The sequence below is a fragment of the Anolis sagrei genome, chromosome X (genome assembly GCF_037176765.1).
Source record: "Anolis sagrei isolate rAnoSag1 chromosome X, rAnoSag1.mat, whole genome shotgun sequence".
Lineage (NCBI taxonomy): Eukaryota > Metazoa > Chordata > Lepidosauria > Squamata > Dactyloidae > Anolis > Anolis sagrei.
This window is the reverse complement of record NC_090034.1, coordinates 59,509,950-59,781,042: the sequence shown is the minus strand read 5'-3', so window position 1 is coordinate 59,781,042 and position 271,093 is coordinate 59,509,950. Positions and strand designations below refer to the sequence as shown.

The 271,093-nt window shown below is 43.8% G+C and overlaps 7 protein-coding genes across 13 annotated transcripts; 6 read left to right on the top strand and 1 right to left on the bottom strand.

Annotated features, from left to right (window-relative positions):
• Positions 1-1,611: 1,611 nt before the first annotated feature.
• On the top strand, positions 1,612-15,691 carry SMIM7 (small integral membrane protein 7). Its single transcript, XM_060784822.2, has 5 exons — positions 1,612-1,716; positions 4,641-4,682; positions 7,327-7,379; positions 11,295-11,385; positions 15,527-15,691. Exons 1-5 carry the CDS (start codon positions 1,691-1,693, stop codon positions 15,540-15,542), a joined length of 228 nt encoding a protein of 75 aa, XP_060640805.1. The 5' UTR covers positions 1,612-1,690; the 3' UTR covers positions 15,543-15,691.
• Positions 15,692-38,256: 22,565 nt separating this feature from the next.
• MED26 (mediator complex subunit 26) lies at positions 38,257-51,591 on the top strand. 2 transcript variants are annotated; one of them, XM_060784823.2, is made up of 3 exons: positions 38,257-38,607; positions 42,008-42,082; positions 48,623-51,591. In XM_060784823.2, the coding sequence occupies exons 1-3, from the start codon at positions 38,530-38,532 to the stop codon at positions 50,351-50,353; spliced, it is 1,884 nt and encodes a 627-aa protein (XP_060640806.2). In that variant the 5' UTR covers positions 38,257-38,529; the 3' UTR covers positions 50,354-51,591. The 2 variants fall into 2 exon arrangements, with proteins under 2 accessions (XP_060640806.2, XP_067329675.1); XM_067473574.1 differs by lacking the exons at positions 38,257-38,607; positions 42,008-42,082 and adding an exon at positions 42,089-45,683.
• Positions 51,592-56,789: 5,198 nt separating this feature from the next.
• SLC35E1 (solute carrier family 35 member E1) lies at positions 56,790-73,955 on the top strand. The gene is made up of 6 exons (XM_060784824.2): positions 56,790-57,472; positions 62,874-62,944; positions 63,077-63,214; positions 66,775-66,900; positions 69,701-69,946; positions 71,334-73,955. Exons 1-6 carry the CDS (start codon positions 57,040-57,042, stop codon positions 71,613-71,615), a joined length of 1,296 nt encoding a protein of 431 aa, XP_060640807.2. The 5' UTR covers positions 56,790-57,039; the 3' UTR covers positions 71,616-73,955.
• Positions 73,956-77,761: 3,806 nt separating this feature from the next.
• CHERP (calcium homeostasis endoplasmic reticulum protein) lies at positions 77,762-112,913 on the top strand. Of its 2 annotated transcripts, XM_060784826.2 has the most exons (18): positions 77,764-78,017; positions 80,871-81,044; positions 83,292-83,506; positions 84,833-84,970; positions 85,947-86,098; positions 87,411-87,522; positions 87,634-87,723; positions 93,385-93,610; positions 97,847-98,025; positions 98,127-98,625; positions 100,349-100,587; positions 100,752-100,885; positions 103,986-104,072; positions 107,656-107,847; positions 107,979-108,089; positions 108,285-108,379; positions 111,299-111,484; positions 112,562-112,913. In XM_060784826.2, exons 1-18 carry the CDS (start codon positions 77,990-77,992, stop codon positions 112,564-112,566), a joined length of 2,862 nt encoding a protein of 953 aa, XP_060640809.1. In that variant the 5' UTR covers positions 77,764-77,989; the 3' UTR covers positions 112,567-112,913. The 2 variants fall into 2 exon arrangements, with proteins under 2 accessions (XP_060640810.1, XP_060640809.1); XM_060784827.2 differs by lacking the exon at positions 112,562-112,913 and having other exon boundaries at positions 77,762-78,017; positions 107,695-107,847; positions 111,299-111,492.
• On the bottom strand, positions 112,907-164,998 carry CXH19orf44 (chromosome X C19orf44 homolog). Of its 2 annotated transcripts, none has more exons than XM_060784829.2 (9): positions 164,895-164,998; positions 160,965-161,013; positions 158,969-159,303; positions 156,385-156,586; positions 154,118-154,212; positions 120,968-121,430; positions 119,689-119,784; positions 117,160-117,326; positions 112,907-113,172 (listed from the first exon to the last, which is right to left on the bottom strand). In XM_060784829.2, exons 1-9 carry the CDS (start codon positions 164,919-164,921, stop codon positions 113,080-113,082), a joined length of 1,527 nt encoding a protein of 508 aa, XP_060640812.2. In that variant the 5' UTR covers positions 164,922-164,998; the 3' UTR covers positions 112,907-113,079. The 2 variants fall into 2 exon arrangements, with proteins under 2 accessions (XP_060640812.2, XP_060640811.2); XM_060784828.2 differs by having other exon boundaries at positions 156,385-156,589; positions 164,895-164,997.
• Positions 164,999-165,153: 155 nt separating this feature from the next.
• Positions 165,154-177,683, top strand: CALR3 (calreticulin 3). Its single transcript, XM_067473571.1, is given in 10 exon segments — positions 165,154-165,291; positions 168,625-168,726; positions 171,086-171,289; positions 171,377-171,471; positions 171,983-172,192; positions 173,665-173,778; positions 173,853-173,996; positions 175,970-176,062; positions 177,359-177,452; positions 177,455-177,683. Coding segments are annotated over 10 exon segments (1,257 nt in total). The 5' UTR covers positions 165,154-165,197; the 3' UTR covers positions 177,562-177,683.
• A 2,417-nt stretch (positions 177,684-180,100) lies between these two features.
• On the top strand, positions 180,101-264,806 carry EPS15L1 (epidermal growth factor receptor pathway substrate 15 like 1). Of its 4 annotated transcripts, none has more exons than XM_060784831.2 (24): positions 180,101-180,166; positions 191,138-191,179; positions 191,265-191,354; positions 198,596-198,643; positions 198,777-198,872; positions 202,239-202,298; positions 204,041-204,166; positions 207,832-207,891; positions 209,582-209,833; positions 211,417-211,577; positions 214,743-214,899; positions 216,355-216,440; positions 216,689-216,761; positions 219,434-219,595; positions 223,576-223,773; positions 225,242-225,421; positions 228,113-228,212; positions 228,308-228,358; positions 230,555-230,694; positions 230,872-230,935; positions 232,840-232,952; positions 235,344-235,491; positions 255,602-255,858; positions 260,604-264,806. In XM_060784831.2, exons 1-24 carry the CDS (start codon positions 180,125-180,127, stop codon positions 260,748-260,750), a joined length of 2,853 nt encoding a protein of 950 aa, XP_060640814.2. In that variant the 5' UTR covers positions 180,101-180,124; the 3' UTR covers positions 260,751-264,806. The 4 variants fall into 4 exon arrangements, with proteins under 4 accessions (XP_060640814.2, XP_060640813.2, XP_067329671.1 ...); XM_060784830.2 differs by having other exon boundaries at positions 228,113-228,215; XM_067473570.1 differs by lacking the exon at positions 209,582-209,833 and having other exon boundaries at positions 228,113-228,215.
• The last annotated feature ends 6,287 nt before the right edge of the window (positions 264,807-271,093 follow it).

Here is a 271,093-nt window from a genome sequence, read left to right as displayed (position 1 = left end):
GATGCAGGCGAAATGTCAGGACAGAATGCCTCTAGAACATGGCCATATAGACCGAAAAAACCTACAACAACCCAATAATAATATATAATAACTAATAATAAAATACAATAATATAATACTGGTTGTGAGGAATTGGGAGAATTGGGAGTCCAAACCCCTTGGAGGGAGGGCCATAGAAGTTGGCCCAGGCCTGACCATAGAATCATCAAGCCGGAAGAGACCCCCAAAGGCCATCCAGTCCAGCCCACAGCCCTCCCTTTCCTGCCAGGTATTGGATTTGAGGGCAATATTTGTGGGTTGGCAGAGTGTGTCTCCACTAAGAGATCATATCTGTTATAGAACTCCAGTATGCTGATGACAATGTTGTCTGTGCGCATACAGAAGAAGATCTACAAGCCACTCTAAACACCTTTGCAGAAGCATACACGAAGCTTGGCCTGTCACTGAACATCGAGAAAACCAAAGTGCTGTTCCAGCAGTCACCAGCCATCCCCTCCCCAATGCCAGAGATACAGCTTAATAGTGTAACATTAGAAAATGTTGACCATTTCCACTACCTTGGCAGCCACCTCTCCACCAAAGTCAACATCAACGCCGAAATACAACACCGTCTGAGCTCTGCAAGTGCAGCATTTTCCCGAATGAAGCAGAGAGTGTTCGAGGACTGGGACATCCGTAGGGATACCAAGGTGCTTGTCTATAAAGCTATTGTCCTCCCAACCCTGCTATATGCCTGTGAGATGTGGACTGTCTACAGACGTCACATGCAACTCCTGGAACGATTCCATCAGCGCTGCCTGCGGAAAATCCTGCAAATCTCCTGGGAAGACAAGCGGACAAACGTCAGTGTGCTGGAAGAAGCAAAGACCACCAGCACTGAAGCGATGGTCCTCCAACATCAACTCCGCTGGGCCGGCCACGTTGTCCGGATGCCTGACCACCGTCTCCCAAAGCAGTTGATCTACTCTGAACTTAAGAACGGAAAACAGAATGTTGGTGGACAGGAAAAGAGATTTAAAGATGGGCTCAAAGCCAACCTTAAAAACTCTGGCATAGACACTGAGAAGTGGGAAGCCCTGGCTCTTGAGCGCTCCAGCTGGAGGTCAGCTGTGACCAGCAGTGCTGCAGAATTTGAGGAGGTACGAATGCAGGGCAAAAGAGAGAAACGTGCCAAGAGGAAGGCGCGTCAAGCCAACCCCGACCTGGACCGCCTTCCACCTGGAAACCAATGCCTTCACTGCGGAAGAAGATGCAGAGCAAGAATAGGGCTCCACAGCCACATCCGGACCCACAAGGAAACCCATAATGGAAGACCATCTTACTAGTCCAACGAGGGATCGCCTAAGTAACTAAGAGATCAGAGAGGGATAGAAATACATAGGGTAATAATAATACATTAAGCAAGGCTTGGCTTGAATAGTGATATTCCTTGCTTAAGGAAATCCCACCAGAGGTTCAAAGGGCCCTCCATAAGACTAATCATGATCTGCTCAAAGGCCCTGGGAGTCTGAATGGACCACAAGTGGGATGCTCTAGTTGGCCGCTACTGCGCCTGCGCGGAAGCTAGGACGACGCGCGCCACCTATTGGACGGGAAAGGAGGCGCTCCGTGACATCACCGAAGAGGAGGCGCGGGGGAGAGAGAGAAGGGCTCTTCCGGTTTCCACAAGGAGGCAGGAAGTCGCGGCAGGATGTTGGGAGATTTGCTGCTCTTCGGGTGAGGAGGGGGGGTGTTGCTACGCAACCGGTTTCCTGGGTTGGTGGGGGGGGGGGGGGTTGTTTAGGGGCCCTGGGAAAAGGAAACTACAAATCCTATAGCAGTTTTTCTCAACCTGGGGGTCGGGACCCCTGGAGGGGTCGCGAGGGGGGTGTCAGAGGGGTCACCAAAGACCACCAGAAAACAAAATATTTTCTATTGGTCATGGAGGTTCTGTGTGGGAAGTTTGGGCCAATTCAATCGTTGGTAGGGTTCAGAATGCTCTTTGATTGTAGGTGAACTATAAATCCCAGCAACTACAACTCCCAAATGTCAAGGTCTATTTTCCCCAAACCCCACTAGTGTTTAGATTTGGGCATATTGAGAATTCGTGCCAAGTTTGGTCTAGATCCATCATTGTTTGAATCCACAGTGCTCTCTTGATGTAGGTGAACTACAACTCCCAAACTCAAGATCAATGCCCACCAAACCCTTCCAGTATTTTCTGTTGGTCATGGGAGTTCTGAGTGCCAAGTTTGATTTAATTCCATCGTTGGTGGAGTTCAGAATGTGCTTTGATTGTAGGTGAACTATAAATCCCAGCAATTACAACTCCCAAATGTCAAGGTCTATTTTCCCCAAACCCCACTAGTGTTTAGATTTAGGCATATTGAGAATTCATGCCAAGTTTGGTCTAGATCCATCATTGTTTGAATCCACAGTGCTCTCTTGATGTAGGTGAACTACAACTCCCAAACTCAAGATCAATGCCCACCAAACCCTTCCAGTATTTTCTGTTGGTCAGGGGAGTTCTGAGTGCCAAGTTTGATTTAATTCCATCGTTGGTGGAGTTCAGAATGTGCTTTGATTGTAGGTGAACTATAAATCCCAGCAACTACAACTCCCACAGGATAAAATCAATACCCTCCCCCAATCCCACCAGTATTCAAATTTGAGTGTATTCGGTATTTGTGCCAAATTTGGTCCAGTGAACGAAAATACATCCTACATATCAGATATTTACATTACGATTCATAACAGCAGCAAAATGACAGTTATGAAGTAGCAATGAAACTAATATTATGGTTGGGGGTCACCATAACATGGGGAAGTGTAGTAAGGGGTTGTGGCATTAGGAAGGTTGAGAACCACTGTCCTATGGTCTCCCAGAGTCTTTATGGTCAATTTGGGGGTCTGAACTGCCCCTACTATTTTGATAATAGTAATAATATAATAAAAATAATGTAATGCTATGCTATTTTATGATTGTACATTTATATATTTTAATGTTTAATGTTTGTGAGCCACTTTGAGCCTCTGTCAAGCAAGATATAAATAAATAAATATAATGATAGAATGTAAAAATATAATAATAATAATAATAAAAATGAGGATGGTATAGGATTATATCAATATACATTATTTATTTATTTATTTATTTATTTAAAACATTTCTATTCCGCCCTTCTCACCCCAAAGGGGACTCAGCAAAGCATATACATGGCAAATATGCCGGGGTGGTCCATGCCTTGGTCACCTCCAGATTGGATTACTGCAATGCGCTCTACGTGGGGCTGCCCTTGAAGACGGCTCGGAAGCTCCAACTGGTCCAACGATCAGCAGCCAGGATGCTAACTGGGGCTCCTTACAGAGAGAGGTCAACCCTCCTGTTCAAGGAGCTCCACTGACTGCCATTTATTTTCCAAGCCCAATTTAAGGTGCAGGTGCTTACCTACAAAGCCCTGAACGGTTTGGGACCAGCCTACCTGCGTGACCGCATTTCCATCTACGAACCCACGCGTTCTCTTCGGTCATCTGGAGAGGCCCTGCTCGTGATCCCACCGGCGTCGCAAGCGCGCTTGGTGGGGACGCAGGACAGGGCCTTTTCCGTGGTGGCCCCCCGACTCTGGAACACCCTCCCCAAAGACCTTAGACAGGCCCCTACATTGGCTGTCTTCAGAAAGAACTTGAAGACCTGGCTTTTCCGATGCGCCTTCCCAGATTAGGAAATCTCCACTACCAAGTCCCATAAACACTTTACCAGAACCAATGATTGCTGCACATCGCACATCACACTTGCCCTGGAAGCCCTATATACACCTCCTGTCACATCAGCACTTTTAATCTTGTACCCATTGCTCTGGCCCAGCCCAGTTTTATTGTGTTTAGTGTATTGTGCCTGTTGTTTATTTTGCTTTATTCTGTTTTTAATTGTTTGATTTGCTTAGATTGTATTGTTGTGTTGTGTGTCGAGGCCTCGGCCTGTGTAAGCCGCATCGAATCCTTCGGGAGATGCTAGCGGGGTACAAATAAAGTTTAATAATAATAATAATAATAATAATAATCACACACAATACATAAATATTAAAAAACATTTATCAAAATATTAAAATACACCATTTAAAACCGTCCTAGCCATCCGCATCAAATCCAATTGGCCCTGTAATCTTTTCCTATTGTTGCTTTATTGCCCTGTCCCAAAAGCTTGGTCCCACAGCCAAGTTTTTACCATCCCTCTAAAGGACAGGAGGGAGGGGGCTGACCTGATCTCACCAGGAAGGGAGTTCCATAGCCGGGGAGCAATCACTGAGAAGGCCCTGTCTCTCGTCCCCACCAATCGTGCCTGTGACAAGGGCAGGGCCTCCCCGGAGGATCTTAGTCTCCGTGATGGTTCATAGGGGGACATGCGTTCGGACAGGTAATTTGGGCCGGGGCTGTTTAGGGCTTCATAGGCCAAACCAGCACTTTGAATTGTGCCCGGTAGCAAACTGGCAGCCAGTGGAGCTGGCGTAACATGGGAGTTGTATGCTCCCTGTATGCCGCCCCAGTTATTAACCTGGCTGCCTCTCGTTGGACTATTTGATACTTCCGAGCAGCCTTCAAAGGCAACCCCACGTAGAGTGCCATGCCTATTATATCCTGTTTCTTTTCCTCTTTCTGAACAGGACGCTGCTCGCCAACGCAGGGGCCGTGCTGAACTTCCGGCTGTAAGTCTCATCCAGAAGAGCATGAGAGAGAGCAGATGCTAAGCAGGATGATAGAATTGCTTTATTATTATTATTATTATTATTAATCATTAAACAAAGGTGGGATGGTCATCTGATTGTGCTTTTCCTGCATGAAAGCAGATTGGGCTGGGACTTGATGGCCACAGGGTTGCTCCTATTACTATTATTTATATTACAAAGGGTGGGTGGCCATCTCTTGAGGATGCTTTGATTGTGTTTTTCCTGCATGAAGGGAAAAGGAGCTTGGACTGGATAGTCCCTGAGGTTTCTACTGTTGTTGCTGTTATTATTACAAAGGCTGGGTGGGTATCTGTTGGGGGTGCTTTGTGCTTTTTCTGCATGGCAGAAAGAAGGGGGTTGGACTGGATGCCCTTTGGGGTCCCTTCCAGTGAAATACTGTTAAGTTTATTTTGGTTAAAAAAATTCTGCATTTTTAATATTGTATTGTTTTTTCTTTCCTTTTTTTGCACAGTAATTTTTTAAATTATTTATCGTGTCAGGAGCAACCAGACATTTGTATTACATTTTTAACAAAACAAACAAACAAACTGACAAAACACAAAGTTTGCAAGCTTGGTCGTTGATTAAATGTCCTTTGACCAGTATCTGGCCACTTGGAGTGCCTCTGGTGTTGCCACAAGGAGGTCCTCCATTGTGATTAGGCAGGGCTCAGGGTTCAAGTGGTCAGTGGTTTGCTCTTCTCCACACTCGCATGTCATGGATTCCACTTTGTAGCCCCATTTCTGAAGGTTGGCTCTGCATCTCGTGGTGCCAGAGCGCAGTCTGTTCAGCGCCTCCCAAGTCGCCCAGTTTTCGGTGTGCCCAGGGGGGGGAGTCTCTCATTTGGTATCAGCCATTGATTGAGGTTCTGGGTTTGAGCCTGCCATTTTTGGACTCTCGCTTGCTGAAGTGTTCCAGCAAGTGTCTCTGTAGATCTTAGAAAATTATTTCTTGATTTAAGTCGTTGACGTGCTGGCTGATACCCAAACAAGGGATGAGCTGGAGATGTCACTGCCTTGGTCCTTTTGCTATTGGCTGCTACTTTCCGGAAGGATGTCAGGTGGTGCAATACCGGCTAAACAGTGTAATTTCTCCAGTGGTGTAGGGCGCAGACACCCCGTGATGATGTGGCATGTCTCATTAAGAGCCACATCCACTGTTTTAGCGTGGTGAGATGTGTTCCACACTGGGCATGCATACTCAGCAGCAGAGTAGCATAGCGTAAGGGCAGATGTCTTCACTGTGTCTGGTTGTGATCCCCAGGTTGTGCCAGTCAGCTTTCATATGATATTATTTCTAGCACCCACCTTTTGATTGATATTCAGGCAGTGCTTCTTGTAGGTAAGAGCACGGCCCAGAGTGACTCCCAGGTATTTGGGTGCGCTGCAATGCTCCAGTGGGATTCCTTCCCAGGTAATCCTCAGAGCTCGGGATGCTTATCTGTTCTTGAGGTGAAAAATACATGCCTGTGTTTCAGATAGATTAGGGATCAGCTGGTTTTCCCTGTAATAGGCAGTAAGAGCACCCAGAGCTTTGAATACCTTCTGTTCTACCATCTCAAAGCTCCCTGCTTGAGCGGTGATGGCACGATCATCTGCGCAGATGAAACTCTCTGTCCCTTCTGGCAGTGGCTGGTCATTTGTGTAAATGTTGAACATGGATGGAGCAAGCACACACTCCTGAGGCAGGCCGTTCTTCTGTTTCCGCCACCTGCTTCTCTGGCCCTGGAACTCAACAAAAAAGCTCCTGTTTTGTAGCAGGTTTCCTATGAGGCGGGTGAGATGGTAGTCCTTTGTGATATTATACATTTTTCTCAGGAGGAGGCGGTGGTTTACAGTATCATAAGCCACTGACAGGTCTAGGAAGACAGCTCCTGTGATCTGCTGCCTTTCAAAGCCATCTTCTATGTGCTGAGTCAGGTTAATGTGCAGCTTTTGCCTTTCCTGAAGCCAGCTTGCTGTGGAATCAGACAGGGATCTATTTTTTCCATAATTCTATGCAAAATAAGTCTCTCCAGAACTTTGTAGAGGTGGCACAACAGGGAGATTGGTCTATAGTGCACACTGTGCACAGTGATTATGTGCACAGATATGCAGTGTGCATAATCGGAATTTGTTCATGTTTTTCCCCATTAGTTGACACAAACACTCTCCACCCATCTGCCACGGGCCCATCTGGCCTGTCTGTCGAATTTTAAAATTCAATGCATCATAAAGTTTTCCCATGCCATTCATACACACACACACACACACAAGATAGATAGATAGATAGATAGATAGATAGATAGATAGATAGATAGATAGATAGATGAATATATAAACCTTTCTTGCGGCTCTATGAGAAGGGCTCTGCTGCTGAAAAAGTTTGAGAAGTTCAAAAAAGTTTGAGGGTCCCTTGTGGCTCCTTTGGACTAGGCTCAGAGGGGGAAAGGATTTTTCCAGTCTGGAAACACAAAGTTGGCCAGGGGATACTGGGAGCTGTCGTTAGAGAAAAACTTCTCCAACTTCTTCTGGTAGTTGTTGCTCTCCATGGCCAGGATGTTCTCATGATGGATACCTCGCACCCCCCCCCCCCCCACACACACTTCAAATGGGAATTAAATCTTTCTTTTTCTGCCTCTCAGGAGGAAGAAAGACAGCCAAGGCTTTGGCGAGGAAGTGAGGGAACCCACAACAGGTAAGAAATAGTTCAGTTGAGGCCTCCTTCCTGCTCTCCTCCTCCTCTTGATAGGGCAGTGCTTCTCAACCTTGGGTCCCCAGATGTTTTTGGCCTACAACTCCCAGAAATCCCAGCCAGTTTACCAGCTGTTAGGATTTCTGGGAGTTGTAGGCCAAAAACATCTGGGAACCCCAGGTTGAGAACCACTGTGATAGGGTCTACCTGCAGCGCGGAATGGGACTGGGCAGGATGACCTTTAATGGGCCCCTTTAATTCTAGGCTTGTTCAGTGAACAAACCTTTCTGGGATGGCTGCCAGTGATTATAATAAATAATAATAATAATAATAATAATAATAATAGTAATAATAGAACTGCAAAGACTCTGGCACAAACCAGTAAAGGTGGTTCCAGTGGTGATCAGCACACTGGGTGCAGTGCCTAAAGACCTTGGCCTGCACTTCAACACAATCGGAACTGGCAAAATTACCATCTGTCAGCTGCAAAGGCACTCTACTCAGATCTGAAGGCATTCTTCGCCGATACATCACACAGTCCTAGACACTTGGGAGATATTCAATGTGTGATCAAATACAAAAGTCAGCATAGTGATCTTGTTTGCTGTGCACCAATCTTGTTATGTATCGAATAATAATAATAAATTATTACATTATTATTATTAATTAGACCCCATTTTTCTCTCCACAGGGGAGATAAGTATAAATATAACATTTGCTCACCAACTATCAACATAAAACTGGGGGAGGAAAGACAGACATTTTCTATTTTTTAACTTACCGTATATACTCGAGTATAAGCCGACCCGAATATAAGCCGAGGTACCTCATTTTACCACAAAAAAACTGAGAAAACAGGTTGACTTGAGCATAAGCTGAGGGTGGGAAATGCAGCAGCTACTGGTAAATTGCAAAATAAAAATAGATACCAATTAAATTACATTAATTGAGGAATCAGTAGGTTATATATTTTTGAATATTTACAAAAATGGTAATTTAAGATAAGACTGTCCAACTCTGATTAATTGATTATTTACCTTCTTCAATGTAAATGTGCTTAAATATCCTTCCAATAATAATAAAGAGAGTAACATTATAAATGTAATAACAACAATAATAATAAAAAGAGTAAAATAATGAATGTAGCAATAACAACAATTATACAGTAAAATAATAAATGTGTAATAATAGAGTAAAATGATAAATGTAGTAATAATAATAAATAGTTTATTATTATTATTATATTTATCATTTTTGATAAATGATAAATGTAATAATAATAATAAATAGGGAGCCCCCGGTGGCGCAGTGGGTTAAAGCGCTGAGCTGCTGAGCTTGTTGATCGAAAGGTCGCAGGTTCGATTCCGGGGAGCGGTGTGAGCTTCCGCTGTCAGCCCTAGCTTCTGCCAACCTAGCAGTTCGAAAACATGCAAATGTGAGTAGATCAATAGGTACCGCTCAGGTGGGAAGGTAATGGCGCTCCATGCAGTCATGCTGGCCACATGACCTTGGAGGTGTCTATGGACAATGCCAGCTCTTCGGCTTGGAAATGGAGATGAGCAGCACATCCCAGAGTCAGACATGACTGGACTTAATATCAGGGGACAACCTTTACCTTTACCTAGTAATAAATAGAATAAAATAATAAATGAAATGAAAATAATAATAATAACAATAATAATAACACATTAAAATAATAAATAACCTTTAATTGAGTATAAACCGAGGAGGACGTTTTCAGCCTTAAAAAAAAGGGCTGAAAAACTAGGCTTATACTCGAGTATATACAGTATTTCTCACTGGGTTTGTGAAGCCCACCAAAATGGTGAGCTAATAATAACGTGGGCTTTAGTATAGCTGGTTAATCACCAAGCTGCAATAAATCTTGCCAACCAGAAGGTGTGATAGTTCGAAGCCCGGGTCAAGGTGAGCGCCTGAACTTTTAGCCCAGCTTCTGTCAACCTAGCAGTTCCAAAATAAATATGAGAGTAAATAAATAGGTGCATTAAAGCAGGAAGGTATTTTAGGCACTGGCGTTTAGATAAAAAAAAAGAAAGAAAAATGCTCTTCGGCAAGGAGCAGGAGCATCAGCACTCCCTGTGGCTGGAACCAAGCACAGCCTCAAAAGGTGCCGAAAGATGGAAAAACCTAAATACATACCACTATCTGTTGTCTGTTTTGTCATTGTATAATTGGCACTGAATGTTTGTCATATATGTGTTCTGTGATCTGCCCTGAGTCCCCTTTGGGGTGAGAAGGGCAGAATATAAATACTGTAAATAAATATAAATAAAATAAATAATGATAGTTTAGTTTGGCATGCTGATATGGCTTAAGGGCCATTCAATAAAATGTATTTGTTAATAATAATAATAATAATAATAATAATAATAATAATAATAAATTATTACATTATGATTGCATTATTACAATAGTATTACATTATTATTAAATATTTATTTATTTATTTATTATTTAAAACACTTATATTCCGCCCTTCTCACCCCGAAGGGGACTCAGAGCGAAGCACAACATATACATGGCAAACATTCAATGCCTGGATACAATACATAAACATTAAAAAACATTTATCTAAATATTAAAATACACCATTTGAAATAACACAATTTAAAACCGTCCTAGCCATCCGCATCAAATCCAATTGGCCTTGTCATCTTTCCCATTATCGCTTCATTGCCCTGTCCCGAAAGCTTGTTCCCACAGCCAAGTTTTTACCATCCTTCTAAAGGACAGGAGGGAGGGGGCCGACCTGATCTCACCAGTAAGGGAGTTCCATAGCCGGGGAGCAATCACCGAGAAGGCCCTGTCCCTTGTCCCCACCAATCGCGCCTGTGACAATGGCGGGACGGAAAGCAGGGCCTCCTCGGAGGATCTTAATCTCTGCGATGGTACATTATGATTACATTATTACATTATTATGACATTATTATTACATTATCAAATTATTTTACATTATTACATTATTAATGACAACGCTCTGACAAGTTATTTATCTCAGTTTGTTGATATTGTTATATTATGCTTTTAATGGGTTGTGTATTAATTGCTATGATTCTTTGTGTCTATTGTGTCTATTTAGTTTAACCATTGCTCTTGGTTGTCTATAAGTTATATTGAGTTTATTTTACTTTATGTTTTGCCTTGATTGTCTCTTTGTTTTTGGACATTGAACATTTGCCATTTTTGTTTATCTTAGTCTTATTATTATTATGGTATATTATTAAATTGAATAAATTGTTTATTGTACTAGCCATAGGCCATAACATAAAATATACAACCTTTCAAAGTACAATACGCACTTTCCAATACAAGTATTAAAACAAGTTCCGTATACTAGCTCTTTAAAATTATAGTAGTGACATAATAACAATTACAAATGTCTGGTTTGTATCATCCCCAAAATGTCTTAATTTCCATTTCTAGCTTCTGCTGTGGACTTTACTAGTTTGGCTCGGATTTTTTGGGCTGCGACGCCAAATGTGGCAACCTTTAATGTTATATTTTTGGAATAATCTGCTAACAAGTCTCAGATAACTGCTGACTGTTACCATGCTGCCCTTTCTTCCAAAAGGGCTCCCAAAAGATTGTTTCGAGGGTCATTATACAGTGGGCAATGTAACAGATAGTGTGTTAAATCCTCTCTTTCCCCAGACCCACAAATACAAAGACGTTGGGCATGAGGGATATATATTATTAAATTATTATTACATTAGTAAATTACGTTACTACATTATTACTTAATTATCACATTATTATCTCATATTATTATTATTATTATTATTATTATTATTATTATTGCCCCACATTTTCTCTCCCCAGAGGAGACTCAAAGGGGCAGGTTGTATTTGGTTGTATTTGGAGGAAATCTCACCTACCTTTTACTTTTTGGCCCCGCAGGTGACAACATCCGGGAGTTTCTGCTGAGCCTGCGCTACTTCCGGATCTTTATTGCCTTGTGGAATATCTTCATGATGTTCTGCATGATTCTGTGAGTGAGCGATCTGGGCTCCCTTCTCCTTTTTGCCTGCCTCCCAAGCTTGGTTCGGAAGGGTTTCGTACTCTCCCCTTTTCCTTAAACCGGGCAAGAGAAGCCAGAGGCTCAAACCTGTTTTCCATCTTCCTTCTGTAGTCCTAAAAACATTTGGTTTGCTTTGCGGGGTGGTTGCAAAGGGTTGCTGATACACACGCACCTCTTGGAGGGATCCTGTCTGGGTGTTGAAGCCAGAAAATAGGGAGAGAAGATACAATGGAGGAAATTGTTAGAAAAATACAGAAATCAGAGAAAGAATTGACAGGGTCAGTATATAAATTGAGGATTCAGGATAGGAATCATGCAATCTTAAATGGCAGAAAGAAAGAAGGCCCATGCATGAGTCGAAGAATAGAGAAGTTAATGAAGGGGATCCAGAAAATTACATTGGAGAAATACAAAGAACTGGCAATGGAAATTCAGATTGAAAAGGGATAGGAGCCCAGCCTAGCTTGCAGATATGGTCACAGGGATGAGAAACCCAATGTGGATTAAATAAATGACAGTACTGTCGAAGGCTTTCATGGCTGGAATCACTGGGTTGTTGTAGGTTTTTTCAGGCTATATGGCCATGTTCTAGAAGCATTTTCTTGTGACGTTTTGCCTGCATCTATGGCAAGCATCCTCAGAGGTAGTGAGGTCTGTTGGAAGTAGGAAAATGGCTTTATATATCTGTGGAATGACCAGGGTGGGACAAAGGACTTTTGTTTGCTGGAGCTAGGTGTGAATGTTTCAACTGACCACTTTGATTAGCATTTAATGGCTTGGAAGTGCCTGGGTGGAATCTTTTGTTGAGAGTGATTTGATGTGCCTGATTGTTTACTCTCTGTTGTTTTGCTGTTGTTATTTTTGAGTTTTTTAATATTGGTAGCCAGATTTTGTTCATTTTCATGGTTTCCTCCTTTCTGTTGAAATTGTCCACATGCTTGTGGATTTCAATGGCTTCTCTGTGTCATCTGACATGGTGGTTGTTGGAGTGGTCCAGCATTTCTGTGTTCTCCAATAATATGCTGTGTCCAAGTTGGTTCATCAGGTGCTCTGCTATGGCTGACTTCTCTGGTTGAAGTAGTCTGCAGTGCCTTTCATGTTCCTTGATTCGTGTTTCCACAGAAATGCTGGAGCACTCTCACAACCACCATGTCAGACTACACAGAGAAGCCATTGAAATCCACAAGCATGAGGACAATTTCAACAGAAAGGAAGAAACCATGAAAATGAACAAAATCTGGCTACCAGTATTAAAAAACTCAAAAACTACAACAGCAAAACAGATCGATAATTATAAATACTAATTTCACATATGCATTTCTCCCTGAAATGTTTGCAAGCCCTATATATCTATCTAGACATCTCTCTCTATATAGCTAATTATCCTGTTCATGACGCCAATTTGTTATGAACCCTATTTTTTTGATGCAGAGTGTTTAAGGAATAGTGGTGTATATTAGATCAGTGAGACACGTCAGAGACCAAATTTGGTTTTACCACTTTTTATGTAACATTTATTGAATAGAATCACATCAGGAGAGAACTCTCATTCATCTCAAGCACTCCATCATACCCACACACAGGCCTCTCCGAATGAAAAGGATCAGTCTTTTTCAAGAGGATCGGACGCTCAGTTGCCGTGGTTCAGGAAGCGTGCTGAATCTTGGAGGTCTCCTGGCTTTTATAGCCTAAAGTCAGTCTTTCTTTGGATGAACATGTTGTTCCATTCTCATGATTTCCAAACATTCGCATTCCAGGCCATATGATTTATGGGGTACCATCTGTACAAGTTATACGCCTTACTGCACACCTTATTTTCCATTGTTATTCAGCTATGCCTTACTGCTTCCTCACTTCGTCTGCCAGGTCCAACCCATATCATGCTTTGCGCAAACTCAATTTTTGTTTATTTATTTATTATTTTATTGAAAACATTTATATTCCTCCCTTCTCACCCCGAAGGGGACTCAGGGCGGAGCACAGCATATAATAATAATAATAATAATAATAATAATAATAATAATAATAAAACAATCTACAAACCCACCAAGAAAATCCAACAAATGCTACGTTCAGCAAAGGACAAGCGGGATCCTCTCACCTCGGCAGGAGTCTACCGTATACCATGCAGCTGTGGACAAGTCTACATAGGGACCACCAAACGCAGCATTGCCCAAACACGAATCAAGGAACATGAAAGGCACTGCAGACTACTTCAACCAGAGAAGTCAGCCATAGCAGAGCACCTGATGAACCAGCCTGGACACAGCATATTATTTGAGAACACAGAAATGCTGGACCACACCAACAACCACCATGTCAGACTACACAGAGAAGCCATTGAAATCCACAAGCGTGTGGACAATTTCAACAGAAAGGAAGAGACCATGAAAATGAACAAAATCTGGCTACCAGTATTAAAAAACTCTAAAATTACAACAGCAAAACAACAGAGAGGAAACAACCAGGCACATCTTAACACCTCTCAGCAAGAGATTTTCCCAGGCTCAGCCAGGCCTTCAAATGCTAATGAAGGTGGTCAGTTGAAACATTCACACCTAGCTCCAGCAGAGAAAAGCTCCTTGCCCCACCCCAGCCATTCCACAGATATATAAACCCATTGTCCTAATTCCAACAGACCTCACTACCTCTGAAGATGCTTGCCATAGATGCAGGCGAAACGTCAGAAGAAATGCCTCTAGAACATGGCTCTATCGCCCGAAAAAACCCACAAGAACCTAATAATAATAAGCTTTATTTGTACCCCGCTACCATCTCCCCAAGGGACTCGGTGCAGCTTACATGAGGCCAAGCCCAAAGTACATCAAACAAAACATCAATAAACACAACATCAATAAACAATCAATAAAATACAAATCATATAAATCACATAAACAAAAAAAAAAAAAAACAATCAATAGTGACATAAACAATTTTAAAAATGGCCGGGCCAAATGTAATAGATTAAAATTGAAAATATGTTGACGTGAACAAGGGAAAATATAACTAGGATAGGATTTTTCAGAGAGAAATGAGGGAGCACAGTCCATCCTAAGTCAGTATTGAAGGGCATTGTGAGGACATATTGCTGAGAGTTCTCCTTATTCTGGGAAGGCACACTGGAACAACCACGTTTTCAGGCTCCTCCTAAAGACTGCCAACGTTGAGGCATGTCTAATGTCCCTGGGAAGTGAGTTCCAGAGTCGGGGGGCCACCACCGAGAAGGCCCTCTCCCTCGTCCCCACCAATCACGCCTGCGAAGGAGGTACATGGAAATCTCTAGATATCTATATATATATAGGATTTGCAAATACCTGAAAACATATGATGGGGAAATTCATATATAAAATTAATGTAGATAGATAGATAGAAAGATAGAAACAGATATATATGTGCAAAGGGATTGCAAAAGCTTGCAGGGGGAAATGCCTATATATCTGTAGGAGAGATTAACAAATATTTCGGCGGGAAATGCTTTTATAAGATTAATGGATATTCCTGACTGGCTCGAGCAAGCAAGGGAGGATTTGGAAAAGAAAATACACTGTTAAGGGAGGAGAGAGAAATATACCATATATTGCAAGCAATGGCCTCTAGGCTCTGCTGCCTGGCTTGACCCTATAATAAGCTGAGGGTTTTTCAGCCCAAAAAAAGGGCTGAAAAACTCAGCTTATCTTCAAGTATATACAGTATATGTTATTGTTTCTATGTATTACATTGTATGACATTAAAATACTATTATTAATATTATATAGCGTGACTATATTATATAATATGATATATATTATATAATATGATCCAAAGTATGGCCCAACACTTTTATGTCTAGATTCATGTTGAAAACTTACCAAGTTCTGAAAGCCGTCCCCAATACAGTATACCATCTGTTTTGTGTATTGAATAGTTAGTTTTTCACCATTGTGGTACACTGCTTTGGGATCTTGGGACATAAGTATATACATACTTATAAACGCCACAAATACAGCATAACCAAACTTTGGGGGGAAATCAGCAAAACCATTTGCCAATTAAAAAATAACAAAGCCAGTGGACCTGATGGGATCCCTGTTGAAAATAAATATGGTAACTTGTCTCTGTTGCTTTCCTCTAGGCTATTTGGATCTTGAAAACCTTCGGTGGACTGAACTGGTGACTATCGGTGTTGCATTTTTGGGAATTTGTGGGTAACATCCAGCCGGAAATACTGCCTTCCTGTGATGTAGGAAAACACTGCTGTTTCTCCTTGAACATTAAAGGAATGCCTCAATTGCTAGTATACATGCTTATGCTTTTGTTGTTAGAAATCTAATGGTTTTGCATGCTTTTGTATACGAAAAATATATGCTTGGAAAAGTCATCTCCACCTTCTTGGAAGAACTTGACTGTGGCACAGTTACACGGGCCATTTAATGCAGCAGCCAGACCACAAAACTCTGACAGAAGTGCATGAAAGGAAGCCCCTTAATGGACATCAGTGCTCTGTGGAAGCCACCCTAGACGTTATCCTTTTGTCAAATGCAGCCTAGAATCGCACTGGCCTTTTTGACTGCAGCACCACACCCTTGGCTCACATGTAGCTCAAGGTCTACTCCTAGATCCCACCCGCATGTTGTCAAGGCAAGCGATCAATGAAAACAATGTTTTAACACTCATTCCTATGTTAGGGGACAGAGATAAATAATTTCTAACGTGTTTCTTAAATATCATAAGGTGTCCAAAAATATATATAACAAAATTTTCATTATGTAATTGTGCAAGAGGGGAAGCTTCCGGGGCTCCCTTCGCCCTCATTTTTAGAGCTATCAGGATGAAACGTGCTACAATGGTAGAACACATTGACCACAGTTGCTCATCCAAGTTTCAGAACATTTCACACATCCACTGATTTTTGGGAATTTTTTAAAATTCATGTTTAGATGTTGAACATTTTAAATACATTTATATCTCAACATGTTCAACACACGAGTACTCATAGCTAGTTAATTATCTCAGTTATAATGAAATAACGTTACACATTTTCTTCTGCCCTGAATAAAAAGTGTGTGTGTGTGTGTGTGTGTGTGTGTGTGTACACACACATGCATACCATATATACTTGAGGACAAGCCGACCCGAATATAAGCCAGGGCACCTAATTTCAACAGAAAAAACAGGGAAAACATATTGACTCAAGTATAAGCTGAGGGTGGGAAATGCAGCAGCTATTGATCAATCTATATAAATAAAAATGTAATGTTAGTTCGTGCTACCATCAGAACTCAAAAACCACTGGGGGAATTGACACCAAATTTGGACACAAGACACCTAACAGTCCAATTTATGTCCTCCACTCAAAAAAATTGATTTTGTCATTTGGGAATTGTTGTTGCTGGGATTTATAGTTTACCTACAATCAAAGAGCATTCTGAACTCCACCAATGATGGAATTGAACCAAACATGGCATACAGGACTTCCATGACCAACAGAACACACTGGAAGGGTTTGGTGGGCATTGACCTTGAGTTTGGGAGTTGTAGTTCACCTACATCCAGAGAGCACTGTGGACTCAAACAATGATGGATCTGGACCAAACTTGACACAAAAATTCCATATGCCCAAATATGAACACAGATGGAGTTTGCGGGAAATAGACCTTGACATTTGGGATTTGTAGTTATTGGGATGTATAGCTCACCTACAATCAAAGAGCATTCTGAATCCCACAAACGACAGAAATGGGGCAAACTTCCCACACAGAACCCCCATGACCAACAAAAAATACTTAAGGCCATCCAGTCCAACTCTCTTCACCAGGGCAAGAAAATGTAATCAGAGCCCTCCTGACAAAGAGCCATCCAGCCATAGATATAGATAGATATGATTCACACACACAGAGAGATATAGTATCATAGATTTGAAAGAGACCCTGAAAGAAGGACTATGATATGTTGCATATTCCAGAGTAGGCAAACCAGACACTCTCCACATCAACACTGACAAAGAAACAACAAGAAATACTGTTTACTCACAACCATAAAGGAATTACATATATTAGAAACCAACACTTTCTCATTACTTTATTTTCCAGATCAACAGACTGGGCCACAGCAACGCGTGGCAGGGGACAGCTAGTTTCAAAATAAAAATAGATACCAAACATTGCATTAATCAGTATCAGTAGGTTAAATGTTTTTGAATATTTACATAAAACTGTAATTTAAGATAAGACTGTCCAACTCTGATTAAACCATTATTCTAATCTTCTTCAATGTAAATGTGCTTACGTATTCTTCCAACAGAGTAAAATTGTAAATGTAATAATAATAATAAAGTAAAATAATGGATATTTAATAACAGTAATAATAGAGTAAAATAATGTAATAATAATAGAGTAAAATAATAATTGTAATAATAACAATAATAGAGTAAAATAATAAATGCAATAATCATAAAGTAAAATAATGGAAATGTAATAATAATAATAGAATATAATAATAAATATAATAATAATAATAAAGTAAAATAATGGAGATGTAATAATAAGGTAAAATAATGGAAATGTAATAAAAATAATAAATAGAATGTAATAATAAATATAATAATAATAATAATAATAATAATAAAGTAAAATAAGGGAAATGTAATAACTATTTATTTATTTATAACATTTCTACCCGTTTTTCTCACTCTGGAGGGGACTCAAGGCAGCTTGACATACAGGCAACAATTCGATACTCTAAAACACAACGTACAATGAAATATATAATAAAATAGAAATTAAAAGTACCTTAAAACAATTAAAACATTTAAAAACAATACAACAACAATAGAATAAAATAATAAAGGTAATAAAAATAATAAAAATAACCCAGTAAAATAATAAATAACTTTGACCCGGGCATAAGCTGAGGGGGACTTTATCAGCCTAAAAAAAGGGCTGAAAAACTCAACTTATACTCAAGTATATATGGTGTGTGTGTGTATAACATACATACATACATACATACATACATATATATGTAACCTCACAATATAAAAATAAATAAGTTAAACATGGCACAATTAAGCAAAGTAAAACACTTCCAATTCTTGATTTTAGATTTCCAAATCTTGATTTTGGCACTATTGAATTTCGTTTCCCGGGAAAGCATTAATGCTTTTTGGGAATATTTAAAAGTATTTAATGAACAACATTTTTCAAAAACATACAAGAGCGAACTCTTTGAATTTCTATTTGCAATGATACAACACAACCAGGACATTATTCCAACCACGTTTCATAGAGATTTGCACATCCACTGATATTTAGGAAACCAACATAAACTTAACAGGACCTATTTCACTGGAAGACCCCAGGAGCCATCCAGCCCAACCCCATTTATTCTACCAGGCAGTAAAAGTACAGTCAAAACACCCGCAACAGATGTCCATCCAGCCTCTGAAATAACAGTAATAATAACAGAAAACCTACTAGGATAGCAGTTCCTAAACTGTGCTCTGGGGAGTCTCACCTCCTCTCCTCTTGGGTTTCTGCTATTATTACCACAAAGGCCGGGTAGCCATCTGTTAGGAGTGCTTTGATTGTGCTTTTCCTGCATGGTAGAAGGGGGTTGGACTGGGTGGCCCTTGGGGATCTCTTCCACCTCTATTATTATCATTATCATTAATGTTGAGGCTGGATGGCCATCTGTCGGTGTTGTTTTGATTGTGTTTTTCCTGCATGAAGGCAGAAGGAGATTGGACTGGATGGTCCCAGGGGTCTTCCATTGAAATACTGTTAAGTTTATGTTGGAGCCCCTGGTGGGCAGTGGGTTAAACTACTGAGCTGCTGAACTTGCTGACCAAAAGATAGCAGTTCAGATCTGGGGAGCAGGGTGAGCTCCCGCTGTTAGCCCCAGCTTATGCCAACCTAGCAGTTTGAAAACATGTAAGTGTGAGTAGATCAATAGGGACTGCTCCATGCAGTCATTCCAGTGGCCACATGACCTTGGAGGCATCTACGGACAACGCCGGCTCTTCGGCTTAGAAATGGAGGTGAGTACCACTCCCCAGAGTTGGAAACAACTAGACTTAATATCAGGGGGAAACCTTTAGCTTTGTTGTTGTTCATTCGTTCAGTCGTCTCCGACTCTTTGTGACCTCATGGACCAGCCCACGCCAGAGCTCCCTGTCGGCCGTCACCACCCCCAGCTCCTTCAAGGTCAGTCCAGTCACTTCAAACCTTTAGCTATGTTGGCTAAAATTGTTCTTCATTTAAAATGTTGTGTGTGTGTGTGTGTGTGTATGGCCCTGTGTGAAAGGCATTGGCTTTTCTGGCTGCCACATCACCCTCTGAGTTCACGTCTCTGCCTGTGGTCCATTAAGACTCTCAGATCCCTTTCATGTGGATTGTTACCAAATATATCCATATGCACAGCAAAACCACTTTCCTCCATTCTGCTTTAAAATGGCATCAAAGAGTCAATGGAGGTGGGTGCCTTCCTGGAGCTGGGCTTCCCCTGATGTCACCCCTTTTTTCTTCTTCCCCTCATGTTATTATTTATTTATTTATTTATATCCCGCTTTTGCTCTCAATATTGGAGGATCAAAGGGGCTATGTATCTATCAGGCCCGTAGCCAGGATTTCGTTTCGGGGGGGGGGGGGGGCTGAGTCTGAGTGAGAGAGGGTCTACCCTAGCAAACCTTTTGTATCATCATCCCAATACTCCCATTCATATGGGATATATTGAGCATGGTGATCAGATCATGATATGAATAAACAACAGTTTAAATATTAGATGTTATTTATTAACTTTCATTAAAAACATTTTTAGAATACTTTTTGACTTTTTGACTTGGCCACGGTAGTCCACGCTCTGGTTACATCCCGCCTAGACTACCTCAACGCTCTCTACGTGGGGTTGCCCTTGAAGACGGCCCGGAAGCTTCAATTAGTCCAACGTGCAGCAGCCATGATTCTAACAGGAGCGAAACGCAGGGAGCATACAACCCCCCTGTTGCACCAGCTCCACTGGCTGCCGATCTGCTACCGGGCTCAATTCAAGGTGCTGGCGTTGACCTATAAAGCCTTAAACGGTTCCGGCCCAAGCTACCTATCTAACCGCATCTCTGCCTATGAACCCACCAGGACTTTGAGATCTTCCGGGGAGTCCCTGTTCTTGATCCTGCCTGCTTCTCAAGCACGGCTAGTGGGGACGAGAGATAGGGCCTTCTCGGTGGTGGCTCCTCGGCTGTGGAACGCCCTTTCCACGGACATTAGACTAGCACCATCTCTAATGGTATTCCGCAAAAAAGTGAAGACCTGGCTGTTTGTGCAGGCGTTCGAATAATTAGTGCAATGATTGGTAATGAACATAGGAATGGAACAATGGATGACGAATCTGGATTATGTTTTGGATGATGAAACGATAGTGATTGGTTATTGTAGTAATTGTTTATTAATTTGTGTAATGTGTTAAGTGTTAACTGTTTTTACACTGTTGCATTTAATTTTTGCTGTTCTTATTGGTTGTGAACCGCTGTGAGTCGCCTTCGGGCTGAGAACAGCGGTATATAAGTAAAGTAAATAATAAATAAATAAATAATAATACTTATTTTTTACTTTACAGCAACAGTCTTCTTTTCTTCTCCTTGGCCATTTTGTCAATTACTTTTTCTGGTGTGATAGTAATGTCCCGATGGATGGAAATCATTGCTAGTCCACTGAGTCTCTGGTCTGTCATTATTATTATTATTAAACTTTATTTGTACCCCGCTAGTATCTCCCGAAGGACTCAATGCAGCTTACACAGGCCAAGGCCTCAACACAACAGCAGCATAACAACAATACAATTCAAAGCAAATAAAAAAACATAAAGCAATAACAACAACATTACACCATAACACAGTAAAAACCAGGGCCGGACCAAGTGATGGGTACAGATTGAAGAGTGCTGGGTGTGACAGGTGGCATGTTGGATTTCTGGGCAAGTGCAATGTGCAGAAAATCTTAAACCCTAATAAAGTGCTTCTGGGACATAGTGCTGGGGTTTTCCTATTCCGGAAAGGCACATCGGAACAGCCAGGTCTTCAAGTTCTTCCTAAAGACTGCCAACATGGGTGCTAGTCTGATGTCTTTGGGGAGGGTGTTCCAAAGTCAGGGGGCAACAACAGAAAAGGCCCTGTCCCTCGACCCCACCAAACACACCTGCAACGCAGGCGGGATTGCAAGCAGGGCCTCTCCGGATGAACGAAGGGAGCGCGTGGGTTCATAGACGGAGATGCGATCACGCAGGTAGGCAGGTCCCAAACCGTTTAGGGCTTTGTAGGTAAGCACCTGCACCTTGAATTGGGATCGGTAGGTGAATGGCAGCCAGTGGAGCTCCTTAAACAGGAGGGTTGACCTCTCTCTGTAAGGAGCACCAGTTAACATCCTGGCCACCGCCCATTGGACCAGTTGGAATTTCCGAGCCGTTTTCAAGGGCAGCCCCACGTAGAGCGCATTACAGTAATCCAATCTAGAGGTGACCAAGGCATGGGCCACCCTGGCCAAATCAACCTTTGCGAGGTACAGTTGCAGCTGGCGCACAAGTCTTAGTTGTGCAAAAGCCCTCCCTGACACCGCCGACGCCTGAGCCTCAAGTGTAAGTGATGAATCCAAGAGGACTCCCAAGCTGCGGACCTGTGACTTCAGGGGGAGTGTAACCCTGTCCAGCACAGGTTGCCACCCTATACCCCGGTCTGGTTTACGATTGACCAGGAGGACCTCTGTCTTGTCGGGATTGATCTTCAGCTTGTTTGTCCTCATCCAGACAGCCACAGCGGCCAGGTACTCATCCAGCACTCGAGGGGCCTCCTTGGAATTAGGTGGAAATGAGTAATAGAGTTGTGTGTCATCTGCGTAGAGATGGCACCTAACTCCAAAACTCCGGATGACCTCTCCCAGCGGTTTCATGTAGATGTTAAAAAGCATGGGAGACAGAATAGATAAATTCTAGATACACTTTTCACTCTCTTCATGGTTGAAAATGATCTTGCCACACTGCATGTTGTTGCTGGTAGAGTAGCTAACACAGTCAAAAGGAAATTTATTGACAGATAGTAGGTTTTGTCACACAGTTCCAACACTTTAAGTACCTCAGTATCTTTCTTAATTGATGGTGTAATATTACACCACATTATGTAATCAGCCTTGACGGAAGCAAGTGCTGCATCATTGTCAAAGTATTCTGACAGTTTTTCCATATGGTGAACTTTGTCTAGACCTGAAAACCCAGGGAGGAGAACCTGAAAACTGGTTAAAATATATTCATTTGACATGAACCTTTCAGTAATGTTCTGTATGAGTGAATCGACACATGGTATGAACACTGCAACTCTGAAATAATCTTCTACAGAATTAGTCCCTGGATTTGACCGATGCATCTGTTTTGAACTTTATTTATTTATTATTTATTAATAGAACTTATATGCCACCACTCCCCTGGGGCTCGGAGCGGCTTACAAGAATGGCTAAAATCTAACACAGTTTAAAAACAATTTAAAAACAGCAATATCAAACATTAAAATCCTGTTGAAACAGGTATGTCTTACATGCCCTGCGGAAAGCTGATAAGTCCCGCAAGGCACGGACTTCAGGTGGCAGAGTGTTCCAGAGCGATGGTGCCACTACTGTAAAGGCTCTGCGTCTGGTTGCTGTTAGACGCAAGGTCTTGACACTGGGAATTTCCAACAAATCTTGGTCCTCAGAATGGAGGGATCTCTGGGGTTGGTAGGGGGTGAGGCAGTCCTTCAGGTACATCGGCCCCAGACCATGCAAGGCCTTAAAAGTGAGTACCATCACTTTGCCTTGGAATAGTCAAGTTGCTTTGAAATACTTTTTCAGATGTTGTTCTTGCTAAGTCAAAGAGTTTTACAAAACGATATTTTGCATCTGCTCTCAAAACTTCTAAAGACTTTAACAGTGACAGCGTGGTTTATACAGATACAGTGAAGACATCTGCCCTTGTGCTGTGCTACTCCACTGCTGAGTATGCATGCCCAGTGTGAAACACATCTCACCACACTAAAACAGTGGATGTGGCTCTGAATGAGACATGACGCATTATCACGGGGTGTCTGCGCCCTACACCACTGGAGAAATTACACTGTCTAGCTGGTATTGCACCACCTGACATCTGCCGGGAAGTAGCAGCCAATAGTGAAAGGACCAAGGCAGAGACATCTCCAGCTCATCCCCTGTTTGGGTATCAGCCAGCACGTCAACGACTTAAATCCAGACATAGTTTTTTAAGATCTACAGAGACACTCATTGGAACACCTCAGCAAGCGAGAGTCCAAAAGTGGCAAGCTCAAACCCAGAACCTCAAGCAATGGCTGATACCAAATGAGAGACTCCCCCCTGGGCACACAGAGGACTGGGCGACTTGGAAGGCGCTGAACAGACTGTGCTCTGGCACCACGAGATGCAGAGCCAGCCTTCAGAAATGGGGCTACAAAGTGGAATCCTCGACATGCGAGTGCGGAGAGGAGCAAACCACTAACCACCTGCTGCGATGTAACCTGAGCCCTGCCACATGCACCATGGAGGACCTTCTTGCAGCAACACCAGAGGCACTCCAAGCGGCCAGCTACTGGTCAAAGGACATTTAATCAACTACCAAACTCAAACATTTTGTATTTTCTCTGTTTGTTTGCTTTGTTCTGTTAGAAATGTAATATATTTGACTGGCTGCCCTGACACGAGAAATAAATAAAGCATGGTTTATGGCAGATGCCATATCAAGACTTTTTTCCTAAAGAAACATTGATGGGGCAAAGTAAGGCTGAAGAGTTGTTCACAAACAGGCTAACAATGAAATCGCTTTTTTCAATTGCAGTCAAAAAGTTTGAAGCTGAAGAAGAGATTTTCCATGGTTTATCTGAGATTTCTTCTAAGGCAACTACAATCGGCTTAAATAGTTCAACGAATGTCAATACACTATCATGCCTCTCAATGAAACGAGTCTCACATAAACGTGTCAGTCTTTTTTTCTTTGTTTCTGGCACATGAACGCTAATATTAATCTGCAAAATATTGTTAGCACTTGAACTATTTCTGAAGAAATTTGTTATTTCTTTTATTGTTCCAAGACAATTTCGGACAGAAGAGTTTGAAAACGTATCACTCAATGCAAGGTTCAGTCGATGACTTCCACAATGAAAATATCTTGCTTTGGGGTATGTTTCTCGAATTCTTGTTTGAACTTCACTTAGATGGCCAGCCATGGTGGCAACTCCATCATAGCCCTGCCATACACAGTTATTCATGTCCAATTTCTTTTTTGTTTTTTAAATTTTTTATTGAATTTTATAGGTTACAGCAAAAGTGGGGAAATAATTCAAGATAGAAAAGTAGGAAAATTTTAAAAAAAAACAGTAACAGTAACACCCGTGAAAAAGGAAGAAAGGAAAAGAAAAACACTCAGAGAACAAAAATTAAACAATAAAAATTTCAACATGTTGCATGTTTCTAGGATAACTTTAGTGACGTTTTCTGCCGATTGGTCATATATGGGTATAAATCCTACAAAATCTTCTCGGATGACTGGTAAGTTTTCATTTAAATCTACATAGCAAAGACATAACAAAAGCTGCTCTGTTGCTGATACATCCAAAGTTTCATCAGCCAGAATGGAGAAGCAATCAGAATTGTTGACTCTAGCAACAATCTCTTCTGTCACTAAACTGGAACTGATTGAAATTATCTCATTCTGTATTTCGGGACTTATGTATGTAGCATTTTTGCTGCAGTTAATAACATGTCTTCTTAGATTTTCATCTCCAGAGCATGCTCTAAATCGTAGTAAGGCTCGAAATTTCCCATCTTTTTTGGAAGGTTTTTCCAAGGAGAGAGGACCACTATCTCCATCTCCTCTAAGAGGCAACTCTTCCTCTGCACAAAAGAGAATTGTTTCAACAATAGAGATTAGAGCAGCTCTGTTTTCCTCCCTCTCCCTTGCAAGTTGTGTGTCTATTTGAGAGCAAATATCTTTTTGTTTTCCTGACATTATCTTGGTGAAATTGTCTGAATGTACAACACAAGCCTTGTGATATTCTGTAGCAGAGTGTTCGGGAAATATCTCTTTGCCTTTCTTCCAGTCTCTAAAACCATGCGTAACCAACTTTCCAGGAGCCTTATATTACCAGCTGTCCCCTGCCATGCGTTGCTGTGGCCCAGTCTGTTGATCTGGAAAATAAAGTAATGAGAAAGTTGGTTTCTAATATATGCAATTTCTTCATGCTTGTGGGTAAACAGTATTTCTTGCTGTTTCTTTGTCAGTGTTGATGTGGAGTGTCTGGTTTGCCTACTCTGGAACATACAACGTATCATTGTCCTTCTTTAGGGGTCCCTTTCAAATCTATGGTATTATATTTCTGTGTGTGGGATTCCTCTGAGAGTAAAGCCTTTCTGCTGGTGTACTGTGCGCCTAGCGCACCAGCAGACAGTCTATCCCAGCTGCTGGAGACTGTCAGAGTGGTCGTTGAGGTTCTCCAGACTTATTGTCTTGGGGGATTTCAACATCCACGCTGATGCAGACTCTTGTTCATCAGCAGCTATGGACCTAGTGTGTACCATGGGGACACTAGGACTCTTGCTCTGTATTACTGGGCCCACACATCAGGCGGGACACACGCTAGATCTGATTTTCAAGTGACCCAAGCCTCTACTATAGAGGTTCCATGGTCGGATCACTGTGCTCTGAGAGTCCGGTTAGAGCATGCCTACCCACCCTGCAAGGGTGCCGAGCCAATTTGGGCTCGCCCAAGGAGACTTATGGAACCCAGTAGGTTCCGGAATGCTCTGAGGGATCTGGAGCCTGCCAGCAACTCGATCGATGTGCAGATGGACGCATGGAACATTAGGCTATCCAATGCACTCGATGGGATCGCCCCTAGACGCCCTCTCCGGCCCCACCGAAATAGGTCTCCTTGGTTCACCGAGGAACTTCGACTGATGAAGCGGGAAAAGAGACGGCTGGAGGGCGTGTGGCGAGAACTCCGTGACGGAGCATCAAGATCAGCTTATGAGGCATTTAGGGAGTCCTATGAGCATGCTATCGCCGAGCTAAAGCGAGTATATTATGCTTCTTTGATAGCGTCTGCTAGCTCACGCCCAGCAAAATTGTTCAAAATAATTTGTCCTCCTTTTTTCACAACCGTGGACAGCGAGTGGAGAGGGGAGGCCTGGTCTCTGAGAGGTCCCCTCTATCGTGTGGGGTTCCTCAGGGGGCAATTCTCTCCCCTCTGTTGTTTAAAATTTATATGCGACCACTTGCTCACCTGGTTCGAGGTTTTGGGCTTGAGTGTTACCAGTAAGCTGATGACACTCAGCTGGTGCTGAAGATGGAAGGCCGACCAGACTCTGTACCCGATTGTTTCCATCAATGCCTCGAGGCCGTTACTGGATGGCTGCGTGCCAGCAGGTTGAGGGTGAATCCAGCAAAGACGGAGATCCTATGGCTGGGTCAACCGGGCAGTGGGGATATCCAGCTGCCTACCCTGGATGGCGAGGCGCTACACCCATCATCATTGGTAAAGAGTCTGGGAGTCCTTTTGGACCCTCTGCTGACGATGGAGGCCCAGGTCTCCGCCTTTAGCAGAACCACCTTTTTTCATCTGCGGCAGGCTAGATGGCTGGCCCCCTACCTGTCCAGGGACGACCTAGCTACGGTGATCCAGGCTACAGTCATCTCAAGACTGGACTACTATAATGCCCTCTACATTGGCCTTCCTCTGTCGGTGATCCGGAAGGTCAAGTTGGTACAAAATGCAGCTGCTCGGCTTCTTGCGAGAATTCCAATGAGATGCCACATAACACCGATCTTACTGTATTTATTTATTTATTTATTTAGTACACTTGTATACCGCTAATATCTCAGCCTAAATCGGCGACTCATTGCGGTTTACAACACCTAAAAACAACAATATTCAGATTAAAAGCATAAAACACATATACAGTACACAGTATTGGGCCACCAATACAAACCAATGCATCTCTTAATTAAAATCATAATCCAATTTCGTTGTCTGTGATTGCCAGTCCTTGATCATGAACTTCATTGCACCGGATTAGCCGAATGCTTGTTCAAACATCCATGTCTTCAGTTTTTTTCGAAATACCATCAGCGAGGAGGCTGATCTTATCTCTATAGGGAGGGCATTCCAAAGCCGCTGTAGATGCACTGGTTACCAATTGAACACTGGATCACTTTCAAAGTGATGGTACTCACTTTTAAGGCCTTGCATGGTCTGGGGCCGATGTACCTGAGGGACCGCCTCACCCCCTACCAACCCCAGAGATCCCTCCTTTCTGAGGACCAAGATTTGTTGGAAATGCCCAGTGTCAAGACCTTGTGTCTGACAGCAACCAGACGCAGAGCCTTCACAGCAGTGGCACCATCGCTCTGGAATACTCTGCCATCTGAAGTCCGTGCCTTGCGGGACTTATCAGCTTTCCACAGGGCATGTAAGACATACCTCTTTTGACAGGCCTTTGATCTTTGATATTGCTGTTTTTAAATTGTTTTAAAATTGTGTTAGATTTTAGCCTGTTCTTGTAAGACGCTCCAAACGCCAGGGGAGTGGTGGCATATAAGTTCAAATAATGAATAAATAAAATAAATATCTATCTATCTATATCTATCTATCTAACCTATGGCTGGATGGCTCTTTGTCAGGAGGACTTTGATTATGTTTTCTTGCCCTTATGAAGGGAGTTGGATTGGATGGCCTTAAGTATTTTCTGTTGGTCATGGGCGTTCTGTGTGGGAAGTTTGCCCCGATTCTGTCGTTCGTGGGGTTCAGAATGCTCTTTGATTGTAGGTGAACTGTGAATCCCAGTGACTACAACTCCCAAATGTCAAGGTCTATTTCCCTTAAACTCCATCTGTGTTCATATTTGGGCATTTGGAATATTCATGCCAAGTTTGGTCCAGATCCATCATTGTTTGAGTTTACAGTGCTCTCTGGATGTAGCTGAACTACAACACCCAAACTCAAGGTCAATGCGCACCAAACCCTTCTAGTATTTTCTGTTGGTCATGGGAGTCCTGTGTGCCAAGTTTGGTTCAATTCCATCGTTGATGGAGTTCAGAATGCTCTTTGATTGTAGGTGAACTATAAATCCCAGCAACTACAACTCCCAAATAACAAAATCATAATTTTGTGAGTGATGGTCACTCCTTGTGTTGTGAGACGTTTTGTTGCCAAATTTGGTGTGATTTCGTTCATTGGTTCTTTTGTTTTTAAGGTACTCATTATGCACAGAGCATTTATATCTATCTATCTATCTATCTATCTATAGATAGATAGATAGATAGATATAAATGCTCTGTGCATAATGAGTACCTTAAAAACCGGGGTATTCATAATCTTAATATCTATATCTGTATCTATCTATCTATCTATCTATCTATCTATAGATAGATAGATAGATACAGATATAGATATTAAGATTATGAATACCCCGGTTTTTCTCTCCCTCTCCACAAAGGAGGCTCAAAGCAGATATGTCTCTATTATTAGTATTAGAATGTATTATTATACTAGCTTGGGTACCCAGTGGTGCCTGGGTTTTTTGAAAAAGACATTGTTTGGTGTGTTAGGTAATATCATGTAGTTATTTAGTCCCTTTTCCTCTTTCTTTTCGTTCCTCCTTTCTCTTTCTTTCCCCCCTCTCTTCATTTAATTATATTAAATATTAATATTACCAGCCGTCCCCTGCCACACATTGCTGTGGCCCAGTCTGTGTATATGTGTTTTCTGTGTGTGTATATATGTGTGTGTGTATACGTGTGTGTGTATATTTGTGTATATGTGTGTGTTTGCGTATATATATGTGGTTTTGCGCATGCGTTGTAATGTAATTTTTGCTTTTTGGCTTTTTAAGTCCCTTCCGCTGTGTTTTTCAGGGTTTTTATGAGTTATGGTCACTCGTTGACCTGATAAGTGTATTGTGTCCAAATTTGGTGTCAATTCATCCAGTGGTTTTGGAGTTATGTTAATCCCCCAAATGAACATTACATTTTATTTATATATAGAGAGATAATTGGATTATATTACACCATCATAATATATTACACTAAGTAACACTATTTTTGTTCCTAAGTTATCAATGCCATTTCCTTAATTTGTTCTATCATAAAAACATGGAAATGCAGAGCATTATATTATATAATTTTATAATATTATTATAAATGTATTATATCATTATATTACACTATGTAACATGATTTTTGTTGCTGGGTTATCAGTGCCATTGCCTTAACTGGTTCTATCATTTAAAAAAGGGAAATGCAGCACATAATTATTTTATAATTATATTATAATTATTATAATTTTATATTATTAATATATTATTGGATTTTATTATTATATATTCTTATGGTATATATGATATTATATTATTATATTGTTGTATATTAGTATTATGTATATATTTAATATTGTTATTATAATTATTGTATATTATTAATGAATATTATTATTGTATTATTTATTTATTTATTTATTTATTTATAGCTTTTATAACCCAGTCTTCTCGACCTCCGAAGAGGGACTCAAGCCAGCCAACAGCAGAAAATTCATACACAAATAGAATAAACATAATAGCATCATAATACGCTAATAAAAAAATACATTAAAATACAGATCATACAATTACAAAAGCCAGGTCATCAGAGTAAAATCACAAATTCATCACCATCTGCCAGTGTGGTCAGCCGTTATTGACTCAATCATCATTCTGCAAATGCTATATTCCAAAGCCAAGATTTTACCAGCTTTCTGAAAGTCAGGAGGGAAGGGGCAGATCTAATCTCCAATGGGAGAGAGTTCCCTAGCTGTGGCATGTTCAGCTTTTTCACACTACAATTACTCAATTACATCTGCCCCAAGTGTACACAGATCACTCGCATGGAACACAGGATACAACAACTCGAGGACCGTATTAAGACCCTTAAGGACATTCAGGAACTTGAGCTCTTCTTAGATACCACACACCACACTGGCCTAGACACGCAGCCCATATCACACCAACATTACGGGGAGGCTCAACAGAACAGCACCTCAGATGTGGACAACCCTCAGGCTTGGAGAAATGTCACCCTTAGAAGGACACATAGGACCCAGAAGCCTCCTCAGAATACCTCTGCTCAGCTGCAGTTACACAATAGATTCCAAATTCTCACACAACTAGCACCTGACCAAGAAACACAACATATTGGGAAAGACCAGAATGGCTTAGATACTGATCAGTGGCTCATCCTTGATCAGTGTGCGGGGGACAGCCCTGACTGGGACAACACTTTACAACATTCACACTTGCACAATCCTGCAGGTGTACCATCCCCAACCATAGACCAGGAGCAACAGGAACACATACAGGAGAACCATAGGCTCTCGGACGAATCTCAATGGATTGTCCTTGACGAATGCACCGGGGATGTCGAGGAGGAGGACAACACTTTTCACCTACACAATTCACACCAACAGGATCACTTTTCTGGAGACCTACACACTACATTGCACAAAAGGGGCGCTGTCATTCCTGAAAGTAAACAGGTCTTGGTAGTAGGCGACTCCCTCCTTAGAGGAACGGAAGCTGTCATTTCCAGACCAGATGGGATGGCTCGAGAAATATGCTGCCTACCGGGGGCAAAAATACACCATATCACTCAGAGACTCACCAGGCTCCTCAAGCCCTATCACCGTCCTCCCCTCATGTTGATTCATGTAGGAACCAATGATACTGCAAGGCATACGTTTCAAAAGATCACAAATGATTTTCGAGCTCTAGGAGCAATGCTAAAAGAATGTAATGTACAGGTGGTCTTTTCATCCCTCCTCCCTGTTGTAAGACACGGACCCACAAGAGCCAGAAAAATAGTACAGGTCAATGACTGGCTTAGAAAATGGTGTCAGGAGGAACGCTTTGGCTTCCTCGACCATGGCCTGCTATTCCAGGAGGATGGCCTACTGGCAAGGGATGGGGTGCATCTCACACAAGTAGGAAAACACTTTTTTGCTCACAGACTCGCAAACCTCATTAGACGCACTTTAAACTAGGTCCACCGGGGGAGGGGGACAACAGCCTTGCAAACACTACTTTACCCATAATGTCTGGGAATCGCCAGAAGGCTAAACGGAGGGCTGCACAAACACAACAAGGACCACGTACCAAAAACACAATAATACCAATTAAACAGCTCAAGGGAAGATCCCAGGGGCTCACATGTCTTTACACTAATGCACAGAGCATGGGAAATAATCATCTGGATAAGAATCAAGGGAACTGGGACTCAAAAAGATGTCGTTGTAGGTGTCTACTACAGACCCCCAAGCCAGGAGGAAGATCGTGATGAAGTCTTCTGCCAACAGTTGACCAAACAGGCACAGAAAAGAGATGTAGTAGTCATGGGCGATTTCAACTATCCCGATATTTGCTGGAAAACAAACTCGGCCAAGAGTACAAGGTCCAACAAATTCCTCGCTTGCCTTGCAGACAATTTCATGGTCCAGAAGGTAGAAGAGGCAACAAGGGGATTGGCTACTCTTGATCTCATCCTAACAAATGCGGAGGACCTGATCGATGCGGTCGAAGTGGTAGGATCCTTAGGGGCAAGTGACCATGTGCTCCTGCAATTTGAGGTACAAAGGAAGGCCGAAACTAAGACAAGTCAAACCCGCATTTTGGACTTTAGGAGAGCTGATTTCCAAAAAATGAAGGAAACGCTGAGCAGCATTCCGTGGACACAGATACTAAAAGACAAGGGAGCTACGGATGGATGGGAATTTCTCAAGAGTGAAATACTCAAGGCGCAATTGCAAACCGTGCCAACAAAGAGAAAAAATAGGACAAGTGCAAAGAAGCCAGAATGGATGTCCAAAGAACTTCTAACTGTGCTGAGACACAAAAGAGACATGCACAAGAAGTGGAAAAAGGGAGAAATCACCAAAGAAGAATTCAAACAAATAGCCAACACCTGTAGGGAAAAGGTCCGCAAGGCTAAAGCAAAAAACGAGCTCAGACTTGCCAGGGACATTAAAAACAATAAAAAGGGCTTCTATTCTTATGTCAGTAGAAAAAGGAAAAACAAGGAGGCGATAGGACCTCTTCGAGGAGAAGATGGGGCAATGCTGACAGGGGATAGGGAAAAGGCAGAACTACTTAATGCCTTCTTTGCCTCGGTCTTCTCACAAAAAGAGAGTCTTCAACCTCAGCAAGATGGAGTGGATGAGGGATTGGAGGACATCCAACCCCAAATTGGGAAAGAAGTCGTCCAGGAATACCTGGCCGCTCTTAATGAGTTCAAGTCCCCAGGGCCAGATCAACTACACCCCAGAGTATTGAAGGAACTAGTGGAAGTCATTTCGGAACCATTGGCAACCATCTTTGAGAGTTCTTGGAGAACGGGAGAAGTTCCAGCAGATTGGAGGAGGGCCAATGTGGTCCCAATCTTCAAGAAGGGAAAAAAGGACGACCCAAACAACTACCGTCCTGTCAGCCTCACGTCGATACCGGGCAAGATTCTGGAAAAGATTGTTAAGGAAGTGGTCTGCAAACACTTAGAAACAAATGCAGTCATCGCTAATAGTCAACATGGATTTATCAAAAACAAGTCATGCCAGACTAATCTGATCTCTTTCTTCGATAGAGCTACAAGCTGGGTAGATGCGGGGAATGCCGTGGATGTAGCGTACCTGGATTTCAGTAAGGCCTTCGACAAGGTCCCCCATGACCTTCTGGCAAGGAAACTAGTCCAATGTGGGCTAGGCAAAACTACGGTGAGGTGGATCTGTAATTGGTTAAGTGGACGAACACAGAGAGTGCTCACTAATGCTTCCTCTTCATCTTGGAAAGAAGTGACGAGCGGAGTGCCGCAGGGCTCCGTCCTGGGCCCGGTCCTGTTCAACATCTTTATTAATGACTTAGATGAAGGGCTAGAAGGCATGATCATCAAGTTTGCAGACGACACCAAATTGGGAGGGATAGCCAATAGTCCAGAGGACAGGAGCAGAATTCAAAACGATCTTGACAGATTAGAGAGATGGGCCAAAACTAACAAAATGAAGTTCAACAGTGACAAATGCAAGATACTCCACTTTGGCAGAAAAAATGAAATGCAAAGATACAGAATGGGGGACGCCTGGCTCGAGAGCAGTACGTGTGAAAAAGATCTTGGAGTCCTCGTGGACAACAAGTTAAACATGAGCCAACAATGTGATGTGGCGGCAAAAAAAGCCAATGGGATTTTGGCCTGCATCAATAGAAGCATAGTGTCTAGATCTAAGGAAGTAATGCTGCCCCTCTATTCTGCTTTGGTTAGACCACATCTGGAATATTGTGTCCAATTCTGGGCACCACAATTCAAGAGAGATGTTGACAAGCTGGAAAGTGTCCAGAGGAGGGCGACTAAAATGATCAAGGGTCTGGAGAACAAGCCCTATGAGGAGCGGCTTAGGGAACTGGGCATGTTTAGCCTGAAGAAGAGAAGGCTGAGAGGAGATATGATAGCCATGTATAAATATGTGAGAGGAAGCCACAGGGAGGAGGGAGCAAGCTTGTTTTCTGCTTCCTTGGAGACTAGGACGCGGAACAATGGCTTCAAACTACAAGAGAGGAGATTCCATCTGAACATTAGGAAGAACTTCCTGACTGTGAGAGCCGTTCAGCAGTGGAACTCTCTGCCCCGGAGTGTGGTGGAGGCTCCTTCTTTGGAAGCTTTTAAGCAGAGGCTGGATGGCCATTTGTCAGGGGTGATTTGAATGCAATATTCCTGCTTCTTGGCAGGGGGTTGGACTGGATGGCCCATGAGGTCTCTTCCAACTCTATGATTCTATGATTCTATGATTCTATGATCCAGAGCTGAGGGGCCACCACCAAGAAGGCCCTGCCCCTCGTCCTCATCAGACGCGATGGCGAAGGAGGTGGGACTGAGAGCAGGGCCCCTCCGGAAGATCTTAACAACCTTGATGGTTCATAGGGGAGAATCCGTTCGGACAGGTAAACAGGGCCGGAGTCGTTTAGGGATTTATAGGTCAGCACCAGCACTTTGAATTGTGCTCGGAAGCTAATTGGCATCCATGGAGCTGACGCAGCAGAGGAGTAGTATGCTCCCTGTACTCCGCTCCTGTTAGTAATCTGGCTGCCGCTCGTTGGACTAGTTGAAGCTTCCGGGCAGTCTTCAGAGGCAACCCCACATAGAGAGCACTGCAGTAGTCTATACGGGAAGTAACCAGAGCGTGGACCACTGTGGCCAAGTCAGACTTTCCAAGGTATGGGCGAAGCTGGTGCACAAGTTTTAATTGTGACCACCGCCGAGACCTGGGGTTCCAGGCTCAGCGATGAGTCCAGGATCACTCCCAAGCTGCGAACCTGCGCCTTCAGGGGGAGTGTAACCCCGTCAAGCACAGGCTGTAACCCTATGCCCTGTTCGGCCTTTCGACTGACCAGGAGTACCTCTGTCTTGTCTGGATTTAGTTTCAATCTGTTAGTCCTCGTCCAGTCCGTTACAGCGGCCAAGCACTGGTTCAGGACTTGAACAGCCTCCTTAGTAGCAGGTGGGAAGGAATAACAGAGTTGGACATCATCTGCATACAGATGACGCCGAACCCCGAAACTCTGGATGATCTCCCCCAACGGCTTCATGTATATGTTGAACAACATAGGGGACAATACTGAGCCCTGCGGGACACCACAGTACAATGGCCACGGGGTCGAGCAGGAGTCCCCTAGTAACACCTTCTGGGAACGACCCTCGAGGAAGGACCGGAGCCACTGCAGAACAGTGCCTCCAAGGCCCATTCCCGCAAGGTGTCCCAGGAGGATACCGTGGTCGATGGTATCGAAGGCCGATGAGAGGTCCAGCAGAACCAACAGGGACGCACTCCCCCTGTCCAGTTCCCGGGGAAGATCATCCACTAAGGCGACCAAGACTGTCTCAGTGCCATGTCCCGGCCTAAAGCCAGACAATATATTAGTATTATATATTATTATGTGTTATTATATTGTCATTTATTTAACAATATATAATACTAATATAATACAATCATAATAACAATATACTATAATATATACACACTGTTTTGTATATTAGTATTATTAAATATTTTATTACATTGTATTAGTATTACTGTATGTATATTATTGTATTGTATTATTATATATTACTAGCTGTCCCCTGCCACATGTTGCTGTGGCCCAGTCTGTGTATATGTTTTGCGTGTGAATATCTGTGTATATATTTGTATATATATGTGTGTTTGCATATATATATGTGGTTTTGCACATGCATTGTAATGTTTTTTTTGTTTTTTGGATTTTTTAAAAAGTATCTTCTGCTGTGTTTTTCAGTGTTTTTATGAGTGATGGTCTGTGGAGCAGCATACAAAATCCGTCAGGGGATGACTAGTTCCAAAAGTCAACTGTGTGTCCAGTAATCTTCTTCCCTGAATCTACAATTTGGTGATGGATCTGGGCATTGTATGTTTTTACCCTGTTTCCTCTTCTGCTCCCTCACCCATATTGTGTTTTTAGTAGTTATATTTATATTTTAATGTACCAAACATACCAGGTTTGTATGGAAATGTGACACTATTTCCTGTGCTGGTCAATGACCGAAATAAATGTTTTGATTTGATTTGATGAGTGATGGTCACTCACTGGCCTGATAGGTGTATTGTGTCCAAATTTGGGGTCAATTCGCCCAGTGGTTTTTGAGTTGTGTTAATCCCACAAGCAAACATTACATTTTTATATATATATATATATATATATATATATATATATATATATATTATTTATTTATTTATTATAGTAGTATTAGTATAATTGTTGTTGTATTATATCATTATATAATTACTTAGGCGACCCCTCGTAGTCCGAGGATGATGGTTCTCCAAGTGTAGTATCCTGGCGGTGGGTCCATAGGTGGCTGTGGAGCCCTATTCTTGACCTGCATGTTCTCCTGCAATGAGGGCATCGGTTACCAGGTGGAAGGCGGACCCTGTTGGGGTTGGCTTGACACGCCTTCCTCTTGGCACGTTTCTCTCTTTCGCCCTCCATTCATGCCTCTTCAAATTCTGCAGCACTGCTGGTCACAGCTGACCTCCAGTTGGAGCGCTCAAGGGTCAGGGCTTCCCAGTTCTCAGTGTCTATGCCACAGTGTTTAAGGTTGGCTTTTCTCCGTGTCTATGCCAGAGTTTTTAAGGTTGGTTTCAAGGCCGTCTTTAAATCTCTTTTCCTGTCCACCAACATTCCGTTTTCCGTTCTTGAATTCGGAGTATTCAAGGAGATGGTGCTTTGGGAGATGGTGGTCGGACAACATGGACAGTCCAGCGGAGTTGATGGCGGAGGACCATTGCTTCAATGCTGGTGGTCTTTGCTTCTTCCAGCATGCTGATGTTTGTTCACCTGTCTTCCCAAGAGTGTTTCTCAACCTTCTTAATGCGGCGACCCCTTAATCCAGTTCCTCATGTTGTGGTGACCCTCCAACCATAATATTATTTTTGTTGCTACTTCATAACCATAATTTGGTTACTGTTATGTATTGTTATGTAAATATCCGATATGCAGGACAGATTTTCATTCACTGGACCAAATTTGGCATAAATACACAATATGCCCAAATTTGAATACTGGTGGGGTTGGGGAGGGGGGATTGATTTTGTCATTTGGGAGTTGTAGTTGCTGGGATTTACCATTCACCTACAATCAGAGCATTCTGAACTCCACCAATGATGGAATTAAACCAATTTTGGCACACAGAACTTCCACGACCAACAGAAAATACTGGAAGGGTTTGGTGGGCATTGACCTTGAGTTTGGGAGTTGTAGTTCACCTACATCCAGGTAGAGCACTGTGGACTCAAACAATGATGGAACTGGACCAAACTTGACACAAATGCTCAATATGCCCAAATGTGAACACTGTTGGAGTTTGGGGAATAGAGACCTTGACATTTGGGATTTATAGTTCACCTACAATCAAAGAGCACTCTGAACCCAGCCCACAATGGATCTGCACCAAACTTAGCACACTACCTACATGGCCAACATTGAATACTGGTAGGGTTGGGGGGGGGGGAGCTATTTTTGAATTCTGAGAGTTGTAGTTCACCAAAACCAAAAAGGAAGAGAAGGACAGACGGGGAGATCTTTAACTCAGTGGTGGCCCCGGCTGTGGAACGCCCTTCCCGCAGACATTAGATCGGCCCCCTCCCTGCTGGCGTTCAGGAGAAGAGTAAAGACCTGGCTCTTTGAACAGGCATTTAATTAAGCAGTGCAATTAACTGATTGATCTTGGAACTTGGAATAATGGACGAGGAGATCGGATTATGACTTTACTGATGAGATGTGATGGATTAGTTATGTGGATGTATTGATGTTATATTGATGTACTGATGTATTGTTATATTGATGTAGTTGCCTTAGTTACTGTTTTAAATGCTAATGTTGTGCACTTTGTATATTGACCTGGCTGTAAACCGCACTGAGTCGCCTATGGGCTGAGAGAGTGTGGTATACAAATAAAGTAAATAAATAAATAAATAACCTTCTCTGCCAAAAGGGTTCCTATGACCATCAGAAATATATGTTTTCTGATGAACTTTGGTGACCCCCCTCAGGTTGAGAAACACTGGTGTAGATGCAGCTTACCTGAACCATAGCCACGCCTCTCCTCCTTTTTTCCCGCCTTTTCCCCCGTTCAAAAGGCTTGCAGCGAGGTGGGCGGTGCCAGCGTCGACGTCACTTCCGGGCTTTGCGCCATGACGCCACAGAGCGCGTCGGCGCCGTGACGCCTCGCCTTCCTAGTTTTGTTCTGCGCAGGCGCAGACGGTCGCGTTTCCCAGGGTGCCTCGCGCCGCACAGTAGAGGGAGAGCGAGCGCTTCGGGAGGGAGGTAGGCCTCAGGCCTATCTCTCCCGGCGCCACCCGCCTGACGCGCCCGCCTGGCTGCCTGGCTCGCTGCCTCCCTCCTCCTGCGGCGGAAGATGCGGGGCGAGGCCGGAGAGTGAGGCCCGGAAGGAGGCAGGCAGGCAGGGAGGGAAGGGGCCCCTCGCTCGCCCGCCGCCGCCGCCGCCCCCCCTCTCCTCTCCTCCCGGCGCAGGGAGGCAATGACAGCGGCTCCGGGACCCTCCTCCCCGCAGCAGATCAGGGACCGGCTCCTCCAGGCCATCGACCCCAACAGCAACGTGAGTGAGCCTTCCCTCTCTCGCTCTCCGCCATTGCTTGGCCTCAACAGCAGCCTCTTCCTTCCTTCTCGCTCTCCTTCCCTCCACTCTCCACCGCTTCCCTCCTCATCTTCATTCTCTCCTTCCTTCCTTCCCTCCCCCTCCTCCCACCTTTCCCTCTCCATTTCCTTCCTTCCTTTCCTTCATCCCCTCTCTTCTTCCCTTCTTTCCCTCCCTCCTTCCTTCATTCTTCTCTTTCCTCCATTCTTTCATCTTTGCCTTCCCTCCATTTCTTTCTTTCCTAACTTCTTTCCCTCCTTACTTACTTCCCTCCTTCATTTTCTCCTTCCATTCCTTGCCTCTCCTTCTCTTTGTTCTCCTCTTCACCACTTCCCTCCTTTCCTTCCCTTCATTCTCTCCTTCCTTCCTTCCCTCTTTCATTTCTCTCTCCATTTCTTTCCTTCCTTCCCTCCACTCTCCCCTTCATCCCTTCCCTCCTCTCTTTCAATCTCTCTTTTCTCTCCTTCCCCCACTCTTCCTTCCCTGCCTTCCTTTCATCTTTCCTTTCCCTCTCTATTTCTTTCCTTCCTTTCCCCCCATCCCTCACTCATCCTTCCCTGCCTTCCTTTCATCTTTCCTTTCCCTCTCTATTTCTTTCCTTCCTTCCTGCCCTCTCTCTGTCCCTTCATTCACCTCTTCATCCCCCTTCTCCTTCCTTCCCTCCCTCCCTCCCTCCTTCATTCTTCCCTCCCCCCTTCCATCTTTTCTTTCCCTATTTTTTTCTTCCTTCCTTCCCTCTCTCCTTTCTGTCATAATCCCCATCACCCCTCTCATCTTCCTTTCCTTCCTTCTCTCCTTTCCTTTACCTCTCAATTTCTTTCTTTCCTTCCTTCCCTCTCTCCTTACTTAATAATAATAATAACAACAATAATAATAATAACATCTTTCTTTATATCCCGCTTTTCTCCCTCACCGAACCCAAAGCGGCTTCCAACTTATTAAAATCATGTAAACAACAATCCATATACACCGATAATAAGTATAAAACATCATAAAATAAGCAGTTTAAAACAGCAATAATATACATTCACATTCTTGTGGCATCATGTCAGATTATATTGCACGTTGTTCCAGTCCTTAACATTATGGTGTTTCTTATCACTCCAGTTTAGTTTTTTTTCCCTTCCCTCCTTCATTCCATTTCTCCTTTCCCGTGCCTTTCCTCTCAATTTCTTTCCTTTCTTCTCCCTTTCCTTCCCTCCTTCCTCCACTCTTTCTATCTCTCCTTCCTTCCATCTCTCTTCCTTTGCTTTCCCTCTCAGTTTCTTTCCCTCCCTCCTTCCTTTCCTTCCCTTTCTTTCCCATCAATCTCTCCTTCCTCCCCTCTTTCCTTCCTTCCCTTTCTCCTTCCTTCTCTTCTTTCCTTCCTTTTCCATCCTTTCTTCTATCCTTTCCTCCCTCCAATCCTTCCTTCTTTCTTCCCTTCCTTCTCTCACTTCCTTTCTTCCTCCCCCTCCTTTCCTGCCTTCCTTTCCTCCCTCATTTACTTCTTTCTCCTTCACTCCTCCTGTCTCTACTTCCTCCATTCTTTCCTTTTCCTTCTCAATTTCCTTCCTTCTCCCTTTCCTGCCTCCCTTCCCTCATTCCTTTCCTTCCTCTCTTCCCATTCTTAGTCTTATCTGTATTTATACTCCACCTTTCTCCCCATGGGGACTCAAGGCGGCTAACAATACCACACTTTAGTCAAGTTTAACAAGCGCAATACAAAAGTTTAAAATAAATAAATAATAACAGTGTGGGAAAAACAGATTAAAATATAACAAGTACACTTAAAATAACCTTTAAAACCTCCCTTCTCCTGCTTGTCTTCTTTCCTTCCCTGCTTATATAACTATAGCATCTGTTTTAATTTTTGTATTTCTGTAGATTTTAAATTATACTGAATTTTTTTTAATGTCAGCCACTTTGAGTCTTCTTGTGGGGAGGAAAAGTGGGGTGTAAATCAACACCATAATAACAATATCTATCTTTGAGCCTGTCTTTGAGCTGCTTTGGGTCTCCTTGCGGAGAGAAAAAGTGAGGTATAAATAAACATAATAATAATATATCTGTCTTTGAGTCTATCTTTGAGACACTTTGAGTTTCCTTGTGGAGAGAAAAGCAGGGTATAAATAAACATAATAATAACAATATCTTTGAGTCTGTCTTTGAGCTGCTTTGGGTCTCCTTGCGGAGAGAAAAAGTTGGGTATAAATAAGCATAATAATATATCTATCTTTGAGTCTGTCTTTGAGACACTTTGAGTTTCCTTGTGGAGAGAAAAGCAGGGTATAAATAAACATAATAATAATAATAATAATAATAATATATCTGAGTGTCTTTGAGCTGCTTTGGGTCTCCTTGAGAGAAAAAGTGAGGTGTAAATAAACATGATAATAATAATAATAATAATAATAATAATAATATCTTTGCATCTGTTTTTGAGCTGCTTTGGGTCTCCTTGTGGAGAGAAAAAGTGGGGTATAAATAAGCATAATAATATATCTATCTTTGAGACACTGAGTTTCCTTGTGGAGAGAAAAGCAGGGTATAAATAAACATAATAATAAACATAATAATAATAATAATAATAATAATAATATATTTGAGTGTCTTTGAGCTGCTTTGGGTCTCCTTGAGAGGAAAAAGTGGGGTATAAATAAGCATAATAGTATATCTATCTTTGAGTATCTTTGAGACACTTTGTGTTTCCTTGTGGAGAGAAAAGCAGGGTATAAATAAACATAATAATAATAATAATAATAATAATAATAATAATAAATTTGAGTGTCTTTGATCTGCTTTGGGTCTCCTTGAGAGAAAAAGTGAGGTGTAAATAAACATAATAATAATAATAATAATAATATCTTTGAGTCTGTTTTTGAGCTGCTTTGGGTCTCCTTGTGGAGAGAAAAAGTGGGGTATAAATAAGCATAATAATATATCTATCTTTGAGTCTATCTTTGAGATGCTTTGAGTTTCCTTGTGGAGAGAAAAGCAGGGTATAAATAAACATAATATCAATATTGATGGTAATCTGTTTATCTTTGACTCTGTCTTTGAGCTGCTTTGAGTCTCCTTGTGGAGAGAGAAATGGGGTATAAAGAAACATAATAATAATAATAATAATAATAATAATAATATCTGTCTATCCTTGAGATTATCCTTAAGCTGCTTTGAGTCTCCTTATTGGGAGAAAAAGTGGAGTATAAATAAACATAGTAGTAGTAGTAGTAGTAATAGTAATAATAATATATGGCCATCTGTCAGGGGTGATTTGAATGCAATATTCCTGCTTCTTGGGACTGGATGGCCCATGAGGTCTCTTCCAACTCTTTGATTCTATGATAATAATAATGTCTCTTCTCCCCACCACCTCTAGATACGGAACATGGTTGCAGTCCTGGAAGTGATCTCCAGCTTGGAGAGATACCCCATCACCAAAGAGGCCCTCGAGGTGCGTTCTCACTGCAAGCGGTCTCTCCATTGGTAGAAAGAAGGGGATTGGCATGGCTTCTTGGGAATGAATGAGGCTGCTGGATGTGAAGCTCTATGTAACCAAGAGCAGTGTGTTCTTATGATCTAGAGAAGAAGGGAAAATGAGTAACAGTCACCCAAGACTAGAAGGCCTGAATAATACTCAGGGACGCCAGATCTAGGTTTAAAGGCTTTGCATGTAACATTTACCCGTCTTGACTTGAGTCTCATGCACCAGCAAATCTCATGCACACTTCAGTGTTTAAAGCGGTGAGACCAAAAAGATGTATTTGCTGACGAATTTCATGTGCGGCAGTGAAAGGCACGCTCTTTGTCATACACCCATTGCAGCTGATGCCTGCTTAGGATTCTTCTTTCAAAACAATTGTGTTGCAATACCAAAGCTTTCTGCAGTGGAAAAAGAAATCTTGGGGTGCATCGGTGCTGTAGAATGAATCCACTTTAACTGCCTTACTTCAATGCTATGGAATCATGGGGCTGAAGTTTTCTACCTTGTAGGCCTTTCTACCAACGGGCATTTTTGTAATGTAAAGCAGGAGAGTGTTGTGATATCCTATTAAGGCGACGTCGTGTTACCTTCAGAGAAAATAATAATTTTATTTCCTACTGCCTCTCCTTGTGGCTCGAGGTGGGTCACAGGCCAATCCAAAAACATTGCAAAAAAAATCTATAACTTCAGAGAGAAATAACAACAACAACAACAATAATTTTATTTTTTAGCCACCTCTCCTTGTGGTTTGAGGTGGGTGGGTCACAGCCCAGTCCAAGCATATAGACATTGCAGAAATTCTATAAATTCTACACCTTCAGAGAGAAATATTAATAATATTTTTTTTATCCGCCTCTCCTTGTGGATAATATAATTACACAACAGTAATATGATATGTTGTTGAAGGCCTTCACTGGATTTGTGTGAGTTTTCCGGGCTGTATGGCCATGTTCCAGAAGCATTCTCTCCTGACGTTTCTCCTGCATCTGTGGCAGGCATCCTTAGAGGTTGTGAGCACTTGATGAACCAACCTGGGCACTGAATATTCTTTGAGAACACACTAACAACTGCCATGTCACACTACACAGAGAAGCCAGATCTTGAAGCTGAAAGGCTATTCAATGTTAATCAAGGTGGCCAATTGCAAGATTCACACCTGCCTCAAACAGACACCCGTTCTTTCTCCCACCCTGGACATTCCACAGATATACAGGGTGAGGCAGCATACCTTCCTTTTCTCAAAACTTAATAAAACCCATTGTATGAATCAGAATTTTTTATTTTTTCATAATGTAGGCGCATACCTAAATTTTTGTTTTACGTAGTTTTGAAGATCAAATTAGGTAGGTGACGTCCCCCATTCTCCATACACTGAGTAAACCGATTTCTGGCATTTGTCATGACTCTTGCCAGCATAGCAGGCGTTATGCTGGCAATTTCTTCCTGAATGTTGGTCTTCAAATCTTTTAGGGTCCTTGGACGGTTCACAGAAACATGGGATTTCAAAAAACTCCATCGGAAAAAAATCACTGCTGCTGTTGCAACCAAGATGGTGTTCCGCGCCTAGAAAAGAAAAAAGTGACCCCCCAGGGGTTGAGAAGGGCGGGGTAAAAATGTTCGAAATAAATAAAATCTGGAGAGCGGGCCGACCACTCCAAATCCGCTTGAAAAGTAGACCTCAACAGCAAAGCACACTCCTCACGTGATGGCGACTGAACTGTGTCAGGAGAAAACTTTATACTCCCGCCTCTTGAACGAGACCACTAGCGCTCCGCTATGTCTTCAACCAACTGAATGGCACGCATTTTAAAAAAGGAAGTTATGCTGCCTCACCCTGTATAAGCCCCATTTCCCTAGTTTCCAAGAGACCTCACAACCTCTGAGGATGCCAGCCATAGATGAAGGAGAAACGTAAGGAAAGAATGCTTCTGGAGCATGGCCATACAACCCAGAATACCCACAGCAACCCAATAATATAATATCCAAAGTCACATCTAAAAATCCCATTCGGTCACCTGTAAAAGAGGCTCCAGATACCGGAAGCAGATACCCTACTCTTTTGGCACTCTAGTACATACACAGAGAAATGGCAGAGGAGAAGTATTTATATCATTATTATGTTTATTTATATCCCACTTTTTCTCTCCATAAGGAGACTCAGGTTCTATAAACATGCATCTTCAAATGTAGTTCTATAAAAGACACATTATAAAATGCACAAGAGAGAGATTAAAACACAGGACACGAGCTTAAATCTCCAGCTTAACATGACCCTAGTTGCCTCCCTTTCCTTGGCCAGCTTCTCTGCTTTATCAGCTAGGGTTCTGGAGGTGCTTTCTGGCAGCTTTGCTGAGTCGTGGTGTCCGATGCAGCAGCCGTTTCTCTTCGCTGGGGAATTCCATCCAATGTGGGTTCCCTCTCCATATCTTCAGGGTCTCACACTCCTACTCTTGCTGCCCCAACCTTAATCGAGTCTCTGAAGTGCAATGATACCTTGAGTTAAGATGTGAATTTGCAAGGATATTCACAAAATCAGCTAACCCAAAGTTCCTTAAAGGAGACAAGAGCATGAGGCCCAGAGGCTGCTCCCTTGAAGGCCTAAAGCTCAGGACTCATAGAATCATAGAGCTGGAAGACACCTCATGGGCCATCCAGTCCAACCCCCTGCCAAGATCAGGAATATTGCATTTAAAGCACCCCTGACAGATGGTCATCCAGCTTCTGTTTAAAAGCCTCCAAAGAAGGAGCCTCCACCACACTCCAGGGCTGAGAATTCCACTGCTGAACAACGCTCACAATCAGGAAGTTCTTCCTCATGTTCAGATGGAATCTCCTTTCTTGTAGTTTGAAGCCATTGTTCCCTTGCGTCCTAGTCTCCAGGAAAGCAGAAAACAAGCTTGCTCCCTCCTCCCTGTGACTTCCTCTCACATATTTATACATGGCTATCATATCTCCTCTCAGCCGTCTCTTCTTCAGGCTAAACATGCCCATCAAATCATCCGGGCGTCCCCTGGGCAACATCCTTGCAGACGGCCAATTCTCTCACACCAGAAGCGACTTGCAGTTTCTCTTTAAGCCACTCCTCATAGGGCTTGTTCTCCAGACCCTTGATCATTTTAGTCGCCCTCCTCTGGACACATTCCAGCATGTCAATATCTCTCTTCAATTGTGATGCCCAGAATTGGACACAATATTCCAGGTGTGATCTAACCAAAGCGGAATAGAGGGGTAGCATTACTTCCTAGGCTCCTATTGATGCAGGCCAAAATCCCATTGGCTTTTTTTGCCGCCACATGACATTGTTGCCTCATGTTTAACTTGTTTTCCACAAGGAGTCCAAGATCTTTTTCACGTGTACTGTTCTCTAGCCAGGCGTCCCCCATTCTGTATCTTTGCATTTCGTTTGTATCTCTGTCGAAAAAAAGAGATCAGATTAGTCTGGCATGACTTGTTTTTGATAAATCCATGTTGACTATTAGCGATGACCGCATTTGTTTCTAAGTTTGCAGAGAACTTCCTTAACAATCTTTTCCAGAATCTTGCCTGGTATCGACGTGAGACTGACAGAACGGTAATTGTTTGGGTCATCCTTTTTCCCCTTCTTGAAGATTGGGACCACATTGGCCCTCCTCCAATCTGCTGGAACTTTTCCCGTTCTCCAAGAATTCTCAAAGATGGTTGCCAATGGTTCCGAGACTCTCACACTCGCACTCCCTCGTAACTCAAAGCACTGCTCGTATACTAAAGCGAAACCGGGTTAAGAGTAACGCCTCTTGACTCACAAAAGCTCTTAAGTTGAAGTCCCACTGTAGTGACTAAACCTCGCTGTGCTTTTGTGGATGGCTCTGCACGTCCCAGCAGGAATTTAGAGAGAGAAAAGATCAATACATATATGTAAAGGAGATTATTTTTTATGTATTTATTTCCTATATTTATACCCCGCCCTTCTCACCCCCCGAGGGGGGACTCAGGGCAGCCTCACAAACACCATACGGTGTCGTCATAATAAAGCAATCAACAATACATTAAAATATTACAAATATTAAAACAATTGATTAGCACACGCCTATTAAAATCAGAGTCTAAAATCCAGTCCGGGTCAAATCATTGCCATAAGTGTTAAAATTTTCTTTTACTTGCTGCTCACTAATCGAACGCTTGGTCCCAAAGCCAGGTCTTGAATTTTCTTCTAAAAGACAGGAGGGAATACTTTTCTACTCCTTTCTAGTTCCATCTTAGTCTCCTACTTAATACCTTTCTCATTATTACTATTTCCCCACCACCCTCTCCCTATTATTATTACTATTTCCCCACCACCCTCTCCCTCACTTATTATTTATTTACTTACTTCATTGACCCCACCTTTCTCACCCAAAAGGACTCGAGGTGGCTTACAACTTCGGCAAAAATCCAATGCTGGTGAAAACCAGAAATAACAATAGAACTTAAACAGTTAAAGTGATTAACATTAAGCAATAATACACATAAAACAGTATACAAAATTTAAAAGCATATCAAGTGCATAGTTCCATTCATCCAAAATCCTGCTCTTAATCCAGACTGTGTCGAAACGGTAATAATAATAATAATAATAATAAACTTTATTTCTACCCCGCCACCATCTCCCTGATGAGGACTCGGAGCGGCTTACATGGGGCCAAACCCGGACAATATAATACAGCAATAAAATCAAAGCATATACAACAAACAACATTATCAAAATGACATTAAAATAATAATAATATCGCGATAGAGATTAGAAGAAATTTATTCTTCGAACGCTTGTGCGCAGAGCCAGGTCTTCAGCTTTTTTTCTAAAACCCAGAAGGGATGGGGCCTGCCTGATGTCGCTGGGGAAGGAGTCCCACAGCCACGGGCCACCACGGAGAAGACCCTGCCTCTCATCCCCACCAGTTGCGCTTGCAAAAAAGCGAGAGCAGGGCCTCCCCTGAAGATCTTAAAGTTCTAATAGGCTCATAAGAGGAGATGCGTTCGGACAGATAAGTTGGACCAGAACCGTTTAGGGCTTTATAGGCCAAGACCAGCACTTTAAATTAGGCTCGGTAGCACATCGGCAGCCAGCGGAGCTGACTCAACAAAGGAGTTGTATGCTTCTTGTACGTTGCTCCAGTTAGAAGTCTGGTCACTGCCCGTTGGATTAGTTGAAACTTCCGGACCATCTTCATAGGTAACCCCACGTAGAGCACATTTATTATTATTTTCCCACCACCCTCTCCCTCTCTTATTATTGTTATTATTTCCCCACCACCCTCTCCCTTGCTTATTATTATTCTTTTCCCAGCACCCTCTTCCTTTCTTATTATTATTATTCCCTGCCACTTCTCTCAATTTTTTCCCCACCTCACACTCATTATTTTTCCCCACCACCCCTCCCTCTCCCTCTCTTATTTTATTTTACTGACACAAAACACAGTATGTCACAGCAAATGAGATCTATATGCTGCATTTCGTATCACAAAATCACAAATCGAACACTTCCCAAGTATCTAGGACTGTGTAATGTATTTTTGAATGATGCGTGCAGATCCAAATAAGGCGGCCTTTTGCAGCTGACAGATCGTGATTTTCTCAATGTTTATTGTTTCCAAATGCCGACTCAGATCTTTTGGCATGGTACCCAGTGTGCCGATGATCACTGGGACCACCTGTACTGGTTTATGCCAGTTTATGCAGTTCGATGATAATAATAATAATAATAATAATAATAAGTATTAGTTCCCCTATCCCCTCCTTCTGGGAACATTTGCAATTCAGTGCTGTCTTTTATTCTATTTGTTGGATCATGGAGATGGTCTGATTTAGTTCCTTGTGTTTTCCTTTTCCCTTCACTTTGGTTATATTCCCAGTTTGATCTCAGTTCTCCATAGGATATCCGTTTATATACCTATTTTTCCTTTCAATTATATAATCCTGGAGTATATTGTTGGCTATATATTCGTACCAACTGAGGGCCAGGAGACATGGTGGAACTATCTAGTGCAGGGGTCCTCAAACTAAGGCCGGGGGCCGGATGCGGCCCTCCAAGGTCATTTATCCGGCCCTTGCTAAGGGTCAACCTAAGTCTGAAACGACTTGAAAGCACACAACAACAACAATCCTATCTCTTGAGCCAAAACCAGGCCCACACTTCCCATTGAGATACTAATAAGTTTATATTTGTTTAAATTGTTCTTCATTTTAATTATTGTATTGTTTTTAAGTGATTTTTACACTACAAATAAGATATGTGGAATGCATAGGAATTCATTCATGTTTTTCTCAAATTATAATCCGGCCCTCCAACAGTTTGAGGAACTGTGACCTGGCCCCCTGTTTAAAAAGTTTGTGGACCCCTGCTCTAGTGTATATTTCCTGCAGAACTTGGGAAGAGAAAGCTTTCCTACATTCCTAGTTTCGGTACTTAACAAGTGCATCCAATGTGACTCAATTCAGAATCTTATGAAATGACCTTTTCTTTCTCTCTTTTAATTCTTTGGTTTGAAACTCCAGGAAACGCGGCTGGGGAGGCTCATCAATGACGTCAGGAAGAAAACGGAAAATGAGGAGCTCGCCAAGCGTGCCAAGAAACTCCTGCGGAACTGGCAGAAGCTGATTGAGCCGGTCGCCCAGAACGAGGCCACTTTGAGGGGGCTGCCAAACCCCCCCGGGTCAGCCAATGGGGGTGCTCACAACTGCCGCGTGGAAACACCCCCCGGGGCCACTGCCATCGGGGCCGTATCCAAGCCTGTCCAGGACGCGAAGAGCCGGAATGACGTCCAGAAACCGCACTCTCCGAAGCCAGGGAACCGGAAGCGGAAAGGGGGTGGCGAGCCCAGGGACGGCCTCCAGGGCCCCCCTGCCTCCTCGCTGCTGAAAACCGCCAAAGCTAGCTATGAGGCACTGCAGAACCCCTCCCCACCTCCCACGAATGGGATTGGGGGCAGCCCGGAGAGTTTCCCCAGCCCTCCGGATGCCGGCTTCCCTCTGGAGGCTGAAGGTGGTCGGGTCGAGACTGGGGAAAACGAGAAGCCCAGCGGCAAGATCCCCATCAACGCAGTCCGGCCGCATACCAGCTCCCCAGTGGGACTCTTCAAGCCTTCTGGGCTGCCCTCGTTGCTCAAGACGGCGGTCCTGCCACTGCCGGCGCCACAGTATGAGAAAGCGGAGGAAGCAGCAGTAGCATCGGGTGGTCAACCCAGAAGTCCCCGCTGCTCCTCCTTCAGCCCCCGAAGCATCTGCTTGGAAACGTTTGCTCGGCAGCACGCCACTTTTTCTTCCAAGGGCTTGGAGCCTTCTCTGAGGGCCTCTTCCCTGAACGCAGCAGCAGAGAGCCCCACGTCTTCCCGTTCGCCAGCCGCCAAGAGGCTGGCATCGCCTCTCCAAGAGGCCATGCCTGAAACCCAGCCCTTTCTGCTGGGGGCAGGGGCCTCACCCAGTGGGGCAGGGGCCTCCCACCTTTCGGAGTCCTTCTTGCCAGGCGCCCCGAGGGGGGACTGCAGTGATGGCACTGCTTCTGGTTCCGATGGGAAGAAGAAGAAGAAGTGCCGGCCCAAGGACTACATGGCCCAAGGACTGGATGGGCAGGGGCTGGAGGGGGGCGGGGGCGGTGGGGGGGTGAAGCCTGTGCGATTAAAAAAGGAGCGGCGGCTGACGTTTGACCCCATTACAGGCGAGATCAAGCCCTTGGCCCAAAGGGATTCTCTGCCGGCAGTGGCACCAATAGGGGACCTCCCTGCCTTTGCCGAGCAGCTGCCCTTGCCGCCTGTGTTGTCGCCGCCATTGCCGCCATCATCTTCATCATCACAGCGGACAGGCACGGAGGCAAAGAGCCTCCCGCTGCACAGCCCTTTTGAACAGACCAACTGGAAGGAGCTGTCCCGCAATGAGATAATTCAGTCCTACCTGACCCGCCAGAGCAGCTTGCTCTCCTCCTCTGGGGCGCAGACGCCAGGCGCCCATTACTTCATGTCAGAGTACCTGAAGCAGGAGGAGAGCACCCGGCGGGAGGCCCGCAAGACCCACGTCCTGGCCCCGCACGGCAAGGGCCCCTTGGACTTGCCTGGGGTCACGCGGGAGCTCACGCCTGGCGACACGGAGCGCATTGGCGGGCGGCGCTGGCCCGGCGTAAATGGCTGCTATGACACACAGGGTAACTGGTATGATTGGACGCAGTGCATATCGCTGGACCCACATGGTGACGATGGGCGCCTCAACATCCTGCCTTACGTCTGCCTAGACTGACCACCGTTTTTTGCCGGAGGCTTCTTCTTGTTTTATTTCTTTTTCTTTTTTTTACACTGGCAGTTAAGTGAAGCAGGAGCCACTTCCAGCTCTCTGTCCCCCGCCCCAAATTCACATTGGAGGCGGAGGAGTAGGTGCAAAACCAGCCAGGAAAGGTATGTAAGAGAGCGAGCTGGACATTGGGCAGTTTCTTCTCCCCCGTTTAGAAAAAAGTCCTCTTTTTGTTTTCATTTTGAAGTGCTGCTACCAGTTTACTAACAAAAGGGAGGCGTTAAAAGTTCAAGAAACAAAGGAAGTTGTGGTCTCCCAACGGCAACAACCCTGAGCAAATCTGGCTGTTAACAAAAAAAAAAGGTGTTTTTATGTTATCAAAAGGTGGGAAGCTTTTCCAGTGATTTGTGAAGGAGAGCAAGGCAGGCTTCGGGCGGGAGACAGCAGGACATTTAAACACAGGAGTAGTTAAGTCTTATTTATTTGTCTTGAGTTGATTTTTTTTTCCTTTCTTGAAAAAAAAAACCCAGAAAAAAATACAGCATTGAAACGTTTCAAGGTGAACCGTGCGAGACTATAGTAATTTTTATTTTTTATTTTGCATTGCATCTCTCTTCAAGGTTTCTCCCCCCTCCCTTGAAATCTTTAGGTTGGAGGTGTAGAGTTTGCTCCTGATGGTCTTGCCTTGCTATGGGACAGGGGCCAAAAGGCAGCATAGACTCATAGGTGGGGGTCTCTTGTGGCCTCGGTCCCAAAGAATGATGCAGAAAAGTGGTCCCAAGCCCATCCGCAAGAGCAACGCCCATCAATTGCCACCGCTTGAGCAGATTTTTTTTTTTTTTGGTTGAGGGAAAAGGCAGGGAAAGTCCGTTTTCTTCCCTTTTCTTTATTTTGTTTGAAACAAGGGAGGCTCCAAACCATTCTGAGGGTGCTATTCTAGTTTGTGAGCGTTCTGTGAAGGGGGCCTGGGGAGACGGGAAGCCTGGTTTGTATGCTGGAAAAAACCCGACTTGTTACCATTCCTTTAGATATCGTTTGCCTTACGGAGGAGATCCATCGACGAAAAAGCAACTTGCAGAAATTTAAATAAATAAAAAACAAAAAAAACAGCCTTAGTGAATGTACAGTAAACTATAGACTTCTGTGTTCCTGGGACACAGAAGGGAGCAACTTTGCTATTGGTCCTTTCAGCGGACACATTGTGATATAAATGTGGAAAGAAGAAGAATAAAAAAAATTTGCACAAAGTACCCTGTCCGTTTCCTAACAGTTTCAGAAGTAGCTGGTTGGTTTTAAGTGGGAAGCTAGCCTGTTCGTTCTTTGGCTGTGTTGGGGTCCAGGGGTCCCCACTGGCCCTCTATTATCATTACTATTACTAACTACACTGGCCCTCTATTTATTTATTTACTTATATGGCATGTATATCCTGCTCTTCTCACCCCAAAGGGGACTCAGAGCGGCTTACAAGTTATGTGTACATATAATTACTAGCATAGCACAATATTAGTATTATATTTTACTATATTGTAAAAGGTAAAGGTAGTCCCCTGACATTAAGTCCAGTCATGTCTGACTCTGGGGTGTGGTGCTCATCTCCATTTCTAAGCCGAAGAGCCAGCGTTGTCCGTAGACACCTCCAAGGTCATGTGGCCGGCATGACTGCATGGATATTGTACTATACCACTATACTGCAATAATATTAATAATATTGCATGTAATATAAAATATATAATTATATTATATTGTATTATTAGTATCATATTGTATTACAATATTATGATCAATATTATATGTACATGCAATATATTATAATTATTATACCCTATTGGACCATAGGGAAGGCTGAGCAAAGGAAGATAGATGCTTTTGGACTGTGGTGCTGGAGGAAAGTTCTGAGAGTGCCTTGGACAGCAAGAAGATCCAACCAGTCCATACTTCAGGAAATAAAGCCCGACTGCTCATTGGAGGGAAGGATAGTAGAGGCAAAGATGATGTACTTTGGCCACATCATGAGAAGAAAGGAAAGCTTAGAGAAGACAATGATGCTGGGAGAAATGGAAGGAAAAAGGAAGAGGGGCCGACCAAGGGCAAGGCGGATGGATGGCATCCTTGAAGTGACTGGATTGACCTTGAAGGAGCTGGGGGTGGTGACGGCAGACAGGGAGCTCTGGCGTGGGCTGGTCCATGAGGTCACGAAGAGTCAGAAATGACTGAACAAATGAACAATATGGTAGTGCTATTATTAACTGGCCTTCTGCTATTATTCTTATTAACTCCACTGGCCCACTATTATTATTGTTATTATTATTATTATTAGTAGTAGTAGTAGTAGTAGTAGTACCACACCTCCCTCGACCCCTTTAATCCTCCTTTGGGGATTTCTGTTCTGCTTGCAAGCAGAAAGGCTAGTTTAAAACCCTGATGGGATGTTTAGAATTTGGGAACTAAAGTCTATTTATTTATTTATTACGGGCCCTTCTACCCCGCCCTTCTCAACCCCCTAGGGGGGACTCAGGGCGGCTTACAACCGGCACAATTCGATGTCAACAAGTCAACAGATAAAATACATAACAACAAATTAAAACATATAATTAATATAAAACAACTAAAAGCCAATCTAGTGGCCAACGTTCACCGAGTTCTGAAATCCGTAAGTCCATTCAGCATTACCATAGTCCTTTCCAAATTCTGGTTGTCATTACCTTTTCAGTCTGCCAGATTACCCAAAGGCCTGGTTCCATATCCATGTTTTCAGCTTCCTTCTGAAGGAGAGGAGGGATGTTGATGACCTAATTTCCCCGGGGAGTGAGTGCCACAGGCAAGGGGCCACCACTGAGAAGGCCCTGTCCCTTGTCCCCACCAGCCTCACTCGTGATAGAGGCGGGACCAAGAGCAGGGCCTCCCCAGAAGATCTTAAACTCCGAGGAGGGACATAGAAGGAGATACGTTTGGACAGGTACGCTGGGCCGGAGCCGTATTTTCCTTTTAAATGTTGTTTCTCGATGTTGTGGGACCCCAGCTCCCCTCATCATGACCATCATGGATAATGTTTACACCGCTCTTTGGCCACATGGAGCAGCGACAGGGCTGGCAATCCACATGAGATAAATTGTACATATTATCTGACAGCATTGTTTGTTGGCTTGCCTTGCATAATACCCATGATTATTTACGAGTATTCTTAGTATGCTTTTTTCTATGCAAAACCCAAGTTTTGCTGTGGGTCCTTACAAGAAGAGGTTTCTAAGGCATGCGCAGGGTGCTTTGAAGCGGCGTCGGAGTGAAAAGACAGCCCTGCCGAGAAGGGTCCTGCCTCCACTGCTGCCACTTCCAATCCAGATTATCTGCTTTGGTAGTGGAGAGGGGCCTCACGTACTGGCTTGTATTCTAACATGGGATACGACTCATAATAATGTCATTTGACAGTGGTTCTCAACCTGTGGGTCCCCAGGTGTTCTGACCTACAACTCCCAGAAATCCCAGCCAGTTTACCAGCTCTTAGTATTTCTGGAAGTTGAGGGCCAAAACATCTGGGAACCCACAGGTTGAGAACCACTGTCATATGATATATGCCGAGGCCTCTCAAAGCAGGCCTGAACAACCCGTAGCCGTCTCCAGGGGTTTTGGACTTCATCTCTCAGCATTCCTAACGATTGGACAAGGCGACGAGGACTTCTGGGAGTTGTAGGCGGCCCGTAAGACCTGGCAAGTTGTAATTTGAATGGGCTATTTGGGAGTATTTGTTTTTGTTGCATCAGGAGCAACTTGAGAAACTGCAAGTCGCTTCTGGTGTGAGAGAATTGGCCGCCTGCAAGGACGTTGCACAGGGGACGCCCGGATGATTTGATGGGCATGTTTAGCCTGAAGAAGAGAAGGCTGAGAGGAGATATGATAGCCATGTATAAATATGTGAGAGGAAGCCACAGGGAGGAGGGAGCAAGCTTGTTTTCTGCTTCCCTGGAGACTAGGACACGAAACAATGGCTTCAAACTACAAGAGAGGAGATTCCATCTGAACATGAGGAAGAACTTCCTGACTGTGAGAGCTGTTCAGCAGTGGAACTCTCTGCCCCAGAGTGTGGTGGAGGCTCCTTCTTTGGAAGCTTTGAAACAGAGGCTGGATGGCCATCTGTCAGGGGTGCTTTGAATGCAATATTCCTGCTTCTTGGCAGGGGGTTGGACTGGATAGCCCATGAGGTCACTTCCAACTCTTTGATTCTATGATTCTATGTATTGTCGAAGGCTTTCATGGCCGGAATCCGTGGGTTGTTGTAGGTTTTTCGGGTTGTATGGCCATGTTCTAGAAGCATTCTCTCCTGACGTTTCGCCTGCATCTGTGGCAAGCATCCTCAGAGGTTATGAGGTTTGTTGTTCTTCTATAGACCAGGGTCTGATTCACTAGTGTCATGTATTATATCATGACCAGCAGTGCTGGAGCCCCCGGTGGTGCAATGGGTTAAACCCCTGTGCCAGCAGGACCGAAGACCGGTTCGAATCTGGGGAGAGGTGGATGAGCTCCCTCCTTCAGCTCCAGTTCCTCATGCGGGGACATGAGAGAAGCCTCCCACAAGGATGATAAAACATCAAATCATCTGGGCGTCCCCTGGGCAACGTCCTTGTAGACGGCCAATTCTCTCACACCAGATGCCCGGATGATTTGATGGGCATGTTTAGCCTGAAGAAGAGTAGGCTGAGAGGAGATATGATAACCATGTATAAGTATGTGAGCGGAAGTCACAGGGAGGAGGGAGCAAGCTTGTTTTCTGCTTCCCTGGAGACTAGGACGTGGAACAATGGCTTCAAACTACAAGAAAGGAGATTCCATCTGAACATGAGGAAGAACTAGGTTCTTGTAGGTTTTTTCGGGCTATAGGACCATGTTCTAGAGGCATTTCTCCTGATGTTTCGCCTGCATCTATGGCAAGCATCCTCAGAGGTACTGAGGTCTGTTGGAACTAGGAAAAAGGGTTTATATATCTGTGGAAAGACTGGGGTGGGGCAAAGAGCTCTCTGCTGAAGCTAGGTGTGAATGTAGAGCAGCACACAAGAGGAAGAGGTTTCTGTTAGGCTGCTACACGCGTCTTCCTCTTCGGACCCTCTCCTGCCCCATACCCAGCCCAAGAAGAGTCACGTCTGAACGACATTCACACCTAGCTTCAGCAGAGAGCTCTTTGCCCCACCTCTAAAATTAGAACAGCACAACAACAGAGAGGAAACAAACAAGGACATCTAATCACCTCTCAACAAAAGATTGCTCCAGGCACTGCCAGGCAATCAAATGCTAATCAAGGTGGTCTGTTGAAACATTCACACCTAGCTCCAGCAGACAAGAGTCCTTTGTCTCACCCTGGTCATTCCACAGATATATAAACCCATTTTCCTATTTCCAACAGACCTCACTACCTCTGAGGGTGCTTGCCATAGATGCAGGCGAAACGTCAGGAGAAATGCCTCTAGAACATGGCCCTATAGCCCGAAAAAACCTACAAGAACCTAGTGATTCCAGCCATGAAAGCCTTCGACAATACAATGAGGAAGAACTGTTCAGCAGTGGAACTCTCTGCCCCAGAGTGTGGTGGAGGCTCCTCCTTTGGAAGCTTTTAAACAGAAGCTGGATGACCATCTGTCGGGGGTGCTTTGAATGCAATATTTCTGCTTCTTGACAGAATGGGGTTGGACTGGAGAGCCCATGAGGTCTCTTCCAACTCTTTGATTCTATGTTTTTATCATCCTTGTGGGAGGCTTCTCTCATGTCCCCGTATGAGGAGCTGGAGCTGATAGAGGGAGCTCATCTGCCTCTCCCTGGATTTGAACCTGCGACCTGTCGGTCTTCAGTCCTGCCAGCACAGGGGTTTAACCCACTGCGCCACCGGGGGCTCCATAATAATAATAATAATAATAATAATAATAATAATAATATAAATAAAAATGTAATGTTTGTTTGATTCTATGTTTTTATCATCCTTGTGGGAGGCTTCTCTCATGTCCCCGTATGAGGAGCTGGAGCTGATAGAGGGAGCTCATCTGCCTCTCCCTGGATTTGAACCTGCGACCTGTCGGTCTTCAGTCCTGCCAGCACAGGGGTTTAACCCACTGCGCCACCGGGGGCTCCATAATAATAATAATAATAATAATAATAATATAAATAAAAATGTAATGTTTGTTTGATTCTATGTTTTTATCATCCTTGCGGGAGGCTTCTCTCATGTCCCCGCATGAGGAGCTGGAGCTGATAGAGGGAGCTCATCCGCCCCGGATTTGGGAGTGATCTTTATAGTTTTAGACAGGAAGCAGAAATGCAAGGAGGGTCTCTCCCGCTTCCGGGTCTGCGCGCGCAGGCACTGGGGAGGGAGCAAGATCATCGGGCTTCCACTTTCCGGAAGTGACGTATCCGGACTACAGCATAAAGGAGGGCCAGCGTCCGTAGGCGAGGCTTTCGCTTACCGGAAGTGACGTCTCGGGGTAGTTCAGCGAGGGAGAGACAAGCGTCCCCATGGGCTTCCCGGAAGTGATGCGTCCAGGCTGCAGGCGACGGAGTGAGTGGGAGGCGGCGTCCCCCTGGGTTTCCGTAGGCTGGGCCTGCACTTCCGGCAGCCCTCCGGAAGTGACGCGGCCCGAGCGCCAGCGGAGTGAGTGAGCGAGCGCGAGAGGGGCGGCGGCGGCCTGTCAGCTCGTTTCGCGCCGCCGCCGCCGAGGATGGCGCTGCCGCCTCCTCCTCCCCCGCCGGCGCCGGGCCCTTCCCTGGCCTCAGAGCCGCCCCCTTCTCTTTCTGCTTCGCCTCCGGCTCCCTCGGCTGCTTCTCCTCCTCCTCCTCCCCCGCCGGGGGTGCTGCGGGTGCCGGTGCTGTGCCTGGCCTGGTACGCCCTGAGCGCGGGTGGCAATGTGGTGAATAAGGTGCTGCTGGGCGGGTTCCCGCGCCCGGTGACGGTCTCGCTGTGCCACGTGCTGGGCCTGGTGGCGCTGCTCCCGCCGCTGCTCCGCGCCTGGAGGGTGCCCGCCGCCGGCCCCGCCCAGCTCCCACCCCGCGCCTACCCGCGCCTCATCCTCCCGCTCGCCTTCGGGAAGTACCTCGCCTCCGTCTCCGCACACGTCTCCCTCTGGAGGGTGCCCGTCTCCTACGCCCACACCGGTAAGACCGGCCCTTCCCCTTGGCCTCTACATTCGCATCAGGGGTAATAGTATGGAAGCCTTACGCAGAACGGAACACAGATACTATAGAAGGAATGTAAGAGTTCTTTCATGGTAAAACCCTAAACCTTACCCTAACCCAGTGGTTCTCAACCTGGGGGTCGGGACCCCTGAAGGGATCGCAAGGCGGTGTCTGAGGGGTCGCCAAAGACCATCACAGACAGTATTTTCTGTTGGTCATGGGAGTTCTGTGTAGGAAGTTTTGCCTAATTCTACCGTTGGTGGGCTTCAGAATGCTTTTTGGTAGTAGGTGAACTATAAATCCCTCAACTACAACTCCCCAAGGTCTATTTCCCCCGAACTTCACCAGTGTTCACATTTGGGCATATTGAATATTCGTGCCAAGTTTGATCCAGATCCATCATTGTTTGAGTCCACAGTGCTCTCTGGATGTAGGCGAACTACAACTCTAAAACCCAAGGTCAATGTCCACCAAACCCTTCCAGTATTTTCTGTTGGTCATGGGAGTTCTGTGTGCCAAGTTTGGTTCACGTCCATTGTTGGTGTAGTTCAGAATGCTCTTTGAATGTATGTGAACTATAAATCCCAGCAACTACAACTTCCAAATGTCAAGGTCTATTTCCCCCAAACTTCACCAGTGTACATATTTGGGCATATTGAGTATTTGTGCCAAGTTTGGTTACAGAACCATCATTGTTTGAGCCCACAGTGCTGGATGTAGCTGAACTACAACTCCCAAACTCAAGGTCAACGCCCACCAAACCCCATCCTCCAACCAATCCTCCCATCCCAACCCCACCAGTATTCAAATTTGGGCATATTGGGTATTTGTGCCAAATTTGGTCCAGTGAATGAGAATATGAGATATTTACATAACGATTCAGAAGAGTAGCAAAATTACAATTATGAAGTAGCAACAAAAATAATTTAATGGCTGGGGGTCACCACAACAGGAGGAACTGTATTAAGGGGTCACGGCATTAGGAACGTTGAGAACCACTGCCCTAACCCCTAAGCCTAATTCTAATCCTAACCCTTACTCTACCCCAAACAGTAAAGCTTGCCCTACTTTATCCTAACCCTCCCCTCCTGTCTATCCTTCCACCAAATTGAAGTATATGACACTCAGCTGGTGCTGAAGATGGAAGGCCAACCGGACTCTGTACCCGATTGTTTCCATCAGTGCCTCGAGGCCGTTACTGGATGGCTGCGTGCCAGCAGGTTGAGGGTGAATCCAGCAAAGACGGAGATCCTATGGCTGGGTCGACCGGGCAGTGGGGATATCCAGCTGCCTACCCTGGATGGCGAGGCGCTACGCCCGTCATCATTAGTAAAGAGTCTGGGAGTCCTTTTGGACCCTCTGCTGACGATGGAGGCCCAGGTCTCCGCCGTTAGCAGAACCGCCTTCTTTCATCTGCGGCAGGCTAGGCGGCTGGCCCCCTACCTGTCCAGGGACGACCTAGCTATGGTGATCCAGGCTACGGTCATCTCAAGACTAGACTACTGTAACGCCCTCTACATTGGCCTTCCTCTGTCGGTGATCCGGAAGCTCAAGTTGGTACAAAATGCAGCTGCTCGGCTTCTTGCGGGAATTCCGATGAGATGCCACATAACACCAATCTTACTACAGCTGCATTGGTTACCAATTGAGCGCCGGATCACTTTCAAAGATGGTACTCACTTTCAAGGCCTTGCATGGTCTGGGGCCGATATACCTGAGGGACCGCCTCACCCCCTACCAACCCCAGAGATCCCTCCGTTCTGAGGACCAAGATCTATTGGAAATTCCCAGTGTCAAGACCTTGCGTCTAACAGCAACCAGACGCAGAGCCTTCACAGCAGTGGCACCATCACTCTGGAATACTCTGCCACCTGAAGTCCGTGCCTTGCGGGACTTACCAGCTTTCCGCAGGGCATGTAAGACATACCTGTTTCAACAGGCTTTTAATGTTTGATATTGCTGTTTTTAAATTGCTTTTAAATTTTCTTAGATTTTAGCCATTCTTGTAAGCCGCTCCGAGCCCCAGGGGAGTGGCGGCATATAAGTTCAAATAATAAATAAATAAAAATATTCCTGCCTTCAGTGTGCCACTCTCCCCTTCCCTTATTCACAACTGCCCCAGTTATCATACTATCATCGTATCAGGATCCAGGGAGCTGAAGGAGACCCCAAGGGTCACCCACTCTGTCCCGCCTCAATAACAATTATAATAATAAAGTTTGAAGAGACCACATTGGACTAGTTTCCTTAACAGAAGGTCATGGGGGACCTTGTCGAAGGAAGTGTAAGGTTTCTCAGTTCCAACTTGAGGTGATGGTATGATAGCTGGGTCTGGAAGCTCCGAGCATTATGGAGGCTGTGAATAAAGGAAGAGAGGGGGTGGAGTAAGAGCAGGGAGAGCAAAGGAAGGATAGAAAGGAGGGGGTGCTTAGGGTAAGGGTTCTGGCAAGGTTTAGGGTTTGGGTTATGGTTAGGGTAAGGTTTAGAAGTTATGGTTAGGGTACGCTTTAGGTTTAAGGTTTGGGTTACGGTTAGGGGTTATGGTTAGGGTACGGTTCAGGGTAAGGGTTGTTGCTGGCATCGAATTGTGCCTTTTGTAAGCCTCCCTGAGTTCCCCCTCGGGGGGTTGAGAAGGGCAGGGTAGAAATGTGCAAAATAAATAAATAAATAAAGGGTTTGGGTTAGGGTAAGGGTTTGGGTTAGGCTTAGGCTTACGGTATGGTTCAGTGTTAGGGTTAGGGTTTGGGTTTCACCATTAAAGAACTCTTACATTCCTTCTATATCAGGGGTCCTCAAACTAAGGCCCGAGGGCCAGATACGACCCTCCAAGATCATTTACCCAGCCCTCACTCAGGGTCAACCTAAGTCTGAAATGACTTGAAAGCACACAACAACAATCTTATCTCATCAGCCAAAAGCAGGCCCACGCTTCCCATTGCAATACTAATAAGTTTATATTTGTTAAAATTGTTCTTCGTTTTAATTATTATATTGTTTTTAAGGGGTTTTTTTTTTTGCACTACTAATAAGATATGTGCAAGTGTTCATAGGAATTTGTTCATTTTTTTCAAATTATAATCCGGCCATCCAGCAGTTTGAAGGACTGTGACCTGGCCCTCTGTTCAAAAAGTTTGAGGACCCCTGTTCTATATTATCTGTCTCCGGCCTGGCTTACATTAGCTAAATCCCTCTTGCGCAAACAGCACTGCCAAAGGAGCAATGCGGCATCTCCGTAACGCTTGGAGCTTCCGGACCCAGCTATCATACTATTACCCAACTTGAGTTGCTATGGATCAGTCTTCTCTGAAAGAACACGCCAAGATGCACAAGGGTTGCAGATACCAAGCGACTTTATGGTTCGGAATTCAAGAGCCTTGCACTCCTGCCCGTATATATAGGCCTAGCTACAATATCATAAATAACGCAAGAATCCTGGCACCTGGAGGTTGCCCCTTTCCACATTCCAGAGCACACTCCCCCCACCTCGGGGCCATTCACTTTTATGGCTCATATGTCCTGTCCTCCCTTTTGGCGATTTATTTGTTTATTTTGTACATTTGTACCCTGTCCTTACCCCCGAGGATGGGGGGGGGGGGGGAGTGGCTCAGGGTGGCTTCACAACAAGCACTCATTTGAGTGCTAACCACAGTCATAGACACATTTAAAACAAATCATTAAAATACCTTATATTAAAAACATGTCAGAAATACCTTATATTAAAAACATGTCAGAAAGGCGGATAGTTAAATGGCATGAGATAGAGATCATGGCAGGAAGGCCTACCTGAAATCTAGATCGGCTCCATCCTCAGCATGCCCTACTTCTACCAAGATTGTAACTTCATCAAAAAAAGTGATGAACCTGGCGTGAACGATTATCTGGATCCGTTTCAATCTGGTTTCAGGGCAGATTTAGGTACTGAGACAGCATTGGTTTATTTATTTATTTATTTTAATTCAAGCAATTTATATCCTGCCCTTCTCACCTGACTCAGGGCTGAGCACAATGCATACATGCACAGCAAACGTTCAATGCCAGAACATAAACAAACTATAATCATATATACACACTAAAATCAGTAATCTTCATGTTAAAATCAACTGTTTAAAACTGTCTCAAATAATCTATATTGACTCTGGTCAGCAGGGTAAAGTTTCCTATTGCCTTATTGCACTGTCACAAAGGCTTGGTCCCACCTTTTACCATATTTCTGAAGGACAGGAGGGAGGGGGCAGATGTAATCTCACCAGGGAGGGAGTTCCATAGCTGAGGGTCAATAACTGAGAAGACCCTCTCTCTCGTCCCCACCAAATACGCCTTTGACGGTGGTGGGACCGAGAGCAGGGCCTCCCCGGAAGATCTTAATCTCCACAGTGGTTTATAGAGGGAAATGCGTTTGGAGAGGTAAATTGGGCTGGAGCCATTTAGGGCTTTATAGGCCAAAACCGATACTTTGAATTGTGCTCGGTAGCAAACTGGTAGCCAGTGGAGCTGGTGCAACATGCGAGTTGTGTGCTCCCTGCATGCCGCCCCAGTTATTAACCTGGCTGCCTCTCATTGAACTATTTGGAGCTTCTGAACAGTCTTCAAAGGCAATCTCACGTAGAACGTGTTGCAGTAGATGTAACGAGGGTGTGGACCGCCGTGGCCAAGTCTGACTTCTCAAGGTATGGGTGCAGCTGGCATACAAAGTTTAATTGTGCAACAGCCCCCCTGGCCACCTCCGCAACCTGAGGTTCCAGGCTCAGCAATGAGTCCATGAAGACTCCCAATCAGAGCACCCGCACCTTCAAGGGGAGTGTAACCCCATCCAGCACAGGCTGTACCCTGTTCAGCCTTGGTAGATGATCATGTTCAGCCTTGGTGGATGATCTACAAAGAGATCCTGAACCTCTCAGCGGCTTTTGGTACCATCGACCATGGTCTCCTTTTGGGCCGGCTCTCCAGGATGGGGTTCAGGGGCACTGTTTTACAGTGGCTCCACTCCTTCCTGGAGGGATGGACCCTTGGCCAGTGGCCTGCGGGGTCCCTTAGGGTTCCATTCTGGTTTTGAAGCGAAACGTGTTTTTACCTGTCACAGGTGTAACATCGGTATAGTAGTTGGATTTTGGCCACCTTTAAACCTTCGCGTGTTCGATTTCTGCGTTGTGGCCAAATTTCAAAGAATCACTGAAGTATTTTGGGAGTTATGAGGTCACTTACAAATGGACATTTACATTTTTATTTATATAGATTATTTTCATTACTTGTTTTTGAGGAATCTATGCTGACTTTTAGTGATCCCGGCATTCCTTTCTGAGCGATTGCAGACTGCCTCCTTAATGATCTGCTCCAGGATCTTTCCTGGTCTTGATGTCAGGCTTACTCCTTCTCTTTCCAGTGAAGGCAACCATGCCCATCTGGGTGGTCCTGCTGTCCAGAATCATCATGAAGGAAAAGCAGACGACCAAGGTAAGGGGAAAGGGGGAAACATGGTCCCCTGCTCTATGATGTTGCAGGGAAGATGAGGGTGCTGGGGATGGGTCCGGTTCAGGTCCCCCCCTCCCTCCATCGCCCTCCCCACTCTCTTCCCGCCTCTCCCAGGTCTACCTCTCCCTCGTCCCCATCATCGGCGGAGTGCTGCTGGCCACCATCACAGAGCTCTCCTTCGACACCTGGGGCCTGGTCAGCGCCCTGGCCGCTACCCTCTGCTTCTCGCTGCAAAACATCTTCTCCAAGAAGGTTAGCAGACTCCTCTTCCTCCTCCCGCTTTATGTTCTGAGGATTCAGTGCTGGGTTGTCTTTGCTGTACCAAGGTGACCGCTCTCCCTGCGAGAAGCAAAGGGGGGTCCTGTGTAATCTCAGCAGGAGGAAGATGGTGGTGACTGTTGTGCAGAAGATGAAACCAAGAGGGTGGCAGTGGTGAAAGGAAGTCCAATAAGTCGTCAAATAAGGAGCTGGGGATGTTTAGCTTAGAGAAGAGAAGGCTGAAAAAATAGGGTGTAAGAGCCATATTTCAGTCTTTGAAACATGGAGGGGGACAATCTGCTTTAATGTGTATTTTGTAGAAATGCACGTTAATATATATATTTTATAGAACTCCATTTTGATTAATATCTACATTTAAATAATTTTTACAATGTGTTGTTGAAGGCTTTCATGCCCAAAATCACTGGGTTGCTATGAGTTTTTCAGCCTGTATGACCATGTTCCAGTAGCATTCTTTCCTGACGTTTCAACCACATCTTTGGCAGGCATCCTCAAAGGTTTGTGAGGTCTGTTGGAAACTAGGAAAATGGGGTTTATATGTCTGTGGAATTTCCAAGGTGGGAGAAAGAACTCGTGTCTCTTTGAGGCAAGTGTGAATGTTGCAATTGGCCAGCTTGATTAGCATTGAAAAGCTTTGCAGATTAAAAGCCAAATTCCCTTTGCTCTGAACTATCAGATTTGTTGCAAGGCTGATTAATTATTATTATTATTATTGTTCCGCTTTTTCTCTCCATAAGGAGACTTATAGTGGCTAATATTAAAACATTACAATACAATTTAAAATATACAAATATTAAATGAGGAAACTTAATTCTGGCTTCCTCCGGTTTGGTGATTCAGTGTGACCTAAAGCACTTTTGTGTCATTGTGGATTTTTGAGAAGGCGTTTTTCGACGTGGCAAAAGGTCAAGAGCCCATTATGCACCTTCCCCTGAGGGCGAACTGAATTCAGTGCAAAGGTGGCTATAGCCAAATAGTCTCTGAGTATCCTTTACCTTAACAAAAACCCAACAGTAATTCACATATGCATCCATGGGTTTCTCAAGATGGGTCCACGTGGCATAGAATAGAATAACTTTATTGTCATTGTACAACAAAATTAAATGCCATCCCCAGTGCACATTATATGTCTGTGTGTACAATTACTAAAACAAAAACATCCATCCTTCCGCATTCTAATTGCTATTGCACAGCCCCTCGTGCCGATGTATTGGTGAATGGAATGATAAATGATCAGATAGATGGGTTGATGGATAAATATGTAGATGGTAGAGAAAAACACAGGTGAAGAGAGAGATAGACAAGAGGAGAGAGATGTATTGGTAGATGGATGGATAGGGAAGGAGGTAAGTAGAAAAAGTCGCAGGTGAAAAGATAGAGAGATGGAAAAAGAGAGAAATTTATTGGTGGATAGACAGAGGGACGGACAGAGGGACGGACCTAGAAGGGGGATGGATTGATTGATAAATAGACGAGAGAGGTGAATGAATGTAGAGAGAAGCAGATTGGAGGATTAAAAGGATATGAATGGTGGGAGGGATGGAGAGACAGATAAGTGGATAGATGATGGATAAATAAGTAAAGAGGGAGAGGGGGATATAGAGGTGGGTAGATGGGTGGATCAATAAGGAGATGATAGAGGAAGACAGAGAAAGAAATGAATAAGTAGGTAGATAGGTAAAGAGAGGATATAATAGAATAACTTGATTGTCATCGTACATGATACAGTAGAGCAGGGGTCCTCAAACTAAGGGACAGATACGGCCCTCCAAGGTCATTTACCCAGCCTTCGCTCAGGGTCAACCTAAGTTTGAAATGACTTGAAAGCACACAACAACAACAACAACAACAACAATTCTATCTCATCAGCCAAAAGCAGGCCCACACTTTCCACTGAAATACTAATAAGTTTATATTTGTTAAAATTCTTCTTCATTTTAATTATTGTATTGTTTTTAAGTGTTTTTGCACTACAAATAAGATATGTGCAGTGTGCATAGCAATTCAATCATGATTTTTTTTTCAAATTATAATCCGGCCCTCCAACAGTTTGAGGAACTGTGACGTGGCCCTCTGTTTTAAAAGTTTCAGGACCCTTGGGCTAGACAGTGTAATTTCTCCAGTGGTGTGGGGCACAGACACCCCGTGATAATGCAGCATGTCTCATTAAGAGCCACATCCACTGTTTTGAGTGTGGTGAGATGTGTTCCTCACTGGGTATGCATACTCAGCAGCAGAGTAGCATAGCGCAAGGGCAGATGTCTTCACTGTGTCTGGTTGTGATCCCCAGGTTGTGCCAGTCAGCTTTCATATGATATTGTTTCTAGCACCCACTTTTTGCTTGATATTCAGGCAATGCTTCTTGTAGGTCAGAGAACGGTCCAGAAGCTCTCCAAAGCTCTAGGTGCTCTTACCGCCTACTGATCAGCTGGTTTTCCCTGTAGTAGGCGGTAAGAGCACCTAAAGCTTTGGAGAGCTTCTGTTCAACCATCACAAAGCTCCCTGCTTGAGCGGTAATGGCACGATCATCAGCATAGATGAAGCTCTCTGTCCCTTCTGGCAGTGGCTGGTCATTTGTGTAAATGTTGAACATGGATGGAGCAGGCACATTCCCCTGAGGCAGGCCGTTCTTCTGTTTCCGCCATCTGCTTCTCTGGCCCTGGAACTGAACAAAAAGGCTCCTGTTTTGTAGCAGGTTTCCTATGCGGCGGGTGAGATGGTAGTCCTTTGTGATACTATACATTTTTCTCAGGAGGAGGCGTTGGTAAACCACCCATGTCAGATTAATGAGATTCTACTGTACAATGAAATTCATTGCCATCCCCAATGCACATTATATTTACAATTACAAAACAAAGCACCTCTCCTTATCAGATTTGAATTGCTCTTGCGCAACCCCATAATGCCACATCAGTGTGAAACCTTAGAGCTCAATATAGAGTCCAACATCTCTCTCAGCCTATTTGTTCGTATCATTAATGCAGAAGAGGACTATTCAAAGTGAGCTGGGTCCTTAAGAATATTCTGAGCTTTCTTAAGGCAGCAGGAATTACTATAAAGTTTTTCCAAAGAGGGGAGAAAGAGGCCCTCTGGAGCGCCTTCCTATCGTCCTTAAAAGATCCTTTAAAGGAAGTGAAAACCTGCTCAAGTCCAGCAGAGAGCAACTCTTGCGGACTCACAGGTCTCATTTTGCACTATAGAAAGGCATGTGAGGGGTTTGTTTGCCTGGCCTTGAGTTTAGGAAGAACTGCGCGAATGCCAAAGCTTATATGAAGAAGACATAAGCAATTTCGAAGTAGCAATGAATTGACCCGAACCCGGATTTTAATTGGCGTGTTTTAACAACTATTTATTTAATGTTTTGTTTTAATGAATTTGTTGATTGTTCTTATCATTATGATGGCACCAAATGGTGTTTGCTGTGAGGCCGCCCTGAGTCCTCCTCGGGGGTGAGAAGGGCGGGGTACAAGTATATGAAATAAATAAAAATAAATAAAGCGATGGGTCTCCTTCTGAAAGGTCTGTTCTTTCAGGTCTTGAGGGATTCCCGCATCCATCACCTTCGCTTGCTGAACATCCTGGGCTGCCATGCCGTCTTCTTCATGATCCCGACGTGGGTCCTGGTGGATCTGTCTTCCTTTCTTGTCGAGAATGACTTGGTAGGTTTGGGAAGGGAGACATTCCCCTTGCGCTGTCTTTCGGTTTCCCAATCACATTGGTTTGCTGCTGGGGTTTGGAAAAGAGGACTGTATTGAATCTAAATCTCACCTCCCCCAAAAGAGTACACAATTAGATTTGTGTTAAAAACTACTTAGCCAGCTTTAAGCATAACTTTTAAACTCGTATCTTTGTGTTTAATCTCTCCTATGTATATTTTAATATGTATTTATTTATTTATGGTATTATTTATTTATTTGTTTGTTTGTTTATTTAAAACATTTATATTCCGCCCTTCTCACCCCATAGGGAGCATAAAATATGTACATCAAACATTCAATGGCAGGACATAAATATTTATAAACATTAAAATAACTTATATTCGCATTAAAAGTTGCTTAAAAACCATCTCAGGACACCATTTTGCCTCATTGCACTGCCCCAAAGGCTTGGTCCCACAGCCAGGTCTTCATCATCCTTCTGAAAGACAGGAGGGAGGGGGCTGATCTAATATTGCCAAGAAGGGAGTTCCATAACCAGGGGGCAATCACTGAGAAGGCCCTGTTTCTCATCCCTGCCAATTGTACCTGTGATGGTGGCTGGACCGAGAGCAGGGCCTCCCCAGAAGATCTTAGTTTCTGCAGTGGTTCGTAAAGGGAGATGCGTTCAGACAGGTAAATTGGGCTGGGGCCGTTTAGGGCTTTATAGGCCAAAGCCAGCACTTTGAATTGTGCTTGGTAGCAAACAGGAAGCCAGTGGAGCTGATGTAACATGGGAGTTGTGTGCTCCCTGTATGCCGCCCCAGTTAGTAACCTGGCTGCCTCTTGTTGGACTATTTGAAGCTTGTCTTCAAAGGCAACCCCACGTAGAGTGCGTTGCAATAGTCTATCCTGGATGTAACTAAATAAACACAGCAAGGCCGGGCTTTAGCACAGCAGGTTAACCACCAGCTGTAGTCAATCTTGCCAGTCAAAAGGTTGGCAGTTCGAAACCTGGGTCAAGGTGAGCTCCAAGCCTTTAGCCCAGCTTCTGCCTCCCTAGCAGTTTGAAAGCCAACGTGAATAGATAAATAGGTACCGCTTTAAAAGCAGGGAGTTATTTAAGGCACTCATAAGGAAATGCCAGAAAAATGCCGGTGATTTGAGCAAGGAGGAAGTTTACAAACAAAGCTCTTTGGCAGGGAAGATGGAGCCATGGAGCACACACACACACACACACACCCCATGGCCAGATCCAAGCACAAGCCTCCAAGATGCTGAAGATGGGAAACCCTATATATAGATTTCTATCTGTATCATAGGGAGGATGGAGCAAGCTTATTTTCTGCGGCCCTGGAGACTAGGACGTGGAACAATGGCTTCAAACTACAGGAAAGGAGGTTCCACCTGAACATTAGGAAGAACTTCCTGACTGTATGGAGAGTTGTTGAGCAGTGGATCTTTCTCTCTCTCTGCCCCAGAGTGTGGTGGGGGCTTTGAATCAGAGGCTGGATGGCCATCTATCGGGAGTGCTTTAAAAGTGATTTTCCTGCTTCTTGGCAGAATAGGGTTGGACTAGATGACCCACAAGATCTCCTCCAACTCTATGATTCTATGTACAGTTGTCTGTCTTGTCCATGTATTGAATGTTTGCCACATATGTATGTTCTGTGATCCGCCCTGAGTCCCCTTCAGGGTGAGAAGGGTGGAATTTTTTTTGTCATGTCAGGAGCAACCTGAGAAACTGCAAGTCACTTCTGGTGTGAGAGAATTGGCTGTCTGCAAGGACGTTGCCCAGGGGACGCCGGATGATTTTTGATGTTTTGTCATCCTTGTGGGAGGCGGAATAAATAAATAAATAAATAAATAAAATGTTTTTGTAGAAATACATTTTAGTACGTATCTTCTATAGAAATGTTTATATGTTTTTAATTATATTGTAACCCGACTCAAGCCATGAGGAGAGGTGATTAGAAGTAAAATTATTATTATTATTATTATTATTATTATTATTATTATTATTATATGTTAATCTTAGTGCTCATCCAAAGCACAAGGGGGAGCTGCTTTAGGAGATGCATCTGGGCCTCCTCTTTGAAAGATGTCATCTTATCGAAATTAAAAGTATTGCTGACATGGCCCCCAAATCCACTTCAGTTTGTATTTGCATTCAGTTAAACACATATACTAAGCTATGGTATATACAGAGTGAGGCAGCATAACTTCCTTTTTTCAAAACTTAATAAAACCCATTGTATGAATCAGAAAAAAATTTGTTTTAATGTAAGCGCATACCTAAAGTTTTGTTTTATGTAGTTTTGAAGATCAAATTAGGTGGATGACATCCCCCATTCTCCATACACTGAGTAAACTGATTCCTGGCGTTTGTCATGACTCTTGCCTGCATAGCAGGCGTTATGTTGGCAATTTCTTCCTGGATGTTGGTTGTCAAATCTTGTAGGGTCCTTGGACGGTTCACATGAACACGGGATTTCAAAAAACCCCATAGAAAAAAATCACAAGGGGCCAAATCTGGAGAGCAGGCCAGCGACTCCAAATCCGCTCGAAAAGTAGGTCTCAACGGCAAAAGCACATTCCTCACTGTTCCAACGCATGATGGCAACTGAACTGTGTCAGGACAAAACTTTATACTCCTGCCTCTCGAACGAGACCACTAGCGCTCCGCTATGTCTTCAACCAACTGAATGGCACGCATTTAAAAAAAAGGAAGTTATGCTGCCTCACCCTGTAGTTCTAGGAACCTCATCTACAGTGACATACACATTTTGAAAATTAAAATCAGAATGTACTCTCCCTCCCGCAGAGTTCGATGGCGCACTGGCCCTGGACTATCCTCCTCCTGGCCATTTCCGGCTTCTGCAACTTTGCCCAGAATGTCATCGCCTTCAGCATCCTGAACCTGATCAGCCCGCTGAGCTACTCAGTCGCCAATGCCACCAAGCGCATCACTGTCATCACCGTCTCCCTCATCATGCTCCGCAACCCGGTCACCAGCACCAACGTGCTGGGCATGATGACCGCCATCTTAGGGGTCTTCCTCTACAACAAGGTAGGAGAAAGAGAGGGTTGTGTGGATACATTCCAGCAGCAGTTCTCCAAATTTATTCGGTGGGGCCCTTGGGGCTCCATGAAGCATATTGAGGGGCCCCACGGTTCCCTCCCTCCTTCTCACCCTTCAAGCCTTCCCCACTTGCTTTTCTTGCTTCCAAAACCCTGTTTCCCTCTCATCGCTCAGGGTGTGCTTTTCCTGCATGGCAGGATAAAGGGCGTTGGACTGGGTGGCCCTGAAGTTGTTCCTATTATTAGTATTGCTACTACAACTACGAAGGTTGGATGGTCATCTGTTGGGGGTGCTTTGTGCTTTTCCTGCATGAAGGCATAAGGGGGCTGGACTGGATGACCTTTAAGGGTCTCTTCCAACTCTATTTTTATTTTTATTATTATATTAATTTTAATGAGGCTGGATGGTCGCAGTGGTCTATAGGGATTCCATTTCCTTGACCAGATGCCCTATCCCACAGTCAACCATGTTTGAATGTGTACACCTGAAGGTAGGTGACCGGGACAGCATAGGAATTCTGTTAGTGTACCGACCACTTCGCTGCACTACAACCTCCCTGCCTGAAGGAGCCAGGGTGGTCTCGTGCCTGGCGTTGGAGTCCCAGTGGCTTATAGTGCTGGGGGACTTCCACACAGAGTCCACCCTGTCAGGAGTGGCTCAGGACTGCATGTCTTCCATGGCAAACATGGGGCTGTCCCAAATAATATCTGGCCCTACTCATTGTGCTGGGCACACATTAGATCTGGTTTTCTGCCAGGGATGGGAGGAAGGTGGTGGGGTAGAGGAGTTAACCATCTCTCTTTTGCCATGGACCAACCACTACTTGATCAAGTATAGGCTCAGTGACCCCCCCCCCCACCTCTGCAGGGGTGGAGGACCCATTAAGATGGTCCGCCCCAGGAGATTTATGGATCCGGACAGATTTCTTACGGTTCTTGGGATTTTCCCACTGCTTCGATAGGTGATCCTATTGATGCTCTGGTCACTCTCTGAAATAGGGAGATGGCTAGGACAATAGACACGATTGCTCCAGAACGTTCCCTCTCGAGTAGAAGAGCTAAAGCATCTCCTTGGTTCAACGAGCAGTTCTAGTCTAACCCCTTGCCATGCAGGAAAAGCATGATCAAAGTATCCTTGACAGCTGGCCATCCAGAATCTGTTGAAAAGTTTCCAAGGAAGGAGCTTCCGTGACATTGTGAGGCAGAGAGTGTCTTGGGGCTCTATGAGAAACTTCTGCTTCAAAAAGGGGCTCCACAGCTGAAAAAGTGTGAGAAGCCCTGTCCAAACTCGTTTTAAACTTTATGGGATTCACTACGTTTTCTGAGTCACACCAGCAGCATGGTCCTTGCTTTTTTGTGCCCATTTCTCCCTACAGACGAAGTACGACGCCAACCAGGAAGCCAAGAAGCAGCAACACCTCCTCCCGATCACGACGGGTGACTTGGTGAGCCTGGAGCACCACCAGCAGCAGCAGCGCCGCATCGCCTTGGAAAAGGCCCAGAATGGAATGGGCTCCTTTGGCGGAGGCAGTGGCCTTCACCACCACCACCACGGGGACTTCCAGTACGGAGGACGGGGGGGCGTCTTGGCCGATCACTTCCAGTATGGACGGCAGAACTACCCGAACTTGTACAGCTCCAGCCGCTATGATATCTAGCCAGAGAGGTGGACTTCTGAGATTCCCGGGGAGTGGTTCTCTGTGGTTGATTGGGGGTCCAGTGGGAAGAAGGCTGGTGTGGGCAAGGAACGTGGTCTGCGCCAGGGGAGGGAGGCCCTGCAAGGTCGGTGGTTTGCATGTGGGGCCAGGGCCCCAGGCATGCAGGAGAGCCCCAAACACCATCCTTTGAACCCAGGCAAGGGCCAACGTTGGCCCTCCAGATGGTTCCTCTCTGTAGGTTTCTCTCTCTGTTTCACCCTTCCATTCAGCATCTCTGTGTGTGTGTGTTCCTAAACAACATGTGTTTCTGAAAACAATCTCCCTGCGCAGTTTTTCTCCCTCTTCCCCTTTCTGTTGGGTCAGTTGGAGATCTTTCTCTGCCTCTACATGCAGATGGCTGGCAATGCTGATCTGTCTCCCAAATTCCTTCACTCTTTCTCATGCCTTTTTTGATCTCCCCTCTCTTTTTTAAGGCAGGCATAGGCTGTTGGGAATTGTGGGACTTGAAATCCAGAACACCGGGAGGGAGGGAGGGCCGAAATTGGCCCATATCATCTGGCCCAAGGCTTTCCTCCTTTTTCCACTGCTTCCTCTTCTCCCTCCGCTTCAGTCACTCTTGCTGCCTACTGAGCTGTAAGGCAGCACGCAAGCATCTCTCCCTCACCCCCTCCTCTTCCTCCTTCTCTCCTTTTTCTTCTCCTTGTTCCTATTGTTCTCTTCCTCCTCTCCTCCTCCTTCTCTTCATCTCCTTGTTCTTCCCCTTTTCCTTCCTGTCCTCCTCCTCTTTGTCTTCCCTGCCTTCTTCTCTTCTTCCTCTCCTCTTCTTCATCTTCCTTTTCTTCCTCTCCTCCCCTTCTTGTTCTCTTCCTTCTTCTCCCCCTCCTCTTCCTTTTCTTCCCCTCCTCCTCCCTTTCTTCCTCTCCTCCTCTTCTTTGTCTTCCCTGCCTTCTTTGCTTCTTCTTCTCTTCTTCCTCTTCTTTGTCTTCCTTTTCTTCCCCTCCTACTCTCCTTCCTCCTCTCCTTCCTTTTCTTCCCCTCTTCCTCTTCTTCCTCTTCTCTTTCTCTTCTCCTCTTTTTTTCCTCCTCCCCTTCTTCCTCCCTTCCTCCTCCTCTTCCTTTTCTTCCCCTCCTCTTCTTCGCCTTTTTCTCCTCCTCTTCTTCCTCTCCTACTCTTCCTCCCCTTCTTGTTCCCCTCCTCTTCTTCGTCGTCTGCTTCTACTGTTCCTCTTCTTCCTTTTCTTCCCCTCCTCCTCCTCTTCTTGTTCTCTTCCTCCTCCTCTCCTCCTCTTCTTTTTCCTTATGATGACAAGGAGGACAAAGACGCAGTTTGTTCTATTGTGTTAGCCTTAGTGAACGTGTGTGTGTGTGTGTGCGCGTGCGTGAAAGCGTGTGCGCTTCCTCCTAACCCCTGCTATGGCTGCCTATGGGGCGCAGAGAGGGGCCGGCCTTCCCCTCGGGAAGGGCGGACTCAGCCCTGGAACGAAGGCCCTCTTGTTTGGGTTTTGTACAGAATCATGCACTGCGCCGAGGATTGTTTTGGTCGGAAAGACAGACGGACAGGTGCCTGGGTTTTCCTCCTGCTTGTAATCATGAATTTTATTTACGAACCCCTTGGAGTCACAGAGAAGGGGGTCCTTTGCCAGAAACTTTTGACAAACCTCCCTTCCCATGGATAACCTTTTGTGCTCTGCTTTCCTACCAAACGCTCCCTGGCCTTTCCCTCTCTTTCTCTCTCTCTCTCGCTCTCTCTCTCTCTTTAAAGCACTGCTGTCTTTATGTCAGGTTTGTGGCTTTTGGAGCCATTGGGATCCCCTTTGAGCTTTTGGGCCTGTTTTGTTCCCGAAGAGAAAACTCGACGTGTTTGTATGTACGTGTGTGTGTTCGGCAAGCGTGTTGCCTTTTTGGGCATGTTCTCATGACGACTTCTGTGACTCTCCAGGGCAAAAGAGTAGGAATCCAATAAAAGCGCCAGTGACGATGACGATTTGCTTTTTCTCAACTTCGACAGAGCAACATATTTTAAAATCACCTCCTTATATCTTACAAGGACTTGGTTCTTGCTCTCCTTCAAAGAGCTGGAGCTTCCCAAGAGTCTGGGATCACAGGCTACAGAAGCAACTGGAAGTCGGCTTGCTTTTTCAAAAAGGGACTTAATGGGATGCAAATGTAGGACTTAGAAAAGTTTTGAGTTTCAGTGTACAGGAATTAGGATTCTTTGCGTGTGTGTGTGTGTGTGGAAAGCTTGTAAGCTTCTAACCGGGAGGCGAAAAGCCCACACATGTTGTAATTATACGTTTTGAAATATGGGAAGATGTAAATAAAGATGAATTCTGCAAAGTGGGGATGGAGTCTGCACACTATGTTTGTTCCGGGCGGAGAGAGAAACAAGAGGAGCTGGGACTGTTATTATTATTATTATTATTATTACTACTACTACTACTACTAGCTGTACCCTGCCACGTGTTGCTGTGGCTCAGTCTGGTTAAATGGAAAAGAAAGAGCTGGTTTCTGATATATATAATTTCATAATGCTTGTGGCTATACAAGTTTTTGTTGTTTTTTTGTCTGTGAAATAAGAATAATAATGATGTAAAAAAATCACAATACTGACCTATATAATCTATATAAATAAAAATGTAATGTTAGTTCGTGCTACCATCAGAACTCAGAAACCACTGGGGGAATTGACACCATATTTGGACACAAGACACCTAACAACCCAATGTATGTCCTCCACTCATAAAAACACTGAAAAACACAGCAAAGGGGACTTAAAAAGCCCACAAAAGCTAAATGACGAAAAGATAAATGACAATTTGGGAATTGTCGTTGCTGGGATTTATAGTTTACCTACAATCAAAGAGCATTCTGAACTCCACCAATGATGGAATTGGGCCAAACTTAGCACACAGGGCTCCCATGACCAGTAGAAAATACTGGAAGGGTTTGGTGGACATTGACCTTGAGTTTGGGAATTGTAGTTCACCCACATCCAGAGAGCACTGTGGACGCAAACAATGATGGATCTGGACCAAACTTGGCACGAATACTCCATATGCCCAAATATGAACACAGATGGAGTTTGGAGGAAATAGACCTTGACATTTGGGATTTGTACTTACTGGGATTTATAGTTCACCTACAATCAAATAGCATTCTGAACGCCACCAATGATGGAATTGAACCAAAGATGGCATACAGGACTTCCATGACCAACAGAACACACTGGAAGGGTTTGGTGGGCATTGACCTTGAGTTTGGGAGTTGTAGTTCACCTACATCCAGAGAGCACTGTGGACACAAACAATGATGGATCTGGACCAAACTTGGCAGAAATCCTCAATATGCACAAATGTAAACACTGGTGGAGTTTGGGGAAAATAGACCTTGTCATTTGGGAGTTGTAGTTGCTGGGATTTATAGTTCACCTACAATCAAAGAGCATTCTGAACCCCACGAACGACAGAATCGGGGCAAACTTCCCACACAGAACCTCCATGACCATCAGAAAATACTTAAGGCCATCCAATCCAACTTCCTTCATCAGGGCAAGAAAACACAAAGTCCTCCTGACAAAGAGCCATCCAGTCATAGAAATAGATAGATATGATTCACACAGAGAGAGATATATAGTATCATAGATTTGAAAGGGACCCTTAAAGGACAATGATACGTTGAATGTTCCAGAGTGGGCAACCAGACACTCTCCACATCAACACTGACAAAGAAACAGCAAGAAATACTGTTTACCCACAGGCATAAAGAAATTATAAATATTAGAAACCAACACTTTCTCATTATTTTATTTTCCAGATCAACAGACGGCCACAGCAACGCGTGGGAGGGGACAGCTAGTAATGCATAAAAATCACAAAGTTAAAAACTTGGCATTGCACTAAATGTCTTTTGACCATAAGCTGGCCAACTGGAGTGCCTCTGGTGTTGCTGTAAGGAGGTCCTCTATTGTGCATGTGGCAGGGCTCAGGCTGCATTGTAGAAAGTGGTCGGTGGTTTGCTCTTCTCCACATTCGCATGTTGAAGACTCCACTTTGCAACCCCATTTCTTAAGATTGGCTCTGCACGTGGTGTCAAGAGTGCAGTCTGTTCAGCATCTTCCAAGTCACCCAGTCTTCTGTGTGACCGGGGGGAGTCCCTCATCCAGTCTCAGACACTGATCGAGGTTCCGGGTTTTGGCCTGCCACTTTTGGACTCTCGCTTGCTGAGGTGTTCCTGTGAGTATCTCTGTAGATCTTAGGAAACTATTTCTTGATTTAAGACATTAGCACACTGGCTGATATCCGAACAGAGGATGAGCCGAAGATGTCCATTCCTTATTTTTATTATTAACTTTATTTATACCTCTCAAAATCTCCCGAAGGACTCGATACGGCTTACAAAGGCCAAAACCATTCCTTGGTCCTGTCATTACAGGCTTCATAGAATCATAGAGTTGGAAGAGACCTCATGGGCCATCCAGTCCAACCCCTGCCAAGAAGCAGGAATATTGCATTCAAAGTATCCCTGACAGATGGCCACCCAGCCTCTGTTTAAAAGCTTCCAAAGAAGGAGCCTCCACCACACTCCGGGGCAGAGAGTTCCACTGCTGAACGGCTCTCACAGTCAGGAAGTTCTTCCTAATGTTCAGATGGAATCTCCTCTCTTGTAGTTTGAAGCCATTGTTCCGCGTCCTAGTCTCCAAGGAAGCAGAAAACAAGCTTGCTCCCTCCTCCCTGTGGCTTCCTCTCACATATTTATACATGGCTATCATATTTCCTCTCAGCCTTCTCTTCTTCAGGCTAAACATGCCCAGTTCCCTAAGCCGCTCCTCATAGGGCTTGTTCTCCAGACCCTTGATCATTTTAGTCGCCCTCCTCTGGACACATTCCAGCTTGTCAATATCTCCCTTCAATTGTGGTGCCTAGAACTGGACACAATATTCCAGGTGTGGTCTAAAGATCGGACTGCAAAGACTCATAGAATCAAAGGGTTGGAAGAGACCTGATAGGCCATCTAGTCCTGACTGTGAGAGCTGGGGAGGAAGGGGAACATGAGCCAGCAGTGTCATGCGGCAGCTAAAAAAGCCAATGGGATTTTGGCCTGCATAAATAGGAGCCTAGTGCCTAGATCCAGGGAAGTCCTGCTCCCCATGCTCTATTCTATTCTGCCTTGGTCCAACCACTTTACCTGAAATCACACTGTGTCCAATTCCAGGCAATTGAAGGGAGGTATTGACTCTTAGCTGGAATGTGTCCAGAGGAAGAGGGCGACTCAAAGGATCAAGGGTCTGGAGAACAAGCCCTATGAGGAGCAACTGAAAGAGCTGGGCATGTTTGGTCTTCAGAAAAGAAGGCTGAGAGGAGACATGAATGTGCCATGCATCCAGAGGTGAGGGGAAGTCACAGGGAGGAGGGAAGTCTTGTTTTCTGCTGCCCTGGAGACTAGGACATAATGGGGCAATGGTTTCAAACTGCAGATAGGAGATTCCACCTGAACATGAGGAAGAACTTCCTGACTGTGAGAGAGAGCCGTTCAGCAGTGGAACTCTCTGCCCCGGAGTGTGGTGGAGGCTCCTTCTTTGGAGGCTTTGAAACAGAGGTTGGATGGCCATCTGCTGTGGGGGGGCTTTGAATAAGATTTTCCTGCTTCTTGGCAGAATGGGGTTGGACTGGATGGCCCACCAGGTCTCTTCCAACTCTAGGATTCTAGTATTCTCGTTGTTACAACCCAGAGCTGTTCAGCAGTGGAACTCTCTGCACCGGAGTGTGGTGGAGGCTCCTTCTTTGGAAGCTTTGGAGGCTGGATGGTGATTTGAATGAAATATTCCTGCTTCTTGGCAGAATGGGGTTGGACTGGATGGCCCATGAGGTCTCTTCTATGATTCTCAGGAGGAGACGATGATTTACAGCAGTCCTGGGCCAATTTGGGCCCTCCTTCCCTCCCTTCAGGTCTTTTGGACTCCAACTCCCACCATTCATTACAGCCTTAGGCCCCTTCCTTTTCCCCCTCAAAGCGGAAATGGAAAAGGAAAGGACCTGAGGCTGTGAGGAATGGTGGGAGTTGCACCAGTCTCTTTCCGGAGTGGGCGTGGCTTAACAAGACGGGGCAGCCCCGCCCACTTTCTTGGCGATGGAGCAAATGCGGCCGGCGGAGATTTGGTTCCCTTTGGCGCTCACTGCGCACGCGCGCGGAGGCAGAAGGAGCGGAGGTTGGCGCGGTTCCTAAGGCGACGGCGCTGCTGCCGCAAAGTGCGGGCGCGCGGGGGAGTGTCGTGCTCAGCCCCGCCAAAGGGGCTCCCTTGACGGCTGGTGCGGCCTAGTCGCGCCTCTGAGGAGGACCTCACTCACTCGGAGTGGTCTCTTCCGACCAGCGCCACCATGGAGATGCCGCCGCCCCCGCCTGAAGGTAAGGCCCCGGCTCATTCGCACTCTGCCCATGCTCAGGGGACGGGCAAAGGGAGACTTCCCGAGAGAGAGAGAAAGAGAGAGGTCGGGGGACAGGCCTCTAAGGCCTCATGAATATCCCATCCCATTTTCAATCTTTCGAAACAGGTTTTTACTCTCAGCCGTTATTCCAATTTTTTTAAAATAATAATTAAAAATTGGCAGAAGTATTCACCAAAATATTGGCAGAAAGAAGCAGAAATCTCAATTAAAATGTTCGCAAGAATATTCATAAAAATATTCATTACAACACTCGAAATATTTTCAGAAATAACCAAAAAATAGTCAGGAATATTCTCAAAAAAAGTTTTTCAGAAATATTAATTGAAACATTTTCAGGGGAACTTCCATTCAGATGGAATGGAAGTCACTTCCCACATGTGGTGGGAATGTGAAAAAATCCAAAAGTTCCAAGAAATAATCAGGAAAGAAATGGAGGAGCTATTAGGGATCAAGATAGAATGGAATAAGGCCCAAGTTTTCACTCAGAAATTTGAAAGTAAAAAGGAATATAAGGAAAGTGAGGAAATAATAAAACATATGATAGAGGGAATTAGAGCCTCGGTGGCCCTGGGCTGGAAAGACCACAAGAAATGGGATACAAAAACCTGGTACAAATATTTAGCAGATTACCTTCTTCAAGATTATATTAGCGAAAGGAAAAGTTACTATATGACAGGTCAAAGCAAAAAGACATGGAAAGCAAAATGGAAGGGTCTCATATATAGAATAAAGGGGAAAGATAAATATACGGTGTTGAACAAAACTATTATCATGATTGAACAATTGTAATAAACACAGCTAAAGTATTTATTTGTTCCCGGGGGGGGGGGGGGATTGTGGTGGTGGCGGGATTGGGGAAAAAAATGGTATTTTGAATGTTACTTTCAAAGATGGTATGTTTCTATGTATTATACTGTACAATAATAATTTAAAAATTTTTATTAAAAAAGGAATAGAAGTCACTTTTTTTCTTTCATTTTTATTTCTAATTTGTGTGTGTGTGTGGATGTATTCTTGTAGTTTATTTTTATTTATTTTTTTAGGGTTTTATTTAGGATACCTTTTTACTTCTTACTTTATTGGCCTTTCCCTCTCTCTTTTTTTCTTTACTTTTCTATACCTTATTGTTCTCACTCTTTCGTTGTATTCTATATAAAATTTAATAAAATTTCTTTAAAAAAAACATTTTCAGGGGAATTCACAACATATTCACGAAAATGCTCAAAAGTTTCACACCTAGCTCCAGCAGACAAGAGTCCTTTGTCCCACCCTGGTCATTCCACAGATATATAAACCCATTTTTCTACTTCTAACACACCTCACTACCTCTGAGGATGCTTGCCATAGATGCAGGCGAAACGTCAGGAGAAAATGCCTCTAGAACATGGCCATATAGCCCAAAAAAATCTACAATAACCCAGTGATTCCGGCCATGAAAGCCTTCGACAATACAATGCTCAAAAGTATTTTCAGAAATAATCTAAAATGTTCACAAAATAATGTCAGAAATAACCAAATATATTAAAATATTTTCAGAAATATTACAAAGTATTCATTAAAATACACACAATTTTTACAGAAATCAAAAATATTCATTGAAATATTTGCAGAAATATTCACAAAAATTGTAATATAGTCATTAAAATATGCTCAACATATTTTCAGAAATCAAAAATATTCATTAAAATATTTGCAGAAATATTCACAAAATATTCATTAACGTACCCACAATTTTTACAGAAATCAAAAATGTTAACTGAAATATTTGCAGAAATATTCACAAAAATTGTAATATAGTCATTAAAATATGCTCAAAATATTTTCAGAAATCAAAAATATTCATTAAAATATTTGCAGAAATATTCATTAAAGTACACACAATTTTTACAGAAACTATCAAAAATATTCATTAAAATATTTGCAGAAGTATTCACAAAGTTATAACATATTCATTAAAATATTTTCGGGGATATTCACAAAATACTAAGAAATATTTGCAGAAATAATCTAAAATGTTCACAAAATAATTTCAGAAATAACCGAATATATTAAAATATTTGCAGAAATATTACAAAGTATTCATTAAAATACACACAATTTTTACAGAAATCATTAAAAATATTCATTGAAATATTTGCAGAAATATTCACAAAAATTATATCCATTAAAATATGCACAAAATACTTTCAGAAATCATTAAAAATATTCATTAAAATACACAAAAATATTCTCAGAAATGAAAATAAATGTTTATTAAAACATTTGCAGAAATATTGACAAACATACTTACAGAAATAATCATAAAAATTGTGAGAGTTCAAAACAACTGTAGGAAGGGACGAAGTTATCCCAGGCCTGATTTATCGTGTAATGTGACACTGGATTAATATGTAAGCTGCTATGTAAATGTGACACTCATGTGAAGCCCCTTTCAATATAATTTATATTTTTCCTGCAAAGCCTTCCATTGGGTCCCTTCCATCCTATATATTATTGATTTGGCATGTTATTATCTGGTTTATTTTTACTTTGCATATACTATTCATTGTATTTATTTATGTTGTAAGCTGCCCCAAGTCCTTTCGGTGAGAGGAGCCGGGTATAAATAAAGTTTATTATTATTTTTATTATTATTGAGTCTGAATTTAATAAATGTAAATAATAATATGGAATTATAAGTAAGAATGTTATATATGTGTGTGTGTATGTATATAACTCTATATCTCTCTATATAATCTCTCTCTGTTTATCATGCTGTGAGTGTTTTGTCCCCTGACTCGCTTGTCTAACTCTCCTGTCCCTCATTCATCAGACCAAGAGCTTCGCAATGTCATTGACAAGCTGGCCCAGTTTGTGGCCCGGAATGGCCCGGAGTTTGAGAAGATGACAATGGAGAAGCAGAAGGAGAACCCCAAATTCTCCTTCCTCTTTGGGGGAGACTTCTACGGCTACTACAAGTATAAGCTGGCCCTGGAGCAGCAGCAGTGTGAGTCCCTGGATGAGGGAGGCGGGGAGGAATATTCAGTCCTTTTTACAATACTGTGTATTACAAACCAGATAATTTATCAAAATGACAAAATCCCCGCAACCCCACTAGTATTCAGATTTGGGTGTATCGGGTATTTGTGCCAAATTTAGTCCAGTGAATAAAAATACATCCTGCATATCAGATACTTAAATGACGATTCATAACAGTAGCCAAATTAGAGTTATGAAGTAGCAACAAAAATAATGTTATGGTTGGGGGTCACCACAACATGAGGAACTGTATTAAGGGGTCGTGGCCTGAGGAAGGTTGAGAAACATTACCTTAAGGTATCTGCTGTAAAACACTAGTGTATACTTCCTATTCCTATCAAACTTCATGTCTGGAAATATAAAGGGGAACTCCACTGTCTGAACTAGTCTCGCTGAAGGCAGAAGATCATAGGCAGGCTTTGATCCTAGAGCTGTGGCTACCATATTTACTAAAATATAATGCTCACTTTTTGGGGCTAAATGACCTTGCCAAAATTAGGGTGCGCATTAGATTCGTGTAATACAGTCATCTTAGTGCTGAGCGCTAATGGAGCCCCCGGTGGCACAGTGGCAGGACTGAAGACCGACAGGTCGCAGGTTTGAATCCAGTGAAAGCACGGATGAGCTCCCTCTATCAGCTCCAGCTCCTCAAGCGGGGACATGAGAAAAGCCTCCCACAAGGATTATAAAACATCAAAAACACCCTGGCATCCTCTGGGCAACGTCCTTGCAGACGGCCAATTCTCTCACACCAGAAGCGACTTGCAGTTTCTCAAGTCACTCCTGACACGACCAGGGATTAAATCCTAAATGTTGGCATTGTGGAAGTCAGGAGGCATGGTATTCACATCTATGGTGGGAGTGTGAAGAGATGCAAAAATTTTGGAGTCAAATTCTAGACCAGATAGAATTACATACTAAAATAAAATTTGACATAAATATGCAAGTTTTGTTAATAGGAATATACGGTGATAGAAGAGTTAAGGACCAAGACCAACAATGAATGATGATGATGTTTAGAGCAGCACATGCAGTAATAGCTTGGGGTTGGGACGAAAAAAAAGAAATGGACACTTGAAAAATGGTATGAATATGTGTGGGACCAAATACAACTGGATACTATGGACATCCTAAGAAGCCAAAAGACATGGTCAGACAAACAGAAGAAAATTAAAGAAATTTGGACTCCTTTTAAAAGATGGTTACAGGTTGTTAAACCAGATGATGAAAGCTGGAAGAAAAAAAATGGATAGAATCGAAAACAGGCTCATGTAACAGGAAAAAAGGATTATGTTGTCAACAGGGAAGAGGGAGGGGTGGGAGTGGGGAGGGAGAAGGGAATGAAAAAGTACAAAATGCATGGAAATTATGGTTATGTTGGCACATATGATTCAGGGAAACCTTTAAAAAGAACCTTAAAACCTGGCTCTTCCGCTGTGCATTTGATGAATAGATTTACAAACTCACACTAGTGTTCAGCCTCAACGTTTTTTGTTGTTGTTGTTGTCTTGTCATTGGAGTGCATCTCCCCGTGTGGGAAAATTTGGTTCCACGACCTCCACTATAATGAGCTCTCCTCCGCAAATAATCTGTTTCTGTTTTATCTCGCCTGAGTTTTTAATCTGCTTTTAATCAGCCTTTCTTTTATCCATTACATGTAGCTTGCCCATTGTCATTGTGATTGTGCCTATTGTAATTTTATATTGCTATGTTTTCGTTTGTTTTATGTAATTACGTTGTTATTGTTTATTTGCGTTTTTGGTTTTATTTTATGTAATTGTTGTTTGGGCTTGGCCTCATGTAAGCCGAGCCGAGTCCCCATCGAGGAGATGGTGGCGGGGTACAAATAAAGATTATTATTATTATGTATAATTGTTTTATAAGTATAATAAAAAAATTGGAAAAAAATAAATTTAGTAAAAGAATGCATACAACCCTTAAAAGCAGCACCACAGAGCATTAGAACTGTCACCTAGTTTGTTTCCAAAAGATCGGTATTTAACAGTTTATTGTAAATTTTCATTCTCGACATGGATTCCTCTGAAGTTTCATTTCTTTGAGGTTCCAAAGGAAACCGCAGCAGCTTCAGCAGGGTTTTGTCAGTGGAGGTGGGCGTTAGATGCGAGGGCGCGTGGGACTCCAGTCCAGGCGGGGTCCCTTCTACAAATGCCTGTGTGTTGAACCAGCCTTTTTGTTGTGCGTTCTCTCCTGCCAGTGCTGTGCAAGCAGAGCCAGGACCCTGAGGCCGCCCCCACTGCCATCCCCGCCATGCCAGCACAGCCGCCCTTGGCCCTGACACCCACACCCGTGGTCACTGCTGCTGCCGCCGCCTCGCAGGGGGCTGCCACGCCCAGCTCTGTGGAGGAGCTCATCCAGCAGAGCCAGTGGAACCTCCAGCAGCAGGAGCAGCACCTCCTGGCCCTCAGACAGGTGAGGAGGATGAGTTTGACACTCATGCCCTGGGCTTTCACCTTGGTTCTGGGTACAGGCTGTCTTACAGACAACTCCAGGATAAGAATGGGGCTGATCTGGATGGCCTTTGGGGGTCCCTTCCAAATTTATGATTCTGTAGCTATCTCTCATAGAATCATAGAGTTGGAAGAGACCTCATGGGCCATCCAGTCCAGCCCCCTGCTGAGAAGCAGGAAAATTGCATTTAAAGCACCCCGACAGATGGCCATCCAGCCTCTGTTTAAAAGCTTCCAAAGAAGGAGCTTCCACCACACTCTGGGGCAGAGAGTTCCACTGCTGAATGGCTCTCACAGTCAGGAATACACACACACACACATGCAGACTATTTTTATTATAAATTTTGTGTACATAAAAAAGGATAGAACAGTATTTAAGAGTGTCACAGTGGGAAAGGGAAAGAGAGCTAAAAAGTGAGAAGAAGGGGTGGCGGGGGGGGGGGAGAGAAGGACAGAGAAGAGGGAAAGAGGGAAGGAGCGGGAAAGGGGGTGGAAAGAGGGAGAAGAAGTCTAAAGACTCATCCACGCACACACATACACATTCACATACGTTCACCCATTTCACTCGGGGAGGGGGGTGTAAAAAGCTTAGCAAAAAGCACTTCCAAGTTAATCAGAGCAAAAAGTTGTTCTCATTCTTCAGGCAAATGCCTGGTATTATATTGAGTTTAATATCTTCGTGCTGTTATCAAAAAAAAATCTTTCTTTCCCTCTGGTTTTCTTCAGATTTTCTTATTTCTATTCTCGAGATATTTTAGGAAATTATCCCAGTCTGTATTTTTTGTCTTATTACTGTTAGCAGATATTCTTTGTGTGAGTACAAATGACTCATTTTTAAGAACGGGGCTGGACTGGATGGCCTTTGAGGGTCCCTTCCAAGTCTATGATACTGTACCTATCTCTCATATATATATATATATATATATATATATATATATATATATATATATATATAAGCAGAAAAGGATGCTTCTGCCTCTTCTTCACTTTGTGCTTCTTGCCACAACTTGGTGCTTATACCATTTTAAAGTTGATCTTTCTTTTGCTATTGTTCCATGTAAATGTGGATTTATGCATTATTTGTTATTGATTAAGTACATTTTATTATTATTTTTAAAAGGGGGGGGGGGTGTTTGGGAGGCCAGAGCACATTCATCGCATTCCATGCATGTCAGTGGGAAAATTTGCTTTGAGATCAGAGCGATATGAGTGAAGTTTAGTGGTCATGGAACACACTAAACTCTTCAGCTCAAGGTCTGACTGTAACCCGTGGGCCTCTCTTCCTCAGGAGCAAATCACGGCTGCCATTGCGCTGGCTGTCGACCAGCAGATGCAGAAAGTCTTAGAAGAGACTCAGCTGGACGTGAACGAATTCGATAACCTGCTGCAGCCCATCATTGACACTTGCACCAAGGATGCCATCTCAGTAAGGCCCTCCTCTGAAGCAGGGAAAACAGAGGTTGGCATGGGGGTATTTGGGAAGGAAGACACAAAAAGCTGACTTTAAAGACTGAGCTGCAAACATTCTGGTACAAGCCAATCTAGGTGGTCCCAGTGGGGATCGGCACGCTGGGCGCAGTGCCTCAAGACCTTGGCCTTAACTTAAAAACAATAGGCACTTACAAAAATCACCACAGGTTAGCTGCAAAAGGCCATGCTACTTGGATCTGCATGCATTATTCTCCCATACATCACACTTGCTAAGTGTATGACGTGTCCAATACAAAAACCAGCATAGGAATCTTGTTTGCTGTTGACTAATCTTGTGTATCAAGTAATAATAATATCTATCTATCTTAGAGTCTGTCTTTGAACCACTTTGAGTCTCCTGGTGGAGAGAAAAGGCAGGGCATAAATAAACATAATAATAATAATAATAATGTATTTCTATCGTTGGGTTGTTGTAGGCTTTCCAAGCTGTATGGCCATGTTCTAGAAGCATTCTCTCCTGACGTTTCACCTACATCTATGGCAGGCATCCTCAGAGGTTGTGAGGTTACAACCTCTGAGGATGCCTGCCATAGATGCAGGCGAAATGTCAGGAGAGAATGCTTCTAGAACATGCCCATACAGCCTGAAAAACCTACAACAACCCAGTGATTCTGGCCATGAAAGCCTTCGACAATATATTTCTATCTATCTTTGAGCCACATTGAGGCTCCTGGTGGAGAAAAAAGGGGGCATAAATAAACATAATAATAATAATAATCATAGGTATAAGAGTCACATTGAGTTATTTTGGCAGTCATAGGTGTCGTGTGGAAGGAAGGTATGGGTCTGACACAATACAATTTTAAAGAAATTTACGGAAAAACAAAAGTGGGAAATCTACACTCAGGTTGCTCCATTTGGACCTGGCAAGGCCTTCTGCAATCCAACCGTGTGTATTTTTGTGTCCACAGGCAGGGAAGAACTGGATGTTCAGTAACGCCAAATCTCCCCAGCACTGCGAGCTGATGGCCGGACACCTGCGCAACCGCATCACGGCTGAAGGGGCCCACTTTGAGCTGCGGCTGCACCTGATCTACCTGATCAATGACGTCCTCCACCACTGGTAATAATGATAATAATAGTAGTACTGATAGGAGCAAATGAGGGACCATCCAGTCCAACCCCCTTCTGCCATGCAGGAAAAGCACAATCAAAGCACCCTCAACAGATGGCCATCCAGCCTTTGTAGTAATAATGATAATAGTAATGGGAGCAACCCCAGGGGCCATCCAGTCCAACCCCTTCTGTCATGCAGGAAAAGCCCAGTCAAAGCATTGTCTCTGGTCATGTCAACATATTGTTTACTTTGGTGGAGACGAGGGAGAGGGCCTTCTCCGACTCTGGAACTCACTTCCCAGGGACATTAGACATGTCCCAATGTTGGCAGTCTTTAGGAGGAGCCTGAAAACGTGGTTGTTCCAGTGTGCCTTCCCAGAATAAGGAGAACTCTCAGCAACATGTCCTCACAATGCACTTTAATACTGACTTAAGATGGACTGTGCTCCCTCATTTCTCTCCGAAATATCCTATCCTAGTTATATTTTACCTTGTTCACATCAGCATATTTTCAATTTTAATCTATTACATTTGGCCCGGCCATTTTTAAAATTGTTTATGTCACTACTGATGGTTTTTTGCTTATGTTATTTATATGATTTGTATTTTATTGATGTGTTTATTGATGTTGTGTTTATTGATGTTTTGTTTGATGTACTTTGGGAATCAGTAGGTTATATATTTTTGAATACTTACAAAAATGGTAATTTAAGATAAGACTGTCCAACTCTGATTAAATGTTTATTTACCTTCTTCAATGTAATTGTGCTTCCGTATCCTTCCAATAATATAGAGAAAGCAACATAACACATGTAATAATAACAATAATAATAAAAAGAGTAAAATAATGAATGTAGCAATAACAACAATTATACAGTAAAATAATAAATGTATAATATTAGAGCAAAATGATAAATGTAATAATAATAAATAGAGTAAAATAATACATGAAATGAAAATAATAATAATAACAGAGTAAAATAATAAATAACCTTGACTCGAGTATAAGCCGAGGGGGACTTTTTCAGCCTAAAAAAAGGGCTGAAAAACTAGGCTTATACTCTAGTATATACAGTATATCTTGTATACTCCACTTGCTTGACTCCCATCAGATCCTCTGCAGATGCCAGTAGGCACAGGTGCAGGCAAAACAAACAAATGCTCCTAGAACATATTGTCCAGACAGCCTGGAAACCACACAGCACTCCAGGGATTCTGGCCGTGAAAGCCTTGGACATCATCTTAATTCCATTTAACTCACTTATGCACCCCATTTGGGCCTCAACACTGTTCCCTTTTGCCCCCCCCCCTCCCTCCAGCCAGCGGAAGCAGCAGCGGGACCTCCTGGCCGCCCTGCAGAAGGTGGTGGTGCCCATCTACTGCACCAGTTTCCTGGCCGTGGAGGAGGACAAGCAGCAGAAGATCGCCAGGGTGAGCGGCCGTGGCTCGGGTCTCGCAGGGGAAGCCGTGGTGGCGAGGAGCAGGCCGGGGGTCCGGAGTCCTCCCGGTAACGCCCTGCCTTTCCCTCTTGATTTCCCACAGCTCCTTCAGCTGTGGGAGAAGAACGGCTACTTTGATGAGGCCATCATCCAGCAGCTTCAGAGCCCCGCGCTTGGCCTCGGCCAGTACCAGGTAAGCACTGTTCAGGGCCTCCTCAGAGCGGGAACGCAAGAATTGTGGGTGCAGAATCTTATTATTATAATATATACACATATTTTAGCTCTACCCAGCCAGGCATTGCAATGGCCCAGTCTGGTTAAATTTATTTATTTATTTATCATGTCAGGAGCGGACCGAACAGTTGCGTTGCATTTTTTAACAAACAAACAGAACACAACGTTTGCAAGCTTGGTAGTTGATTAAATGTCCTTTGACCAGTATCTGGCCACTTGGAGTGCCTCTGGTGTTGCCGCAAGGAGGTCCTCCATTGTGCATATAGCAGGGCTCAGGTTGCCTTGCAGCAGGTGGTCAGTGGTTTGCTCTTCTCCACACTCGCATGTCATGGATTCCACTTTGTGGCCCCATTTCTTAAGGTTGGCTCTGCATCTCGTGGTGCCAGAGCGCAGTCTGTTCAGCACCTTCCAAGTCGCCCAGTTTTCTGTGTGCCCAGGGGGGAGTCTCTCATTTGGTATCAGCCATTGATTGAGGTTCTGGGTTTGAGCCTGCCACTTTTGGACTCTCGCTTGCTGAGGTGTTCCAGCAAGTGTCTCTGTAGATCAGGGGTTCTCAACCTGGCCTACAACTCCCAGAAATCCCAGCCAGTTTGCCAACTGTTAGGATTTCTGGGAGTTGAAGGCCAAAAACATCTGGGGACCCCAGGTTGAGAACCACTGCTGTAGATCTTAGAAAACTATTTCTTGATTTAAGTCGTTGACGTGCTGGCTGATATCCAAACAGGGGATGAGCTGGAGATGTCACTGCCTTGGTCCTTTCACTATTTGCTACTACTTCCCGGCGGATGTCAGGTGGTGCAATACCGGCTAGACAGTGTAGTTTCTCCAGTGGTGTAGGGCGCAGACACCCCGTGATAATGCGGCATGTCTCATTAAGAGCCACATCCACTGTTTTGAACGTGGTGCCCGATGTGTTCCACACTGGACATGCTTATTCAGCAGCAGAGTAGCAAAGCGCAAGGGCAGATGTCTTCACTGTATCTGGTTGTAATCCCCAGGTTGTGCCATCAGCTTTTGTACCATATTATTTCTAGCACCCACGTTTTGCTTGATAGTCAAGCAATGCTTCTTGTAAGTCAGAGCACAGTTCAGAGTGACTCCCAGGTATTTGGGTGCGCTGCAATGCTCCAGTGGGATTCCTTCCCAGGTGATCCTCAGAGCTCAGGATGCTTGTCTATTCTTAAGGTGAAAAGCACATGTCTGTGTTTTAGATGGATTAGGGATCAGCTGGTTTTCGCTGTAGTGGGCAGTAAGAGCACTTATCGAGTTTCGGATAACTTGTGTTCAACCATGTCAAAGCTCCCTGCTTGAGCAGTAATGACACGATCATCTGCATAGATGAAACTCTCTGTCCCTTCTGGCAGTGGCTGGTCATTTGTGCAAATGTTGAACATGGATGGAGCAAGCACGCTCCCCTGAGGCAGGCTGTTCTTCTGTTTCCGCCATCTGGTTAAATGGAAAAGAAAGAAAAGTGAAAGAGCTGGTTTCTAATATATGTAATTTCATAATGCTTGTGGTATACAATATTTTTTGTTGTTACATTGTCTGTGAAATAATAATAATAATAATAATAATGGTGTAAATAATCATAATACTGGCTTGTATAATCTATATAATAATAATAATACTGGTGTATATAATAATAATGATAATAATAACAATGATACATCAGTGTGTTTTGGGAAAAACCCTTTCCTTTCCTTCTCCCTCTCTCTCTCTCTCTCCCACCCATTCAATCCATCCTTTGTCCTGAACCTCCAGTCTTCCTGAAGGCGCAGGTGTGAGGCGGTGCTGGGCAAGGCTGGGCCGTGGGCTGGGCCTTCCTCCTTGCCTGCCTGCCTCCCTCCCACCCTTCCACCTCTGGGCCTGTGCTCCACCCCTCTCTCCAGCCTAGATTTCCCTTGGTGGGGGGGCGACCAGGTCGCGGATCCATAATGGCAGCTCCGGCCCTCACAGGGTTGCTTTGCAGTATGTTGCCTCGACGTCCAACAGGTGGCACTGTTTTTGATGCCAAGCATGTTTTTACCTGTCACAGGTGTGACATCTATATTATAGTAGGTATGTGAATGCATAAACACATTTGCCTGTTCGAGTGCTACGTTGTTTCCAAATTACGAAGCAATTGGTGAAGTGTTTTCAGTGATTTGAGGTCATTTACAAACGGACATTTACATTTTATCTATAGAGATTATGATTAAGCAGACAATGGGTGGCCATCTGTCGGGAGGGATTAGATGGTGTCTCCCTTTATGTCAGAATTCGGTTGGACTGGATGGCCCTTGAGGTGTCTTCCAATTCTAGGATTCTTCTTCTTCTCGTCCCCCCTCTCCAAAATTTAATTTGCTGTTGCTTTTGATGCATGTTATGCTGTTTTTATGCTGTTTTGTGCTGTTTTATGTTGTTGTACTTTGTTGTTGTTTTGCTTTTAATTGTATCTTGTTTTGGGCTTGGCCCCATCTAAGCCAACCCGAGTCCCTCCGGAGAGATGGAGGTGGGATAGAAAAATAAAGTAGTAGTAGTAGTAGTAGTTCTTCTTCTTCTTTCTTCCTTCCTTCCTTCCTTCCTTCCTTCCTTTCTTTCTTTCTTTCTTTCGCCCCTGCTTAATCTTTCCCAAAGGGGGCTCAAAATAGCTTCACATAAAAGCATTCGCACTCAATGTAAAATATACAAATATGCAAACATTAAAACAGAATTAAATAAAAATTCACCATTAAAACATATTCAGAAGCAATAAGAAGACACAATAACTAGACTTAAAATTAGATTTGTTAGAATCTTCAGTATCTTTTGTAATCATTTGTGTTAATGGAATAGAGTTGAAGACTGGGTTGTAACAGCGAGAATACTAGAATCCTAGAGTTGGGAGAGACCTGGTGGTCCATCCAGTCCAACCCCATTCTGCCAAGAAGCAGGAATATTGCATTCAAATCACCCCTGACAGATGGCTATCCAGCCTCTGTTTAAAAGCTTCCAAAGAAGGAGCCTCCACCACACTCCGGGACAGAGAGTTCCACTGCTGAACAGCTCTCTCTCACAGTCAGGAAGTTCTTCCTCATGTTCAGGTGGAATCTCCTATCTGCAGTTTGAAACCATTGCCCCATCATGTCCTAGTCTCCAGGGCAGCAGAAAACAAGACTTCCCTCCTCCCTGTGACTTTTCCTCACCTCTGGATGCATGGCACATTCATGTCTCCTCTCAGCCTTCTTTTCTGAAGACCAAACATGCCCAGCTCTTTCAGCTGCTCCTCATAGGGCTTGTTCTCCAGACCCTTGATCCTTTGAGTCGCCCTCTTCCTCTGGACACATTCCAGCTAAGAGTCAATACCTCCCTTCAATTGCCTGGAATTGGACACAGTGTGATTTCAGGTAAAGTGGTTGGACCAAGGCAGAATAGAATAGAGCATGGGGAGCAGGACTTCCCTGGATCTAGGCACTAGGCTCCTATTTATGCAGGCCAAAATCCCATTGGCTTTTTTAGCTGCCGCATGACATTGCTGGCTCATGTTCCCCTTCCTCCCTAGGAGGACTCCCAAGATCTTTATTATTATTATTGTTGTTGTGCCAGGAGCGACCTGAGAAACTGCAAGTCGCTTCTGGTGTGAGAGAATTGGCCATCTGCAAGGACGTTGCCCAGGGGATGCCCGGATGAGTTGATGTTTTTATCATCCTTGTGGGAGGCTTCTCTCATGTCCCCGCATGAGGAGCTGGAGCTGATAGAGGGAGCTCATCCGCCTCTCCCCGGATTCGAACCTGCGACCTGTCGGTCTTCAGTCCTGCCAGCACAGGGGTTTAACTCACTGCACCACCGGGGGCTCCATGACAATTCATAACAGTAGCCACAGTTAAGAAGTAGCAATGAAAATAATTTTATGGTTGGGGGTCACCACAACAGGAGGAACTGTATTAAGGGGTTGCAGCATTAGGATGGTTGAGAAACACTGATCTAGATGCGTCTTCAGTCCTGCCGGCATAGAGGTTTATCCCACTGGGGGCTCCTAATAATGAAATAATAATGAAATTTTGAAAGTTTTGTTAGAGTTCTGAAATTTTCACCACCAGAACTTTAGCAACACTGTAGAAGCAAAGCACCAGCACCCTCTAGTTTTCACAACCAGAACTTTAGTTCTCTACACTCTTACCTGATTTTAATGCTATCTATCTATATATCTTTTTTACTTTCTATTTACTATCCTCTAACCGTCTTATTTCTTTCCACTGCCTCCCCCCTCCACCATACCCCTCATTCCTCAAACCTCCTAGCCATACCCCACAGTAACCTAGATCTTCATCTTTATACACATATTTCAATTTCCATCTAAAGATTTTTGCTATTTTATAATAATGTACTCTTTTTTTTAAAAAAAAAACTAAATTAAGATTGTATATATGTATCTATATAAAATGCTCTGTGCATAATGAGTACCTTAAAAACAAAAGAACCAATGAACGAAATCACACCAAATTTGGCAACAAAACGTCTCACAAAACAAGGAGTGACCATCACTCAAAAAATTATGATTTTGTCATTTGGGAGTTGTAGTTGCTGGGATTTATAGTTCACCTACAATCAAAGAGCATTCTGAACTCCCAACAACGATGGAATTGAACCAAACTTGGCGCACAGAACTCCCCTGACCAACAGAAAACCATAGAAAGGTTTGGTGGGCATTGACCTTCAGTTTTGGAGTTGTAGTTCACCAACATCCAGAGAGCACTGTGGAGTCAAACAATGAAGGATCTGGACCAAACTTGGCACGCATACTCAATATGCCCAAATATAAACACAGATGGAGTTTGGGGGAAATAGACCTGGACATTTGGGAGTTTTAGTTACTGGGATTTATAGTTCCCCTACAATCAAAGAGCATTCTGAACCCCACCAACGACAGAATTGGGGCAAACTTCCCACACAGAACCCTCATGACCAACAGAAAATACTGTGTTTTCTGGTGGTCTTTGGCGACCCTTCTGACACCCCCTTGGTGACCCCCCCCCCCACAGGTTCTTGACTTCCCAGGTTGAGAAATGCTGCCTTAAAGCCATTCAGTCCAACTCCCTTCACCAGGGAAAGAAAACATAATCAAATCCCTCCTGACAAAGGGCCATCCAGCCATTCACATACACACATATATGTATATGACGGATGCAGTACCAAAGATTTGAAAGGGACTCCTAAAGAAGTAACTTGTATGAGTTGTATTTTAATGTATTTTATATTGATGATTTATAATGCTTTTCTTATTTTATTGAATCTTATGTTGTTAGCCGGCCTGAGTCCCTCCTCGGAGGTCGAGAAGACCGGGTTATAAAAACTCTATATAAATAAATAAAATAAATAAGGACAATGATATGCTGCATATTCCAGAGTAGGCAAACCAGGCACTCCCCACATCAACACTGGCAAAGAAACAGCAAGAAATACTGTTTACCCACAAGCATAAAGACATTACATATATTAGAAACCAACCCTTTCTCATTACTTTATTTTCCAGATCACTAGACTGGGCCACAGCAATGCGTGGCAGGGGACCGCTAGTATATATATATCTCCTATGTGTAAATAAAAAAAGAGGGCATCTCTTTGCCTGCCTTGGAACTCCTCCTCTCTTTCTCTTCCGCAGGCCACCCTGATCATTGAGTTTGCCAACGTGGTCCAGCCAGTGCAGGTGGCCTTCCAGCAGCAGGTTCAGACCCTGAAGGCGCAGCACGAGGAGTTTGTCGCCAGCCTCACCCAACAGCAGCAGCAACAACAACAACAGCTTCAGATCTCGCCCCTTGAAAGCGAGGTGAAGCCGGCCCCAGCTCCAGCCCCGGCACCCCCTCCAACTGCCCCCATTGCTCAAGCAGGTAGGACTCACTGGGGAGGGGAGGGGAGGGGAGGGGAGGGGAGGGGAAAGTAGGGCTGCTGTCCTCTCCTTTTTGCCTTGTCTTTTATTCATATTGTATTTTGAAATGGTCATATGACTGGTCAAATAAATAAATTATTATTATCACAGCTCAGGCCCCCTCTACTCTTGTCAGGTCAAGTCCATATAGTCTGCTTTGAACTGCATTCTCTGGCAATCTAGAGCCAGTCTCGGACACAGCACAAAGGGGCTGTTGGTCAGCCATCGGCCCTTCAGCACAATGACCCAGTGGGTCATTGTGTCACAGGGTGTGTTCGTACAAGTGATTTACAGGTAGATAGGTAATAGGCATATGCAATTCATGGTTCTAAATTGTTCTAAAGCAGTGGTTCTCAACCTTCCTAATGCCGTGACCCCCGAGTACAGTCCCTCATGTTGCGGTGACCCCCAACCATAACATTGTTTTCGTTGCTACTTCATAAACGTCATTTTACTACTGTTATAAATCATAATGTAAATATCTGATATGCAGGATGCATTTTCATTCACTGGACCAAACTGGGCACAGATACCCAATACACCCAAATGTGAATGCTAGTGGGGTTGGGCGAGGATTGATTTTGTAATTTGGGAGTTGTCGTTTATTTATTTATTTGACTTGTATACCGCCACTCCCAATTTGGCTCGGAGCGGTTTACAGCAGTAGATTAAAACAATACAATTAACTTTAAAATACAATAAAACAAGAACAGACAGTTGCTGGGATTTATAGTTCACTTATAATTAAAGAGCATTCTGAATTTTTTTGGATTTGAACCGAGCTTGGCTCCGATGACCAGTGGAAAACACTGTAAGGGTTTGATGGGCATTGACCTTTAGTTTGGGAGTTGTAGTTTAACTATATCCAGAGAGCACTGTGGACTCATGCAATGGTGGATCTGTAACAAACTTGGCATGAATATTCAATATGCCTAAATGTGAACACTGGTGGAGTCTGGGGAAAATAGATCTTGACTTTTGGGAGTTGTAGTTGCTGGGATTTAGAGTTCATTACAATCAAAGAACATTCTGAACTCCACCAATGATAGAATTGGCTCAAACTTCCCACATGGAATCCCCATGACCATCTGAAAATACTGTGTTTTCTGATGGTCTTTGGTGACCCCTCTGACACCCCCTCACAACCCCCTCAGGGGTCCCGACCCCCAGGTTGAGAAACACTGTTCTAAAGTGTCCCATTCTGATGACCTATCAGCAGGTGGCCATATAAGGAGGATGAAAGAATCCATCTCTCTCTCTCCTATGTGATTTGTTGTATCTGTTAGTGACTCTGAGGTTCTGACTGTTTCTAAGTCTGAAAGTGGATCTACGAATCCTGATTGTACATTTGTTTATATTGTAACGGTGAAGATTAAAGCCTTTGGATATTTTGGGTGAAAACCCGAATCCATGAGTTTGCTAAACAGTGTGTGTAGATAAGGGCAGATGCTGGCAGTTGGACTCTGCTGTATTTTGCTTGCTTCTTGGACACTTGCTACCCATCTTGCAGTTGTTGAGGGAGGTCATACTTTGGAAACTATACATCATTTCAGGAACCCACCCCACAAAACAATGGCCCATTGCCCGGCCCCATCCTGAGCTGAAGAGCCAACGGCTGACCAACTGGGTTCCAAATGCCAAACTGTCCTATTTTTGTATTGTCGAAGGCTTTCATGGCTGGAATCACTGGGTTGTTGTAGGGTTTTTGGTTTTTTTTTCGGGCTGTATGGCCATGGTCTAGAGGCATTCTCTCCTGACGTTTCACCTGCATCTATGGCAAGCATCCTCAGAGGTAGTGAGGTCTGTTGGAACTAGGAAAAAGGGTTTATATATCTGTGGAATGACCAGGGTGAGACAAAGGACTCTTGTCTGCTGGAGCTAGGTGTGAATGTTTCAACTGACCAGGTGGATTAGCATACAATGGGCTGACTGTGCCTGGAGCAAACGTTTGTTGAGAGGTAATTAGATGTCCCTGCCTGCTTCCTCTCTGTTGTTGTGCTGCTGCAATTTTAGAGGTTTTTTTTAATACTGGTAGCCAGATTTTGTTCATTTTCATGGTTTCCTCCTTTCTGTTGAAATTGTCCACATGCTTGTGTATTTCAATGGCTTCTCTGTGTGTGACATGGTGGTTGTGAGAGTGGTCCAGCATTTCTGTGTTCTCAAATAAAATGCTGTGTCCAGGTTGGTTCATCAGGTGCTCTGCTATGGCTGATTTCTCTGTCCTATTTTTCCTTTGGGTGTCATGACCTCCTTTCCTGGTGTTGTGGAGAACTATGAAAGTAGGCCATGCCTTGGCCTGTAGCTCACTTGAAGCAAGGGAGAGGGTTTCCATGGAAATGGGGCAGTGAAGGAGACGACCAAAGTGAGGAATATGAGATGAAAGGGAAACCAGCTGTCAGATAGAACTTTGCTTGTAACCGTACTGTATGCTTTGAGAAATAAAGCCCTTCCAATCTGTCTGTGAGGTAATTCCTTCTCTAGAAAACTGCAGATCAGGACACAAATTTCCATTTGGCAGCTGGTTTCTCTCTCGCTTCATATCCCTCACTTTGGCCACCCCCTTCACAGCCCCATGGAACACTGGGGAGAATTTAAACTCAGTCTGCTGCATTGCCAAATGTACTATAAAAGCTGCCCACCTGAGAGATCTCTCTCTCACACAAAACGGGGTCATAAAAATCACCAATAATGAAATAATAATGAAATTTTGAAAGTTTTGTTAGAGTTCTGAAATTTTCACCAGCAGAACTTTAGCAACACTGTAGGAACAAAGCACCAGCGCCCCCTAGTTTTCTAACCAGAACTTTAGTTTTGTAAGTACTTTAGAACCATTTAGAACAGGGGTCCTCAAACTAAGGACCTGGGGGCCGGATGCGGCCCTCCAAGGTCATTTACTCGGCCCTCGTTCAGGGTCAACCTAAGTCTGAAACGACTTGAAAGCACACCACAGCAACAACAATCCTGTCTCATTTATTTATTTATTTATTTATTTGCAGCTTTTATATTTCGCCCTTCTCACCCCGCAGGGGACTCAGGGCGGATTACAGTGTACACATATATGGCAAACATTCAATGCCAATTTTTGACATACAAACATATACAGACATATACAGAGGCTATTTAACTTTTTCTGGCCGCCAGGGGAGCTGTCGCTTTCATCGTCCATCTGCGACGCTGATGACGCGCTTCCGTATTCCCCGCATGCTTCCCCGCTGGAATGCTTTGCTGGAGTCTTTTTTATGGCCTCATAAATCAGTTAATTTAACCTCCCCACACTTTTAAGGTGGTACCTTATTTTCCTACTTGACAGATGCAACTGTCTTTCGGGTTGCAAAGGTCAACAACAGGCTACACACAATTGGTTGGAAACCCACTCCAACCCGGGCTAGCTTCGAACTCATGACCTTTTGGTCAGAGTGATCTTATTGCAGCTGACACTCAGCCAGCTGCGCCACAATCCCGGTGCCTACTATATACCTATATCTCATCAGCCAAAAGCAGGCCCACACTTCCCATTAAAATACTAATAAGTTTATATTTGTTAAAATGGTTCTTCATTTAAATTATTGTATTGTTGTAAGTGTTTTTTGCACTACAAATAAGATATGTGCAGTGCGTATAGAAATTCATTCATTTTTATTCCAATTATAATCCTGCCCTCCCTCCAACAGTTTGAGGGACTGTGACCTGGCCCTCTGTTTAAACAGTTTGAGGACCCCTGATTTAGAACCATGGATTGCACATGCCTACTATATACCTATATCTCTTTCATCTATGTCTGTCTGTCTGTCTACCTCTGTCTGCCTGTCTAGTATTTATCATCTATCCATTTATATACTTATCTCTATCGATCTATGTATCCTTATAGTATTTATCTACATCAATCCATCTATATACCTATCTCCGTATCTATCTGTCTATTCTTTAGCCTTGAGGAGAGGTGGGTACAAATAAAATGTATAATTCTCTTATCTACTCTATCGATCTTCCTATCTATCTACCTATCCATCTCTATCTTCTTAGGATGGTGTCGTCAGCCTTCCCAAGCCTGAATAGGCCCTTAGCCGGACCCCAGCTATACAATTCCATTCAATTCACGCATCCCACTTTCAGTGGGCTAGCAGTTCAGGGGATCCCAGTGGGCCTTTGTCCCGTGGCTCAGCCATCACTCTCCCCTCCGCAATCCTTTCTCTTTCAGAGGAGGGAAAGGCCCAGCTGCCGCTCGCAGGCGCTGCTTCCGCTACTGCTGAGTACGAAGCCGCAGGTGCCGGAGGGACCGACCCCGCCGTGACTGGACCTCGGGGAGCTCACGAGCACCTCCCGCCCAACAAGCCACCTTGGTTCGACCACCCTGTCACCCCTTGGGCCCAGCAGCAGGTAAAGGAAGGGCGGGACAGCAAAGAGGAGGAAGCAAGGAGCCCTCTTGGACGATGAGGATGATGGTGTTGACCCCAGGCTTTCTCCCTCCCTTGCTGCAGCCACCGGACCAGCCTCCTTTCCCGCACCACCCGGCGCCCCCACACTGCCCCCCTTGGAACAGTGGTGGCGGGGCCCATGAGGGGATGTGGGGTGAGCAGCGGGAGCCTGGCTGGAACAACCAGCGCGAAGCCGCCCCTTGGAACAACCAGCCGGAGCCCCCAGCCTGGAACAACCAGTTCGAGGCCCCTTGGAACAACCAGCATGAGCAGCAACCGCCCCCGCAGCAACAGCCGCCCCCGCCTCCTCCTCCACCGTGGGGCGGGGGCCAGCGGGAGCCCCCCTTCCGCATGCAGCGTCCGCCCCACTTCCGGGGACCCTTCCCTCCCCACCAGCAGCAACAGCAGCAGCACCCCCCGCAATTCAACCAGCCCCCGCATCCCCATAACTTCAACCGCTTCCCCCCGCGCTTCATGCAGGACGAGTTCCCACCGCGGCACCCCTTCGAACGGCCACCCTACCCCCACCGCTTCGACTACCCTCAGGGGGACTTCCCACAGGGTGAGTGGCCATGCGGGGCGGGCCTGGAAATTTGGGGCTGGGGTGGGTGGGGGGCTCTCAGGGGTATGGGAACTACCCTCAAAGTGAAATAGAAATTTTTACAAGCATTGTTATTTAGAGACAGAAGAAGCTTGACTTATGAGCATCCCAACTTAAGAGTGTTTTGAGTTAAGAGGCATCATTTGACTCGTGTTTTGCTTTGACATACAAACAGTGTTTTGAGTTAAGAATGAGCACCAGAGAGTAGACATATCATAGTGGTACCTATTATAATAGTGGTTCTCAACCTGTGGGTCCCCAGGTGTTTTGGCTTACAGCTCCCAGAAATCCCAGCCAGTTTACCAGCTGTTAGAATTTCTGGGAGTTCAAGGCCAAAACATCTGGGGACCCACAGATTGAGAACCACTGTGTTATAGGATAGAAGTCTCACAGTGATGCTTATTATGGGATAAAGGTATTGCAGCGGTACCGATTACAGGATAGAAATATCACAGTGATGCTTATAATAGGGTAGAAGTATCACAGTGAGGGGGTGTGTTTGTTATGTTTGTTACTGTCATTGTTATATTTTGTTTGTTTCGTAACTATTTGTACTAGTTGTAATACATATATAAAATATAATATAATATAAAATAATGATGGGAGTCAGCTTAATGTACTTATTATTATTATTTCTACTTCTACGTCTCTTTTCTCTCCATAAGGAGACTCAAAGCATATCTAAGATAGATTCAAAGATAGATGATATTGTTGTGTCATTATTATTATTATTATTATTATTTCTACCAAGTCAGGTGGCCTTTTGCAGTTGACAGATCGTGATTTTGTCAATATTTATTGTTTCCAAATGCTGGCTGAGATCTTTTGGCACGTCACCCAGTGTACTGATTACCACTGGGACCACCTGTACTGGTTTATGTCAGGGCCTTTGATTATGCTTACTGATTATTGATGCTGAGAGCTGTGCTGGTGGTAGTGTAACTACCAGCAGGTCCAACCAAGTCAGAGAGGTCATTTATATATGTTTAAAATTGAATAAACACTTTTTTTTATTAAAAAAAAAAAAGAGAGAGGTCTCAGCTGTGGAGTGGAACTAAGCACACCTAACCCATTAGCACTATGAAGAAAAAAACCAAAACGAAGTCTATACTGGCTCGGTTGTTGTCCAGAATAAAAAGGACCACAGTGGATGCTGCTGATTCTGGACATCTATCGACAAGTGGGCTGCAGAATCAAAATACAAATGAACAACCACAGAAGCGGCAGAAATATACAGTGCCAGAAAACCGCACTATTATTATTATTATTACTAGTACTACTATTATTTTACTGACACAAAAAGTATGTCCCCGCAAATGAGATCTATATGCTGGATTTCGTATCACAAAATCACAAGTCAAACACTTCCCAAGCGTCTAGGACTGTGTGATGTATTTTTGAACCATGCACGCAGATCCAAGGAAGGTGGCCTTTTGCAGTTGATAGATTGTGATTTTGTCAATGTTTATTGTTTCCAAATGCCGGCTGAGGTTTATTATTATTATTATTATTATTATTTCTACCCTGCTTTTCTCTCCAAAAGGAGACTCACAGTAGCTCAAAGATAGACTCAAAGAGAGATAGAGATGACGTTTATTTCTACCCTGCTTTTCTCTCCATAATAAGGAGACTCAAAGTGGCTTCTGTTCAAAGCAATTCGCGCTCTCTCTTTTTGGCTTTGCAGAGATGGGTCCTCCGCACCATCACCCGGGACACCGGATGCCCCATCCGGCCATTGGGGAGCATCCCCCATGGGGTGGACCACAGCACCCAGACTTTGGTCCCCCACCTCACGGCTTCAATGGGCAGCCTCCCCACATGCGCCGGCAGGGGCCCCCTCATGTCAACCACGACGACCCCAGCCTGGTGCCCAATGTCCCCTACTTCGACCTCCCGGCTGGCCTCATGGCCCCACTGGTCAAAGTAAGTGGAGCTGGAGGGGGTGTGCGGGGTCACAGGCCGAGGAGACCCCCCCCCCCCCATAAACACACACACGTCTGATGTGTGTTCCTTTTGGGGCAGATGGGATGGGAAGACACTCTGAGAAGGCCCTCCTTGGTTCACGAGTTCTCTTTCTTCCTGTTTAGCTGGAAGACCACGAGTACAAGCCTCTGGACCCCAAGGACATCCGCCTACCACCCCCGATGCCCCCCAGCGAGAGGCTGCTGGCGGCCGTGGAGGCCTTTTACAGCCCCCCCTCCCATGACCGGCCCAGGAACAGGTGAGGAGCCCTCCTTTCTCTCTGGGGAGTTGGAAGAGATCTCCAGGAGCGTCCAGCCCCGTCCCCTTCGGCCATTCAGAAAAATCACCCATCAAAGCCCTCCTGACAGGTGGCCTTCCAGCTTGGGACCTGAAAATGTAAAGTGAATTTTGCAAGGAGGAAGGAGGTTCAAGAATGGGCTAATCAAGGGAGCTAAAAGGAATAAGGAGGAAGAGGGAAGGAATGTGGAAAGAGAGAAGCGTTGCAAAGCCTTGCAAAAAGTGTGTGGAAAGTCAGAAGAGAGATTGAGTTGACCAGACAGTGGCGGGAAGGGGAGGGAAAGAACATGCACAGGGAATGCTTTCCAAAACAAGATTGTTTACAGAACCAAAAAAAAAAAAGGAGACAGAGAGGCCGAGCTGAGAGGGGAAGAGGACAGAGGGGAAAGGGACGTTTCGATTGCATGAGTATGTGCGTATTTGTGTCCGTTTTGAGATTATCAAACCCATAATGCACGACGATCAAACGTGGCCGTAATCTTGATGCTTTTCTTGGCTTGGCTTGATTGGAAAACCACCTCTGAGTTCCTTTGGCAGAATATATTGGAAATTCCCAATTTTAGGACCTTTCACCTGATGTCTACTAGGCATAGAGCATTCACGGTGGTGGCTCCTTATCTGTGGTATGCCTTGCTAGCGGAAACACGAGCTCTCCGAGACTTATTATCTTTTCGTAGAGCTTGTAAAATTTATTTAGGCTGGCATTTCAATCTTGCTGATTGAATTTTTTCTTTGATTTTAAATGTAATGTATCGCATATGTATATTGTAAACCGCTCCAAGACTTCGGGGAGTGGCGGTATATAAAATTGATTAATAAATAAAAATAAATAAAAATTAAAAACGCCATAACCTATTGGAAGTAACCGCACCATAACCTTATTGAAAAAGTAAAAATGACGTCACATCTGTCTAGCAATAGTGAATCTCCATGAACATGTGGAGACCACCTTTTGAAAACCACTAATCAAGAAAAGCATGACCTTGTTAGAAGTCAGTTCTTTGAACAAGTGATATTCACAAGCATTCATGTAATGGCACAGAGGTTACATCCGTTGTTAGACTGAAGAACCATGTCATTATACTGCCAAAGATAAAAGACCTGCCACTACAAAAATATATTGGGTTAGCAAAGGATCATTATTTCTTTGCAGTTGTAATTGCCGGAAAAGATATACACTCCTTTGAAACCTTAGTTTAAAATATGCACTCAAAGGTAAAAACAAAATCATCTTTGAAAAATAATATATCTTGTTTACTCATAAACAACTTGTATTAATTCACCATACAGGCACTTTTCTTATTGAAGTTCAGTTATAAATAGATATACTGTATATACTTGAGTATAAGCCTAGTTTTTCAGCCCTTTTTTTAGGCTGAAAAAATTCCCCTCGTCTTATATTTGAGTCAAGGTTATTTATTATTTTACTGTTATTATTATTATTATTATTATTATTATTATCATTTTATTCTATTATTATTATTATTATTATTATTATTGCATTTATTTGCCTTTATTATTGTTGTTATTACATTTACTTTACTCTATTATTATTATTATTATTATTACATTTATTATTTTAGTCTCTTTATTATTATGGGATGGTTACGTAAGCACATTTACAATGAAGAAGAAGAATGGTTTGATCAGAGTTGTGCAGTCTTATCTTAAATTATAGTTTTATGTAAATATTCAAAGACATTTAACCTACTGATGCCTCAATTAATGTAATTTTATTGGTTTCTATTTTTATTTTATAATTGACCCGTAGCTGCTGCATTTTCCACCCTTGGCTTATACTCAAGTCAATAAGTTTTCCCAGATTTTTGTGATAAAATTAGGTGCATCGGCTTATATTTGGGTCGGCTTATACTCGAGTATATACGGTAGTTTCTTCTCTGTGTGTTGAGTACACAGGGTAACATCCTTAATCAATAGTCCATAGTCTTTAGGTATAGTTGTACTCACTGATATCCATAAGTCATACTTCTCGACTAAAGTCCAAACAGTACCTGCTTTCATTGAAGACCACGGTGATCCAGGCTATGGTCATCTCAAGACTGGACTACTGTAACGCCCTCTACATTGGCCTTCCTCTGTCGGTGATCCGGAAGCTCAAGTTGGTAAAATATGCAGCTGCTTGGCTTCTTGCGGGAATTCTGATGAGATGCCACATAACCCCAATCTTACTGCAGATGCATTGGTTACCAATTGAGCACCAGATCACTTTCAAAGTGATGGTACTCACTTTTAAGGCCTTGCATGGTCTGGGGCCGATGTACCTGAGGGACCGCCTCACCCCCTACCAACCCCAGAGATCCCTCCGTTCTGAGGACCAAGATTTATTGGAAATTCCCAGTGTCAAGACCTTGCGTCTAACAGCAACCAGGCGCAGAGCCTTTACAGCAGTGGCACCATCACTCTGGAATACTCTGCCACCCTAATTCCGTGCCTTGTGGGACTTACCAGCTTTCCGCAGGGCATGTAAGACATACCTGTTTCGACAGGCCTTTGATCTTTGATAATGTTGTTTTTAAATTATTTTAAATTGTGTTAGATTTTAGCCATTCTTGTAAGCTGCTCTGAGCCCCAGGGGAATGGCGGCATATAAGTTTGAATAATAAATAAATAAAATAAATATTGACATGCATCTACTTCCACTGAGGTCTGATGCAAACACTGAATACAAAATGGAGTCCTGAGTCTGAACATGCTCAGTATAATCATATGTCTATAACCCCTCCCACACCAAACTGGTCAGTCAAACTGGCAAATCAACATTCACACAGGATACAGGTTAGCAAATATTTACATTAACAAACAAATAGTGAAGGCTTGGAAGGTTGCTATTTCCAACAGAATTAAAGTTTGGTAATTTTTAACTTCCTTGTTTCTAGTCTTTGATGGGGAAGTCAAGAGGCTAGAGATCTCCAAAGGGGGGGGGGGGCTGTGTTCATAAACAAAAGGAGGGTCTGCTTTCCCTGCTGGGAAGCTCTTGTTGAGATGGCATCTCCCTCAGGATTGCAAGGGCTGAGCCTTCTTTCTCTTCTTTCTCATTCCAGTGAAGGCTGGGAGCAGAACGGTCTGTACGAGTTCTTCCGGGCCAAGATGCGCGCCCGGCGGCGGAAGGGGCAAGAGAAACGCAACAGGTGAACTCCTCTATACGCGTTGTGGCTGCAAAAGTAACAAATATGTCAGATATAAAAAAGTAACAACAAGGTGGGGGAAATCTTAGGGATAGAAGTAGAGTGGAACCAAAAAACAATTATTTGCTCCGAAAATAGAAGGTAAAGGCGGGAATAGAGAATGGGTCGAAATTGTAAAATCCATGATAGCTGTCATACACCTCAGACCTTAAATACCACATCAGCTTGGTAAAATCAGCAAGCAGTTTATTGTAGATTTTATGTAGGCAAAGCAGTAAAAAAACAGCAAAACAGTAAAAGTGCAAAATCCCAAAATGGTTTATGAGCTTTGAAGGGGAACAAGATCCATGAGTATATAGAAATCCATGAAGCAAGTGAACCCACGTGTTCACTACACTCATCTGGAGAGGCCCTGCTCGTGATCCCGCCGGCGTCGCAAGCACGTTTGGTGGGGACACGAGACAGGGCCTTTTCCGTGTTGGCCCCCCGTCTCTGGAACACTCTCCCCAAAGATCATAGACAGGCCCCTACATTGGCAGTCTTCAGAAAGAACTTGAAGACCTGGCTGTTCCGATGTGCCTTTCCCGATTAGGAAATCTCCAATACCAAGTCCCAGACGCACTTTATTAAAATTAAGATTGCCGCACACTGCACACTGCACTTGCCCTATAATCCTTACATATCACCTGTCACATCAGCACTTTTTAATCCTGTACCCTTTACTCTGGCCCGGCCCAGTTTTATCTTGTTTGATGTATTGTTTATTGCTTGTGGTTCTTGTTGTTTAATAATGCTTTAATTATTTTAATTTGCTTTAAGTGTATTGTTATGTTGTGTTCTGAGGCCTTGGCCTTTGTAAGCCGCATCGAGTCCTTCAGGAGATGCTAGCAGGGTACAAATAAAGTTTAATAATTAATTAATAATAATAATACTTGAACCCATGAAACAAAGCAGCAGGAAAATGCCATAGGCAAAACTTAAGCTTGGCAAAAACTTGGTACATGAAACTCAGAGCACTTGAAAGTGAGACCATAACAAATAACACTGTTTCTTTAACTGAGGCAATTCACTCCCATGAATCATTATAACCCTTTTTAGAACCCAAAACTGGAAGGAAAGGATTATTCTTGACTTTCCCTCTAGATAATGGTTTATTATCTTTCTTCTGCTATAGACGAAGTGATCATCTCAGTCTCTGAAAGCTCGGTCTCTGTTTACTAAAACTTTGTTTTCTGTCCAAGCTTTGACTAGCCTCCCCCTTATTATCTCTCTCATTAACTCCTGCACCTGGGAAATCAATCTCAGCATCATTTTCAGACAGTTGCTCTGAGAAAAGGGGTGAAAGGTCTCTCCCAGGAATGTGGCCTTGTGAATATTCCTGAAACAGCACAGGCCTCTCTTCTGAACTGAACTCAGGCTCAAACAATCCCTCATCCCCAGTCCCATCAGGAACATTCCCATCATGAACATCAGACACAATCACAGGCTGAACAGGCTGACATACAACAATAGCAGCAAAACCCCAGCCTTCTCGGTGTTGGCCCCCCAACTCTGGAACTCACTTCCCAAGGACATGCCCCAACTCTGGTAGTCTTTAGGAAGAGCCTGAAAACGTGGTTGTTCCAGTGTGCCTTCCCAGAATAAGGAAAACTCTCAGCAATATGCCCTCAAAATGCACTTTACCACTGATTTAGGACTGACTGCATTCCCTCGTCTCTCTTTGAAAACACTATACCAGTTATATCCTATTTTGTTCATGCCCAGCATTATTTTTTAAATTTTAGACTATTACATTTGGCCCGGCCATTGGTTTTTAAATGCTTGTGTGTTACTGTTTATTGTTTATTTATGTGATTTATATTAATTGTATTGTATTGATTGTTTTTGTTATTACTTTTGTTATTGATGTACTGTGGGCTTGGCCTCATATAAGCCGCACCGAGTCCCTTGGGGAGATTTATTTATTTATTTATGTATTTACAACATTTATATGCCGCCCTTCTCACCCCGAAGGGGACTCAGAGCGGCTTACAAGGTATATATACAATATATTATTAGCATAGTACAATATCAGTTTTAAATATTGCTATATTGTACTATACCAATTATATTGTAATATTATTAGTAATATTGCATGTATTATAAATATATAATTATAATATATTATTATTATTATTATTAGTAGTAGTAGTAGTAGTAATAGTAGTATTATATTGCATTACATTACAATATTATAAATATTATATGTATATACAATATATAATATAATATAGATGGTAGTGGGGTATAAATTTATTTATTTATTTATTTATTTATCAGTTTTGTATACCGGTCTTCTCACCTCCGTTCGAGGGACTCAGGCCGGTTTCCAACATCAATATTACAGACAGTCATTAAAACATATTCTAAATCACACTAAAACATTAAAATAGCAAAATACAATCATATAATTACAGTGGTCAGTTGTCATCAAAAATCATTATTCGTCGTCATCCATCCATATCACAGGATCATGGCTCATTCGTCGAATGCCAATCCCCAAAGCCAAGTTTTCACCTGATTCCTGAACGTTAAGATAGAAGGGGCAGTTCTGATCTCCAGTGGAAGGGAGTTCCAGAGTCGAGGGGCCACCACCGAGAAGGCCCTGTCTCTCGTCCCCACCAGCCGCGCCTGTGAGGCCGGTGGGATCGAGAGCAGGGCCCCTCCAGACGATCTTAGCAATCTTGATGGTTCATAGGGGAGGACAGGTAAATTGGGCCGGAGTCATTTAGAGGCTTTATAGGTTAAGACCAGCACTTTGAATTGTGCCCGGAAGCTGACTGGCAGCCAGTGGAGCTGGCGCAACAGAGGAGTAGTATGCTCCCTGTACCCCGCTCCCGTTAGTAGTCTGGCTGTTGCACGTTGGACTAATTGAAGCTTCCGGGCTTCATTATTATTATTATTATTATGGTCGGTAGCCTTAGGTTGGAAAGAGCACAGGAAATGGGAAGTTTTGAAAAATGGTATGAATGCTTATCAGGTCATATCAGGCATGGGAAAACTTGGGCCCTCCAAGTATTTTGGACGTCAACTCCCACAATCCCTAACAGCCACCAGGAGAATTAAATATACAGATGGATATATTAAGGAGAACTTGGAGTTGAAATAGAAAGAGATGATAGCCAGAGTTAAAGGGAAATGCAATAAATAGAATCAGACCATCTTCATGATCAATAGAAATCAAACAATACAAAAAGCAGAGGAGGGAGGAGGGAAAGGGAAAAATGGACTGGTATAAGTTGTAGATAAGTAGAGAAAATGATATGTATAAGTAGCAGATAAATATAAAATTGTAAAGGATAGGAAAATGGGAATAATCAGAATGTTATGAGAAAATATGGGGAATATATATATTTTTATATATGATATTATGTATTACATTATATATATTATATTATATACGTATTATATTATAATAAATATATTATTATGTTTATTACATATTTGAATTATATAACCAAATAAAAATGTCATAGTAATGAGAAGGGAAGGGGCAGGTGCTTCAGGGCGAAGCAGGTAATGAATTCCTGATTGTTATTCTGATGAGGATGATGAGGGGTGTCTCTTCCCTCCGCTCCGCGCCCAGCGGCCCCTCGCAGTCCCGCAGCCGCTCGAAGAGTCGTGGCCGCTCCTCCTCGCGCTCCAACTCGAGGTCCAACTCCAAGTCTTCTGGTTCCTACTCACGTTCCCGCTCCCGGTCGGGATCCCGCTCCCGCTCCTACTCCCGCTCGCAGTCTAGGTAAAGTGAAGGGCAACAAAGGGGAGGAGAGGGAGGCTGTCATGGGTTGTTTCCCCTCCACGGGCAGACCACTCGCTTTCTCACAGAGAGCCTTGTCTAATCTAAGGGGGGGAACGGGCTTCTTTTTCCAGGAGCAGAAGCCGGTCACATTCTTCTCGGAGTCGATCTCGCTCCCGCTCCCGGTCCAAATCCTACTCTCCCGGAAGGCGCCGCCGCTCCCGATCTCGCAGCCAAACGCCTCCGTAAGTGGTCACAGTGAGGAAGGAACAGAGCAGCCGCCTCTTTGGGTCCCTCCCTTTGAGGCAAACGTGGGGCGATCTGGGAAGTGCCCCTGCTATGAAAGCATGCAGGCCCTGCCTGGCTCTTGGCCCTGCACCCCAAGCCGACCCCACTTTGGGGCCCTTTGCATTGAGTACTGCTTTACTCCTTCTCTGCAGCTCTGCAGCCGGACTGGGCTCCAGCTCAGGGAATACTGTTCCAGAATCCAGGTTGGGAGAGGAGAACAAAGGGCACCAGATGCTGGTGAAGATGGGTAAGTGGCCTTGGCAGGTGTTTGCTCTTGTCATTCAATAATTTTAAAGCATAGGTTCTTTTTATTGCAATTTCCAGTGTGAGAGAGCAGATCAGAACTTACACAAAGAACATTTGACATATAGACATACAGAGTCTATGTAACTACATTGGATTCACAAACACCTTACAGTTGTATTGGCTACTTACTTACTTACTTAGGCGATCTCTCGTTGGCCGAGTAGGATAGTATTCCAAGATCAGTGTACTGGCGGTGGATCCGTAGATGACTGTGGAGCCCTATTCTTGCTCTGCGTTTTCTCCCGCAGTAAGGGCATTGGTTTCCAGGTGGAAGGCGGTCTCGGTCGGGGTTGGCTTGATGCGCCTTCCTCTTGGCATATTTCTCTCTTTCGCCCTCCATTCATGCCTCTTCAAATTCTGAAGCACTGCTGGTCACAGCTGACCTCCAGCTGGAGCGCTCAAGGGCCAGGGCTTCCCAGTTCTCAGTGTCTATGCCAGAGTTTTTAAGGTTGGCTTTGAGCCCATCTTTAAATCTCTTTTCCTATCCTTCCTCCAACATTCCGTTTTCCGTTCTTGGGTTCGGAGTAGAGCAACTGCTTTGGGAGACGGTGGTTGGGCATTCGGACAACGTGGCCGGTCCAGCAGAGATGATGGCGGAGGACCATCGCTTCAATGCTGGTGGTCTTTGCTTCTTCCAGCATGCTGACATTTGCCGCCTGTCTTCCCAAGAGATTTGCACGATTTTCTGGATGCAGCGCTGATGGAATTGTTCCAGGAGTTGCATGTGATGTCTGTAGACAGTCCACAATTCACAGGCGTATAGCAGGGTTGGGAGGACAATAGCTCTGTAAACAAGCACTTTGGTATCCCTACAGATGTCCCGGTCCTCAAACACTCTCTGCTTCATTCGGAAGAATGCTGCACTCGCAGAGCTCAGGTGGTGTTGTATTTCGGTGTCGATGTTGGCTTTGGATATTTTTTATTACAAAACTGTGAGTCAAGCACTGAAAGAGTCAGTAGGCCGAAGCCTTTTAGAGTCAGTGGGCCAAAGCTAGTGTCCTAAGGAGAGTGAGTTGACCAAAGCCTGTTAGTGTTAGTTTGCCTCAGTGAGAGAACTCCTCAGTCTGTGTGAGCAGGCTTCTCTGTGAGGTAGGCCTCACAGTATGAGGAAGGCCTCTTACGAGAAGGCCTGGTATGAGAGGAGCCTCATGTGAGAAAGCTGCTGCCTGTCAAGCTACTATGTAATTGTTTATTTGTGTTATGGAAGCCTTGTTCTTTTAAATAGTGCAACCATATTGTTTTACGACAAAGAAAAGCCTCCTAAGGAAGACGTAACATTGTCTGTACGTTTTTGTTCTTTTTATCACTTTCGACTCCTGATACTGGGTCACGCTGTTGCTGATAAGTTACTCTGCTATACATTTATGGGGAGGGTCTTTTGTTAATAAGCTCACTCACCCAACAAGGGTTATGGGCCCAGTATAGCCCAGTAAGGTTCTCTCAGAGGTAGCCAGGATAAGAATCATAGAATCCTAGAGTTGGGAGAGACCCCCAAGGGCCATCTACTCCAACCCCCTTCTGCCGTCATGCAGGAAAAGCACCATCAAAGCCCCCCTGACAGATGGCCATCTGGTCTCAATTAATATAAATAACAGGAAGAATAGAATTGGAAGAGATCACTGTACTCCTGACAGTGTACTCCTGACAGTGTACTCCATCCCGCCTCTGTTTGGCCAACTTCTTGCATTAAAACACAGGCTGAAACTTGCCCTGTATCTATGTGCAGTGTCCTTCCTCTTGTTTGTACGCATCTTGCATTGCACATCGTCCTGTGTTTCATTAGTTGTATCAGTTTCACTTAATTTTATGCTTACCTACAAAGCCCTAAACAGTTGGGGACCCATCTACCTGTGTGACGACATTTCTGTATACGAACCCACACGATCTCTTCGTTCATCTGGAGAGGCTCTGCTCACAATCCCCCCTGCATCGCAAGCGCGATTGGTGGGAACGAGGGACAGGGCCTTCTCGGTGGTGGCCCCACGACTCTGGAACTCCCTTCCCAAGGACATCAGGCATGCCCCAACGTTGGCAGTCTTTAGAAGGAGCTTGAAAACGTGGTTGTTCCAGTGTGCCTTCCCAGAATAAGGAATCCCAAGCAATATGTCCCAAATGAACTTTACGAGAGATGTAGAATTGTCTGCACACCCACCTATCCCTAAAATATCCATCCTATTTCTCTTGGACATGCCCAGCATTTTTAAAATATTTTAATCATTACATTTGGCCCTGCCACAGGTTTTTAAATGCGTCGTGATATTATTGTTATTGTTTTGCTTCGGTATGTGTTATTTATTGTTGTATTGTTGCTGTTGTGTTTTATTGGTGTATTTGGGCTCGGCCTCTTGTAAGCCGCACCGAGTCCTGCGGGAGATTTTTTTTTTTTTTTTGTCGTGTCAGGAGTGACTTGAGAAACTGCAAGTCGCTTCTGGTGTGAGAGAATTGGCCGTCTGCAAGGACGTTGCCCAGGGGACGCCTGGATGATTTTGATGTTTTTATCATCCTTGTGGGAGGCTTTTCTCATGTCCCCGCATGAGGAGCTGGAGCTGATAGAGGGAGCTCATCCACCTCTCCCCGGATTCGAACCTGCGACCTGTCGGTCTTCAGTCCTGCCGGCACAGGGGTTTAACCCACTGCGCCACCGGGGGCTCCTGCGGGAGATGGTAGCGGGGTATAAATAAAGGATTATTATTATTATTATTATTATTATTATTATTATTATTATTATTTGTTTTTATTTATTTAAATTTATTTTGTTCTATCAGTTTTATTTATTTTTATTAATTTATTATTTTTATTAATTTATTCGTTATTTATTTAATGCAATGAGTTCTCTCCTGTTTCTGCCCTTTGTCTCCAGGTTGGAGTGGCTCTGGAGGCCTGGGGGCCAAAGAGCAAGGCATCCAGGACCCCATCAAAGGAGGAGACATCCGGGACAAGTGGGACCAGTACAAGGGGGTGGGGGTGGCCCTGGACGACCCCTACGAGAACTACAGAAGGAACAAGAGCTACTCCTTCATCGCTCGCATGAAAGCCCGGGATGAGAGTGAGTAGCCCTTGAGCTGGCAGCCCAGCCTTTCTTTTGTGTGCGTGTGTATGTAGGGGACGGGCAGGCGAATGACAGCTTTCCTAGTGCCATGAGCTCTAGGCGGGATAATAGAGTAACTTCTAGAACAGGGGTCCTCAAACTTTTTAAACAGAGGACCAGGTCACAGTCCCTCAAACTGTTGGAGGGCCGGATTATAATGTGAAAAAAGCATGAATTAATTCCTATGCACACTGCACATATCTTATTTGTAGTGCAAAAAAACACATAAAAACAATAGAATAATTAAAATTAAGAACAATTTGAACAAATATACCGTATATACTCGAGTATAAGCCGACCCAAATATAAGCCGAGGCACCTAATTTTACCACAAAAAACTAGGAAAACGTATTGACTCGAGTATAAGCCGAGGGTGAGAAATGCAGATGCTACTGGTAAATTTCAAAATAAAAATAGATACCAATAAAATTACATTAAATTAGGCATCAATAGGTTAAATATATTTGAATATTTACATAAAACTGTAATTTAAGATAAGACTGTCCAACTCTGATTAAACCATTATTCTAACCTTCTTCAATGTAAATACGCTAACATATCCTTCCAAAAATAACACTAATAAAAATAATAGTGTAAAATAATAAATGTAATACAGTAAAATAAATGTAACAATAACAATAATAAATAGAGTAAAATAATAAATGTAGAAATAACAACAATAATAAACTAATAAATGTAATAATAACAAAGTAAAATAATAAATAACCTTGACTCGAGTATAAGCCGGGGGAGACCTTTTCAGCCAAAAAAAGGACTGAAAAACTAGGCTTATACTTGAGTATATACAGTGAACTTATTAGTATTTCAGTGGGAAGTATGGGCCTGATTTTGGCTGCTGATATAGGATTGTTGTTGTTTGCTTTCAAATCGTTTCAGACTTAGGTTGACCCTGAGTGAGGGCCAGGTAAATTACCTTGAAAGGCCGTATCCGGCCCTCGGGCCTTAGTTTAAGGACTTCTGCTCTACTGTAATAGTAATAATAGGAATGACACTGTTGACTCTTCTCTCCTGAAGGCTGATGCTGCTGCCGGAAGACAAAGGGAGCCCTGCCTGGCCTGAGCAAAGGAGCCAAGATGCAACACGGCCCTCTCCCCGTACGCCCCTTTTCTTGAGGGCTTCCCCGTTTGTGTAGAGACCATTGAGAAGAGAGGTTAACCTTCCCATCTTGCCTGCTTCCAGGTCGGCATTCTCCTGTAACCCCAGTAACCCCTCCCCCCAAAGTATATTTGTTGATCTGGTTTTTAGACGGGTTGAACTGTAGGTGAGAAACCCTCCTCGCCTTTCCCACACAACTCTGCCTCTCCTCCCACCGTCTGTAACTAAATTGTGACATATGTTGCCTTTCAATAAAAGAGAGTTTCTCCTACGTCGAGAGCTGTTTTAATTGTGTTTGTGTTGGGGGTGCACAATTCCACCGTTTCAATCTCTGCGGGGCTTGCTGTCACCGTTCCTTGCCGTCGCAGTCCCCTCTGGGAGAAGCAGCTTCTCTTCTGCAGCTCGCCTTCCTTCCTTCCTTGTGGCCCCGGTTAAAATCAATCTGAAGGCGCCTCCACCACCTCCTGCTCCTCTCCTTCTAGTAAGGCTGGCTCCGCAGTCAGAGGCTGGGCCTTGTGGCTTTGGATGTACTGCAAAGAACAAAACGTAGGCTGAGACCCAAGTGAGCTGGTGGCGCATGGCCTTGAAATGGCTTGATGTCAAACCCTAGTCCACGCATGTGCCCCTTGTGTTCCCTTTCTCCTTTTGCCCCAAGAGCCTCGCTTCTTCCTCGAGCAGGGCTTCTCAAACTTTTTCAGCCGCAGAGCCCTTTTTGAAGAAAAAGTTTCCCACGGAGCCCCAAGTCATTTATTTATTTATTTATTTATTTATTTAGAGCTAGCTGTACCCGCCACGTGTTGCTGTGGCCAACCTTGCCTCCCTCTTTTTCTCCTTCCTTCCCTTTCTCTTTTTCTTTCCCTATTTCTCTTCTTTCTTCCATCTCTACTTGTTTCTTTCCTCCCTTTCTTTGCTCTTTGGTTACATCCTTCTTTCTTCCCTATCGTTCGTTCCTTCTCTCCTTCCTTCCATCTCTTTTTCTTTCACTTTTTTAATTTCCTTCTCTCCTTCCTTGCTTCTCTACCTTTCTTACTTTCCTTTCTTTCTTCTTCCCCCTCCTTCTCTCCTTCGTTCCCTCTTTCCCTCCTTCTCTCTACTTCTTCATTGTCCCATTTAATATTGTATTTATATCTTACATAGAAAGAAGGAAAGGAAGAAGGAAGGAAGGAGGGACAGGAAGGAAGGAAAAAGGAGGGAAAGGAAGAGGGGGATGAAGAAAGGAGGGAGGGAAGGAAATGAAGGGGAAGGAAATAAAAGGAAAGAAGGAGGGAGGGAGGAAAGGAAGGAGAAGGAAGGAAGAAAAAGAAAGAAAGGGAGGAAGGGAGGGAGGAAAAAAGGGAAGGGAGGGAGAGAAGGAAGGTCCTTCACTCAAGCACTGTCGACCTTCCTCGCCGCCTCCTCCTCCTCCCCTTATTCATTGCCTGGGGACTCCGCTACTGTCATCATCCGCAACTTCCTCTTCCAACAGGGAAAGGAGGATGAGGAGACTGCCCTCCTGACATAGCAGGGAAAGAGAAGGGGCTCCATCGTGTCCAAATTTGGTGTCAATTCCCCCAGTGTTTTTTGAGTTCTGTTAACCCAACAAACAAACATTACATTTTTATTTATATAGATTTTTATATCCCGATCTTCTCACCTCCGTAGAAGGACTCAGACCAGCTTACAGCAAGGATTCAATGCCACTAATACAAGTTAAAACATCATACAACCATACAAGATTAAAATACATATAGATAAAATACATCTATACCAAATCGCCAAGGTAAAATCATGTTCAACTCAGTCCGCATATGTGGTCACTCACTTTGGTCTGTAACCAGTCTCGGCCATTACTCTGGGAATGCTTCGTTCCATAATCAGGATTTCACTAGTCTCCTGAAGGACAAGAGGGAGGGGGCAGATCTAATCTCGCTCGGGAGAGAGTTCCATAGCCGAGGGGCCACCACAGAGAAGGCCCTGTCTCTCGTTCCCACCAAACGCTCTTGCGAAGGTGGTGGGACCGAGAGCAGGGCCTCTCTGGAAGATCTTAACATCCTTGATGGTTCGTAGGGGAGGATACGTTAGGACAGATAAACTGTTTATATATTATAATGCAGTGGTTCTCAACCTTCCTAATGCCAAGACCCCTTAATACACTTCCTCATGTTGTGGTGACCCCCAACCATAAAATTATTTTCGTAGCTACTTCATAACTGTAATTTTGCTACTGTTATGAATCATAATGTTAATTTCTGATATGCAGGATGTATTTTCATTCATTGGACCAAATTTGGCACAAATCCCCGATACATCCAAATTTGAATACTGGTGGGGTTGGGGGGAATTGATTTTGTCATTTGGGAGTTGTAGTTGCTGGAATTTATAGTTCACCTACAATCAAAGATAATTCTAAACTCCACCAACAATGGAATTGAACCAACCTTGGAACACAGAATTCCCATGACTAACAGAAAATCCTGGAAGGGTTTGGTGGGCATTGACCTTGAGTTTTGGAGTTGTAGTTTACCTACATCCAGAGAGCACTGGACTCAAACAATGATGGATCTGGACCAAACTTGGCACGAATGCTCAATATGCCCAAAGGTGAACACTGGTGGAGTTTGGGGAAACTAGACCTTGACATTTGGGAGTTGTAGTTGCTGGGATGTATAGTTCACCTACAATCAAAGAGCATTCTGAACCCCACCAACAACAGAATTGGGCCAAACTTCCCACACAGGACCCCCATGACCAACAGTAAATACTATGATGGACTTAGGCGACCCCTCTGACACCCCCTCATGACCCCCAGGTTGAAAAACACTGTTATAGTGTAATATATGTTGTTGTTCATTCGTTCAGTCGTCTCCGACTCTTCGTGACCTCATGGACCAGCCCACGCCAGAGCTCCATTGGCCGTCACCACCCCCAGCTCCTTCAAGGTCAGTCCAGTCACTTCAAGGATGCCATCCATCCATCCATGAGTGACCTCAAATCTCCCAAAATACTTCACCGATTGCTTCAAAATTTGGACACAACCTAGCATTCGAACAGGCAAATGTTTTTATGTATTCACATACCTATTATTACAGAGATGTCACACCTATGATAGGTAAAAACATGCATGGCATCAAAAACCGTGGCATCTGCTGTACGTCCAAGCAACACATCGCGAAGCGTCCTTGTCAGGGCCAGGGCCACTATTAGGGATCCACGGCCTGGTCACCCTTGCTGAGCGAGCCTGCCTGTCTGCCTCCCTCCAGAGCAGAACCAGGAGAAGAAGAGCAGGAATAGAGCAGCGGGGCAGGGAGGAAAATCCAGGCTGGGGAGGGAGGCAGGCAGGCAAGGAGGAAGGGCCAGCCCAAGTCCTGGCCTCCTGTAGCCTCATGCCTTGCCCAGCACCACCTCACGCCTGCGTTCCCAGGAAAACTGAAGGCTCAGAAGGAATTAAGGATTTGAATGGAAGGATGGGAGAGAGAGGAGGGAAGGAAAGGGTTTCCCTAAACACAGTGATCATTATTATATTGACCAGTATTATTGTTATTATCATCATTGTATTGTCGAAGGCTTTCGTGGCTGGAATCACTAGGTTCTTGTGGGTTTTTTCGGGCTATAGGGCCATGTTCTAGAGGCATTTCTCCTGACGTTTCGCCTGCATCTATGGCAAGCATCCTCAGAGGTGTGAGGTCTGTTGGAATTAGGACAATGGGTTTATATATCTGTGGAATGGCTGGGGTGGGGCAAAGAGCTCTTCCCTGCTGCAGTTAGGTGTGAATGTTTCAGCTGATCACCTTCATTAGCATTTGAAGGCCTGCCTGAGCCTGGGAAAATCCCCTGTTGAGAGGTGTTAAGCTGTGCCTGGTTTCAGAGAAGCCATTGAAATCCACAAGCATGTGGACAGTTTCAACAGAAAGGAAGAGACCATGAAAATGAACAAAATCTGGCTACCAGTATTAAAAAAACTCTAAAATTACAACAGCAAAACAGCAGAGAGGAAACAACCAGGCACAGCTTAACACCTCTCCACAAAAGATTTTCCCAGGCTCAGCCAGGCCTTCAAATGCTAATGAAGGTGATCAGTTGAAAAATTCACACCTAGCTCCAGCAGGGAAGAGCTCTTTGCCCCACCCCAGCCATTCCACAGATATATAAACCCATTTTCCTACTTCCAACAGACCTCACTATCTCTGAGGATGCTTGCCATAGATGCAGGCGAAACGTCAGGAGAAATGCCTCTAGAACATGGCCCTATAGCCCGAAAAAACCCACAATAACTTATTATTATCATTATTATATACACCAGTATTATTAGGTAATGATAAAGGTTTTCCCCTGACATTAAGTCTAGTTGGATCCGGCTCTGGAGGTTGGTGCTCATCTCCATTTCTAAGCCAAAGAGCCGGCGTTGTCTGTAGACACCTCCAAGGTCATGTGGCCAGCATGACCGCATGGAGCGCCCTTACCTTCCCGCCGGAGTGATACCTATTTGATCTACTCACATTTGCATGTTTTCGAACCCCTACATGGCCTCATGCACCTACCATCTTGGCTTCTTCCAGCGTGTGGTAGTGGTAGCGCTCTTCCTCCAGGGAAGCCACCAGGGACGCATGGAGACGACGGCTGGTCTCCGAATAATGCCGGATGAACAGCAGGTTCTCCTTCAGCATCTCATTCAAGGCAAAGGCAGCTGGACTATGACCTGCCAGGCCTGGAGGAGAAGGAAGAAGGAGACCAAAGGGAGTGTTGAGGCCCAAGGCCCAAAGATCTCTCGTCTCTATGGTTTCCCAGTCAGAAACTAGGCACAAGTAGGCTTGAAATACTGAATCTGGAGAAAACACTGAGGCAGTGTTTCTCAACCTTCCTAATGCCGTGACCCTTGAATACAGTTCCTCATGTTGTGGTGACCCCCAACCATAACATTATTTTTGTTACTACTTCACAACTGTAATTTTGCTACTGTTATGAATCATATTGTAAATATCTGATATGCAGGATGTGTTTTTATTTACTGGACCAAATTTGGCACAAACAAATTAGGATTTGGTGGGCACTGTCCTTGGGTTTTAGAGTTGTAATTCACCGAATCATCAAATCATAGGGTTGGAAGAGACTTCATAGGCCATCCAGTCCAACATCCTGCCAAAAAGCAGGAAAACTATTCAAAGCACCCCCGACATCCAGCCTCTGTTCAAACTCTTCCAAAAAAGAAGCCTCCACCACACTCCGGGGCAGAGAGTTCCACTGCTGAACAGCTCTCACAGTCAGCAAGTTCTTCCTGATGTTCAGATGGAATCTCCTTTTTTGTAGTTCGAAGCCATTGTTCCATGTCCCCAGAGCAACAGAAAACAGGCTTGCTCCCTTTTCCCTATGACTTCCTCTCACGTATTTATACATGGCTATTATGTCTCCTCTCAGCCTTCTCTTCTTCAGGCTAAACATGCCCAGCTCTTTAAGCCGCTCCTCATAGGGCTTATTCTCCAGACCCCTGAACATTTTAGTCGCCCTCCTCTGGACACATTCCAGTTTGTCAATATCGAAGCTGGAAGAGCCCCCAGTGGCGCAGTGGGTTAAACCCCTGTGCCGGCAGGACTGAAGACCGACAGGTCGCAGGTTCGAATCCGGGGAGAGGCGGGTGAGCTCTTTCTATCAGCTCCAGCTTCTCATGCGGGGACATGAGAGAAGCCTCCCACAAGGATGATAAAAACATCCAGGCATCCCCTGGGCAACGTCCTTGCAGATTCTCTCACACCAGAAGCGACTTGCAGTTTCTCAAGTCGCTCCTGACATGACAATAAATAAATAAATATATCTCTCTTCAATTGTGGTGCCCAAAATTGGACACAATATTCCAGGTGTGGTCTAACCAAGGCAGAATAGAGGGGTAGCATGACTTCCCTGGATCTAGACACACTACCTCTAGAGAGCACTGTGGACTCAAACAATGATGGATGTGGACTAAACTTGGCATGAATACTCAATAGGCCCAAATGTGAATACTGGTGGAGTTTGGGAAAAACAGACCTTGACATTTGGGAGTTGCAGTTGCTGGGATTTATAGTTCACCTACAGTCAAAGAGCATTCTGAACCCCACCAATGACAGAATTGGGCCAAACTTCCCACATAGAACTCCCATGACCAACAGAAAGTACTGTTTTCTGATGGTCTTTGGCGACCCCCTTGTGACCCCCCCCCCCCCCCCCCGTGGTCCCGACCCCTAGATTGAGAAACGATGCACCATGGGTTTTATAGTCTACCAGCGTCATTAAGGCAGGTATCATGGGCGAACTTTGATTCTTCTCCAATTGTCGGAATCGAAGTCTAAAACGCCTGGAGGAAGGCCGAAGCTTGCCCAGGCCTACATTACGGTGAATATGCACACAAACACATACGCACACCAATCCAAACCTTTCCTTCTCCCACCCCGCTCTTGCCTTCAATTCACATCTCTGTATCTCTTGTTAGAATCCTAGAGTTGGAAGAGACCCCCATGGGCCATCTAGTCCAACCCCATTCTGCCATGCAAGAAAAGCACCAAATATCCCTGACAGATGGCCATTGAGCCTCCATTTCAAAGTTTCCAAGGAAAGAGCTTCCCCCACCACGCTAAAGATTGTTCTTTTTTGAAAAGCCACTTTCCTTTGCCATTTCCCCTCCTCCCACCTGTCAGCTCATCCTAATCCCTCTCTGCTACTTCTTACCCCTTCTCTTCTCTTGATGCTTGGCAATGCTAATCTCTTTCCAAATCCCTTTGCTCTCTTCTCACTCTCCCCTCCCCCCTCTTTAACCCATTCTTAAAACATCTTTTCAAATTCCCTTTTGCAGACCTTAGCCCAAGCATGGGCAAACTTGGGCCCTCCAGGTGTTTTGGACTCCAACTCCCATCATTCCTGCTTAAGTGGCTAAAGGGGAAAAGGAAAGGGCCTGAGGATGTTAGGAATGATGGGAGTTGCAATCCAAAATACCTGGAGGGAGGCCCCAAGTTGGCCCATAATCCAAGTTAGCCCCTAATCCTCCCGTGCCTGCAGAGCAGAGAGCAAAGAGAAGGAGTCAAGAGAGGGAGAGTGCTCACCTTCTATGACGTCCAGGCTCAGGGCAGGGCTGCCAATGGGAGCAGTGCTCATATTGCTCCCTCCACCTAACGCCAGGCCGATGAGAGGGATATCCGCTGCAGGGAAGACAAATGTGCAGGTGTGAATTACAGTGGGCGAAGCGTGGGCCCCACACCACCCACAAACTCCGGAGCATCTTCTTCGTTCGGGCCCTGGCTATCTTCACGATCACATTTCCTTTTATGAACCGGCCAGGGAGGCCCTCCTTTCGCTCCCACTACTGTCACAAGTACAGTTGTTGGGGACGAGAGAGAGGGCCTTCTCAGTAGTGGCCCCCTGCCTCTGGAAAACCCTTCCAAGGGAAATAAGACAAGTCCCATCCCTCCCCTCCTTTCGTAAGAGCTTGTTGTGGTTTCAACAAGCCTTTGAGCATGACCAGTTCTATCCCAGCCCCAAACATTGTTGAATATGGCCACCCCCGTTATGTCAGCTCCACTGGCTGCCGATCCAGTTCTGAACCCAATTCAAAGTGCTGGTCTTGACCTACAATTTTTTTTTTTAATAACTGAAAAAAAACCAGTTGAATTTAAAGTCGATATAAGTGATTTGAAGGTTGGTGTATATTTATAGTTTATGTCTATTGAATGTTTGCTATATACACTGTGTGCTCCACCCTGAGTCCCCTGCAAGGTGAGAAGGGCAGAATATAAATGTTCCAAAATAAATAAATAAATAATAGACACCAAGAACTGGAAAGCCCTGGCCCTTAAGCGCTCTAACCAGAGGTCAGCTGTGACCAGCAGTGCTGCAGAATTCCAAGAGGCATGAATGGAGGGCAAGAAGGAGAAACGCGCCAAGAGAAAGGTGCGTCAAGCCAACCCTGACTGGGACCACCTTCCACCTGGAAACAGACGGCCTCACTATGGGAGAACATGCGGATCAAGAATAGGGATCCACAGCCACCTACGGACCCACTGCCAAGACACTACACTTGGAAGGTCATCATATTCGAGCTACGAGGGATCGCCTAAGAAATAAAGTAAGAAGTGTGAACTAAGAGTAATAGGAATAATATATGAATATATTCCGTATTCTAAAACTCAAAAGATTAAAGATGAGTTAATACTTTTAAATCATAATCAAAATGGTGGAAGCCGTCCCAACGAACAGGGCAGGCAGCCAGGTGAGAACAAGGAAAAACAAAAAATTGTGCATGAATTTCACAGATCACCACTCAAAGAAACACAGTCACAGGCAAGCAACTGGCTCTTCCCCTTCCTCTGGCTTGGCTTGACTGACCATGCATCCATTGAGAAAGCGGCGGGAGGCTGTTGGTCTGCACTGCCGCATCCATCGTTTTCGTCGTCCTCTGCTTACGGGTACTGGGAAACTGCCAGAGGGAAGAGGAACATGATTGGCTGGAAAGAGACGGGGAAGCTTTTGAACGCGACTCTTCCGACGTGGCTCCTTCCTCAGATGATGACTGCGAGGCCGTAGAGGAGGAAGAGGGCGGTTCAAAGTCATCCAAATACTCAGCCTCCCCGGGAGATCCGGAAGAGGAGGGCGGCGCTTCGGAAGGGCTGCCCAGTCGTTCTGAGATCTCAGTCTCTCCCGCCTCCTCCGCCCCCTCTTCTTCCTCGGAGGGTGGATCTCTTCCGACGACATCTTTCGAGGCACTGAAGATGCTTCGGGCGGCGGCCAAAGGAGGAGTCAAGGATGCTGCGTCCGGTTTCTTCCAGGGTTCCCCAGCCACCGGCTGGTCCTAGAGGAAGCATTAGATTGAATGTATTGTTAGGGTCACAAATCAGAAGTGCAAAAGTCCATAATACGGACTCAGATCTACATGGCTTCCATGCTTCTATCATTATGACCAGAAATACACAACATTAAAAACAGGAAGTCCATAATACGGACTCAGATCTACATGGCTTCGACGCTTCTAATATTATGACCAGAAATACACATTAAAAACCGGAAGTCCATAATACGGACTCAGATCTACATGGCTTCGACGCTTCTAATATTATGACCAGAAATACACATTAAAAACAGGAAGTCCATAATACGGACTCAGATCTACATGGCTTCAACGCTTCTAATATTATGACCAGAAATACACAACATTAAAAACAGGACGTCCATAATACGGACTCAGATCTACATGGCTTCAACGCTTCTAATATTATGACCAGAAATACACAACATTAAAAACAGGAAGTCCATAATAAGGACTCAGATCTACATGGCTTCAACGCTTCTAATATTATGACCAGAAATACACATTAAAAACCGGAAGTCCATAATACGGACTCAGATCTACATGGCTTCGACGCTTCTAATATTATGACCAGAAATACACAACATTAAAAACAGGAAGTCCATAATACGGACTCAGATCTACATGGTTTCGACGCTTCTAATATTATGACCAGAAATACACAATAAAAGCAGGAAGTCCATAATACGGACTCAGATCTACATGGCTTCGACGCTTCTAATATTATGACCAGAAATACACAACATTAAAAACAGGGCGTCCATAATACGGACTCAGATCTACATGGCTTCAATGCTTCTAATATTATGACCAGAAATACACAACATTAAAAACAGGGCGTCCATAATACGGACTCAGATCTACATGGCTTCAACGCTTCTAATATTATGACCAGAAATACACAACATTAAAAACAGGAAGTCCATAATACGGATTCAGATCTACATGGCTTCAACGCTTCTAATATTATGACCAGAAATACACAACATTAAAAACAGGGCGTCCATAATACGGACTCAGATCTACATGGCTTCAACGCTTCTAATATTATGACCAGAAATACACAATAAAAACAGGAAGTCCATAATACGGACTCAGATCTACATGGCTTCGACGCTTCTAATATTATGACCAGAAAAACACAATAAAAACAGGAAGTCCATAATACGGACTCAGATCCACATGGCTTCGACGCTTCTAATATTATGACCAGAAATACACAATAAAAACCGGAAGTCCATAATACGGACTCAGATCTACATGGCTTCGACGCTTCTAATATTATGACCAGAAATACACATTAAAAACAGGAAGTCCATAATACGGACTCAGATCTACATGGCTTCGACGCTTCTAATATTATGACCAGAAATACACAATAAAAACAGGAAGTCCATAATATGGACTCAGATCTACATGGCTTCAACGCTTCTAATATTATGACCAGAAATACACAACATTAAAAACAGGACGTCCATAATACGGACTCAGATCTACATGGCTTCAACGCTTCTAATATTATGACCAGAAATACACAACATTAAAAACAGGGCGTCCATAATACGGACTCAGATCTACATGGCTTCGACGCTTCTAATATTATGACCAGAAATACACATTAAAAACAGGAAGTCCATAATACGGACTCAGATCTACATGGCTTCGACGCTTCTAATATTATGACCAGAAATACACAATAAAAACAGGAAGTCCATAATACGGACTCAGATCTACATGGCTTCGACGCTTCTAATATTATGACCAGAAATACACAATAAAAACAGGAAGTCCATAATACGGACTCAGATCTACATGGCTTCGACGCTTCTAATATTATGACCAGAAATACACATTAAAAACCGGAAGTCCATAATACGGACTCAGATCCACATGGCTTCGACGCTTCTAATATTATGACCAGAAATACACATTAAAAACCGGAAGTCCATAATACGGACTCAGATCCACATGGCTTCGACGCTTCTAATATTATGACCAGAAATACACATTAAAAACAGGAAGTCCATAATACGGACTCAGATCTACATGGCTTCGACGCTTCTAATATTATGACCAGAAATACACATTAAAAACCGGAAGTCCATAATACGGACTCAGATCCACATGGCTTCGATGCTTCTAATATTATGACCAGAAATACACATTAAAAACAGGAAGTCCATAATACGGACTCAGATCTACATGGCTTCGACGCTTCTAATATTATGACCAGAAATACACATTAAAAACCGGAAGTCCATAATACGGACTCAGATCCACATGGCTTCGACGCTTCTAATATTATGACCAGAAATACACATTAAAAACAGGAAGTCCATAATACGGACTCAGATCTACATGGCTTCGACGCTTCTAATATTATGACCAGAAATACACATTAAAAACCGGAAGTCCATAATACGGACTCAGATCCACATGGCTTCGACGCTTCTAATATTATGACCAGAAATACACAATAAAAACAGGAAGTCCATAATACGGACTCAGATCTACATGGCTTCGACGCTTCTAATATTATGACCAGAAATACACATTAAAAACCGGAAGTCCATAATACGGACTCAGATCCACATGGCTTCGACGCTTCTAATATTATGACCAGAAATACACATTAAAAACAGGAAGTCCATAATACGGACTCAGATCTACATGGCTTCGACGCTTCTAATATTATGACCAGAAATACACATTAAAAACCGGAAGTCCATAATACGGACTCAGATCCACATGGCTTCGACGCTTCTAATATTATGACCAGAAATACACAATAAAAACAGGAAGTCCATAATACGGACTCAGATCCACATGGCTTCGACGCTTCTAATATTATGACCAGAAATACACAATAACAACCGGAAGTCCATAATACGGACTCAGATCTACATGGCTTCGACGCTTCTAATATTATGACCAGAAATACACATTAAAAACAGGAAGTCCATAATACGGACTCAGATCTACATGGCTTCGACGCTTCTAATATTATGACCAGAAATACACAACATTAAAAACAGGGCGTCCATAATACGGACTCAGATCTACATGGCTTCGACGCTTCTAATATTATGACCAGAAATACACATTAAAAACAGGAAGTCCATAATACGGACTCAGATCTACATGGCTTCGACGCTTCTAATATTATGACCAGAAATACACAATAAAAACAGGAAGTCCATAATACGGACTCAGATCTACATGGCTTCGACGCTTCTAATATTATGACCAGAAATACACAATAAAAACCGGAAGTCCATAATACGGACTCAGATCTACATGGCTTCGACGCTTCTAATATTATGACCAGAAATACACATTAAAAACAGGAAGTCCATAATACGGACTCAGATCTACATGGCTTCAACGCTTCTAATATTATGACCAGAAATACACAACATTAAAAACAGGGCGTCCATAATACGGACTCAGATCTACATGGCTTCGACGCTTCTAATATTATGACCAGAAATACACATTAAAAACAGGAAGTCCATAATACGGACTCAGATCTACATGGCTTCGACGCTTCTAATATTATGACCAGAAATACACAATAAAAACAGGAAGTCCATAATACGGACTCAGATCTACATGGCTTCGACGCTTCTAATATTATGACCAGAAATACACAATAAAAACAGGAAGTCCATAATACGGACTCAGATCTACATGGCTTCGACGCTTCTAATATTATGACCAGAAATACACATTAAAAACCGGAAGTCCATAATACGGACTCAGATCCACATGGCTTCGACGCTTCTAATATTATGACCAGAAATACACATTAAAAACCGGAAGTCCATAATACGGACTCAGATCCACATGGCTTCGACGCTTCTAATATTATGACCAGAAATACACATTAAAAACAGGAAGTCCATAATACGGACTCAGATCTACATGGCTTCGACGCTTCTAATATTATGACCAGAAATACACATTAAAAACCGGAAGTCCATAATACGGACTCAGATCCACATGGCTTCGATGCTTCTAATATTATGACCAGAAATACACATTAAAAACAGGAAGTCCATAATACGGACTCAGATCTACATGGCTTCGACGCTTCTAATATTATGACCAGAAATACACATTAAAAACCGGAAGTCCATAATACGGACTCAGATCCACATGGCTTCGACGCTTCTAATATTATGACCAGAAATACACATTAAAAACAGGAAGTCCATAATACGGACTCAGATCTACATGGCTTCGACGCTTCTAATATTATGACCAGAAATACACATTAAAAACCGGAAGTCCATAATACGGACTCAGATCCACATGGCTTCGACGCTTCTAATATTATGACCAGAAATACACAATAAAAACAGGAAGTCCATAATACGGACTCAGATCCACATGGCTTCGACGCTTCTAATATTATGACCAGAAATACACAATAAAAACCGGAAGTCCATAATACGGACTCAGATCTACATGGCTTCGACGCTTCTAATATTATGACCAGAAATACACATTAAAAACAGGAAGTCCATAATACGGACTCAGATCTACATGGCTTCGACGCTTCTAATATTATGACCAGAAATACACAATAAAAACAGGAAGTCCATAATACGGACTCAGATCTACATGGCTTCAACGCTTCTAATATTATGACCAGAAATACACAACATTAAAAACAGGACGTCCATAATACGGACTCAGATCTACATGGCTTCAACGCTTCTAATATTATGACTAGAAATACACAACATTAAAAACAGGGCGTCCATAATACGGACTCAGATCTACATGGCTTCGACGCTTCTAATATTATGACCAGAAATACACATTAAAAACAGGAAGTCCATAATACGGACTCAGATCTACATGGCTTCGACGCTTCTAATATTATGACCAGAAATACACAATAAAAACAGGAAGTCCATAATACGGACTCAGATCTACATGGCTTCGACGCTTCTAATATTATGACCAGAAATACACATTAAAAACCGGAAGTCCATAATACGGACTCAGATCCACATGGCTTCGACGCTTCTAATATTATGACCAGAAATACACATTAAAAACAGGAAGTCCATAATACGGACTCAGATCTACATGGCTTCGACGCTTCTAATATTATGACCAGAAATACACATTAAAAACCGGAAGTCCATAATACGGACTCAGATCCACATGGCTTCGATGCTTCTAATATTATGACCAGAAATACACATTAAAAACAGGAAGTCCATAATACGGACTCAGATCCACATGGCTTCGACGCTTCTAATATTATGACCAGAAATACACATTAAAAACCGGAAGTCCATAATACGGACTCAGATCTACATGGCTTCGACGCTTCTAATATTATGACCAGAAATACACAACATTAAAAACAGGAAGTCCATAATAAGGACTCAGATCTACATGGCTTCAACGCTTCTAATATTATGACCAGAAATACACATTAAAAACCGGAAGTCCATAATACGGACTCAGATCTACATGGCTTCGACGCTTCTAATATTATGACCAGAAATACACAACATTAAAAACAGGAAGTCCATAATACGGACTCAGATCTACATGGCTTCGACGCTTCTAATATTATGACCAGAAATACACAATAAAAGCAGGAAGTCCATAATACGGACTCAGATCTACAAGTCCATAATAAGGACTCAGATCTACATGGCTTCGACGCTTCTAATATTATGACCAGAAATACACAACATTAAAAACAGGGCGTCCATAATACGGACTCAGATCTACATGGCTTCAATGCTTCTAATATTATGACCAGAAATACACAACATTAAAAACAGGGTGTCCATAATACGGACTCAGATCTACATGGCTTCAACGCTTCTAATATTATGACCAGAAATACACAACATTAAAAACAGGAAGTCCATAATACGGACTCAGATCTACATGGCTTCAACGCTTCTAATATTATGACCAGAAATACACAACATTAAAAACAGGGCGTCCATAATACGGACTCAGATCTACATGGCTTCAACGCTTCTAATATTATGACCAGAAATACACAATAAAAACAGGAAGTCCATAATACGGACTCAGATCTACATGGCTTCGACGCTTCTAATATTATGACCAGAAATACACAATAAAAACAGGAAGTCCATAATACGGACTCAGATCCACATGGCTTCGACGCTTCTAATATTATGACCAGAAATACACAATAAAAACCGGAAGTCCATAATACGGACTCAGATCTACATGGCTTCGACGCTTCTAATATTATGACCAGAAATACACATTAAAAACAGGAAGTCCATAATACGGACTCAGATCTACATGGCTTCGACGCTTCTAATATTATGACCAGAAATACACAATAAAAACAGGAAGTCCATAATACGGACTCAGATCTACATGGCTTCAACGCTTCTAATATTATGACCAGAAATACACAACATTAAAAACAGGACGTCCATAATACGGACTCAGATCTACATGGCTTCAACGCTTCTAATATTATGACCAGAAATACACAACATTAAAAACAGGGCGTCCATAATACGGACTCAGATCTACATGGCTTCGACGCTTCTAATATTATGACCAGAAATACACAATAAAAACAGGAAGTCCATAATACGGACTCAGATCTACATGGCTTCGACGCTTCTAATATTATGACCAGAAATACACAATAAAAACAGGAAGTCCATAATACGGACTCAGATCTACATGGCTTCGACGCTTCTAATATTATGACCAGAAATACACATTAAAAACAGGAAGTCCATAATACGGACTCAGATCTACATGGCTTCGACGCTTCTAATATTATGACCAGAAATACACAACATTAAAAACAGGAAGTCCATAATACGGACTCAGATCTACATGGCTTCGACGCTTCTAATATTATGACCAGAAATACACATTAAAAACAGGAAGTCCATAATACGGACTCAGATCTACATGGCTTCGACGCTTCTAATATTATGACCAGAAATACACAATAAAAACAGGAAGTCCATAATACGGACTCAGATCTACATGGCTTCAACGCTTCTAATATTATGACCAGAAATACACAACATTAAAAACAGGACGTCCATAATACGGACTCAGATCTACATGGCTTCAACGCTTCTAATATTATGACCAGAAATACACAACATTAAAAACAGGGCGTCCATAATACGGACTCAGATCTACATGGCTTCGACGCTTCTAATATTATGACCAGAAATACACAATAAAAACAGGAAGTCCATAATACGGACTCAGATCTACATGGCTTCGACGCTTCTAATATTATGACCAGAAATACACAATAAAAACAGGAAGTCCATAATACGGACTCAGATCTACATGGCTTCGACGCTTCTAATATTATGACCAGAAATACACAATAAAAACAGGAAGTCCATAATACGGACTCAGATCTACATGGCTTCGACGCTTCTAATATTATGACCAGAAATACACAACATTAAAAACAGGAAGTCCATAATACGGACTCAGATCTACATGGCTTCGACGCTTCTAATATTATGACCAGAAATACACAATAAAAACAGGAAGTCCATAATACGGACTCAGATCTACATGGCTTCGACGCTTCTAATATTATGACCAGAAATACACAATAAAAACAGGAAGTCCATAATACGGACTCAGATCTACATGGCTTCGACGCTTCTAATATTATGACCAGAAATACACATTAAAAACCGGAAGTCCATAATACGGACTCAGATCCACATGGCTTCGACGCTTCTAATATTATGACCAGAAATACACATTAAAAACCGGAAGTCCATAATACGGACTCAGATCCACATGGCTTCGACGCTTCTAATATTATGACCAGAAATACACAATAAAAACAGGAAGTCCATAATACGGACTCAGATCTACATGGCTTCGACGCTTCTAATATTATGACCAGAAATACACATTAAAAACCGGAAGTCCATAATACGGACTCAGATCCACATGGCTTCGACGCTTCTAATATTATGACCAGAAATACACATTAAAAACAGGAAGTCCATAATACGGACTCAGATCTACATGGCTTCGACGCTTCTAATATTATGACCAGAAATACACATTAAAAACCGGAAGTCCATAATACGGACTCAGATCCACATGGCTTCGATGCTTCTAATATTATGACCAGAAATACACATTAAAAACAGGAAGTCCATAATACGGACTCAGATCTACATGGCTTCGACGCTTCTAATATTATGACCAGAAATACACATTAAAAACCGGAAGTCCATAATACGGACTCAGATCCACATGGCTTCGACGCTTCTAATATTATGACCAGAAATACACATTAAAAACCGGAAGTCCATAATACGGACTCAGATCTACATGGCTTCGACGCTTCTAATATTATGACCAGAAATACACATTAAAAACCGGAAGTCCATAATACGGACTCAGATCCACATGGCTTCGACGCTTCTAATATTATGACCAGAAATACACAATAAAAACAGGAAGTCCATAATACGGACTCAGATCCACATGGCTTCGACGCTTCTAATATTATGACCAGAAATACACAATAAAAACCGGAAGTCCATAATACGGACTCAGATCTACATGGCTTCGACGCTTCTAATATTATGACCAGAAATACACATTAAAAACAGGAAGTCCATAATACGGACTCAGATCTACATGGCTTCGACGCTTCTAATATTATGACCAGAAATACACAATAAAAACAGGAAGTCCATAATACGGACTCAGATCTACATGGCTTCGACGCTTCTAATATTATGACCAGAAATACACATTAAAAACCGGAAGTCCATAATACGGACTCAGATCCACATGGCTTCGATGCTTCTAATATTATGACCAGAAATACACATTAAAAACAGGAAGTCCATAATACGGACTCAGATCCACATGGCTTCGATGCTTCTAATATTATGACCAGAAATACACAATAAAAACAGGAAGTCCATAATACGGACTCAGATCTACATGGCTTCGACGCTTCTAATATTATGACCAGAAATACACATTAAAAACCGGAAGTCCATAATACGGACTCAGATCCACATGGCTTCGACGCTTCTAATATTATGACCAGAAATACACATTAAAAACCGGAAGTCCATAATACGGACTCAGATCCACATGGCTTCGACGCTTCTAATATTATGACCAGAAATACACATTAAAAACAGGAAGTCCATAATACGGACTCAGATCTACATGGCTTCGACGCTTCTAATATTATGACCAGAAATACACATTAAAAACCGGAAGTCCATAATACGGACTCAGATCCACATGGCTTCGATGCTTCTAATATTATGACCAGAAATACACATTAAAAACAGGAAGTCCATAATACGGACTCAGATCTACATGGCTTCGACGCTTCTAATATTATGACCAGAAATACACATTAAAAACCGGAAGTCCATAATACGGACTCAGATCCACATGGCTTCGACGCTTCTAATATTATGACCAGAAATACACATTAAAAACCGGAAGTCCATAATACGGACTCAGATCTACATGGCTTCGACGCTTCTAATATTATGACCAGAAATACACATTAAAAACCGGAAGTCCATAATACGGACTCAGATCCACATGGCTTCGACGCTTCTAATATTATGACCAGAAATACACAATAAAAACAGGAAGTCCATAATACGGACTCAGATCCACATGGCTTCGACGCTTCTAATATTATGACCAGAAATACACAATAAAAACCGGAAGTCCATAATACGGACTCAGATCTACATGGCTTCGACGCTTCTAATATTATGACCAGAAATACACATTAAAAACAGGAAGTCCATAATACGGACTCAGATCTACATGGCTTCGACGCTTCTAATATTATGACCAGAAATACACAATAAAAACAGGAAGTCCATAATACGGACTCAGATCTACATGGCTTCAACGCTTCTAATATTATGACCAGAAATACACAACATTAAAAACAGGACGTCCATAATACGGACTCAGATCTACAAGTCCATAATACGGACTCAGATCTACATGGCTTCGACGCTTCTAATATTATGACCAGAAATACACAACATTAAAAACAGGGCGTCCATAATACGGACTCAGATCTACATGGCTTCAATGCTTCTAATATTATGACCAGAAATACACAACATTAAAAACAGGGCGTCCATAATACGGACTCAGATCTACATGGCTTCAACGCTTCTAAAATTATGACCAGAAATACACAACATTAAAAACAGGAAGTCCATAATACGGACTCAGATCTACATGGCTTCAACGCTTCTAATATTATGACCAGAAATACACAACATTAAAAACAGGGCGTCCATAATACGGACTCAGATCTACATGGCTTCAACGCTTCTAATATTATGACCAGAAATACACAATAAAAACAGGAAGTCCATAATACGGACTCAGATCTACATGGCTTCGACGCTTCTAATATTATGACCAGAAATACACAATAAAAACAGGAAGTCCATAATACGGACTCAGATCCACATGGCTTCGACGCTTCTAATATTATGACCAGAAATACACAATAAAAACCGGAAGTCCATAATACGGACTCAGATCCACATGGCTTCGACGCTTCTAATATTATGACCAGAAATACACATTAAAAACAGGAAGTCCATAATACGGACTCAGATCTACATGGCTTCGACGCTTCTAATATTATGACCAGAAATACACAATAAAAACAGGAAGTCCATAATACGGACTCAGATCTACATGGCTTCGACGCTTCTAATATTATGACCAGAAATACACAATAAAAACAGGAAGTCCATAATACGGACTCAGATCTACATGGCTTCGACGCTTCTAATATTATGACCAGAAATACACATTAAAAACCGGAAGTCCATAATACGGACTCAGATCCACATGGCTTCGACGCTTCTAATATTATGACCAGAAATACACATTAAAAACCGGAAGTCCATAATACGGACTCAGATCCACATGGCTTCGACGCTTCTAATATTATGACCAGAAATACACAATAAAAACAGGAAGTCCATAATACGGACTCAGATCTACATGGCTTCGACGCTTCTAATATTATGACCAGAAATACACATTAAAAACCGGAAGTCCATAATACGGACTCAGATCCACATGGCTTCGACGCTTCTAATATTATGACCAGAAATACACATTAAAAACAGGAAGTCCATAATACGGACTCAGATCTACATGGCTTCGACGCTTCTAATATTATGACCAGAAATACACATTAAAAACCGGAAGTCCATAATACGGACTCAGATCCACATGGCTTCGATGCTTCTAATATTATGACCAGAAATACACATTAAAAACAGGAAGTCCATAATACGGACTCAGATCTACATGGCTTCGACGCTTCTAATATTATGACCAGAAATACACATTAAAAACCGGAAGTCCATAATACGGACTCAGATCCACATGGCTTCGACGCTTCTAATATTATGACCAGAAATACACATTAAAAACCGGAAGTCCATAATACGGACTCAGATCTACATGGCTTCGACGCTTCTAATATTATGACCAGAAATACACATTAAAAACCGGAAGTCCATAATACGGACTCAGATCCACATGGCTTCGACGCTTCTAATATTATGACCAGAAATACACAATAAAAACAGGAAGTCCATAATACGGACTCAGATCCACATGGCTTCGACGCTTCTAATATTATGACCAGAAATACACAATAAAAACCGGAAGTCCATAATACGGACTCAGATCTACATGGCTTCGACGCTTCTAATATTATGACCAGAAATACACATTAAAAACAGGAAGTCCATAATACGGACTCAGATCTACATGGCTTCGACCCTTCTAATATTATGACCAGAAATACACAATAAAAACAGGAAGTCCATAATACGGACTCAGATCTACATGGCTTCGACGCTTCTAATATTATGACCAGAAATACACATTAAAAACCGGAAGTCCATAATACGGACTCAGATCCACATGGCTTCGATGCTTCTAATATTATGACCAGAAATACACATTAAAAACAGGAAGTCCATAATACGGACTCAGATCCACATGGCTTCGATGCTTCTAATATTATGACCAGAAATACACAATAAAAACAGGAAGTCCATAATACGGACTCAGATCTACATGGCTTCGACGCTTCTAATATTATGACCAGAAATACACATTAAAAACCGGAAGTCCATAATACGGACTCAGATCCACATGGCTTCGACGCTTCTAATATTATGACCAGAAATACACATTAAAAACCGGAAGTCCATAATACGGACTCAGATCCACATGGCTTCGACGCTTCTAATATTATGACCAGAAATACACATTAAAAACAGGAAGTCCATAATACGGACTCAGATCTACATGGCTTCGACGCTTCTAATATTATGACCAGAAATACACATTAAAAACCGGAAGTCCATAATACGGACTCAGATCCACATGGCTTCGATGCTTCTAATATTATGACCAGAAATACACATTAAAAACAGGAAGTCCATAATACGGACTCAGATCTACATGGCTTCGACGCTTCTAATATTATGACCAGAAATACACAACATTAAAAACAGGGCGTCCATAATACGGACTCAGATCTACATGGCTTCAATGCTTCTAATATTATGACCAGAAATACACAACATTAAAAACAGGGTGTCCATAATACGGACTCAGATCTACATGGCTTCAACGCTTCTAATATTATGACCAGAAATACACAACATTAAAAACAGGAAGTCCATAATACGGACTCAGATCTACATGGCTTCAACGCTTCTAATATTATGACCAGAAATACACAACATTAAAAACAGGGCGTCCATAATACGGACTCAGATCTACATGGCTTCAACGCTTCTAATATTATGACCAGAAATACACAATAAAAACAGGAAGTCCATAATACGGACTCAGATCTACATGGCTTCGACGCTTCTAATATTATGACCAGAAATACACAATAAAAACAGGAAGTCCATAATACGGACTCAGATCCACATGGCTTCGACGCTTCTAATATTATGACCAGAAATACACAATAAAAACCGGAAGTCCATAATACGGACTCAGATCTACATGGCTTCGACGCTTCTAATATTATGACCAGAAATACACATTAAAAACAGGAAGTCCATAATACGGACTCAGATCTACATGGCTTCGACGCTTCTAATATTATGACCAGAAATACACAATAAAAACAGGAAGTCCATAATACGGACTCAGATCTACATGGCTTCAACGCTTCTAATATTATGACCAGAAATACACAACATTAAAAACAGGACGTCCATAATACGGACTCAGATCTACATGGCTTCAACGCTTCTAATATTATGACCAGAAATACACAACATTAAAAACAGGGCGTCCATAATACGGACTCAGATCTACATGGCTTCGACGCTTCTAATATTATGACCAGAAATACACAATAAAAACAGGAAGTCCATAATACGGACTCAGATCTACATGGCTTCGACGCTTCTAATATTATGACCAGAAATACACAATAAAAACAGGAAGTCCATAATACGGACTCAGATCTACATGGCTTCGACGCTTCTAATATTATGACCAGAAATACACATTAAAAACAGGAAGTCCATAATACGGACTCAGATCTACATGGCTTCGACGCTTCTAATATTATGACCAGAAATACACAACATTAAAAACAGGAAGTCCATAATACGGACTCAGATCTACATGGCTTCGACGCTTCTAATATTATGACCAGAAATACACAATAAAAACAGGAAGTCCATAATACGGACTCAGATCTACATGGCTTCAACGCTTCTAATATTATGACCAGAAATACACAACATTAAAAACAGGACGTCCATAATACGGACTCAGATCTACATGGCTTCAACGCTTCTAATATTATGACCAGAAATACACAACATTAAAAACAGGGCGTCCATAATACGGACTCAGATCTACATGGCTTCGACGCTTCTAATATTATGACCAGAAATACACAATAAAAACAGGAAGTCCATAATACGGACTCAGATCTACATGGCTTCGACGCTTCTAATATTATGACCAGAAATACACAATAAAAACAGGAAGTCCATAATACGGACTCAGATCTACATGGCTTCGACGCTTCTAATATTATGACCAGAAATACACAATAAAAACAGGAAGTCCATAATACGGACTCAGATCTACATGGCTTCGACGCTTCTAATATTATGACCAGAAATACACAACATTAAAAACAGGAAGTCCATAATACGGACTCAGATCTACATGGCTTCGACGCTTCTAATATTATGACCAGAAATACACAATAAAAACAGGAAGTCCATAATACGGACTCAGATCTACATGGCTTCGACGCTTCTAATATTATGACCAGAAATACACAATAAAAACAGGAAGTCCATAATACGGACTCAGATCTACATGGCTTCGACGCTTCTAATATTATGACCAGAAATACACATTAAAAACCGGAAGTCCATAATACGGACTCAGATCCACATGGCTTCGACGCTTCTAATATTATGACCAGAAATACACATTAAAAACCGGAAGTCCATAATACGGACTCAGATCCACATGGCTTCGACGCTTCTAATATTATGACCAGAAATACACAATAAAAACAGGAAGTCCATAATACGGACTCAGATCTACATGGCTTCGACGCTTCTAATATTATGACCAGAAATACACATTAAAAACCGGAAGTCCATAATACGGACTCAGATCCACATGGCTTCGACGCTTCTAATATTATGACCAGAAATACACATTAAAAACAGGAAGTCCATAATACGGACTCAGATCTACATGGCTTCGACGCTTCTAATATTATGACCAGAAATACACATTAAAAACCGGAAGTCCATAATACGGACTCAGATCCACATGGCTTCGATGCTTCTAATATTATGACCAGAAATACACATTAAAAACAGGAAGTCCATAATACGGACTCAGATCTACATGGCTTCGACGCTTCTAATATTATGACCAGAAATACACATTAAAAACCGGAAGTCCATAATACGGACTCAGATCCACATGGCTTCGACGCTTCTAATATTATGACCAGAAATACACATTAAAAACCGGAAGTCCATAATACGGACTCAGATCTACATGGCTTCGACGCTTCTAATATTATGACCAGAAATACACATTAAAAACCGGAAGTCCATAATACGGACTCAGATCCACATGGCTTCGACGCTTCTAATATTATGACCAGAAATACACAATAAAAACAGGAAGTCCATAATACGGACTCAGATCCACATGGCTTCGACGCTTCTAATATTATGACCAGAAATACACAATAAAAACCGGAAGTCCATAATACGGACTCAGATCTACATGGCTTCGACGCTTCTAATATTATGACCAGAAATACACATTAAAAACAGGAAGTCCATAATACGGACTCAGATCTACATGGCTTCGACGCTTCTAATATTATGACCAGAAATACACAATAAAAACAGGAAGTCCATAATACGGACTCAGATCTACATGGCTTCGACGCTTCTAATATTATGACCAGAAATACACATTAAAAACCGGAAGTCCATAATACGGACTCAGATCCACATGGCTTCGATGCTTCTAATATTATGACCAGAAATACACATTAAAAACAGGAAGTCCATAATACGGACTCAGATCCACATGGCTTCGATGCTTCTAATATTATGACCAGAAATACACAATAAAAACAGGAAGTCCATAATACGGACTCAGATCTACATGGCTTCGACGCTTCTAATATTATGACCAGAAATACACATTAAAAACCGGAAGTCCATAATACGGACTCAGATCCACATGGCTTCGACGCTTCTAATATTATGACCAGAAATACACATTAAAAACCGGAAGTCCATAATACGGACTCAGATCCACATGGCTTCGACGCTTCTAATATTATGACCAGAAATACACATTAAAAACAGGAAGTCCATAATACGGACTCAGATCTACATGGCTTCGACGCTTCTAATATTATGACCAGAAATACACATTAAAAACCGGAAGTCCATAATACGGACTCAGATCCACATGGCTTCGATGCTTCTAATATTATGACCAGAAATACACATTAAAAACAGGAAGTCCATAATACGGACTCAGATCTACATGGCTTCGACGCTTCTAATATTATGACCAGAAATACACATTAAAAACCGGAAGTCCATAATACGGACTCAGATCCACATGGCTTCGACGCTTCTAATATTATGACCAGAAATACACATTAAAAACCGGAAGTCCATAATACGGACTCAGATCTACATGGCTTCGACGCTTCTAATATTATGACCAGAAATACACATTAAAAACCGGAAGTCCATAATACGGACTCAGATCCACATGGCTTCGACGCTTCTAATATTATGACCAGAAATACACAATAAAAACAGGAAGTCCATAATACGGACTCAGATCCACATGGCTTCGACGCTTCTAATATTATGACCAGAAATACACAATAAAAACCGGAAGTCCATAATACGGACTCAGATCTACATGGCTTCGACGCTTCTAATATTATGACCAGAAATACACATTAAAAACAGGAAGTCCATAATACGGACTCAGATCTACATGGCTTCGACGCTTCTAATATTATGACCAGAAATACACAATAAAAACAGGAAGTCCATAATACGGACTCAGATCTACATGGCTTCAACGCTTCTAATATTATGACCAGAAATACACAACATTAAAAACAGGACGTCCATAATACGGACTCAGATCTACAAGTCCATAATACGGACTCAGATCTACATGGCTTCGACGCTTCTAATATTATGACCAGAAATACACAACATTAAAAACAGGGCGTCCATAATACGGACTCAGATCTACATGGCTTCAATGCTTCTAATATTATGACCAGAAATACACAACATTAAAAACAGGGCGTCCATAATACGGACTCAGATCTACATGGCTTCAACGCTTCTAAAATTATGACCAGAAATACACAACATTAAAAACAGGAAGTCCATAATACGGACTCAGATCTACATGGCTTCAACGCTTCTAATATTATGACCAGAAATACACAACATTAAAAACAGGGCGTCCATAATACGGACTCAGATCTACATGGCTTCAACGCTTCTAATATTATGACCAGAAATACACAATAAAAACAGGAAGTCCATAATACGGACTCAGATCTACATGGCTTCGACGCTTCTAATATTATGACCAGAAATACACAATAAAAACAGGAAGTCCATAATACGGACTCAGATCCACATGGCTTCGACGCTTCTAATATTATGACCAGAAATACACAATAAAAACCGGAAGTCCATAATACGGACTCAGATCCACATGGCTTCGACGCTTCTAATATTATGACCAGAAATACACATTAAAAACAGGAAGTCCATAATACGGACTCAGATCTACATGGCTTCGACGCTTCTAATATTATGACCAGAAATACACAATAAAAACAGGAAGTCCATAATACGGACTCAGATCTACATGGCTTCGACGCTTCTAATATTATGACCAGAAATACACAATAAAAACAGGAAGTCCATAATACGGACTCAGATCTACATGGCTTCGACGCTTCTAATATTATGACCAGAAATACACATTAAAAACCGGAAGTCCATAATACGGACTCAGATCCACATGGCTTCGACGCTTCTAATATTATGACCAGAAATACACATTAAAAACCGGAAGTCCATAATACGGACTCAGATCCACATGGCTTCGACGCTTCTAATATTATGACCAGAAATACACAATAAAAACAGGAAGTCCATAATACGGACTCAGATCTACATGGCTTCGACGCTTCTAATATTATGACCAGAAATACACATTAAAAACCGGAAGTCCATAATACGGACTCAGATCCACATGGCTTCGACGCTTCTAATATTATGACCAGAAATACACATTAAAAACAGGAAGTCCATAATACGGACTCAGATCTACATGGCTTCGACGCTTCTAATATTATGACCAGAAATACACATTAAAAACCGGAAGTCCATAATACGGACTCAGATCCACATGGCTTCGATGCTTCTAATATTATGACCAGAAATACACATTAAAAACAGGAAGTCCATAATACGGACTCAGATCTACATGGCTTCGACGCTTCTAATATTATGACCAGAAATACACATTAAAAACCGGAAGTCCATAATACGGACTCAGATCCACATGGCTTCGACGCTTCTAATATTATGACCAGAAATACACATTAAAAACCGGAAGTCCATAATACGGACTCAGATCTACATGGCTTCGACGCTTCTAATATTATGACCAGAAATACACATTAAAAACCGGAAGTCCATAATACGGACTCAGATCCACATGGCTTCGACGCTTCTAATATTATGACCAGAAATACACAATAAAAACAGGAAGTCCATAATACGGACTCAGATCCACATGGCTTCGACGCTTCTAATATTATGACCAGAAATACACAATAAAAACCGGAAGTCCATAATACGGACTCAGATCTACATGGCTTCGACGCTTCTAATATTATGACCAGAAATACACATTAAAAACAGGAAGTCCATAATACGGACTCAGATCTACATGGCTTCGACGCTTCTAATATTATGACCAGAAATACACAATAAAAACAGGAAGTCCATAATACGGACTCAGATCTACATGGCTTCGACGCTTCTAATATTATGACCAGAAATACACATTAAAAACCGGAAGTCCATAATACGGACTCAGATCCACATGGCTTCGATGCTTCTAATATTATGACCAGAAATACACATTAAAAACAGGAAGTCCATAATACGGACTCAGATCCACATGGCTTCGATGCTTCTAATATTATGACCAGAAATACACAATAAAAACAGGAAGTCCATAATACGGACTCAGATCTACATGGCTTCGACGCTTCTAATATTATGACCAGAAATACACATTAAAAACCGGAAGTCCATAATACGGACTCAGATCCACATGGCTTCGACGCTTCTAATATTATGACCAGAAATACACATTAAAAACCGGAAGTCCATAATACGGACTCAGATCCACATGGCTTCGACGCTTCTAATATTATGACCAGAAATACACATTAAAAACAGGAAGTCCATAATACGGACTCAGATCTACATGGCTTCGACGCTTCTAATATTATGACCAGAAATACACATTAAAAACCGGAAGTCCATAATACGGACTCAGATCCACATGGCTTCGATGCTTCTAATATTATGACCAGAAATACACATTAAAAACAGGAAGTCCATAATACGGACTCAGATCTACATGGCTTCGACGCTTCTAATATTATGACCAGAAATACACATTAAAAACCGGAAGTCCATAATACGGACTCAGATCCACATGGCTTCGACGCTTCTAATATTATGACCAGAAATACACATTAAAAACCGGAAGTCCATAATACGGACTCAGATCTACATGGCTTCGACGCTTCTAATATTATGACCAGAAATACACATTAAAAACCGGAAGTCCATAATACGGACTCAGATCCACATGGCTTCGACGCTTCTAATATTATGACCAGAAATACACAATAAAAACAGGAAGTCCATAATACGGACTCAGATCCACATGGCTTCGACGCTTCTAATATTATGACCAGAAATACACAATAAAAACCGGAAGTCCATAATACGGACTCAGATCTACATGGCTTCGACGCTTCTAATATTATGACCAGAAATACACATTAAAAACAGGAAGTCCATAATACGGACTCAGATCTACATGGCTTCGACGCTTCTAATATTATGACCAGAAATACACAATAAAAACAGGAAGTCCATAATACGGACTCAGATCTACATGGCTTCAACGCTTCTAATATTATGACCAGAAATACACAACATTAAAAACAGGACGTCCATAATAAGGACTCAGATCTACATGGCTTCAACGCTTCTAATATTATGACCAGAAATACACATTAAAAACCGGAAGTCCATAATACGGACTCAGATCTACATGGCTTCGACGCTTCTAATATTATGACCAGAAATACACAACATTAAAAACAGGAAGTCCATAATACGGACTCAGATCTACATGGCTTCGACGCTTCTAATATTATGACCAGAAATACACAATAAAAGCAGGAAGTCCATAATACGGACTCAGATCTACAAGTCCATAATACGGACTCAGATCTACATGGCTTCGACGCTTCTAATATTATGACCAGAAATACACAACATTAAAAACAGGGCGTCCATAATACGGACTCAGATCTACATGGCTTCAATGCTTCTAATATTATGACCAGAAATACACAACATTAAAAACAGGGCGTCCATAATACGGACTCAGATCTACATGGCTTCAACGCTTCTAAAATTATGACCAGAAATACACAACATTAAAAACAGGAAGTCCATAATACGGACTCAGATCTACATGGCTTCAACGCTTCTAATATTATGACCAGAAATACACAACATTAAAAACAGGGCGTCCATAATACGGACTCAGATCTACATGGCTTCAACGCTTCTAATATTATGACCAGAAATACACAATAAAAACAGGAAGTCCATAATACGGACTCAGATCTACATGGCTTCGACGCTTCTAATATTATGACCAGAAATACACAATAAAAACAGGAAGTCCATAATACGGACTCAGATCCACATGGCTTCGACGCTTCTAATATTATGACCAGAAATACACAATAAAAACCGGAAGTCCATAATACGGACTCAGATCCACATGGCTTCGACGCTTCTAATATTATGACCAGAAATACACATTAAAAACAGGAAGTCCATAATACGGACTCAGATCTACATGGCTTCGACGCTTCTAATATTATGACCAGAAATACACAATAAAAACAGGAAGTCCATAATACGGACTCAGATCTACATGGCTTCAACGCTTCTAATATTATGACCAGAAATACACAACATTAAAAACAGGACGTCCATAATACGGACTCAGATCTACATGGCTTCAACGCTTCTAATATTATGACCAGAAATACACAACATTAAAAACAGGGCGTCCATAATACGGACTCAGATCTACATGGCTTCAACGCTTCTAATATTATGACCAGAAATACACAACATTAAAAACAGGGCGTCCATAATACGGACTCAGATCTACATGGCTTCGACGCTTCTAATATTATGACCAGAAATACACATTAAAAACAGGAAGTCCATAATACGGACTCAGATCTACATGGCTTCGACGCTTCTAATATTATGACCAGAAATACACAATAAAAACAGGAAGTCCATAATACGGACTCAGATCTACATGGCTTCGACGCTTCTAATATTATGACCAGAAATACACAATAAAAACAGGAAGTCCATAATACGGACTCAGATCTACATGGCTTCGACGCTTCTAATATTATGACCAGAAATACACATTAAAAACCGGAAGTCCATAATACGGACTCAGATCCACATGGCTTCGACGCTTCTAATATTATGACCAGAAATACACATTAAAAACCGGAAGTCCATAATACGGACTCAGATCCACATGGCTTCGACGCTTCTAATGTTATGACCAGAAATACACAATAAAAACAGGAAGTCCATAATACGGACTCAGATCTACATGGCTTTGACGCTTCTAATATTATGACCAGAAATACACATTAAAAACCGCAAGTCCATAATACGGACTCAGATCCACATGGCTTCGACGCTTCTAATATTATGACCAGAAATACACATTAAAAACAGGAAGTCCATAATACGGACTCAGATCTACATGGCTTCGACGCTTCTAATATTATGACCAGAAATACACATTAAAAACCGGAAGTCCATAATACGGACTCAGATCCACATGGCTTCGATGCTTCTAATATTATGACCAGAAATACACATTAAAAACAGGAAGTCCATAATACGGACTCAGATCTACATGGCTTCGACGCTTCTAATATTATGACCAGAAATACACATTAAAAACCGGAAGTCCATAATACGGACTCAGATCCACATGGCTTCGACGCTTCTAATATTATGACCAGAAATACACATTAAAAACAGGAAGTCCATAATACGGACTCAGATCTACATGGCTTCGACGCTTCTAATATTATGACCAGAAATACACATTAAAAACCGGAAGTCCATAATACGGACTCAGATCCACATGGCTTCGACGCTTCTAATATTATGACCAGAAATACACAATAAAAACAGGAAGTCCATAATACGGACTCAGATCCACATGGCTTCGACGCTTCTAATATTATGACCAGAAATACACAATAAAAACCGGAAGTCCATAATACGGACTCAGATCTACATGGCTTCGACGCTTCTAATATTATGACCAGAAATACACATTAAAAACAGGAAGTCCATAATACGGACTCAGATCTACATGGCTTCGACGCTTCTAATATTATGACCAGAAATACACAATAAAAACAGGAAGTCCATAATACGGACTCAGATCTACATGGCTTCAACGCTTCTAATATTATGACCAGAAATACACAACATTAAAAACAGGACGTCCATAATACGGACTCAGATCTACATGGCTTCAACGCTTCTAATATTATGACCAGAAATACACAACATTAAAAACAGGGCGTCCATAATACGGACTCAGATCTACATGGCTTCGACGCTTCTAATATTATGACCAGAAATACACATTAAAAACAGGAAGTCCATAATACGGACTCAGATCTACATGGCTTCGACGCTTCTAATATTATGACCAGAAATACACAATAAAAACAGGAAGTCCATAATACGGACTCAGATCTACATGGCTTCGACGCTTCTAATATTATGACCAGAAATACACAATAAAAACAGGAAGTCCATAATACGGACTCAGATCTACATGGCTTCGACGCTTCTAATATTATGACCAGAAATACACATTAAAAACCGGAAGTCCATAATACGGACTCAGATCCACATGGCTTCGACGCTTCTAATATTATGACCAGAAATACACATTAAAAACCGGAAGTCCATAATACGGACTCAGATCCACATGGCTTCGACGCTTCTAATATTATGACCAGAAATACACAATAAAAACAGGAAGTCCATAATACGGACTCAGATCTACATGGCTTCGACGCTTCTAATATTATGACCAGAAATACACATTAAAAACCGGAAGTCCATAATACGGACTCAGATCCACATGGCTTCGACGCTTCTAATATTATGACCAGAAATACACATTAAAAACAGGAAGTCCATAATACGGACTCAGATCTACATGGCTTCGACGCTTCTAATATTATGACCAGAAATACACATTAAAAACCGGAAGTCCATAATACGGACTCAGATCCACATGGCTTCGATGCTTCTAATATTATGACCAGAAATACACATTAAAAACAGGAAGTCCATAATACGGACTCAGATCCACATGGCTTCGACGCTTCTAATATTATGACCAGAAATACACATTAAAAACCGGAAGTCCATAATACGGACTCAGATCCACATGGCTTCGATGCTTCTAATATTATGACCAGAAATACACATTAAAAACAGGAAGTCCATAATACGGACTCAGATCTACATGGCTTCGACGCTTCTAATATTATGACCAGAAATACACATTAAAAACCGGAAGTCCATAATACGGACTCAGATCCACATGGCTTCGACGCTTCTAATATTATGACCAGAAATACACATTAAAAACAGGAAGTCCATAATACGGACTCAGATCTACATGGCTTCGACGCTTCTAATATTATGACCAGAAATACACATTAAAAACCGGAAGTCCATAATACGGACTCAGATCCACATGGCTTCGATGCTTCTAATATTATGACCAGAAATACACATTAAAAACAGGAAGTCCATAATACGGACTCAGATCCACATGGCTTCGACGCTTCTAATATTATGACCAGAAATACACATTAAAAACCGGAAGTCCATAATACGGACTCAGATCCACATGGCTTCGATGCTTCTAATATTATGACCAGAAATACACATTAAAAACAGGAAGTCCATAATACGGACTCAGATCTACATGGCTTCGACGCTTCTAATATTATGACCAGAAATACACATTAAAAACCGGAAGTCCATAATACGGACTCAGATCCACATGGCTTCGACGCTTCTAATATTATGACCAGAAATACACAACATTAAAAACAGGAAGTCCATAATACGGACTCAGATCTACATGGCTTCGATGCTTCTAATATTATGACCAGAAATACACATTAAAAACAGGAAGTCCATAATACGGACTCAGATCTACATGGCTTCGACGCTTCTAATATTATGACCAGAAATACACATTAAAAACCGGAAGTCCATAATACGGACTCAGATCCACATGGCTTCGATGCTTCTAATATTATGACCAGAAATACACATTAAAAACAGGAAGTCCATAATACGGACTCAGATCCACATGGCTTCGACGCTTCTAATATTATGACCAGAAATACACATTAAAAACCGGAAGTCCATAATACGGACTCAGATCCACATGGCTTCGATGCTTCTAATATTATGACCAGAAATACACATTAAAAACAGGAAGTCCATAATACGGACTCAGATCTACATGGCTTCGACGCTTCTAATATTATGACCAGAAATACACATTAAAAACCGGAAGTCCATAATACGGACTCAGATCCACATGGCTTCGACGCTTCTAATATTATGACCAGAAATACACAACATTAAAAACAGGAAGTCCATAATACGGACTCAGATCTACATGGCTTCGACGCTTCTAATATTATGACCAGAAATACACATTAAAAACCGGAAGTCCATAATACGGACTCAGATCCACATGGCTTCGATGCTTCTAATATTATGACCAGAAATACACATTAAAAACCGGAAGTCCATAATACGGACTCAGATCCACATGGCTTCGACGCTTCTAATATTATGACCAGAAATACACATTAAAAACCGGAAGTCCATAATACGGACTCAGATCTACATGGCTTCGACGCTTCTAATATTATGACCAGAAATACACATTAAAAACCGGAAGTCCATAATACGGACTCAGATCTACATGGCTTCGACGCTTCTAATATTATGACCAGAAATACACAATAAAAACAGGAAGTCCATAATACGGACTCAGATCTACATGGCTTCGACGCTTCTAATATTATGACCAGAAATACACATTAAAAACCGGAAGTCCATAATACGGACTCAGATCCACATGGCTTCGACGCTTCTAATATTATGACCAGAAATACACATTAAAAACAGGAAGTCCATAATACGGACTCAGATCTACATGGCTTCGACGCTTCTAATATTATGACCAGAAATACACATTAAAAACCGGAAGTCCATAATACGGACTCAGATCCACATGGCTTCGACGCTTCTAATATTATGACCAGAAATACACATTAAAAACAGGAAGTCCATAATACGGACTCAGATCTACATGGCTTCGACGCTTCTAATATTATGACCAGAAATACACATTAAAAACCGGAAGTCCATAATACGGACTCAGATCCACATGGCTTCGACGCTTCTAATATTATGACCAGAAATACACATTAAAAACAGGAAGTCCATAATACGGACTCAGATCTACATGGCTTCGACGCTTCTAATATTATGACCAGAAATACACATTAAAAACCGGAAGTCCATAATACGGACTCAGATCCACATGGCTTCGATGCTTCTAATATTATGACCAGAAATACACATTAAAAACAGGAAGTCCATAATACGGACTCAGATCCACATGGCTTCGACGCTTCTAATATTATGACCAGAAATACACATTAAAAACCGGAAGTCCATAATACGGACTCAGATCCACATGGCTTCGATGCTTCTAATATTATGACCAGAAATACACATTAAAAACAGGAAGTCCATAATACGGACTCAGATCTACATGGCTTCGACGCTTCTAATATTATGACCAGAAATACACATTAAAAACAGGAAGTCCATAATACGGACTCAGATCTACATGGCTTCGACGCTTCTAATATTATGACCAGAAATACACATTAAAAACCGGAAGTCCATAATACGGACTCAGATCCACATGGCTTCGATGCTTCTAATATTATGACCAGAAATACACATTAAAAACAGGAAGTCCATAATACGGACTCAGATCCACATGGCTTCGACGCTTCTAATATTATGACCAGAAATACACATTAAAAACCGGAAGTCCATAATACGGACTCAGATCCACATGGCTTCGATGCTTCTAATATTATGACCAGAAATACACATTAAAAACAGGAAGTCCATAATACGGACTCAGATCTACATGGCTTCGACGCTTCTAATATTATGACCAGAAATACACATTAAAAACCGGAAGTCCATAATACGGACTCAGATCCACATGGCTTCGACGCTTCTAATATTATGACCAGAAATACACATTAAAAACAGGAAGTCCATAATACGGACTCAGATCTACATGGCTTCGACGCTTCTAATATTATGACCAGAAATACACATTAAAAACCGGAAGTCCATAATACGGACTCAGATCCACATGGCTTCGATGCTTCTAATATTATGACCAGAAATACACATTAAAAACAGGAAGTCCATAATACGGACTCAGATCTACATGGCTTCGACGCTTCTAATATTATGACCAGAAATACACATTAAAAACCGGAAGTCCATAATACGGACTCAGATCCACATGGCTTCGACGCTTCTAATATTATGACCAGAAATACACATTAAAAACAGGAAGTCCATAATACGGACTCAGATCTACATGGCTTCGACGCTTCTAATATTATGACCAGAAATACACATTAAAAACCGGAAGTCCATAATACGGACTCAGATCCACATGGCTTCGATGCTTCTAATATTATGACCAGAAATACACATTAAAAACCGGAAGTCCATAATACGGACTCAGATCTACATGGCTTCGACGCTTCTAATATTATGACCAGAAATACACATTAAAAACCGGAAGTCCATAATACGGACTCAGATCTACATGGCTTCGACGCTTCTAATATTATGACCAGAAATACACATTAAAAACCGGAAGTCCATAATACGGACTCAGATCTACATGGCTTCGACGCTTCTAATATTATGACCAGAAATACACAATAAAAACAGGAAGTCCATAATACGGACTCAGATCTACATGGCTTCGACGCTTCTAATATTATGACCAGAAATACACATTAAAAACCGGAAGTCCATAATACGGACTCAGATCCACATGGCTTCGATGCTTCTAATATTATGACCAGAAATACACATTAAAAACCGGAAGTCCATAATACGGACTCAGATCCACATGGCTTCGATGCTTCTAATATTATGACCAGAAATACACATTAAAAACAGGAAGTCCATAATACGGACTCAGATCTACATGGCTTCGACGCTTCTAATATTATGACCAGAAATACACATTAAAAACCGGAAGTCCATAATACGGACTCAGATCCACATGGCTTCGACGCTTCTAATATTATGACCAGAAATACACATTAAAAACAGGAAGTCCATAATACGGACTCAGATCTACATGGCTTCGACGCTTCTAATATTATGACCAGAAATACACATTAAAAACCGGAAGTCCATAATACGGACTCAGATCCACATGGCTTCGATGCTTCTAATATTATGACCAGAAATACACATTAAAAACAGGAAGTCCATAATACGGACTCAGATCCACATGGCTTCGATGCTTCTAATATTATGACCAGAAATACACATTAAAAACCGGAAGTCCATAATACGGACTCAGATCCACATGGCTTCGATGCTTCTAATATTATGACCAGAAATACACATTAAAAACCGGAAGTCCATAATACGGACTCAGATCCACATGGCTTCGACGCTTCTAATATTATGACCAGAAATACACATTAAAAACAGGAAGTCCATAATACGGACTCAGATCTACATGGCTTCGACGCTTCTAATATTATGACCAGAAATACACATTAAAAACCGGAAGTCCATAATACGGACTCAGATCCACATGGCTTCGATGCTTCTAATATTATGACCAGAAATACACATTAAAAACCGGAAGTCCATAATACGGACTCAGATCCACATGGCTTCGACGCTTCTAATATTATGACCAGAAATACACATTAAAAACCGGAAGTCCATAATACGGACTCAGATCTACATGGCTTCGACGCTTCTAATATTATGACCAGAAATACACATTAAAAACCGGAAGTCCATAATACGGACTCAGATCTACATGGCTTCGACGCTTCTAATATTATGACCAGAAATACACATTAAAAACAGGAAGTCCATAATACGGACTCAGATCTACATGGTGTTGACGCTTCTCACATTATGACCAGAAACACACAACGTTAAAAACAGGAAGTCCATAATACGGAGTTGGATCTACACAGCTTCCTATATATATGACACTTAGAACATTAAGACCCGAAAGTAGGCCGAGCTTTAGCACAGCAGACTAGCCACCAGTAGCAGTAAATCTCGTCAATCAGAAGGTTGACAGTTCAAAGCCCAGGTCAGGGTGACTGCCTGGCCTTTCAGCCCAGCTTCTGCCCACCTACCAGATCAAAAACAAATACGAGTATGAGATATATAGGTACAAATGTGAGCACGAGATAGATAAATAGGTACAGATTTAAGAAGCGGTGAGATATTCGGGCGCCCATAAGGAAATGGGTACAGTGCCTAAAGACCTTGGCCTGCACTTGAACACAATCAGCACTGACAAAATTACCATCTATCAGCTGCAGAAGGCCACCTTACTGGGATCTGCATGCATTATTCGCTGATACATCACACAATCCTACACACTTGGGAATTGTCCGACGTGTGATCCAATACAACAGCCAGCAGAGTGTCTGCTGTGGACTCACCTTGTTGTGTTTCAAATAATAATAATAATAATAATAACAACAACAACAACAACAACATACTATATCCTGCCCCTCTCCCCAAGTGTACATGGAACAGCTTACAATAGAAAAAAACAATATAAAAACAAAGGCACCCCCACCCCCCCAGCACCACCTTCTGGGTCCATCCCTCGAGGATGGCGTGGAGCCACTGCAAAGCAGCACCCCAAGTCCCATTCCAGAGAGCCAGCCCAGAAGACCATGATCAATGGTATCGAAAGATCCAGGAACACGAACAGGGACACACTTTGGCTACTGTTATGAATTGTCATGTATCTGATATGCAGGATGTATTTTTATTCACTGGACCAAATTTGGCACAATACCCGATACACCCAAATTTGAATACTGGTGGGGTTGGGGGGATTGATTTTGTTATTTGGGAGTTGTAGTTGCTGGGATTTATAGTTCACCCACAATAAAAGCATTCTGTATTCCACTAACGATGGAATTGAACCAAACTTCTCACACAGAACTCGCATGACCAGCAGAAAATACTGGAAGGGTTTGATGGGCACTGACCTTGAGTTTTAGAGTTGTAGTTCACCTACATCCAAAGAGCACAGTGGACTCAAACAATGATGGATCTGGACCAAACTTGGCACTCAATATGCCCAAATGTGAACACTGGTGGAGTTTGGGAGTTGTAGTTGCTGGGATTTATAGTTCAACTACAATCAAAGAGCATTCTGACCCCCACTAACGACAGAGTTAGGCCAAACTTCCCACACAGAATCCCCATACCTTAAAGGGACTCACTGGTGCAAACCTCCCTCCAGCTTCTCATGCTCTTCCTCACCAGCACATGCGCACCACACTGCCGTGTGTTGAGCATGCCTGCTCTCCCCTCCTCGCTTGGAGTCTCAGAAACAGCCCTCCCCTTGCTGAGAGCCAGCTGAGAGGCTGACCAAGCACAGCGGAGGAGGGCTTTTGGTGGGAGGATTGGCAGTCTGTTTCCAAAAAGGAAGAGAAGAACACGCGGAGAGATATTAATCCTTCTCTGCCAAAGGGGTTCCCAAGACCATCAGAAATATATGTATCTGGTGACCCCCCTGCAACCCCCTCACACCCCCCCAGGGGTCCTGACCCCCAGGTTGAGAAAAGCTGATCTAGATAATCAATAACTACAATTCCAAACTCAAGGTCAATGCTGACCAAACCATTGCAGTATTATCTCTTGGGCATGGGAGTGTAGTGTGGGAATTATGGTTCAATTCCGTAAATCCCAGAAATGAGTAATAAATTTTAATTGAAGTGAAAAACCAGTGGGCAGGATCACCAGTTGGGAGAGACCCACCTCCCCCCGGGCTTGTTTGGAGGCCGCCGAAGGGAAGAGGGGCGGTGAGTAGTAAAGGTTTATTAAAGTGACAAACCAGCAGGTAGGATCACCAGTTCGGAGAGACCCACCTCCCACCGGGCATGTTTGGAGGCCGCCGACAGGAAGAGGGGCGGCGGGGCGTGGCAGAAATCGAGGCCCCGGCTTAGGTGAAGACGGCGGGCCTCCCGTCTCGGTTTGTTTTTGTTCCCCTCGGCGGCCCCCCGCAGGTTTCATGCCTTCCCTGGCCGTTAGAGCTTACATCGGCCTGGTGGGCTTCCTCTGCCTGGGCTTGTAGTGCTCCCCAGCTTCCTTGTTGTTCTTCAGATGAGGTACCTGAAGGGCAAATTTGGTGAGATTTGGTCCAGTGGTTTCCCCGTTTTTGACCACCTAAGGATGACCGTAAGAAATTTATATATATAGATTATTCACCTCCATCTAGAGACCACTGTGGACTCAAACAATGATGGATGTGGACCAAACCTGGCACAAACACTCAATATGCCCAAATATGAACACAGATGGAGTTTAGGGAAAATACACCTTGACATTTGGGAGTTGTAGTCACTGGGATTCAGAGTTCACCTACAATCAAACAGCATTCTGAACCCCACAAACAACAGAATCGGGGCAAACTTCCCACACAGAACCCCCATGACCAACAGAAAATACTGAAGCCCATCCAATCCAACTCCCTTCATCAGGGAAGAAAACTTAATCAAAGCCCTCCTGACAAAGAGCTATCCAGCCATAGATATAGATATGATTCACACACACACACAGAGATATAGTATCATAGATTTGAAAGGGCCCCCTAAAGAAGGACAATTATATGTTGCATGTTCCAGAATAGCCAACCCAGACAATCTCTACATCGACACTGACAAAGAAACAAGAAGAAATACTGTTTACCCACAAGCATCAAGAAATTACATATATTAGAAACCATCACTTTCTCATTACTTTATTTTCCAGATCACCAAACTGGGCCACAGCAATGCGTGGCAGGGTCAGCTATTAATAATAATAATAATCTTTATTTATTACCCTGCCACCATCTCCCCAATGGGGACTAGGAGCGACTTACATGAGGCCAAGCCCAAATAACAATTACAATAAAGAAAAACTGAAAACACGAACAATAACAATAACATCATAATTACATAAAACATATATATATATACAAAACAATATAAAAAATAAAAAATATGCACAGGCACAATAATAATGGGTGGGCTACATGTAGTGATTAAAAGGACAAACAGATTAAAACTAATTAAAAACTCGGGCGAGATAAAAGAGGGAAGCAGGTAATTTACGGAGGCGGGCTCATTTTAGCGGGAGTTGTGGAAGCAAGCTTTCCCATGAGGGGGGACGTATACTCCAATGACAGAACTTTGAGGTAGAGCAATCATGTGGGATTATATACCTACTCATCAAAGGTGCAGCGGAAGAGCCGGGTTTTAAGGTTCTTTTTGAAGATTTCTAGGGTTTCCTAATTTCTCCCGGCAGTGAGTTCCAAAGTCGGGGAGACACAGCGGAAAAGGCTCCCTCCCTTGTACTCACTAGGTAGCTTGAGAGACTGGCAGGGGTGAGAGAAGGGCCTCCCCAGAAGATCGGAGGGCCCGAGATGGTTCATGGTGGGAGATACGGTCACAAAGGTAGGCAGGTACCAAACCGTTTAGGGCTTTGTAGGTGATAACCTGCACCTTGAATTGGGACTGGAAAATAAACGGCAGCCAGTGGAGCTCCTTAAACAGGGGGGTTGACCGCTCCCTGTAGGTTGTCCCAGTTATTCATCTGGCTGCCGAACGTTGGACAAGTTGTAGTTTCCGGGCCGTCTTCAAGGGTAGCCCCACGTAGAGAGCATTACACTAATCCAGTCTAGAGGTAACTAAGGCATGGACCACCAGTTTCATCCAAGACTCCCTGGAGTTGAGTTGGTCTCACTTCCGCTTTTTCCACCTTTGCGTGCAGACCTATCTCTTTGTGTTTGAAGAAATCTCATGTCTGGAGGTTTTTTCCTCTTGTTTAAGCGTTAGAAATAATTGCATTAGAGAGAAGCTTAGACCCAATTCTTTAAATAAATATTTTGAAACTTGAAAGTTTGAACTCTGCACCTTTGCCTCTGAAGCTCAAGAATTCTTTTGCACCTTCTGCTTGCTATGACCTGACTGCTCAATTAAGTATCCTGTTTGTATTTTTGGGTGCTCTGCTATTTTGGGAGATTTCTCAAACACAATGCAGAAGATATCCATTTCTCTCTATCCTTGGGCATGGCTTTGATAATAATTTGCACACTCTGCAGATTGAGTTGGTGACAACTATGTTTGTGACATCTTTTGATGGGCTTGTTTGAACAGGCCAAAGGGCAAGGAGCTGGACAATGGTTACTATTACCTGATCTTCTCGAGACTCTTCCTCCTCCTCCTTCTCCTCCTCGATGCCTCCTGCAGGTGCCAAGTCATCCAGGCTCAAGACATTCACCCGGAAATCTGCAGCAGGAAAAGGAAAGAGTGCTCCACTCAGCGCAGGCATCTCATCTCCACTTCAGGGGAGGGCAAAACATTCGGCTTTGCTGCGCTTTTACAGTTTGTAGCTTGGCTCTTTCCGTACATTGGCATCACCTCCAGTCTTTTCACAAGACCACAAATGGGGTTCCAGGTAGAGGTTGTGGGTTGCTCCCACACACCTGCAACACTAGCCAGGCCACCAGGGTCAATATTTTATTAATATTTTATGCAAATATTTTAATAAATATTTCTGTAAATATTTTTACTAATATTTGCAAATATTATGAATATTTGTGAATATTATTATGAATATTTCTGCATTTAATTTACAGAATATTTCTGAGAATATTGATAGAAATTTTTGTTTAAATTTCTGTGAATATTTCAATGAATATTTCTGCAAATATTTTAATGAATATTTCTGCAAGTATTTTACAGACTATTTCTGAGAATATTGATAGAAATATTTTTTACAATTTCTGCTAATATATTTAATGAATACTTGTGGAAATATTTTAATGAATATTTCTGTAAATATTTAAATGAATATTTCTGCAAATATTTTCCAGAATATTTTTGAGAATTTTTATAGAAATGTTTTTTAGAATTTCTGCTAATATATTTAATGAATATTTTGCAAATATTTAATGAATATTTCTACCCATATTGTACTGAATATTTCTGTCCAAAAGTGGCAGGCTAAAACCCTGAACCTCAATCAGTGGCTGAGACCAGATGAGAGACTCCCTCCTGGGCACACAGAAGATGGGGCGACCTGGAAGGCACTGAACAGACTGCACTCTGGCACCACGATATACAAAGCCAACCTTAAGAAATGGGGTCGCAAAGTGGAGTCCACAGCATGTGAATGTGGAGAAGAGCAAACCACAGAACATCTAGTACAATGCAACCTGAGCCCTGCCACATGCACAATGGAGGACCTTCTCACAGCGACACCAGAGGCACTCCAAGTGGCCAGATACTGGTCAAAGGACATTTAGCAGAATGCTAAGTTTTTAAACTTTGTTTGTGTTTTTAAATACTGTATATACTCAAGTATAAGCCTAGTTTTTCAGCCCCTTTTTTAGGCTGAAAAAGCTCCCCTCGGCTTATACTCAAGTCAAGGTTATTTATTATTTTACTCCGTTATTAGTATTACTTTTATTTCATGTATTATTTTACTCTCTTTATTATTATTACATTTACAGCATTTACCCTATTATTATTATTATTATTATTATTATTACATGTATTATTTTACACTATTTATGATTATTATTACATTATTTTATTTATTATTGCATTTATTATTCTACTCTATTATTACATTTATTATTCTACTCTATTATTACTGTTATTATTACATTTCCATTATTTTACTTTATTATTATTATATTTATTATTTTACTATCTTTATTATTGTTGGAAGGATACATAAGTACATTTACATTGAAGATATGTAGGAGCCCCCGGTGGCGCAGTGGGTTAAACCCCTGTGCCAGCAGGACTGAAGACCGACAGGTCGCAGGTTCAAATCCTGGGAGAGGCGGATGAGCTCCCTCTATCGGCTCCAGCTCCTCATGCGGGGACAAGAGAGAAGCCTCCCACAAGGATGACAAAACATCCAGGGGGGGCAACGTCCTTGCAGACAGCCAATTCTCTCACAACAGGAGCGGTTGCTCCTGACACGACAAAAAAAAAAAGATATGTAATGATTTAATCAGAGTTGGACAGTCTTATCTCAAATTAGTGTTTTATGTAAATATTAAAAAACATTTCACTTCCTGATGCCTCAATTAATGTAATTTTATTGCTATCTATTTTTATTTTGAAATTTACCTGTGGTGGCTGCATTTCCCACCCTCAGCTTATACTCGAGTCAATACATTTTCCCAGTTTTTTGTGGTAAAATTAGGTGCCTCGGCTTATATTCAGGGCAGCTTATACTCAAGTATATACGGTACATTACAACTGTACCCTCGGTCCTCTTCTGACACAATGAGTAAATAAATTATTATTATTATGAATATTTCTGTGAATATTTTTGTGAATATTTCTGAGAATATTTGTGCTTCAACACACACACGCATACACGCATGCACATGCATCCAAAACAACTCTTCCGTTGAACACGGGGCAACTGGATCAACTGACCGCTGTCAGAGGAGGCGAAGGAGGCGTCTTGGTCCCGTTCGGAGAACAACTCATCCAGGGATCGGATGGCGCTTTGCTCCTCCTCGAGGGAGGGCCCTTCCAGGCTGGGTGTTGCAAACAGATGGCTCCCTTGTAGCGATGGGGAGTAGGCCGCTGCCCTGCTGGGGGGTCGCAATGAGGCAGCAGGGGGTGGAGGGTCCTTCTTCTGAGCAAAGGAGAGAGGAGGACAAAGAAAACTTGCTTACTATACAATTTGTATCTCACGTTCTCCAACGCTTGCCCTGGTACATCCTAACGATCCAGAGCTACTGAAGAAAGACACAAGAGTCCAAGGCAAAGCATCATCAGTGATGTGGTGCCATCTTTCCCTGGCTTGTGGCATCGCAGCACTTCCACTGCAGAGACCCCCAACAACCACTGAAGCTTATTAGAATCATATTATTAGAATGATGCATTATTTATTTATTTACTTCCTTTATATGCCGCTTTTCTCAGCCCTTGGGCGACTCAAAGCGGTTAACAATAGCAAAATTCAATGCTCAACATCATAAAAAGAGTTTAAAAACAGCTAAAAACAATGATATAATAAACAATCAGTTAAACATAACTATAACATCTCATTAGCGTTTCATAGGTAGAATCAAGATCCAATCTCATAATCCGTTTTTCCATGTTCCTATATTCAATACACTGCCTATTCAAATGCCTGCTCGAACAACCAGGTCTTCACTTTCCCCCGAAATGCCAACAGGGAGGGGGCCGATCTAATTCTGTAGGAAGGGTGTTCCACAGCCGAGGGGCCACCATTTAGAAGGCCCTGTCTCTCGTCCCCACCAGATGTACTTGTGATGCAGGCGGGACCGAGAGCAGGGCCTCCCCAGACAATGTCCTAGTGGGTTCATAGGAGGAGATGCGTTCGGACAGGTAAGTTGGGCCACAACCGTTTAGGGCTTTATAAGCTAATGCCAGCACTTTGAATTGTGCCCAGTAGCAAACTGGCAGCCAGTGGAGCTGGCGCAACAGAGGAGTTGTATACTCCCTGAGCACTGCTCCTGTTAGTAACCTGGCTGCCGAACGTTGGACCATTTGAAGCTTCCGAGCCGTCTTCAAAGGCAACCCCACGTAGAGAGCGTTGCAGTAGTCTATACGGGATGTAACCAGAGCGTAGACTACTGTGGCCAAGTCAGACTTCCCAAGGTACGGGCGCATCTGGCGCACAAGTTTTAACTGTGCAAATGCTCCCCTGGTCACCACTGAAACCTGGGGTTCCAGGCTCAGCGACGAGTCCAAGATCACTCCCAAACTGCGAACCCTTAAAGAAGGACAATTATATCTTGCATGTTCCAGGGTGGGCAAACCAGACACTCTCCACATCAACACTGACAAAGAAACAGCAAGAAATACTGTTTACCCACAAGCATCAAGACATTACATATATTAGAAACCAACACTTTCTCGTTACTTTTTTTCCAGATCAACAGACAGGCCACAGCAACGCATGGCAGGGGATAGCTAGTATATATATCTATATCTATATCTATCTCCCTTTTGGATTGTGGTGTACAGAATTGACCAAAGCCGAACAGAATGGCACCATGACTTCTTCCCTCATTCTGGACACTAGACTCCTTTGGATGCAGCTCAAAATCCTATTGCCTTTTTGAGCTGCTGCATCACACTCTTTGTTGGAAATGACAACCTTCTTCATGCCTTCTCTAGCAATGTTTATCTATGATCTTGTTGCTTACTGTTTCCTGTAGGTATGTTCAGGTATGCAGCTTCCTTTACTCTATGGTTCCTGAGAAGTTACAAAAGGGGCTGCAGACCACATGCTTTTATTCTCTCCTTTTGACTATGGGACCTATTGATAGCTGTTTTGTTATACGAGAAATGCCCTGGCCGGGTGGCACAGAAAATTATCTCAAACATACCTGAAACTGGACTGATAAGTTTTGTACCTGTGTATGCTGAACACACGAAGGTTGTAAGTAAACCAAACATGTTATTTCCATCAAAGTCTACTTCATTTTTGTCTCTTGAGCACATTATATGAAACAAGTTGTTTTATGGGAGAGTACCTTTTTGGGCCCTAAGAAAATAAAAACACTTCTAAAGCTCTGCTGTTTTTTTTTTATGCACTGGCAAATCTTTGTTTTTCTGACAGATCAGGGATTGCTGGTTATTCAGTCTAACAACTGAAACCATTGCCTTGCATAATTATATCTGGTTGTATACTACAAGGGGAGACTCTGCTCGGCTCTTCTCTAAAAGGTTATGTTCTCCAATACTCTTGGCTCATGTTCTACTTGTTGTCCACGAAGATCCCTTCTACACTGCTATATAAACTCCAAATTACGTAATTTGAACTGGATTACATGGCAGTGTGGACCCATATAATCCAGTTCCAAGCAGATAATCTGGGATCCGATCCTGGGATATAGGGCAGTGTAGAAGGGGCCGAAGACTCCCAGTTTTTCCCCCCCAGCTGTATGATGTGTATTCCCAAGTGGAGGTGATGTGTCCGTGGGAAGGGGCAAATGGGGGAGCCCAGCAGAGAGAGATAGCGAGAAAAAGAGAGGCCCACCTGCCTGCCCTCGGTGTCTCGGGAGCCCCTCAGGACAGAGTCAGGGTCGGAGGAGGAGAGCTCAGAAGCATCCAGAAGGGCAGCCAGGTGCCTGGCGCCTTCTTCCCGACGACGGAAGATTCTGCTCTGGATCTGTGCCGCTTTCCTGAGGGCAGGGCTGGGCCTGGCCGGTGGGGCAGAGAGGGGCCCTAGGAGCCTCTGCAGGGCCGGATCGGGGCCCAGGGTCCCCAGGTCATCTGTGGCCCCAGAGGCAGGCTTCTGCTTGAGGAACCGCCTGGGCTGCCGGGAAGCGCCTTCCTCCTCTTCCTCCTTCAGACCTGTCCTCCCATTTGATGCTAATGGTAGGATTAGGCAACAACATGAAAAAACAAGATTTTAGCAGGACGGGCAGTGATCGCATGGGGTGGGAAAGGCGGGGTGCTGGGGGGGAGGGGAATGACTATGGAAAATCGGAATAATTACCTTGACAATCAGGCCTGACATTATAGCATGTTTAATTCAGGAGGATATGCAGGAGGAGAAAATAATAATAATGCAATATGCAGGATAATATAATAATAATAATAATAATAATAATAATAATAGTTTTAGAACACAATACACCAGACATTATGATTGTGGAACAGAAAAAAGTCTGGATTATTGATGTCGCCATTCCAGGTGACAGTCGCATTGAGGAAAAACAACAGGAAAAACTCAGCCGCTATCAAGACCTCGAAATCGAACTGCAAAGGCTCTGGCATAAACCAGTCCAGGTGGTCCCAGTGGTCATTGGCGCACTGGGTGCCGTGCCAAAAGATCTCAGCCGGCATTTGGAAACAATAAACATTGACAAAATCAATGGCAAAATACCACCTCACTTGGATCTGCACACATTATTCGAAAATATATCACACAGTCCTAGACGCTTGGGAAGTGTTCAACTTGTGATTTTGTGATACGAAATCCAGCATATAGATCTCGTTTGCTGTGACATAATGTGCTTTTGTGTAAATAATAATAATAACAACAACAACGTATGCAGGAGGATAAAATAACAACCACAATAATAATAATACAATATGAAGGAGGATAAAATAATCATAGAATTATAGAGTTGGAAAAGACCTCATGGGCCATCCAGTCAACCCCTGTCAAGAAGCAGGAAATAAATAAGCCGCTTGAGTCCCCTTCAGGGTGGAGAACAGCGGGGTAGAAATGTCATAAATAACTTATTAATAATTATTAATAATAATAATATGGTACGCAGGAGAATGAAATAACAACAACAACAATAATATAGTACACAGGAAGATGAAATAATAATAATAATAATAATAATAATAATAAGGTATGCAGAAGGATAAAATAGTAATAATAATAATAATAATTCTGTATGCAGGGGGATATAATAAGGAGGAGAAGGAGGAGGAGGAGGAGGAGGACAAGGTACACAGGAGGATAAAATAATAATAATAATAATAATAATAAGGTACACAAGAGGATAAAATAGTAATAATGATAATGGTAATGATAATGATGATAATAATCATAATAATAATAACATGGAAATAATAATGTGTTTCTATAAAATCCATATTAAATCCACAGGATCGAGATTAAAACACAGGAGGACATGAGATTAAAATTCATGCTTAAAACTGGCTGGGCAAAAATAAGAGAAATGAAAGACAAATAGAGGAGGGTTTATACGGAATGGATAAAAAAACAGCGAAGAATCATAGAATCAAAGAGTTGGAAGAGACCTCATGGGCCATCCAGTCCAACCCCCTGCCAAGAAGCAGGAATATTGCATTCAAATCACCCTTGACAGATGGCCATCCAGCCTCTGTTTAAAAGCTTCCAAAGAAGGAGACACATATAAGTTAAGGTTATTGTGCTCATGGTTAAAGACAAAGAGGAAATATGTGGTCTGGGTGATGGGTGATAGGGTTGGGAAGATTGGAACCGTTACCAATTATTAATACAAAATATTATTGAAAACAAACAAACAAACCTGTCTTCCATCGAGACTCCTTCTTTCCAGTTCCCGAAGGAGGCCCCTCCTGCAGGGAAGGGAAAGGGAAACCAAGGAAGGGAAGACAGAGGGGAGGAAAAAGGCTCAGATGCAAAGCAGTTTAAAAGATTCAATTCCACATCCACAGATATTAGAATCATTATTCCCCCCCCCCCCCATACTCTCTCTATATATATGTACAGTAGAGTCTCGCTTATCCAGCCTTCGCTTATCCGACATTCCATCTTATCCGACGCTCTTTTCTCCAGCATTTCCTCTTCAATTAAAGGAGCGCTCCCCAATTCTCTTTCCATTCCCAATAAGTGAAAAAGGCGAGACAAGGAGGAAGAGGAGGGAGGAAAGGGTGGAAAGAGGCAGGACCAGAAGGGGAAGCGTCCTCCCTCCTTCCCTCTGTTATTTCCACGCTCCTCTTCCCCATCCGGGCACTTCCTGTTGGGTTGCTCTAGCCTCAAGGTGTTGCCTTGCCTTAACCCTTTGAGTCATTGCTGATAGTATTCCAGGTGTCTAGTGCTGCGTCAGATGGGTAACAGGAGGAGACTCCGTATTATCCGACATTTTTGTTTATCCGACGTTCTGCCAACCCATTTATATCGGATAAGTGAAACTCTACTGCAGGGGTCCTCAAACTAAGGCCCGGGGCCCGGATACGGCCCTCCAAGGTCATTTACCCATCCCTCGCTCAGAGTCAACCTAAATTTGAAATGACTTGAAAACACACAACAACAACAACAATCCTATCTCATGAGTCAAAAGCAGGCCCACATTTCCCATTGAAATACTAGTAAGTTTATATTTGTGTGGTGAAGTGTAAATTTTAACCTACAGTTATGTATAATTATAGATAGGTGTTTAAAAGGGTATTTAAAATAGCATAACTGGGGGGATGGTAGCCAGCTCAGCTCACTCTGAGTTGGGTTGCCATGGAAAAAGGGGAGGAGCCAACTGCCACTTGGCAGGGCGGGCATTTTAAAACAGTCAGTCTGTAGTCTGTGACTGTGACCTGGCCCTCTGTTTAAAAGGTTTGTGGACCCCTGCTCTAAAGAGATGTGCCTCTAAGAGTTGAGAAACATTGAAACCATTAAGCTTCTTCTATACTTCAATACACTTGTTACAGTTTCTTTTAAAGCCAACCCTCTGCTACGAATACTTTCAAGTCAAGCCGTGCTACACATTGAAGAAAGACCAACGAAGTATTACAAGTTATTAGCTGTGTTATCAATTTTGTAAATCCATGACAACTAGTAGGAGACCCTGATAAATCAGTGATGACCCTACTACTTCTGGTGTCGTCGTTACAAAGTGGTGGCATCGTTACAATTTGTTTAAATCGTTCTTCATTTTAATTATTGTATTGTTTTTAAGTGATTTTTGCACTACAAATAAGATATGTGGTGTGCATAGGAATTCATTCATGTTTTTTTTCAAATTATAATCCGGCCCTCCAACAGTTTGAGGAACTGTGACCTGGCCCTCTTTTTAAAATGTTTGTGGACCCCTGCTCTACTGTATAACATTTCCCTTTTCCCCACACACATACAAGGAGGAGGGTATAAAAGTCAGGTAAGAAAGAAAGAAAAAGGAGAAATTTGAGTTATTGTGAGTAATTTAAGTCTAATATTTCACAGAGGAGGAGACAGGAAAAAAGCCAATGTACATAGTTATGTTTATTGCATCTAATTTTCAAGGCTTCAGAAAAATGTAGCAGGTTTGTGGGTTAAATCTTGACTGTGACATCCATCGGGAATATGATCCTAAGAGAGGTGGTGGAAATACCCCAGAGGGAACTAAGATACTGCATTTCTAAGTGGAAGGTCCTGTAAAAATAGATGGCATGAGAAATAAAACTTTGAAAGACTGGATAGAAGATCTTGGTTCAAAGAAATGGAACGCTACATTAAATTAATCAAGAATGAGATGAAGATGCGAGTTAAAACAGGACTTGCTGTTCAAAAATATGAACAAGTAATGTGTTGTTGTTTATTCGTTCAGTGGCTTCCGACTCCTCGTGACCTCATGGACCAGCCCACGCCACGCCAGAGCTTTGGCCACTCCCAGCTCCTTCAAAGCCAGTAGTCACTTCAAGGATACCATCTTGCCCTTGGTCGGCCCCTTTTCCTTTTTCCTTCCCTTTTCCCCAGCATCATTCTCTTCTCCAAGCTTCCCTGTCTTCTCATTATGTGGTCAAAGTACTTCATCTTTGCCTCTAATATCCTTCCCTCCAATGAGCACTTGGACTTTATTTCCTGGAGGATGGACTGGTTTGATCTTCTTACGGTCCAAAACACTCTCTTCCTTTGCTCAGCCTTCCTTATGGTCCAGCTCTCACATCCATAGGTTACTACGGGTAATACCATTGCTTTGACTATGAGGATCTTCGTTGCCAGTGTGATGTCTTTGTTGTTGTTGTTCATTCGTTCAGTCGTCTCCGACTCTTCGTGATCTCATGGACCAGCCCACGCCAGAGCTCCCTGTCGGCTGTCACCACCCCCAGCTCCTTCAAGGTCAGTCCAGTCACTTCAAGGATGCCATCCATCCATCTTTCCCTTGGTCGGCCCCTTTTCCTTTTACCTTCCACTTTCCCCAGCATAATTGTCTTCTCTAGGCTTTGCTGTCTCCTCATGATGTGGCCAAAGTACTTCAACTTTGTCTCTAGTATCCTTCCCTCCAATGAGCAGTCGGGCTTTATTTCCTGGAGGATGGACTGGTTGGATCTTCTTGCAGTCCAAGGCACTCTCAGAACTTTCCTCCAACACCACAGTTCAAAAGCATCGATCTTCCTTCGCTCAGCCTTCCCTCTGGTCCAGGTCTCACATGCGTAGGTTACTACAGGGAATACCATGGCTTTGACTAGGCGGATCTTTGTTGCCAGTGTGATGTCTCTGCTCTTTACTATTTTATCGAGATTGGACGTTGCTCTCCTCCCGAGAAGGAAACGTCTTCTGATTTCCTGGCCACAGTCTGCATCTGCAGTCATCTTTGCACCTAGAAATACAAAGTCTGTCACGGCCTCCACATTTTTTCATGTCTCTACTCTTCACTATTTTATTGAGATTGGTCATTGCTCTCCTCCCAAGAAAGAAACATCTTCTGATTTCCCTGCCACATGCACAATGGAGGACCTTCTGACAGCCACACCACAGGCACTCCAACTGGCCAGCTTCTGGTCAAAGGACATTTAGTATCATGCCAAGTTTTTTAAACTTTGGGTTGTTGTAAGTTTTTCAGGCTGTATGGCCATGTTCTAGAAGTATTCTCTCCTGACGTTTTGCCTGCATCTTTGGCAGGCATCCTCAGAGGTTGTGAGGTCTGTTGGAAACTAGGAAAAATGGGTTTATATATCTGTGGAAAGTCCAGGCTGGGAGAAAGAACTCTTGTCTGTTGGAGCTAGGTGTGACTGTTCCAATTGGCCACCTTGATTAGCATTTGATGGCCTGACAGTTTTTAGGTAACAAGAAATTCAATGTATTTAATAAATGTGGATTTAATATATATAGGTATGAATGGGTTGAATGGAAGGATGTATGGCTGGAGTTAATAATTTTGGAAACACCAAAATTATTAACACCAAAATATTCCAAAGGAAATAAGACACGCCCCATCCATCCCGGGCTGGCTTTGAACTCATAAATAAATAAATAAATAAATACTCATAGTACTTATTGTATGAGGGGTGGAGGTAGCTCAGGCCTGGGCTGACTTGGGCCCTCCCTCCAGGTATTTTGGATTCCAACTCCAGCATTTCTAACAGACTCAGGCTTTTTCCTTTAAAGGAAGGGGCCTGAGACTGTTAAGAATGCTGGGAATTGGAGTCCAAAACACCCGGAGCGCCCAAGTTTGCCCAGGCCTAAGTTAGCTGGTTTCCACAACAGGCCTCTCTTTTTCTCTCTCATTTCCCGCCCGTGACGTCACCTCCGAACTGCCTCGGTCCCGTCTCATCACGGCCTTCTTCCTTCTTCCCACTTCTCGTGGCGTTGCCTAGCAACCTGATCAGGGAGGCCGGAGCCAATCAGAGGGAAGGAGAGGAGCGGAGGCCGTCTTCTCCGCGCGGGAGCCGAAAAGGACCAATGGGAGGGCGCGGACTAAGCCAGGCCAATCGGCGCCTTGCAAATCACACAGCCAGCCAATAGGAGAGCGAGAGGGGAGGAGACTTCATTTCCGGCGGCTTTTCGGCTTCCTCGCCGTTGCCAGGACGACGGCGACGACGCAGCGAGGATGAAAAGGGGCGTCTCCGCGCTGTTTTTGTGCCTGCTCTTCGGGCCCTTCATCCAGGGCACCGTCTACTTCCGGGAGCAGTTCCTGGATGGAGGTGGGCGCGGCTCAGGGGCGGGGCATCCTTTTGTATTAGCATTTAGTGGCCTTGCAGCTTCAAGGTCTGGCTGGTTGCTGCCTGGGGGAATCCTTTGTTGGGAGGTGATTAGCTGACCCTTAGCTGAGCTCTTAGGATTACCTGGGAAGGAATCCCACTGGAGCATTGCAACACACCCAAATACCTGGGAGTCACTTTGGACCGTGAATATCAAGCAAAATGTGGGCGCTAGAAACAACATTATACGAAAGCTGACTGGCACAACCTGGGGATCACAACCAGACACAGTGAAGATATCTGCCCTTGCGCTTTGCTACTCTGCTGCTGAGTACGCATGCCCAGTGTGGAACACATCACACTAAAACAGTAGATGTGGTTCTTAATGAGACATGCCACATTATCACGAGCCCCCGGTGGCGCAGTGGGTTAAAGCACTGTGCTGGCAAGACTGAAGACCGACAGGTCGCAGGTTCGAATCCAGGAAGAGGCGGATGAGCTCCCTCTATTCGCTCCAGCTCCTCATGCGGGGACATGAGAGAAGCCTCCCACAAGTATGATAAAACATCAAAAAAATCATCCAGGCGTCCCCTGGGCAACGTCCTTGCAGACGGCCAATTCTCTCACAACAGGAGCGGTTGCTCCTGACACGACAAAAAAAATAAATAAAAATCACGGGTTGTCTGCGCCCTACACCACTGGAGAAATTACACTGTCTAGCCGGTATAGCACCACCTGACATTCGCTGGGAAGTAGCAGCCAATAGTGAAAGGACCAAGGCAGAGACATCTCCAGCTCATCCCCTGTTTGGGTATCAGCCAGCACGTCAATGACTTAAATCTAGAAATAGTTTTCTAAGATCTATAGAGACACTTGCTGGAACACCCCAGCAAGCGACAGTCCAAAAGTGGCAGGCTCAAACCCAGAACCTCAATCCGTGGGTGATACCAGATGAGAGACTCCCTCCTAGGCACACAGAAGACTGGGCGACTTGGAAGGCACTGAACAGACTGCGCTCTGGCACCACGAGATGCAGAGCCAACCTTCAGAAATGGGGCTACAGGGTGGAATCGTCGACATGCGAGTGCGGAGAAGAATAAACCACTGACCACCTGCTGCAATGCACCCTGAGCCCTGCTACATGCACAATGGAGGACCTTCTTGCGGCAACACCAGAGGCACTCCAAGTGGCCAAATACTGGTCAAAGGACATTTAAGCAACTACCAAGTCTGCAGAATCTGTGGGTTTTTTTAATCTGTGTGTTTGTTTTGTTCTGTTAGAAATGTAATACAATGGTATGGTTGCTGATGACACGAGTAATAAAATAAATAAGCTGACCCTGATGTTTTCTTGGGGGAATCCAACAAAGGATTCCCCCAGGCAGTAAGCAATCAGACCTTGAAGCTGCAAGACCATTACATGCTAATAGAGGCAGCCAATTCACAACATTCACACTTACCTCTAACAGACAAGAGTTCTTTCTCCCACCCTGAACATTATCCCACAGGGATATATATAAACCCCACTTGCTTAGTTTCCAACAGACCACACAACCTCTGAGGATGCCTGCTATAAATGCGGGCAAAACGTCTTGAGAGAATGCTTCTGGAACATGGCCAGACAGCCCAGAAAACTCACAACCCAGTGATTCCGGTCATGAAAACCTTTAATGGACACAGACAAAAGTTCTTTCTTCTACCCTAGACATTAGCCCACAGGTATATAAACCTCACTTGCCTAGTTTCCAACAGACCTCACGACCTCTGAGGATGGCTGCCATAGATGCAGACAAAACGTCAGGAGAGAATGCTTCTGGAACATGGCCATGCAGCCCAGAAAACTCACAGCAATCCACTAAAAATAATTGATTAATTTTATCCCACTTTTCTCCCACAGGTGGGACTCCAAGCAGCAAACAAATGGTTAAAGAAATTCCATAATCCAAAGCACAACAACATCCCCCAACCCAAGCAAATAACCAATTACCAACACATTATAAAAACACATTTAAAAACCAAATAAATTATTATTATTTATTATTATTTACTGTATTTATATTCCGCCCTTCTCACCCTGAAGGGGTCTCAGAGCAGATCACAATGCACGCATACATGGTAAACATTCAATGCCGTTTCTGATATACAAGACATACAGACAGATAGAGGCCATTCAGAAGTTCTTCCACTTCGGATCCTGGAGGTTGCTTGATTTGGTCACAGGGGGAGCTGTCACTTCATCCACTATGATGCCGAGCCCCGCTTTAAGCGGGCCCTAATTTATCTACTCACAGCACAGCTGTTTTCAAATTGCTTAGGTGGACTTAGCTTGGCTAATTTTTTAACAGCTATTAACTGTCGGGTGCTCAACCCTGACTCGGGCTTCAAACTTGCCACCTTTTGGTCCGCAGTGATTTATTGCAGCTCATTAACCAGCTGTGCTACAAGCCCAGCATAATAAATAATAAAGGACCCCCCTGGCGGCCAATGGTTCAGATCCAGGGAGCAGGGTGAACTCCCACTGTCAGCCCCAGCTTCTGCCAACATAACAGTTAAAGTATTACTGCTACTACTATTGTTATTATTAGGGCCCCCTGGTGACACAGCAGGTTAAACCACTGAGCTGCTGAACTTGCTGACCAAAAGGTTGGCAGTTTGAATCTGGGGAGTGGGGTGAGCTTCCGCTTTTAGCCCCAGCTTCTGCCAACCTAGAGGTTCAAAAACATGCAAATGTGAGTAGATCTATAGGTACCGCTCCCGCGGGAAGGTAACGGCACTCCATGCAGTCATGCCAGTAGCCACATGACCTTGGAGCTTATCGTAAGGAAGACCTTATCTCAAGATGGATGGAAGCTCTTGCTATTGGGTCTAGTAGACATTCTGGCGATGGTCCTCATTAATGGTACCTCCTCAGATAAAATGCTCAAAATGAAGATTGACAGGTGTTGAGGTTGAAATATGCCATTGAAGTAAATGTAAAAGCAGAATTTTGTGACGCACATTGTGATGCCTGTATGATGCATGCATATTATTTTAAAGGGTATATAAACCAAGTCTTTTCTTTGTTCTGTGCCCTGTTTTCCTGGCTTACCAGGAGGGTCCATATCCGGTTGGTGCCAACCAAGAATAAACCCTGCTTTTCAGACCTTGGGAACTCTCTTTGTCTTTTTCCCCTCAAACTGCCATTTCAATGCCAGAGAGAGGTGCCTAGTGTTTTTATTCCTGGTGAGATCCGACCAAAGCCGAAGAGAGCGGGACTTGGACTTCTCTCCCTCTCGACACTCTCCTTCTTTGGACAAGGGTGAGAATCACTCCGGCTTCCCCTTCTCTTCTCTGCAGCAAAATGGCAGGAGCGGTGGGTGCTCTCCGAGCATCGAGGCAACTACGGGAAGTTCAGGCTGACGGCAGGGGCCTTTTATGGTGACCGGGAACTCGACAAAGGTTCGTGAGTCTTTCAGTGTAACTGTCATTCCTCCCCTCTCCCCAAAGCCTTTACAATTTCCCTTATTGGGCCTTAGTTGTCCAACAACTCCTTTGCAGCAGGTTAGTTAGTCTGAGGGTGCCGAGGAGCCTAGCGGCTGTAACATCTTCCAAGTGTAAGGTCAAGGAAACTTAGTTTAATACATTTTAGTTAACTATTAGAGGACTTTCAGCATAATGATTAGTGTCTATTTGTCTGTGCATTTTTTGTTTTTTATTGTTGATATATGGTCAGTGGACCAATTAATAAAAAGATAGATCAATCTATTGGGTTGTTGTAGGTTTTTCGGGCTGTATGGCTATATTCTAGAAGCATTCCCTCTTGACGTTTCACCTGCATCTATGGCAGGCATCCTTAGAGGTTGTGAGGTCTGTTGGAAACTAGGAAAATTAGGTTTATATGTCTGTGGAAAGCCCAGGTGAAAGAAAGAACTCTTGTCTGTTGGAGCTAGGTGTGAATGTTTCAATTGGCCACCTTGACTAGCATTTGATGACCTAGCAGCTTTTGGGTGTGGCTTGTTCCTGCCTGGGGGAATCCTTTGTTGAGAGGTGATTAGCTGTTCCTGATTGTTTTTTGTCCTGAGTTCCCCTGTGTTTAAGTGTTGTTCTTTATTGATTGTTATGATTTTAGAGCTTTTTTTAATGCTAGTAGCCAGATGTTGTTCATTTTCATGGTTTCCTCCTTTCTGCTGAAATTGTCCACATCTTGTGGATTTCAATGGCTTCTCTGTGTAGCCTGACATGGTGGTGTTAGAGTGGTCCAGCATTTCTGTGTTCTCAAATAATATGCTGTGTCCAGGTTGGTTTATCAGGTGCTTTGCTATGGCTGACTTCTCTGGTTGAAGTAGTCTGCAGTGCCTTTCATGTTCCTTGATTCGTGTTTGGGCAATGCTGCATTTGGTGGTCCCTATGTAGACTTGTCCACAGCTGCATGGTACACGGTAGACTCCTGCAGAAGTGAGAGGATCCTTCTTGTCCTTTGCTGAACGTAACATTTGTTGGGTTTTCTTGGTGGGTCTGTAGATAGTTTGTATGTTGTGTTTCCTTATCAGCTTCCCTATGCAGTCAGTGGTTCCCTTGATGTATGGCAAGATCACTTTTCCACTGGGTGGATCTTTGTCTTGACTCTCGTGGCTTGTTCTCAATCTTGCAGCTCTTTTGATGTCTGTGGTGGTGTCTACATTGGCTTGTAGAGCCCAGTTTACGTGGTTCAGTTCGTCTTGGAGGATTCTTTTTGCACGGTCTGCCAGGGCTTTAATGGTGCTTCTTTTTTTGACTTGGGTGATGGTTGTGATACAATATTTGAACAAGTTAAGTTGGCTTTTCAGGGTTGGTAGATATGTTAACGCCCTGTTTTAATTGGGATTCCTCCCCTCCAATCCCATGATTCCCATGTTAATTCTATCCAATAAGGGGTGTCTTTGCTGGTTAAACAGTTTCATGGTTGACATCTCACTGTGAAAATGGTGCTGCTCAATGCCTTAATTCCTAGCCAGTGTTCCTAATTAAGACTTTAAAATAGGAGATGTCTTAAAAAGGTTTTCAGTAGTTTCTTCTGATGTTTAATACTGCTTCGACACTTGTATATTTCTATATTTTAAGTTGTATTGCCATGCTTTTCTGCTGTGTGATATACTTTCGAATGATGCGTGCAGATCCATATAAGGTGGCCTTTTGCAGTTGACAGATGATCATTTTGTCAATGTTTATGGTTTCCAAATCCTGGCTGAGATCTTTTGGCACGGCACCCAGTGCGCCAATGACCACTGGGACCACCTGTACTGGTTTATGCCAGAGCTTTTGCAGTTCGATTTTGAGATCCTGATAATGGCTGAGTTTTTCATGTTGTTTTTCCTCAATGTGACTGTCACCTGGTATGGCGACATCAATAATCCAAACTTTTCTTTTCCACAATCGTGATGTCTGGTGTATTGTGTTCCAATGCTTTGTCAGTCTGGATTCAAAAGTCCCACAGTATTTTTGCGTGTTAATTTTCCACTACCTTTGCTGGTTTATGATCCCACCAATTCTTTACTGCTGGCAGGTAGTACTTGTGATATTATTATTATTATTATTCTGCAGAAGGAACAAAGGGGCGGGCCAGCTTGAACTGAGCCAGGCAAGTACCACACAGAGGAAAGGAAAGGACAGCTTTTAAACAGAGGTTTTTTAAAATTCACACCATATGCACATTTCTACCCCACTTTCTTCCCCTCCTTTGCCTCCTCTTTCCTTCAGGCAACCAAAGCACGTGCTGCAATTAGCAAGCAGTTAACAATGGCTATTATCTTCACCTTTGCCTCTTCACTATGAACTTTAGGCCTGCAGACCAGCGAAAACCTGAAGTTCTATGCCATCTCAGCACGCTTTCAGCCCTTCAGCAATGCCGGGCGGCCTCTGGTCCTGCAATATACCGTGAAGCACGAGCAGAAGATGGACTGTGGCGGTGGATACATCAAGCTCTTCCCGGCGGATATGGACCAGAGAAACATGAGTGGCGCATCCCCCTACTATATCATGTTCGGTGAGCAAAGGCCTGCCTTCCACACCAGGAGGCGGCAGCAACATCCAGTCTTTTACACCAGGAAGCCAACTCTCCCCTATTTTCTAGGTCCAGATATATGCAGCTCCGACGTACGCAAAGTCCATGTCATTTTGAGGTACAAGGACAAGCTTTACCCCATTAAGAAAGAGATCCGCTGCAAAGTAAGTCCTATGCAAGCCCCCAAGTGATGAACATGATCAGTTCTGGAGGTTTGTTCTGAAGTTGTCATGAATGACTTTTCAATAACTTTGAAGCATAGGTTCTTTTTATTGCAATTTCCAGTGTGAGAGGGTAGATAAGATTACAGAAAAACATTTAGACAAGGAATGAAATTGGACATACAGACATACAGATTCTATGCAACTACATTGGATTTACAATTACATTGGTTAACAAGCAAACAAAGGGGAATTACATTTTCACTCAACATTCACACACATGTACACGCATTCATCCACATGCATCCAAAATATTACCATATCCTTTTCTCCCTCCTTGGAGAAACACCTGTTAGACCAGACCCTGCTTCCCTGCAGCCTGCCAACGTATAGTTCCATAACCCCTGGAGGTCTCTTCCAAATTCCATTAACGAGTTCACCCAGAAGCAGCTACCTGGCCTGAGTTGACACCCAGCCTCTTGGGCCGCCCCCTGAGCTCTCCTTTCCTCTGCAGGTGGACGGATTCACACACCTGTACACCCTGGTTCTGAGGCCAGACCACACCTACCAAGTGAAGATCGACAACGCCAAGGTTGCCTCGGGGCTTCTGGAGGACGACTGGGCCTTCCTGCCGCCCAAGACCCTCAATGACCCGCGGGTGGAGAAACCGCATGACTGGGATGACCGGCCCGAAGTGGACGATCCAGATGACACAAAGCCAGAGGTGCTTCTCTTCTCTCTCCTGCCAAGGAGAGGCTTCCTATTATCATTGTTGTCTACCCATCTTCTTGCATCATTGGTCTATCCCAGGGGTCATAGAATCAAAGAGTTGGAAGAGACCTCATGGGCCATCCAGTCCAACCCCCTGGCAAGAAGCAGGAACATTGCATTCAAATCACCCCTGACAGATGGCCATCCAGCCCCTGTTTAAAAGCTTCCAAAAAAGGAGCCTCCACCACACTCCAAAGCAGAGAGTTCCACTGCTGAACGGCTCTCACAGTCAGGAAGTTCTTCCTCATGTTCAGATGGAATCTCCTCTCTTGTAGTTTGAAACCATTGTTCCGCATCCTAGTCTCCAGGGAAGCAGAAAACAAGCTTGCTCCCTCCTCCCTGTAGCTTCCTCTCACATATTTATACATGGCTAACTATCATATCTCCTCTCAGCCTTCTCTTCTTCAGGCTAAACATGCCCAGCTCCTTAAGCCGCTCCTCATAGGGCTTGTTCTCCAGACCCTTGATCATTTTAGTCGCCCTCTTTGGGACACATTCCAGATATTTTGAATATCTCTCTTGAATTGTGGTGCCCAGAACTGGACACAATATTCCAGGTGTGGTCTAACCAGAGCAGAATAGAGGGGTAGCATGACTTCCCTAGATCTAGACACTATGCTCCTATTGATGCAGGCCAAAATCCCATTGGCTTTTTTTGCTGCCACATCACATTGTTGGCTCATGTTTAACTTGTTGTCCACGAGGACTCCAAGATCTTTTTCACACGTACTGCTCTCGAGCCAGGCATCCTCAAACTAAGGCCCGGGGGCCGGATACGGCCCTCCAAGGTCATTTACCCGGCCCTCGCTCAGGGTCAACCTAAGTCTGAAATGACTTGAAAGCATACAACAACAACAACAATCCTACCTCATCAGCCGAAACCAGGCCCACACTTCCCATTAAAATACTAATAAGTTTATATTTGCTAAAATTGTTCTTCATTTTAATTATTGTATTGTTTTTAAGTGTTTTTTTTGCACTACAAATAAGATATGTGCATAGGAATTCATTCTTTTTTTTTTCCAAATTATAATCCGGCCCTCCAACAGTTTGAGGGACTGTGACCTGGCCCTCTGTTCAAAAAGTATGAGGACCCCTGATCTATCCTATCTTTCTTGTACTATTTGTCTATCTGTTCTATCTATCCATCTGCCTACGTATCTTCTTTCTATCTCTCTCATCTCTCATTCAGCCCATCCCCGTTCTGCATTGCTATTATTGTAATCATTATTCCCATAGAGCCCCAAGGAACCCTAAGGGCCTAAGGGCCATTCAGTCCACCCCCACTCTGCCAAGCAGCAAGATACAACTGCTATTATTATTATTATTATTATGATTCCCATAGAGCCAGAGGGGACGCCAAGGGCCATCCAGTCCCTTTGAGCTTCTACTTCACGGCCCTGTTCTCTATCTTTTCCGCCGTAGGACTGGGACGTTTCGGAGTTCATTCTGGACACCAGCGCTGAGCGTCCGGCAGATTGGGACGAGGCTAAGCAGGGCCGGTGGCAGCCCCCACTCCTCCAGAACCCACTCTACCGGGTGAGGCTTCCTCTTCCTCTGCTCTGCCTTGGTGGATGGAGACTCATAAACACAGGCTTGTGCTTTCCTTTCAGGGGGAATGGAAGCCCCGGCGGATCCCGAACCCCAAGTACCGTGGCGTTTGGCCCCATCCCCAGGTTGTGAACCCCGAATTTGCTCCGGACTCAAGCATTGCAGTCTACCATGACATTGGGGCGATTGGACTGGAGCTTTGGCAGGTTGGTTAGGATCCCCTCTTGTTCTTGTGCTGCCTGGGTAATTTTTCCTTCCAATAATATTTTTATTAATTTTTTATTGTTAAAATCCTCCCAACCATATCTGGAGTCCTATACCATTTCAATATGAAATTTATAATATAAAATTTATATAATACTACTTGCGATGCCCAAGTTATTTGAAAAAAGGATTGTTTGTTTTGGGGTGTTAGGTAATATCATTTAGTTAATTAGTAACACTATTAGAAAAAAAAGAGTTTTTGTCTTGGTTTTTTAAATTAATGCTGTTTCCGCCAGCTGGATCCAGATAAAGGGTTGCATAGCCTTGCAGATAATGAATTAATGAGCAGACAAGACCGTTTACAATTAAGGCTTCGGAGAAACACTCGCTTGGCCAGCAAGCGAGAAGCCAAAGGGGCCCAAGGTCAACGCAATGCTTTCATGTTCGCAAAGGGTATTTAGTCTTGTAGCTGACAGGCAGTTGTCAGTCCAACTTTGCTCTTCCCATGTTAACCTCTGGAGATTTCCCTTGGCTTTTCGCAGCACACTTCTTGCTTCCTGAGTCTGGGATTTGGGTCTTGTTTTCCACTGTTTACCATGGACATTTGTTTGACCATTGCTAAGGGATTATGCTTCATGTTTTTGCCTTTGGATCTTGGGAACTTTGCCTTTACATTTAAGTCTCTGTTTTGCCTATGGAACTATTGCATTTCTATTTCTTTGTTTTGCTTTTGCTTTTCTCAATAAACTACAAAACCCTACAGCCTTGGTGTGGTGGTGTCTGGAGCAAGGTGAAAACTACCCTGAGTTGCAACAAATCCCACAAACAAACTTTACATTTTTATTTATATAGACTAGCGGTCCCCTGCCATGAGTTGCAGTAGCGCAGTCTGGTGGAAAATAACGGAATGAGAAAGTGTTGCCTTCTAATATATGTAATTTCTTTCTGCTTGTGGGTATTTCTTGTTGTGTCTTTGTCAGTGTTGGTGTAGAGATTGTCTGCTTTGCCTACTCTGGAACATGCAACAGATAATTCTCCTTCTTTAGGGGTCCCTTTCAAATCTATGATACTATATTTGTCATTTACATATGTGTATGTGTGTGAATCATATCTATCTATCTATGGCTAGATGGCCCTTTGTCAGGAAGGCTTTGATTATGTTTTCTTGCCCTGGTGAAGGGCGTTGGACTGGATGGTCTTAAGGCAGCATTTCTCAACCTGGGAGTCAGGACCCCTGGGGGGAGGGGGGTCACAAGGGGGTGTCAGAAGGGTCTCCAAAGATCACCAGAAAACACAGTGTTTTCTGTTTGTCATGTGGGTTCTATGTGGGAAGTTTGGTCCAATTCTATCATTGATCAGAATGCTCTTGATTGCAAGTGAACTATAAATATCAGTATCTACAACTCCCAAATGTCAAGGTCTCTTTCCCCCAAACTCCATCTGTTTTCATATCTCGGCATATGGGGTATTCATGCTAAGTTTGGACAAAGGCTTTGATTATGTTTCCCCCAAACTCCATCTGTGTTCATATTTGGGCATATGGAATATTCCTGCCAAGTTTGCTCCAGATCCATCAATATTTGAGTCCACAGTGCTCTCTGGGTATAGGTGAACTACAACTCCCAAACTCAAGGTCAATGCCCACCAAACCCTTCTAGTGTTTTCTGTTGGTCATGGGAGTCCTGTATGCCACGTTTGGTTCAATTCCATCATTGGTGGAGTTCAGAATGCTCTTTGATTGTAGGTGAACTATAAATCCCAGCTATTACAACTCCCAAACGACAAAATAATTTTTTTGAGTGATTGTCACTCCTTAGGTTAGTATTTGTGGGCAAATTTGGTGGCATTTCGTCCAGTGGTTTTTCAGTTATGTTAATCCCACAAACAAACATTACATTTGTATTTATATAGATTAAAAAGCCACAGAAAATGACCCAATCTGTCCCTCTTCTTTTTAAAAAATCCTTTCCTGCAGGTCAGATCTGGCACCATTTTTGACAACTTCTTGATTTCCGATGATGAAGAGTACGCTGAAGAATTTGGGGAGGATACTTGGGGGGAGACCAAGGTGAGAGACCCCCCCCCCCTTCTTCCTGTTTGGGCCGGCAAAAGGCCACACGCAGAGTGCAAAACAAAACCCATGTCTTCAACTGAGCGCCTTGCTTCACCAATGTTTAACATCTACACAAATGATCAGCTACATCCAGAAGGGACAGAGAGTTTCATCTATACTGACGATCGTGCCATCACCGTATATGCAGGGAGCTTTGAAATGGTTGAACAGACACTCTCCAAAGCTTTAGGCACTCTTACTGCCTATTACAGGGAAAACCACCTGATTCCTAATCCATCTAAAATGCAGATGTATGCTTTTAATCTTAAGAACAGACAAGCATCTTGAGGTCTGAGAATTACCTGGGAAGGAATCCCACTGGAGCATTGCAGCGCACCCAAATACCTGGGAGTCACTCTGGACCGTGCTCTGACTTACAAGAAGCACTGTTTGACTATCAGGCAAAAAGTGGGTACTAGAAACAATATCATATGAAAGCTGACTGGCACAACCTAGGGATCACAACCAGACACAGTGTAGACATCTGCCCTTGCACTTTGCTACTCTGCTGCTGAGTATGCATGTCCCATGTGGAACACATCTCACCACGCTAAAACAGTGGATGTGGCTCTTAATGAGACATGCCGCATTATCACGGGGTGTCTGCGCCCTACACCACTGGAGAAATTACACTGTTTAGCCGGTATTGCACCATCTGACATCCACCGGGAAATAGCAGCCAATAGTGAAAGGACCAAGGCAGTGACATCTCCAGCTCATCCCTTGTTTGGGTATCAGCCAGCACGTCAATGACTTAAATCACGAAATAGTTTTCTAAGATCTATAGAGACACTTGCTGGAACACCCCAGCAAGCGAGAGTTCAAAAGTGGCAGGCTCAAACCCAGAACCTCAATCAATGACTAATACCAAATGAGAGATTCCCCCCTAGGCACACAGAGGACTGGGCGCCTTGGAAGGCTGGGCGACTGGGCGACTTGAAAGGCCTCCTGGCACCACGAGATGCAGAGCCAACCTCAAGAAATGGGGCTACAAAGTGGAATCCACAACATGCGAGTGCGGAGAAGAGCAAACCACTGACCACCTGCTGCAATGCAACCTGAGCCCTGCTACATGCACAAGGGAGGACCTTCTTGCGGCAACACCAGAGGCACTCCAAGTGGCCAGATACTGGTCAAAGGACATTTAATCAACTGCCAAGCTTGCAAACTTTGTGTTTTTTTAAAAAAAATACAACTGTACTCTTGGTTCACTTCTGATATGAGAAATAAACCGACCCCCTTTTTTTCCAGGACCCCGAACAGGAGATGAACAAGCAGCAGATTGAGGAGGAGAGAAGAAAGGAACAGATTGAGGAAGAGAGGAAAAGGAAGGAGAGGAAAGCAGCCAAGAAGAAGGGAACGAAGAAGAAGGAGAAGAAGAAGAAAAAGAAGAAGGCAGCAAAGGCCCAGAGGGAAGAACTCTGATGCTGCATCTACACTGCCCTTTAATCTAGTTTCTGAATCCATATTATTATCTGCCTTGAACTGGATTTTGGACTTCAACTCCCACAATTCCTAGCAGCCAGTATTATATTATTATTATATTCCTATTATATATTTTGCTTTATTTTATTATTATTATTATTATTATTATTATTACTATTATATATTTTGCTTTATTTTATTATTATTATATTCCTATTATATATTTTGCTTTATTTTATTATTATTATATTCCTATTATATATTTTGCTTTATTTTATTATTATTATATTCCTATTATATATTTTGCTTTATTTTATTATTATTATATTCCTATTATATATTTTGCTTTATTTTATTATTATTATATTACTATTAAATATTTTGCTTTATTTTATTATTATATTACTATTATATATTTTGCTTTATTATTATTTTATTCTATGTTTATGATTATTTTGTTATATATTATGATATTTTGCTTTATTATTTTATTTGTCTGTTATTATATTTTAACATTAGGAATGGTGAGAGTTGAAGTCCAAAACACCTGGGGGCAGGGCCAAAGTGGGCTCAATGCCAGTTCTAGGCTGTCATACCAGTTCAAATCAGATGCAGAAACTGGATTATTTCCTGGCATCGATAGGCCTGGATGCCCTCTTATGGGAAGTTCTAAGTTTATTTCAAATTTTAATAAATGGGGTGTTTCCCTATCCTCAAATTGAGATTCCAGTTGTATACTCTGGGCTGAAAGAGGGTGTATGTTTTTGAGCATGCGCAGAGAAGAGGCATGGTAGAAGGGTTAAGGAAGTGGTCTGCAAACACTTAGAAACAAATGTGGTCATTGCTAATAGTCAACATGGATTTATCAAAAACAAGTCATGCCAGACTAATCTGATCTCTTTTTACGATAGAGTTACAAGCTGGGTAGATGCGGGGAATGCCGTGGATGTAGCGTACCTGGATTTCAGTAAGGCCTTCGACAAGGTCCCCCATGACCTTCTGGCAAGGAAACTAGTCCAATGTGGGCTAGGCAAAACTACGGTGAGGTGGATCTGTAATTGGTTAAGTGGACGAACCAAGAGGGTGATTCTCCCCAATGCTTCCTCTTCATCTTGGAAAGAAGTGACAAGCGGAGTGCCACAGGGTCCCGTCCTGGGCCCGGTCCTGTTCAACATCTTTATTAATGACTTAGATGAAGGGTTAGAAGGCAGGATCATCAAGTTTGCAGACGACACGAAATTGGGAGGGAGAGCCAATACTTCAGAGGACAGGAGCAGGATTCAAAACGATCTTGACAGATTAGAGAGATGGGCCAAAACTAACAAAATGAAGTTCAACAGGGACAAATGCAAGATACTCCACTTTGGCAAGAAAAACGAAATGCAAAGATACAGAATGGGGGACAATGCCTGGCTCGAGAGCAGTACGTGTGAAAAAGATCTTGGAGTCCTCGTGGACAACAAGTTAAACATGAGCCAACAATGTGATGTGGCGGCAAAAAAAGCCAATGGGATTTTGGCCTGCATCAATAGGAGCATAGTGTCTAGATCTAGGGAAGTAATGCTACCCCTCTATTCTGTTTTGGTTAGACCACATCTGGAATATTGTGTCCAGTTCTGGGCACCACAATTCAAGAGAGATATTGACAAGCTGGAATGTGTCCAGAGGAGAGCGACTAAAATGATAAAAGGTCTGGAGAACAAGCCCTATGAGGAGCGGCTTAAGGAGCTGGGCATGTTTAGCCTGAAGAAGAGAAGGCTGAGAGGGGATATGATAGCCATGTATAAATATGTGAGAGGGAGGAGGGAGCAAGCTTGTTTTCTGCTTCCCTGGAGACTAGGACGCGGAACAATGGCTTCAAACTACAAGAGAGGAGATTCCATCTGAACATGAGGAAGAACTTCCTGACTGTGAGAGCCTTTCAGCAGTGGAACTCTCTGCCCCGGAGTGTGGTGGAGGCTCCTTCTTTGGAAGCTTTTAAACAGAGGCTGGATGGCCATCTGTCAGGGGTGATTTGAATGCAATATTCCTGCTTCTTGGCAGGGGGTTGGACTGGATGGCCCATGAGGTCTCTTCCAACTCCTTGATTCTATGATTCTAAGGGAGGTGGAGAGTGTGAGCATGCGCAGAGGAGAGTTCTGAGATGGGAGGTGTTGTGTCTGTGAGCATGCGCAAAGAAGAGGCACAGTAGACATGAGTAACTTTGGGCATGCGCAGAGAAGAGTTCTGAGATGGGAGGTGGAGTTGTGTCTTTGAGCATGCACAAAGAAGAGGCTCAGTAGACAGGAGTAACTTTGGGCATGCGCAGAAGAGAGTTCTCCGTATACGGGGGAGCGACTTTGAGCATGCGCAGAAAAGAGTTCTCCGATGGGAGGTGGAGTGTGTCTTTGAAAATGCGCAAAGAACCTCCTCAGTGGAAGGGAGGCGGAGAGTGACTGAGCATGCGCGGGGAATAGACTCCGATTGGGCGTGCGTGTGTTGAGCTGCAGGGTGGCGCTGCTTTCTCCCCCAAGTGGCCACGCCCCTGGCTTTCGGAGACCACGCCCCTCCCGGCGGCGGCGGCGGCGGCGGTGGCGGTGGCGGCGGAGCAAGATGGCGGCGCTGGGCTCGCTGGGCGGAGGAAGTGCCGCGCAGGTAAGGCGGAAGACAGAGGGCGAGCCCCGGGGCTCTCGGTTAACCGGCAGATCGGCTGGATGAAGGCGATTTCCGGCTACCTGAGAGCCCCGCCCGATCCCTCCTTACAGATGGCCACCCGGCCTCATTCATCAATATAATGAGCTCCAAGGGGGAACTTAGGGCGGAAGAGGCCCACCCGGAACACAGGCCGATCCCCCCCGGCAGATGGCCGTCCACATTGAACGTTTCACAGGGAAACAGGGCTAGAGAGTCATAGAAACCTCAAGGTTTAAGTGGCCTTCAATCAGGCAGGAATACCCCGTTCGATCCCTCCTGACAGATGGCCGTCCAGCCTCGTCCACATTGAACGTTTCACGGGGAAATAGGGCTAGAGAATCAAAGAAACCTTAAAGTTTAAGTGGCCTTCAATCAGGCAGGAATACCCAATCCGATCACTCATGACAGCCTCGTCCATATTGAACATTTCACAGGGAAACAGGGCTAGAGAATCATAGAAGCCTCAAGTTGGAAGAGGCCTTCAATCAGGCAGGAATACCCAATCCTATCCCTCCTGACAGATGGCCGTCCAGCCTTGTCCACATTGAACGTTTCACGGGGAAATAGGGCTAAAGAATCATAGAACCCTCAAGGTTTAAGTGGCCTTCAATCAGGCAGGAATACCCAGTGCGATCCCTCCCGACAGATGGCCGTCCAGCCTCATCTGCATTGAACGTTTCACAGGGAAATAGGGCTAGAGAATCATAGAAGCCTCAAAGTTTAAGTGGCCTTCAATCAGGCAGGAATACCCAATCCGATCCCTCATGACAGATGGCCGTCCAGCCTCGTCCACATTGAGCGTTTCACAGGGAAACAGGGCTAGAGAATCATAGAACCCTCTAGTTGGAAGAGGCCTTCCATCAGGCAGGAATACCCAGTCCGATCCCCCCCGACAGATGTCCGTTCGGCCTCGTCCACATTGAACGTTTCACGGGGAAACAGGGCTAGGGAGTCATAGAAGCCTCAAGTTGGAAGAGACCTTCAATCAGGCAGGAATACCCAGTCCAATCCCTCCTGACAGATGGCCGTTCGACCTCGTCCAAATTCAACGTTTCACAGGGAAACAGGGCTAGAGAATCATAGAACCCTCAAGTTGGAAGAGGCCTTCAATCAGGCAGGAATGCCAAATTGATCTTTCCTGACAGATGGCCGTCCAGCCTCGTCCACGTTGAACATTTCACGGGGAAATAGGGCTAGAGAATCATAGAAACCTCAAGGTTTAAGTGGCCTTCAATCAGGCAGGAATACCCAGTCCGATCCCTCCCGACAGATGGCTATTCAGCCTCGTCCACATTGAACGTTTTACAGGGAAACAGGGCTAGAGAATCATAGAAGCCTCAAAGTTTAAGTGGCCTTCAATCAGACAGGAATACCCACTCCGATCCCTCCCAACAGATGGCCGTCCAGCCTCATCTGCATTGAACGTTTCACAGGGAAACAGGGCTAGAGAATAATGGAAGCCTCAGGTTGAAAGAGGCCTTCAATCAGGCAGGAATGCCCAACCACTCATGACAGATGGCCGTTCAGCCTCGTCCACATTGAACGTTTCACGGGGAAACAGGGCTAGGGACTCATAAAAGCCTCAAGAAGAGGCCTTCCATCAGGCAGGAATACCCAGTCCGATCCCTCCCGACAGATGGCCGTTCGGCCTCGTCCACATTGAACGTTTCACAGGGAAACAGGGCTAGAGAATCATAGAACCCTCAAGTTGGAAGAGGCCTTCAATCAGGCAGGAATACGCAATCCGATCCCTCATGACAGATGGCCATCCAGCCTCGTCCACATCAAACATTTCACAGGAAAATATGGTTAGGGAATCATAGAACCCACAAGTTGGAAGAGGCCTTCAATCAGACAGGAATACCCAGTCCGATACCTCCTGACAGATGGCCTTCCAGACAGCTTTCTTCCTCGCATTGTGATGGGATCTCTTTTCCTGCCATTGGAAGCCATTGTGTCCCAGGCCCCTTCTCTGCTGCCACATTATTCCATCATCCACATTATTCCTTGCTTTGAACTGGATTGTATGAGTCGCCACTGGCTGCCATATACTTCCATTCAAAGCAGACCATCTGGCAGGGTAGAAGACAGGCTGAGTCTGTGGAGCAGCAGAGAGCAAGCTCTTCTCCTCCTCCTTTCATATCTCTGTATTTACCTATCAATCTGACTCTCCTGTTTTATTATCGTCCTTCTCTTCAAGCCAAACCTTGAGCCATTTCTGATCCATCTCCTTGAACGTTGAGATCCAAAACCGGACTCAGCCGTATTCCAAAGCCAAAGAAGTGAGTGCGGCTGGGTGTACACATGACATGGTCCAACTTTGGCCCTCCCTCCAGGTGTTTTGGACTTCAACTCCCACAATTCCTAACAGCCATAGACCCGTACCTATTATTGTTGTTACTATAGCACTGCACTTCATTCCCGGGACCCCTAGAATTTTTGAGCTTGCACTAATCTCGGCCCAGCCTTTTAAATTGCCTTGAACAGGCAGGATTACTTTTAATATATATGTGTTATGGCGACAATTTTTATTCTTATATTGTTTTGTTAATCTTATGGTTATGTTGTTTACTCTGTATGTATTGATGATGTTACTTGGAAATTGCTCTGTCCCCCCCTGGGGTAATAGAGCGGTATATAAATAAAGTTTTTATTATTATTATTCCCTTGACATTAAGTCTAGTCAAGTCCAACTCTGGTGGTTGGTGCTCATCTTCATTTTTGAGCCGAAGAGCTGGCGTTGTCCATAGACACCTCCAAGGTCATGTGGCCAGCATGACTGCATGGAGTGCCGTTGAAGTACTCACATTTGCATGTTTTCGAACTATGTTAGCAGAAGCTGGAGGAGCCCCCGATGGCGCAGTGGGTTAAACCTCTGTGCCGGCAGGACTGAAGACCGACAGGTCGCAGGTTTGAATCTGGGGAGAGGCGAATGAGCTCCCTCTATCAACTCCAGCTCTTCATGAGGGGACATGAGAGAAGCCTCCCACAAGGATGATAAAAACATCAAATCATCCAGGCATCCCCTGGGCAATGTCCCCTGGGAGAGATGGCTAGGGCAATAGACACAATTGCTCCGGAACGGCCCCTCTCAAGTAGCTGAGCTAAACCATCTCTTTGGTTCAATGAGGAGATGGCAGCGATGAAGTGAAGGAAGAAGAGCCTAGAGAGCGTGTGGCGTTCGGATCCGAGCGAGTCAAACCAAACACGGCTTGTAGCCTTTCTAAGGACATACGCCGTGGCAATAAAGGTCGCAAAGAAATCTTTCTATGCGGCCAATATTGCGTCTGCAAACAACCGTCCGGCGGAGCTGTTTCGAGTTGTCAGAGGTCTGTTAAATCCCACCGCCCCGGATGGGAACCCTGACACCTTGACGGCCCGCTGTGAAGCATTTGCTCGATTCTTCGCAAACAAAGTCGCTTTGATCTGTTCTGATCTGGACACCATGTTAACGGCAGTCTCTGAGGATGTAACAAGCGCATCTGCTTGTCCGATTTTAATGGATTCATTTCAATTGGTGAAACCCGAGGATGTGGACAAGATACTTGGAGGAATGAGGCCAGCCACATGCATCCTGGACCCCTGCCCATCCTGGCTTCTAAAGGAGGCCAGAGGGGGATTGGCCAAGTGGGTGAAGGTGGTGGTTAATGCCTCCCTTCAAGAAGGCAATATTCCAGTGAGCTTAAAACAAGCTATTATAAAACCGCTGTTGAAGAAACCATCACTGGACCCCACTCAATTCGTCAACTATCGGCCTATTTCCAATTTCCCCCTTTTGGGCAAAGTCTTGGAACGTGTGGTGGTCTCACAACTCCAGGTATTCTTGAAACGGATTATCTGGATTCGGCACAGTCTGGCTTTAGACCGGGACATGGAACCGAGACAGCCTTGGTCACCTTAGTTGATGATCTACGCCGGGAGCTAGACAGGGGGAGTGTGTCCCTGTTGGTTCTGCTGGACCTCTCAGTGGCCTTCGATACCGTTGACCACAGTATCCTTCTGGGACGCCTCGCTGCAATGGGCCTTGGAGGCACTGTTTTGCAGTGATTCCAGTCCTTTCTGGAGGGTCGTACCCAGATGGTGTTACTGGGGGACACCTGTTCAACTCCACGACCATTGTCTTGTGGAGTTCCTCAGGGTTCCATACTGTCCCCCATGTTGTTCAACATATACATGAAGCCGCTGGGGGAGATCATTCGGAGTTTCGGGGTACGGTGCCACCTGTACGCGGATGACGTCCAACTCTGTCACTCCTTCCCACCTGCTACTAAGGAGGCTGTTCAGGTCCTGAACCGGTGTTTGGCTGCTGTGACGATCTGGATGAGGGCTAACAAATTGAAATTGAATCCAGACAAGACAGAGGTACTCCTGGTCAGTCGTAAGGCCGAACAGGGCATAGGGTTACAGCCTGTGTTGGACGGGGTTACACTCCCCCTGAAGACGCAGGTTCGCAGTCTGGGTGTGCTCCTGGACTCATCGCTGAGCCTGGAACCCCAGGTCTCGGCGGTGACCAGGGGAGCATTCGCACAATTAAAGCTTGTGTGCCAGCTGCGCCCATACCTTGGGAAGTCTGACTTGGCCACGGTAGTCCATGCTCTCGTTACATCCAGTATAGACTACTGCAACGCTCTCCACGTGGGGTTGCCTCTGAAGACTGTCCGGAAGCTTCAACTGGTCCAACGGACAGCAGCCAGATTGCTAACTGGAGCGGCTCTCAGGGAGCATACAACCCCCCTGTTGCGCCAGCTCCACTGGCTGCCAGTTTGCTACCGGGCACAATTCAAAGTGCTGGTTTTAACCTTTAAAGCCCTAAACGGTTCTGGCCCAACTTACCTGTCCAAACGTATCTCCCCTTATGAACCATCTAGAACCTTGAGATCATCCAGAGAGGCTCTGCTCTCGGTCCCGCCTTCGTCACAGGTACGTTTGGCGGGGACGAGAGACAGGGCCTTTTCAGCAGTGGCCCCCCAGCTATGGAACGCCCTCCCTAGAGAGATTTGATCTGCTCCTTCCCTCTTAACGTTTCGGAAGCAAGTCAAAACGTGGCTGTTTGAGCAAGCGTTCACAAACACAGAATAACGGATATGGATAAATGATATAGGAAATTGATGATTGACGATGGAATCGGACAATGCTTGACAATAAGGAGACGCCAATGATGTTTTTTATTGCTGTTGTGGTTTATGTAATTGTAATGTTTTTAAATTGTATTGTGATACTATGTATACTGTTTTGTTGGAAATCGCCTTGAGTCACCGATAGGCTGAGAAAGGCGGTATACAAATACAGTAAATAAATAAATAAATAAATAATGTCCTTGCAGACGGCCAATTCTCTCACACCAGAAGTGACTTGCAGTTTCTCAAGTCGCTCCTGACACGACAAAAAAAAAGCAGAAGCTGGACCTAACAGCCTGAGCTCACCCTGCTTCCCGGCTTCAAACCACCAACCTTTTGGTGAGCAAGTTCAGCAGGTTAACCCGCTGTGCAAACGGGGGTTATACTACACTGACCTATATTCCAGGATATCATAGTAATAATAATAATAATAATAATAATAATAATACTTTATTTATATTTCGCTCTATCTCCCCAAAGGGACTCAGGGCGGATTACAGACATAAAAGGCAAACATTCAATGACCGAATACAACAACAATACATTCATACTAACAAAATGTATACAACCCAACATATCAATACGAATTAACAAACTAAAATTAAATAAAAAGCACAGCCTGTTATAACAGACCTAAGACAAAACATCAAACATCAAATGGAAACAATAATCCCAACCCAGATCATCTGCTTTGAACTGGATTATATGAGTCTACACTGCCATATAGTCCAGTGTCAAAGCAGATAATCTGGATTTTATATGGCAGTGTTGATGGGACCTCAGTGGCTATGCATCCATTATTAGTATTAGAATATTATTATTATTATTATTATTATGTTTATTATGTTTATTTTTCTCTCCACAAGGAGACCCAAAGTAGGTATGGACAACAAGTTAAACATGAGCCAACAATGTCATGCGGCAAAAAAGCCAATGGGATTTTGGCCTGCATAAATAGGAGCATAGTACCTAGATCCAGGGAAAGCATGTTCCCCATGCTCTATTCTTTTCTGCCTTCATCAGACCACGTTCCCTGGAATCTCACTGCGTCCAATTCTGGGCACCACAAGTGAGGGGAGATGTTGTCTCTAAGCTGGAATGTGTCCAGAGGAAGCGTGCAATTAAAATGATCAAGGGTCTGGAAAAACAAGCCCTATGAGGAGTGGCTTAAAGAGCTGGGTTTGTTTGACCTCCGGAAGAGGAAAGCGGAGAGGATACATGATGAGGGCCATGGATCAAGAAGGGAGGGGAAGTCATAGGGAGGAGGGGGCAGGTTTGCTTTCTGCTGTCCTGGAGACTAGGATGCAGAACAATGGCTTCAAACCACAGGGTAGAAAGCAGATTCTTCCTGAACATGAGGAAAAACTTCCTGACTGTGAGAGAAAGCTGTTCAGCTGTGGAACTCTCTGCCCCGGAGTGTGATGGAGGCTCCTTTTTTGGAAACTTTTAAACAGAGGCTGGGTGGCCATCTGTCGGAGTGCTTTGAATGCGATTTTCCTGCTTCGTGACAGAATGGGGTTGGACTGGATGGCCAACCAGGTCTCTTCCAACATCTCCCTTCAATTGCAGTGCCTGGAACCGGACACTGTGTGATTCCAAGTGTGGCCTGACCAAGGCAGAATAGAGGGGTAGCATGACTACCCTGGATCTAGGCACTAGATTCCTTTTTATCCAGGCCAAAATCCCATTGGCTTTTTTTTGCCACCACATGACAAAATCGACTCCAAAAATCTGTGTTGTTGTAAGTTTTTCGGGCTGTCTGGCCATGTTCCAGAAGCATTCTCTCCTGATGTTTTGCCCACATTTATGGCAGGCATCCTCAGAGGTTGTGAGGTCTGTTGGAAACTAGGAAAATGGGGTTTATATATATATCTGTGGAATAATGCCCAGGGTGGGAGAAAAAACTTGTCTGTTTGAGGTTGATGTGAATGTTTCAATTGGCCACCTTGATTGGCTTGTTACTGCCTGGGGGAATCCTTTGTTGAGAGGTGATTAGCTGTCCCTGATTGCTACTTGTCTGGAGTTCCCCTCTTTTGGAGTGTTGTTCTTTATTTACTGTTATGATTTTAGAGTTTTTTTTAATACTGGGAGCCAAATGTTGTTCATTTTTGTTCAGCTCCACTGGCTGCTGTTTATTTTCTGGTCCCAATTCAAGGTGCAGGTTATCACCTACAAAGCCCTAAATGGTTTGGGACCCGCCTACATTTGTGACCGTATCTCCCACCGTGAACCATCTCGGGCCCTCCAATCTTCCGGGGAGGCCCTTCTCTCGCCCCTGACAGTCTCTCAAGCTCGCCTAGTGAATACAAGGGAGAGAGCCTTTTCCGCTGTGGCTCCTCAAATCTGGAACTCACTGCCTGGAGAAATTAGGAAAGCCCCTTCCCTAGAAATCTTCAAAAAGAACCTTAAAACCCGGTTCTTCCGCTGCGCCTTTGATGAGTAGGTATATAATCCCACATGATTACTCTGCCTCACAGTTCTGTCATGGGAGTATACGTCCCTCCTCATGGGAAAGCTTGACTTTTCACAACTCCCGCTAAAATGAGCCCTCCTCCGTAAATTACTTGCTTCCCTCTTTTATCTCGCCCGAGCTTTTAATTAGTTTTAATCAGTTTGTCCTTTTAATTACTACATGGCCTTTGACCTGTGGGGTCCCGCAAGGTTCCATTCTGTCTCTCATGCTCTTCAACATCTACATGAAACCGCTGGGAGAGGTCATCCGGAGTTTTGGAGTTGGTTGCCATCTCTACGCAGATGACACGCAACTCTACTACTCTTTTCCACCAAACTCCAAGGAAGCCCCTTGGGTGCTGGACGAGTGTCTGACCGCTGTGGCTGTCTGGATGAGGAAGAACAAGCTGAAGATCAATCCCGACAAGACAGAGGTCCTCCTGGTCGATCGTAAACCGGATCAGGGTATAAGGTGGCAACCTGTGCTGGACGGGGTTACACTCCCCCTGAAGCCACAGGTCTGCAGTTTGGGTGTCCTCCTGGACTCATCACTGTCTCTTGAAGCTCAGGCGTCGGCGGTGGCTGGGAGGGCCTTTATACGATTAAGACTCGTGCGCCAACTGCGACCGTACCTCGTGAAAGCGGATCTGGCCAGGGTGGTCCACTCCTTAGTCACTTCCAGATTGGACTACTGTAATGCACTCTACGTGGGGCTGCCCTTGAAAACGGCCTGGAAATTCCAATTGGTCCAACGAGCGGCAGCCAGGTTGTTAACTGGTGCTCCTTACAGGGAGAGGTCAACCCTCCTGTTTAAGGAGCTCCATTGGCTGCCGTTCATTTTCCGGGCCCAATTCAAGGTGCAGGTGCTTACCTACAAAGCCCTAAATGGTTTGGGACCCGCCTACCTGCGTGACCGCATCTCTGTGTACAAACCCACACGATCTCTTCGTTCATCTGGAGAGGCCCTGCTCACGATCCCACCGGCATCGCAAGCGCGATTGGTGGGGACGAGGGATAGGGCTTTCTCGGTGGTGGCCCCTCGACTCTGGAACTCTCTCCCTAAGGACATCAGGCAGGCCTCGTCGCTAGCAATCTTTAGGAGGAGCTTGAAAACATGGTTGTTCCAGTGTGCCTTTCCAGAATAAGGAAACTCCTCGCATTATGTCCCAACGCACTTTATCAGAGATTCTGGATATCTGCATGCCCATCCCCCTCCAAACTCCCCACCTTGCCATGCCCAGCATTTTTAATTTTTAATTATTACATTTGGCCCGGCCATTGTATTTAATTGCATCATTGGGTGTTGTCAATGTTATTGCTTTGTTTTTTTGAGTTATTGCATTGTTGTTGTTGCTGTTTTTATTGTTGTATTTGGGCTCGGCCTCTTGTAAGCCGCACCGAGTCCTTCGGGAGATGGTAGCGGGGTACAAATAAATGTATATTATTATTATTATTATTATTATTATTATTATTATTACATGTTGCCAGCCCATTATTATTGTGCCTGTGCATATTCTTCATTTTTCATATTGCTATGTATTCATGTGTTTTATGTAACTATGATGTTATTGTATTGTCGAAGGCTTTCATGGCTGGAATCCATGGGTTGTTGTAGGTTTTTCCGGGCTATATGGCCATGTTCTGGAGGCAATTTTTCTCCTGACGTTTCGCCTGCATCTATGGCAAGCATCCTCAGAGGTAGTGAGGTCTGTTGGAACTAGGAAAAATGGGTTTATATATCTGTGGAATGACCAGGGTGAGACAAAGGACTTTTGTTTGCTGGGGCTAGCTGTGAATGTTTCAGCTGATCACCTTGATTTGCATTCAATGGCTTGGAAGCGCCTGGGGGGAATCTTTTGTTGAGAGTGATTTCATGTGCCTGTTTGTTTCTCCTCTGTTGTTTTGCTGCTGTAATTTTTGAGTTTTTTAATACTGGTAGCCAGATTTTGTTCATTTTCATGGTTTCTTCCTTTCTGTTGAAATTGTCCACATGCTTGTGGATTTCAATGGCTTCTCTGTGTAGTCTGACATGGTGGTTGTGAGAGTGGTCCAGCACTTCTGTGTTCTCAAATAATATGCTGTGTCCAGGTTGGTTCATCAGGTGCTCTGCTATGGCTGATTTCTCTGGTTGGAGTAGTTTGCAGTGCCTTTCATGTTCCTTGATGCGTGTCTGGGTGCTGCGTTTGGTGGTCCCTCTGTAGACTTGTCCACAGCTGCATGGTACACGGTAGACTCTGCAGAGGTGAGTGGATCCCTCTTGTCCTTTGCTGAACGTAGCATTTGTTGGATTTTCTTGGTGGGTCTGTAAGTGGTTTGTATGTTGTGTTTCCTCATCAGTTTCCCTATGCGGTCAGTGGTTCCCTTGATGTATGGCAAGAACACTTTTCCTACTTCCAACAGACCTCACTACCTCTGAGGATGCTTGCCATAGATGCAGGCGAAACGTCAGGAGAAAAATTGCCTCCAGAACATGGCCATATAGCCCGGAAAAACCTACAACAACCCATATGATGTTATTGTTTTGTTGTTCGTATTTTCGGTTTGTGTTTTTTGGTTTTTCTTTATTGTAATTGTCATTTGGGCTTGGCCTCATTTAAGCCGCTCTGAGTCCCCATTGGGGAGATGGAGGCGGGGTAACGAATAAAGATTATTATTATTATTATTATTATTATTATTAGGTTCTTGTAGGTTTTTTCGGGCTATAGGGCCATGTTCTAGAGGCATTTCTCCTGACAGGCCTTCAAACGCTAATGAAGGTGGTCAGCTGAAACATTCACACCTAGCTTCAGCAGAGAGCTCTTTGCCCCACCCCAGTCATTCCACAGATATATAAACCCATTTTCCTATTTCCAACAGACCTCACTAACAGACTTCAAACTACAAGAGAGGAGATTCCATCTGAACATTAGGAAGAACTTCCTGACTGTGAGACCCGTTCAGCAGTGGAACTCTCTGCCCCGGAGTGTGGTGGAGGCTCCTTCTTTGGAAGCTTTTAAGCAGAGGCTGGATGGCCATTTGTCAGGGGTGATTTGAATACAATATTCCTGCTTCTTGCCAGGGGGTTGGACTGGATGGCCCATGAGGTCTCTTCTAACTCTATGATTCTATGATTCTATGATTCACTACCTCTGAGGATGCTTGCCATAGATGCAGGCGAAACGTCAGGAGAAATGCCTCTAGAACATGGCCCTATAGCCCGAAAAAACCTACAAGAACCTAGTGATTCCAGCCATGAAAGCCTTCGACAATACATTATTATTATTATTATTATTATTATTATTATTATTATTCTGTGATGAATGGGAAGACTGGCATTGGACACTGGGTCTCACCTTCCCTCTCTCTGTTTGTTTTTCTCACTCAGCTCACCTCCGGGACTCCTCTCTACGAGACGTTTTACAAACAGGCAAGTGAGAGGCCGAGGCTCACCTGGGGTTGGGTGAAGGCCGTGTTTTGGGGTTCAACAGCTGCTGACACTGCTTGTTTTGCAGGTGGATCCATCTGGAACAGGGAGAGTCGGGGCCAGCGATGCCGCCCTCTTCCTCAAGCAGTCCGGCTTGCCCGACGCCATCCTCGGAAAGGTGAGTCCGCCTTGGCAATAACCAGCCTTTTGGAAAATGACATTCATAACCTTTTGCAAAAACACCTTTTGGAAAGCATAATTTTTTAAAGAAAAGCATGACTTTTCGGAGGACAGCCAAAAACCCTTTAGACAGTGGTTCTCAACCTTCCTAATGCCGCGACCCCTTAATACAGTTCCTCATGTTTTGGTGACCCCCAACCATAAAATTATTTTCATTGTGACTTCATAAATGTAATTTTGCTACTGTTATGAATCGTAATGTAAATATCCGATATGCAGGATGTATTTTCATTCACTGGACCACATTTGCCACAAATACCCAATATGCCCAAATTTGAATACTAGTAGGGTTAGGGGGAGAGACTGGTTTTATCATTTGAGAGTTGTACTTGCTGGGATTTATAGTTCGCCTACAATCAAAGAGCATTCTGATCTTCACCAACGATGGAACTGAACCAATCTTGGCACACAGGACTCCCATGACCATCAGAAAACACTAGCAGGGTTTGGTGGGCATGGATCTTGAGTTTGGGAGTTGTAGTTCATCTACATCTGTGGACTCAAACAATGATGGATCAGGACCAAATTTGGCACAAATACTCAATATGCCCAAATGTGAACACTAGTGGAGTTTGGGGAAAATAGACCTTGGCATTTGGGAGTTGTAGTTGGTGGGATTTATAGTTCACCTACAATCAAAGAGCATTCTGAACCCCACCAACAATAGAATTGGACCTAACTTTCCACATGTAACCCAGATGACCAAGAGAAAATACGGTGTTTTCTGATGGTCTTCGGCGACCCCTCAGACACCTTCTCACGACCCCTCCAGGGGTCTCAACCCCCAGGTTGAGAAACACTGCTTTAGAGTAGAATCTTCTCTTGTGATATACAATCAGATATAATTATGCAAGGCAATGGTTTCAGTTGTTAGACTGAATAACCTGATATTTCCGATCAGGAGTGTTTTTCAGTTCCCGAAAAACTTATTATTTATTCTGTGATGAATGGGAAGACTGGCATTTGTATTCTCACCTCTGTCGAGGGACTCCAACAGTAATATCACAAACAGTCATTAAAAAACATCATATTACATATTTACATATTAAACTAAAAACATTAAAATAGCAAACTTGTTTTCTATCATGCACTTGAGAGACAAAAATGAAGTAGGCTTTGATGGAAATTTCATATTGTTATTATTAATATTATTATTATTTACAGTATTTATATTTTGCCCTTCTCACCCCGCAGGGGACTCAGGGCAGATTACAATGTACATAACTAACATTCAGTGCAATAGACACACAACATATATAGACAGACACAGAGACGATTTATCATTCCAACTTTTCATGAGGGTATTCCTGGCCACCAGGGGAGCTGTTGCTTCACCGTCCATTTGTGACACTGATGAAGTACTTCCTCATTCTTTGCAGGCTTGCTGGAGATTTTGATGGCATCGTAAATTAGTTAAATTAGCCTTCCCACATAGGCGGTACCTAAATTTCCTACATGACAGATGCAACTGTCTTTCGGGCTGCAAAGGTTGACAGCAAGCTACACAAATTGGTCGGACACTCACTCCGACCTGGGCTGGCTTCGAACTCATGACCTTTTGGTCAGTAGTGATCTTAATGCAGCTGACTCCCAGCCAGTTGCACCACAGTATTTGGTTTACTAACAAGCTTCATGTGTTCAGCATACACAGGTACAAAAACGTATTAGTCCTTTGTTAGCTGGCCCTGAAAGAACAACACTGAAAGAATAACACTAAAAATGGGATTTCCAGAAAAGAAACAAATCAGGGCCAGCTAATTGCCTCCCAACAAAGGATTCCCCCAGACAGGAAGCAGCCAAGCCTTGAAGCTGCAAAGCTTTTCAATGCTCAAAGAGACAAGCGTTCTTTCTCCCACCCTGGACACATTCCACAGATATGTAAACCCCACTTGTCTTGTTTCAAACAAACCACACAGCCTCTGAAGATGCCTGCCATAGATATGGTGAAATGTCAGGAGAGAATGCTTCTGGAACATGGGCAGACAGCCCGGCAAATTCACAGCAACCCAAAATTTGATATAGTTCCCTGTGTTATCCAACCAGCGCATCCAACCAACCCAGACAGGAAGCAGCCAAGCCTTGAAGCTGCAAAGCTTTTCAATGCTAATCAATTGCAGCATTCCCACTTGCCTCAAAGAGACAAGAGTTCTTTCTCCCACCCTGGACACATTCCATAGATATATAAACCCCACTTGTCTTGTTTCAAACAAGCCACATGGCCTCTGAAGATGCCTGCCATAGACGTGGCAAAATGTCAGGAGAGAATGCTTCTGGAACATGGCCAAACAGCCCAGAAAATTCACAGCAACCCAAACTTTGATATAGTTCCCTGTGCTATCCAACCAGCGCATCTCTCTTGTAACAAAACAGCTATCAACAGGTCACATTGTCAAAAGGAGAGAGAATAATAGCATGTGATCTGCAGCCCCTTTTGTAACTTCTCAGGAACTATAGAATAAAGGAAGCTGCATACCAGAACATACCTACCGAAAACAGTAAGCAACAAGATCATAGGGCTGAACCATATAATAAAACTGAACCATGCAATGTTAAGATAATTCAGTGAATAACATTCTGTTTGTACTATAAGATGGTTACTGAAATTGACATCATTTGTTTACAATTTCAAATTTTTCATTAAAAAATATGTTGGGGAGCATTGTATTAGTTCGTGTACTATATATGCATGTATATAGATGGAGCCCCTGGTGGCGCAGTGGGTTAAACTGCTGAGCTGCTGAACTTGCTAACTGAAAGTTCACAGGCTCGAATCCGGGAGTAGCGTGAGCTCCCGCTGTTAGCCCCAGCTTCTGCCAACCTAACAGTTTGAAAACATGCAAATGTGAGAAGATCAATTGATCTTTGACGGGGAGGTAACAGCGCTCCATGCAGTCATGCTGGCCACATAACCTTGGAGATGTCTGCAGACACCGCCGGCTCTTCGGCTTAGAAATAGAGATGAGCACACACACCCCCTCGAGTCGGACACAGTTGGACTTAACCTTTACCTATAGATCTGTTACATTGATTTTTTCAAAATGAAGATATGAATTAAAAACAAAAACCCATACAACTTAAAAAAAAAAGATGGAGGGGATGCGACATGGAAAGAGCATGTTGGAAATAGCCACCGCCCAAGCCTTTCACTGTTGTATTGTCGAAAGCTTTCATGGCCGGAATCACTGGGTTGTTGCAGGTTTTTTCGGGCTATATGACCATGTTCTAGAGGCATTCTCTCCTGACATTTCGCCTGCATCTATGGCAAGCATCCTCAGAGGTAGTGAGGTCTGTTGGAACTAGGAAAAAGGGTTTATATATCTGTGGAATGACCAGGGTGGACAAAGGACTTTTGTCTGCTGGAGCTAGGTGTGAATGTTTCAACTGACCACCTTGATTAGCATTTGATGGCCTGGCAGTGCCTGGGGGAATCTTTTGTTGAGAGGTGATTAGATGACCCAGATTGTTTCCTCTCTGCTGTTTTGCTGTTGTAATTTTAGAGTTTTTTAATACTGGTAGCCAGATTTTATTCATTTTCATGGTTTCCTCCTTTCTGTTGAAACTGTCCACATGCCTGTGTATTTCAATGGCTTCTCTGTGTAGTCTGACATGGTGGTTGTTGGTGTGGTCCAGCATTTCTGTGTTCTCAAATAAAATGCTGTGTCCAGGCTGGTTCATCCGGTGCTCTGCTATGGCTGACTTCTCTGGTTGAAGTAGTCTGCAGTGCCTTTCATGTTCCTTGATTCGTGTTTGGGCAATGCTGCGTTTGGTGGTCCCTATGTAGACTTGTCCACAGCTGCATGGTATACGGTAGACTCCTGCAGAAGCGAGAGGATCCCTCTTGTCCTTTGCTGAATGTAGCATTTGTTGGATTTTCTTGGTGGGTCTGTAGATAGTTTGTATGTTGTGTTTCCTCATCAGCTTCCCTATGCGGTCAGTGGTTCCCTTGATGTATGGCAGGAACACTTTTCCTCTGGGTGGATCTTCGTCTTTATTCTCGTGGCTTGTTCTTGGTCTTGCAGCTCTTCTGATGTCTGAGGTGGAGTATCCATTGGCCTGGAGAGCCCAGTTTAGGTGGTCCAGTCCATCTTGGAGGAGGTGGGCTTCGCAGATTTTTTTGCACGGTCTGCCAAGGCTTTAATGGTGCTTCTTTTTTGACTTGGGTGATGGTTGGAGTTTTTATGTAGATATCTATCTGTGTGTGTGGGTTTTCTGTAAACGTTGTGACCCAATTGTTGATCTGGTTTGCGGATGACTAGGACATCTAGAAAAGGCAGTCTTCCTTCATTTTCTTTTTCCATGGTGAATTGGATGTTTGGGTGGATGCTGTTCAGATGGTCCAGGAACCTGTTGAGTTCTTCTTCTCCATGGCTCCAAATGGTGAAGGTGTCATCCACATATCTGAACCATATCGTGGGCTTTTTTATTGCTGTTTCCAGGGCATGTTTTTCAAAGTGTTCCATGTAGAAATTAGCCATGACCAGGCTGAGAAGGCTCCCCATAGTTACTCCATCTTTCAGTGGGACAATGAAATCTACGAACAAATCACTATTGATTTGTTAATGTATATATTTGCTAACCTGTACTCTATAGGTATGTTGATTTGGCAGTTTGACGGACCTCTTCGGTTATTTTTTTTTTTTATTTATCGTGTCATCAGCAACCATACCATTGTATTACATTTCTAACAGAACAAAACAAACAAGCAGATTAAAAAAACACACAAATTCTGCAAATTTGGTAGTTGGTTAAATGTCCTTTGACCAGTATATGGCCACTTGGAGTGCCTCTGGTGTTGCCGCAAGAAGGTCCTCCCTTGTGCATGTAGCAGGGCTCAGGTTGCATTGCAGCAGGTGGTCAGTGGTTTGCTCTTCTCCACACTCGCATGTTGTGGATTCAACTTTGTGGTCCCATTTCTTGAGGTTGGCTCTGCATCTCGTGGCGCCAGAGCGCAGTCCGTTCAGCACCTTCCAAGTCGCCCAGTCTTCTGTGTGCCCAGGAGGGAGTCTCTCATCTGGTATCACCCACGGATTGAGGTGCTGGGTTTGAGGCTGCCACTTTTGGACTCTCGCTTGCTGAGGTGTTCCAGCAAGTGTCTCTGTAGATCTAAGAAAACTATTTCTTGATTTAAGTCGTTGACGTGCTGGCTGATACCCAAACAAGGGATGAGCTGGGGATGTCACTGCCTTGGTCCTTTCGCTATTGGCTGCTACTTCCCGACGGATGTCAGGTGCTGCAATACCGGCTAAGCAGTGTAATTTCTCCAGTGGTGTAGGGCGCAGACACCCTGTGATAATGCGGCATGTCTCATTAAGAGCCACATCCACTGTTTTAGCGTGGGCATGCATACTCGGCAGCAGAGTAGCATAGTGCAAGGGCAGATGTCTTCATTGTGTCTGGTTATGATCCCCAGGTTGTGTCAGTCAGCTTTCATATGATATTGTTTCTAGCACCCACTTTTTGCTTGATGTCCAGGCAATGTTTCTTGTAGTGACTATTGTAGTGACTGCCAGGTATTTGGGTGTGCTGCAATGCTCCAGTGGGATCCCTTCCCAGGTGATCCTCAGAGCTCGGGATGCTAGTCTGTTCTTAAGGTGAAAGGCACACGTCTATGTTTTAGATGGATTAGGGATTGGTTGTTTTTCCCTGTAATAGGCAGTAAGAGCACCTAGAGCTTCGGAGAGCTTCTGTTCTACCATGTCAAAGCTCCCTGCTTGAACGGTAATGGCACGATCATCAGCATAGATGAAACTCTCTGTCCCTTCTGGCAGTGGCTGGTCATTTGTGTAGATGTTGAACACCTCTTTGATGTGGGAGGGGTTATAGACATGTGATTATATCTGGACTCCATTTTGTATTCAGTGTTTGCTTCCCAACTCAGTGGAGGTGGATGTATATGTTTGGTCTTCAATGAAAGTCAACATCGAGACCGAAAATACAACACCGCCTGAGCTCTGCGAGTGCAGCATTTTTCCGAATGAAGCAGAGAGTGTTTGAGGACCGGGACATCCGTAGGGATACCAAGGTGCTTGTTTATAAAGCTATTCCCCTCCCAACCCTGCTATACGCCTGCGAAACGTGGACTGTCTACAGACGTCACATGCAACTCCTGGAACGATTCCATCAGCGCTGCCTCCGGAAAATCCTGCAAATCTCCTGGGAAGACAGGCAGACAAACGTCAGCGTGCTGGAAGAAGCAAAGACCACCAGCATTGAAGCAATGGTCCTCCGCCACCAACTCCGCTGGACCGGCCATGTTGTCCGGATGCCCGACCACCGTCTCCCAAAGCAGTTGCTCTACTCCGAACTCAAGAACGGAAAACGGAATGTTGGTGGACAGGAAAAGAGATTTAAAGATGGCCTCAAAGCCAACCTTAAAAACTCTGGCATAGACACTGAGAACTGGGAAGCCCTGGCCCTTGAGCGCTCCAGCTGGAGGTCAGCTGTGACCAGCAGTGCTGCAGAATTTGAAGAGGCACGAATGGAGGGTGAAAGAGAGAAACGTGCCAAGAGGAAGGTGCGTCAAGCCAACCTCAACCGGGACTGCCTTCCACCTGGAAACCAATGCCCTCACTGCAGAAGAAGATGCAGAGCAAGAATAAGGCTCCACAGCCACCTACAGACTCACAAGAATTGTGATCCTGGAAGACTATCCTACTCGGCCAACGAGGGATCACCTAAGTAAGTAAGTAAGTAAGTAAGTAAGTGAACTTTAATAAGAAATGTGCCTATATGGTGATCTGATACCAGATGTTTATGAGGAAACAAGATATTTTATTTTTCAAGGAAGACATTGTTTTTATTTCTGAGTGCATATTTTAAACTAAGAGGTTTCAAAAGAGCGTTTATCTTTTTGGGCAATTACAACTGCAAATTCAACTGCAAAGAAACAACCATCCTCTGCTAACTTATTATATCTTTGTAGTAGCATGCCTTTATCCTTGGCAGTTCAAAGACATGGTTTTTCAGTCTAACAGCTGAGTTACCTGTGTGCCATTACATGAATGCTTATGAATATCAGTTGTTCTAACAACGTCATGCTTTTCTTTACTAGTGGTTTTCAAAAGTGGTCTCTACGTGTTCATGGAGATTCACAAATGTGACATCATTTTTACTTTTTTCAATAAGGTTACGGTACTGTTCTTTCCAAGACCGAAACAGTGTTTTGTCTTTTTGGCTTAGATTTGGGACTTGGCCGATCCGGAGGGAAAAGGCTTCCTGGACAAGCAGGTACTGGAGGGGAAGCCAGGCTAGTCTTGGGGTCCTTGGGTGCTCCAGACCCAAATGGGGTGTGGCGTGGTGCCTGGCGGGGGTGCCGGCATGACAAGGAGAATTGCCTCTTACTCTCTTGCTCTCTCTCCAGGGCTTCTTCGTGGCGCTGCGGCTGGTGGCCTGTGCCCAGAGTGGAAACGATGTGGGACCCGCCAGTCTTGGCTTGACCTTGCCCCCGCCAAAATTCGTAAGCCTGAGATGCTGCCTTCCTTTTCCTCCTTTCTCTTTCCCAAATGCCTTCCTTCCTTCTCTCAATGGATTTTTTTCTGATATCAGGAACGAATTCTCGCCACGATTCATGCATTCTGCATCCTGGCAGGTGTCGTGATGGGGCAGTGTTTTTTGAGAATAATTTTTATTATTATATCTTTTTAAAATAGAAACACATAATATTGGGTTGCTGTCAGTTTTTCGGGCTGTATGGCCATGTTCCAGTAGCATTCTCTCCGGATGTTTTGCCTGCATCTGTAATCTATATAAATAAAAATGTAAAGTTCATTTGTGGGATTAACATAACTCAAAAACCACTGGACGAATTGACACCAAATTTGGACACAAGACACCTAACAACCCAGTGTATGTCCTTCACTCAAAAAAGATTGATTTTGTCATTTGGGAGTTGTAGTTGCTGGGATTTATAATTCACCTGCAATCAAAGAACATTCTGAACCCCACCAACAATGGAATTGAACCAAACTTGGCATACAGTTTTCCCATGACCAACAGAAAATACTGGAAGGGTTTGGTGGGCAGTGTCCTTTGGTTTTGGAATTGTAGTTCACCTACATCCAAAGATGACTGTGGACTCAAACAATGATGGATCTGGACCAAACTCTACACGAATACTCAATATGCCCAAATGTGAACACTGGTGGAGTTTGGGGAAAATAGAATCTTGACATTTGGGAGTTGTAGTTGCAGGGATTTATAGTTCACCTACAATCACAGAGCATTCTGAACCCCACTAATGATAGAATTGGGCCAAACCTCCCGCACAGAACCCCCATGTGGGCCACAGCAACACGTGGCAGGGGACAGCTAGTCTATATAAATACAAATGTAATGTTCATTTGTGGCATTAACAGACTCAAAAATCAGTGGGCCAATTGACACCAAATTTGGACAGCATACACCTAACAACCCAATGTTTGTCCTTCACTAAAAAAAATCATTTTGTCATTTGGGAGTTGTAGTTGCTGGGATTTATAGTTCACCTACAATCAAAGAGCATTCTGAACTCCACCAACGATTGAACTGAACCAAACTTGGCACATAGAACTCCCATGACCAACAGAAAATACTGGAAGGCTTTGGTGGGCATTGACCTTTGGTTTTGGAGTTGTAGTGTACCTACATCCAGAGAGCACTGTGGATGCAAACAATGATGGATCTGGACCAAACTTGGCACGAATACTCCATATGCCCAAATGTGTACACTGGTGGAGTTTGGGGAAAATAGACATTGACATTTGGGAGTTGTAGTTACTGGGATTTATAGTTCACCTACAATCAAAGAGCATTCTGAACCCCACCAATGACAAAATTGGGGCAAACTTCCCACACAGAACCCACATGACCAACAGAAAATACTTAAGGCCATCCAACTCCCTTCATCAGGGCAAGATTCACACACACACAGATATAGTATCATAGATTTGAAAGGGACCCCTAAAGAAGGACAACTATATGTTGCATGTTACAGAGTAGGCAAACCAAACAATTTCCACATCAACATTGGCAAAGACACAACAAGGAATACTGTTTACTCACAAGCATAAAGAAATTACATATATTAGAAACCAACACTTTCTCATTACTTTATTTTCCAGATCACCAGACTGGGCCACAGCAACGCGTGGCAGGGGACGGCTAATAATAGTAATAATAATAATAATAATAATAATAATAATAATAATAATATGTTATTTCTAGATTGCCCTCTCTCCCTGAAGGGACTCAGGGACAATTTACAGACACAAAACAAAAAGGCATTCAATGGCTCAAATGAACACAAACACATCAAAATAATACAGGATAATGCACAGAAACAACAGTAAACTTACAACAAAAAATTCAACATTGGGATGAAAATAATAAAAAGCATTCCAATAAGACATAGTAAACTAAAACACGACAACATACAACATATACCCTAAAAGCAATTATGATACAATTACATTAAAATGCCGAACACCAGTATTCATTTAAGATGTATCGTAGGTAAAGGTTTCCCCTGACATTAAGTCTATTTGTGTCTGACTCTCATCTCCATTTCTAAGCCAAAGTGCCGGCATTGTCCGTAGACGTCTCCAAGGTCATGTGGCCGGCATGACTGCATGGAGCGCCGTTACCTTCCCGTCGAAGTGGGAAAGTAACAATTAAAAAAACAATGAAACAGAGCTATAGGTAAAGGTTTTCCCCTGACATTAAGTCCAGTCATGTCCAACTCTGGGGGGTGGTGCTCATCTCAATTTTTAGGCTGAAGAGCCGGCGTTGTCTGTAGACTCCTCCAAGGTCATGTGGCCGGCATGACTGCATGGAGCGCTGTTACCTTCCTGTCGAAGCGGTACCTACTAATCTACTCACATGCATGATTTCGAACTGCTAGGTTGGCAAAAGCTGAGCCTAACAGCAGTAGCTCACTCCACTCTACGGATTCAAACTGCCAACCTTTCAGTCAGCAAAGTCAGCAGCTCAGTGGTTTAACCCACTGTGCCACCAGGGGTTCCTAAGATGTATTGTAGCAGTCATAAAATGCAAGGATTAGTAACAGTCCTAATCCTTATTATACCTTGGAAAAAGTAGAAACATATTGGGTTGCTATGAGTTTTCCGGGCTGTATGGCCATGTTGCAGAAGCATTCTCTCCTGACCTTTCGCCTGCATCAGTGGCTGGCATCCTCAGAGGTTTGTTGGAAATGAGACCTGTGGGGTTTATATCCCTGTGGAATTATGTCTAGGGTGGGAGAAAGAACCCTTGCCTGTTTGAGTCAAGTGTGAATATTGCCCTTGGCCAGCTTGATTAGTATTGAAAAGCCTTGCAGCTTCAAAACCAGGCTGTTGTTGCCTGGAGGAATCCTTTGTTTGGGAGGTGTTAACTGCTATTTGATTGATGACGGTCTGGAGTTCCCCTCCAGGCAGAATCAATCAATTTATCTATCACTCAATCTACCCTATTGTAAGGTTTAAAGATCATGACACCCATGTATCTATCTTTTCCCTCTCTCACTACTTAATCTATCACTTTATCTACCCTATCTATCTCTTAATCTATTTTAGCTATCTTTAGCTACCTTTTGTTTTGTTTTGTTTTGTTTTTGTTTTTGTCTATAACTCTCAATTCATCTGTCTATAAATCTACCTTATCAAGCTATGAAATACAAGTGATTGATTGATAGATTACATAGATAAATAATCACAGAATCTATTATTCTATCTCTCTTTTTATGCAATCTATCTAATCTATCTGTCCATCACTCATATTTCATTGCAACATAGGCTCACTTTTGCTCCTTCTTTTGCCCGCTAAGATATTTCTCTTTCTCTCCTTGCAGCACGACAGCACAAGCCCACTCCTGCTGCCTCCGTCCTCAGAGGCCCATTGGGCCGTCAGGGTGAGTCCTCCCTTACTCTTCCATTCGTTTTTCTCTTCCTTTTTTCAGCCAATCCTGCACCTAGTATCAGTCAATTCTCTCCTTTTCCCTTCCTCCCTCCTCCCTCCATTCTTAATTCCCTCCCTCCCTCCCTTCGTCAGCCAATCCTTCACCTAGTAACACCAAATTCTTTCCTTTTCCCTTCTTTTTCTTTTCCTTCCTCCTCCCCCATTCTTTCTTGTCTTCCTTCCTTCCTCAGCCAATCCTTCACCTAGTAACAGCCAATTATCTCCTTTTCCCCTCTTTTTCTTTTCCTCCCTCCCTACCCCATTCTTCTTTGTCTTTTTGTAATCCTTTCTTCCTTCCTTCTTTCCTTCCTTCCTTCCTTCCTTCCTTCCTTCCTTCCTTCCTCAGCCAATCCTTCACCTAGTAACAGCCAATTATCTCCTTTTCCCCTCTTTTTCTTTTCCTCCCTCCCTCCCCCATTCTGCTGTGTCTTCTTGTAATCCTTCCTTCCTTCCTCAGCCAATCCTTCACCTAGTAACAGCCAATTATCTCCTTTTCCCCCCTTTTTCTTTTCCTTCCTCCTTCCCCCATTCTTCTGTGTCTTCTTGTAATCCTTCTTTCCTTCCTCAGCCAATCCTTCACCTAGTAACAGCCAATTCCCTCCTTTTCCCTTCCTCCCTCCTCCCTCCATTCTTAATTCCCTCCCTCCCTCCCTTCTTCAGCCAATCCTTCACCTAGTAACACCCAATTCTCTCATTTTCCCCTCTTTTTCTTTTCCTTCCTCCCTCCCCCATTCTTCCTTCTCTTCTTGTCTTCCTTCCTTCTTCAGCCAATCCTTCACCTAGTAACACCCAATTCTCTCTTTTTCCCTTCTTTTTCTTTTCCTTCCTCCCTCCTCCATTCTTCTTTCTCTTCTTGTAATCTTTCCTTCCTTCCTTCTTCAGCCAATCCTTCACCTAGTAACACCCAATTATCTCCTTTTCCCTTCTTTTTCTTTTCCTTCCTCCCTCCCCCATTCTTCCTTCTCTTCTTGTCTTCCTTTTTCAGCCAATCCTTCACCTAGTAACACCCAATTATCTCCTTTTCCCCTCTTTTTCTTTTCCTCAACTCCCTCCCCCATTCTTCTTTGTCTTCTTATTTTCCTTCCTCCCTTCCTTCCTCAGCCAATCCTTCATCTAGTAATCGCCAATTCTCTCCTTTTCCTTTCCTCCCTCCCTCCTCCCTCCTCCATCCATTCTTCTTTCCCTCCCTCCCTCCCTCTCTTCTTCAGCCAATCCTTCACCTAGTAACACCCAATCCTCTCCTTTTCCCTTCTTTTCCTTCCTCCCTCCCCCTTCCTTCCTTCCTTCCTTCCTTCCTTCCTCCCTCCCTCCCTCCCTCCCTCCCTCCCTCCCTCACTTACTTACTTACTTACTTACTTAGCCTATCCTTCACCTAGTAACAGCCAATTCTCTCCTTTTCCCCTCTTTTGCTTTCCCCCCCATTCTTCTTTCTCTTCTTGTTTTCCCTCCTTCCTTCCTTCCTTCCTTCCTTCCTCAGCCAGTCCTTCACCTAGTAACATCCAATTCTCTCCTTTCCCTTTCTTTTGCTTTTCCTCCCTCGCTCCTGCATTATTCTTTTCTTCTTCTTTTCCTTCCTTCCTTCTTTCCTTTCTCCCACCCTCTCCTTTCCCTTGCCTGCAAAAGGAAACCAGGTTGCTGCGCATTTCTTTACCCTGTTCACCACAGCCCTGTCTTTCTTTCTTTTTTTCTTTCTAGGTGGAGGAAAGAGCCAAGTTCGATGGCATTTTCGAGAGCCTTTTGCCTGTCAATGGATTGCTTTCAGGAGACAAAGTCAAGCCGGTGCTGATCAACTCCAAGCTTCCTCTTGACGTCCTGGGGAGGGTAAGCCCACCGAATCCCTCCTTCCTTCCTTCCTTCCTTCCTTCCTTCCTTCCTTCCTTCCTTCCTTCCTTTCTCCTCCCTCTCATTTGGACACGTGCTTCATACCAGTTACAATTACACCCTTTCCTCAAAATATTTTTTAAAATTCTATTTTGTTGTTGTTTTTTATATGTTCAGTCGCAGCCCAGGCCAGAGCTCCCTGTCAGCTTTCAGGCATCAAAGTGGTGTCATCTGCATATCTAAGATTGTTAATGTTTCTTGCAGCAATTTAAACTCCAGCCTTGGATTTGTCACACCCCGCATGTCGCATGATGTGTTCTGCATACAAGTTGAATAGGTTGGGTGAGAGCACACAGCCTTGCCGTACTCCTTTCCCAATCTTGAACCAGTCAGTTGTTCCATGGCCTGTTCTTACTGTTGTTACTTGGTCGTTATACAGATTCCTCAGGAGACAGGCAAGATGGCTTGGTATCCCCATATATACCACCAAGAAATTGCCACAATTTGTTATTTTATTTTATTTATTGTGTCAGGAGCAACCAGACATTTGTATTACGTTTTTAGCAAAACAAAACAAACAGGCAAAACACAGAATTTGCAAGCTTGGTAGTTGATTAAATGTCCTTTGACCAGTATCTGGCCACTTGAAGTGTCTCTGGTGTTGCCGCAAGAAGGTCCTCCATTGTGCATGTGGCAGGGCTCAGGCTGCATTGTAGTAGGTGGTCAGTGGTTTGCTCCTCTCCACACTCACATGTCGTGGATTCCACTTTGTAGCCCCATTTCTTAAGGTTGGCTCTGCATCTCGTGGTGCCAGAGCGCAGTCTGTTCAGTGCCTTTCAAGTTGCCCAGTCTTCTGTGTGCTCAGGGGGGAGTCTCTCATTTGGTATCAGCCATTGGTTGAAGTTCTGGGTTTGAGCCTGCCACTTTTGGACTCTCGCTTGCTGGGGTGTCCCAGCGAGTGTCTCTGTAGATCTTAGAAAACTATTTCTTGATTTAAGTAGTTGGCGTGCTGGCTGATACCCAAACAAGGGATGAGCTGGAGATGTCACTGCCTTGGTCCTTTCACTATTGGCTGCTACTTCCTGGCGGATGTCAGGTGGTGCAATACCGGCTAGACAGTGTAGTTTCTCCAATGGTGTAGGGCGCAGACACCCCGTGATAATGCAGCATGCCATAATTTGTCATGATCCACAGAGTCAAAGGCTTTAGAATAGTCAATAAAACAGAAATAGATGTTTTTCTGAAACTCCCTCCCTTTCTCCATTAGCCAGCGGATGTTGGCAATTTGGTCTCCTGTTCCTCTGCCTTTTCTAAACCCAGCTTGTACATTTGGTAACTCTCGCTCCATGTATTGCTGGAGTCTACCTTGCAGGATCTTGAGCGTTACCTTACTGGCATGAGAAATAAGTGCCACTGTACGAAAGTTTGAGCATTCTTTAGTGCTCTCCTTTTTTGGTATGGGAATAATAGTTGATTTTTTCCCCAGTCTGAAGGCCATTCTTGTGTTTTCCATATTTACTGGCATATGGCATGCATCACCTTGACAGCATCCTCTTCCAAGATCTTAAACAGTTCTGCTGGGATCCTGTCGTCTCCTGCTGCCTTGTTGATAGCAATGCTTCTTAAGGCCCATTCAACCTCACTCCTCAGGATGTCTGGTTCTAATTCACTCACCACACCGTCAAAGCTATCCTTGATATTATTATCCTTCCTATACAGATCTCCTGTATAGTCTCACCACCTTCTCTTGATCTCTTCAGCTTCTGTTAGGTCCTTGCCATCTTTGTTTTTGATCATGCCCATTTTTGCCTGAAATTTGCCTCCAATGTTTCTAATTTTCTGGAAGAGGTCTCTTGTCCTTCCTATTCTGTTGTCTTCTTCCACTTCCATGCATTGCTTATTTAAAAATAGTTCCTTATCTCTTCTGGCTAACCTCTGGAATTGTGCATTCAATTGGGCATATCTCCCCCTATCACTGTTTCCTTTTGCTTTCCTTTCTTTCTTGTGCTACTTCCAGTGTCTCAGCAGACAACCATCTTGCCTTCTTGGTTTTCTTTTTCTTTATACCCTCCATAACAAAGAGAGGAGAAATATTATCGTCTTAACTTTAAGTCAGATCGTCTTCTGGTATGGTCCTGTTTTTGTTATTCTTTTCTTCCCTCCCAGTTTTATCTTTATTCTTCTTCTTACCAGATTGTTTGTATCTAATTTTAGTTATTACCTAATGTTGGGCAAGTGGACTTATTAACAGAATACCCTTTCCATAAATGTACAGCAGAGTAACTTAGCAGCAGCATCGTAACCTAGCACCAGTAGCCCACAGTGAGAGAAAGAACAGAAATACACAGCCCAATGTTATCTCTTCCATAGGAGGCTTATCTTTATAGTAAAATAATATGGTTACACTATTTACAAGAGCAAGGTTTCCATAACACAAATAAACAAATACACAGTAGCTTTACACACAGCATCCTTCACACTGGAGCTTTCTCACACAAAGCTTCTCTCACACAGAGGTTTACCTCACACTCCTTAGGACAGCACAAGCTTTGGCCCACTGACTCTAACAGCCTACTCACTCTCTTTAGGAGGACACTATCTTTGACCCAAAGACTCTAACAAGCTTCGGCCTATTCACTCTCCTCAGGACGACACTAGCTTTGGCCCACTCACTCTAACAGGCTTCGGCCTACTCACTCTCTTCAGGACGACACTATCTTTGACCCAAAGACTCTAACAGGCTTCGGCCTACTCACTCTTCTCAGGATGACACTATCTTTGACCCAAAGACTCTAACAGGCTTCGGCCTACTCACTCTCCTCAGGACGACACTAGCTTTGGCCCTCTGACTCTAACAGGCTTAAGCCTACTCACTCTCTTCAGGACGACACTAGCTTTGACCCAAATACTCTAACAGGCTTCGGCCTACTCACTCTCTTCAGGACGACACTATCTTTGACCTAAAGACTCTAACAGGCTTCGGCCTACTCACTCTCCTCAGGGCGACTCTCTGCTTTGGCCTACTAACTCTTTCAGTGCTTGAGTCACACCTTTGTAATCAAAAATACCCAGTTAATTTTTAATATATCTAACAGTTAAATTTGTTCTGTTAGAGGCCGGGTGGACATCAGTCGGGGTGCTTTGATGGTGCTTTTACAGCATGAAGGCAAAAGGGGGTGGACTAGAAGGTTTATGTGTTCCTATTATTATTATTATTATTACTATTATTACTATTAATTTCATTAATATTATTCCGGCTGGATGGCCATCTGTCGGGGGTGTTTTGATGGGGCTTTGGCTCTATGGATTTGCAGCCCGTGACTTTATGTCCTGGACAGGAGATCCCTTGGAGGAAACCTCACAAACCAAGGCTAGAAACAGGTTCCTTTATTTTCCCGATTATTACAGAAAGAAAGTTCCTTCTGAGCATTTGGTGCAAAAAACGCATGGCTATACCTCCCTCCCTCTCATCCCAGCCCAAGTCACTAAGTCCCCAGCTTTAGCTATCAACATCACAACTCAGCACTTCAAATGTTGTTGTTATTGTTGTTGTTATTATTCAGATCTTATGGCTTCCTCCTCTCCTCTCTCAGTGTTGATGACATCAGATGTAAAAGGCCTGATATTCCTGTTCTCTCTCTTTTGACTCTTTCCCCATCACACAGGTCTGGGACTTGAGCGACATCGATAAGGATGGCCACCTCGACAGAGATGAGTTTGCCGTGGTGGGTTGGCATGGATGCTAACAGAATCGTAATAAATAATCTATCTTTCTATCTCTGAATCTATCTATCTATCTATCTATCTATCTATTTACATATTTACCTATCTATTGTCTATCTAATAATCATAATCTATCTTTCTATCTATCTTTGAGTCTATCTATCTATATTTCTACCTACCTATCTACCTACCTATCTACCTATCTGTTTGTCTATCTAATTATTATTATTATTATTATTATTATTATCTTTCTATCTATATTTTAGTCTGTCTATCTATCTATCTATCTATCTATCTACATATTTACCTATCTATTGTCTATCTAATAATCATAATCTATCTTTCTATCTTTCTTTGAGTCTATCTATCTATATTTCTACCTACCTATCTACCTACCTATCTGTTTGTCTGTCTATATTATTATTATTATTATTATTATTATTATCTTTCTATCTATCTATCTTTGAGTCTATCTATCTATCTATCTATCTATCTACCTACATATTTACCTATCTATTGTCTATCTAATAATCATAATCTATCTTTCTATCTATCTTTGAGTCTATCTCTCTATATTTCTACCTACCTATCTGTCTATCTATCTTTGATCTGCTTTTAGTCTCCTTGTGGAGAGAAAAGCAGGATATTAATATTAATAATAATAATATCTATCTTTGATCCGCTTTTAATCTCCTTGAGAAGAGAAAAGTGGGATAAAAAATAAACATAATAATTACAATAATTAACCAAGGTGATGGGGATTGGGTCCACATGCCTTCCCCGTGTAAGGAGAGCCTTCTCTACCATCTGCGTACTGATCCACCTTCCCATCCATCCACCCACCCACCAATACATTTCTCTCCTTCTCTATCTCTCCATCTATTCTCCTGCATCTTTCTCTGACTCCCTTCCCATCCATCCATCTGCCAATACATTTCTCTCTCTCTCCCCCTCTCCCTTCACTTGTGTATTTCTTTATCATATGCCTCTTTTGGATCATTTATCCACCCATTCACTAATACATTAGGAAAGCCCCTACCCTAGAAACCTTTAAAAAGGACCTTAAAACCTGGCTCTTCTGCTGTGCCTTTGGAGAGTAGGTATACAATCCCACACTACTGCTTAGCCTCAACGTTCTGTCATTGGAGTATATGTCGTCCCCCCTCTGTGGGAAAGCTTGATTCCACAACCCCCGCTATAATGAGCTCTCCTCCGCAAATAATCTGTCTCTTTTTATCTTGTCCGAGTTTTAAATTAGTTTTAATTAGTCTCTTTTTTAATCATTACATGCAGCCTGCCTTGTGTTGTTGTGATTGCATCTATTGTAACTTTATATTGTTATGTATTTACATGTTTTATTTTATTATGATGTTGCTGTTTACTGTTTGCGTTTTTGGTTGTGTTTTGGTTTTATTTTTATTGTAATTTGTTGTTTGGGCTTGGCCTCATGTAAGCCGCTCCAAGTCCCCATTGGGGAGATGGTGACGGGGTATAAATAAAGTTTATTATTATTATTATTATTATTATTATTACATTGGCATTATGGGGCTGTGCAAGAGCGATTAGAATGTGGAAGATTGGGTGCTTTGTTTTGGTCATTCTAGATATATAAGAATGTGCATTGGGGTGGCATTTGAGTCCGTTGCACACTGTACAATGGCAAAGCCATGAGTCTGTTCTGCTCTCTTGCAGGCGATGCATTTGGTCTACCGAGCGCTGGAGAAGGAGCCGGTGCCCTTGTCGCTGCCCGCCTCACTGGTCCCACCCTCCAAGCGCAAGAAAGGCGGTCCCTCTCCCTCTTCCTTCCCGGGGGCCGTGCCCGTGCTGCCCGCCAGCCCCCCGCCTCCCAAGGACAGCCTGCGCTCCACCCCCTCCCACGGCAGCGTCAGCAGCCTCAACAGTGCCGGGAGCCTCTCCCCCAAACACAGCCTCAAGCAGGGACAGGTGGGCCCCCATCCACCCACCACCAGGGAAGAGGTGGAAGGGGCCTCTAAAGGCCATCTGGCCCAACCCCCTTCTTTTCGCCTTTCCTCAGGGAGAGCACCATCAAAGCACTCCCAACAAATGGTCATCTTGCCTCTGCTTAATAATAATAATAATAATAATTGGAAGAGACCCCATGGGCCATCTAGTCAAACCCTCTTCTGCCTTCATGCAGGAAAAGCACAATCAAAACACCTCAACAGGTGGCCATCCAGCCTCAATAGTATTAATGATAATAATATTCATAATATTAATGATGATAATCTTAATAATAATCATAATGATGATCATAGTAATAATAATAGAGTTGGAAGAGACCGCGTGGACCATCTAGTTCAACCCACTTCTGCCTTCATGCGGGAAAAGCTCAATCAAAACACCTCAACAGGTGGCCATCCAACCTCAATAGTATTAATGATAATAATATTCATAATATTAATGATGATAATCTTAATAATAATCGTAATGATGATCATAGTAATAATAATAGAGTTGGAAGAGACCGTGTGGGCCATCTAGTGTAATCCTCTTCTGCCTTCATGCAGGAAAAGCACAATCAAAACACCTCAACAGGTGGCCATCCAGCCTCAATAGTATTAATGATAATAGTAATCATAATATTCATAATAATAATCTTAATGATGATCATAGTAGTAATAATAGAGTTGGAAGAGACCGCATGGGCCATCTAGTGCAACCCAGTTCTGCCTTCATGCATAATGAGCACCATTAAAGCCCCCCCCGACAGATGCCCATCCAGTCTCAATATTAATGATAATAATGGTAATAGTTGGAAGAGACCGCATGAGCCATCTAGTGCAACCTCCTTATGCCTTCATGCAGGAAGAGCACTATCAAAGCACCCCCACAGGTGGCCATCCAGCCTCAATAGTATTATTGATAATATTAATAATTACAGTAATGATGATGATGATAATAATAATAATAATAATAATAATAATAATAATAATGTGATGTCGACAGGCTTGACCTGCTCAGGAAATCAGGAGGCAGCGAGAGGGCTTCTACAAGTGAAACATGCACTGGCAGATGATGGGAAAGGCAGTCAAGAACCAACATTGATGGAAGTCAATCGTAGAAAACTGCTTAAAGTGCAAACGACAAAGAGGGAAAACTAGAAATATAATGCAGAGCAGAAGAGAAAACTGGGGAAAAATGAGAGCCAAATTGACAAGTAAAAACATGAATGTGACTCAGATGGAGGGCCTGATTTTTGCAGCCGAAGAACAAGTCATAATGATGATGACAACGATAATAATAATAATAATAATAATAATAATAATAGAATTGGAAGAGGAAAGCACCATGAAATCACCCCTGACATTTCCCCGGTGGGGGAAGGATTCTGGGCATTGGGAATTGGGTAACTTTGAAAAGGAGAAAAATAATAATCATAATAGTCATAGTAATAATAATAATCATCATCATCATAGGGATGGTGGGGGAGTTCCAGTCATGGTCATTCCCAATGTGAAATTGCAGCTTGGGGTGGACTTTCGGATGAGTCTTGGTTTCTGTTCCAGGCCCCGTCATCCAACTGGGTGGTGCTTCTGTCAGACAAGGTGCGCTACGACGAGATCTTCCTGAAAACGGACCTGGACCAGGACGGCTTTGTCAGCGGCCTGGAGGTGAAGGACATCTTCATGCACTCGGGCCTCTCCCAGAACCTCTTGGCCCACATCTGGTAAGACTTTCTCCCTCCTCGCAAAGAAAACCCTGCTGCTGCTGTCGAAGGCTTTCATGACCAGAATATCTCTGGAGTGGTGGTGTTGTTGGGTGGTCTGCGGGCAGTACAGCCAATGAGTTCTAGCAGCATGTGTTTTTTTTCCATCTATATATATAAATCTGTTAGGTTGGTTCAACGGGACAGCAAAACTCCACAACCCCCCAACGAAACTGCACCAAAATTGCCATGCCCCAAGGACAACCCACTCGGTACAAACTAATCCACTCAGAATTGAAAACAACACAACAACACACAGATAAATCACCAAAACAACTGAGCATGCGCACTGGAGCAAAGTCCCCAGCGCGTGTGCACACATGGCCGAACGGCCAACGCACCCTCCGCACATCCCTCCCTCCCTCGCCCCGCCCAGCACGAACACGTCGCTGCCCACACACACACACACAAACAAACAACGCAACTTCCCCCCGCCCCCTTCCCTCCACCCCCTCCTTCATCTTACCCCTCCCACGCTGCCTCCAAGCCCCGCTCCGCACACTCCAAGCCTCGCCGCGCCGCATCCTCACCGGAAAGACACGCCCCCTCCCTTCGCCCCACCCCTTCCCTCCGTGACTTGCTCCTTCCCTCCTCCTCCCACCACCTCCGGAAAGACACGCCGGAAAGGAGTAAGTCAGGGAGGGAAGGGGTGGGGCGAAGGGAGGGGGCGTGTCTTTCCGGAGGGGGAGGGAGGAGGGAAGGAGTGAGTCAGGGAGGGAAGGGGTGGGGGCGAAGGGAGGGGGCGACTTTGAAGACACGCCCCCTCCCTTCGCCCCACCCCTTCCCTCCGTGATTCACTCCTGGAAGGAAAGGGGTGGGGCGAAGGGAGGGGGCGTGTCTAACCGGAGAGGGAGGGAGGAGGGAAGGAGTGAGTCACGGAGGGAAGGGGTGGGGCGAAGGGAGGGGGCGTGTCTTCAAAGTCGCCCCCTCCCTTCGCCCCCACCCTTTCCCTCCCTGACTCACTCCTTCCCTCCTCCCTCCCACTCCGGAAAGGCACGCCTCCTCCCTTTGCCCCACCCCTTCCCTCCGTGATTCACTCCTGGAAGGAAAGGGGTGGGGCGAAGGGAGGGGGCGTGTCTTTCCGGAGAGGGAGGAAGGAACGAGTCAGGGAGGGAAGGGGTGGGGGCCCCACCCCTTCCCTCCGTGACCTTGAGTATGGGAGTTGTAGTTCACCGACATCCAGACAGCACTGTGGACTCAAACAATGATGGATCCGGACCAAACTTGGCATAAGCATTCAATACGCCAAAATATGAACACAGATGGAGTTTGAGGGAAATAGACCTTGACATTTGGGAGTTGTAGTCACTGGGATTCAGAGTTCACCAACACTCAAAGAGCATCCTGAACCCCACCAATGACAGAATTGGGGCAAACATGCCACACTGAACCCCCATGACCAACAGAAAATTCCCAAGTTTACACACAAGTATAAAGAAGGGGGAGGAAGGAGGGATGCCAGAGAGAGAAAGAGAGAGAGGGAGAAAGAGGGGAAAGGAAGGAGTGTGTGAGAGAGAAAGAGGGAAAGAGAGCGAGGGAAGGAAGGAAGAGAGGCCAGGCAGAGACTTCAAAACTGTTACTAAAGGCCACAGCAACGCGTGGCAGGGCACAGCTAGTTTGTTATGTTTAAGGGGTGGGAGGAAAGAACCAAATGTCACCCAGGCAAAGGATGTCCCCAAGCAGCAAACAATTCAAAGGGAACCAAGGCCAGGCTATTTCTAAAATAAGATGATGATGATTCCAGTCAGCAAGCCATCAAGAGCTAGTGGTCACTTCCCAGGCTAAGGATATCTCCAGTGCAGTAAACAGTTCTAAGGGAACAAAGGCCAGGTTCTTTTGTAGTAACAACAATAACAACAATGTCTCCAGAAAGGTGACAGCTCCACACCCAAAACATTTTCTTACATTGAACACCCTTGCGTAATCCTGACTACTCATAGCTTCATTAGCCTTTCTTGTAGTAGCTACTCGATGGTCTCCTTTGCAGGATGACTCAAAGTTTAGCCTCTTTTCCTTCTCCAAAATCCTTAAAGACACATAGCCAACGATTAAGTCCTTATTTTGCATAGCAAAACAAAATTGTCCCAATCTTTGGATAATGAAGAAATTAAAATCATAGAATCCTAGAGTTGGAAGAGACCTGGTGGACCATCCAGTCCAACCCCGTTCTGCCAAGAAGCAGGAAAATCGCTTTCAAAGCACCCCCAACAGATGGCCATCCAGCCTCTGTTTCAAAGCCTCCAGAGAAGGAGCCTCCACTACACTCCCTCCGGGGCAGAGAGAGAGTTCCACTGCTGAAAGTTTGAGCATTATTTAGCATTTCCCTTTTTTTGGTATGAGGATATAAGTGGATTTTCCCCAGTCTGATGGCCATTCTTGTGTTTTCCATATTTGTGGCATATGACATGCATCACCTTGACAGCATCATCTTTCAAGATTTTAAGCAGTTCAGCTGGGATCCCGTCATCTCCTGCTGGCTTGTTGTTAGCAATGCTTCTTAAGGCCCATCCAACCTCACTCCTTAGGATGTCTGGTTCTAATTCACTCGTCACACCATCAAAACTATCCTTGATATTATTATCCTTCCTATCCATCTACTACTTTACGAAATGTTAGTGCCTTTCACCCCAAAACAAACAATGCCTTTTTCAAATAAGCTGCGTACCTCCTGGTCCCCAAGCTAGAATAATAATAATAATAATAATAATAATGATGATGATGATGATGATGATGATGATGATGATGATGATTTAAAGATTGAACGGCAAAGACTCTGGCAGAAGCCAGTCAAGGTGCTCCCAGTGGTGATTGGCACACTGGGTGCAGTGCCTAAAGACCTTGGCCTGCACTTAAACACAATTGGTGCTGACAAAATTACCATCTGCCAGCTGCAGAAGGCCACCTTACTGGGATCTGCACGCATTATTCGCTGATACATCACACAGTCCTAGACACTTGGGAAGTGTCTGACGTGTGATCCAATACAACAGCCAGCAGAGTGATCTTGTCTGCTGTGGACTAATCTTGTTATGTTTCAAATAATAATAATAATAATAATAATAATAATAATATAATGGTAATAATAATCATCATCATCATTGATGGCTTCTTGCTTTTCCCCGGCAGGGCCTTGGCGGACACCCGGCAGACGGGGAAGCTGAACAAGGACCAGTTTGCTTTGGCCATGCACTTCATCCAGCAGAAGGTCAGCAAGGGCCTGGATCCTCCTCAGGCGCTGCTCCCGGACATGATCCCCCCTTCAGAAAGGACCACCCCTGTACAGGTGAGCCACGGCCAGCCATTCTGCAGTTTCTGCGTCCCTTTTTCCCTCGGTTCCCATTGACATCTGGGGCACGGATCCCAGCTCTCATTCAGGACTTTTCTCCCTACGTTTTTGTTTTGCCCCACCAATATATTTTAACTATTATTTATTTTAGCTTTACATCACCATATTTACACTTTATTTCAACTGCTGCCTCTACCTAAACAAGCCTCTCATTTTCATGTTACCATTCTTTTATCTGCACCTTCCCCTTCTACGCGCTTTTCTCTTTGATGGATTTCTTCGTTTTGAATATGTTTTGTGGATTTTAACTGAATTGCTTTGAATGCTAATGATATTTAATTCTGTTTTAATATTTGTATATTTTAAAATTGTATGGAATTGCTGCTTTGAGGTCCCTTTGTGGAGAGAAAAAGCAGGGTATAAATAAACATAATAATAATAATAATAATAATAATAATAATAATACCTATCTATCTGAGTCTGTCTTTGAGCCGCTTTACGTCTCCTTGTGGAAAGAAAAGCAGGTTATAAATAATAATAATAATAATTATTATTATTATTATTATTATTAGGTTCTTGTGGGGTTTTTCGGGCTATAGGGCCATGTTCTAGAGGCATTTCTCCTGACGTTTCGCCTGCATCTATGGCAAGCATCCTCAGAGGTAGTGAGGTCTGTTGGAATTAGGACAATGGGTTTATATTATTATTATTATTATTATTATTATTATTATTATTATTTATTGTGTCAGAAGCGAGTTGAGGGTACAGTTAAAATGTATTTCAAAACACAATGTTAAAAAAGAAAACTTGGCATTGCACTCCAATGTCCTTGACCAGAAGCTGGCCACTTGGAGTGCCTCTGGTGTCGCTGTGAGATGATAACGTGGCATGTCTCATTAAGAGCCACATCCACTGTTTTCCACACTGTGACTGCAGATTCAGCAGCAGAGAAGCAAAGTGCAAAGGCAGATGTCTTCACTGTGTCTGGTTGTGATCCCCAGGTTGTGCCACAAGGATTTAAAGATCGAACGGCAAAGACTCTGGCACAAACCAGTAAAGGTGGTCCCAGTGGTGATCAGCACACTGGGTGCAGTGCCTAAAGACCTTGGCCTGCACTTAAACACAATCGACGCTGACAAGATTACCATCTGCCAGCTGCAGAAGGCCACCCTACTGGGATCTGCACGCATTATTCGCCGATACATCACACAGTCCTAGACACTTGGGAAGTGTCCAACGTGAGATCCAATACAACAGCCAGCAGCATGATCTTGTTTTTGTTTCAAATAATAATAATAATAATAATAATAATAATAATAATAATATCTATCTTTGAGTCTGTCATTGAGGTGCTTTGAGTCTCCTTGTTGGAGAGAAAGGCAGGATATAAGTAATAATAATGATAATAATAATGTTAATAACAGTAATATTTTGTGTCCACCCCCCTTGTAGGACAGCTCAAGTTCGGTGGGATCCGGGGAGTTCACGGGTGTCAAGGAGCTGGATGACATCAGCCAGGAGATCGCCCTCCTCCAGCGGTAAGGAAGGAAAGCCCCCTCGGCTTCTGGGACCTCTCGAGATGGAGAGTCATTGGCGGCATTGCTAGCCCTGAGAATATAGACAAATGGCCAAGCTGTCAATGCAAGTTTCGGATGGCATGCCTACCTTTGGTACAAAAAGGATAAGTGAAATAAAGGACTCAATAGACATATTAAGACCAAATAGGAAACTACTTCAACGCCAAAACACAGAGAAGGCGAAATCTGACGCACGTGTTGCTTTGCAGAGAGAAGTATTCCTTGGAGCAAGAAATCCGGGAGAGGGAAGGGGCCATCCGCCAGAAAACCAGCGAAGTCCAGGTAAGGGGGAAGGTGCTCTTCGCTCCCCGATGGGGCTCCTACAAGGACTGTTTGGGCTATCCCAAAAAGACACTCCAAACCAGTTGCATCCCCTCTTGCCTCAGAATAGGAAATGTGGAGTTTTGGGGAATATTTTCCTAGAATCACATTCATACAGTTGGAAGGGACACCTAGAGGTCATTTAGTCCAACCTCCTTCTGGCAGGCAAGACGATACCAGCAAAGTCCTCCCTCCAGGCTGTTAAAAAATATAGAATCTGAGAGATGGAAGACGCCACAAGTGTGGCAGCCGTTAGGAGAAAATAAAATAATAATAAAGGGAAATCATAATAATTTAGAATCAAATAGAAGATTTAAGTTCTTACCTGATCCTTTGAAAAGGAAAAACCGTTTCTCTATGAGTGAATTTGCAAGCATGAGAAAACCTACAGATGTTATTGATCGTCACTGGACCTTGGTCAGTCAGAAGTGTTTGCTGTAGCCGATGTTTACTTAGATATGAAGTTAACAAGAGAAGTTTGGCAGGACAAAGAGATCAATAGTATCGATCCAAGACTTGGAACATCTAAGGTCATATGGTAAGAGAGCGCCATCCTCTGACCACTTAATGTAAATAGCAGGAAATTTCAGAAAAGCTTTATCCTAAGTAATTTCCTTCATGATCTTCATATTAAGAAATAAGTTATAATGAAGTTATAAGGCTGAATTAACTAAAGGAGATTGCCTTGATTAAATCTTATATTATAAGCATATAAAAGTTATAATTCAATTAGAGAATTGAACATATAAGAGTCATCCTAGGGTAACGGGTGAAGGTTGGGATAAGTTACATAATCAAGCAGATGTTTGGGTTCACAACGTGGCTGCCAAGACCTGATAAAGATGTTTTTGGGAACTATATATGGAAACACCTGTTAATGATTGTATTGTGTAAATGTCAGACTCTTTCTGCGCATGTGTGGAAAGGTTGATATTATGCTATAAATACTGAAGCGATTCAGACCTCCAACGTGTCAGCTCCTTGCTTGCTGAACACCCTATACTCTGCAGAGATAGGAATAAACGCCTGGAAGTCAGACATGCTGTCTCTCCATCTTCTTCTCCAAAAGCACTGTAATGAATCTCGGGTAATGTATATTCCACAACACAAGGACTCAGCACTGACGCTTGATGCGCAGGTGTCGGCAGTGGCCGGGAGGGCCTTCGCACAATTAAAACGTGTGCACCAACTGCGACCTTACCTCGTGAAGTCTGACTTGACCATGGTGGTCCATGCCTTAGTTAGCTGTAGACTGGATTACTGTAATGCTCTCTACGTGGGGCTACCCTTGAAGACGGCATGCAAACTACAACTTGTCCAATGTTCGGCAGCCAGATTAATAACTGGGGGAGTTGTCAACCCCCCTGTTTAAGGAGCTCCACTGGCTGCTGTTTATTTTCCGGTCCCAATTCAAGGTGCAGGTTATCACCTACAAAGCCCTAAACAGTTTGGGACTCGCCTACCTTTGTGACCGTATCTCCTGCCATGAACCATCTCGGGCCCTCCGATCTTCCGGGGAGGCCCTTCTCTCGCCCCTGCCAGTCTCACAAGCTCGCCTAGTGAATACAAGGGAGAGGGCCTTTTCCGCTGTGGCTCCCCGACTCTGGAACTCACTGCCTGGAGAAATTAGGAAAGCCCCTTCCCTAGAAATCTTCAAAAAGAACCTTAAAACCCGGCTCTTCCGCTGCGCCTTTGATGAGTAGGTATATAATCCCACATGATTGCTGTGCCTCCAAGTTCTGTCATTGGAGTATACGTCCCCCCTCATGGGAAAGCTTGACTTTTCACAACTCCCGCTAAAATGAGCCCTCCTCCTCCGTAAATTACCTGCTTCCCCCTTTTATCTCGCCCAAGCTTTTAATTAGTTTTAATCAGTTTGACCTTTTAATTACTACATGTAGCCTTCCCATTATTATTGTTCCTGTGCATTTTTGTGACATTGTTATGTATTCCTATGTTTTGTGTAACTATGATGTTATTGTTTATTGTTCGCGTTTTCAGTTTGTGATTTTGGTTTTCTTTATTGTAATTGTTATTTGGGCTTGGCCTCATGTAAGCCGCTCCGAGTCCCCATTGGAGAGATGGTGGCGGGGTAATAAATAAAGATTATTATTATTATTATTATTATTGTAACATCCTTCTGCCATTGTTGAAGACACAATCAAAACTCTCCCGACAGATGGCCATCCAACCTCATAGGCACTAGCAGATTCATAGAGAGACAGGGCTATAAATCTCGGAAGAGACCCCCAAAGAAGGTCATCCAGTCCAATCCCCTTCTTCCATAGACATAGTCAAATCCCTCCCGATAGATCGCCATCCAACCCCATAGGCATTAGCAGGCTCATGGAGAAATAAGGTTATAGAAATAAGGCTGCAGGGCCATCCAATTAACATCCTTCTGTCATTGAGGAAGACACAATCTCATCCCTCCTGAAAGATGGCCATCCAGCCTCATAGACATTAGAAGGCTCATGAAAGAATAAGGCTATAGAATCATAGAGTTGGAAGATACCCCCCAAAGGCCATCCAGTCTATCCCCTTTGTATCAGGCAGGAAGGCACCACCAAAGCCCTCCCGACAGATGGCCACCCATCCATCCCCTTCTTGACCAGCACCTCTTGTCTCTCCAGGAGCTGCAGAATGATTTGGACCGGGAGGCCAACGGCCTGCAGGAGCTGGAAGCCCAGAAGCAGGACGCTCAGGGCCGGCTGGATGAGATGGACCAGCAGAAGTCCAAGCTGCGGGACATGCTGGGCGATGTCCGGCAGAAGTGCCAGGAGGAAAACCAGGTGGTGAGTGCCATCATCATCATATAACGTAACATAATTATATATAATACATAATATAATATAATAAGATGATAGTAATAATATATAATAATATGATGTGTGTGTATGACATGATAAATAATGCATAATCTATATAAATAAAAATGTAATGTTCACTTGTGGGATTAACATAACTCAAAAACCACTGAATGAATTGACACGAAATTTGGACACAAGACACCTATCAGGCCAACAAGTAATCATCACACATAAAAACACTGAAAAACACAGCAGAAGAGACTTTAAAAGCCAAAAAATAAAAATACATTACAACACATGTGCAAAACCACATATATACACATATACACAAATATATACACACACAAAACACATATACACAGACTGTGCCACAGCAATGCATGGCAGGGGACGGCTAGTATAATATAATAACATAAGATAATAATATTCATCGTGTCAGGAGCAACCAGACAGTTGTATTACATTTTTAACAAAACAAACAAACAAACAGACAGACAAAGCACAAAGTTTGCAAGCTTGGTAGTTGATTAAATGTCTTTTGACCAGTATCTGGCCACTTGGAGTGCTTCTGGTGTTGCCGCAAGGAGGTCCTCCACTGTGCATGTAGCAGTGCTCAGGTTGCATTGCAGCAGGTGGTCTGTGGTTTGCTCTTCTCCACACTCGCATGTCGTGGATTCCACTTTGTAGCCCCATTTCTTAAGATTGGCTCTGCATCTCGTGGTGCCAGAGCACAGTCTGTTCAGCGCCTTCCAAGTCGCCCAGTCTTCTGAGTGCCCAAGGGGGAGTCTCTCATTTGGTATCAGCCATTGATTGAGGTTCTGGGTTTGAGCCTGCCACTTTTGGACTCTTGCTTGCTGAGGTGTTTCAGCGTGTGTCTTTAGATCTTAGAAAACTATTTCTTGTTTTAAGTCGTTGACGTGCTGGCTGATACCCAAACAAGGGATGAGCTGGAGATGTCACTGCCTTGGTCCTTTCACTATTGGCTGCTACTTCCTGGCGGATGTCAGGTGGTGCAATACCGGCTAGACAGTGTAATTTCTCCAGTGGTGTAGGGCGCAGGCACCCCGTGATAATGCGGCATGTCTCCTTAAGAGCTATATCCACTGTTTTAGCATGGTGAGATGTGTTCCACACTGAGCATGCATACTCAGCAGCAGAGTAGCATAGCGCAAGGGCAGATGTCTTCACTGTGTTCCCCGGTTGTGCCAGTCAGCTTTCGTATGATATTGTTTCTAGCACCCACTTTTTGCTTGATATTCAGGCAGTACTTCTTGTAGGTCAGAGCACAGTCCAGAGTGACTCCCAGGTATTTGGGTGCGCTGCAATGCTCCAGTGGGATTCCTTCCCAGGTGATCCTCAGAGCTCGGGATGCTTGTCTGTTCTTAAGGTGAAAAGCACATGTCTGTGTTTTAGACAGATTAGGGATCAGCTGGTTTTCCCTGTAATAGGCAGTAAGGGCATCTAGAGCTTCGTAGAGCTTCTGTTCTACCAACTCAAAGCTCCCTGCTTGAGCAGTAACGGCACGGTCATCAGCATAGATGGAGCTCTCTGTCCCTTCTGGCAGTGGCTGGTCATTTGTGTAAATGTTGAACACGGATGGAGCAAGCACGTTCCCCTGAGGCAGGCCGTTCTTCTTTTTCCGCCATTTGCTTCTCTGGCCCTGGAACTCAACAAAAAAGCTCCTGTTTTGTAGCAGGTTTCCTATGAGGCGGGTGAGATGATAAAAATAATATATAATATATAATATAATATTATGATGTTATAACATTATTATTATATAATATATTTCTATCTATACACATAATAAAAGTGTGTACGTGGTGGAGGTTAGGGACAGACAACCTCCACCTCCACAAACAACTTTAGCCCATAGTGTTGGAGAGCCACCAAAGCCCTTCCTCCAAGGACATTTCCGGTTACAGAGGGCACCATGATCATGTAGCCCAAACCCTGCCAATACCCTCCCCAAACACCACACTGCCCGCCACCCAAGTGAAGGCTTTCATTCAGGGATAATTTCATCCTAGATGATTTGTTTTTTTCTCCAGAATGGACATCCCAGGGTTCTTTTCTCTGTCTCCATTGCTTTGGAATTTGCATGACCCCGCCCACTGCCTTTCCCTTAACCCTTTCTTAGGAGGGAGGGGGAAGGGGAAAATTGGATGGGTATAAGCAGCAGGTAAGTATAGAAATGGATATGTATAAGTAGCAGGTAGTGACTGTGCTGGGGATGCTTTTACCTCACTATTGTGTGGTTGCTTTGATTCTCATGTTTAGGTCTTCAGTAATATTGAATTTGACTTGGCTTCTAATTATGCAAGAGCTGGCTTATTATGTAGTATTTTTAATGCTGCATTGATTGGCGCTTTATGATTTTCATAATAGACCCAATGGGCTAAGCATTAAATAAAATTGAATTGAATTGCATAGTGAGAAGCCAAGTAAAATTCAGTGACTGAAAACTTAACACTTGAGAACTTGAATCAAAGCAATAGTTAGATAAAAGCACAACCAAATAAAAACAAAAACAAGAAAAACACCAGTGTCTCAAAAAATTCAGAAGGGGGCTGTTTTATTTTCAAATTCAAAATTCCGAAATCCTGTTGTTTCGGGCTTGTTTCTCTGTCATTTTTATGGCTATCAAGAATATTTTTTTAATTTAAATTTAATTTAATTTAATTTAATTTTACTAGCTGTCCCCTACCACACATTGCTGTGGACCAGTCTGGTGATCTGGAAAAGTAAAGTGTTGGTTTCTAATATATGTAATTTCTTGATGCTTGTGGGTAAACAGTATTTCTTGATGTTTCTTTGACTGTGTTGACATAGAGATTGTCTGGTTTGCCTACTCTGGAACATGCAACATATCATTGTGCATCTTTAGGAGTCCCTTTCACATCTATAATACTTTATGTGTGTGTGTGTGTGTGTGAATCATATATATCTATCTCTATCTATGGCTGGATGGCCCTCTATTAGAAGGGCTTTGATTACGTTTTCTTGCCCTGGTGAAGGGAGTTGGACTGGATGGCCTTAAGTATTTTATGTTGGTCATGGGGGTTCTGTGTGGGAAGTTTGCCCCAGTTCTGTCATTCGTGGGGTTCATTCAGAATGGTCTTCGATTGTAGGTGAACTATAAATCCCAGTAACTATAACTCCCAAATGTCAAGGTCGATTTCCCCCAAACTCCATCTGTGTTCATATTTGGGCATACGGAATATTTGTGCCAAGTTTGGTCTAGATCCATCATTGTTTGAGTCCACAGTGCTCTCTGGATGTAGGTGAACTAGAACTCCCAAACTCAAGGTCAATGCCCACCAAACCCTTCTAGTGTTTTCTGTTGGTCATGGGAGTTTTGTGTCCCAAGATTGGTTCAATCCCATCATTGTTGGAGTTCAGAATGCTCTTTGATTGTAGGTGAACTATAAATCCCAGCAACTACAACTCCCAAATGACAAAATCAATTTCTTTGAGTGAAGAACATACATTGGGTTGTTAGGTGTATTGTGTCCAAATTTGGTGTCAATTTGTCCAGTGGTGTTTGAGTTATGTTAATCCCACAAACGAACATTACATTTTTATTTATATAATTTTTTATTTTATTTTATTTTATTTTAATGTAATTTTGATGCTGTTGCTTGTTGCTTATGTTTTGGTTTTATTTTGCTGTAATTTGTTGTCCAGGGTATAAATAACGTTTATTATTGTTGTTGTTGTTGTAGGGCACATTTACAGGTGTAAAGCCCCTAGGTTTCAGGACATTCCACTCACCCACTGATTTTTGGGAATTTTTCAAAAGTATTTACAAATAACATTTTTTTTAAAACAACGCCAAGAGCTATTCCCCTTGAACGCCTCTACAACAACACAACACAGTTAGGCCAGGCCTGGCCGTTGTGTCTAGCAAGGTTCGTGGAAGACCTTGGTTCAAACTGATGTTTTTTTCTGCCTGTGTCTCATTCCAGATTTCGTCGCTGAAGCTGCAGATCCAGTCGCAGGAGTCGGACCTGCAGTCTCAGGCGGAGGGCATCGGACAGGCCAAGGCAGAACTGAACCGGCTGCAGCAGGAGGAGACCCAGCTGGGGCAGAGCCTGCAGGCCGGGAAGGTCCAGTTGGAGACCATCATCAAGTCCCTCCAGTCCACCCAGGAAGAGATCAACCAGGTCTGCCAGGCCTTGCTTCCCTTTGCACTGTTTGCTGCTTGGAGACATCCTTTGCCTGGGTGGCGCTCACTGGCCCTTGATTGTTTGCTGCCTGGAGACATTATTGTTATTGTTATTATTATTTTAGAAGTAGCCTGGCCTTTTCCCCCTTTGAATTGTTTACTGCACTGGAGACATCCTATGTCTGGTTAACATTTGGTTGCCTTGTGCCTGGAGATATAATAATAATAATAATAATAATAATAATAATAGGTATTGTTTTAGAAGTAGCCAGGCCTTTGATCCCTCTGAATTGTTTACTGCCTTGGAGACATCCTTAGCCTGGGTGGCATTCGCTAGCCCTTGGTTGCTGGCTGCCTGGGAGCCATAATAATAGTAATAATAATAGTAATAATAATAATAATAATAATAATAATAAGTTTCAAATAATAAAAATAATAATAATAAATTTCCTTTTTTGTATAATTTTTATTGACAGTTTTTGTCAATAAAATGTAATAAAAATATTAAAGTAAAATCATTTTAATGTAATAATAACAATACTAAATCGAGTAACATAATAAATGTAATGATAATACTAGAGTAAAATAATGTAAATGTGATAACAATAATAAATAGAATAAAATAATTAACATAATAAAAATAATAATAGAGTAAAATAATGTAAATGTAATAGCAATAAATAGAGTAAAATAATAAATATAATAATAATAATAATAATAGAGAAAAGACATGTAATAAAATAATACTAGAGTAAAATAATGTAAATGTAATAAGAACAATAATAAAGTAAAATAATAAATGTAATATCAATAATAAATAGAGAAAATAATAAATGTAATAAAAATAATATTAGAGTAAAATAATTTAAATGTAAAAGTAACAATAATAAATAGAGTAACATAATAAATTGGGCAGTCTTATCTTAAATTACAGTTTGATGTAAATATTCAAAAACATTCCACCTCCTGATGCCTCAATTAATATAATTTTATGGGTATCTATTTTTATTTTGAAATGTACCAGTAGCTGCTGCATTTCCCACCCTCAGCTTATAATCGAGTCAATACGTTTCCCCAGTTTTTTGTGATAGAATTAGGTCCCTCTACTTTTATTTGGGTTGGCTTATACTCGAGTATATACGGTGTGTGTGTGTGTATATATATATATATATATATATATATATATATACACACACTTTCTTGATTCCCGTCAGATCCTCTGTAGATGCCCGTAGCCACAGATGGAGGCGAAACGGAAAAAGGAGCCAATGCTGTTAGATCAGATTGGCCGCAAGGCCCAGAAATCGCACAACCCCCTGCTGAAATGACATAATGATCCCATGATGGTCTCCCCCCCCCCCCCCACCCTACTCTCTCTCTTTCTCTCTCTCACGGGGAGTTCTGATGTCTTGTGCCCCTCTTCCTGCTGTGATGTTCGTGGTCTTTCTCTGTCTTTCCATTGCCAGGCTCGTAGTCGCCTCTCACAGCTGCAGGAGAGCCATCGGGAGAGCAGCCGGGGCCTGGAACCATTCCCCGAGGGGTTGAACGGCATCCACCAGGGAGGAGGCAGCATGACCAACCTGGCTGACCTCAGTGAAGGCCTCCCCCCTCCGCAGCCCAAGGAGCGGCCCGGCTTCGGCGCCCTGGTGAGCAACCCCAGGACTTTGTAAACAAAGGCATCATCCCTGCCCGGGCTCCGAGGTCCCTCCTGCGAGGTCCCTCCTCCAAGCCAGACCTCCCCCTCATCCTAGATCTGGCCAGTGCATCTAATAATAATAATAATAATTATTATTATTATTATTATTATTATTATTATTATTATTAAGCAAGATTGCAGAGAAACAACAGGAAAAGCTGACACGATATGAGGATTTAAAAATCGAACTGCAAAGACTCTGGCACAAACCAGTCAAGGTGGTCCCAGTGGTGATTGGCACACTGGGTGCAGTGCCTAAAGACCTTGGCCTGCACTTCAACACAATCGGTGCTGACAAAATTACCATCTGTCGGCTGCAGAAGGCCACCTTACTAGGATCTGCACGCATTATTTGCCGATACATCACACAGTCCTAGACACTTGGGAAGTGTCCGACGTGTGATCCAATTCAACAGCCAGCAGAGTGTCTGCAGTGGACTCATCTTGTTGTGTTTCAAATAATAATAACATAATAATAATAATAATAATAATAATAATAATAATAATAGACTATATAAATAAAAATGTAATGTTCGTTTGTGGGATTAAAGCAGAAGATACCTGAAAAGCCAAAAAATACATTACAACGCATGCACAAAACCACATATATACACAAACACACATATATACACACATATACACATATATAAACACACAAAACACATGTACACAGAATATACACAATCATAATAATAATAATAATAATAATAATAATATAATATCTATCTTTCAGTCTGTCATTGAGGTGCTTTGAATCTCCTTGTTGGAGAGAAAGACAGGATATAAGTAATAATAATAATGATAATAACAATGTTAATAACAGTAATAGTAATATTTTGTGTCCACTTCTACACACAGCTCAAGGTGGGTTACAACATTTATGGTCTAGGGTCATACATTTCTCCCTGCTGAAGTTATCTTCTTTTTTAAAATTTATTTATTTACAGCATTTATATTCCGCCCTTCTCACCCTGCAGGGGACTCAGGGTGGATTACAATGTACACATATATGGCAAACATTCAATGCCAATTAGACATACAACGTATATAGGCATACAAAGAGGCTATTTAACTTTTTCTGGCCACTAGGGGAGCTGTCGCTTTCATTGTCCATCTGCAACACTGATGAAGTACTTCCGCATTCCCCGCATGCTTTGCTGGAGTCTTTTTATGGCCTCATAAATTAGTTAATTAGCCTCCCCATGCTTTAAGGTGGTACCTAATTTTCCTACTTGACAGATGCAACTGTCTTTCAGGTTGCAAAAGTCGACAACAAGCTACACAATTGGCCGGACACTCACTCCGACTTGGGCTGGCTTCGAACTCATGACCTTCTGGTCCGAGTGATCTTAATGCAGCTTACACTCAGCCAGCTGCGTCACAATCCCGGCCTAGCTTTGTAACCCGTGATTATGTATATACATAATGGTGTACATATATACACATGCACATAAATACATATATATATAGGTGCGCATATTTTCTGCAAAATGTCCTCTGAAGCACTTTATCTACACATTGGAGTAATTCCCTACATTACCCTAAAAAGAAACCCCCTATATTGCCCTAAACCCCCCCCCCCCTCTGTTTAGACATACTCTACTGCTGTTCACACCCAGTGTTTTAAAATTTTAATTTATTACATTTGGCCCTGCCCACAGTGTTGGATTCTTGTATTTTAAATTTTCTGTTTTATTGCTTATATGTTTTTATAATGCTTTGTATTGCATTTTATGTTTCTGCTGTGTTGTTTTACTGATGTATTATTGTTGGGCTTGACCTCATGTAAGCCACCCTGAGTCCCGTTGGGGAGATGGTGGCGGGGTATAAATAAATAATAATAATAATAATAATAATTATTATTATTATTATTATTATTATATGCAAACACATATATACACATAAACATATACATATAGACACATACAGATACACACACACATACACACACATATATACGTATGCATATACACATACACATATATACAAACATATACATACACATATAGATACACATATATACATATGTATATACATACACATATATACACACACATTCATGCAAATACATACATATATATTTGTACGCATGTACACATACATCCATGCATACACATATAAACACACATAAATGCATCTGTATATACAAACACATACATACACATACACATATATAGATACACACATATATACATACACATATATCCGTATGCATATGCATATACACATACACATAAATACATGCATGGAGCCCCTGGTGGCGCAGTGGGTTAAACCCTTGTGCTGGCAGGACTGAAGACCAACAGGTCGGAGGTTCGAATACAGGGAGAGTATGGATGAGTTCCCTGTGTCAGCTCCAGCTCCCCATGCGTGGACATGAGAGAAGTAGAGGCTCCTTCTTTGGAACTTTTAAACAGAGGCTGGTTGGCCATCTGTCGGGGGTGCTTTGAATGCAATTTTCCTGCTTCTTGGCAGGGGGTTGGACTGGATGGCCAATTATTATTATTAAGCAAAGGCTAAATGGCCATCTGTTGGGGGTGCTTTGATTGTGCCTTTCCCGCATGAAGGCAAAAAGGGGTTAGACTAGATGGTCCATCGGATCCCTTCCAAAAATTCTTCTTCTTCTCCTTTGCGTTTGCAGGAGGACCCCTTCCGGAACAAGGCGCTGCTCTTCAGCGGGGCAGGCATGGGGCCCCCCGACCTGCCCCCGGACCCCTTCCACGCCGAGGACCCCTTCAAAGGCAGTAAGGGGAGGGAAAGGAGGAGGGAGGGGCAGGAAGTAACGTCTCGCTGGGCAGGAAGTGATCCCTCATCCCTTTCTCCCTTTGTTGCCCAGGTGACCCCTTCCAGAACGACCCCTTTGCAGAGCAGCCCCCGGCAGCCTCAGGTGAGACCCTCCAAAGACTCGTCTTTCGTTTTTGAATGGACGAGTAGTTTGGAAACAGTGATTTTGAGGTGGTTAATTTTATTGATTGTTATTTTTATTATTATTTCATAGGTTTTAGGGGTTTATTTTTTAATACCATTAATGTTTCATTCCATTATTATTATTATTATTATTATTATTATTTTATTTCTTCTCCTGCCGCTCCTTGTAAATCAGTTGAGGCTGACTTTTGTATATTTTGAAAGGAAGGCAAAAGTGGATTTTAGGGAAACTGTAAGGGGAATAATTGAAAGAACTTACAAGAGTAGGTATAATAATGATGATGGTTATGATAATAATAATAATAATAATAATAATAATAATAATAATAATAATAGGTTAGTTCTCAGGTTCTCAAGCAATTGGTCAAAATAATAATGATGATGCTTCTTGGCAGCGGGTTGGACTGGATGGCCCATGAGGTATCTTCCAACTCTATGATTCTATGATGATGATAGTAATAGTAATAATAATAATAATAATAATAATAATAATAATAGTAATAATAATAATAATCTATATAAATAAAAATGTAATGTTCGTTTGTGGGATTAACAGAACTCAAAAACCACTGGACGAATTGACAACAAATTTGGACACAAGACACCTAACAACCCAATGTATGTCCTTCACTCAAAAAAATTGATTTTGTCATTTGGGAGTTGTAGTTGCTGGGATTTATAGTTCACCTACAATCAAAGAACATTCTAAACCCCACCAATGATGGAATTGAACTTGGCACACAGTTCTCCCATGACCAACAGAAAATACTGGAAGGGTTTGGTGGGCAGTGTCCTTTGGTTTTGGAGTTGTAGTTCACCTACATCCAGAGAGCACTGTGGACTCAAACAATGATGGATCTGGACCAAACACTACAAGAATACTCAATATGCCCAAATGTGAACACTGGTGGAGTTTGGGGGAAATAGAATCTTGACATTTGTGAGTTGTACTTGCTGGGATTTATAGTTCACCTACAATCACAGAGCATTCTGAACCCCACCAGTGATAGAATTGGGACAAACCTCCCACACAAAACCCCCATGTGGGCCACAGGAATGCGTGGCAGGGGACGGCTAGTAATAATAATAATATGAGACACTCTGGCACAAGCCAGTCAAAATGGTCCCTGTGGTGATTGGCACACTGGTTGCAGTGCCTAAAGACCTTGGCCTACACTTAAAAACAATTGGCTCTGACAAATTACCATCTGTCAGCTGCAAACGGCCACCCTACTCGGACCTGCATGCATTACAGGTGGTCCTAGTGGCAAAAGATCTCAGCCGGCATTTGGAAACAATAAACATTGACAAAATCACGATCTGTCAACTCTGAAAGGCCACCTGACTTGCGTTTGCATTTGCCTTTGTTTGTGTTTTCGGTTGTGTTTTTTGGTTCTCTTTATTGTAATTTGTTGTTCGGGCCTGGCCCCATGTAAGCTGCTCCGAGTCCCCATAGGAGAGATGGTGGTGGGGTACAAATAAAGATTATTATTATTATTATTATTATTATTATTATTATTTGTGCGCATCATTTGAAAATACATCACACAGTCCTAGGCGCTTGGGAAGTGTTCGAGTTGTGATTTTGTGATATGAAATCCAGCATATAGATCTCATTTGCTGTGACATACTGTGTTTTTGTAAAATAATAATAATAATAATAATAATAACTCTGACACAAGTCAGACAAAGGTGTCCCAGTGGTGGTGAGCACACTGGGTGCAGTGCCTAAAGACCTTGGCCTGCACTTAAAAACAATTGGCGCTGACAAAATTACCATCTGTCGGCTGCAAAAGGCCACCCTACTTGGATATGCATAGACTGAATGTCTCCTTCCATTTCATGAGACAAGAAAAGCTTTAAATGAGACTGGGAAAGGATTGAAGCTCAGTCTTGTCAACGTTGAACGTTGACAAGTGGATTTCTAGTTTCATGTTTCAAGTTTTGCCAGGTTCCTGTTCTAGGTATTGGATCCCCATGCTGCCTTGTTCTTTTGGATGTTTGCATCCTTGGATTTGTGTTTTTGTGACCTTCGGAAAATACTGTAAAAATAAAATGGCTGATTTTATTATGCCAGCGTGGTGTTTTAAGGGCAGAGGTGTTTGTGCTCTGGGATACAACACAACCCTCCTTGCCTTGACCTCTCTTTGGACAGATCCCTTTGGGGGAGATCCCTTCGAGGAGAGCGACCCTTTCCGGGCTCCTGCGCCGGAAGACTTCTTCAAGAAGGCCGAGAAGAGCGACCCATTCACGTCTGATCCCTTCTTGCAAAACAACCCCGTCCTGCCCTCCAAAGTAAGAAAGGTTTCGGTGTTGCACTTTTATCGGGTTTTTTATTATTATTATTATTATTATTATTATTATTATTATTATTATTTATTTATTTATTTTCTGGATTGCGTTGCCTGGCAGAACAATCTCCCTTCCAGCAGGGCTTCTGCCTCTCACTCTCATCTTTTCTTTGTTCTTTAGCCGAACTTCTTCGAGAACGATGACCCTTTCCTGTCCTTGAGCATGGCCTCTTCAAAAGCCCCAGGTGAGCAATAGATGATGATAATCATAATAATAAACAATTGGAAGAGACCCTCAAAGGCCATCCAGTCCAACCCTATTCTGCCTTCATGCAGGAAAAGCACAATGAAAGCACCCCCAACAGATGGCCATCCAGCCTCAGGAATTTTATTAATATACTAATATTAATAATAATAATAATAATAGAGTTAGAAGAGGCCCACAGAGGCCATCCAGTCCAACCCCCTTCTGCCTTCATGCAGGAAAAACACAATCAAAGCACCCCCAACAGATGGCCATCCAGACTCAGTAATTTTATTAATGTGATGATGATGATGATGATAATGATAATGATAATAGAGTTGGAAGAGACTCTCAAAGGCCATCCAGTCCAACCCCCTTCTGCCTTCATGCAGGAAAAGCACAATGAAAGCACCCCCAACAGATGACCATCCAGCCTCAGTAATATTATTAATATACTAATAATAGAGTTGGAAGAGGCCCTCGGAGGCCATCCAGTCCAACCTCCTTCTGCCTTCATGCAGATGACCATCCAGCCTCAGTAATATTATGAAAATAGTAGTAATAATAATAATAATAATAATAATAATAATAATAATCGTAGTAGTAGGGTTGGAAGAGGCCCTCAAAGGCCATCCAGTCAAACCTCTTTCTGCCTTCATGCAGGAAAGGCACGATGAAAGCACCCCCAATGGATGGCCATCCAGACTTAGTAATTTTATTAATGTAATAATAATAATAATAATAATAATAATAATAATAATAATAGAGTTGGAAGAGGCCCTCAGAGGCCATCCAGTCCAACCTTTTTCTGCCTTCATGCAGGAAAAGCACGATGAAAGCACCCCCAACAGATGACCATTCAGCCTCAGTAATATTATTATTAATAATAATAATAATAATAATAATAATAATAATTGTAGTAGTAGGGTTGGAAGAGGCCCTCAGAGGCCATCCAGTCCAACCGTTTTCTGCCTTCATTCAGTAAAAGCACGATGAAAGCACTCCCAATGGATGGCCATCTAGACTTAGTAATTTTATTAATGTAATAATAATAATAATAATAATAATAGAGTTGGAAGAGGCCCTCAGAGGCCATCCAGTCCAACCCCCTTCCTTCTTCTATGCAGGAAGAGCACAATGAAAGCATCCCCAACACATGGCCATCCAGCCTCAGTAATTTATTATTATTATTATTATTATTAATAATAATAATAGGGTTGGAAGAGGCCCTCAGAGGCCATCCAGTCCAACCCCCTTCTTTCTTCTATGCAGGAAGAGCACAATGAAAGCACCCCAACAGATGACCGTTCAGCCTTACTAATATTATTAAAATAATAGTCGTAGTCGTCGTAGTAGTAGTAGTAAAGTTGGAAGAGGCCCTCAAAGACCATCCTGTCCAACCCCTTTCTGCTTTCATGCAGGAAAAGCACAGTGGAAGCACCCCCAACAGATGGTCATCCAGACTCCGTAATTTTATTAATATAATAATAATAATAATAATAATAATAGAGTTGGAAGAGACCCTCAAAGGCCATCCAGTCCAACTCCCTTCTGCCTTCGTGCAGGAAAAACACAATCAAAGCACCCCCAACAGATGGTCATCTAGCCTCTATTTTAAAGCCCTCAAGGAAAGAGGCAGAGAGTTCCACTGCTGAACAGCTCTTACAGTCAGGAGGTTCTTCTGAATATGGAATCTCCTTTCTTCCTTTGAGCCCATGGCTCCATCGAGTCCCACTCTCTAGGACAGCCGAAAGGAAGCCTGCTCCCTCTTCCTTAGGACCTCCTCTCACATATTTACACATGGCTCCTCTCATGTCTGTCAGAGAGTTTGGGCAAGATCTGTGGGCTGCAAAGGCCTTTCCTGTGGGTTGATTAAGGGGAGACCTTTTCTTTTCCTGCTTCTAGACCCTTTTGGCACCTTGGATGCCTTTGGCAGCAGCGCCTTCAGCGGAGGAGGAGGAAGTGGAGGTGGAGGAGGTGGCAGCGAAGGCTTTGCAGACTTCAGTCGGATGTCCAAGGTGCGTTTGTACATTTACAATAATGTGCATTGGGGGTGGCATTGAATTCCATTGTTCAGTGTACAGTGACAATACAGTTATTCTCTCCTAGTCTCTCTTTCTCTACCTGCCTCCTTACTTATGCATTTCTTTTCCTGTCTTCCTCCATCATCTCCTTATTGATCCATCCATCCACCCACATGTATATTCTCCTTTCCCTCTTACTTATTTATTCACCTGTCAATCTACCTTTCTATCTGTAAGTTGTATCGATCTCTCCACTCCTCTAAATCCTGATCTCATTAGGAAGGGAGTTCTACAGCCGAGGGGCAATTACTGAGAAGGCCCTGTCTTTGTGTTTGCTGAAGTATAGAATTTTTCTTTTACTTTCAACATTATCGAAAGGCTGTTTTTGAAGGGCAACTCAGGACAGCGCTCTCCCAGCCTCTCTGTCCTTGTCCAAACTCCTTTTGCGTTTGGAGCCTGGAGTAACGTCAATACCAGACAATTTCACCTTATGTCTGGAGGCTCTGTCTAACTAGCTATGTGCTAGAAGGCTGAAGGTGAATCCAGCAAAGACTGAGATCCTTTGGCATGGCCGCTCGAAAGGCTTGACCCATCCGCTACCCACCTTCAATGGTGCCACCCTATCTCCATCGGCCACTGTTAAGAGCTTAGGTGTCGTTTTGGATTCGCAGCTGACAATGGAAGCTCAGGTCGCTGCTGCCAGCAAACAGGCCTTTTTCCATCTACAACAAGCAAGGCAATTGGCACCCTACCTGTTGGATGAGGCTCTGGCAACAGTCATCCATGCCACGGTTACATCTAGGCTGGACTACTGTAACGCCTTGTATGTTGGCCTTCCTATGTATACGACCCGAACGCTCCGTATTGTTCAGAATGTAACAGCCAGGTTACTCACAAAATCGCCTATGAAATGCCATATAACACCAGTGCTGCGGCATCTACATTGGCTTCCGATTGATTATCGTGGTCTATATAAGATGCTAGTCCTGACCTTTAAACCTTCATACAGCCAGGGTCCATCCTATCTTAGAGACCGTCTCTCCTTCTTCCATCATCGGAGGTCGCCACGTCCTTCCCAACACGATTTAATCTATATACTGGGTCCTAGAGAAGTGCATTTGGAAAGTATCAGGCGGAGGGCTTTCTCTATTTGTGCCCCTGCCTTATGAAATTCCTTGCCTCCCCATATGAGAGCCATGCGTGACTTAGGGCCTTTTACTCTAGCACAGGGGTCCTCAAACTTTTTAAACCGGGGGCCAGTTCACTGTCCCTCAGACCGTTGGAGGGCCAGACTATAGGTTTTTTTAAAAAGAAAATCAATAAAAAAAATTCCTATGCACATTGCACATATCTTATTTTGCTGTGTGGAAGGGCCCTTAGAGGGTTCTTTCTAGCCCTCTTTAGGCAGTAATTCCAGGAGCAGAGAATGGGAAATCTTCCTATTTCTAGTCTGAACAAAATCTGGCTACCAGTATTAAAAAAACTCTAAAATTATAACTGTAAATAAAGAACAACACTCAAACACAGGGGAACTCCAGACAAGAAACAATCAGGGCCAGCTAATCACCTCTCAACAAAGGATTCTCCCTAAAATCTGTCAGGCTATGAAATGGTAATCAAGGTGGCCAATTGAAACATTCGTACCTACCTCCAACAGACAAGAGTTCTTTCTCCCACCCTGGATCTTCCACAATTTTCCTAGTTAAAGGTTTTCCTCTGACATGAAGTCCAGTCGTGTCTGACTCTGGGGTGTGGTGCTCATCTGCATTTCTAAGTCGAAGAGCCGGCGTTGTCCGTAGACACCTCCAAGGTGATGTGGCCGGCATGACCCCCCCCCCCCCACACACACACACACACAGTGCCCCTCCCTTGGCTGGCTCACGCTATCCGTCAGGCCCGATGGGCAGCGTGAGCCTGCCAAGGGAGGAGCAGCACCACGCGGCCTACTTGTGCGTAAAGCACCTCGCGAGGTGCTTTACATGCGAGTAGGACACGCGGAGCAGCTGCCCTTGGCTGGCTCACGCTGCCCATTGGGCCTGACGGATAGCGTGAGCCAGCCAAGGGAGGGGCACTGTGTGGGGGGGCGCTCCTCCTCTGCGGGCCGGATAAGTGCCCTTGGCGGGCCGGAAGTGGCCCACGGGCCGTAGTTTGAGGACCCCTGCTCTAGCACTTAAGACCTGGCTTTTTACTAGAGCATTTGATCTATGTTAATTTATTAATATCTGTTTTTATGTATTTTATTCTGTACAATTTCGCTATGTAAATCACCTAGAGCATCTCGGATGGAGGGCGATTAATAAGTAATTAAATATGATGATGATGATGATGATGATCATCCTATGGCATGGGCAAATGTCTATTCATTTTATTCTATTCTCCACACAGCCTCCGGCTGCTGACCCATTCTCCTCCTCCTCTGCTGCCTCTTTTGGGGGAAGCGCCTTCCCCGAGGACCCTTTCCGGAGCCAAGCGGACACTCCTGCCCTCCCACCAAAGAAGAACATGCCTCCCCGGCCCAAGCCCCCACCCAGCGGTAAGTCTCTTTTCCTCTTTTCGACAAGGTCCCCCATGACTTTCTGGCAAGGAAACTAGTCCAATGTGGGCTAGGCAACACTATGTTTAGGCGGATCTGTAATTGGTTAATTCATGTAATTGATTGTGGCGCAGCTGGCTGAGTTTCAGCTGCATTAAGATCACTCTGACCAAAAGGTAATGAGTTCGAAGCCAGCCCGGGTTTGAGTGGGTTTCCAACCAATTGTGTGTAGCCTGTTGTCGACCTTTGCAACCCGAAAGACAGTTGCATCTGTCAAGTAGGAAAATTGGGCACCTTAAAGTGTAGGGAGGGTAAATTAACAGATTTATGAGGCCATAAAGAAGACTCCAGCAAAGCATTCCAGTGGGGAAGCATGCGGGAAATGCGGAAGTACTTCATCAGCGTCGCAGATGGACGATGAAAGCGACAGCTCCCCTGGCGGCCAGAAAAAGTTAAATAGCCTCTGTGTATGTCTGTATATGTTTGTATGTCAAAAATTGGCATTGAATGTTTGCCATATATGTGTACCCTGTAATTCGCCCTGAGTCCCCTGCGGGGTGAGAAGGGCGGAATATAAAAGCTGTAAATAAATAACAAATAAACGAACACAGAGGGTGACTCTCCCCAATGCTTCCTCTTCTTCATCCTGGAGAGCAGTGAGGACTGGAGTTCCAGAAGCAAGGAGATGGGACCAAATTGGGAGGGAGAGCCAAGACACCAAAAGACAGGAGCAGAATTCAAAACAATCTTAACAAATTAGAGAGATGATTGGCCAAAACTAACATAATGAAGGTCAAGAGAGACATATGCAAGAGACACCACTTTGGCAGATAAAAAGGAAATGCAAAGAGACAGAATGGGGGAACGATGCCTGGCTCGACAGCAGGACACGTGGAAAAGATATTAGAGTCCTCATGGGGAGGAAGGGGAACAGGAGCCAGGAATGTCATGCAGCAGCTAAACAAGCCAATGGGATTTTGACCTGCATAAATAGGAGCCTAGTGCCTAGAACCAGGGAAGTGATGCTCCCCCCGCTTCCTCTCTTCTATTCGGCTTTGGTCCGATCACTTTACCGGGAAGCACACGGTGTCCCATTCTGGGCACCGCAGCTAAACTGACTCTAAGCTTATTTATTGTGTCAAGAGCAACCAGACAGTTGTATTACATTTTTGACAAAACAGACAAACAGACAAAACACAAAGTTTGCAAGCTTGGTAGTTGATTAAATGTTCTTTGACCAGTATCTGGCCACTTGGAGTGCTTCTGGTGTTTCTGCAAGAAGGTCCTCCATTGTGCATGTGGCAGGGCTCAGAGTGCATTGCAGCAGGTGGTCAGTGGTTTGCTCTTCTCCACACTCGCATGTTGAGGATTCCACTTTGTAGCCCCATTTCTAAAGGTTGGCTCTGCATCTCGTGGTGTCAGAGCGCAGTCTGTTCAGCGCCTTCCAAGTCACCCAGTTTTCCTCTATGTGCCCAGGGGGGAGTCTCTCATTTGGTATCAGCCAATTGGCTGAGGTTCTGGGTTTGAGCCTGCCACTTTTGGACTCTCGCTTGCTGAGGTGTTCCAGCGAGTGTCTCTGTAGATCTTAGAAAACTATGTCTAGATTTGACGTGCTGGCTGATACCCAAACAGGGGATGAGCTGGAGATGTCTCTGCCTTGGTCCTTTCACTATTGGCTGCTACTTCCCGGCGGATGTCAGGTGGTGCAATACCAGCTAAGTAGTGTAATTTCTCCAGTGGTGTAGGGCGCAGACAGCCCGTGATAATGTGGCATGTCTCATTAAGTGCCACATCCACTGTTTTAGCGTGGTGAGATGTGTTCCACACTGGGCATGCATACTCAGCAGCAGAGTAGCATAGCGCAAGGGCAGATGTCTTCACTGTGTCTGGTTGTGATCCCCAGGTTGTGCCAGTCAGCTTTCGTATGATATTGTTTCTAGCACCCACTTTTGGCTTGATATTCAGGCAGTGCTTCTTGTAGGTCAGAGCACGGTCCAGAGTGACTCCCAGGTATTTGGGTGCGCTGCAATGCTCCAGTGGGATTCCTTCCCAGGTGATCCTCAGAGCTCGGGATGCTTGTCTATTCTTGAGATGAAAAGCACATGTCTGTGTTTTAGATGGATTAGGGATCAGCTGGTTTCCCCTGTAATAGGCAGTAAGAGCACCTAGAGCTTCGGAGAGCTTCTGTTCAACCATCTCAAAGCTCCCTGCTTGAGCGGTGATGGCACGATCATCAGCATAGATGAAGCTCTCTGTCCCTTCTGGCAGTGGCTGGTCATTTGTGTAGATGTTGAACATGGATGGAGCAAGCACGCTCCCCTGAGGCAGGCTGTTCTTCTGTTTCCGCCATCTGCTTCTCTGGCCCTGGAACTCAACAAAAAAGCTGTTGTTTTGTAGCAGGTTTCCTATGAGACGGGTGAGATGGTAGTCCTTTGTGATATTATACATTGATCTTATACATCTCTAAGCAAAAATGTGTTTAGAGAAAGAGGGCAACTCAAAGGATCAATGGTCTGGAGAATAAGCCCTATGAGGAGCTTAAATTCAGCTAGGTATATAAGAGATGCTAAATAGAACAAGGCTCCCACTAAAGGGCATTCAATTGCATTGGGATCTTCCTGCATCATGGCAGGATTGGGTTGGTCTTGATCATAGAATCATAGAGTTGGAAGAGACCTCATGGGCCATCCGGTCCAACCCGCTGCCAAGAAGCAGGAATATTGCATTCAAACCACCCCTGACAGAATGGCCATCCAGCCTCTGTTTAAAAACTTCCAAAGTCCACCACACTCCAGGGCAGAGAGTTCCACTGCTGAACGGCTCTCACAGTCAGGAAGTTCTTCCTAATGTTCAGAAGGAATCTCCTTTCTTGTAGTTCGAAGCCATTGTTCTGCGTCCTAGTCTCCAGGGAAGCAGAAAACAAGCTGTCCTCCCTGTGGCTTCCTCTCACATATTTATACATGGCTATCATATCTCCTCTCAGTCTTCTATTCTTCAGGCTAAACATGCCCAGCTCCTTAAGCCACTCCTCATAGGGCTTGTTCTCCAGACCCTTGATAATTTTAGTCGCCCTCTTTGGGACACATTCCAGCTTGTCAATATCTCTCTTGAATTGTGGCGCCCAGAATCGGACACAATATTCCAGGTGTGGTTTAACCAAGGCAGAATAGAGGGGTAGCATGACTTCTCTGGATCTAGACACTATCCTCCTATTGATGCAGGCCAAAATCCCACTGGCTTTTTTTGCAACCACAACACATTGTTGGCTCATGTTTAACTTGTTTTCTACGAGGACTCCAAGATCTTTTTCACACGTACTGCTCTCGAGCCAGGCATCGTCCCCCATTCTGTATCTTTGCATTTCGTTTTTCCTGACAAAATGGAGTATCTTGCATTTGTCCCCGTTGAACTTCATTTTGTTCGTTTTGGCCAATCATCTCTCTAATCTGTCAAGATTGTTTTGAATCCTGCTCCTGTCCTCTGGAGTATTGGCTATCCCTCCCAATTTGGTGTCGTCTGCAAACTTGATGATCCTGCCTTCTAACCCTTCGTCTAAGTCATTAATAAAGATGTTCAAGAGGACCGGGCCCAGGACAGAACCCTGCAGCACTCCACTTGTCACTTCTTTCCAGGATGAAGAGGAAGCATTGGGGAGAATCACCCTCTGGGTTCGTCCATTTAACCAATTACAGATCCACCTCACCGTAGTTTTGCCTAGCCCACATTGGACTAGTTTCCTTGCCAGAAGGTCATGAGGGACCTTGTCAAAGGCCTTACTGAAATCCAGGTACGCTACATCCACGGCATTCCCCGCATCTACCCAGCTTGTAACTCTATCGAAAAAAGAGATCAGATTAGTCTGGCATGACTTGTTTTTGATAAATCCATGTTGACTATTAGCGATGACCGCATTTGTTTCAGTATGGCTTAAAAAACTGGGCATGTTTCGCCTGCAGAAGAGAAGGTGGAGAGGAGACATGATGAAGGCCATGTATCAAGATGTGAGGGAAAGTCCTACGGAGGAGGGAGGAGGCTTGTTTTCTGTTGCCCGGGTGACTAGCATGCAATGGTGTAAAACTAAAGGAAAGAAAGGAGATTCCACCTGAACATGAGGAAGAACTTCCTGACTGTGAGAAAGAGCCATTCAGCAGTGGAACTCTCTCTCTCTGCCCCGGAGGGAGGGTGATGGAGGCTCCATCTTTGCTCTCAAGGCAATTTACCTGCTTCTGGGCAGAATGGGGTTGGACTGGATGGCCTACGAGATCTCTTCCAACTCTAGGATTCTATGATTCCTTCTTTGTGATGGGAGTGTGGTGGGTCCTCCTCCATGTCGCCTCTCATCCCAGCCTCACATCCTTGGCTTCTCCTCCTTTTCTAGCGGTGATACAAACATTGTATTGTCGAAGGCTTTCATGGCTGGAATCACTAGGTTCTTGTGGGTTTTTTCAGGCTATATGGCCATGTTCTAGAGGCATTTTCTCCTGACGTTTCACCTGCATCTATGGCAAGCATCCTCAGAGGTAGTGAGGTACCAGTATTAAAAAACTCTAAAATTACAACAGCAAAACAGCAGAGAGGAAACAACCAGGCACATCTTAACACCTCTCAACAAAAGATTCCCCCAGGCTCAGCCAGGCCTTCAAATGCTAATGAAGGTGGTCAGTTGAAACATTCACACCTAGCTCCAGCAGAGAAGAGCTCTTTGCCCCATCCCAGTCATTTCACAGATATATAAACCCATTTTCCTAACTCCAACAGACCTCACTACCTCTGAGGATGCTTGCCATAGATGCAGGCGAAACGTCAGGAGAAAATGCCTCTAGAACATGGCATTATAGCCCGAAAAAACCCACAAGAACCTAGATACAAACATTGTTGCTTTGCTCTGTAGCAGGGAAGTTGGCGTTTCCATCTTTATTTTTATTTATATTGAAAAATCGTATAGCAATTACAGCTACAACAAACATCTGTCAGGAATGCGTTGATAGTGCATTTCCTGTCTGGCAGAATAGAGTTGGGGCTGGGTGGCCTTTGGGGATCTCATCCATGTCTAGGAATCTTATTTCTCCACGTCAGGATGGTCTCCTGTCGGGAGGGTTTGGATTGGGCCTTTCTTATCGGCAGAGTAGAGTTAGAGTGGCCTTTTGGGTCTTATTTCTGTATCGTCCTGCTAATGTCTATGACAGTGTTTCTCAACCTTCCTAATGCCCTTTAATATAGTGGTTCTCAACCTGGGGTCCCCAGATGTTTTTGGCCGACAACTCCCATAAATCCCAGCCAGTTTACCAGCTGTTAGGATTTCTGGGAGTTGAAGGCCAAAAACATCTGGGGAGCCCAGGTTGAGAACCACTGCCTTAATACATTTCCTAATGTCGTGGTGACCCCCAAACATAACATTATTTTTGTTGCTACTTCATAAATGTAATTTCACTGGTGTTATGAATCATAATATCTGTTATGCCGGATGTATTTTCATTCATTCACTGGACCAAATTTGGCACAAATGCCCAATACTCCCAAATTTGTATATTGGTAAAGTTTGGGGGATTTTGTCATTTGGGAGTTGTAGTTGCTGGGATTTATAGTTCACCTACAATCAGCATTCTGAACTCCACCAACGATGGAATTGAACCAAATTTGGCACACAGAACTCCCATGACCAACAGAAAATACTGGAAGGGTTTGGTGGGCATTGACCTTGAGTTTTGGAGTTGTAGTTATAATTATATTGATATTATAATTATATATTTTATATTACATGTAATATTACTAATAATATTACAATATAATGGTATAGTACAATATAGTAAAATATAATATTAATATTGTGTGCCCCCGGTGGCGCAGTGGGTTAAAGCCCTGTGCTGGCAGGACTGAAGACCGACAGGTTGCAGGTTCAAATCCGGGGAGAGGTGGATGAGCTCCCTCTATCAGCTCCAGCTCCTCATACGGGGACATGAGAGAAGCCTCCCACAAGGATGACAAAAACATCAAATCATCTGGGCGTCCCCTGGGCAACGTCCTTGCAGACGGCCAATTCTCTCACACCAGGTCGCTCCTGACATGACAAAAAAATTAATATTGTGCTATGGTAATAATATAATATATTGTATCAACATATTACTAGTAAGCGGCTCTGCATCCCCTTCGGGGTGAGAAGGACGGCATATAAATGCAATAAATCTATATAAACAAAAATGTAATGTTCATTGTGGGATTAACATAATTCAGAAACCACTGGACGAATTGACACCAAATTTGGACACTATACCCCTAACATACCAACGACTGACCATCACTCATAAATCTCCCCCCCCCTCCCAAAAAAAAAAAAACAGCGGAAAGGCCTTAAAAACCCACAAAGTTAAATGATACAGAAAAAAAGGGAAGGAAGAGGGAGGGAAGGGGAGAAAAAAAGAGAGACAGGGGGAGAGAAAGAAAGAAGGAAAGAGAGAAGGAAGCAAAGAGCGAAGGGACGAAAAAGGTAGAGAAGGAAGAAAGGAGAGAAAAAGGAAGGAAAAGAAAAAAGGGGGAGGAGGGAAAGAGGTAGAGAAAGAAGGAAGGAGAGAAGGAAAGAAAAAAGGAAGGAAAGAGGGAGCGAAGGAAGGAAGAGGGAGGGAAGGAAAGAAGGATAGAGAGAAGGAAGGATGGAAGCAAAAAATGAAGGAAGGAAGGAAGGAAGGAAGGAAGGAAAGAGGTAGAGAAGGAAGGAGAGAATGAAAGAAGAAATGGGAAGGAAGTAAGGAAAGAGGGAGAGAAGGAAGGAGGGAAAGAAGGAGAGAAAGAGGGAGGGAAGGTTGGCCACAGCAACGCGTGGGGGGTACAGCTAGTAAATAAATAAATAGTTCACCTACATCTAGAGAGCACTGTGGACTTAAACAATGATGGGTCTGGACCAAACTTGGCACGAATACTCAATATGCCCAAATGTGAACACTGGTGGAATTTGGGGGAAATACACATTGACATTTGGGTATGGTAGTTGCTGGAGTTTATAGTTCACCTACAATCAAAGAGCATTCTGAACCCCACCAATGATAGAATTGGGCCAAACTTCCCACACAGAACCCCAATGACCAACAGAAAATACTGCGTTTTCTGATGATACTTTGAAGACCCCTCTGACATCCCCTCACGACCCCCACAGAGGTCCCGCCCCCCAGGTTGAGAAACACTGATCTATGAGGTTGGATGGCCATCTATCAGAGGTGTTTAGATTGTATCTTTTTTTAACAGAAGAATGCAGTTGGACTGGGTGGCCTTTGGAGGTCTCTTCCAATGCTATAATAATTTCATGCATCGTTTGTAAACAATGACGTTCTTATTCTGACTCAATACCTTGGCTGCAAGTGTGAGGTTGTGGGAGTGTCCTATAGTTCTCTATTTTACCAGTACTTACACCAGATATATGTTGTCAGACAGTGTTCACCTCGACCGAGGAGACGTAAATAAGATTCCAGATGGTTTAATCCAGGTAAATCTTGTAAAACGTCATGCAACAGTAGGTGAAAAATAATAAATTCCCAGGAGCTGAGTAGCCATGTTTCTTTCAGAACAACAAGTATAGCACCGAGAGAGAAGGGAAGAGCTATTACATCACATCTAGAAATACAGAAAGCCAAGTGGGCCAAACTACAAAGCAAACACAGTATCACAGGTGCATGCTGGGATATGACAGTTCATCCCCTGCCAAGACCATCTTACTAGCTGGGGTATCCGACGTTGCCCAGGTTATTTGAAAAAGTCAGTTTTTAACTGTACAAAATGCATAAGGCTGTGGGTGAACTACAACTTCCATCATGCCAGGTTAACCCCGAGAAACTCCATCAGTACTTAAAGTTGGTTATGTTGGGCAAGTTTGCTCTAGATGCATCATCGGTGCAGTTCAATGTGCTCTCTGGCTGCAGGGTAAACTACAACTCCCGCTATGGTGAGTGAGTCCCCTGAAACCCTTCCAGTAGGTTGAGTTAGTCATTGGGCTTCTGCGTGCCAAGTTTGGTCCAGGTCCATCATCGGTGGAGGTCACCGTTTCTCTGGTTGTGGGTGAACTACAACTCCCAGAAAGGAAGGTCAGTTCCCCCCAAACCCCTTCAGTAATCAAATGTCGACATATCAGGTATGTGTGCCAAGTTTGGTCCAGATCCATTGGTGTTTGGGTTCACAGTGCTCTCTGGATGTAGGTGAACTACAACTCCCCCGAATCAAGGTGAGCTTCCCCCAAAGATCTCCAGTAATTTTTGCTGGTCATGGGGGCTCTGTGTGCCAAGTTTGGTCCAATTCCATCTTTGGTGGAGTTCAGAGTGTTCATTGATTGCAGGTGAACTATAAATCCCAGTACCTACAACTCCAAAATGTCCAGGCCAATTTCCCTCAAAACCCACCAATATTCAAATTTGGGCATATTAAGTATGCATGCCAAGTTTGGTCCAGATCCATCATTGTTTGGGTTCATAGTGCGCTCTGGATGTAGGTGAACTTCAACTCCTATAAATCCTTCCAAAGTCCTCCAGTATTTTTTGATGGTCATGGAGGTTCTGTGTGCTAAGTTAGATCCAGGCCCATTGTTGGTGGGGTTCAGAGTGCAGTTCTTAGAATGCAGGTGAACTATATATCCCAGGACCTACAACTCCTATAAATCGAGGTGAATTCCTCCCACATCTCTCCAGTATTTCTCATTGGTCATCACGGTTCTGTGTACCAAATGTGGTCCAGGTCCATTCTCGAAGGGGGTCACAATACTTTGCTTGAAGCAGGGTGAACTTCCATCATGTTGAGTCAATCCCCCAACCCGCGCCAGTCTGTTCAGTTTCTGATCAATTCCTGTTTGCTGTGCGTCGTAGGAAGGGTAGGAAAGAGCGTCTGGAGAACAAGCCCTATGAGGAGCGGCTTAAAGAGCTGGGCATGTTTAGCCTGAAGAAGAGAAGGCTGAGAGGAGACATGATGGCTGTGTATAAATACATGAGAGGAAGTCATAGGGAGGAGGGAGGAAGCTTGTTTTCTTCTGCCCTGGAGACTAGAACGCGGAGCAATGGCTTCAAACTACAAGAAAGGAGATTCCATCTGAACATGAGGGGAAGAACTTCCTGACTGTGAGAGCTGTTCAGCAGTGAAACTCTCTGCCCTGGAGTGTGGTGGAGGCTCCCTCTTTGGAAGCTTTTGAACAGAGGCTGGATGGCCATCTGTCGGGGGTGCTTTGAATGCAATTTTCCTGCTGGGTTGTTGTAGGTTTTTTCAGGCTATATGGCCATGGTCTAGAGGCATTCTCTCCTGATGTTTCGCCTGCATCTATGGCAAGCATCCTCAGAGGTAGTGAGGTCCTCCTTCTTGGCAGGGGGTTGGACTGGATGGCCCATGAGGTCTCTTCCAACTCATATGATTCTATGAAAGGATTAAGGGAGAGGCAGTGGCCGGGCTCATGCAAATTTCACCGCAGTGGAAAGAGTAAGGAACCCTGGGATGTCCATTCTGGAGGAAAAACAGAACAACTAGGATGAAATTGTCCCTGAATGAAAGCCTTCACTTGAGAGGTGGGCAGTGTGGTGTTTGGGGAGGACATTGGCAAGAGTTGGGAGACATGTTCATGGCGCTTGCTATAACATACACACATACGCCAGATCTGTCAACGGAAAAACGACCTGGATCCAGGATTTAATCCTGGAGGAGCGGGCAGATCTGGCGTGCATCACGGAGACCTGGCTGGATGAAGCGGGGGGCGTAAATCTCTCCCAGCTTTGTCCTCCAGGTTTCTCCGTGCAACACCAACCAAGAGCCGGAGGACGGGGAGGCGGGGTTGCAGTGGTCTATAGAGATTCCATCCATCTGACCAGGAGTCCCATCCCGCAGACCACAAATTTCGAATGCGTCCACCTGAGGGTGGGTGACCGGGACAGAATAGGGATTCTTGTAGTGTACCGTCCACCTCGCTGCACTACAGTCTCCCTGCCTGAGCTAGCGGGGGTGGTCTCGAGCCTGGTGGTGGAGTCCCAACGGCTTCTTGTGCTGGGGGACTTCAACATCCATGCCGAGGCAACCCTCACAGGAGCGGCTCAGGACTTCATGTCTGCCATGGCAACCATGGGGCTGTCCCAACAAATAACTGGCCCCACCCACTGTGCTGGACACACATTGGACTTGGTCTTCTGCCAGGGATGGGAGCAAGGTGGCGGTGTGGAGGAGCTGTCTATCTCTCCGTTGCCATGGACCGACCACTTCCTGATCAGATTTAGGCTCACTGCGCCCCCTAACCTCCGCAAAGGTGGAGGACCCATTAAGATGGTCCGCCCCAGGAGGCTTATGGATCCGAACGGATTCCTGATGGCTCTTGGGGAGTTCCCCGCTACCTCGGTAGGTGACCATGTCGAGGCCTTGGTCGCTCTCTGGAATGGGGAGATGACCAGGGCAATTGACAGGATCGCTCCGGAACGTCCCCTCTCAAGTAACCGAGCTAAACCAGCTCCTTGGTTCACTGAGGAGCTGGCAGCGATGAAGCGAAGGAAGAGGGAACTAGAGAGCGTGTGGCGCTCGGACCCAAGCGAGCCAAATCGAGCACGGTTTGTGTCCTTTCTAAGGGCATATGCCACGGCAATAAAAGCCGCAAAGAAAACTTTCTTTGCGGCCACTATTGCGTCTGCAAAAAACCTTCTGGCGGAGTTGTTTCGGATTGTCAGAGGTCTTTTAACTCCCCCTACCTCAGGTGGGAGCCCTGACAACTCGGCCACGCGCTGTGAAGCATTTGCTCGGTTCTTCGCAGACAAAGTCGCTTTGATCCGTTCTGGGCTGGACGCCACATTAAATGCAGTCTCGGTGGATGTGACACAAGCACCTGCTTGTCCTATTTTGATGGATTCTTTTCAGTTTGTGAAACCCAAGGATGTGGACAAGATACTTGGAGGAATGAGGCCTACCACGTCCATCCTAGACCCCTGCCCATCCTGGCTTCTGAAAGAGGCCAGAGGGGGATTGGCTGAGTGGGTAACGGTGGTGGTTAATGCCTCCCTTCGGGAAGGCACGATTCCAGCGAGCCTAAAACAGGCTATTATAAAGCCGCTGTTGAAGAAACCATCACTGGACCCCACCAAATTTGACAACTTTCGGCCTGTTTCCAATCTTCCCTTCTTGGGCAAAGTCATGGAAAGCGTGGTGGCCTCACAACTCCAGGTATTCTTGAGAGACACGGATTATCTGGATCCGGCACAGTCTGGCTTCAGACCGGGACATGGTACCGAGACAGTCTTGGTCGCCTTAGTGGATGATCTCCGCCGGGAGCTAGACAGGGGGAGTGTGTCCCTGTTGGTGCTCCTGGACCTCTCAGCGGCCTTCGATACCGTCGACCACGGTATTCTTCTGGGACGCCTTGCAGAGATGGGCCTTGGAGGCACCGCTTTGCGGTGGCTCCAGTCATTTCTGGAGGGTCGTACCCAGAAGGTGTTATTGGGGGACTCCTGTTCAACACCACAGCCGTTGACCTGTGGTGTTCCTCAGGGCTCCATACTGTCCCCCATGCTGTTTAACATCTACATGAAGCCGCTGGGTGAGATCATCCGGAGTTTCGGGGTGCGGTGTCATCTGTACGCAGATGACGTCCAACTCTGTCACTCCTTTCCACCTGCTACTAAGGAGGCTGTCGAAGTCCTGAACCGGTGCCTGGCCGCTGTGACGGTCTGGATGAGGGCGAACAAACTGAAATTAAATCCAGACAAGACAGAGGTACTCCTGGTCAGTCGCAAGGCCGAACAGGGTATAGGGTTACAGCCCGTGCTGGACGGGGTCGCACTCCCCTTGAAGGCACAGGTTCGCAGCTTGGGTGTGACCCTGGACTCATCACTGAGCCTGTATCCCCAGGTTTCGGCGGTGACCAGGGGAGCATTTGCACAGCTTCGGCTCGTGCGCCAGCTGCGCCCGTATCTTGGGAAGTCTGACTTGGCCACGGTGGTACACGCTTTGGTCACATCCCGCCTCGACTACTGCAACGCTCTCTACGTGGGGCTGCCCTTGAAGACGGCCCGGAAGCTCCAGCTAGTCCAGCGTGCGGCAGCCATGTTGTTAACCGGAGCGGGACGCAGGGAGCACACAACGCCCTTGCTGTCCCAGCTCCACTGGCTGCCGATTAGCTACCGGGCCCAATTTAAGGTGCTGGTGTTATCCTACAAAGTCCTAAACGGTTCCGGCCCAAAATACCTTGAGAACCGCATCTCGGCCTACGAGCCCACGAGGACCTTAAGATCATCCGGGGAGGCCCTTCTCTCGGTCCCGCCTGCCTCACAGGCACGCCTGGCGGGGACAAGAGAGCGGGCCTTCTCGGTGGTGGCCCCCCGGCTGTGGAACTCCCTCCGTGCTGAAATCAGACAGGCGCCTTCCCTCATGGCCTTCCGCAAGGGCCTGAAAACCTGGCTCTTTGAGAAGGCCTTCAACTAAGTGCTATGTTTTTGGAATGACCACCGGAATGGACCATGACTACGAGATTGATTATGACCCTAAACAAGACGAAGCGGATTTTTAGTTAAGTAGCTGTGTATTAGTAAGATGTGTGTTATGGTCCTGATTTATTGTAACCTGTTGTCCTTTGTGTTCTATGTTCTGTACACCGCCACGAGTCGCCTTCGGGCTTGAGAGTGGCGGTTAACAAGTGCAAATAATAATAATAATAATAATAATAATACACATTTTCAGTTTTATTATTTGTACTAGCCATTCCCTGCCACACATTGCTGTGGCCCACATGGGGGTTTTGTGTGGAAGGTTTGGCCCAATTCTGTCATGGGTGGGGTTCAGAATGCTCTGTGATTGTAGGTGAACTATAAATCCCAGCAACTACAACTCCCAAATGTCAAGATTCTATTTTCTCCAAACTCCACTAGTGTTCACTTTTGGGCATATTGAGTATTTGTGTAGAGTTTGGTCCAGATCCATCATTGTTTGAGTCCACAGTGATATCTGGATGTAGGTGAACTACAACTCCCAAACTCAATGTCAATGCCCACCAAACTCTGGTGATCATGGGAGTTCTGTGTCCCAAGATTGGTTCAATTCCATCATTGGTGGAGTTCAGAATGTTCTTTGATTGTAGGTGAACTATAAATCCCAGCAACTACAACTCCCAAATGACAAAATCAATTTTTTGAGTGAAGGACAAACATTGGCCTGATAGGTGTCTTGTGTCCAAATTTGGAGTCAATTCGTCCAGTGTTTTTTGAGTTCTGTGAATACCACAAACGAACATTATATGTATATTTATATAGACGGATATAGGTATGTATGTTCTGATCATTGTTCTTCCCATCTCTCTTAAATACTTCCACCCTTCCATGATTTCGCGATGCAACAAAAGCTGGATTGGCAGAGTTCTTTATCCCTTTTTCTTTATATTATCTCATTCAAATCGTTGCCAAATTGGGTCTGTTGAATTATTTTATTTATCTTCTCCTTTTCATACCAAAGGTAGGCATGCCGCCCGAAACTTAGCTCAGGTCACAATCAGCATTGGGAGCAATAGTGCTACGGAAGTTCAGGCCGATGATTATTAGGAGCGTGTTTCAGTGCCGGGTGTGATTGTGTGTGCTTTTCTCACCACTAAGGCATCTGCCGGGCTTTTTAACCACCAACTGGCTTCTAGGTAAAAAAAAAAAAAGTTGTTAAGCATCAAAAGAGAGAAAGAGATTGTATTATTTTTTCGAAGTACAGGAAGCCTGTGTGGGTGTCAGTGATTGCTGAGCGTGGGACCCACATGCGCTGGAGCCGCACCCAGGTTGCCACTTCCTCTTTGTGCGGTTAGGGCTTCTTGCCAGCAAATGGCAGCGGGCAACGATCCATCCGGCATTGCCATTTGTTTTTCCCATATGCACATCGAATCGCCCATGGTCAAAAGGGGGTCCCCAAAGGCCATCTAGTCTGTGCAGAAACCCCATACACATTGTTTTTCCATATGCACATGGAATCTCACTGTGGAAAGGGGGTCCCCAAAAGCCATCCAGTCCCATATGCATATAGAATCCCACAGTGGAAAGGGGGTCCCCAAAAGTCATCCAGTCCCATATGTGCATTGGATCCCACAGTGGAAAGGGGGTCCCCAAAGGCCATCCAGTCCCATATGTGCATAGGATTCCACAGTGGAAAGGGGGTCCCCAAAGGCCATCCAGTCCTATATGCACATAGAATCCCACAGTGCAAAGGGGGTCCCCAAAATCCATCCAGTCCAATATGCACACAGTATCCCACAGTGGAAAGGGGGTCCCCAAAGGCCATCCAGTCCCATATGCACATAGAATCCCACAGTGGAAAGGGGGTCCCCAAAAGTCATCCAGTCCCATATGCACACAGTATCCCACAGTGGAAAGGGGGTCCCCAAAGACCATCCAGTCCCATATGCACATAGAATCCCACAGTGGAAAGGGGGTCCCCAAAAGCCATCCAGTCCCATATGCACATAGTATCCCACAGTGGAAAGGGGGTCCCCAAAGACCATCCAGTCCCATATGCACATAGAATCCCACAGTGGAAAGGGGGTCCCCAAAGACCATCCAGTCCCATATGCACATAGAATCCCACAGTGGAAAGGGGGTCCCCAAAATCCATCCAGTCCAATATGCACACAGTATCCCACAGTGGAAAGGGGGTCCCCAAAGGCCATCCAGTCCCATATGCACATAGAATCCCACAGTGGAAAGGGGGTCCCCAAAAGCCATCCAGTCCCATATGTGCATAGGATCCCACAGTGGAAAGGGGGTCCCCAAAAGCCATCCAGTCCCATATGCACATAGTATCCCACAGTGCAAAGGGGGTCCCCAAAAGCCATCCAGTCCAATATGCACACAATATTCCACAATGCAAAGGGGGTCCACAAAAGCCATCCAATCCCATATGCACATAGAATCCCACAGTGGAAAGGGGGTCCCCAAAATTCATCCAGTCCCATATGCACATAGAATCCCACAGTGGAAAGGGGGTCCCCAAAGGCCATCCAGTCCCGTATGCACATAGTATCCCACAGTGGAAAGGGGGTCCCCAAAGGCCATCCAGTCCCGTATGCACATAGAATCCCACAGTGGAAAGGGGGTCCCCAAAGGCCATCCAGTCCCATATGAACATACAATCGAACAATCAAAAGACGTCTCCAAAGGCCATCCAGTCCAACCCATTGCTCCCTGTGGAAACCCCAGCTTGATCACCTCTTGTGCATTGTTTTTCCATATGGACAATTCCTAGATTTGGGCTTGCTCTTATCTGGGGGGGGGGGGGGGGTAGGGTTGACATAAGATCTGGCATTTCGTCTTTGTTGGTTTTTGGTATTTCGGTGCCAGTTGGGCCTCCATATGTTTGTAGTGGACGGAGACCCAAATTGTCCTGTTCTCATGAATCTTGATGGCCAGCCATGACGTTCTTGTTTGTGATGCGGTGCGTGTTGGAGGAGGACATGCATGTTGGAAGGACCTGGCTTTGGATGCACAGCAAAGGGTGGGGATGAGCCGCTGTTGCCATCTCCTCCTTGAACTTTTTGATTGTCCCCATTTTCACTTTCTAGCATCTTGCAGGCAGAAAACATTTTTTTCTTGCTTGCTGAGACTTAGTGGAGTTGGCACCCGTCTCTTCCCTCTGTGGTTAACACTTCTGCTCCTCTCTCAGCTCCAGGGTGTTGTTCTCACGCTGATGCCACCGCCAGAGTAATATATAATAATAATAATAATAATAATAATAATAATAATTATTATTATTATTATTATTATTATTATGTTGGAGTGCATTTTCTCAGTGGTTATGATTGTTGTTATTATTATGCTGGAGTGTGTTTGCTCAATGGTTTTATTTTTATTTATCGTGTCAGGAGCAACCAGACAGTTGTATTACATTTTTAATATTACTTTACTGGGAAGGACATGGTGTCCCATTCTGGGCACCGCAGCTGAACTGACTCTAAGCTTATTTATTGTGTCAAGAGCAACCAGACAGTTGTATTACATTTTTAACAAAACAAACAAACAGACAAAACACAAAGTTTGCAAGCTTGGTAGTTGATTAGATGTCCTTTGACCAGTATCTGGCCACTTGGAGTGCCTCTGGTGTTGCCGCAAGGAGGTCCTCCATTGTGCATATAGCAGGGCTCAGGTTGCATTGCAGCAGGTGGTCAGTGGTTTGCTCTTCTCCGCACTCGCATGTCGTGGATTCCACTTTGTAGCCCCATTTCTTAAGGTTGGCTCTGCATCTCGTGGTGCCAGAGTGCAGTCTGTTCAGCGCCTTCCAAGTCGCCCAGTTTTCTGTGTGCCCAGGGGGGAGTCTCTCATTTGGTATCAGCCATTGATTGACGTTCTGGGTTTGAGCCTGCCACTTTTGGACTCTTGCTTGCTGGGGTGTTCCAGCAAGTGTCTCTGTAGATCTTAGAAAACTATTTCTTGATTTAAGTTGTTGACGTGCTGGCTGATACCCAAACAAGGGATGAGCTGGAGATGTCTCAGCCTTGGTCCTTTCACTATTGGCTGCTACTTCCCGGCGGATGTCAGGTGGTGCAATGCTGGCTAGACTGTGTAATTTCTCCAGTGGTGTAGGGCACAGACACCCTGTGATGATGCGGCAAGTCTCAGTAAGAGCCACATCCACTGTTTTAGCGTGGTGAGATGTGTTCCACACGGGACATGCATATTCAGCAGCAGAGTAGCATAGCGCAAGGGCAGATGTCTTCACTGTGTCTGGTTGTGATCCACAGGTTGTGCCAGTCAGCTTTCGTATGTTTCTAGCACCCACGTTTTGCTTGATGTTCAGGCAGTGCTTCTTGTAGGTCAGAGCACGGTCCAGAGTGACTCCCAGGTCTTTGGGTGCGCTGCAATGCTCCAGTGGGATTCCTTCCCAGGTGATCCTCAGAGCTCGGGATGCTTGTCTGTTCTTAAGGTGAAAAGCACATGTCTGTGTTTTAGATGGATTAGGGATCAGCTGTTTTTCCCTGTAATAGGCAGTAAGAGCACCTAGAGCTTCGGAGAGCTTCTGTTCAACCACCTCAAAGCTCCCTGCTTGAGCAGTAATGGCACGATCATCAGCATAGATGAAGCTCTCTGTCCATTCTGGCAGTGGCTGGTCAATTTGTGTAGATGTTGAACATGGATGGAGCGAGCACGCTCCCCTGAAGCAGGCCGTTCTTCTGTTTCCGCCATCTGCTTCTCTGGCCCTGGAACTGAACAAAAAGCTCCTGTTTTGTAGCAGGTTTCCTATGAAGCGGGTGAGGTGGTCGTCCTTTGTGATATTATACATTTTTCTCAGAAGGAGGCGGTGGTTCACAGTATCATAGGCTGCTGACAGGTCTATGAAGACAGCTCCTGTGATCTGCTGCCTTTCAAAGCCATCTTCTATGTGCTGAGTCAGGTTCAGCACTTGCGATGTGCAGCTTGCAATGTGCAGCTCAGTGGTTGAGATAATAATAATAAAAATTATACTTATAATTTATTGTATTTTGCAATATTCTAGATAGGAAAGGAGTGGGACTCTGGCTTCTCTCCTATTGATGCCTCCAAGAATTGCATGGACTTTTGATTCTGCTTCTTCAAGTGTGATTGGGGCTGGATTTTGTCCACAAACTGTTTCTTAAGAAGGCAGTCTCTTTCCAAACTTACAAAAGGAGGACCTTTGCCTTCTCTTCTCCTTTTCTTCATCCCTTCCCTTCTACCTAAGCTGATCTCTTCCCTTGTCCTTTCCCGTATCTCTTCTTCTCTATCCTTCTCCCTCTTCCCTTCTTCCTACCTTTCCCTTCCATTCCTTTATTCCTTCCTGTATCCCTTCTCTTTTCTCTGCCTTTCCCTTCTTCCCTTCCCTTCTCCTCCCTCTTCCCTCCTTTCCCTTCCCTTCTTTTCCCTTCCTTTATTCCTTACCATATCCGTTCTCTTCTTTCCCTTCCTCGATCCCATCTCTTTTCTCTTCCTTTCCTTCTTCCCTTCCTTCCCGTCTCTTCTTCTTTCTCTTCTTCCATCCCCATCTCTTTCTCTTCCTTTCCCTTCTTCCTTCCTTCCCTTATTTTCTTCTTTCCCTTCTTCCGTCCCCATCTCGTTCTCTTCCTTTCCTTTCCCTTCCCTTTCTTTATTCCTTCCTGTATTCCTTCTCTTCTTCTTTCCCTTCATCTGTCCTATCTCTTTTCTCTTCCTTTCCCTTATTCCTTCCCTTCCCTTCTCTTCCCTCTTCCCTTCTTCCTTCCCTTCCTTTATTCCTTCCCGTATTCCTTCTCTTCTTCTTTCCCTTCTTCTGTCCCATTTCTTTTCTCTTCCTTTCCCTTCTTCCTTCCCTTCCCTTCTCTTCCCTCTTCCCTCCCTCCCTCCTTTCTTTTCCCTTCCCTTCCTTTATTCCTTCCCACATTCCTTCTCTTCTTCTTTCCTTTCTTCTGTCCCATTTCTTTTCTCTTCCTCTCCCTTCTTCCTTCCCTTCCTTCCCTTCTTCCTTCCCTTTCCCTTCCCTTCCTCCATTCCTTCCCATATCCCTTCTCTTCTTCTTTCCCTTCTTCCATCCCATCTCTTTTCTCTTCCTTTCCCTTCTTCCCTTCTCTTCCCTCCCTCCTTCCTTTCTTTTCCCTTCCCTTCCTTTATTCCTTCCTGTATTCCTTCTCTTCCTTTCCCTTCTTCCTTCCCTTCCCTTCTCTTCCCTCTTCCTTTCTTCCTTCCCTTTCCTTTCCCTTCCTTTATTTCTCCCCATATCCCTTCTCTTCTTCTTTCCCTTCTTCCATCCCATCTCTTTTCTCTTCCTTTCCCTTCTTCTCATCCCTCTTCCCTCCCCCCTTCCTTTCTTTTCCCTTCCCTTCCTTTATTCCTTCCCGTATTCCTTCTCTTCTTCTTTCCCTTCTTCTGTCCCATCTCTTTTCTCTTCCTTTCCCTTCTTCCTTCTCTTCCCTTCTCTTCTTCTTTCCCTTCTTCCATCCCATCTCTTTTCTCTTCCTTTCCCTTCTTCTCATCCCTCTTCCCTCCCTCCTTCCTTTCTTTTCCCTTCCCTTCCTTTATTCCTTCCCGTATTCCTTCTCTTCTTCTTTCCCTTCTTCTGTCCCATCTCTTTTCTCTTCCTTTCCCTTCTTCCTTCTCTTCCCTTCTCTTCTTCTTTCCCTTCTTCCATCCCATCTCTTTTCTCTTCCTTTCCCTTCTTCTCATCCCTCTTCCCTCCCTCCTTCCTTTCTTTTCCCTTCCCTTCCTTTATTCCTTCCCGTATTCCTTCTCTTCTTCTTTCCCTTCTTCTGTCCCATCTCTTTTCTCTTCCTTTCCCTTCTTCCTTCTCTTCAGATATCAGATCGGCCCCCTCCTTACTGGCATTTCAGAGGAAAGTGAAGACCTGGTTGTTCAAACAGGCATTTGATTAGGCAGTGTAATTGATTATAGGAACATGGAATAACGGATGACGAGACTGGATTCTGATTCTATTGATGAGACGTAAATGATTGTCATATTGATGTTTAATTGTTGTTATGCTATTGCTTTTAAATGTTCCAATGATTTTGTAATGTTTGTATTGAAACTGTTGTTGTTAACCGCTTTGAGTCGCCTAAGGGCTGAGAAAAGCGGTATATAAATGAAGTAAATAAATAAATCAATAAATAATTATATTACTCACATGCTAATGGTGGGATCCCACTCCAACACTTGCAAATCAAGATTGCTACTTGCACCCTTTACACAATGGCTCTTTCCTCTTTCCTCCCACCATTGACATTATTTCGCAGGTATATCTATCCTCCACTTGCTTGACTCCCATCAGATCCAGTGGTCACAGATGCAGGTGAAATGGAAAAAGGAGCCAACCTGCTAGAAAACATTGGCCGTACAGCCCGGAAACCTCACAACAACAACACCGCAGTCTATCCGGCTTTCAGTGAAAGTCTCCAACAGTGCAGAATAATAATAATAATAATAATAATAATAATAATAATAATAATAATAAACTAGACTCTCCGCTAACCAAAGGCACCCATGGGGATTGGGAGAGGCTATAGAATCAGAATAGCAAGGCACCCATGGGGAGGTGGGCTTTTTTGGAGGGTCTTTGGCCCCCTTTCCTCTGGCAAGTAACCTCTCCTCTCTCTCCCTTTTGTTCCCCTTCCCCTCTTCTCCCCCCTTTCCTTCTCTTTCTCTCTTTCTTTCTCTCTTTCTCGAACTTCTTCCAGGTAAAAGTCCTCCCGTAAGCCAGGCGGGGTCTTCCAGTTTGGCCAAGCCCCCCGACCCTTTTCAGCCGTTCCGGCCTGACACCGGTGACCCTTTCCAGAGCAGCAAGGGGTTTGGGGACCTATTTAGTGGAAGAGACCTGTTTGTGGCTCCTCCCCCTCCTCCTCCCCCTCCCTCTTCCTCCTCCACCTCCTCTTCCTCCTCCTCCACGAGGAAGGCTTCCAAAGAGCCCTCGCGGGGCTTTGCGGACTTCGGCACAGTAAGTGCGGCTCCTTCTCTTTGAATAGCCAAGGCTTTGCTTTTATTGGGGGTGGGGGGTGCTGTATCCCAGAGCAGGAACACCTCTTTACTTAATCACCACACCGGTCCAATCAAACCAGCAAGCAGTTTATTGAAGAATATATAAAAACAAAACAATAAAATTGGTAAAAACAGATGTGAAATAGTCCATTAACTTCAAGGTACAATGATAAAACACAAAATCCAAGGATGCAAAATCTGTATCATAGAATCCTAGAGTTGGAAGAGACCTGGTGGGTCATCCAGTCCAACCCCATTCTGCCAAGAAGCAGGAAAATTGCGTTCAAAGCACCCTCGACAGGTGGCCATCCAGCCTCTAATTAAAAGCCTCCAAAGAACGAGCCTCCACAGTCTGGGACAGAGAGTTCCACTGCTGAACAGCTCTCTCACACAATCAGAAAGTTCTTCCTCATGTTTAGGTGGAATCTCCGTTCTTTCCTGTAGTTTGAAGACATTGTTCCGCGTCCTTGTTTCCAGGCTGCAGAAAACAAGCTTACTCCCTTCTCCCTAGGACTTCCCCTCACCTCTTGATCCATGGCTCTCATCATGTCTTCTCTCTGCCTTCTCTTCTGCAGGCAAAACTCTTTCCAAGCTCTTTCAGCCGCTCCTTATAGGGCTTGTTCTCTAGACCCTTGATCCTTTGAGTCGCCCTTCTCTGGACACATTCCAGCATCTCCCTTCAATTGTGGTGATTCAATTGGACACAGTGTGATCTGACCAAGGCGGAATCGAGGGGTAGCATGACTTCCCTGGATCTAGACCAGTGGTTCTCAACCTTCCTAATGCCACAACCCCTTAATATACTTTCTCATGTTATGGTGACCCCAACCTTAAAATTAGTTTTGTTGCTACTTCATAACTCATTTTGCTGCTGTTATGAATAGTAATGTAAATATCTAAATATTTCAATTCACTGGACCAAACTGGGCACAAATACCTGATATGCCCAAATTTGAATACTGGTGGGATTGGGGGAGAGGATTGATGTTGTCCTGTGGGAGTTGTAGTTGCTGGGATTTATAGATCAGCTACAATCAAAGAGCATTCTGAACTCCACCAATGATGGAATTGAACCAAACTTGGCACACAGAACTCCCATGACCAACAGAAAATACTGGAAGGGTTTGGTGGATATTGACCTTGAGTTTTAGAGTTGTAGTTCACCTACATCCAGAGAGCACTGTGGAAAACAATGATGGATCTGGACCAAACTTGACACACTACTCCATATGCTTAAATGTGAGCATTGGTGGAGTTTGGGCAAAACAGACCTTGACATTTGGGAGTTGTAGTTATTGGGATTTATAGTTCACCTACAATCAAAGAGCACTCTGAACTCTACCAGCGATGGAATTGAACCAGACTAGGCTCACATAACTCTCATGACCAACAGAAAATATTGGAAGGGTTTGGTGGGCATTGACCTTGAGTTTGGGAGCTGTAGTTCACCTACATCCAGAGAGCATAGTGGACTCACACAATGATGGATCTGGACCAAACTTGGCACGAATATTCAATATGCCCAAATGTGAACACTGGTAGAGTTTAGGGAAAATAGACCTTGACATTTGGGAGTTTTAGTTGTTGGGATGTATAATTCACCTACAGTCAAAGATATTTTTGACAGACAGATATTATAATTATAGACATATGGATATTATTATAGACCTGTAGATATTATTATAGGCATATAGACATTATTACAGACGTATAGATATTATGATAGAAATGTAGATATTATTGTTAAAGACATATAGATATCATAGACATATATATTATTATAGATTGATAGATATTATTATGATAGATATATAGATATTATTATTATTATTATTGTAGATATATTATAGCCCAGGGTTGCTATAAAGTAAAAATGGATGGCCATCTTTTGGAAGTGTTTTGATTCTGCCTTCCTGGACAGCCTTTGCTAACTCGCAGAGCGTGCCTTTTTGTCCCTTCTTTGAATACTGGACTTCATTTCCCAGAATGCCTTCCCATAACTCAGTATGGGTGAGGTTTCTGGACACACACACACACACACAGAATCCCTGTGAGTTCCCAGCAGCCCAGCAGAGGCAGCCAGGCAAGAAGGAAAGGAAAGGAAAGGAGGGAGATCTCTCTCTCTCTCTCTCTGAATCCTTTGGGAAGAGAGAGGCGGGGGTAGCCAGAGGGATAGACCGGCCACCTTTCTCTCTCTTGTGCCGCCTCTCTCTCTCTCTCTCTCAGCGGTTGGGTTTTTTTCCCTCGTGCAGGAGCGAGGGGCGAGGGAGGGGGTTCTTTTAACACAGGCTCTATATAGGCATTTAGCCTTGTGGGGGGTAAGTTCTTTCCAGTTAATTATTGTTTTTTTTTTTTTGAGTGGAGAACATAAATTGGGTTGTTAGGTGTATCGTGTCCAAATGTGGTGTCAATTCCCCCAGTGGTTTTTGAGTTCTGTGAATATCACAAACGAACATTACATTTTTATTTATATAGATTATTATTATTATTATTATTATTATCATCATCATCATCATCATCCTGACACAAAAACACAGTATGACACAGCAAATGAAGTATATATGCTGGATTTCATTATTATTATTATTATTATTATTATTATTATTTTACTCTCTTTATTAGTATTGGAGGGATATATAAGCACATTGACACTGAAGATTAGAATAATGATTTAATCAGAGCTGGATAGTCTTATCTTAAATTAGAGTTTTATGTAAATATTCAAAAACATTTAACCTACTGTTGCCTCAATTTATGATCCCACCAATTCTTTACTGCTGGCAGGTGGTACTTGTGACATAAGTTCCAGTGAATCATCTGGGCCACAGAGTTGTGCCTTTGTTTGTAGTCTGTCTGTGCGATTTTCTTGCAACAGCTTAGTAGATGGTCCATGGTTTCATCAGCTTCCTTGCACCGTCTGCATTTTGGGTCATCAGCTGATTTTCTAATCCTGGCCTTAATGGTATTGGTTCTGATGGCTTGCTCCTGGGCTGCAAGAATCAGGCCTTCTGTCTCCTTCTTCAGGGTTCCATTCGTGAGCCATCACCAGGTCTTCTTATGGTCATATTTAATATCTCCCCTTTCCCATGATATCTGTGTGTGTGTGAAGCATATCTATCTATATCTATGGCTGGATGGCTCTGTCAGGAGAGCTTTGATTACGTTTTCTTGCCCTAGTGAAGGGAGTTGGATTGGATGGCCTTAAGTATTTTCTGTTGGTCATGGGATTTCTGTGTGGGAGGTTTGCCCCGATTCTGTCATTGGTGGGGTTTCAGAACGCTCTTTGATTATAAGTTAACTATAAATCCCAGTAACTACAACTCCCAAATGTCAAAGTCTATTTCCCCCAAACTCCATCTGTGTTCATATTTGGTGTATTGCGTGCTTGTGCCAAGTTTGGTCCAGATCCATCATTGTTTGAGTCCACAGTGCTCTCTGGACTACAACTCCCAAACTCAAGGTCAATGCCCACCAAGCCCTTCCAGTATTTTCTGTTCGTCAAGGGAGTCCTGTGTGCCAAGTTTGGTTCAATTCCATCGTTAGTGACTCATATTATTATTATTATTATTATTATTATTATTATTATTACTAGCCGTCCCCTGCCACACATTGCTGTGGCCCTCATGGGGGTTCTGTGTGGGAGGTTTGTCCCAATTCTATCATTGGTGGGGTTCAGAATGCCCTTTGATTGTAGGTGAACTATAAATCCCAGCAACTACAACTCCCAAATGACACAATCATAATTTTTTGAATGATGGTCACTCCTTGTGTTGTGAGACGTTTTGTTGCCAAATTTGGTGTGATTTCATTCATTGGTTCTTTTGTTTTTAAGGTACTCATTATGCACAGAGCATTTATATATATATAGATTTAAAACATTTATACCCAGTCCGTCTTGACCTCTAAGGAGCAATTCAGAATGGCTTCCAAACAGGCAACAATTCCATGCCAAACATAATATAAAACACCATACTAAATACATCCACAAATAATAATAATAATAATTATTATTATTAATAATAATAATAATTTATTATCATTATTATTATTATTAAATTGACTGAAGACCGACAGGTCGCAGGTTTGAATCTGGGGAGAGGCGGATGAGCTCCCTCTATCAGCTCCAGCTCCTCATGCGGGGACGTGAGAGAAGCCTCCCACAAGGATGATAAAACATCAAAATCATCCGGGCGTCCCCTGGGCAACGTCCTTGCAGACGGCCAGTTCTCTCACACCAGAAGCGACTTGCAGTTTCTCAGGTCGCTCCTGACATGACAAAAAAATTATTACATTATTATCATCATCATCATCATCATCATCATCATCATCATCATCATGCCTTTTGAATTGCTTTGCCTAGAATGGGACACAGTGTAATTCCAGGTAAAGAGGTCTGACCAAAGGTGAATAGAGAGGCACCATGACTTCCCTGGATCCAGACATGAGACTCCTTTTGATGTAGCCCAGAATCCCATTGGCTTTTTGAGCTGCTGCATCACACTTTTGGCTCATGTTCTCCAGGAAGACTCCCAGGCCTTTCCCACATGGACTGTTGTCGAGCCAGGCGTCATCCATCCTATATGTGTAGTACCTTACATTTCTCTTTGTTGGAATTCATTGTGAGTTTTTGGCCAGTCGGCTCTCTCATCTGTTGAGGTCATTTTGGATCCTGATCCTTTTCCTCGCTGTCTCGTTCCCTTCCAGCTTGGCAATGAGGAGCAGCAGCTGGCGTGGGCCAAGCGGGAGAGCGAGAAGGCGGAGCGGGACCGCCTGGCCCGGCTGCGGAGGCAGGAGCAGGAGGACCTGGAGCTGGCCATCGCCCTCAGCAAGGCTGACATGCCCGCCTCGTAAGCCCACCGGGAGCCCCTTGAAAGAGAAGAAAAGAGAAGGCAGGGAGGACCAGGCACGGCTGCCGGTCCCTCGACTTCGACCTCGGCTCTCCCTTTTCCTGTTTCCCGTGGAGCCAGTCTGACCGACAAATGGGCATTTGGGCAGCAGGTGAGGGGCACGGCTTCTTCACGACGGTGGAGGGACCGGGAAGGACTCTGCCTGCGGTCTTGCGGGGGAACAATTGCCAACAACCAACTTGTATGGTACCGGACTGGAAAGACTGCTTCTTGGAAAGGAAACCCCTCTGTAGCGGGGTCTACTAAACGGGCAAAACAGCAGTTCTCTGCCTCCTCCCCCAAGGTGCCCCTCATGCAAACTCTCCCTCCCTCCCTCCTTTCAGTGCTTCCTTCCTGTCTTCCTTCTTTCTTTCCTGTCTTCCTTTCCTTCCTGTCTTCCTGTTCTTCCTGTCCTTACTTGTCTTCCTGTCCTTCCTTGTCTTCCTGTGCTTCCTGTGCTTCCTGGTTTCCTGTCTTCCTGTGATCCTGTCCTCCTGTCCTTCTTTCCTTCCTGTCTTCCTTTTCTTCCTGTCTTCCTTTCTTTCTGTTCCTTCCTGTCTTCCATTCCTTCCTGTCTTCCTGTCCTTCCTGTCTTCCTGTCCTTCTTTCCTTCCTGTCTTCCTGTCTTCCGTTCCTTCCTGTCTTCCTGTCCTTCTTTCCTTCCTGTCTTCCTGTCTTCCGTTTCTTCCTGTCTTCCTTTTCTTCCTGTCTTCCTTTTCTTCCTGTCTTCCTTTTCTTCCTGTCTTCCTTTCCTTCCTGTCCTTCTTTCCTTCTTTCCTTCCTGTCTTCCTGTCTTCCTTTTCTTCCTGTCTTCCTTTTCTTCCTCTCTTCCTTTCCTTCCTGTCTTCCTGTCCTTCTTTCCTTCCTGTCTTCCTGTCTTCCGTTCCTTCCTGTCTTCCCTTCCTTCCTGTCTTCCTGTCCTTCTTTCCTTCCTGTCTTCCTGTCTTCCGTTCCTTCCTGTCTTCCGTTCCTTCCTGACTTCCTTTCCTTCCTGTCTTCCTGTCCTTCCTGTCTTCCTGTCCTTCTTTCCTTCCTGTCTTTCTTTCTTCCTTTCCTTCCTGTCTTCCATTCCTTCCTGTCTTCCATTCCTTCCTGTCTTCCATTCCTTCCTGTCTTCCTGTCTTCCTTTCCTTCCTGTCTTCCTTTCTTTCCTGTCTTCCTTTCCTTCCTGTCTTCCTTTCTTTCCTGTCTTCCTTTCTTTCCTGTCTTCCTGTCCTTCTTTCCTTCCTGTCTTCCTGTCTTCCGTTCCTTCCTGACTTCCTTTCCTTCCTGTCTTCCTGTCCTTCCTGTCTTCCTGTCCTTCTTTCCTTCCTGTCTTTCTTTCTTCCTTTCCTTCCTGTCTTCCATTCCTTCCTGTCTTCCATTCCTTCCTGTCTTCCATTCCTTCCTGTCTTCCTGTCTTCCTTTCCTTCCTGTCTTCCTTTCTTTCCTGTCTTCCTTTCCTTCCTGTCTTCCTTTCTTTCCTGTCTTCCTTTCTTTCCTGTCTTCCTGTCCTTCTTTCCTTCTTGTCTTCCTTTCCTTCCTGTCTTCCTTTCCTTCCTGTCCTTCCTTCTTTCCTTCGTTTGTTGTCTCTCCCAAATGACAAACCATTCCACTTGCCCAACGTTTGCAAAATAATAATAATAATAATAATAATAATAATAATAATAATAATGCTTTATTTATACCCCACTCCATCTCCCCCGGGGGACTCGGTGCGGCTTACATGAGGCCACACCCATCAATACTATACAAGCTATAACACAAACACAATAAAACAAGCAAAATACGTAAAATGCAAAATCGAAATAATATACAACACAACAATATAAAATCAAGCATTAAAAACACAGGAAATTTCACTAGGCAGGGTCAGATGCATGGATAAAATTATAGAAAATATTAAAAACACCGGGAGATAGGGCAGAGTAACTTATAAGGAGGAGGCTCCAGGAATGAGGAAAGATTTCATTGCACAAGAGACTGGGTGTGTTGAGGAATTGTGTTGAGGAATAGCACTTAAACACGAGAAGGCGCCAAAAAGGGGACATACTTGTATCCTAAAGCTATCAAATATTAGAAGCATTGGGGGAAAGCAAACTCTTATAGTGCAAGATGTATGGGGCCAGCTCTCATACAGGTTCCATTTTGGCCTCCCTCCCCATTAGACTCAGTGCCCTACACTCCCTCAAAAGATCCCTATTGTCACGTTGCCAAGGCTCTACCTTATTTAGGTAGAGATGAACCAAACTCCCGGTTTTTGCTGCATCTCATCTTCCTCTGGATTACACTTCCAAAACTTCTTATTTTGCAAGCCTCTCAAAACAAACACAAGCAGAACTGGGTGGGCGTTGATTCCGTGGGGGAGAAAAGTATTCTGTCACATTGCCAGGGCTCTACCTTATTTTAGTAGAGATGAACCAAACTCCTGGTTTTTTCTGCATCTCATCTTCCTCTGGATTACACTTCCAAAACTTCTTATCTTGCAAGCCTCTCAAAACAAACACAAGCAGAACTGGGTGGGTTTGATTCTGTGGGGGGAAAAAGTATTCTGTCACATTGCCAGGGCTCTACCTTATTTTAGTAGAGATTAACCAAACTCCCAGTTTTATCAAACAGTTTAATTAAAACAGCACTTACTTGCTGGCTGTTTTAATAGACCAAAACATAAAACATAAAGCTAGCACCCAGCCACAGAATAAACAAAAACTGATAGCAAAAACAACTCTGTAGTCAAAAGGGTCCAGTCCAGTGGTCAAATGCCGAGAGTTCAATAAACAAAGTCCAGGCATCAAGAGTCTATACCATAGTCAAAAGCCAGTCCAAAGGTTCCAGGTTCCAGGATTCCAAGATTACAGGAGACAGGTCAGGATACCGCAAAATCCAACAGACCTGGGGGGAAAACCAGCAGCATCCACCACCAAAATACAACAAATACTGTGTTGTTGTAGGTTTTCCGGGCTATATGGCCATGTTCTAGAGGCATTTTCTCCTGACGTTTTGCCTGCATCTGTGGCAAGCATCCTCAGAGGTAGTGAGGTCTGTTGGAAGTAGGAAAATTGGTTTATATATCTGTGGAAAGACCAGGGTGGGACAAAGGACTTTTGTCTGCTGGAGCTAGGTGTGAAAGCCTTCAACAATACAACAAATACTTTTCTCCCCAAAGATCGGTCTCAAGGTTAGCTCCTTAAATCCAGTAACACCCAGCTGCAACCCATCTCCTGCACACCTCCACCCCTAATTGCTTTCACCCATGAACTCCCACTTACAGATTACCAAACCCTCTAGAACTAATACTCACATTAACCCTTCCATCACCAACAACTGCAGAACATATGACACCTATATAGTGGGGGAGAATTCTTGCATGCCCATTTTCTCATCATCATCCACAGTCAATTAGCATTGTACCCATGTGCTAATGGGTCCAGGAACTCAAACTCTTGCCGTCCAGGAACTCAAACACCCTGTTGACGGCATGCGCCAAATAATCCTCAAAAAGGGGGTGAGTTTGAGGTTTTCAAAAACAAAACCAGTGCCGACTCATATCAAAACTGTGTGCGGTTAAGGGTAGGGATGCCAAGGGTGCGCTCGGCCTGGAGAAAAACAAGCCTGAGGAAGCCTTGGTTGTTATTGCAGGGCCTGTGCCATTCCTGTCTGCAGTCTTCCTCTTCTATGAGACACTCAGTGTGGTCTTTGGGCTCTGTCCTTCATTGGGGGATTTGCTGTGTCCTGTGTCCTGGGCTTTTCCTCTATCGCAAGGCTCCTGACTATGATACCATTCCCAGTAGAGAGGAACTGGGGCCTACTGGGGGTTACTGGACACCATTTCCCCTTATCTCAAGCTAAGGATGTTGTTGTGAGGTTTTTGGGCTGTACGAGGAATGAGATCTAGCAGCATTTTCTCCTGACGTTTTGCCTGCATCTGTGGCTACTGGCATCTTCAGAGGATCTGTTGGGAGTCAAGTGGAGTATATAATATACCTGTGGTATTTATTTATCGTGTCAGGGGCAACCAGACCATTGTATTACATTTCTAACAGAACAAAACAAACAAACAGATAAAAAAACACAGAGTTTGCAAACTTGGTAGTTGATTAAATGTCATCTGGTCACTCGGAGTGCCTCTGGTGTTGCCGCAAGAAGGTCCTCCATTGTGCATGTGGCAGGGCTCAGGTTACATTGCAGCAGGTGGTCAGTGGTTTGCTCTTCTCCGCACTTGCATGTCGTGGATTCCACTTTGTAGCCCCATTTCTTAAGATTGGCTCTGCATCTCGTGGTGCCAGAGCACAGTCTGTTCAGCGCTTCCAAGTTGCCCAGTCTTCTGTGTGCCCAGGGGGGAGTCTCTCATTTGGTATCAGCCATTGGTTGAGGTTCTGGGTTTGAGCCTGCCACTTTTGGATTCTTGCTTGCTGAGGTGTTCCAACGAGTGTCTCTGTAGATCTTAAAAAACTATTTATTGATTTAAGTCATTGACGTGCTGGCTGATACCCAAACAAGGGATGAGCTGGAGATGTCTCTGCCTTGGTCCTTTCACTATTGGCTGCTACTTCCCTGTGGATATCAGGTGGTGCAATACTGGCTAGACAGTGTAATTTCTCCAGTGGCGTAGGGTGCAGACACCCCGTGATAATGCGGCATGTCTCATTAAGAGCCACATCCACTGTTTTAGTGTGGTGAGATGTGTTCCTGTGGTGGAATGTCCAGAGTGGGAGAAAAGAATCAATATCTGCTGAACAAGTGTAAAGGGTGCAATTAGCAATCTAGATTTGCAAGTGTTGGAGTGAGAAGATTGCATAGTCCATAGTGAGAGCATCGGCCTGGAAGTAGCTTGGCCTTGAAACTTGTAAACATTCTATAAATACACATATTAAAATGTATTTCTAGGATCTCAATTCGTCTAGGTGGCGTTCAGTAGCTCTTGGTTGCTTCCTGCCTAGAGGCCTCCTTTGTCCAGGTGGCGTCCCTTAGTCTTTGATTTTTTCATTATTGGTAGCCACATATTGTTCATTTTTCATGGTTTCTTCCTTTCTGTTGAAATTGCCCATGCGTTTGTGGGTTTCAGTGGTTTCTCTGGTTTAGTCTCACAAAGCGGTCAAGTGATCAAAGGCTAGTGAATGCCAACCAGGCTAAGGATGTCTCCAGGCAGCAAACAATTCTTCCTGCCTTCCTGGATACTTCCAGGCAGATGCCCTCTCTCGTTGACAATGCAATCCTTATAAACGCAGCATTGCCCAAACACGAATCAAGAAACATGAAAGGCACTGCAGACTACTTCAACCAGAGAAGTCAGCCATAGCAGAGCACCTGATGAACTAACCTGGACACAGGATATTATTTGAGAACACAGAAATGCTGGACCACTCTAACAACCACCATGTCAGACTACACAGAGAAGCCATTGAAATCCACAAGCATGTGGACAATGTCAACAGAAAGGAGAAAACCATGAAAATGAACAAAAACTGGCTACCAATATTTAAAAAAACTCTAAAATTACAACAGCAAACAACAGAGAGGAAACAAACAAGGACATCTAATCACCTCTCAAAAAAAGATTGCCCCAGGCACTGCCAGGTCATCAAATGCTAATCAAGGTGGTCAGTTGAAACATTTACATCTAGCTCCAACAGACAAGAGTTCTTTGCCCCACCCTGGTCATTCCACAGATATATAAACCCTTTTTCCTAGTTCCAACAGACCTCATTACCTCTGAGGATGCTTGGCATAGATGCAGGCAAAACGTCAGGAGAGAATGCCTCTAGAACATGGCCATATAGCCCGAAAAAACCTACAACAACCCAGTGATTCCGGCCATGAAAGCCTTCGACAATGCAATCCTTACAGTCTCACATACTAATGCGTGGATCCCACTCAGCACTTGCGCCCGAAGACAATGGTTCTTTCTCCTCTTTCTGTTTGCCCCTCCTTCCATCCATCCATCCATCCATCCATCCATCCATCCATCCATCCTTCCTTCCTTCCTTCCATCCATCCATCCATCCATCCATCCATCCATCCTTCCTTCCTTCCTTCCATCCATCCATCCATCCACCCACCCACCCACCCACCCACCCACCCACCCACCCATCCATCCATCCATCCATCCATCCATCCATCCATCCATCCATCTATCTATCTATCTATCTATCTATCTATCTATCTATCTATCTCTATCATCTATTATGGGTTGGACTGGATGGCCCTTGAGGTCTCTTCCAACCTATCTAATCAGCCTATTCAATCACCCCATCTTTCTCTCTCTCTATCCCACTCTCACCCTCTTTCTTTCTCTCCATCCCTCCCTCGGCCTATCATTTCTCTTTCGTTCTATCCAACTATCCCCTTTCTCTCTGTCCTTCCCGCCATCCTGTATCTATCTGTCTAATCATCCAATCTAACTGCGTACCAATCTCTTTCTCTATCCCTCCTTCCATCTATCATCCTATCTATCAGATGTTCATTCTATATCCAATCATCTAGATCAGTGGTTCTCAACCTGGGGTCCCCAGATGTTTTTGGCCTACAACTCCCAGAAATCCTAACAGCTGATAAACTGGCTGAGATTTCTGGGAGTTGTAGGCCAAAAACATCTGGGGGCCCCAGGTTGAGAACCACTGATCTAGATAGATAGGTAGATAGATAGATGATTGGATATAGGATGATCATCAGATAGATAATCATCTGTCTACGTGATGATTGTCCTTTATCCCATCATCTAGCTATCTATGTATCTATCTGATGATCATCCTATGTCCCATCATTCATGTATCTATCTGTCTGATGATCATCCTTTATCCCATCATCTACCATTCCCAGTAGAAAACTGGGGTTACTGGGCTCCTGTTTCCCCGTCTCAAGCAAAGGATGATGGGAGATGTTGGTGGCCATTGGCACCTCCAGCCTTGAAGGGCCCTCCATTGCCAGGGGTGGGGTGCTGTGTCCCATTCTGCTTCTACGCCCAGATCTTGCCCAGACCCCAGCTAAGCCTGTCCTTGAGCTCTTCGAGTGTGCCCCTTCCCAAGGTTCCTCTCTCCTTTCTTGTTGTCTTTTCTTTTTGCCTCCTTTCTCCTCTTTCAAAAGGAATGGAAGGGGGGGGGGATTCCAGGAAAACGGGGGTCCTGCTGCTGCTGCTGTTAGAAGGGATCTGGTTAGGAAAGGAAAAGGGTCATTTCTGTACATGGCTGTATCTATATTTATCCTTTAAACTATTGTGTGGGAAGCAAAGTTAAGGGCCTTGATTGGGGGGCGGGTAAAGGCTGGGAGGTCAGGATGTTGAGTTTTAACCCATACTCTCTTGTGTCTATTATTGTTTAATATAAGAGAAATGTTATCGTTTTAATATAATAAAAGGAGGAAAATACGTTACTTATTTTGGAGCAAGGGGACATGTGTCAGGTTCTATGTTGTGTCTCCTCCTGCCTGGGAAAAATTATTTTATTATAAGCAGAGTTTGAACAAACATCTGTTGGGAGGGCTTAGACCGGGGTCCCCAAACTTTTTGAACAGAGGGCCGGGTCACAGTCCCGCAAACTGTTGGAGGGCCGGATTATATTTTGAAAAAAACATGAATGAATTCCTATGCACTCTGCACATATATTATTTGCAGTGCAAAAAACCCCCCAAAAAATCAAAAAACAAAAACCCACACTTCTATATAAATAAAAATGTAATGTTCGTTTGTGGGATTAACAGAACTCAAAAACCACTGGACGAATTGACACCAATTTTGGACACAAGACACCTAACAACCCAATGTATGTCCTTCACTCAAAAAATTGATTTTGTCACTTGGGAGTTGTAGTTGCTGGGATTTATAGTTCACCTACAATCAAAGAGCATTCTGAACCCCAACAATGATGGAATTGAACCAAAACTTGGCACACATTTCTCCCATGACCAACTGAAAATATTGGAAGGGTTTGGTGGGCAGTGTCCTTTCGTTTTGGAGTTGTAGTTCACCTACATTCAGAGATCATTGTGGACTCAAACAATGATGGATCGGGATCAAACTTGGCACAAATACTCAATATGCCCAAATGTGAACACTGGTGGAGTTTGGGGGAAAATAGAATCTTGACATTTGGGAGTTGTAGTTGCTGGGATTTATAGTTCACCTACAATCAAAGAGCATTCTGAACCCCATCAATGATGGAATTGAACCAAACTTGGCACACAGTTCTCCCATGACCAACAGAAAATACTGGAAGGGTTTGGTGGGCAGTGTCCTTTGGTTCTGGAGTTGTAGTTCACCTGCCTCCATAAATCACTGTGGACTCAATGATAGATCTGGACCAAACTTGGCACTGATATTCCATATGCCCAAATGTGAACACTGGTGGAGTTTGGGGGAAATAGAATCCAGAGATTGCTGTGAAGCTCATACAATGATGGATCTGGACCAAACTTGCCACTGATGATAATAATAATAATAATTATAATTATAATTATTATTATTATTATTGATGTGCCCAAATGTGTCAAACCTTTTCAGAGTGGCGCTGCGGGGCTTGTTCTCCCGGCGCAGCTAGGAGTGGAGTGGGAGGCACCTTGTGGCTGCAGAGAACAGAGCGGCCGGAGCAGAGGTTTCCCGCTATTGGCGGAGCGGCGGCGGGTGGGCGTGGCCAGGGAACACCGGCGTTCCCTGGCCACGCCCACCCAGCACCGCTCCGCCAATAGCGGGAAGTTGGAACCCTCTGCTCCGGCTGCTCTGGTCTCCAGAGGACCCACCTGGGAGGCTTCTCCCTCCCACACGAGCAGAGCAGCCGGAGCAGAGGTTTCCCGCGATTGGCGGAGCGGCACCGGGTGGCCGTGGCTAGGCCATGCCATGCGGGCCGGAGAAATGCCCTCAGCGGGCCGCATACGGCCCGTGGGCCGTAGTTTGGGGACCCCTGGCTTAGACTGTCCTTCCTGGAAGGACTAAGATTCTGATCCATACAAGACCCACCATAACTTACCTTACTTTCTGCTGCGGTTTGGGGGAGGATGGACCACGGATGATGGAATACACAGTATTTTCACCTGCTTTGTATCCGACTTCAAATGACCACTGTGGCCCCCATGAATGACGGACCTGGACTAAACTTGCACACAGAACCACCCTCCCACCCCCATGACCCACTTTATTATTATTATTATTATTATTATTATTATTATTATTAACTTTATTTGTACCCCGCGAGCATCTCCCGAAGGACTCGATGCGGCTTACACAGGCCGAAGCCACAAAACACAATACAATAGAGAACATAACAAGTAATAACAAAGCAAATCAAAAATCAAAAAAGCAAATCAAAATCAAAAATTAGTGAGACAGCAATAACAATACATCAAGACATATTAAAACTGGTTCGGCCGGCGAGGGGGTACAAGGTTAAAAGTGCTGAAATGGCAGGAGGGGCGTAGGAATTAAAGTATGGTGTGCAGCAATGTTAATTGTGCTAAAGTGCTACTAGGACTTGGGATAGGGTTTCCTAATCCGGGAAGGCACAACGGAACAGCCAAGTTTTCAAATTCCTTCTGAAAACTGCTAGTGAAGGGGCCTGTCGGAGATCTTTTGGAAGGGCGTTCCAGAGTCGGGGGGCCGCCACGGAGAAGGCCCTGTCCCGTGTCCCCACCAAGCGCGCTTGCGACGTGGGTGGGATCACGAGCAGGGCCTCCCCAGATGATCGAAGCGAGCCTGTGGGTTCGTAGATGGAGATGCGGTCACGCACTTTACATCTTGGTATGGTTTGGGGGAAGATGGACCATGAATGATGGGATTTGCAGTACCTTCAACCGATTAAGCACCAACTTCAACTGACTACTTTAACTCCACAAATGACGGGCCTGGACAAAACTTGACACACAGACTTCCCATGACCAACAGAACATACTGAAGAAGTTTGGAGGTAATGGAGTTATAGTTCACCTTCATCCAGAGAAAATGACCTTCATTGACAATGGACTGGGACCATTGACAGATCTGGACCAAACTTGGCATACAGACCCAACATGGCTAACTGTGAGTACTGGCAGGGTTTTGGGAATCTGGAAGTTGTCATTCTCCCTTATCCAGAGAATCCAGATGACAATGTATCTGGACCAAACTTGGCGCACAGACCCAAAGTGGCCAACTTTGAATACTGGTAGGATTTGGGGAGGATTGACCCCCGATTCTGGGCATTGTAGTTCACCCATACCCTACTGATAATACCTGACACCCCCAAAACAAACTGCCTTTTTCAAATCACCTGGGCACTGCCAGATCCCCAAGCTATTAGGTAGATAATGGATGCAGTGGAGTCTCTTTCTTTGGATGTTTGTATATTCCTCCCTGGAATAAGATTC

What these genes read in the sequence shown, in the direction of transcription:
- SMIM7 (XM_060784822.2), top strand. Translation starts at nt 1,691, where the DNA reads ATGTTGGGAGATTTGCTGCTCTTCGG. An exon ending in GCCGTGCTGAACTTCCGGCT is followed by an intron (nt 4,683 to 7,326) that starts GTAAGTCTCATC and finishes TCTGCCTCTCAG; the next exon opens with GAGGAAGAAAGACAGCCAAG. An exon ending in AGTGAGGGAACCCACAACAG is followed by an intron (nt 7,380 to 11,294) that starts GTAAGAAATAGT and finishes TTGGCCCCGCAG; the next exon opens with GTGACAACATCCGGGAGTTT.
- MED26 (XM_060784823.2), top strand. Translation starts at nt 38,530, where the DNA reads ATGACAGCGGCTCCGGGACCCTCCTCCCCGCAGCAGATCAGGGACCGG. An exon ending in CCATCGACCCCAACAGCAAC is followed by an intron (nt 38,608 to 42,007) that starts GTGAGTGAGCCT and finishes CACCACCTCTAG; the next exon opens with ATACGGAACATGGTTGCAGT. An exon ending in TCACCAAAGAGGCCCTCGAG is followed by an intron (nt 42,083 to 48,622) that starts GTGCGTTCTCAC and finishes TTGAAACTCCAG; the next exon opens with GAAACGCGGCTGGGGAGGCT.
- SLC35E1 (XM_060784824.2), top strand. Translation starts at nt 57,040, where the DNA reads ATGGCGCTGCCGCCTCCTCCTCCCCCGCCGGCGCCGGGCCCTTCCCTG. An exon ending in CGTCTCCTACGCCCACACCG is followed by an intron (nt 57,473 to 62,873) that starts GTAAGACCGGCC and finishes TTCTCTTTCCAG; the next exon opens with TGAAGGCAACCATGCCCATC. An exon ending in GGGTCTTCCTCTACAACAAG is followed by an intron (nt 69,947 to 71,333) that starts GTAGGAGAAAGA and finishes TTCTCCCTACAG; the next exon opens with ACGAAGTACGACGCCAACCA.
- CHERP (XM_060784826.2), top strand. Translation starts at nt 77,990, where the DNA reads ATGGAGATGCCGCCGCCCCCGCCTGAAG. An exon ending in ACCTCCTGGCCCTCAGACAG is followed by an intron (nt 83,507 to 84,832) that starts GTGAGGAGGATG and finishes TCTCTTCCTCAG; the next exon opens with GAGCAAATCACGGCTGCCAT. An exon ending in GGGCAAGAGAAACGCAACAG is followed by an intron (nt 104,073 to 107,655) that starts GTGAACTCCTCT and finishes TATTCTGATGAG; the next exon opens with GATGATGAGGGGTGTCTCTT.
- CXH19orf44 (XM_060784828.2), bottom strand. Translation starts at nt 164,921, where the DNA reads ATGAGACGGGACCGAGGCAGTTCGGAG. An exon ending in GAGACACCGAGGGCAGGCAG is followed by an intron (nt 156,590 to 158,968) that starts GTGGGCCTCTCT and finishes TCCTTTGCTCAG; the next exon opens with AAGAAGGACCCTCCACCCCC. An exon ending in AAGAGTCTCGAGAAGATCAG is followed by an intron (nt 121,431 to 154,117) that starts GTAATAGTAACC and finishes TGCTTCCTCTAG; the next exon opens with GACCAGCCGGTGGCTGGGGA.
- EPS15L1 (XM_060784830.2), top strand. Translation starts at nt 180,125, where the DNA reads ATGGCGGCGCTGGGCTCGCTGGGCGGAGGAAGTGCCGCGCAG. An exon ending in AACCTCTTGGCCCACATCTG is followed by an intron (nt 211,578 to 214,742) that starts GTAAGACTTTCT and finishes TTTCCCCGGCAG; the next exon opens with GGCCTTGGCGGACACCCGGC. An exon ending in ACTTCAGTCGGATGTCCAAG is followed by an intron (nt 232,953 to 235,343) that starts GTGCGTTTGTAC and finishes TTCTCCACACAG; the next exon opens with CCTCCGGCTGCTGACCCATT.